The sequence below is a fragment of the Anguilla anguilla genome, chromosome 1, assembly GCF_013347855.1.
Source record: "Anguilla anguilla isolate fAngAng1 chromosome 1, fAngAng1.pri, whole genome shotgun sequence".
Classification (NCBI taxonomy): Eukaryota; Metazoa; Chordata; class Actinopteri; order Anguilliformes; family Anguillidae; genus Anguilla; species Anguilla anguilla.
In genome coordinates, this window is record NC_049201.1 from 22,815,119 (window position 1) to 23,082,684 (window position 267,566).

Consider the following 267,566-nt stretch of genomic DNA (forward strand, 5'->3'; position numbering starts at 1 on the left):
GAGTGAAAAATCAACTCTGATCAGAGCTGGATCCTGGATTCTGGTGGCTCTGAACAAGAGTGTTTCGAATTGTGAATGACAGAGGGATTTAACCATGGGGGTTGTTGGAACCAATCATGACTGGATAGTGGGGGGGGGGGGGGCTTGGGTCTTAGAAATCGTGAAATGAAAATATGTATTCCAAAAAATGTGTTCCAAAAAAAAAACAAAAAAAAAAAAACTTTGAATTGTGTGGCCCAGGGATAATTGTGGCCCTACATGACTACATAGAGTGTTTAAACTGGCAGCACGCTCTGACTTTGATACAGTGCATTATTGTCTGATGTAGTATAATTGATTCCTACTGGAACTGGGTAAACATTACCTCAGCACATTGCAGCGCTCCACAAAGAGGCTACAGCTAATTACCTCACCACACTGCAGCACTGTACACTGAAGGTATACATAATCATTTTACCAGGTAGTGGCCATATATATTCTTCAATCACTTGCAGTGGGACGCCCTGGTGTCCTTATGAAAATCAATGATAACTCATCCTCAGTTGCTTCCCAATGTTTTCTGCAATGCTTCCTCGAATGACATTACATTTTACATTTAAGAATGTAGTAAATGCTTTTGTCCAGAGTGATTTACAAAACTGCATAAGAAAGCATATGAAACAATGGCAAGTTATCAGTGTTACAACTGATAGTAAAAGTGCATACATAAACTTAAAAGATTATGTTAAGTGCCATCGTAGGTGCAAGAAGGAGATTCAGGTCATAATGTTTAAAGCACCAAACAGATTTGGGGGTATAGTTATCGAGAGAGTTCAGTTATCCAACCCAGAATACATGCCTACGGCTATGGGGCGTCATTTATAAAATGCTGTTACAATTAAACTGTACTCTAATAGAAGCTATTATTATACAAAATCTCACTTTGGCATAGATATAATCATATCTCTATGTAAAGTTTATATTAGATGTGAATTAATTACCTGCAGGTTGTGTGGAGGTACTGCATGTTTGAGGTAGGCTTACTCCCCAAAGGATGTTGTGTTCATGCTCTAAGAATACTATTTAGCTTGACTGGTTATTGACTTAATTGTAAAGCCCGTTCACGCTCAAAATGAAATTAATTTGAGACTTGTATAGTGATATCACAGGTGCGTAAAATGGAGATCTGCCACTTTAAACCAAGATAACTTTTTTCAGTTTCAGTCATTTTTATATATCAAGAATAAGCACAATTTATTAAGATTATGCTTGGTTAAACCCAAGAACATTTTTATCAATGAGATCCCAGATCTTGTTGAACTACAATGTGGTTTATAGTGGTGACTTTTCAATCTGTCACAGACTGAACAATGTAAATTGTTTCAGCCAACATAGCATTTCAAAAACTGGAAAACATTTGGCATGTTGAATGCACCCCAAAAATTTCCAGAACCAGAAATTATTTCACAGAAGAGAAATTTAACAATCTCAGCTTCTTTGTTTTATCTGTATGTGTAAATAAACCAGGAACGTTAACCAAGACAGATTTACACTTAAGAACAGGTTTCATCAGGTTTTATCCTTTTTATTTTTTTAAATTATTTTTCCAGCTGAAGACAGTTTTACTTTGACTGCAATAAAGCTTCTTTGAATACAGATCCAGACTTTTTAGCTGTCATCCTGTGTATAAAAGACTCTTGTGGATGCTGATGTACTTTGACTTATTCCCCATTTGTACCAGTTCCACTGGACAATTAATTTAATGATACTTGACAGATTTAGTCGCATTCAAGACTGAAATCATAATTCATTCATCATGTTATTATATCTATAAATTGTTTAAATCTCTTTAGCTCAAAATGATACAATACTATTATACAATCATATTTGAAGATAACCTCCGCCAAAGTGTAATTACTCTGCTGTGCTGTACCATAAGTACAGTGTGTAAGCTTTTGTCCAAAGATTTCAGTCAGACGATGGATTTGAGAGGCAACCCACCATTTCCCACCTCCCCACCCCCGCCTCATGGCTCTGTTTGACTCAAGACTGACAGAAAACTGTCCCCCAGACTCAGCAAGCTGTAGCCCCGCCTTTGCAGCTGACATGCCCCTTTGGGCTTTGTTTTACTTGTGGGTGGGGATTCTACAGTGGGCAGGGTTGAAACCCAACACAACACAACCAATCATCTTTCTCTGTTTTTTTTTTTTTTTTGTCTGGTTGAAATTCAGTTGATAAATGTACTGATTTCATTGTGAGGATGAGTTTCAGTACCCACACCACCCCAAAGTTTCTCTCTGCAGTCTCCTGCTGGGGCTCCAGGTTTATGGGGATTCACAGTGCCCAGGTTACCAGCCATTCTGATTTCATTCTGACGGGATTCATTCCTAGGCATTACTCACTGAACAGGACCCTGTTTCACAAAGCTGGATTACTGAGTTAGCTGGATTATGGCACTGAGTAAAACTAAGAACCCTCCAACATGTGGAACATGGACCGAAGTAAAAAGAGCTGTTCCAGGTTTCACTCAGCACAGTTATCCAACTAACTCAGTAATCCTGCTGCTCGAAATACCCCCCAGAACATTTAGCTTTTGCATGTTTTTAATAGTTCTGGTAAATACCATCATAAATTCAACATCTCTTTATAAATCTTCCAGAAATTATTGCTCTCAGCTCTCACCAAGGCAAACACATAATTTCCTTAACCATAAGTTTCTTTACGCAGATCTTGTTTTTACACACACATTTTACCAATGGGAGCATCTTCTCTCAACTGTCTCAAAACAGTTACAGCTCCAGAACTACACTGGAAAGGAGCATAAAGTGATGGTTTCAGCTCTGTGGAAACTGAGTTTAATGAGCCAGACAGGTTCCAGCTGTACAGTGGGAAATGGGCCTGGTTCCAGGTCTAAATAAAGCAGTATAATGAAACAATAATGAATAATAATGAAAATATACATATACAATTGATTTTTAAAATGATGAGACAGGATGTGAGCCTATGTTTGTGGTTGCCACACTCTGAACAATACAATTTTGCTTATATTAAATAATGTTTTGGAAGAGAAAATTACAATTTGAAGATGGGTAGGGTAGGTCGGAGGTTAAAGGAATTGCAGTATTTGCAGTATTTAACATAACATGCTAATCTTTATTTGTTCATCCTTAGAACATGTTCCTGAGTGTCGGCCTAGTGATAGCAGGATGTTGAATAATGCAAAAGAAGTCAGCACTTAACGCAGTCAATCTGCGATCACCAAGTTGACAAACTGCTTTCCTCTGCGTGGTCTGTACACTGGGGATGGGTTTTGGTTCTGCAACTCTATTGTCCAAAGCTCAGGGAAAATCCTATATTTTGCTCTAAAAACATAGGTGTGCGCAGTCACGCCCAGTAAACAAGTAAAATGAAGATACTAACATCGACAGGAATGAAAACATTTCCGAACCATTATCTGCAGCAGTGTCAAATCAACTCTTACAGAGTAGCCTACATATGGCGCCTATTGGACCCACGTGTACTCACTGTACATTATGCATTTAAATTCGTGTTAACGTATGCAACGTATTCGTTAATATACCATTATGGACAACTTTTACTCGGAATTTCCCTCTCTGCCTGCTTCTTAAAGATAGGATCATTGTCACTGTGTTAGTTTTTTATATTTTAAACCGTTCGCGTGTGTGAGAGAGATTTTGCCGTTCGAAATCGTTTGAAACGAAATTATTCTCAATCACCCCTTAATCCCTTTACATTAGACGTCTTTTGTGGATTGTGGTTTCGATAGAAACCACAATCTCGACTCAGCCTTATCACCACGTGGACTGTTGACCAGTACCCAGTCAGATCTTTTTTGTTTCACCTGGTCTTATTACCAGGCGATTAGTCAGTGCTAAAATTGATTATTGTAATGTATTATGTATTTGTTACTTGATCATACCGTCCAGGTATTTTGTCTTATTTTGTCATATTTTCTCGAATGGCTACTTAAAACAATCGTGTATTGTTTTATTAATAGGCTACTGCATCATTTGAAACTTGCATATATATTCCGAGCCGCAACAAAATGTGTGGTTGAAGTACGCGTTGTTTTGATCCGTTGTAAAAGTTCCTAAGTAGGCTACAAGACAACGTATAATAGTCCTACACAATAAATCGAAATCGCTTAATGAACTGTTTTGACATAATGCACTATTTTAGGTCTTGAAATGGGCACCGGCCTTTTTTGGGGTGTAGGCCATGGAAGAGTTCAATTGTCTCGATCCACAATAATGTCATCATATGTTAAGAGTCTATACAAACTCATACCAACTTCAAAACTTCAAGATGATAAATAACTTCTTTTTTATATTTTATTTTTATTTTTTACAAAAGTATGTAAATGTATGTACATATTTGTTTTCAGTTGTAGTAGTCTACAGCTTTCAAATTATGTTCGAAACACTAAAATTAACGTTGGTTATCTAATTTATTTAATTTTTTGCTATTTTTTTGTTCGGGGTTGCCAGGACGACAGATAGTAGCATCGTCTTGCCGGGAATCAATATGGGCGCTGTTCAAATGAGCAGGTTCTGAACTAATGACCGGTTCAGCGAGGTCCAACGCAAAAGTTTATTAAGGTATGGGTTTAACTTTGTTAAGCATAACTTATTTAAAAATACACGTATTTATTTATTCATGCTTACTTACTTGCTTACTGACTTACTGTACTTACTTAATGTATAATTAGGCTATTGTTCCTATGTGAATCAGAAATGTCGCCCTGATTTCATATTGCTCCCAAAATGTGCAGCTTCAATTAACTGCACTTTTAATGAAGAATAAATGCGCTTGGAATACCCGGCTAATTGCGCTGTTACTTTCGTGCCCCTCTTTCTTCAGGATACAATAGAGTGCCTAGGGTCATGGACCCAGCCTACGCCTGGACCAATCATAAGTGTGAGAGCCAGTGTTATTGGAATATTAGTGCCCGCCCCACAAGTCAATGTAATCCAATCCCCTGCCCCGTCACAGGTAAAACCGGCCTCTAATTCTACGTATACCTCAAAAAGCGAGAAAAGCCACTAAAACCCGTTCTATTAGGGACAAGTTTAACGTCGCCCTCATCCCGCTTCTTGGGTAAGTTTTTCCAGTAAAGAGGCCGGATCGGATTTACCGTACCAACGAGAAAGTCCAGTTCGACCGACCGAGATGACACAGGAACATGACAAGTAGGTGATCACCTTCACTGGTGGTAGTCCAGTAGAACCGGTGTGCGTGTGCGTGTTTATCTATGAACAAGTGCTGAACTACTTACTTACAATTTACCCCGTTCGGGGGGCAGGAGGGTAGGGGGACTAAAATCTGTCGACCATAGAGCAAATTTTCCTGTGGATTTTACTCATCCAAGGATTTTTCCTATATATCTTGAATTCAGAGTCCATGGGCAACAAATGTAGGCTGGGTGTTTTATTCAATTTAATGATGATTTATTCAATTTAATTTTAACCGGGCAGCAAAAGGGTTCCAAATGGGATCTTTCTCTTTTGCGAGTTTCGAATGGGTAGAGGACGGTGTTTAGGGCTGTCTGAACGCTCTCGCACCTGTCATGTTTCAGCGTGCATTTCTGCAGGTGTAGTGCACCTGTCGTGCGAGTTGGAGCACATCGCAGCTCATCGTGTTGGCTACTTCAGTCTTTTCGCTTTCGCCTCTTCTGATTCTTATCGGGTTTCAAAAAAAAAAAAAAAGTTTTACATTTTTAAATTATATTATATTTGTGTAATAGTGTGAGTTTTATTGTAGCAATCTCATATTTGCTTTTTGAACAGAATTATCAAATGGGGCAACAGTTTATTTGAAGTCCGTCTTTCGGAATGAACTCGGAAAATATACACATGTTAGCGCATGTCTGTTTTGGGATGCATTTAATATATTTATTGTCTAAACATTTGTCGTTTGTCTCTCACAAAAAGTTGAGGACAACGGCAAGGAGTTTGTTGACTGCAGTGAAATCGTACACCCGCAAGGCGTTGGCTGTCTCTGGAAGATCTCGTAGTCAGAGAAATAATGTCAGCCAACTTTAAGTAGGCCTACAATAGTTCAAAAAATAATAATAATAATAGGCCTAGATGTGATGCAAAATAGTCTAGAAAATATGTATGTTACCTCGATTTTTCAAATACTGACGTTCAGCATTATGAATAGCATTGTGAATATTAATGGAACCACATCAAATTTAATTAAACGTCGAGCATTTAATGTAATATTTAATATTTTTAGGTAGCCTGCTGAACATTCAAAATGTTGAAATAATATGTAATAAATAGCTCAGTATTGTTGTTCTGTCGGTGTATGAGAGGGCAGCTTACTGTTATTTCCGATTGACATAAAAATTGGTTTGTTGCTATGGAGTTAGTTTTTAGTTAACACGGTCAAATGCTTGCTTTCGTTTGAATAGGACTACAGTCGCATAACTTGGCACCATCTATTTGTGCCCCTTCTATTAAAGACTATTAAAGGGGTCGAGCAGGTCCATGCCTGGTCGACCCCTTTGTTTTAAAAGCGGATTCTCTGTTGAACATCTCTGAATAACGCATCTATCAGGTTGCAAATCCGAAATGTCTTAAAATCGACCTGGGGGATTTTTTTTCTGAATGGTACAATTAGATATTGAATTACTAATAGTGTGCTTACATTGACCACTAACTAGGCAACGGCATTGTCTCCCCTTGTATTAGCATCCCAGCGTCAAAACAAAACTAAACGCACTCACTTAAACTATTTAGCTAAACGGAACCTTTGGATGTTTTTAGGACGTAATTATTTAAATTACAAAGTTACAAAGCAAATATAAACAAGCATTCATATTAATCAGTGCCAAGGTGAATAAAAACATATTTTAAGATATTGAAAGCACATATACGTTTGTATTTAAACGCATTATATCCTATATTGATTTAACTTTTTAAGAGCCAAAAAAAAAAAAAACTTCTTAGGTTAGGGCCTACTTAAATTGTCAAAATTGTTTAACTCAATTTACTGAGTTAAAAAAGCCCCTTGTTTTAAGGTTTGGGTAACTATTTATGTTTGATGTTGACCAGACGTACCGTCGGTGTTTACACTTGAAACAGACAGTTTCCCTCTGTAGGCAAATAGGCCCAGACAAACAGCCACCGCTTTATTAATGTTGAATTTATAGCTTCATGTTGCAACTACGTTCTTAAAAGCGCAGTTTAATTACTCGAATTCGAGTATTTTGCTGATCACAAATGCTATCTTCTAAACGTTTCTATTTCAAATTATAACGGCTGCATTCAAACAGTGAGACCTGCACTGTTTATAATAACCTGCTGATATTTTACATTCAAATTAAACCTAGGGAGGATTCTCTGTGTTTCTATCAAACAAATCAGCCACTAGTCTAGAAAAGAACGGGGCATTCTAAAAGGTTCAGCTAACAGCCAACAGTATGAGCCACCGAGGCTGTCTTCCGACGGAATTCTAGCCCCACCTCCAATGCCATGTGCACTGAAAGTATATGGAGCCCATTTTTCACTTATCCAACTTTCTCAGAACAGTAGGGTATAGTAAGCATATTGACTGTTGTGGATTTGTTGAGTGGAGACAAGGCACCAGTGTGGTGGAGTGATAGTCAACCTTGGCTTTAGGAAAATAGGTTCCTAGATTCATAAACACGCACAGGCACACACATACACACATGCACACATGTCCTATTGATAATGAGGATGATAAAGGAATGGAAACTCGGGGCATATTGTTTCAGAACAGGTTTCTTTAGGCAGAACAGCTGTGGAATGTCCCTAAAGCTGGGCTCAGTCTTGTTCTACAGACAGACAGCCAGCAGGAACTATCCTTCACTACCAATCTTACCGGACCATCCAGTATTGCACCTCCTCAAACGAAAAAACCGTTGTTGCTGAGATTTCTTACTCAATCTGGCCTTTGTACAATAAATTCTATAGATGAAGTAAGGCCGCCACACTTCTCTGCCTGTCTGAACAATTGCCTTGGAGATTCTTTTGTAAATTCACTTCTGTTGATACATTAGTAGATGTGACAATTCCAGCAGAAAAGTAGCAATACATCATACAAATATAGCATTTCATTCACAAACAACTTTTCTTGCTATAGCTTCCCATTATAACACAATACTTTTCATCTTTAACACCTTTGCTTCTGCAGTTGTAGCTGTTTGTGTCTTTATGGGTGCTTTAGTGCATGTGCATATGTGTATGTCCCTTGTAGTAAGCAGGCAGTGTGTAGGTGTGTTAGTGCAGTATGTGTCTTTGGCAGTACGTGGGCAGTGTGTAGGTATGTGTCTAAGTGTGTCTGTGTGTCTCTCTCTGGCAGTAAATTAGCAGTGTATAGCTATGTGTATGTGTCTAAGTGTGTCTGTGTGTCTCTCTCTGACAGTAAATTAGAAGTGTGTAGATGTGTGTATGTGTCTAAGCGTGTCTGTGTGTGTCTCTCTCTGACAGTAAATTAGAAGTGTGTAGATGTGTGTATGTGTCTAAGCGTGTCTGTGTGTGTCTCTCTCTGACAGTAAATTAGAAGTGTGTAGGTGTGTGTATGTGTCTAAGCGTGTCTGTGTGTGTATCTCTCTGACAGTAAATTAGAAGTGTGTAGTTGTGTGTATGTGTCTAAGCGTGTCTGTGTGTGTATCTCTCTGGCAGTAAGCGGGCGGTGTTGGTGCTACAGAATGAGCCGCCTTATGGCCAGCGGCGGCCGTTCACCAATGAGGACGAGGCATGGAAGTCCTTCCTGGAGAACCCACTGACAGCCGCTACCAAGGCCATGATGAGTATCAATGGCGACGAGGACAGTGCTGCTGCTCTGGGACTGCTCTATGACTACTACAAGGTACCGCCAGATACGACATGAGCTGTGGAGTTGTCTGTGGGTGGAGCCATTGGTATGGCATGTGGGTGGGGCTCAACTTGAGTTCTATGGCGTCTCCTCCTCTCGCCATCAGTATCCTGATGTCAGGGTTTATTTCAGTGTCAGAGAGAGACTGTAAAATAAACCCTGATTGGCTGGTTTGGAATGCCTACACTGCGAGCGGCTATAAATTGGAGAATAGCCAATCACAATGCAGAGCTTGCATACAGATGTCTATTTAGCTCATGGTTTTTATTTTTCAGGTTTGAAGTGTTAGTCTAAGGTCACTGTCACTAGTCTTTACAAGTGCATGCTGTTTGGGTGGCCATGGAGCCAGGTGCACCAATCCGATAGTAGGATGTACATTGACTGATGGCCACTGAATTGCCTTCCACAGGTGCCCAGGGAGAAAAGGTCACTCACACAGACAAAAACTGACGTGCTGGGTACTGATGTGGATCCCAACAAAAGGTAAGCCCTCCGAGGAGATGGAAATCTGCAGGGTTTGTTACAGGTGTGTGTGTGCGTGTGTGTGTGTGTGTGTGAGAGAGAGAGAGAGAGAGAGAGAGAGAGAGAGATGCAGAGACCCTTTTAGAACTGGGCCTCCATGTTTGAAACTTTCCCTTATAAAGATCCCAATGCAAGTCCAACTTCCTGCTGATGTGACTGTTGACTCCTCCCCTCGCTCGCAGGAACCTGTTGGCTCCCATGCAGGACGTTTCCATGGCAGCGCCTGAGAGCCGTATCCAGGTGCTGAAGAGTGTGCCGTTCAACATCGTCCTGCCGGGGAACCAGCTGGCCCCGGACAAGCGAGCCCCGTTCCCCTCGCCGGACACCACGGTCACCGTGTCCATCGCCACCGTGCCAAACTACGCCATGAAGGCGGAGGGGTCATCGCACGGGTTCACGGTGGCCACGCCCGGTGGATCTCACTGCGCCGAGACTGACGCCCACGCCGGAGTGTTCGACCGGCAGCTCAACCACAGCCAGTTCAGCCCAAACCCACAGCCTCGCACTCCAGACTCGACCTTCACCGAGACCTTTAAGGACGCGCCCAATGAGGTGTGTTTTGTAATCTGTGCACAAGGATGATCTCATCTCCAAGCCCTACTGTACCCTTGGCAGTCTCTATGCATTCGGGACTGCTTTAGGGGTGTCAAATACAGGGGTATCCTGGAGGTATATAGTGTATGCAGGTTTTTTGGTTTTGTTTCGATTCATAGTCAATACAGGCCCTCTCGATGCAGGGACCTCTTAGCCAGTCAGTTACTTAAATTTAGCGTTTAACACACCAGAAACCAGCAGGCTATGTGTACTCTGGGTTTTTACACCCCTGCCAAAAGGACCTTAATGACCTTTACTGAGTTCCTAACCATATTTGTTTCTGAGAAAACCAGTCTGGAAACCTGTCCTGGGTCCAGAATGGTCCTCATTTGCCAAGAGGTTTGGGAAGGGATTAGATGTGAAATAAATCCAGTTCAGGGTCACAGTGGGGTTGTAGTTAAACAAATTAGTCTGTTTGGGCTTGGGGTTGAACCATAATTTGGCTGCCAGATTTAGAGTCAGTGCGGGAGGATTGTGGTTGCGGTAAGACTAAAGTTGAGTTTTGTGGTCCCAGGATGAAGGATTTGGGTGTGTGTGTGGGGGATTAAGTTTGTGGTCAAATGTGGTCAGAGCATGGTCTGGATTAGTTTTTAAGGTGGAGGTGGGGATAGGGTTTGGGGGAAAAGCTGTATTGCTTTGGACAGAGCTGCTTTCCTGCTGCCAGATCCTTCTGAACCCCCTCCCCCCTGGATCTCTCCTTTCCCCCGCGCTCTCTGCCTGGACCGCGCGTAATCCTCTGCTTTGAGCCCAGCAGCCAGCCTGTTATTATCCCATTGTCTGCCTAATACAATGCGTTGCTGTACTTCTCTTTTACAAAAGCAGAGCTTGTTCTCTCCTCTGTCTCTATTTATCCAGGAGTGTTTTTTTTGGGAAGGGGGTGTGGGCATCAAACCCAATACAAGAGCCATGGGGGTTGGGGGGGGGGGGGGGGAGTGGGGGGGGGGGGGCAGTAGGGGTGGGGGTATCCTGGCACGATTAGCTCTAGATCTTGTGAACAGGGTGGAAGTTGAGTAGCTCCGGTTTGTTAACGCTGCTCTCTCTCTTTCCCCTCCGGCTCCAGGTGTTCTCCTTCCCTGGGGACCTCCAGCTGCGCATGGCATCCATTGCACCTGATGATTACGCCGCCTTTGACACAGAGTCGGGGTAAGCCCAGCTGCCAGGCCCGTGCCACTTAGCGCGCACACCGTACGGCTAGCCGTTTTAAAAGGCACGGCTGTCCCCCGACCGAACGACTGAAAGCCGCTATCGCTGTGAGGTTCCTGTCAGCCTGGTGGCCTGTCAGCTACAGACCTGGTTCAAACTGCAGGCATGCCCAGGTGTAGCGCTCTCACTCAAACCTGGGACGATTAATCGGCCTCAGCAGAGGCTGTCATTCTGCTTCTACAGCCGCCAGGTCTGAGAGTCAATACAGGGGTGCAAATGGAGCCCTGCTTGAGTAGGGCATTAATGATCACTCATGGAATCAAACCAAGTTGTGTGATCCAGGCAGACACCATTGACTGCAACAGAGTGCAACAATCAATTTTCCCATTTAGACCCTGTGGAAATTTGCCATTTATGTAGAAGCCACATCACTCATCTTCAATGTGCAGCTCCAGAGCTTGCAGTAACATCAGAGACACAGTGATATTAAAGCGGAAGTTGCATTACCATTAGGTACATATTCTCCCAGTAATATCCTCCTGGTTAGTAAATATTAATATTTCACAGCCGTGCACAACACGGCTGCTTCACGGTTCTCCTCCCTTTCCTCAGAAATAACTTTGAATACACACTGGAGGCATCAAAGTCGCTGCGTCAGAAGTCTGGTGACGGGACGATGACCTACTTGAACAAAGGCCAGTTCTATCCAATCAGCCTCAGGGAGGTTGACAACGGCAAGGTCCTTCACCACCCCATCAGCAAAGTGCGGGTATGAGTTACAGTCACAGTCACTCTATAACAACCTGTTTGCGTTCTTAGCAAGTGGCTGATTTCAGTGAGCATTGTTCCTTATATTGTATTATATAATGAGCATGGTGATGACGGAGAGCATTTAGCCAATGGGAAATGAGTGTATTTGGTCCGTGTGTGGTGCTGTTTCAGAGTGTGGTGATGGTGGTGTTTGGAGAGGAGAAATGCAGGGACGATCAGCTCAAACACTGGAAGTACTGGCACTCCAGACAACACACGGCTAAACAGCGCTGCATTGACATTGGTAAGGAGCTCCACCCGCCCACTCTCTCACTCATTCACTAACACATGCACTCATTCACCCATTCATTCACTCCGTCACTCACTTTTTCACCCAATCGCTTACACACTCCCTCATTCATTCCCTAGCATGTTCATTCATTCACACATCCACTTTCACTCACACACTCGCCCAACATTTAATAACTCAATCACTCACTCATATTCACCCATTCATTCTCTCTTTCACTCAGTGCTTCACCCAATCGCATACTAACCCAATCCCTCATTCACTAACATGCTCATTCATTCACTCATCCAATTTCACTCACACACTCACCCAGTCATTTTCACTCACTCCTTCACCCAGTTGCTCACTCACTCACATTCTCTGGTGGCGTCCCAATCCTCCCCCCACAGCCTCGTCCGCTAGCTCCGCTCAGTCATCGCAGCGGGCTAACTGACTGCAGAATGGCGCTGTTAAGGTGACGGAGCGCTGCAGCGTGGCTTTGAAAGGCAGTGATGAATCACGGCGGACAATGCGCCGCGCCTGGTGCCGCTGAAGAGAAGGTGGCAGTGAGGAGTTTATTTATCCACAGTAAACCTCTCTCTATTGAGGCTCCCACAAACAATACAGGGGCTTAATACTTGAGGGAAGAGTGACAGACAGAGAGAGACAGAGAGAGAGAGAGAGCAAGCCATCAATCTCCCATCGCCTGCCTTGCACAGGGAGGAGGGTTTAGTTCTGCCTGGCTGAGAAGCCTCGCTCTGCTGTCTGTCAGACTGTAACTGTTACAGAGTGAAGGATTGTGGGAAGTATGAGCGGGAGAAAAAGGCCTCACTGTTTCTGAAATGAACAGGCAGAGTTTAGGATGTGAAACCAGTGGAGGTTTTGTCCTCACTCACCTGTGATAGGTAGACATAGCTACTTTGTGGGTCTGATACAATTTGGCTCATTTCAAACCGAGACACGTCCAGGTGCTGTTTCAGTTGGAGGCTCCAGGACCCACATCCTCATCCCTGACTTTGCCCTGCAGGTCATTCCCAGCACCCCTCCCCTACCGCTAGAGTGACTGGAAATGGAAGCTACAGTTTGGGAGACTGGTTTCATCTATTCTGATTGGACGGGGGGGTGGGGGCAGGGGGGGGGGGCAGAGATGTGACCACCAACACTATCACTGCTAATGCTATCCCCAAAAAGGCTATCTCTGCCAACTCTTCAGTGCTAATGCTCTGTTTTTAATTAGTCAATGCTTTTGTCATTTGCAGCTGACTACAAAGAAAGCTTCAACACCATCAGCAATATTGAAGAGATTGCCTACAACGCCATTTCTTTCACATGGGACATCAACGAGGAGGCTAAGGTGAGAATGATATCTGAATCCCACCAGGTTCCCCTCACTGTGAGAGGACGTGCTGTATTTCACCATGAAAACCTCTTTCTTCTAGACTTGCACGCCATTGTGCAATTCAGTTTATTTGTGGGGTTTTTTTTGTGTAGGGACAATTGTTTTCGGATTAGGACAGCTATGTGGGGTTTAAATACCTGTTTGAAGAGGTCATGTAACTGGCTGGAAACAGTCACAGTCTACACAGACAGTGACTTGGTTGAGATGTGTTCCAATAAATGCTGTATTGTGGTCTATTTTGGGCAAGTGGTGGGTGAGTGGGTGGAGCCCCTCAAACAATTTCCTCAAACAAAGACACTCTTTTTTGTCAGGTGTGAGAAGGTGTAATTAGGAGGCAGGATATAAGGAAGTTCAACTGAATCTGGGGGAAGGGGGTGGGCGGTAGTCATGTTTTTTATGTTGTATAATTTCTTTGTAAATGGCCATTGTTTAAGTTGGCTCCCAGTTCCGCTCACGGAAATAAACCCTGTCAGACAATGATGGATCTCCCCCAGTGCGCAAGGACTGCTCAGGCATTTGACTACGTGTGTCTCTGTGAGCGTGTTTGTGTATGTATGTTTGTCTGAGTATTAGTGTGTGTGTGTGTGTGTGTGTGTGTGTGTGTGTGTGTGTGTGTGTGCATGTGTGTGTGTTGTGTGCTATCCAGGTGACATTCTTTAATTGTTACACCTGTCATCGCATCAGTGGTGTGAGGCACAAAGAAAGCTTTTGAGCAAGACCCACCCTGACACCAGTGGGGGGGTCAGGAATGAGGAAACAGGGCAAAGGAGGCGGGGAAGAGCCAGCATTTGACAGCCCTGTGATGGAATCCTGTCTGACAGGTGCGGGAAATTCCATTTTGACGCCAGATGTCACCAAGTCCACAGTGACAGGAGGGGGATTATACAGCCTTCCCTTTGGGACAGAGGAGAGACACACTCTTAGCGTTAGCTCACTTACCTTCCTAGAGTTGCCTTTGTGTTCAGAGAGTCTCTCTCTCTGAGTCTCTCTCTCTCTCTTACACACACACACGCGCACTCACACACACACGCACACAAACACACATAGTGTTTAGCAAGACACAGCATTCACCGAGCCTTGTCTTCACCCCCTTCATCTCCCTTCTTGTCTGTTTTCCTTTCTCCCGGATGTGGGTCGCCAGCAGGTCACCTGACCCGGCGGCCCTGGTCATGAGACGCGCATCCTTGTGTACGCTCCTCTCTGTCTGTTTGTTCGAGACTGAGACCGATCTGCTTGCTGTAAGGGGATACGGGCAGAGGGAGGGGGGGTAGAGACAGAGAGGGGGGAGAGGGGCGGAGGAATTGGGGGATGTTTGGCAGGTCCTGAATTAAACTGGAAGAGTGTAAAATGTGCTGTTTTCTGGTGCAAAAAAAGAGAAATTTAATGACTGATACGTTCCTGAGTTTGTGAAGGAAGCAGAGTTGCTTTGTTTTAATTTTACAATTGTGCCCCCTAGTGGACAGAGAATATTTCCCTGTTATTGACACGTGGTGCTTTTCTAGTATGAGCTGTTGGCAGATGTCCACCCATGTAGGATAGAGATTATTTACATTTGTGACTGATCCTGATGTGCAAAATGTTTTTTTCAAGCAACTTGATATAGAAAGTTTTATTCTCAAAATTAATTAAAAAAAATTAGTTAAAATGCTTAACTGAAACTGAATTTAGATACTATTTTTATTCATAGTAAAATCTATTAATTTGAATGAGTTTAATAAAAGCTTAAATGGAAATTTTAAAAGACACATTTTCATAAAACAGGAATGAAAAATTCCAGGCTATTCTCCATAATTTCTGCAACACTTTACAGTGGATGCATTTACATAGTCCTGCCAAAGGAGGGAGTATGAGCTCATGCAGTGAAATAGGGACAGAACAATGGCTTTTCTGGTTATTTGTATTTAGGGCTGCCCTCCAGATTCTAAGCAATTGCACTTGACTATGGTGGCTATTTAGCCCAAATAAGGAGGGGCTGCCCTCCACTATCCTCATGGTATGCAGTTCTGTGCACTGCCATTGGTAGCAGATGCTACCCTATTGACATGTGGGTCTTTATCTAAATCAGAGGTGGCCAACCCCGGTCCAGGAGAGCTACAGGGTCTGCTGGGTTTTGTTGCTACACGGCAATTGATCAATTAAAGCAACTGATTACACAGGTAACCTGGTTTCTTGGGTCTAAAGTGGTTGTTCTATATAAGGTGAAACCAAGAATCATCAGACCCTGTGGTTCCCCAGGACCAGGATGGGTCCCTCCTGATCTAAACTAATTGTTACTTTATTAGACCATAAACCTTTGACCATATGTGCCTGCAACAAGGCTTCTCACCAGAAAACAAGGAATCCCACCAATCCTTTGGTGGTTCGCAACCCACATCCAGCTGTGTGCATCTGTTCAGCATCTCCGTTTGCCTCATCTTCCTCAGATCTTCGTCTCGGTGAACTGCCTGAGCACGGACTTCTCGTCCCAGAAGGGGGTGAAGGGTCTCCCCCTGAACCTGCAGATCGACACCTACAGCTACAACAACCGCAGCAACAAGCCGATCCACCGTGCCTACTGCCAGATCAAGGTGTTCTGCGACAAGGGTGCCGAGCGCAAGATCCGCGACGAGGAGAGGAAGCAGTCCCGCAGGAAGGGGAAGTGCCCCGACGCCAACCTGGGAAACTGTGAGTCAAACACTGTGCCTGTGTGCACCCCAAAACCTCACCCCTTCAATACCCACACACTAGCCTGTGTGCACCCCAATTACACCCTTCCAACTCCCACACGCTGAGTCTGTGTGCACCCCAAAACCTCACCGCTTCAATACCCACACACTAGCCTGTGTGCACCCCAAAACCTTACACCCTTCCAACTCCCACACGCTGAGTCTGTGTGCACCCCAAAACCTCACCGCTTCAATACCCACACACTAGCCTGTGTGCACCCCAAAACCTTACACCCTTCCAACTCCCACACACTGAGCCTGTGTGCACCCCAAAACCTCACACCCCTCCAGCACCCACACGCTGAGCCTATGTGCACCCCAAAACTTCACACCCCTCCAACATCCACACACTGAGCATGTGTGCACCCCAAAACCTCACACCCCTCAAACACTCACACGCTAAGGCTGTGTGCACCCCAAAACCTCACACCCCTCAAACACCCACACGCTGAGCCTATGTGCACCCCAAAACTTCACACCCCTCCAACATCCACACACTGAGCGTGTGTGCACCCCAAAACCTCACACCCCTCAAACACCCACACGCTGAGCCTATGTGCACCCCAAAACCTCACATCCCTCCAGCACCCACACGCTGAGCCTATGTGTGCCCCAAAACCTCACACCCCTCCAGCACCCACACACTGAGCCCGTGTGCACCCCAAAACTTCACACCCCTCCAACATCCACACAGAGCGTGTGTGCACCCCAAAACTTCACACCCCTCCAACATCCACACAGAGCGTGTGTGCACCCCAAAACCTCACACCCCTCAAACACCCACACACTGAGGCTGTGTACCTAAAAACCTCATACCTCTTCAACACCCACACGATGAGCCTCTGTCCACCCCAAAGCCTCACACCCCTCCAACACCTACACAATGAGCCTGAAACCTCACACCCCTCCAACACCCACACGCTGAGGCTGTGTGCACCCCAAAGCCTCACACCCCTCCAACACCTACACAATGAGCCTGAAACCTCACACCCCTCCAACACCCACACGCTGAGGCTGTGTGCACCCCAAAACACCACACCCCTTTCATCACCTCACACACCTAGCCTGTTCATACCCTAACACCTCACACACCTAGCCTGCTCATACCCTAACACCTCACACACCTAGCCTGCTCATACCCTAACACCTCACACACCTAGCCTGTCCATACTCTAACACCTCACGCACCTAGCCTGCTCATACCCTAACACCTCACACACCTAGCCTGCTCATACCCTAACACCTCACACACCTAGCCTGCCCATACTCTAACACCTCACACATCTAGCCTGCCCATATCCTAACACCTCACACACATAGCCTGTTCATACCCTAACACCTCACACACCTAGCCTGTTCATACCCTAACACCTCACACACCTAGCCTGCTCATACCCTAACACCTCACACACCTAGCCTGTCCATACTCTAACACCTCACGCACCTAGCCTGCTCATACCCTAACACCTCACACACACCCTTTCCAGCCCAACTACCCATCATTCCTTCCAGCCTGTCAGTACTCCTGGTCTGAGAAAACACTGCCCAATATGGTTCCAACACTCAGGGCCGGGTGAGAGTGTAACGCCCGTTCTTCTTTTGCTCTACAGTCGTAGATGTGAAGGTCCCTCTTCTACACAAACGCAGTGACATCACCACTTTCAAGATGATGAATGACTTGGACACACAGCCCATCCTCTTCATCCCAGACATCCACTTCTCCAGCTTCCAGCGACATGTAAGTAACACCGTCCCTCACACCTCGAATCTTCATGGACTTCCCGCAGGAAAACAGTGCCCTCTGGTGGCTGACCTGCAGAGGAGCAGTTTGTGCATGAGGCTGGTGTTCTTGAAGGTTGCAGGGTCCCTGGGGCTACCATACCCAGCAGTTCAGCTCAAACCAGCCATATTCTCTGTTCACCTTCTTGGCATTAATTTTACATCACTTTACTGAAGCCAAATATATAATAGAGATAAAAGATTTAGACTGTGGTATTGCTGCTTGCCAAGAGGTGGGGGTGCTGATCTTTTCAATGGCCAACCCTACTCCCCCACCTCCTCCCACACACATATGCATTATTTGTTTCATAAGACAAGTGTGTGATACATGATCCTTTCCTGGTAAACAGGCTTACTCAGCCCACTCCTTCCCTGGCAAATAACTCAGAACAACAGTTGTGTCATCGTGACCCAAACACAAAAGAACAAAGTCTACTGGAAACATCTTAGTGGTTTGTTATTGCGGGATAAGTTACTGATAGCTCGGTTAAGCCCTGAGTTAGTAATGCTGAGTGCCACACACAGAGGTCACATTTATTACTTTATGTCATGATTACTGCTCTCACTTCTTTTAAACTGCAGATGCTGTCTGTTTGGTGCTTCACAAACTAGAAACAGCTGTATTTATTCCCAAATAATCATCATTTTCTCTCTCTCTCTCTCTCTCTCTCTCTCTCTCTCTCTAGCCATTTTCCTCAGAAGATGGAGAGGAAGGGTAAGTTGTTTATCAGCAGTACAGTAAATCCATTAACGGTGATGTTGGGATGTCAAGGGGAAAGTTGGACAGGGCTGTAGCGAAGTGTCTAATTTTAGCATTCTATGTTGCAGTTCGGCCATGAAGAGATTACCTTTCTCCAATGAGGATGAGTTCGGTTCCCCTCCTAACAAAATGGCCAGGATGGATGAACCCAAAAAAGGTGTGTGTGTACTGCATGTCTGTGTGTGTGTGTGTGTGTGTATACTGTATGTGTGTGTGTGTGTGTGTGTGTGTATGTGTATGAATGTGATTGCACAGATATGTGTGACTGTGCGTGTGTGTGTGTGTGTGTGTGTGTCGGTGTGTATGTGTGTGAATGTGACTGTGCACGTGTGTGTGACTGTGCGTGTGTGTGTGTGTGTCGGTGCGTATGTGTGTGAATGTGACTGTGCACGTGTGTGTGACTGTGCGTGTGTGTGTGTTTGTGTAATAGTGTTATCTTTCTGCCACGCAGTGCTGTTGTATGTGCGGAAGGAGACGGAGGAGGTGTTTGATGCCCTCATGCTGAAAACACCCACAATGAAAGGACTGGTGGAGGCGGTGAGTCTTGCATTCACTCTACCCACGCAAACCACACACATACTCCACCGAAACACACAAACACACGCACACACACATACACACACACACACATGCATACACACAAACATAATACACACAAACTACAAACACATATACTCCTCATGAACACACACATACACACATGCACTACCCACACAAACCACTCAGACATACTCCACTTAAACGTACGTACACATGCACGCAAACTACAACCACACATATTCAACTTAAACACATGCATATTCACACACAAACTGTACACACATACTCTGCCCAAGCAACCATACAGTTCCCCCAAACACACACTCCACACACACACCACAGAGACTACCCAAATTCACACACACTTTTTCAAAAACAGCTGGTGTTGTTGCAGATTTTTTGTTTTAGCCCAACACTGGGATACCTGATTCAACTAAATAACTAATCATAGTTTTCAATCAAAACCTTGATAAGTAGAATCAAGTGTCTTACTGCTGGGCTAAAACAAAAACCTGGACCCACATCAGCCCTTTCTGGATAAGACTGGACATCCCTGCTCTACACACATACACACACACACACACATGCATACGCAAACACACACACTCCACCTGCAATTTGTCTCTTCTATGATATTTGTAGACTTGTTGTCACCTGACATTGGCACCAATAGTGCCATGACCTCAAGCCGTCAATCCAGTGTTCAGATGTTTATGTTATCCCAATAATGCGAGTGTGGCAGAAATATGACTGTATATTGGCTCTTTCCTTTCTGCAGATCTCAGAGAAGTATGAGGTCCCTCTGGACAAAATGGGGAAAGTGTACAAAAAGTGCAAGAAGGGGTAAGTGGGGCCCGACACCATCATACGTGTAATGTCATCCCAGAACACACATACATGCATGTATGCGCACACGCAAGCAAGCAAACAAACACACGTGTATGGTTGATGAACCCTGTGTGAAGGAGGTTTCGTGTGGGACTGGCATTCCGTTCCCGGTGTGTTCACGACCCCGGAATAAAACTGAGCTCTTCTCCTCCCTCTCCCCCTTCCAGAATCCTGGTCAACATGGATGACAACATCATTAAGCACTACTCCAATGAGGACACCTTCCAGATCCACATTGAGGAGCTGGGGGGCATGTACAAACTGACCCTGACCGAGATTTGAGCCACCTGGGACTCCAGGGGGCGGAATAGGCATGCGGGGCGGGGCGGGGCGGGGCGGTGGTGCTGGGGGGTGTGGGAGAGGGAGAGTGATGAGAACATGCACACTGAGAAGCGGTCATTGGGTAGCACCGCTGAGGGACTCTGGGTTTACACAGCAATGCTGTACTTCCTACTTCCTGTCACCTGACTTATACCATAACTCGATGTGGCTGTGACACCTTATGAGATGTCCATTTTACCTGAGAGTCACTTTGAACCTGTTTTTGATTGTTATCCGCAATGAAGAACCTGTTTCTTGCTCTCAGGCAACCATTGGTACATAATATATATATATACAGTACTCTCATCTTTAAACTTTAAGCTTGCTGTAAATACACATCGGTATCAATTTTCCAGTGCTTATCTGATGAGAAAAGCCTTGTAAAACATTTAAGCCACTCCCCCATGCTCTGATGTAATGTTGGTGCCTTTGGATTGGCTTGAGTCTTTCTCCTCTGTTTGTTCTTAAATTGGTTGGAGTGAGTGAGCTGACACCATGAGCTGACACCATTCTGAGCTTTATGAATCCACCTTGAATCCCCATTACTGTTGATAAATGCAGTGTACTGTGGGTATTCTGGGAATTGTCTCTTTTCCATGTGTGGCAAATCATTACCCTAGAGGAGCTGGGCTGCTGTGTTGTGATTGGCTGCAGTCACGGTAAACAGCGGAACATGCTCAACTGATCTGTTTTCACACATAACACACCACAGTATTTAACATGTAAACTCCATCCCAACATTTGAAGTTTGCTGAATCATCAGCTCTGCTGGTCTTTCTATGAGAGAGAGAGAGTGTGTGTATGTGTGTGTGTGTGTGTGCGCTCGCGCATGTGTGTGTGACAGTGAGCTGGTACAAAATACAACAACCCATGTGTTAAAAGTTTTAATTGTACAGCCGATGTCTATCTTCAACAAAAAAAAGAAACAAAAACATGTATTTTTGATTTGTCCATATTTTTGTTTGAGTGGGCTATAAGAATATTCTGCATCTTCACATGAACATCTACAGGTGAATGAAAAAAGATAAATACAAATTGTATATTTTTTAGTTCATTGCCAAAGGTATTTTTGCAGTCCACTAGCTTTTGCCAATATTTACATCTAAATGCAGGTAACTTTTTTTTTTTTGTATACCAAAACGTATACATCAAAGTACTTACACCTTAATGTGTACATATTTATTTACACTTCATGAACAGGGATGGGTTATTAATATGATCTTCCTTATCTTAATAATAAATGTTTATTGAAAATAATTATTTAGTATTATCAGTTTGACTGTTTTTATATAAAATTATGTATTTGTATGCCAAGGGAATATTTTTATTTTGTTAAGTTTTTCTCTTTTTAAAGAGGGTGTTTATGTATTACTTTGTCGTTTTTACATGTAGAATATTTTTACAGTTCTAAATGTATTCTGTGTTAAATAAAATAAAAGCCGATTTCTTGAAGCGAATGGAGTCTTGTGATTGTAATACAACACTAACAATAAATGGATCATACTAGAGTTTTAAAAAAACTCCTTACCCGGACACTTCACAGGGACTGGCTCAAAATAAGGAGCACTGGAGCACACGTTGCTCAGGGCAAAATACACTGTTTTAAGGAACAGGGTGGGACTGACGTTTTGAAATCTGCAACGTCTTCCTCAAGAAGAAAAACACAGAAATGAGTCATATAGGAAATGGCTGCCAAAGATCCAGGCTGCATTTTCCAAACCCCATACGTGTGTGCTTCAGCCCCAGTCCTGCTGACAGGAAACAGGCTCTCAAGCTGCAGCTGACCATGATTTCGTTGCAGCGTTCCTGTGTCCTTAAAAGCCCTCAGGACATGCTACCTCCTTTTCCTTGTGAAGTCCCGCTTTGGTAATTCTTCCTACATGACCTGAATACTATGCTGTGCAAGCACCACACAACTGGCTGTGTGTCTGGAGTATGGTCTCCAGAGAGATGGAGCAGAGCCAATCAGGGACCAGGATCCTGCTGCTGTCCATAGAGATGGGGTTACAGGTCCTGGCTCCACACCTGTCCAATCATTCCCCTTTAATGACCTCACCTGAGTGGGTGAGTTTATGGACTCAGCTCTAAGTGAAATCACTGTTCAGCAAAATAATGTGAAATGTATATATATATATGTGTGTGTGTGTGTGTGTGTGTGTGTGTGTGTGTGTGTGTTAAAACTTCATTTTATGAAACTGATGAAGCAAACAAACCACATAATATAGAATAGCATGTCACTAACCTACAGAAAAACATGAATTAACCTAAATGGTAGTACTGTTAGCCTCTATGTTTAGCTGTCTCAGAATTATCCTTTCCTCTGATTAAGGATTCTTATAATATTATTCCTCATATTGTGCAAATTATTTTTTTCAATTAATTTTTTTCTATATTCACTATCATAACCAATACATATATTTAATTTTCGTGTCTATATTATTTCCCTAAGTTGGGCTCTACAGACGCACATAATTCTGATTGGTTGTTGAACTTAACTTGCTCTGAATAAACCTGACCATACCTCACTACATGTATACCTGTACACTTACGATATCGTCATTAATTTTGTGCTTCAGAAGTTGGTGAATGCTTTTACAAAACTGAAAAAAAAAACATTTAAATAAAAATAAACACTATTTTTTAAAAATCTTTGATATGATAAGCTTTCACCTGTGGGACTTAGAAGACCATCTCTGGAGATAAGACAGTATAAAGTAGAATCACCCTTTGAATGATAGTTTAGCCCCAGATTATAAGGCTATATTGATGGTTTATCATGGCAGTGTGAACTGTGGTTTCTCGCAGCCTATATTTGCCAGTTCCACCAGAGGGAGCTGGCTGGCTGCCTTGGTGTTCTTGCAAGTCAAGGAGCTGTAGCACTGCTGAGGAAATTTCTCTCAGGTAACTGTAATCTTTCAGGTGAGTGGAGCATTCCTTTGTGTTCACTGTGGTAATGGTTTGACCCATTTTGCATAATGATGAAGTACAAAGTGTTGTTGATTCTGTGGGCAACTCTTGTCCTGTCATTAGTAACATTTTGACAGACATGGATGACAGCCCACGTGTCATTTTATGGGGAGTTTTAGAGCGTTCTGTACACTATAAGAGACAGTTCAGATAAACTGAGCTGGAATGAATGCCAAAACCAGGGCAGTAAAAATAGACAATAGGTACCGAGTCGCTGTGTGTGTGTGCATGGGGGCATGTGTGTGGTGTGTGTATGAGAGAGAGAGAATGAGAGAGAGCAAGCGAGCAGGAGAGAGAGAGAGAGAGAGAGAGAGAGAGAGAGAGAGAGCAAGCAAGACAGGGAGAGAGAGAGAGAGAGAGCAAGCAAGACAGGGAGAGAGAGAGAGAGAGGGAGAGAGAGAGAATGTGTGTGAGTGTGATTGGTGTTTGTGTACGAGCATGCACCAAAACCGCAAGAAAAGAAAAATCAAGTAATTCCAGGACTAGACAGGCTACAGTGTCCTGGGTGTGGGTATAATGTGTTCTCTCGACACTCTGTAGAACCTGATTGGTTGGTGCAGCTAGCCAATCACTGTCAGGAATACTGCCTTATTGGCAGGCCCAACAGGGTAACCTGTCCATACTCCCACTTATTGCCATGGTAACCATCTCTCAGGGATGGCATTCCCTCAGTCTATCCCCGTGGAATAGCCCCAGGCGTGCTGCTCCTGTGTCTGTGTTTCCAAGACAACAGCCAGCAAATTAGCTGCTAATGTAGCCTTGTGTAGAGGAAAATGGATCGTTTTTTGAAAATCTCAGAGCTTTGAAATCGCCTGAGTGTCATTGTGTGAGCATGTGTGTGTATGTATGTGGGTGTGTACATAGCTATATGCATATGCCTGTGAGTGGTGTTGAGATTGATGCTCTTATAAAGGGTAAAGCCTGTCTGGTGGTAAATTGAATTTATGATTCAGGGGCTAATGCATTTAGCCTCATTCATCTACAGGCACATTCACATATATTATACTTGCTCTGGTGTTTTAGCCTGCTATTATATTTAACTAATATCACACTGACCACAGTGCTACAGTCTGTCTTCTATATCAACCAAATGGCCACTGTGTACTGTGTATTTGCACTCTACATACACATAGTACATAGAGAGATGATTTAAGCAAAGGGTAGCTACCGTTTCTCACACATATGCACACGGTCACCCCAGAAGACACGACAGTATCGGCCGGTGGATGGCCTCAGCATTCTCCTAATTTCTGTAAACCCTGTAAATACATACACTCATACATGCACAAACATATGACTGCACACACACACACACACAAACATACGAATATGCATGTACATGCACAAATACTCATACTCTCATGAACAGGCATCCATTACATGAGAGTATAACCACCACAGACTCCGGATACATATAACTCAGCAGCATACAACCTGGCCAGTCCACCAAGCCAGTCCTTGTGGGGCAGTGACAGTATTGCTATAATTGGACTTGAATGACTGTTTGGAGGCCGTATGTGGTTCTTCATAAAGGAGGAGTACCAGACTGTCCCTGCTTGGAGACTTCAATCAATCAAAGCAGCTTGTCCTGCTCCCAAACAATTTCCACCAGCGAGTGATGACATGCAGCCATATCAAACCGTCAAAATCAGCTGACCACATTACTGTTCCAAGACTTTGTGAAACAAGAGCGCAGAACATTTGCATACAAAATACTGTTAATCTTTTGCCACTGTAAACACATCTTATGTTCAGATAAACTCGTTGAGGTGAATAAATCCTGTTTATCCGGAATTATCTCAAGATATTACGCTCTAAAGGTTATTTGTGGTTCTGACTGAGGTGACGAAATGGAGGAGGGGTCAGCTGGGATCAGGAAAGGGCACGTCCATGAGCTCCGCTGACCTCTGCCCTGTAAGGCTGCCGGTGGTGGACGGCTCCAAGACAAAACAGGAAGCAACGGCCTCAGGCAATTGGCCAATCGCACGTGGAAAGCACGCTCTCGTGCCCAAATTTGCGAGCAGCACTCTCAGTACTTTCGGTCTATTTGCACATAATGAGACATTGCAGTGTTATCTCAGGGATCGGTGCAAGCTGTTCTACCAAAAGCTACTTGCATAAATTCATAACCTAAAATATCAAAACAGGTCACAATGACAGACATTATGTCTTAGATCGGTTTCTGGGTTTTATGCAGATATGTTTAACTTTGAATCTGAAAGCAAGTTTTACTCGTATGTGAGAGATGGCTCAGTGCTGGGGTACCTGAAGTCATTGTTTTTGTTGTGTATCACAGCAGAACAGTGGCCAGAATCCAGTGCTGATAAGGGGGTCTGGTCTGATGACATGTTCTGTTTGTTCTGCTCACAGTGGTGGAACAGAGCTGCACTTCTGCATTTTTCTGTCTCTTGTGTTTGGCTGCTGAGTCAGCCCTTGTTTGTCTTCTCCGATACTAGCAGGCTTCTTACACAATGCGTGAGCTCCTAGTTCTATTTTTACTTTTGCAAGTGGAAGCACAGCACTCTTACTCACATGACGCCTGCAAGCAAAAGATTCCCACTCATGACCTCTGACCTAAAACACTAATGTTCACCTGCACACACACACTCTCTCTCTGTTGTTACATTTATTCCTAATGAAGTAATAATTGTGTTTAATAGGTCTTTTGTTAAGTTTTGCTCTTTGTTTCATCTTTCAGCTTATAAACACTCTTTGTACCCGTCAATTGGCTAATGCAACTTTTTAACCACTCACCCATCAAAGATTTTATTCATGAGCTTAAGGAGATGAAGAACAGCATGTTAATCCCCGCCTTAGCTTGAGGCAAGTCAGAATGGTTTAAACTGCAGAATTTTTAAGTAAACACAATGAAAATTCGATCATATAGACCTGAACTGACTTAAACAGTGCAACATGCCAAAAGGCTTGGCAATCTGCCCGCAGTGAGTTACATTGTGGCTTTTAATTGGTTTTCTAATTACGGTTGTAAATACGTTACAAAAAAGTGTGGTGCTACATAAACAAGAATTACAGGGACTTGTCCTCTGTTTTCAAAGGCACGTGTAATTGCCAGTCATGGCCGAATTCTTGAATGAACCTGGGCCAAATCCAGGCCAACCCCAGCAAACGGCTGAGGGAAGTATGCCGGTGAAACATGAGACAGGATACAGACCCGCACTGTCTCTGGTGGGCTGCCTTGACTTTCCCGCCTCCTCCCTGCCCCGAGCCCCCAGCTGCCCTGTCCTCTCACCCAGATTGCTCCCTGTTCCGGCTCTCTTGGGAAAGTCCAGGTCATTTGTGTGCTTCACTGAATGCTGGGCCTTTCCCTCTTTCCTTCAGGAGTTTAGTCAGACATGTGTGTGCGTGTGCATGCGTGTGTGCGTGCGTGCGTGCGTGGGCCTTTCCCTCTTTCCTTCAGGAGTTTAGTCAGACATGTGTGTGCGTGTGCATGCGTGTGTGTGTGCGTGCGTGCGTGCGTGCGTGTGCGTGTGTGCGTGTGCATGTGTGTGTGTGCGTGCGTGTGCATGCGTGTGCGTGTGCATGCGTGTGTGTGTGCGTGCGTGCGTGCGTGTGCGTGTGTGTGTGCATGCGTGTGTGTGTGCGTGCGTGCGTGCGTGTACGTGTGTGTGCTTGTTTTACATGCTTTTATTTTAGTCATATTATCTCCCAATTTCCAATTTGGGTGTTTGTGTTCATTTCAGTATTCAGGAAGGCACAGACAAACACATACTCTCCTCCTCAAAAATATGATGTCAGGCCACTGTTTTTTTTACTCCAAAGAGAACCAGTAAAGCTAGCGCTGATCTCAAATGTCGGAAAGTTTTTTTCTTACAAGCAGGGAACAATACATACTGTAGCAGCTACAGGCATTCCTGGGGGTTTCCAGCTTACAAATTAGACATATTTTCACAGGGACGTTTGCAGAAGTGTGACATAGTTTATGCACATCTCCTCTTGCTATTTGCTTTTAACCAGCCTTCACCGAGTAGTTGCGAATGGCTAGAAATATTTGGTTATGTCCCAACAGTGGGCGAGTTCTGAACTGCATTGCTTCAATCAGACACTTCATCTGTCACCAGGCTTTGGAAGTCCAGTCAGTTGAAATCCCCTGGGTGACACTATGGCCATTTGTTGTGTGTATGTTTGTGTGTGTGTATGTGTGTGTGTGTGTGCATGTGTGCATGTGTGCATGTGTGCATGTGTCTGTGTAGAGCATGTGCATGTGTTTACATGGAGTATGTGTGTTTGTAGTTTGTGTTTAGAGCGTGTGGGTATGTGTGTGTTTAGGTGGAGTATTTGTTTGTAGTTTCTGTGTACTCTGTGTATTGTGTGTGTGTGTGTGTGTGTGTGTGTGTGTGTGTGTGTGTGAACATGAGTGTGTATGGTCTGAGGTAATATGGCATATAATCTTTCATCAGAAAGAAACGTTGAACTCTAAGTCTCCTTTATTGCACAGATTAACAAAATGTTAATGTGCACATACAATGAACCAATCATGCATAGAGATACTACCCACATACCGATATACATAAAAGACTAGAACATAGCTTTGTGGACAATCCGCCTTATACCTTCTTGTTCCCGGTGAGGCAAATGGCTTTGCTTTGGCTAACAAAAACTTACACAACACAACATGGACCATAAATGAAAAGTGCATGAAGATGAAAATACCACCTAAACAATAATCCACTCCCTTACTAGATTCAAGCCCCCCTCCTATCTGTCTGTAGCTATTACCCAGTGAACATCACCTAATATTTTGTCAACGGGGGTTTGTGTGGGACCTAACAGCTACCGTTCGAGGAAAAGCCAGACTTACTGTGAAAGTCAAATCCTTCTGACTCAAGGGAGCATGAATATTTTCTTTCAACTGGTGCAAGTAGCCCTCTTTCCAACCCCCACAGAACAAGCCCAGCTCCAGTGTTCTGAAGGAAAAGAGCATCCCCTCCCCCTCCTGCCACTCCCTAAGCTGAGCTGCTGCCATACACTCAAGGAACCTCCCTCTCCAGACTACCCATGGATGGAGGGACTGGTTAGGGCCTCCCTCAGATCATCCAGCACCCTCTGACAGACACAAACAAATCTGTAGCCTCAATCGCTACCCATCAGTTCTGAAGTAAGGGGCCTTGGTGAGGCCTGCTCTCTCCTGGCCAGACCTCACAGTGGCCAGACTGCTACACAGAGTGCCAGTAAAGCCCACCCCTCCAAACACAACATCTCTTCAATGTTTTCCCTGTTTTTCTCTGCAACTCAGAATGCCCAATCGCATAGGCTACATTCACATTCATGCTGCGATCTCTGCTGCCAAGGCGGGAGAGTGTAGATAAGCATACCCGCTCCTCCAAAACACATGATGTTGCCAGCGGCCTCTTTTTGCATACAGCAGCCCACAAGCAGAGCTTGCATGGTATGTGTCAGAGATTGAGCAGCTTCGTCCAGCAGACTGTCGGCACCTGATAGACCAGTAGGAGTGCCAGAGAGCAATGAGATGCAGATCCTGAACCTTCCCTAACTTTAAAATCCTTTAAAATCTGTATTCTGTTACAAACATTACAGTTAATCCTGTCTTCCACATTGATTGGCCGGTTTGGTGTGATTTGTCACATTTCTGTGAGAGTCCCTGTCAAGGAGCACATCCATTTGTGGCTCTGTGACAGTGATCTTTCATAGGTAAGGTCACAGAGAAGTGATCTTCATCACTGGTCCTGGCAGACCACAGGGTTTGCTGACTTCTGTTTTTGCCTCAATATCAGCAACCAATTCAGACCCAAGAAAGCTGATGAAGTGACTTAATTGTGTAATCGACTGCTTTAATTGATTAATTAAGTTCAGAGTAACAACAAAAACCAGCAGATCCTGCGGCCCGCCAGGAACAGGAATGAAGACCTTACCCAAGAAAGACTAGAGGAGAATTTTTGGGATTCCTATTATAAATGACAATTTTTTTCACTACACAGCACTAAAGGTAGATGCTAAACTAAATACCAAAAACTAGTTCAGTCATTCTAACATGAATGTTCAGTTCATCATGCACAGTCATTTGAAGGTGGTGCCCTGTTTCTTCAAAAGCAAAGGCTGTGGCTGTAGTGTGTTGCCACCTGCCTGTTCCAAGAAATTCTATTTACAAACCGGAGATATTAGCTCTGTTGCTGGCCATCTGCGAAGAGGAGATGCCAATTGCGTGCAAGTTGAACAGGAGATACCAATGCTGTTGCTATTAAAGAAGAGATATCAGCACTCCAGCTGGTCGGTCATAAACAGGGGATACAAGCACTGTGGCCAGTTAACAGGAACTGTTAGCGCAGTGGTTGTTCAATAAACATCACAGATATCAGCACCGCGGCTGGAACCACTCCCCCTTACGTTTTAACAGAAGTGAGTGTTTGTTCCCGAGTCTAACATATTCCTCTTTCGCTCCCTGCTGCTGCTCAGAGGCGGAAAAACAGCCCCGGTTGATATATTTACTCCCACCAGAGCCACTCCCACACTCCCCACCTACCATGACCTCTTCTGGAGCTCTTCCCAGTAAGAGCTGGCAGTGAGGGGTGTATGTAGTAACCTTTCCTCCAGTTCCCCCGCCGGGGTTCATTCAGTTTGTTTCCACTAGCAATCTCTCCCCTCCCACTCGTAGCCCAAGCTGTACTCTCCAGCCAGCTATCCCTAACTGCAGGGTCACGGCCACCTGCACCAGCAATTCCGCCAATCCCCCTTGGACCTAGGCTTGGACCTAGGTGCTTTCCAAAATGGCTGCTTCTCTTTGCAGTGTTTGTCCAAGTTCTTCTGCTTTCAAATATCAAATAGAATTGTGTGCACACCTTATGTCTCTTAAAAACACATACATGATATTACAGGAAATAAAAACTGGTTAAAAAGTAACAAAACAGCTGTTGTTGAGGCTCTGATTTCTGACTAAAGGGATGCTCATTTAATTTGTTCTATTTTGAGGTTTACACAAATGAGTTTCCAAAACCTTTTTGTCATTTCTCATTGTGACAGGGCACCTGAGTTATTTACAATAATGGCATGATTCTTTTCAAAGGTTATTAAATGCAGGTCATGGTATTAATGGGAAACGCATGACTTGAATACCCCCTCTGCAAAACAGACAACAACATGGAATTGACTATGAGCTAATTTTACACATGTAATTGTATATCAGGGCATGTGCTTTTCGACATGAAGTTGAATGCATCTTTGCTTGGGCCTCAGATGGTCTTTGTTTACACCCAGCATTCCCAGAACAGAAAGGATGACCGTAACCAAAGCCACTGCGCCTGTAGGGCGGCGGTTTCTCCCATCAGATCTCATGGAATTATAATTTATGGTGCTTGTCATCTGTAGGGGCTACCAGTAGGCTATGTGTGGTACTGAATTTGGTAAAATGCATGCTTCTGAAATTTTTCTTTTGTCTGGTAAAAACACTGGGTTCCTTTTGATGCGTTCATGTGCAACAAAGAGATGAAGCTGTCCCTGTTTCTCCGAGGCTCACCTCAGAATTCCTTGAAGGATGGCTGTTTACAACCCTACTGAACGGAGTCATCGGGTTCAAAGCCAAATGGGGGGGAGGGGGTGGGAGGGGATAAGAGGCTGTCTCCATGTGGCTGCTCCCTGTCTCCCAACACTTGATTTACATGTAACGGGAGAACAAGCCCTTTTTATCATATGTTAGGTTTTACCAGTGTTGCTGCTGCCATAATCACATTTAGAGTGTTTACGTTTTCACCGGCTGGTTAAAAAATATATAGAGATGTTTTTTGTGAGCACAAACATGGTTCCCTTGCTCTTCCTCTATCTGCTTGATGGGAATGTGTAATAGTTTAATGTTGTGATGTAATGAGCCTGTGTATGGGGGAGGGGTACTTCAGGCATCGGGAGCCTGCAGGATCATAGCTGGAGAAAGGGAATCAAGTGTTTGTTTTTCATTGCAACATAGGGCTACAGTGGATAATGTAGTCAATCTATAACAATTTTATACATTCTTTTCTAAAAAAAAAATAATATGAGAAAATCAATTATTGCTGAAGCTGATGACACCCCACTGTTTATGCTTCTGAACGTTAGCTTTATACCGTTGAATAACAAAAACATGTTGATCATTTAAAGTGTACTGAGCTTAATAAAAACGGTGTTTTCAGTCATACTTCTGTACTCATATGCATGTGTTACGTGTTGCTGTGCAATCGTAAAACAGCTACAAGCTTTATTATTCTGTTGCACATAATTATTACTAAGGAGCCGCCGCGCTTTGTGCGCGCGCTTTACCGGCAACATTGAACCAGACGTAAGCTCACTATTGCGCCTGTTCAGCGCCGCGACCTTTCCCCCAGTTTTCATTCCCGCAGTTCAACGGGTTTATTCTAACACCGCTGACTCCCCCGATACGCCCTCCAACAGCCACGCACCCTGTTTCCTCCAATAGCCCTCCGATCACGCACTGATCACGCGCTTTCTTCTGTGCCATTGGGCGACGTTCTATCCGCGGTAGTTTCTGATTGGTAACATGTTGCCACCCGCCAGACTACTCCGAATTTTGTTTTCCTTTTTTTCTTTGCACAGCTGAGGTTGGACTCTGTTGGCAAGAGCGAATTTAAATCCGTGCTCAGTGTCTACTGAGTGGCTGTGTTGTTGCCGTCTTTGTTCCATTGTTTCCCGATAGATTGAGATATTTTGTCCAAATGCAGACTGTTACAACTCCTCAGAATTCAAAGATGAGAGAGATACCCTGGGTAAGAACATTTTGAAACCTTGTGCTTCTGAATTGTGTACGTCGTTATCGAGTTAACTATTCAGTTTCTTGCGGGTATGTATGTATAGATCTATCTGTTATGGTCAATTATCCAGGTAGCTAGCTGCCCAGCTATTGTAGTTTTTGGGTGTCTTTTCAATATTTTTACTGGTCAGCAGAATTGGAATGGATACGTTTTCAGAATTGCAGAAAGCCAGATGCGTATAGCTCGTTTACCTAAACTAGCTGTTATCTAGTTGTAAACGTCAGTGACACCATCAGTCTTTAAGAATGATGCTAGACAGTGTGCCAATGTTTGGTATAATAGCTCGCTTGTTTGCAAATTTAGTAGTACGAACAGTTAATGGTAGGAATCGGTAATTTAGTCTAGCCGACTAGGCTGCTGGATTTGGGGTTATGTTAGGATAACGGCATTGTCTGTACCAGTTTGTGTATAGGATAGGAGGCAAGTAGCGAGCTTGCTTACTTATTGAGAGCTGCTAGATATTTTTTTGATTTGATTGCTAGCCTGCTAGTTAACCTTGCCTAACACCACTTGCTGTATAGCTAACTAGCAGTCCTGTTGTTATGTCGGTTGCTTTAGATTAATTTGAAAATGAGCGGTTGTGAATGTAGCCTATTCAAAAGCAGTCTGAGGCAAAAATGCTCTACCCACTCAGTTAGTGTTAACAAATAACGCATATAATAAATACGTATAAGTTCTCTTAGACTTGTTATATGAGAACCACTTGTGCTTGCGCAGTGGTATGATCATTAGGATGCTGTCTCACTGTTGACATCTGAACAAAGACAGGCAGACGTAGCTACGTAACCCATGTGCTGTTAGTAACGTCTGACGTGATGCATTTTACCTGCAGAGTAGTGGCGAACGTTAGTTCTGAACTTACTGGTGCACATGCTGCGTTTCGGTCTGCGTATAGATGTCCCGCTGGGCTGGTTGTGATGGACGGCACTGTTTGTTCTATATTTGGCCGTGGGAGGTTCCCTTGTTTGTAGTTGACAGCTACGTGAGACTTGGGTGTAACCGCATAGCGGCTGTTCCGTAGCCCCATTTGCCCAGCGTAGTGCCAGGAAAGCTGCGGCGCATTTCGCTGTTCGGTAGGAATACGCCACGGGCTACATAGTATCGCCAATTTCTATTTTGTTTCCAGTTTAATCGCGCTTTATTTAATTGGTTTATTTGATTTTAAAAAATGTCCTCATTATAATTGAATGGCGCTCCGGGAAAACATAACTAGGAAGCGCTTGCATACGCCGATGTAGATTTAACTTAAGTAAAACGCGAATTAATCCTTAACACTGTCATTCCATCAATGAGCTAGCTGTTGCAGATATTGGCTGGTTTCTTGTGATTTACAGTTGCGTGAAACTGGTGCCATTATGTTATGGTATTTCCCTCTTTCTCAGTCAGAGCTTACGGACTCCTGCGGGTTGATCATGCACAGGAAGAGGCGGGGCAATGCGCGGTCTTGCAGAAGCCTTCAGGAACACAATGACCTGGAAGCAGCAGAGGCCCTGGTGTGCATGAGCGGCTGGGGTCAGAGGTCACAACGCCCCCTCACCCCCACCTCCGACTCATGCGACTCCCTCATTCAGGCCGACCCTGCCGAACCCCCCAAGGACTTTGTCTCCTTCTCCTCCCTGGTAAGCACCACCCCCGCTCCCCCCTCGCCCCACCACCACCACCACCACCACCACCACCAGCCCAGTGAGCAGGGCTGGTGTTTGATCTGTAAACAATGTTGGTCTGAGCTGAACAGGTAAACCCACAGGCAAGGCCCACAGTGCTTTATCAAGCCTTCAACTGTTTGCAGTAAAAACCCTCAAGGTTTATGGCGGCCGGGGTTAGATAAGAGAAGGGTCCTTGCGTTCATCACTTTGCCTCTAGCTGTACACTGTCTGCTTAGTAACGGCCTTATGTCACTCTGAACTGAGCAACCCTCAGTCAGCTGCCTTTCCTGCCACTTGCAGCTGTATCCACTGTAAATGTTAAAAAAACACAAAGGAACTTAACATAAGGTTGAAGGAACTTAACTTCAAGGCTGATGTAGGACTGGGTTTTATCTTCATCATTTTATCTTGAGTGGCCCTGGTTGGCACGGTGACCATTTGCACTCTTTTTCCTAAGCATGGTTGGCATGGTGACTGACCATGTACATTCTCCACATTAACTTCATATATCAGGCTCATGACCTTACAGTATTATGAGCCTGACCGGGTCCACGACCTGATGTGAGATAAGTCAGCCTGACGTCCAGGGATGTTGAGGGCTCCAGGCCCTGGTTGTTATGACAACTGACTGAGTGCTTTTCTGTTATAGGCCTTGTTGGCATGGCGATTGCCTGTGCGCTCTCTGTTGTAGTCCAGTCTGTCATGGAGATTGACCATCTCTCCCTCTCTCCCTCTTCCAGTGCATGACTCCTCCTCACAGCCCCAGCTCCGCAGAGACCTCCCCCCTGGCCACCTCTGCCCCCCAGGGCAAGGCGTCTCCCGGTCTGTCTCATAGCTGCAAAAGACTCTGCCCCGCCCCGTCTGCCACGCTCCCTGTCCAGAGACCGCCCGACACCCCGCCCTGCAGAGCCATGGCGACCAGCGTCATCCGCCACACGGCCGACAGCTCCCCCTGCCACCACATTCCGACGGCCGCCGCCCAGCCCTGCGCCCGCCTCGCGGCCCCTCCCCCCCCAAAAGCACGGGACGCTGACACGCCCGCCCCCCTGCCCCCTCCTCCCATGTCCAGCCATCCGATCATCTGCCAGGTGGTGCCCGTGGCGGGCCAGCCGGGCATGATCTCGGCGTTCATGCAGACGCCGGTCCGGACTTCGGCGCACGGCATGAAGCCGCTCCTGCCGCAGCCCTTCCTGGTGGGCTCCCCGGTGATGCTGGTGGTGCCCCCCTCGTCCGTGTCCCCGGCCTCTCATTGCGCGCAGACTGTGGTGACTCTGGGCAGCTCCAAGCTGCTGCCCCTGGCCCCCGCCCCCGTCTACCTGCCCTCGGGACAGAGCGCCTCCGCGCACCTGGACTTCTCCCGCCGCCGCAACTACGTCTGCAACTTCCCCGCCTGCCGGAAGACCTACTTCAAGAGCTCTCATCTCAAAGCGCACCTCAGAACTCACACAGGTAGGTCGCGTCCTTAAAGTGCACTGCCTCACGTGAGGCCTTTTGCTGAGGGATGTTTAACACCTCAAGTGAAACCATTCAATGATCTGTGGCAGTTTGTTTTGGAAAATTCTTTGAAAAGAACAACCTTAAGTCCCTTTCACACATGGAACCCACAACATTGCTGGGTTGAATTGTCCTGGTTAGGTAGTGGTCTTCTCCGTTCACATATAGGTCATCTATACAGAAAATTTGCGTGTCAAGCCTGTTCACACATGCCTTGACAGTTCTGGATGGTTTAGGAAAGGCAGGATGGACGTAGATCCCTGGGGCCTTCCCCCTCCCCCACTTTGGGAAAACATGAAATAGCCCCCCCCCCCCCCCCCCCTTCCACACCACCAATATTATCATGTTGTATTGGGTGGTACTGTTAGTGTCCCCTCCAAACAAATCAGAAAGAAAATGTCTCATCCCCCTCAGTTCATCTCTAAAACAGCGAGATATTTCGCTGAATAAATAGTTTTGGCAGAGAAGTAAATTCTGCCATCACAACAGTTGAAGAGTGATAGTTTTATGGAAACGTTGCTGCTTTTGTTCACACTAGAGCCACTGCGGACGATTTCCATAAATTTGGACTTTCATAAGTCTTGAGCCGGCAAACTGGAAGAAAGTCGTGTGCGGAAAATGGACTACGGCTCCTGTTCGCGTATCAATTCGTCGCAGAATATTGCTGGAACATTTAGGGGTTAGGCGGCGCGCGTGGAAGGGGCTAAAGTAGGTATAGTTCCACAAAGGAATGGGGTGTAGGAGAAATAGCTGTGCGACGAAATGAATGCTGAATGTTTTTTTGCGGTAAGAATGAGGTGAGGGTTCAGCATGGATGAACAGCCGCTGTTTGCCCCTGGCTAAATGGTGCTAGCGCAGGTATGTGACTCGACCTGTCTGTCTGTCTCTCTCTCTCTCTCAGGTGAGAAGCCCTTCAGCTGCAGCTGGGAAGGCTGCGATAAGAAGTTTGCGCGCTCGGACGAGCTGTCGCGGCACCGGCGCACCCACACGGGTGAGAAGAAGTTCGTGTGCCCTGTGTGCGACCGCCGCTTCATGCGCAGCGACCACCTGACCAAGCACGCCCGCCGACACATGTCCACGAAGAAGGTCCCCACCTGGCAGACCGAGGTCCGCAACCTCAACAAGATGGCCGCCGCCAAGACGCCGGCGCCCGTCAGCATTCTAGTACCTGCCTCAAATTAGCCACACTACCCCCCCCCCCCCCCCCCCCCCCCCCCATTCCCTCTCTCCTATGGGACTCCTCTCACTCAAAACCACCCTGGGAGAAAGGCTATAACACACTCATGGGATAAAAAAACCACACATGCACTGGACTTGAATCTTTCTTTTATGCTCATTTGTACTTTTTGAAAAGGACTTTTTTTTGTTTACTATCATGTTTTACAAAGTTGTAATGTATGCACTCTTTGCCAAAGCCTTTGAAGTTTGTCGGTTACGGTCTGTCTTTCTGTATGTTTATATATTTGTACATATCAATATCTGTTTGAATGTATTGTGTATCCTAAACAGCATTTATTTACAGAATAATGAAAATGTTATTGATATATGGAAAATACTTAAGTGAACAGTAATCCACACTGTGATAATAATGTAACATTTCACTTTGGGTATTATTTAATAAACATTTGTAATAAAAACACTGTATTTTTCATCACTTGTCAAAACTTGGGCTTCCAAGGTTAGGAATCTGCTGTACCTGCTCAACTGATACTGTTCTGTGTTCTAACTCGTTTGGAGGAGGGCAGGTTTCCCTCAAGGCTTCCCAGGTTGCCAGTGTCTCCACAAATGCAGGGTTATGTGAATAATTAATATGGGAAGTTTGAGAGTAAAAGAGGTAAAAGAGAAAAAAAATGAAGGGGGGGGGGGGGTATGGTTACATTTCTATGGGAATCTTTTGGAGATTTGGGGAAGTTAAAACGAGCATCTGACAAAACAGCGCAACTGGTCTGCTCTTTGCGTCATTTTTAAGTCAGCTAAAAGTCCCCCTTCAGAATTTGCTGAATCGCTGCTGGTCAAACGAAACCGCTGTGCTCTGCTCAGGAGTTTTACTTCCTCGCAGCTCTCACAAAAAAATAGCTTTTGGTGAAAAAAAAAATGCAAATTAAAAATTTGGAGGATATTGTATAGTTTTAGAAGGTGAGTGGAGGCAGGGCAGAGCTGTTGTACCATTTGTTAGCATTTCCAGAATTTGTGCTCTTAACGCACAACGCACATCTCACGACCTATATTGTGTTCCCTTCGAGTCACGCCAGTGGGTAGACACTGAATAACAAGGCGTTTCAGAAATTATTTAGTTTACTACGGTCGTTTTTTTCCCGACAGCACAATGTTTACAGTCTAGAGGCAGTTATTTCCCGTATCCCCCTGACACCCAGTAACAACGTTTTCCCCAATCATATTGTAGAAAGGCGGAGCCATAAAGGGGTGTGACCAATCAGCTCTCTTGCTAGATGCCCGCCCATTGCCTTACTGACCGATATACAGAGGACGCAAAAAAAATGCCTGCATACAGATTGTGCTCTTTTATACGGCGCGAGAGCGCCACGGAGTGGCGTGTGAATAGAAGCGACACCACACAATTAGTATTAGTACACAATATTTCTACTTCACAGCACAATGTTTAAACGTGTTTTTTGTGTGTGAGTGTGCCATACGAATGAAACGCATAATCGATATCCTGTTTCCTGCAACTATGCTCCAGATATTGTAGAAATAATGGACAAAATATATTTTCAACGGACAAAAGCCCTTGTACAAAACAAATGTAGGCTACAGCAAATCATAACACACTCAGTATGCGTACATATAAACTAGCATAAATTAACTCAAATTTGGGCCACATGAGTTTCCACAACTTATTAGGCTATTAGACTGTTATTAGTAATAACAATAAATACAATTATATTTTTGATTCGAAAGAACGTTACGTTGCGGAACTACAAAAATACAAACAGCAAAAAAAAAAACAAAAAAAAAAACAAACAAACAAACAAAAAAAAAAACAATATGAAATAAGAAATTAAGGAAATAAAAATTATTTCATACATCAATTATGAACCAAGAAACGTTTATATAGAAATCTGGTATAAACACGTTTCCATTAGTTTGTCCAAGTCAGCTTTCGAAAGCACTTAAAACCTAAATATTCCTACCTGCCACTCAATTCTAAATGGATTATTTTAGAGAAAAGTGGTACAACGTGATTTGAGCATGTCTCATTTGTTCAATGAACCATTTGCACGTTCAGGCAGCGAAGTAGCAGGTTGAGTTTTGGAGTCTACGAACTGTAACTGTACCCAGTTTCATTACTGTAAATTTAGACAACTCGTCTTAGTGCTGTAAAACGTCTTCCTTTTTTGTACTTTCTTGAATTGCCAGGTCCGCGTATACCATTCTCTGATTTCGGGCAAAAATAAGTAGTGTGCACGAATTACTGTTGATACTACATAATGTAATTTTAAATAACAAATTTAGTAATATAACAGATATTTTACTGTACTGTCCTGTAAGTTACACAGGAATATAAATTAAAATCATGACAGTCAACGAAAGATTAATGTAGTTCACAACACCAATGTTGCAGAAACACTGAGCAGGCCAGCTGTGTGGCAAACATAAATAATTGGTCAGATATTCTCTTCAACTTGCGACATCAAAAAGGTTTCTAATGAGTTGCCGGCTGTTCAATGACATGTAGGCTATGGGACATTCAAGGTATAGGTAGGCCTATTCAGCATTGGGGGGTTTATGGTCAAAGTTTTTTTTTAAAAAGGTGCTGAGAAAAATATTTGCCCCCTCCCTGATTTCCTCTATTATTTCTTAATTGCCACACTGATGGTTTCAGGTCTTTAGACAAAATGTAATATTAGACAAAGGGAAACTGAGTAAACACAAAACACATTTTTGAAATGATTATTTATTGTATTTAATGAAAAAGTAATCAAACACCCATTTATGACCCATATAAAAATAAATATTAAAAATGTTTTTTAAATAATCGGGTAATATACATATGTGCAATCTGTATAGGAAGTGCATATTTTTGCTTTAGACTACAAACCCCAGAATTCTCAGTAGCAGCCACTGTTAAAGCCGGCAGGTCATCAGAAACAGAAACTTGTCTATATATCAAAATATACTTTGTTACACACAAAAACCATCAGAGCCAATTGCTTACATACACTAACACTAAAATATATATTTTTAAAAAGTGAACTATCCCTTTAATGTCATTTAAAATAATACAAAATACCTGGACATACAGATTCCTGCCTCTCACCCAATGCACGCAGGGATAGGCTCCAGCACCCCCCGCGACCCTGCTCAGGTTAAGCAGGTATAGATAATGGATGGATGGATGGATGGACATACAGAATTCAGTCTTATTCTAGACTGGTGACATTTAGAATTGTATGCATCTCCTTAAAACAAAGCCACAATAGTCATTTTGCATCCCAGTTACATATTACAGATTTTAAACAATCGCTCTAGTCTTCAGTGTACTCATTGTATAGTCACTCAATCTTTCTTTTGTGATGACCAAAGCATGACTTAAACGCTAAAATGTTTAAGCCACCACCATACTGTTTTTACTTTTCATAGTACCCCTTCCTTACACAAGAAGAATCTAGATATTAAAAATTGTGGCAGGTAGGATGAAAATAACACAAATTTTTCCAACAGCTCACTTTGCAGGAACCACAAGAGAATATTATTTTTACAGTTTATATACAGTTTAGATTCATAATATCTGGAGAGAAGTGTCCGAAAATTCCCCGACTCAATATTAGCCCTTTATCACATACCTGGTTCTCCTGGAATGACAAGCACCAAAATTTTATATGGTTAATATTTCAAGATCTTAACTTTCTGTTAATAAAATATTTATCACATTCTGACTTAACTGCAAACAATTTTTTTTTTAAAAGACAAGTGACTTAACAATTTTATGAATGTATTGTGTGACAGGCCATAAGGCCAATGCATTGTATTTAATAGAATTAAATAGCACATCATTCTGTAAAAGGTGGTAATGCTTTACATTACAGTCCCATTATTATCAGACAATAACCAGGCTTCAGTTCCAATAAGGAATAACTTCAAAAAATTTCAATGAAGAGTAAACTTAGGATAATACGTCATAATGACAATCCTGGTAATCAAAATACAGTGATATAAAAGATTATCTATATGGATTCTGCCCAATTGTAAATTAATAGTGATAAGAAACAACTGCAAATTTCCAGCACATGGTGGCAGTGTTGGCGGGGATAGGATTTGTCTCCACAAGCTGTAAGCGCATTGCCAGAAATGGGGCCACAGACCCATTCTCCTGCAAATTCCTCTAACAGGAAGGGGGCGCAAAATGGAGCAATTGCGGGCAGGAAACGAACCTCAAATATACATTCCAACATACCTTCCCCAACCAGGCAAGAAAAACATTCCATCTGTACCCTTAGATATCCCCTACATCCAACACTACAAATCAGGAAAATCTCCTCTGCAGACAACATATGGAATATATTTCTCCTGCAGCCTTTTGCAGTAAAAATAGGCAGAAGTTGTCTTATACAGACATATTATTTATTTAAGTAACCCAACGAAGATATTGAATAGTTTGGCTGTTTTATTTATTTACATTTTCTGAGGTAATAATTGTGGTTCTATTCAACAAAATATTTTTGGTTGACAAATAATTAAAATAGTCATGAAGAACAATTTCAAGGATGTTGTTTGCCCCCAGCAAAGAGAAATAACTACACCAACTCCATATGAAAATAAGTAAACATTTACCAGATTAACTCAGAGGAGTGACTAGCTCTTGTTAAATATTCTCAAGAGTAGCCTAGTCACATCACCATAGCAACAGATAGAAAACAGCTTTGTGACTGTGTTGGTACTTACAGGTGAGTCACAGTAACCAGTGGCAACTGACACTTTCCAAAGGCAAACTGCCAGACCTCCATTGGGTTGTGACAACACAGTGCCCAGCAGATAAACTCAGCAAAGCTCTCAACTGCCCAGCTGTGCGCCAGAATTCAAAGCCACTATTTTCTTTAGAATATTTTGTAATAACTTTACAGAGGCATGATTAATTTTATTACTTACACAACATTCCCCTTTTCATTTACCTGGTAACATGTATGTATAATATATGCATGTATGAAGTATGTGCACAGAAATAAGTCTTTAAGCTTTGCAGTTGAATCACATACTCATGAACATGATACACATTTCGTTCATTTAAAATTCATCATAAAATCATGTTCACATATTGAATAAGGTTCATTTCAGGCACGTCCGCATACGGTTTTAAACATTTTTAGTCAATAATGTCATCTTCCACAGTACCCCCGCCCTGCAGAAGTCGTAATTTTTGTTCGTCCTTAAAGAAGTAAAATACAATGGGGCATTGTGAAAGATTTCTTGTAACCTCCCTCAGCTGAATTCCCTTTCGATTGTTTCCATCAAATCCTCCTCGGAACCGTTATACAGGATGACAGGCAGGGTAAGGTCAGGCGCGTCACAGCAACCGGGGACTCTGCGAGCGCAATGAGAGAGAGGCACACTCATTCAAATTCAGTTTATTTGTTCTATTGCTTCCACTGTGGTTTCCTCATTCTCTCATTATTCCTCTGTAATTTGAACATTTGGCGGAACTCTTCAAACAAGCATGTTCCTTAAACTGCATCTTCTGTTCAATAAACTAACTCATGTCAGAATACAGACCTCATCTAATAGAAACACATTGGCTCTTAGAAAACAATAATTCAGTTCGAGGCTATTACATAGTCAGCGTCCTAGAATTAACGCGCTGCATTTTCATTTTATTTTATTGTATTATTTAATATATTTTTGTTTCATTGTTGCCTACTTTTTAGTTTTATATTGTCTGGAGGTAATATTCTAATGTATTTAAAAGTTACTTCTCTGTTCATTGTCTGACATGCTTGGCTTAGCGTTTAAATATAGATAAGGGTAATTCGATATTGTCCAAACTGCAGGCTTGTCACTGAGCCGTAAGTATAAATAATTAAATGAGCAATACTCACAGGGCTATCTCCTCAGCAAGAACCTGGTCCTCAGATTTTCGAATCGCCGGTGGGTCCTGGAAGGCAATTGTAGCCAATCATTCCAGATAGCACCACTATTAAAATTATTGCACACAATGTAGGACAATACTGTTTCAATAGGTATTTAGTTAATCAGAGTGTATTCAACTAATTCAAATGTAGGCTATCCAATATTTACAGAATTAATTAATTTTCTTAGATTTTTTTTTAACATAATAACCTAATCATTAATATACCTCCTCATTTTGTTAAGCATTCACAAATTTTGAAACGGGCTACTTTCCTTTCTCCGTCTTGTGGACACTGTAACTATAGGGAAAGCCTCCAAAATCACCTTACTAGCTTTAATACGGATAAGTCAAATCATAGCCTCTTGAACAAACGTTCGTACGTTAGGCTACTGCTACACGGACACTTCTGAACAGCAGTCTATCCAACAAAGGGCCTCTCAAGTTACCACGGATGAAAGGATGGAAAACAGAACGAACTCTTGTGACCCGTGTTCATTTTATTTTATTCACAGAATTGGATTTCTTTTTGGGACCATGTACCAGGACAGAATACGCCAATCACTCGTTGTATAGCTACATAATTTGTATAGTAGCCAGTTAACGCAACAATGTTGGCAAAATTAACACAGCATAAACACGGTTAGTTATGCATCGAGCTAGCCATCAGTCAAGTATTCTGCGACTGATAATGCCCTTTACCAGTAGCATAGGCGTAGGAAATACGTTACCTGAAACGTTTTGCTATGGGTGTTGGGGTCATAATGTGTATTCGGCCATGTCTGGTTGAAGGTAGATAGTTCCTTGTCGCTGGCTCTTACAGAACCGGTGTTACTAGGGTGGCGAGTCCTTCCAGGTGGTTCCGAGCTGTGAAACTGAGGAGCTGATGTGAAATCGCCTCCACTGTACGCTCTGCTGGTGTTACAAAATCCGTAAGTTTTACTCCTCTCAAAAGACTTCTTCCGTGAGCCCTTTTTGGAATTAAACCGCCGGTTTTCATACTCTGCCATCACCCGATCCAGCTCTACCTCAATATCGTCGTCCTCGGCTGAAAATTCGGAGTCGTTTCCCTCACTGTGGCAGTCGGGTCGCGCTCTGCTCCAGGACCTATTGAAGTCGGCTAGTTTCTGAATTTTGAAAGGTTTGAATAACCCACCGTCTTTCTGTTCGCACTCGGCGCTGTCCTTCTCCGCTTGATACACGTTTACTTCTGTGACAGCCGCAGGTGCAACCTTCTTTCCCCTACTACCACCGCTGCCCATGATTCTGTCCGCGGTAGACAATTCAGAGCGCAAAGCGAAATGAATGTCACATTCTAAAAAAAAATGTCTGAAATGCGGTCAAATTCCCAAGTTGCTCATATACTGTCTGCCAGAAATCTGGTTGGGGAAGTTAAAATGTAACTTATTTCCCCTTACGCTTACGTTAGAATGGATGAACAGCCAGACCCACTTGGACAAGAGGGGTAAGGCTCAGTTCAAAAAGTCTGCAAAAGTTTAACGCATTGAAGTAGCCTACACTAGCACTTCACTGCGTCATTTTTTTTTTTTTTAAGCAGCACGATTTAAAAACTGGAAAATCCCTGCGGTCCTGCAGACAGCTGTGTGGCTAGGGAGAGAGAGAAAACAACATTCTTAGCCTCCTTATAAACACATTTGCTCTCTCATAATCAGTCATGGTTCTGATAGTATTTAAATAATAGGCATTCGTGCACAATATGCATGTAACCTAGCTGACCTATAGCTGAAGACAACATTGGGCTTCCAAGACGGTCTCGAGTCGCATCTGCCGCGAACCGCGACAGGGAAACAGCTGGAAGAGATGAGCGCGCAGTTACATAACAAATTTACTGCGTCCTGCTACGAAGACTCATCCCTCTGTTACAAATCCGAAAGGCAGACAACAGAAACTTTCATTCATGTCCCAAAATAACACCACAGACAGTTTTTGTTTTGTTTTCTTTGTAACATTAAAATATGTTTGTATTTAGCTGCATTAAACATTTGATTTTTCTGTCAGTGTTCAGAGATGTAGCCAAAAGTTATTGGACACATCTGGGCAATCATTCAGTCAGAATTTGGCATAGTCTAGAATTTGAATATGAAAGTCATTTTTGAATTATTGTTATAGAAATGTGTTTAATACAAATAATTTATTATGGGGGAGTAGTAGAATAGCCATGGAACGAGCGCTATAACCAAGTGTTGCACCTCCTGAATGGGTGACAGCTGTTGTGCACTGTGCTACTCAAGCTGGATAGAGTAAATAAGGAAAATATTACAGTTTCTTACTGTTAGACGAAATTACTGACAGCAGAGGCAGTCAGTGGCTACTATATATTTAAATTTACTTTATAAGTCATATACTGTTAATATTGTACCAAAATACTTCATTGTTTGCTGTATTTATTTAGCACTAGCCTAATACTGTCATCGTTACAGTAGCACCCCAAATAACAATTAATAACTATTTTGATACTTTGTAACCTCTTATCACCCACAATGAGAAGGACACTTGCCCGTCTGCGGCCAGCTAATAGGCTTTATTGGAGTTTGTTGAGAATAGGAGGGGTGTGTAGCGGCTGTCACGGGCTGCGATGTGTGACTGATCCGGTGGTGAGTGATTAGAGCGCACTGCCGAGTTTCACCAAAGTAGTGCATTCCAGTGCAGGAGCACGGGCATCCTGGAGATGGCTCACAATGCCTTTGTTTAGTCCGCCTGCGCACACAAAGGCCAGTGGGCGCGTTTCTCCGCAGCACCATTCTACCGGGGCGGCCCGGGCCTCGAGCTCGCTCGTACGGGCTGTTTGCTTACCCTCTGGCGGCCCGCGCGGCGGAATGTGCGCAGGGACATCTGGAGTGCGACCCTGTGTGATGACGTCACGCACCACGCGTTTTCAAACTCTCTTGCTTAAATCTCTCGCGCACACATGCTTTGCCTCGCTGCCTCAACAGCCTGTCTTTGCACGTGACCGAACTGCTGGAACGGTCATGGTGCTTAAGAGTGTTAACACGGCCATTTCTTGGGTAGGAGAACTTATTTTGAGGGTCACACATTTGAATTGGCTCTGTTCTATTTTATTGTTTTAAATACTATTGACATAAGGACAAATGGAGAAAACAATCCATTATGTGACCTTTCTATACAGCCCAAATTCTGCTGCACAAAAACATAGAAATTATAGCAATTGTCAGCTTGGTCTGATTTTTGCTAGACTGCTGCCAGTTCTGATGCTCATTGACACCTCAGGCACACTGTTACCAGTCTGTTAAGTGCTGACAAAGTCAGGGATATGAAAGTGGTAAGCCAAGCATGAGCCAAACGTATTTTGCTTTGTGAATCTGACTTGGACTTGAAATGCAAAAATGATGACCAGCACAAACACCCTGCAGGCAAGCTACTGTAGCCTGGGTTTCCTTTACATCAGATGAGCAGGTTATGCTTGCAGCTACCCAGCACTGTGCAATAAATATAGTTTACTACTTTGTTTTATTTAAAACTTATTTACTATAACAGGGAACAGTTATGTTCTCAGCTTACAATGGGCTGCATTTCTGCCATTATGGAACATTCTCTCCTTAGTAGTCCTTACCGCTGTACTCCTTAGAGGGGCTCTGAACATCTGGATCTTAAATTCACAGCTTGGGAGGGGAGAGGATACGAGTCGGGGGGAACGGTATAAGGGGTCGACTTCCTGTCAGTGAAGCCCCAGAGCCTGACAAAACAGCAGCAGCCTTAATGGACTTTAAGCACTAAAAATAACCCTCTCCTTCAGCCTATCATCAACAGTGGAGAGAACACACTGTTCAAACGCTCACGAAAGTATCTTCCACTTACTCAATAGTTACTTACTCGGCAAGCCCAGAACTGCTGAAACAAACATTCAGTCTGCACCTTGGTTTGTATCACACTAAAGTAAGCATTTGCTTGGATCCACACTGTGCCAGCAAATGTGCATGCAATATTCTCAAGGAGCTGAACAATGTTTGAACCCTAAGCTACATGTATAAGCGGCCAAGAACAGGTAGACAGGCCAATTTCTTTTGCTCAAAGAAAGGGTAGATGTCTGCAACTGAGAATAGCTGAATTTCATTTGCTCGCTTGCAACTTGTTTTATGGAAGGGAACAACCTCTCCCAAGGTCATGTTTTACAAGCTAGCTGCCTGACGGGGATGGCAGTTACTGCAGGAGGATCCCGACTGTTGAAATCCTTCCCAGAATCACGAGGAGCACAGAGCTCTCCTTCCCAAGCCCCCACTCCCACCAGAAGGAAATTGTCTACGGTTTTGTTCCAGAGAAAGAATTGTGCATAGGCTTGGAAAATGAAATGTTTGTACAGACAAAAAATTATAGGCCATTTTAAATGGGAGGACTGCGTTTTCAAACTTCTCACGAAACCACTGGTCCTATTCCAGCGTTCTGCGGCATCTTCTCTGTTCACAGTCAGGAAACGGCCAGTCCCCTCCCTCTCTCTCCCACCACAGAAAAAGGGTGAGCCGAGCAAACAGACACATTCATCAGCTGTGTTTAGACACCGGAGGGAGAATCATGGTGCTCACATTTAATTTAGCCAACAATAGGAGCCCTGAGCCCTGCTCAGCTCTTGAGATCTGTTGCAAGTATTGCTCCCGAGTAAAATATGAAACAGGGCATCCAAAAGCCTCAAGTTTCACATTATACACAAAAAAAAAGCTCTCAGGCCTTAGAGTGGAGCATAATCACAGTTTAAGGAGAAGTCTTGAAACCTGCCCCCTTCAGCCACTGGAATGCTTTGTTTTTGTTGAAAGAGCACGCAAGTGTTCGTGCGCTCGTGTGCGTGCGTGCATGTGTGAATCTGGGGGTGGATTCTGAATTGCATTGCATTTCCAAAGCTGCCTTTTTTTCCCATTCTTGCAGCTGGACCATAAACGCTCCCCCTTTCCCTTTGTCAGCACCGCTGGGACGTCGCGAACAATAAGGGCGCGTCCACCAGAGCCTACGTTTACAGCGGCAAGTTTAATGTCAGTCCACAGGACACTGTCTGGTTCTTCAGCCCCTATTTCTGGGTGGTGGAAGTGAAGTCCAATAAAAAAGGAGGTTTATGTCCAGAGTGAACAATGGACAGGCTGACTTGCTGAACTCAAAATCAATTCAATGAAAACGCTCTGAAAATCATCTCTTGATAAAACATTTCAGCACATAAGCCTGCGAATCAGTGTGCGAAATCCAAATGGTTGCTTGGATCGGAAACAAATTCAGGAAATATTTCTGATTTCCTTGGCTTGATTCTACTCACCAGATAAGCTTGCGGTCTGAGCACTGTTTCAGTTTCAATTATGTCCAAGAATCTGGCCATCCTCTTCCAGACCTCCAAGGTTTGAATACGCAGACTGATGGATAATCAGCCTCACAATGGAGTCTCTGTCACTACATTATGTGGTACACTCACACACTATTGTTGTACCAACTGCTTCAAAGTTACTTTAAGTGTATTTTCTTGTTTTGACCACAACCTTGAAGAGAATACACCAGATAACTCCAAGGTAGCTTGCACAGCAATGCTATGTGAATACTTTAATTTCATAGTGTATATTCACAATTAAAAACATATATCTATTTTCACATAGTGCCGGTACTTCTTTCCTTGAGTGCAGTGATCTCAAATACCAATCATCATAGGAAATAGTTCCAACCAGAAATAAGATTAAACATAATTTTTTAAAGGTAATATATATACACAAATGTAACCTCTGGAAGCATAACATCACTGGACATACTGTTTTGGAATTATTTGAAGTGTATTTTCTTGCTTTAGACCACAAACTCACTGATGCCTCTATACTCTATAAAACAAAAACAAAAAAGGTCAACAGGCAGTTCTGTGAAAATCGAAATATCATTTGTCTTGGCCAATCACACATACAAATAAAATTGAAATTATGCCAAGAAACCCCAGTGATAACAATTCCTTTAACTGGTTATTTATCCTTAACTTACATTTCATAGAACTATCAAAATTGTTTTTGAAAAGCCTAAACATTTCAAAGAAACTTTTACAAGCAGACTTCAATTTTTATGTGCACAACCCATGCTTTTAATAGGCAGGGTGCACAGGATTTTCAGGAAAGTTGCATAAACTCGACATGCATTTAACAAAAAGTGGTTTTAAGCTCATCTTAAATGCAGACTTGAGGTATGCAATTTAGTTTTCCCATCCATTTCAAAACTACACTTTTTTCCATTACAGGAAGGTAGAAGTAATTTTTTCTCTCCCTTTCCTTCGACAGACAGAGATGTCTCAAGGATTAGATCAGAGCCATTCTATAACCATGGCAACCCGCTGGCCCATTTCTGGAATGACCTCATGCCCGCCTAGGCTTTTCTGTAGATATTAGAAGAGCACCTGTCCTCACTGTAAATATGCAGAACTCTCAAAGGCGATCCATGCAAAAGCCAGATGCCTCTTGAAGCTGTAGGCAGGAAACATAAAGGGTTTAAAACTCACAAACTATGCTAAACAAAATTTAATCTCCAAAGCAGCCTGCACAGCAACATAATGTTGCCAGATTGTACAAGCAAACATACTATACAGATTTCATAGTGTTTATTCACAACTATATACATAAAAATCTATTTTAATTTCATGAAGGTGCTTTTGTTCTGTGTTTGTAAATGGTGCGAGTTCTTTGCTTCCAAAGACCAGAGTGGTGTGGTTTAGGTAAAGCAGGTCTGGTCAAGGGGTAGCTACCACACTACCTGTTCTTGCATGCCCAGCTTTAGCCAAACTACTTTCAAATTTAAACTGAAGCTACGATTATGTCTGACTTTGAAACCAAATATCCTTTATTGCACATTAAAACTGTTTGAGTCAGTCAAAAGCATGCACTAAAACTGAAATAATATATTTAAAAAACTGCAGGACGTGTACTATGCCTTTAATCCAGTTTCTTTTTAGATTAGAGTAAATTTAGGTTTAGATAGTAAATTAAGGACAACAGTTTGAATAGCATTGGATGTGAATAACAAGTGCAAAACAACCAGACTGAATCATGCTTTTTAGATCTCATATGCCGATGTGTTTGTGGTGGAAGTGACCAATGAGGCGCTGGGAAAACCGCAACCCTGAACGACACTCATTCACCACTCCTGACAGGGCAGCACAGGGTTGCCACGGTTACCCTCCCGTTACCCTTGCGAAGTGCAGCTGGGGTGAGCGAGAGAGACGCTGGTGTCCCGTCCCTGTGCAGCTCCTTTCAGCGGCAGTTTGACTACTGCAGTGAAGGTCAGAGGTTAAATGTAATCTAAATGTACAATCTATTCAGTACTGTAATGCCTGTCGTGGAGGCGGGAAGAAATTCGGGGCTTGTTTTCTGCACTCTCCTTAAAGGGAAGTCTGCTTGCACTTCTAATGCCTAAGAGAGCTCGTTCATCCGGTCCAGGAACCCTATGACATCAGCGGAATTGTTACAGATTTCGCAGACTTGTGAGACTGAAAAGACAGCTGGCATTTGTTTTGTTTTAGGGACTTTTCCGACCCATAGATTAATAAGACTTATTACACAGAGCTGAAGCTAAATGGCAAGACTGAAGCATTACTGAGCATAACTATCCATAATTATGCTGGTTTTCTATAAACATGCCTGCTTGTAGTTTGTTTTTTTTTTTGGCACAAAGCATGCTATTACAGTGGCATTTCATAGCTATAGAACATTGTTGGATTTTGAAATCACCGTGGCAAGACTAACAGGGCCAAGCATTGGTATTCCAGAGGAACTGCCATCCGTGACCTGGACACATGCTTCAGATTCAAAGCTTTATTCTGCTTCCCAGTGGTTTGCTGGGTTCCCCTCTATTCCATTTTGAGGTTTACCTCAGAGGTAAAGACACTGTCAGGCTAATAGTGGAGAGTGAGGATGCTCAATTTACACCACATATGTGTTTAACGCTGGTCCTGAGCATACACAGAATACTCTGCTCTGATCAGGCAGTTAACACCAAGCAAAAAAACAAGCATTATGACATATGCAAGCATTTCACCCACTGTACAAAAATTCTTACTAGTATGCACTTACTGTTGGTGCTGTTCAAAGTGGATTAAACAACCTACTTCAGACAAAATAATTGAGCATGCCCGCTCATGTTGATTGCTTGACCTTACATGTATACACCATTTCACGGCAGAGAATGGTTGTCACACAGACCACCAAAGTGTTGGAGAACAGAAGCAAGGCCCTCACAAATATGACAGATACATAACACAGATGAACACCCTTCCCCAAGAGCACTTTTGGACAAATTTAGGATTACATCCAGCTGGTTCACTCACAGGACCATTTGCATTAGTACTAAAGGTCAACATCACAGAAGGTGACAAAGCCCTCACTGTGTAAATCGCTGAACTGTGGAACTCACTGCCAGAGAATGGCAGAACTGCAGAAACATTTTCTACTTTTGTTTTTCGCAAAACTTTTCAACACATCCGTGTTCAACTAGCTTTTAATCCCTTCTTGTCTTAATTGTATTAACTAGGTATTTTCCTATAGACTATTTGTGTAAAAAATCTCAACATACTAGGCTATTATTCCAAGGTTTTAATAGCTTATTTCACATTATCATGTTTGTCCAACATTAAAATTTAGATGGTACAAGTGGTAAAAAGATGTACCTGGAAAATCTTCAGTTCAGATGGCACGAATCCCAGAATGCTTCAGGGGGTTGTAGTCCTCCCTTTCCTCAAATGAAACTGAGAGGAAAGTCGGCGGAGGATCCAGCTCTGGCACCACGGTCAATTTGACAGACGCATAATGGGGCGGGAATCCATAAAACTACTGATGTGCTTGTGCTTCAGTTAAAACATTGCAAGGGGGAAAAATTACGTACAATTCAGAAAGCACCGACAGTGGGTGCACGCGACCACACTATCAGGGAAATATAACCTTTATATAGGTATGACAGGCTATATGTGTTTTAACGGTTATATACACATATGTCAGGGTCAAAATGTCTATTCCATGCAAATGGAGTTTAGGACAGGTCGTGTCTAATTCACGAAGATGACTGCAAGTTACCATTGCGAATAAGAAAGAATTTTTAGACGACCTAAAACGTGGTGGCCCTGTAATTTGTTTTCGGTAACAAGAAATACATTTCATAGTGGCCTATGGAGACAAATATCTTATAAATCGTTACCTTGTTCCTCTAATAAAAAAAAAATCATCTGAAACTGTCCAATTTCATGGATTAAGATGTTTCCAAGGAATAGGCCTATTTAAGAGGTCCATTTTGGGTCATTCAATTTACGTAGCCTAATGTATGACCCAATGCTTCGTTTTTGGTCATTATACGTGCACGATTATTTCTCTGAAAATCTCATGGATTAAGATGTTTCCAAGGAATAGGCCTATTTAAGAGGTCCACTTCTTGGTCATTCAATTACGTAGCCAATTTACGTAGCCTAATGTGTGACCCAACGCTTCATTTTTTTGGTCATTATACGTGCACGATTATTTCTCTGAAAAAGAAAGAAAATTAATACCTTGTAAAATGAGTCAACTTTCCAGATAAGTTATTGAATTGGCCACGCGAAAAATTTTGATGAGACATGGGCATTAGAAACTTGGTGCTACCCTCGCCGAAAATGTCTTATAAAGGCTGATTTCATGGCCAAAGTATCATGAAGTTTCGCCACTAAAAACATGACGTTGCTCTTGTGAACCGCGCGCTAAATATATGCCATAGTTCAGCTGTTCTTTCGTTTGAATCACCGCTTAGGTAAACCAGTCTTTAATTTGGCACAGCGTCCGCAGTTGTTGCCACTAAACAGAATCAATTGCATTCGGGATCGTTTCTCAGTGGATCCACCCCTCCTGAGCGTCTGGTCACCCACCTGTGGAGTGCGTGTCAGGCCAGCTGCAATGACAGGAACTCTGACCCGCAGTACATTGCACAACACGACTCACAAAAAAAGTTATGCAGTAACATAATTCACGAACAACATATGGTCACGCATTTCCTCAGATCTAAGCATTTGTTTTTTAAATCCAAAAGTCTGAAATGAGCTCAATCCATTTCAGGTCAGAATGGAAAAAGAACACATGGCCTCATTATGCAGGATCTAAAAACCTGCATTGACCATCAGCAATCTACAGATGGCTCATTGATCATGAAATATGACATTGGGGCATTCTGAGGCCTCCATTCCAAGAACTGCAAATCAAACACTTACGCAAGGAACATTAGGCTATGTAAAGCGAATAAACATACATTCTGTGCTTTCCTACGGTTAAACTACGTCGAGTCCCCATAATACGCATTTTGCGAGCACGACTAGAATATGCAGTATATCTGGCTAAATATACATAGCACTTAATTGTGAGTTAATGCAGTACATTTTTGTACAGAAGGATTCTACGAGTTGGATAGCAGTGCCACCTTGCGGCAGAATTACACATTGCAAGTTTTCAGTACTAGAAGTACTGAAGTGCGCACATACTGTACTGTACTAAGGTATTGTACAATACTCGCACAGCAAATGACCCCATGAAGACAAACATTAGAAGTATATCCATTAAACAGAATACTAAATTGAAACTGAATATAGATTCCAATTTCAGCTATGGCAGAAAACGTCTGAATGCCACTGTCTAGATCTGTGGCTCCCAAACTCAGTCCTGGGGGACCACTGCCTATGTTGCTTTTTATTCAACTGCAATCCCAGAATTTTAACAAACTGTTAATTTTTCTTAATTAGGTGCTCATGTTTTAGAGCTTGGGTCCGCAGTCTTACCCAGAAAGGGCCAGTGTGGGTGCACACACCTGATTCTACTAATCAACCACTAGTCTTTGCTAAACACCTTGGTTAGTAGAATAAGGTGCACCCACACTGACCCTTTCTGGATAAGACTGGGGACCCCAGCTCTAAAACTTGAAATGATTAAAGAGAAATACATCTTTTTTAACTGATGAAATTACAAACTCAGGTGAATTAACAGATGCCTAATTTGTGAATGTATGGACACACGCCCACTAAAATGAGCAATCTGGTTGATATCTCAATATTTTGAATACATCACCGGTGAACAGGTCTGCAGTGACAGATTCAGGTAGTCGTTTGTTTCCAGTGAGCCTGGGGTGAGACAGATGTTTGTTGGTTCTACAGGCGAGCGCTTGACACGCTACCCCAAATACCTTTTCCAGGTCAACTCACCCACAAAAATGGGCAATGCTTGTTACGCAAAGTTAAATCATTTCAGGTCAATGCTTGTTACGCAAAGTTAAATCATTTCAGGTCAACAGCTCATTTCTGAGTAAAAATTTTCCAGCATTGTGAATCGCTGTACTAAATATTGACTGCACTTGGTTACTGAAATGGTCACATTTCTAAGGTAAATAGGCAATATAAACAAACCAACACCGAATTCAGGTAAAAAAATAAATTAAAAAAAGACAAAAAAAAATCTAGGGGACATTCCAACATGTTCTCAAAAGGAGGAATGATTGAAAATGTTAAAAGGACCAAAAGCAGCACAGTAGATTCTCAGGGATGAGGGAAAGTAGGGTGGTAACAACATTGACATTAATCCAGCACCACTGTGCAAGCAATCACCAATTACCCTCTATCCACCAGGGGGAGCCAGAGCTCTTACACAAGTTTATAAATGCTACTAGTCCACACGTGCACATGAGAAAACGCACACACGCACGCGCACGCGCACACACACACACACACACCCAGCGAAGGCGCGCACTCCCAGTGAAAAGTTGTATTTTTATTCATATCCACAGGAAATATAACTGGAAGAAAAAAAAAAACCTTGGTATGACACAACACAATAGCGCATCTTTCAACATGAAACTTAAAAAGAATCAAACGGTATGCAACACGCCACAGGAACTCGCATTACCGATTGGACCGCCCGAGGGTGATCGCGTCATCCGTGAGCAATCATTGGGTCAAGGCAGTGTCTTTTTTTATTTTTTAGAAAAGGATTTTGCCCAACTTGAGTCAGTGCTGGAAAAAAGCAGCATTTTTCTTTGCTCATTTTTAACCCACGGCCACGTTGCCACCTGTCGGGACTCTGCCAGTTCAAGGGGCGTGGCTGCATGTCCGCGGACAGGCGCGAGCGTTCACTGGTTATTTTCGGGAGGAGGCTGGTTGAGAGGCAGCTTTGGCGGGCGGGGCTGGTAGGGTGTGAGTGGGCGGAGTCGGGTCAGATGGAGCTCAGTTTGACCAGCCCCCTGGACTGAGTCCTCAAGCAGGAGGGTCTTGGTGGGCGGGGCTGGTCGGGCGTGAGTGGGCGGAGCCAGGTCAGACGGAGCTCAGTTTGACCAGCCCCCTGACCGAGTCCTCGTGCAGGGAGTCCTGGCTGGCGGGGTTGTAGAAGGGCAGGGTGTGGCTGTGGGCCAGGGGGGCGGAGCAGGGCAGCATGCCCGGCGGGGAGGGCGCCTCCTCGGGGGTCAGGAAGTGGTGGTGCGGCGGCGCCCCCTCCTGGCGGGGCAGCAGGTCCGGCTCGCAGCTCAGGTTCGGGGTGGAGGTGGGCGGGGTCGGCTGGCCCAGGGGCAGCATGGCGCAGGGGCCATTCAGCGAGGTCCTGGCCGGGAGGGGGACGTCGCCCGCCGCCATGACGATGGGCTCGCTCTGCAACAGGGGCGTGGCCGCCGCCTGCAAAACGAATTTGGTGCTCTGAATGCACTGGTCCTGATCACACTGTAACGGGAAAGGAGGCGGGGTAAGGGATGGAGGGAGGGAGGGAGGGAGGGATGGATGGATGGATGGATGGATGAAGGGAGGGAGCGAGCGAGGGATTGATATCAGTAATGATAGGGGTGTAAATAATCATTCAGGGAGGTCAGAATGGGCATTATAATTTAGAGTATGGAGGATTAAAAAAAGGAATGGTGTGATGGAGGAAGGAGGGGGAGGGGGAGGAGAAACAGAGGTGTAGGGATGAAGGGAGAGAGTGGGTGTAAAGGGGGTGGGGTAGGGGGGAAAGAGAATTAGGGGGAGATGTTAGTGCCCTGACAGACCTTCCTTTCACACCACTCACTCTAATGCTTCCCACATTGCCTTAGAGCACTATCCAGGAACTCAACGGGGGGTGAGAGGAGTGGAGTATCCTTAAATGCTTCCTCTCTTTTTAAGTGTAAAGCACCCGAGTTCGTAGTGAGACCTGAAACCACAACAGATTCAATTCCTATAATGGTAACGAAAGACATGCTCCCTGTAAGCATGGTACAGGGTGAAGGGTTTCAGGACCTACTGGCATTTGCTGAACCTGAACACTCCTGAGCGATGTACTGTTACACGAAAAACCCATCGCCGCTCGACTTGAATGTAGTGAAACAGCTGTCTCTCTGTACCATTCCAAGTTCAACAATGCGGTGATAACCACCTGTGTTTGGACAGCACTAACTATACAGAGTCTTACGTGACTATAACCTGCCACTTCATTGAAGACTGGGTCATGCGTTAACCTGTGCAGTGAGTGAAGCAGCATAAAATCAATCAGGAAAAAATAGAGAAATTCTTATTTTTTTACTTCTTAAATGTTTCAATTTCGTGATCTGCACCGATTCAAGTAGTTGCGTTTTTATTAGCGATATCCTACATCAAGCACTAAAGAACGATTAGTCTGTTTCGGACAGCAATCAGTCGATGGTCAGAAATGTGTGTCATTCACATCCCTAGTGTTCAGATACCATTTCTGTTTTAGTGTATTTTTTTGATTTGTCCAAGAAAGTTTTGTGCACAATTGAATATATTTGAAATATTCACAGGGGTTTCTGACAACCTAACTCCCAGAAAGTAAATCACTTACAACATCGAAGAATTCTGCAGAAAATTAGGATTCATTTAGGATTGATTAAATTTGATTAAATTTAGGATTGAATACAGGATTCAAATTACGCTAAATTAGGACGTGCTGATGAGATCTCATGTTCGCAGCCGTGACGTGGGAGGTCTAAAATAGACCGGGCTCCTACGCTTTGAGAAGCGAAGAAGTCGTGATAGCGCACACACTGAAAAAGCCATAGGACTGAATGAGATTTTTGGGTGGGTACATATTTAACGCATAGACGTATTTAACACTTTCAAACATTCGGGATGAGAAGTGTGAATACACCTCTGACTAAACCCCTTCCTCCCTGGGCCAAATTCCGACCAATCACGTGATGGAAAGTTCCGGTTTTCATTCCACATTGTGGGGAAGCGACACAGCCCTCATGCCCCTTGAAGTGCTTTGTTCACTCATATGAAAGAATATAAGGTTCAAAAAGATTTGAATTTAAGAACACATTGAATTTAACCAGTTAGAATTTTTTTATGTGAAATATATTTTATTTTTAAAACTTATAATTGAATTTATTCACTTAAAAATGTATAGTTTTGAATACACATCTAAAAATGTAGGTTTCCAAAGTTCAAATCTTAAAAAAACCAGGCTTATAAATATTCAGTGGGTGAAAATCCAGTTTCAAAATGAGTACAGAACATCTGGGAAAGGAATGGAAAGGAAAAGGAGTAGAACATGGATGCAATTGATTCTACCTGTAGCCAATAATGCACTTTTGTAACTAGTCAGCCATGTTTTTATGGTCTCAGTCAACTGCTAGAATGATTTATGTAAATTAGGCCTATATGAGTAAAGTCAGCAAATACCATTTTTAAAAGCTAGCTAGCAACCAGAGGTTCATCAGATTGTTAGTCAACCAAACTGAATTGTGAGATTGGTAGCCTAATGCTAATAAGAGCTGAATGGATACAGGCAGCACTGCTCCGGGTCACCAGAACAATGGGGGCGAGCTAGCATTAGACCTAGCCGTCACTCCAGTACTTTAGGAAAAAATACAATAACAACGGTACCATTTCCGGCAACCGCCACTCAAGTTTCCATACCAGCCCGCCTGAACGCGACAGCCAGTGTAGTTTCAATATAGCAACTTGTTAGCAACTTACTTTTTTAAAGCACATAACAGCTTCAAAATCCACAGTTGAACAGGGTGCAATTTATCTCGTAGAACAAAACGTGAAACTCTCATAGGCTTACGTTCACCACAGACCGTACTTTTGGCAGAAAATGAAATCCCTACGGGAAAAAAAGCATTGGAAATCCGCCGAGGGAACCCATGGCACAAAATGTAAACTTACTTCCAGGTTTTAGGATTACAAACTGTAGAACTCAATTGCTGGTGCCTGGTTTTTTTTAGACTTGAATTCTGGGAAGCTGAATTTTGGAGATGTGAATTCAGAACTATGAATTTAAAGTGAATAAATTCATATGCATTGAATTAACAATTAAAACATTCAAATGAATATAATTTCACAGTTAAAATTCAAATCAGTTAAATTCAAGGTGTTCTTAAATTCAGATCTTTAGAATCTTATTTTCTTCCGCACACTTGTTTGTGTTTAAACCAGGGACATCCGGTCCCAGAGTACAGCAGGTTGTGCTGGTTTTTGTTGTTGCTCAATACTTAGTTGACCATTTCAAGAGCAACTGACTGGGCAGTGAACTCACCTCACCCGGTTCGCTAGCCTAAACCGGTTGCTGATTTTAGGTGAAAACAAAAACCTGCAGACCCTGCAGCTCACACACACGCATCCCGCTTTGACACTAATGGTCAGGCACAGAGACAGACAACAGGAGTGAGCTCCTACCATGTGGCTTTGGGTCTGCGTGGACCCGTACATGGTGATTCCGTTGGTGGGCGGGGCTGCTTGCGGTGTGTCTGGTTGGACGAAGCCCCGTCTGTCAATTAGACTGAGTGGGCGGAGACAACACAAAAAGCAGGGTTACATTAATGACATCATAAAGCCCTTTTAAGCTGGTCCAGTGCTTAATTAAGCCTGTTATTGTTACTGTGGGATCAAAGCTGCACATTAACATGTCTGTATAACACACGGAAGAGCTGAGAAATTTGGATCAGTGCAGTCTAAGATGATCAGTCAGTGATCTGTGCAGTGCTGATCCAAATACAAGCTCCATACACTATTTCCACAGCAAGTTTCAAGGCCTTATTTACAATGGGTGCATATGCAGAAATGGGCATTAACAGTGCACACTCTCAGTTCCATGGCATCAAATCATATCTCAGTGTGAAAACTTGTAAACTGTGAGTACACACAACCACCGGCTGTAAAGCTGCATTGCAAGCCAAAGGCAAACGTTTAATTATTTTTCAAAACCAAATATGAGATTGCAGTTAATGTGTACAGTAGTTAAGCATCACCGTTGTACCAGTATGTTTTGAGTGGCAGGTTGATTGGCTCAACGTCCAGTCGACGCCACTCCACTGGCTGCCACTCACCTGGGGGGGAGGGGCCCACACAGGGCCGCACAGCAGTTTGTGAAGATGTTCCCGTGGCTGTACGGGTTGTAGTTGTCCTTCCCCCTTTTGGACGACCACGACCCTTTAATCTGGAAGGAGGGGGAACAGGAAGCAATCAGCGTGGAGGCGGCTACGCCAATCCAAAAGTGACTGGACCAAGGAAGCAGTCTGAAACAATGGGATTTCCAAAAGAGGAAAACTTTAAAAAATCATGTTCTCGAGTGCAAAGAGTTACACAACCACTTTCTCCAAATGACGCATTTTACATATCAGTTAATTGTATATAAAATTTTTACATTTTTTTTTATTTTTATTTTTTACAAATTTATCCTCATATTAATTTTTTATTGTTAAATAACTACACAACAGATGTTTACAGCAGAGCTCTTGCTAGCCAACTACGGAGAATGCTGAGGAGAGCTTGATGACGTAAACGCATGTTGTGTAGTATGAATACATAAATATATACATATATATATAGATATAGTACATATATATATATATATATATAAATACATATAGACATATGTTTATTTATTTATTATTATTATTATTATTTTTTTTACAATCAACTGATATGCGAAACATGTTGTTTGGAGAATAGAGGTTGTATAATTGAGAAGATATGATTTGTTTAAGTTATCCTCCACGGGAAATCCCATTTCAAACCACGTCCTGCGTCTAGTCACTTTTTTTGCGGCTGGCAGGACTTTTTACACTCTATTGCTGAGGACAATGGCGGGCACTGCCCAACCCTATTCCTGTAGATCTACCATTCTGCAGGTTTTCATTTCAACCCTAATTTAGCTCACCTGACTCTACTAATTAGCAGCTCAACCAGACAGCTCTCATAGCTGTTGAATGAGGTGTGCTTTCTTACGGTTGGAATGAAAACAAACAGGACGGTAGATCTCCAGGAACTGGGTTGGGCAGCCCTGGACTATGCGTAGTTACTCATGTCATTGTTAGAGCAAACGCTCTTTGAAATGCGTGCGTGCTCGTAACCTCATTAGTGGTAAATGGCCATTAATATGCATTAATATGCGGGAGTCCTCGTTAGTAATTAATGCTTGTTAATATTGGCGTGTACATGCGAGCCCACAGCGCTCATTACTTGTTAATGCGGGCAGGTACTCACGTCCTCATTAGTGGTCTGGTTGGAGCTGATTAAGTAGGTGTGGAATCCAGACAGGCCCACGATGGACCACACGGAGAAGAAGCACACGACCACCTCCAGCACGGTACCAGCGGTCAAGGAACGCAAGCGCATAGCTACAGGCATGTGGAACACGACCGCATGGTCCTGCCACGACTCAACACTATGGTTACACGCCTTCAGTGGCATGAAAGAAAGTGGTGTTTGGCCTGGTAATTATGATGGACACACAAAATATGTGGGCATGCACGCACACACACTCACACTCACGCTCACAAATACACAAACACACACAGATGCACGCAAATACGCACATACGCCCACACACACACACACACACACACAGGTATGGAAAGGATATCTTGCAGGACTGTCTTTGAGTGCGTTGAGGAACCCAGAGTTGTGAGATCCTATCAGAAAGATGCAGGGTTATGCAAGCACACATACAAGCTCTTTACTCTGTATAGAGATAAAAGCACAATAAAACCCCTGCCATACAGCCTACAACCTCTTCAACAGAGTGAAATGGGAACAGAAGGGGGAGGGGCAAGGGGAAGGTGCAAGGGGGTGGGGCAAGGGGCGGGACACAGGGTGGGAAGAGAGAGACAGGAATGGGCAGACAGACGGTGGAAAGACATTACGCTGCAAATGTTCACGTACGCTAAAATACGTGATGCGGCAAAGTGCCTTTTACCCAGTCACTTACTCAGTGAAGAGTGGACACTAATGAATGCGTATACTAAACAGCAGCCTTTCCGATGCCCAGGCAGGGATCTGCCGGGGGGGGCATTCATACAAGTGCATTTAACTGGATTCCACAGCTTCGGGGGCAGCAGACATGAAAAGGCACGACTCCCGCTAAGAGCTCCAGGTCCGCCCACATCTAGAGGAGCCTGAATGCAGCGGCACTCCAGAGTCGAGAGGCTGACCGTCACCGGCGAGGCCAGACGTGGACGTCACCAGCGAGGCCGAGCCACGCCGGGGGCGGGGGTGGGGGCGGGGGGGGCGGTACTCACTGAGGATGACGTGCGTGATGACGAAGGAGAAGATGAAGACCGTGAGGAAGGACAGCGACAGGATGAACATGTAGAAGAAGCGGTAGTTCCTCTTCCCCACGCAGTTGCCCACCCAGGGGCAGTGGTGATCGAATCGCTCTGCGGAGAGACGGATGGAGAGAGAGAAAGAGTGAGAGAGAGGGAGAGAGAGAGAAAGAGAGAGGGATAAAGGGAGGGAGAGAGAGGAGGGAGGAGGGAGAGAGAAAGAGAGAGAGAGAGGGAGGGAGAAGGAGAGGGAGAGAGAGAGGGAGGGAGAAGGAGAGGGAGAGGGAGGGAGAAGGAGAGGGAGGGAGAGAGAGAGAAAGAGAGAGATATTAGCTGGACCAGAAACTGTGAACGCCAGGACCCCCCCTAACATACCTGCCAGCTGGCCAACCGAAGAAGGCAACAGCTGCTCTTACACAAGAGACCCATATACCCCCCTCCTACCAGGGGACATTCACCTGGCTCTGATTCCCTAAACACTGCTTCAGGAAGGATTACAAGCACGAACCCGTGTTTTATTTACAGGGTACACTAGCGAGAGCCCGGGCAGGAAGTTTGTGCACGCACACTCACCCACACAGTTGTCACAGAGGCTGCAGTGGGAGGCTCGGGGGGGCCTGAAGATCTTGCAGGTGAAGCAGTACTTGAGCTTCACGGTCTGCCCGTTGATGATCACCTCTTTCGTCCTGGGGGGCGGCCGGTACCCCGAACTGCAGCCGTTGGCCATGTCTACGTGAGGGAGAGAGAGAGAGAGAGGGAGAGAGAAACAAACTTAATCGGTTTATGCGAAAAGCACAGGAGGGATCATCTGTATTTATACACTAAACTCTGCTCGGTGTACAGGCCTGTTGTGTTTACATACGACACAGTTTGTTCTCTGGAGAAGAATGTTACCCTTCCAGAGACTGGCTTTCTGCCATCTGATTGGTTCCAGCAAAGTTTGGCCAGCATTCTGTTACAGGTCATTGGCTGAATCGCTGCCTCCTACTGGAAGCCTACCTACATAAAATCGTGATTTGACTGAATCAGTAACTGACCTTCAACTGTTTAACAAAGCATATTGGGCAACGTTATCGCAAATCAGGGCCAACCTGGGGCCTGTATCACGAAACAGGATTACAGATTTAGCTTGATAACTGGGTGGAGTAAAACCCGGAACGCTCCCAAATCTGGAACATGGACTGAAGTAAAAAGAGCTGTTTTTCCGGATTTTATCCTGTGCAGTTACCCAGTTATAGCCAAGTAATCCTGCTTTGTGATACAGGCCTCTGGAAGCTACCTATCTGTTGACTCGGGTACAGTGCATCACAAATGCTTTTAACTGTACAAATGTCGATGAAACGCAATTACGCAAGAACACTTGAGCAGGGGACTTCTAACAGGCCCGTGGAGTGCTCTCTGAGCACGCTCACCTCAGTCCCAAATTTTCAATTACGTAGCCCACTTTGTTCCGAGCACAGATAATTCTTCCCTTTCGCCAATTTATCTGCCATTAGGAGACAGAGGCTGTTATTATGGGGTGCTCATCCACCCATTACAGAACGAGCGGGGGCACCTTCAATGTCAGCCAAGCTCTCCTCACCGCCCATTAGAGCGTGAAGAGAGAATTGTCACCCCCCCCCCCCGTCCCCCCCGTCCCCCCCCGTCCCCTGCCGAGCAGAGAGGGGAGGGCAGGGTGGATGTGCTGCAGAACGAGACGAAAAACGGTCCCCTGCAGTCGCCCGTAGCGGGACACCGTTCACATTCTGTCAAGGAGACCTGCAGCTTTGGAGGAGCCCCCTGTTAACTTTTGCTTTTACTCCTCTGAAGGAAAGGGTAATGGTGCCATATGCCAGTCCAGGACCCGGCCCTTCCCGGCTCACATACCGGGTATCGGGTCACAGCTCTGCTCGTCGAGCTACTGGCATCCCAGCTAACGCAAAACATTCCGGTTACATTGTGAGAACGTTTTATCAGTGTTTTAACATTGCAGCTACATGGCAGAAACATTGTTCCTCGTCTCCGATTGACATAGCCTTAGATCAGCCATGATGGCAACAGACACCCTCATGGAGCCGTGCGACCTGGCATGGCCCCCCAGAAACCGGCAACAAGACTGGAAAGGAGACCGACAGCGAGACCAACACCAAGACCAACACCAAGAGCTTGACAACAAGACCGACAATGAGACCGACACCAAGAGCCCGACAACGAGACCAACACCAAGAGCCCGACAATGAGACCGACACCAAGAGCCCAACAACGAGACCAACACCAAGAGCCCGACAACGAGACCGACACCAAGAGCCCGACAACGAGACCGACACCAAGAGCCCAACAACGAGACCGACAATGAGACCGACACCAAGAGCCCAACAACGAGACCGACAATGAGACCAACACCGAGAGCCCGACAACGAGACCGACACCAAGAGCCCAACAACGAGACCGACACCAAGAGCCCAACAACGAGACCGACACCAAGAGCCCAACAACGAGACCGACACCAAGAGCCCAACAACGAGACCGACACCAAGAGCCCAACAACGAGACCGACACCAAGAGCCCAACAACGAGACCGACAATGAGACCAACACCGAGAGCCCGACAACGAGACCAACACCAAGAGCCCAACACCAAGAGCCTGACAATGAGACCAACACCAAGAGCCCGACAAGGACACCGACTGGATCCCAGGCTGAATCTTTGTCACAGATGCTGGGCCTGCTAAGTCACGCGCCTTCCCCTCCTCCTGCTGGTGCCACCACCCCTCTGCCCCCCCCCCAACCGTCAGACAGCTCAGGGCAGTCGCTGGCGTTCTCTGCTCGCAGCGGTTCAGCTGCGTTTCTGCCGTCGGGTTGACTGCTCCCGCACCGCTAGCGCTGCGTGGGCGCTAATCTCGCTAAAATTCCAATAATAACCTTTGTGACAGCGCGACAAAGACTCCGAGCCGCCGAGCGAACGCGGACCGTTCCGGAAGCGGAGCCGACAAGACGAGATTTAAAAAGGCTGCGAGAACGGGAAAATTTGGTGGGCGGGACGGCCGCGCGGAGACCGAGCCAGATGATATTAACGGTATGGGAGCGTTTAAATATGACAGCATTAACGCTGCAGCATAGAGACAGGGCTGCGTAATAATATTCATAAACATATATCCGCAAAGTGAGAGAAACCCCTGGCGAAGGCTCTTCAGTGTCAAAGGACACAGCACTGAATACGGGCTTCCTGAAAGTGACAGCAGCCCAAAAGGCCTCCGGTGTCCGCCGACCTCCCCCGCTTCCTGTCTGGCCACCGCCGCCCGCCGGCTTCCTGCGTCGCCTGGCCGAGCGCCCCGGACGCGACGGGCCGAGGCGAGTCGGGTTACGTAACGACCGACAATGCCGCCGCCGCCCCGATATCGCGTGTGAACTTGCTCCTGGCGGGGGAGGGGTGAACCTGAAAAGTCACGGAGATTAGGGGGCCTGCGTTTTACTGCAACGGAGGAAAGGAGAGAGGAGAAAATAAAGACCGTGAAGAGAAAACAAAGACTGTGAGAAGAAAACAAAGATCCGTGAGATTAAAGCGTCCTCTGCAAACGCGTGGACGGCTGAAGGCTGTTAACTTTGAGCGACCGGTACGGACGGAGGACCCGCTTGGCTCTGCCCTGGATTGAACCCTGAGACCCGCGTGTCTGAAACGTAATTCCCTGCGATTGGGTGCTTCACGACGGGGGAAAAGGTCATTACTCATTACTCAGACATGCAGAGCACACACACACAGCTGGAGACTTCACCCAATTCACATTAAGGGAGGGCATCCAGCTAATTTACATAATTAGTCGACACAACTGCCCCTTCCCCCGTCCCTCTTGCGCTCTTTGTCATTACTGCACGGGTTTAATGGCGGTCCTATCAACTCTAAAGGCTCAGCCACACGGAGAATAATGACTACAAAGCACACAATAACAAACTATCATTAAGTGATTGTTTCCAGCCATAATGATAGTGACCTGCTGTTGGCTAGCAGTCATATAACCGTTAAGATAACCCATCGTCGGCTAACAATTGCTTTCTTTCGATTCAACCCACCATTAAGGGAACACTTTCATTATCATGACCATCATTAAGAATACAGGATCTATATTTAAAGAAGAAAAAAAAACATTTTAAAAATGCCCTAAATGCAGTATCATTCAAGTCATTATTACAGTAATTCCTGAAATTTGTGTTTTCCTTAGATTCAGGTAACAGAAAATGACCAAAGACAATAAGAAGGGACACTTCAGTATATATGGTAACTGAGTGTTATGAAATGAATGACTGCGCATTTTTAAAAAAAGAATGAAAGAAAAACTATACATATATACACACACACACACACACACACACACACATGCCCAATGCTCTGCAGATCAGTGGGGTGTGTTGCTAAGGATACAAACATTCTGTCAAACAGGCCTAAATATTAACTGGAGTATTTCGCGCAGACACCGTACTAATGAATTACACTGAAGATGTCACTTATGTTTAGTTTCACCTATTCATCTGTGCTCTATGCACTAAATTGTAAATAATCAGCCTTCAGAAAACCTAACCTAAAACAGCTTCTGGATAGAACCACTTGACAATGCACTGTAATAGAACTGTAGTTGTTTCCTGCTCAGTAAAGTGACAGCATAGAACAAAATCTCACTATTTGACAAAAGTGTGTTAACCACAGGGTCAGTATCCTCTGCATTTCCCTCCCATTTCCTGCTTTTCTGTTGAGCTTTACAGATTCATAAAGCCCTACGTGGTCACCTGGGGACACAAGACCTTCAGAATACTGACACAGATAAACACTTAAAGGCCCTTACAGTACCAGAATGCCTAAAAGGCTATCAGTATACTGACAGGCTACATACTATATTATTCCCGTCTTACATTACTCTATTCCCCTACCTTACAGACCCTCAGTATAGCTGTCTTGCAGGCTCTTATCTTACTTCCTCTATGAAAACATGCCCACCACCAACTGTATGTCCCCACAGGAGGCTCACCACAGGGTGACATCATCCTGCCCACCACTGCTGCATTTTCCCATCATGCACCGCGGCAGCCACCCCTGCAGAGCACAACCTCAAAGACCTTCTCCCACACTGCAGCCCACATCAGTAAATCCACTACGGTCATCAGAGCTAAGATACCCTGCATCAATCAGGTACACCAACACACACTTACTGACCATTACAGAAGAACAAAACACTTACTGATCCATCACAGCAGAACCAACACGCTTACTGATCCAACACAACAAAACCAACACACATACTGATCCAACACAACAAAACCAACACACATACTGATCCATCACAGCAGAACCAACACACTTACTGATCCAGCACAACAAAACCAACACACTTACTGATCCAACACAGCAGAACCAACACACTTACTGATCCAACACAGCAGAACCAACACACATTCTGATCCATCACAGCAGAACAAACACTGACCCATCAAAGCAGAACAAACACTGACCCATCACAGCAGAACAAACACTGACCCATCACAGCAGAACAAACACTGACCCATCACAGCAGAACAAACACTGACCCGTCACAGAAGCACCGATGCTCTTAACGATCGATTCCGCAATACCGCCGAAGCAGAAAAAAAAACAACACAAATCGATAACAGCTGAGAACCTGAGCCCAAGTGCAGCAGCGCTCTAAAAACATCATCACTAATTCATAGGGATGCTGGGAACCCGCGGCCCACTTAGTGCTGCCGAACGCAAGCCACGGGATGGGGAAGCGCAGAGGGCAGCTGTCGCTGTGCTACCCATCCCCACCAAGAGCAGGCGGCACAGGAAAACAGACAATGTAAGCCATGCAAAATAAAAGCACACACTAAAATGAAAAAAAAGAAAAGAAAATATTATTACATTGTGGAAGATGGGCTCCCCCCCTTGAGTCAGGGTTCTCAAGGTCGTCCTTGCCACTGTTGTTCTAGACTTGCTATTGAGGGGGTTTAGGCCAGAGTCCACTGTGAAGCGTAGTGACAAATGTTTGTAAAATGCGCTCTGCAAACAGATTTGACTCGTGCTACAGACATAATGGGCCCAGTGCAGTGATAGCCACCTCACAGTGAGATGCAGCAGTCGTGATGTCACAAACCCACCCACCACAGTGTGTGCTCCTGCTAGCACAAGCCCAATAAGCTCCTTTAAGACCAATGTCACCTCATTCTCCTGGCTAGTTTATATGAAACCACACACACACACATACCTTCGCTCTCTAATGCACATACACACACACTCATTCACACACACACACACACACACACACACACACACACTTTCACACTCTCTCTCTCACACAGACACGCACACTTTCACTCTCTCTCACACACGCACGCACACACACATACATGCACACACCCAAACACGCGCGCAAACGTGCACGCACACATGCATGCAAACACCAACACACACACACTGTCTCTCTCCCACACATGCCTGCATGCACGCAGTCTCTATCTCATACATACACACACACAATAAGTTGAAATAGAGTTTACAGATGGTGTATCACAGACACAGAGGAGAAGCTGCAGGCTGGAACTACATTTCCCAGTATGACCTCATTATCTTCCCTTTACACAGAACCAACAGACCATAAAACACAATAAACACAGCAAAATACACAAACACTGGCATTCCAGAGGTAGAGCTACATGCAGCAGCAGAGCCTGCGAATGTCTCTCTCTCTCAAGCATTACACAAAAGCAAATCCATATCTATGAATAAAGCACCAGTTTGACAAAGGCAAACACCTTAGCCCATTTTCTAAACAATACAAGGAACAATTTGAAAAAGACAATGAATCACTGAAGAGGAAACACTAGGAATGCCATCGTTGACACAAAATGATTAACATTCTCATGCGCCTCAGTTTATGGTTTGTTTGACTGTTTGTCAAACGGAGGCTTACATCTACAAAATAAGAGTGGCCTTTAAAAAATAAGTAAAGTGCATCATTCCAATCAATAAAATAATGTTTAAAACATTACTTTATTGTTGTTCTTTAGGGCTGCTGGGTGGCTCATTCGGTTAAAGCACTGTGTTGTGGTGCATGGATGAGCCCCGAGGTCTCGGATTGAACCCGGACCATGCCAGAGCTGACTGTGGCAGAGGCATCTTACAAACATTACAGAACCTCCATTCACCAAGCCTTCAAACCTCAGAGGAGTTCGCGGTGTTGTAAAACCGATGAACGATAATAAAAAAAACAAAACGACGCACCTTATTAACGGCTTCAAAGAAAATGCCAAATGTCTAAGACCGCATTAAGAGGCTTTCCTCTTACGTATCATGCATGAATTGCTAACAATTTAATGGTCTATAAAACACGGGGTGCTTGGGATTTTAGGTAGATGGCAAGTCAGCAGGTCAATGCGTTATAATCCCTATAAACACGACAAGCACCTAATAAATAAAAGTTAACAGCTTGTTAAAATTTTGGGATTGCAATTGTGGTTGAAATGAAAACCAGAATACACAGCGGTCCCCTAGGACTGAGTTTCAGAAGCATCCTCTTAAACAACAGCGGTGAACGGCTGCTCCTGGAAATAGGAGAGCTCTACTCAATACACATTTGGCCCTTTCATTAAATCACAGCATGCATGTTTTATTTTGGGGCTCACATTTGATGCAATCGGCATCCTACACTAGCACTGACAAGCACTTGCTGTTGCATTCTCAAGTCCGAGCTTCTGATTATGAATGAAATCTTGAGCGTCAAAATAATGATGGACAGAGCATTATCGACGACCGACAAGAAGGAGTTGATCGGAGTGTAGCACAGTGGGTAAGGAACTGGGCTTGTAACCGAAAGGTCGCAGGTTCGATTCCCAGGTAGGACACTGCCGTTGCACCCTTGAGCAAGGTACTTAACCGAAATTGCTTCAGTATATATCCAGCTGTATAGATGGATACAATGTAAAAAAAAAAAAAAATGCTATGTAAAAGTTGTGTAAGTCGCTCTGGATAAGAGCGTCCGATAAATGCCTGTAATGTAATGTAATGATCCTTTATCGAAATAACCACAACTGTGATTTTACCACCAAGTTAACTTCACAGATAATAAGTTTGCACATCAAGTTAAGCGTTATCACCCATCAATTCCCTGTGAACATACTGCTGGCTAGCAAGCAACAGCCAGATAGCTAATCCAAGTGAACTAATGCAAGGTAGAGAGCAGTTCGTCTCAAATTCATTTCTGACTTCATATTGGTTGCAAGCAGCTGAATAACAGTCGAATAACAGTTTCACTGCCAGTCACTAAATGAATAGCAAATGTTATTCCTGGAGCAAAGTAATCAGCAAATCAAAAGCAAATTTTCTGTGCAAAGTTATGTGCGAGAGAGTGGGGGGGGGGGGGAGAGAGAGAGATAGAGTGGAAAATCACAAGAGAGCGAGAGAGGCCCTACGTATCTTCTGGTCAAATATCCTTCCCGAATCTCTCCAACCTTCTCCGCAAACCTTTTAAGCCCCTAATGAGATTAATCAAATGGACCCGGTGTTTATATGAAGTGCTTAGCCTGTGACACGCTGGTCTTGGTGACTGGGGGCCGAGTGGGTCTTTACATTACATTACAGGCACTTAAGCAGACACTCTCATCCAGAGCGACTCACACTTTCTACATAGCAATTTACATTGTATCCAGTTATACAGCTGGATACATACTGAAGCAATGTGGGTTAGGTACAATGTTCAAGGGTACAACGGCAGGGTCCTAGCGGGGAATCAAACCTGCGACCATTAGGTTGCAAGACCGACTCCTTATGCATTTCCATACTACATACTACACTGCCGCGGTCTTAATTTGACGATCCCACACCATGATAAATGATACCTCATTCATCACAGGAGAAATACTGGACTGCTAAGAGGTCACTAGGCATGGTAACGGTATTACTGGACTGCAAATGCTATCGCTAGACACGGCAGCGCTGGCAAGCAGCTAACATCTCACAATGATTTCTGACTGAAGCAGCGAAGCAGAAAGGTGCCTTAATTTGTAAATTTAAAAGGCATCTCCTCCAGTTAAGGCACTGCTACTGTGCAGAGTTTTTCAACTGCTGTTAATCCAGGGACTGCCATCATTAGTTTAAAAAAGGGCTACATTTAAACGTCAACAGGATCGATATGATTTTCCTTTCAAAACTGGAGAGCAAAAGAGAGGAGAAAACGCAGTTAAAAAGCAGCTAGGGCTGTTCTCCAAACCACAGCACAATTTAACCTGCACTGACTAACACGGGCTGCCGTGTGTGCGGTAGGTCGTGTGGTGTGCGCGCCGGTGACGGGCAGAGGCCAGCATTTGGTACCTATCTGTCGCTCCAGGTCGGCGGCTTCGTCGGGCGTGGCTCTGGGCAGGACGCCAGGGTCGCTGAAGCTGGTCCTGAGCAGCGTCCCCAAAACGAAGAGGAACAGCACCCCTCCTATCATAGGGACGGCCGGCGTGAGGGTGGAGGCCAGGTACGGACAGCTAGGGTAGAGAGAGCACAGTTTTCCCTTTAACTCAAACACAGCACAGTTTCTCCTTCAACACAAATACAGCAGTTTCCTCTTTAGCTCAAACACAGCACAGTTTCTCCTTCAACACAAATACAGCAGTTTCCTCTTTAACTCAAACACAGCACAGTTTCCCCTTCAACACAAATACAGCAGTTTCCTCTTTAACTCAAACACAGCACAGTTTCCCCTTCAACACAAATACAGCAGTTTCCTCTTTAACTCAAACACAGCACAGTTTCCCCTTCAACACACACACACATCACAGTTTCCCCTTTAACAGACAGAGCAGTTTCCCCTTCAACACACACACATCAGTTTCCCCTTTAACACACCAACACAGCACAGTTTCCCCTTCAACACACACACAGGTACAGTATAGCTCCTCCGGCCCAGACAAATCCACTGTAATGCATGCAAGGTAATTATGTTTAATCCAGTTGTGCAGGTGTTGATGAGCATGATCGCATTAGTTCTACCAAAGCCTGTCCGCGTTCTTTTCGGATTACCTTAAAAAAGGCGGGTGTGGCATGGGACCTGCTCTCTAAAAGGAAATTTAATACAGTAAGAACAAGACGCTGCACCCTACCCCCTTACACAGGGCACACCCAAGCCTAAGCTTATCATCCAGCTCTTCCTGAATACGGGCCAAGACTTTGGCGGCCTGCTGCAGGTAGCCCTTTCAATGCCTGTGAAACATCATTTCAATTTAATCAAATCTGCAGCTAACACAGTAAGGACATCCAGTACACTAAATTAGTATAAAGCACTCAAACTTCTGGATTACTCTGGCGAAGTACACAAGCAGGACTGCAAACACGATCAGAGGTCCCGCTTTAACAGACACACTCTCTGGTCTACCATTTCACGCGTCGCCAAGCTAAACTGCGCAGGAACTTGATATGCGAGTATAAGACATTATAGGAGGGTCCATTACCCCATTACTGTGCATTTCGGTAAGCAACAGTGGAGACAGAGAATAATTATATCCATTAATAGTGCACATGTTCCGCACTGATGTTATCGATCGGACAATAAAGATTTAAAACCATCCAAAAATACGAATGTGGACTACGCAAGTCCTGCAAGTGGACCTGCAAGTCTTCTGGAAGCCAGCCACTCAAGTCACAGCCATTAGGCACAGGAAACTTCATTTCCCAATACTTCCCTCTGCAACAGATATCTAATATGGTTATCTAACCATGGATATTTCCCTTCATACTGTGCCGCTCATACAAGATTCCGTTTAAAAGAAAAACTTTAGAGCAATTAGAGCAACTAGTAGGCTAACAAAGTTGTGTCTACAAATTATTCAAAATTCATACACATATTCCACAGATTGCATTCCTATCTTTGTTCTGAAACATAGGCTATGCCCAGCCTTCATGCATGTAAATAATAGGCCAATAAATAAACATTGTTCAATGGCAAATGTGCGACATTTTATTCAACACTAAAACATAAGAAATGTAAATAGTACAGCATATTTTACAGGGTTTCAATACCACGTCATTTATTCCATCAAGATCTTCATGATGGCAAGCTCACATACCAGCCCATGCCTATACTTGATGCTGTCTTTTTTTTCCCCACTGCGGAAGGCTGAATCACATTTGTAGGCTGGTCCCATCGTTCCAGTGTTCTCAATCAATTTCAGACAATGTTTCCATCGCGTGGGCTGCCAGCCAAGGCTTCTGTGCGCCAAAGCTGGGCTCGAGGGTTGCAGTGAAGCAGGGTGTGTGCTACATGTGCTCAGCCAAACTTCAGGCGCTCGACACTCTAGCCGTGCCACTGCAGGGTGACGATGCGGGGGGTATCCTGCGGGTGGAATCCCTCCCTGGGCGACGGTGCTGCCAACATGGTGCCCCTTAGGACTCTGGGCAGCAGTCGGCATTGGTCAAGACCCAGCTGGATTTTGAGGTATGTTGCTGCAGAGTGGATTGAATGCCCTTTTCCCCTGTGACCCTACCCCCACATGTTTTTCTCAAACTCCTTCCCGCCATATGGCAGTCTCCTGGGACACCTTCCATTCTGACTCTGCCAACCAGCATGCCAGCCACCTGGCCCATCTATTACGGGCAGCCATTCTGGCTCAAGCACGGATTCCAACCAGGCTGAGTGGCCAGGAGGGTGTGGTAAAGGGTGACCTGTGGAAAATGGCCCACTGGCACAAATTTCAGCTGCTTACAAGCTCTTAATAGGCACGAGAGAGGGCTGAAGGTCAAACCGAGCAGTGAAATGCAGTCCCTGGCGCACAAACAAGCACACATGCGTGCCCATAGGCTGAGATCAGATACCGAAGTTAAAGGAGGTCAGCTGGTGAAATGTATAGATAGAAATGCGTCCGAGTGAAAAGCAGGGAGGCAGTTCCCTCAGAGGGATTCCCAGCAGAAGGTACACAATGGCTGCCATTACAGCATAACCATGCGGCCCCCTGTGGTGTTGACAGATACTATTCTTCGTACGCCCAACCCAGTGGTCGTGCTAGCCCATGGAATACTGCGTCTTTGAAGTGCTGGACATTTCAAAACTAGCGCTTTACACTAATTCACTTGTGTTCTGATCAATAAAAAAAATGTTTGCAATAATATGCCAACTCAGAACAACACCACAATAAACATATGTAATTCAAAAGTATATTATGACACTTTTAACAAAAGTGGGATAAAACAGCAGGATTAGTGGAATGAAATATGTTATGTTTTGCCATTCTGATCATTATTAGGCACACAGGCTAATAATATTAAAAAGTCCTTTTGTTTTAATTTACTCATGTTGGTTAAGCTAGTTAGAGCTAATTAGAGCATGACATCTCGTTTTCAACTTTACAATCAAATTAAGTGCTTTCTCTTTGAATCCCACAATGCTACCAATGGCTGTGTAAATATTATGATCAATAAACAAAACAAATGGCAGACACCGAAAGAAGACTGGCTCAAAGAAACATTTACGTTGTGGTTCAAGTCAAGGTCATCGCCAGTAGTAATCTTAAAATATATGAATAAATTATTTTTTTTAAATACCATGCATTACTTCAAATGATTTGCAAGGAAAAGGAGATGGTCAACTTGTCGACTATTAATAGGGTTATCCTGTTTGTTTTCTTTTTGTGATGTACCGATGTTATGTTAAATAGCTACCAGCAACACGCAGGCATTGAAAATAGAGTTGCATTTATGAACATGATTTGGTGCTTGAAACATGCTAAATATAGCCTAATTACAAAATGCAGGACTTAAATTCCCAAATGTATGTTAAAACCTGGGGAAAAAAAGAATGATATTCGAACTTTGAATATTTCTTGACAGCCACACTTGAGCCTGACTGCTGAAGAGCTCCCACTCCAAGAGAGAGGTGCAAAGCTTTGCGGTCACGTTACCGTTAGCAACCATGCTGTTCGTTTTGTAAAACTAACCTTGACATTTATAATCCAAACAGTGAACACGTCGGAAATTTCAAATCCAAACACTACAAAACACAGCGTTTGTAAAAGAAAATACTCCGAAACTAAAATTAGTGCTGTACAGCTTCGCTTTAGGGCAATGCTAGTTCCAGCCTACACTCGATAGTCACTCCTCAATTCATACCACACGGTGGAATGCACAAACACTGCCAAGATGTAGGCCCGCCTCGTTCAGCTAAAAACACACACAAACCCACACGCATACAAACACACATGTAGAGCGCTGTATTGAACTAACTGAAATCGTGCGCTCTGATTCAACTGGCACGCACTTTGGCTTAATTTGACAGCTCACCACTGCCATATATGAATCACATGAAAGGGATGAGATCTTATTCGGGTAGCTGGGGTTATTTAAATAAGTGTGGCGGTACCTGAAAGACTGCCACTGGCAGCGGCTTGTTTTATGTTCTACACGTTTGGGACAGTAAAGCGCTGGGAGGTGTTGGGAGACCCGTGGCTGGCAGCAGCGGCTCCCCTGCTGCAAAAAGACCCAGCCACACTGAGGCTCTCGTTGCCACGGAGATGCAAGCCGTCCAGAACCCTGCATGTGCTTCAGAGGAAATGTGGTTGCCATGGGAACTGGCACGCAAGTGCACAAACGCCTGCCGGCAAAGGAAGCGGTGAGGTCGAGCGTGCCCAGATGCACACATTTTCCCTGAACCCCAAACCCCCCAAAACAGCAGCCATGCAAGTCCTCATCTACCATCTTCCTAACACCTGGTCTACATGCACAAGGACTTGCAACTAGGACAGGATTGGTCAAACAGCTGGTCAAACTACCTTTGAAACAGTCACCTACTAGCCTACATGGTGTCCATACAGGCTATGCAATGATGGAGAACTAAACACATCCATTGGACTAAAGGTGCTTGGTCATTTGGTTCTTGGGTTATATAAATTTTAACTTGGCTAGAAAGCACCACTCGACAATTAATTTCTCTGTAGAATACAGATTATCTTGCTTGCATTCTTTGCATCGTTGCATTTGTGGAGCTGCAGCTGCATGCAGCCGCAGCGGCATCTGCGTGGGTGCAGCTCATGGGAGGCGCAATTGCAGCGTCCAAACTGGGAGGCAAAAAATTTGAAATTGATCGAGGCAAGGGGGCTGCAATGTGCTGGAGGAGGATGAGAATACACCGCTGCTCAATTTTAGAACCTTCTGGAACCCGCACCAAAAACGCCATATGGAACTACTCACACCAAGCCTAACTTAACCCACACACTGCTGACATAACCCCCACACCAAACCGGTATCAGATGCCTACCTGACAGATAACAGTATATGGTTAAGTGTTACTAATTAACAGCCATGGACAGTGAACCTATTAGTAATTAGTAACAAGTTACTATTTAACGAGTGGCCAGCTCTCTCTAAGCTCTAACTGGGGCTGACTGGTTCGTTTACACAACTCTGTGAAAGGGGCAAATGGAAACTCTTTCACACGTACAGTTGAATGTGTGCACACACACTTAATACATAATCTTCAACAAAACATTGTAATTCATCACAAGCAGCACGACTTGCAGAATCAAGTCCGCATCCATTGCAAATTTGTTACCTTACGCCAGTGTTCTCAAGCCCAGCTAATGCGTTCTCACAACGTTGCTCCCATGCACAGGCAGTCCCTGGGTCAAGAACGTCCGACTAACGGACAACTCGTACTTACGAACGGGCTGCCATAAAGCCTATCATATAAAAAATTTGAGTTAAATATAATGGTTCGTAATAACGAACGCACGCGCTACTTTGTGACGCTCATGAGAACATTGCGCGGCTTCAGCGGTTCATCGGCTCGAGGAAAGAGAATGAAAGGTAAAATATATACTAGGCTATATACTAAGATAAACATTTGACTAACTGACGCTGAATAAGAACCGTGTGTACCTGTTCCGACTTACCTACCAATTCGACTTAAAGACAGACTTAGGAATGGATCTCGTTCGTAACCCGGGGACTGCCTGTAGTGGCGATGCTATAACATTGAGAAAACGTTAGCGTAACATTGCGAGAACATTCTGCGATAGCCGGTGAATGCAGGCCTCGCTGCATGATGGCTACAAAGCAAGGCAGAACACTGGGGTCTGTTTTTTCCCCTCTTCACAGTTTCTTACATTTCATTCTTTTTAGAAAGGCATCACACTTCATCGGTTTGTTTTTAAACGCGTATATGAGTGCCATTGGCGCCTCTGCCGCGAACAATCGTTTAAATTTTCTGCAGACGGCTTAAGCGTGCGCCAATTTGTCTGTTGATATTCCTACAGTGAAGTTTTTCCATTCTGAATATCAAATAATTGATATTCTCAGCAAGCAAACAATCAGGACTGAAAATCCAGATTAGGCTTCATTTCTCTGCCCAACAAGCTGTATTATTTCAGCCTTCGCTTCAAACTCGACATCGGACGGCCCTTCCTGTTCAGGGACAGGTTGGGATTCCAGAGCCCTAGAAGCAGGAAGTGGCGCTCCGCTGCATCCAGCCGTGGGAAACGGAGAACAGCGTATAGGAATCTGGGGTGAGATGCGGGGGGGGGTTAGGGTTAGGGTTAGGGTTAGGGTTGTGTGTGTGTGGAGGGGGAGAAAGTGGAGCAGCTCAGTGCATTTATACAGCGGGGTTAATACAGTAAGGGGTTGTGCACTCCCCACACTCTTTTAGCGCCTCAAGGCTGGGGCCGCTCATGGTTAGCCTGAGCATATCCTGTTTCCAACACAGACCCACAGAAACCCCTCCCCAGCACCTCCCCACCCTCCTCAATCTAACCACAACGTACCTAATCATGGGCTCTGTGCAGCACATTTAACAGTTTCTGTATTTTACTACACTTGCAAAAAACATGACCGCTAACCTTTTCCGACCACTGAAGAGATGAACAGGAAATGGCCTCTGGAGGTGGCAGGATTTCCCTGATAAGCAAACAGGCCAAATTTTCAGTCCCACAGTCCCCTTCGGTTCACCAGCAGGCCAGACTCATGATCCCACTGCCCCACTCTAATACATGAACAGGCCAGATTCACAGGCTTTCCCCAAGTCTGTCCATCCAGTATGGACAGTCAACTTCAAAAGGCCACATAGGAAAACTTCCCTTTCGAATCACTGGGCCAGTACTGCAGCATTATAAGCTCACTTCCAACTAGCCTATATGGAAGCCCAACTCCTACGTGCCGGAAACCACCCAAAAAACAGCTAAAAGCCAGACTCCTTTCCCCCATCTAGAAAGCTCTGCAGAAAAGCACATTAAACCATAATGTTTTCATTAGGAAGCAATCCATTTGAAACAGGAAGTCGGGAGGCCAATTAAACAGTCTCATCATGTATTTATTTATTGCTTTAAAGCGTGTTATGATGACAGTTATGAGAATTTGACTCTTAAGCCAAGACGGCTGACTTTACACACTCAGCACGGTGGCGATTTCTCTCAAGACGTGTTGCGACCTAAGAAGACAGAACAACAGTAAGATGCAACCCAACCCAACCCAAGAGTTCAAGGCTAAAGCCCCACTGCTGGGAAGCAAAGGGAAGCCAAGGGCCTCTAAGAAAAAACTGAACCCTGGGAAAGCGTTTGGCTGACAGCCAACTCCAGGGCGTTAATAAGTCATAAGGGCTATCGACTTCGCGATTGGTATGTCGGACTGAACCCTTTCCCTCTCGCAAATCAAACAGTAACTGTTAGGTAAATGACTGATAGTTTCTCCCAACGAGGTAAACGGCTCTAACATGCATTAGGACCAGAGGAAGGATTTGCGAAGGTTCGCTAACAGAGAGAAAGCTGTACACGAGTAAATGGGGTCAGACTGGAAAGGGCTCCTCCCAGGACCACAAGCTCACTTGCCACACACATTAAAATCGGCGAGAGAAACACTATCCAGCTGAAGCTAGCTCTCCTGTTGTACTGTGAGGAGCAAACCGGTTTCAGGCTAAAGGGCACTGGTGTAGTGCACAGGTTTCAACTGCGGAGCTCCTTGCATGGATGCGGGTGGAGTCGCAGTTGATTGACAGAATGCTGTACATTTGACGGGGCCCCTGTCTGACAGCACTGCTCCAAGTGCTGATAGTACTGCTCAAAACGGAGAGAACCTACCTCGGGGAATGAGGTCATAAAAGCATCCTCCTCCCACCCGAGAGACCAGGAGCTGCCTCTCTCACCTGTGGGCCGCTCCTCCACACACACACAGCTCAGATACAGGGTGTGAAAGGTAAACACGGGTGAGTTACAAGCCAATAAAATGGTTAACGAGCAAAAACGCCATGCACTCTCTCTCTCTCCAGCCTCTTGGTATTTAGGGCAAAGTACCTCCCGGGGAGCGTCTGTGTGCTAAGCCACGGTGTTTCCGGCGCAGAATAAATACCCCATGGCTCTAATCGCTATTGAAATTTTCTATTTGGCTACACGGCCCAGAAGCGGATTGTGCAGCCAAACGGAGCTGTGTAAACGACTGGGGACGGGGTCATGTGAACTCTGAGAACTGATTAAGATCAAACGTGAACCGCTGCGCATTTAGGCCGCGTTGCACTCTTTCAGGAAACGTGCGCGGTGTAAGGGCACCTCTAATGTGACAGGCATGATGTAGCCTAGACCAGGACAAAGTAATAGAAGAACAGCTGCGAGCTAACGATCACGGTCCATTTAACTTATGAGCTCACCGGTTCCTGATATTCTGAGAAAACCCGTTGTGTGTAGGTAATTCTTCCCGGCACAGCTGATTGTAGCGATAAACGAAATTGTCAAACGTGTGATACAGACATGTGACTGTACTTTAAAATTGCTTGCATGTTAAAAACATACAACCACACAACTTGCATTTACACATTTTTTGTGTAACACACTGAACAGGTTACAAATTTCTATTAGCTATGTAAAACAAATCAAAACCAGTAACAAGCAAAAGCTTAAGAGCTGTGAACTGAATGAGTTTTTTAAAAAGTTACACAAAAGTTTACACAAAAGTTTCACATTTATGCAAGTGACAAGCTAAACTTCCTCTTGCTGAAAACACACATGCAGTACTGCAACTCAAGAAGTGATTTCATCGGCTGAGGCTGAGAGCCCTGACCTATAAAGGGGGGATTTTACCCATTCAATTTTCCCAAGTTGCACAACGGTGGATAAGGCACAAACCAGGCAAAAGCCAGGAAGAGGCAACCACAGATTTGTCATAACATGTTTTCAGTTTTAACCATGAACGCTGTTGAACTGCCAGAAGCATTTCCGTTTTAACAGCCAAATCCAGTGAAAAGTTACCACATCGCCGCAACATTGCTATTCCGCATGTTTGGTCGTGCATTCCCTATTAGCGACAAAAATGTACTGCTATGAGTATCCAGTCAAGTGAACCTGACTAGGGGGGAGGAGAGGGAGAGACTGGACATGTGAGTATGAGATGGAAGCACAGGCAGTCCCCGGGTTAAGAACGTCCGACTTACGGACAACTCGACTTGCGTGCCATAAAGCTTATTATATTAAAGATTTGAGTTAAATACAACGGTTCGTAATAACGAACGCACGCACTACTTTGTGACGCTCATGAAAACATTGCACGGCTTAGTATATATTTTACTGTATGTACTATATATATGTACTAAAAAAAACATTTGACTAACTGACGCTAAATAAGAACCGTGTGTACCTGTTCCGACTCACCTACCAATTCGACTTAAAGACAGACTTAGGAACGGATCTCGTTCGTTCGTAACCCGGGGACCGCCTGTACAGAAAGATAAAGGGAAATGTGACAAGGAAGAGACTGTATGAGTATAAAAGGAAAGGACAAAAAGAGGAAGAGATACAATGAGGGAGGTTGAAATAAAGAAGATGCGCAACACACTTCAAGCCAGCTAAATAGAAGAGGACTGGATAGGTGCTCAACAGCCAGACCGATCAAACAAGAGTAAAATGAGAAAAGTTGGTTGGCCGGTTCCGTAACGGGGGTGGGGCTAAGTTTAATCGGCAAAAAGCCTTACACACCCCCCCAATGTGCTCTCCGTACATGTGAATATGGCAGTGCACTCCGAGATATGTGGTTCAGACAGACAGCATGTCCAGCCGCATTAATTCCTCCAAGCCGACGTCATTAATTCACAATGCGTGACGCGGTAAAGTGCTCCAGCTAAAAGCATCGCAGATCGGTTTAACGCGCAAGCAGAGTCGAGGTCAAGTTTGCAGAACGGATATAGAAACGGAAGGCGGTCGGAGATGCTTTCTAAACGGCTAACCTTTGCTGTGCGACCCGCGCTCTGTGACGCGGGTGTGCAGAGGAGTCTAGGAAAAATGGTTGCTGTGGATGCATTTTTTCTGGAAAATTCTCTTTGAAAATGAACAAAAATCGACAATAAAAAGACAGATAGCAACGCTGAATCAGACGCATTGAAGCGAGCACACCCCCCCATTCCGAATGAATAGTCAAAACGCAAATACTGTACGGCCTTATTCGTGTGCCGTCAAGACCGCTGTTGAGTGTGGGAGGAGGGGACCCATACAGAGCATCTTGAGAACGCAGAGGGCATTAACCTTTCCTGTAGACTTTATAAGCTGTGATTTGAACAGCGGGGAGAGGCTCGAATGCTGGCGTACTCAAATCTGGCACTCAAGGTCAGCAGCGCTGCTGGCTCTCTCTTCTGCCTGAGAGTCCACAGTCCAATGATGTCGCCGATTGGCCAGAGACTACACACAGCTGTTGCGCCAGGTTTAAAACAGCCGGGAGGTATGAAGTAGCACTATGACAGAAGTACTACTGGCACCCGAGGGCTCTAATGCCTTCAGGAATGGAGTCTCAGTTCACAACCCCTTTGGCCAGACAGGTGTCACACAGAGGGGAACAGATGGGACCAGAGGTCCAACAGGAAGCTGACCTGTGAGGTCACCGCTGGATAAACAGGGCACTGGCGGTCTGTTAACCAGGAGGTTACCTCCGTTGATAAAGAGCTTGTGAACCAATCCTCGCAACGCGCAGCATGGAGGCGCTGTGTATGCGGTTTGAGTCATAATGCAGCGTCCTGTGACCACGGACACAGCTCTAAAGGGGGGCAGGAACACAGTCACTTGTAAACAAAAAAAGTTACAAAATACCATGACTGTGCAGAAAAAAAAACTTGTTTTTTTTTGGTTGCCTTCTATGTTAGTCTATCAATTTGTTTGTTAGACACACTGTTCCAGAAAACAATACACTCCTATTGGGTAAAAAGTAGTTCACTTTCAGACCGTTCACTTTCACATTTTATTTTGGTTTTAGTCAGCTTTAAATTTGCCCACACAGTTTTTGTGTGCGACGGAGGACATTTTAGATATTTTGAGAAATTTCTGATAACTTGCTGCCTGCACAATGGCTGGGACAGGGGCTTTTTGGAGTTTAAGGTCCAAAACAACAAAATACACTTCAATTGTACTCTGACTTCATGCCTCCAGGGATTAAATTTCAGTGACCAGAGTCCCAGAAAATCAATGTCATTAAACCGTGCTGCCAGCACATCACAGGAAAGTCTGGTGAATTTTCCACTGAAAACTTTCCATGAGAATTTTGTCTCTAACTTTGGGTATTTATTTCTTTAAACCCTGCACATGACAGCAAAAATATCGCACTTCAGAAAACCCACAGAATGGGGCCTGTGGTCATTTCCTATTGGCCAGTATTTACAGAAATTTCTAGTGACCCGCTGGCTTTACAACGGCTGGCAAAGGGGCGTTTAGAGGCCTGTGGTCTAAAGCGAGAACGCACACTTCAAATAACACCAAAGCCGCTCGGAAAACATTATTTTTCCTGAGGCGGCACTCGTGCAGTTTAATTTTACAGCGCTTCCTCATAATTACAAACATAAACAGAAGTTTTTTATATTGTGCCGGTACTTTCCTTCTGCCCAGTGATCCCAGACTGCATGTGCCACAGAAAGGTATGAGTCAACTGAAAACATGCAGGGCACTATGTAGGGTGGTTTGCAGAAGTGGGCCCGTTATCAGACCCCTACAGGAGAACAGGCCGTGGTTACGGGAGTCAGCAATGACTGATGAATGACCGCCATCGCCCCAATACTCCACAGCTCATTTACCGAGTTTTAAACCGCACCTCAGGTTTCCTGTGTACAGTGCAATCGTGTTTGGTGTTGCCGGAAAGCCGGTGTCATGGGAAACAAGCCGGTTGTCTTTGACGGCGCGGTACGGCGGGCGCCGAACGAAGATCCTGGAACGCCGCTCAAAAGAGAACGGCAGGTATGAGTCAGCAGTCAGCCGTGCTACAAAAGGTTACCCTCGCTCCACGGGCTTACAGAGATAAAGCGAGCGGGATCGTCCACGTTAATGCCATTTTGTCGTGATCGTGTCTTTCTTTGATGAATTTGGCTAGGATCACACAAAAAAAAAAGTCCAAACAGATGATCTCAGTTTATGTCGAATGACTTCACTGGGACTTCAATGTTATGGCCGTCATTTGGAACACCCATCGGCAGCTCAGTGAGATCTCTAGCTGTGGAATGAGGTGCGCTTTGTTAGTGTTGGAGTGAAAACCAACAGGACGGCAGATCTCCAGGAACAGGGTAGGGCAGCCCCGGTGTAGGCTGCCTCTCCCTGTCAGAATGTTCTAGTGAAGGCTCCATACCGCTGGGAAGTTTTCACACTTGATTGGGAAAGCGCTGATCTCTGCTTGCAATCATGAGCACTAAAGAGGTTTATAAAAGCTTCTCTGCCAGCCACAGACTCCTGGGGAAACAAAAAAGACTTTTCCCCTGTTCACGTGGGTCCAGCCAGCCATTAGAAATACAATTCAGAGTGTTGAGAAGCAGAACCAGAAAGAGATTAGAGCGACAGGAAGAGACAGACAGAGTGAGACGGGCAGACAGAGAGACAGAGAAAAGGAGAAAGACAGACAGAGCGAGAGAGAAAGGTTGAGAATGAGAAACAGAAAGGAGAGAGAACAAGAAGGATAGAAAGGACAGAGAGAGAAGACAGATGGCAAAAGACAGAAATAGAGAGCGAGAGAGGAACAAGGAGATAAGAGTGAGAGACAGACAGATGGGGGGGGAGAAAGAGAGGTAGAGAGACGTGATCCTGCCAGAGGAATAGGCGTGCAGGCAGACACACATTGGAACAGACAGGAGCTGAGACTCTGGGCTTCTCTTTGTGCCCGTCATTTCAGGAGTCCACCCGGGATCTGACATCTTGCGCTGAAACGCACGCACCCCCCTACTCTGAAAGCAGCACGATGAACGAAGGCGACTTTGTCTGCCAGACCCCTGCAGGGACTCGAAGCTTGGCTCCGCGCCAGCGCGACGCTCCTCTCAAACAGCTGCTGAACTTCATCGGGCACGGGAACCCGCGACCCGCCCCCCCACGCGCAACCGACGCCTTTCAGAACCGACGCTCACGACGCACGCCCTCCTTTACCAATCTGCTGCTCTTCCCCTCAGTCTGTCCATTCTTTGCCTCCCTCACTCCCTCCCTCGCTCCACCAGTCCTCCTCCTCCTCCTCCTCCTCACCAGAAGCTGTATTCGTCATTGTATTAAACAGTAGACGCACTGTACACCATCAAAAACTCAACAAATGGGGAAGGAATACAAGGAAGAAATCGGTGAGATTTAGACTCTCTCTACCCCTGTCTATCACTTTGCACCTTCTCTCACATCCCAATTTACATAATGGAAGATTATATTTAAAGAAAAGAATCCCTCTGCACTTCCCTCTCTACCTGTGGTGCTGCCCTGTCTGAGAGAGGGGCAGTGTATGCTAGACTGCTTCGGTTAACATTCCGTCTGTGTTTTAGTTGGCAGCAGGAAAAACGTGTTTCACCAGTGCTGTGTGTGTGTGTGTCTGTGTGAGTGTGTGGCCTCAGTCACCCAGCGAAACCAACACAAACAATGAGAGCTCTTCTCTACGCCTGAGGGTCAACAGACGGTCCGAAAGGTTGCTGAACGGAGCACATTTTTCGTTCCATTCGGTGTCCCCTTTCATCTTTAGGAGTGGACGGCTCCTCGTTTCTCAACGCGGCCGATATTTGGGACAGTGTACAGTAATCTCAGTCAGTGTTGAACAGAGCAGCCAGGTCTCTTTATACAGCCAAGGCTCAGTGAAGTGCCAAAGCTCCCCTTTTGAGGATGCAGTGCGCACGGTCCTTTACACGCTTAAAAACTGGCCAGGATTCAGTGAGGCGCGTAGCCAAGGCTAACTGCCTTTATTAAGGTCCAGAAATCCTGGCTATTACAGAACACTGGGGGGTGAAGGAGGGGAGAGAGTGAATAAATTACAGGTCCTCTGTCTGCCCCTTTACACCCCCAGAGAAAACAGACCAAACCCCTTCGCACGCTCCACACCGCAGAATACAAACAAGCACTCCAGGGTGCCCTGGAACACAGACACACACACACACACACACACACACACACACAGACAGACACAGACAGACACACACACACACACTGCTGGATACAGACACATACCCCAGGGAGCCCACGCACAGCTGAATACAGACATATCCCCGGGTGTCCCCACACACAAGCACACAAACACACACAAACCACTGAATACAGACACAAAACCCAGGGTGTCCACACACACACACACACACACAGGGCTGTATCGTACATAGACAATAGACAGCTATCACGATGGGAGCTGGATACCGCGATTCCGAGATGCTGTCTACTGCGCTAAGTTTGCTTCCACCCGCATTAAGCAGAATATTCCCACATACCAGAGTGCACAACAGAGCCAATGCATTCCTTTACAATCACCTGTTCAAGGTAAGCATAGCAGGCAAGTTAGGCATGGCAACAACAACAACAAAAAAAACAGGAGGGACACATTCTGCAGCGTCACAGCCGTCAAAAAGTCGAGAAGGCCTCTCGCTGTTTGTCTCCCGCTCACTCAAACATTGTTATTTAGGCGTTTCGGGACTTTTGCAACATTACTCATTCCTGGAGGCATTTGAAAGGTCTTTTCTTTTTGTCCAATTGCTTCACACAAATGTGTGCAATAATCAGGTTAATGACCGTGGCGTGCGTAACATTTGGCAGTGAGGCCAACAAAACCGCCAACACTGAGAGAACAAACAATGGGCCTTCAGAAATAATGTCAAAATGGTAGACCGTTTATCGTAATACCCACAGCCTGCTGATAACGTGCAAACCTCAGAGTTTGTTGCACGACCGCGCTGCGACAGATGGGAAGAATATTTGGAGGTTCAGGCGCTAAAAAGTTACATAGGCTCAATATTACACAACATGAATCCGTCAATAAATTTAAAAAATTAAAAACAAAATTTAGGAAACAGTCTATTTCTAAAAATGAAAGACTGAAGCAGACAGTGCTGTAGAGTGTTGGCTAACCTTAAAACTCAACAGAAGTAAATAATGGGCGGTAACACCAGTAAAGGTAGCCTATAGCTAATGGTATTGTATATCATAATTTCACACATGACATTCGTATATTTTTAGACAGCCGGCCCTAACACACACAGACACACACGCATACATAAACACACACACACACACACACACACACACACACACACACACAGATGAACACAGACACACAATCCATGCTATCCAGATTTACACACACAGAATTCAAGCTGTAGAATACAGACTTGTACGCCAGGTGGCCTTGAAACCGACACACCGCATGTTGTTGAATACTCCCCGGACACGTAAACACACTTCTGTAAAGAGACACTTCATACTGCTTGAATACAAACACACTCCAGCGGCACACCCCTCTTAATAACGTGTTTGAGAGCACTTCCAACAGCTTCAAAGGAAACAAAAGCTACTGATCTTCGTAGTGTTTGATCCTCAACCCCCCCCCCCATTAAAAATGGAGGTTCATGTCATTTAGACAGAGCAGCCGAACATGAAATGAACGGTTCCTCATCAAAACAACCAGACTGCTGTACTGCACCACACAGGCAACAAAGCTCTCCCTGTGGTCCTGGTGTCTGGATGAGCGCACAGGAATCAATCACAACGTATCTTTATAACTTTTCATTTGAATCTGAGCAAAGCAGATAAGCTTCATATCCGTTAAACTCTGCATCCAGAGTTGTAGTTTGTGGTTTAGGAAACAGAAGAAAATCTTACCGGCAGGCTTTTTAAAAAACTGAGATTTACGTTTATGTAACATGCTGCAGGTTCCTAAAACATCCTACAGGAGAGCAGCACTGAAAACAGGCTCAAAAATATACACTCACCGGCCACTTCATTAGGTCTACCTGTTCAGCTGCAAACTGCACCCGTTAACGCAAATATCTAATCAGCCAATCACGTGGCAGCAACTCAATGCATTTAGGCATGTAGACATGGTCAAGACGATCTGCTGAAGTTCAAACCAAGCATCAGAATAGAGAAGAAAGGTGATTTAAGTAACTTTGAATGTGGCATGGTTGTTGGTGTCAGACGGGCTGGTATTGAGTATTTCAGAAACTGCTGGGATTTTCACGCGCAACCATCTCTAGGGTTTACAGAGAATGCTCCGAAAAAGAGAAAATATCCAGTGAGCGCCAGTTCTCTGGGCGAAAATGCCTTGTTCATGGCAGAGGTCAGAGGAGAATGGCCAGACTGGTTTGAGCTGATAGAAAGGCAACAGTAACTCAAATAGCCACTCGTTACAACCGAGGTATGCAGAAGAGCATCTCTGAACGCACACCATTTTTTGCACATTTGGTGCCAAACAAAATTAAGGCGGGCAAATAAGCATCACAAAATACAGCTTTCCAATAACACCGCTCCAAACACTCCAAACCAGTGCACTCAAGCAGGGGGGTATTTCACAAAGCAGGATTTCTGAGTTAGCCGGATAACCGAAACATGTGAAACAAGTATTTTAAATGAAAACTATTTGAAAAGCTCCTTTATTTGACCCGGGTCTGGTAAATATGTTTTTAAATATATTCAAATGGTTACATTTTCAACAAAATAATATTCAAAAGCCATTTTTGGGATAATGAACAGCCCCTACTAGTACTGATATCTACTGAACTATTTCTAAAGTGCGGCCTGGTGTGTAAATAATGTAAAACTCCTAATCTCCCTTTAAAAGCTACTCTGATTGTAAATAATGTAAACGCATCTCTCTTTAAGAGCTGCCCTGTGCAGTAGGAGCAAAGGCTGCTGGGATAGGATTAAAGGACACAGCAGGGAAGTATAACCAGATTTACACTGTTAGACACTCACGCTCACTCACAGCCAGCTTCACTGTAACTACAGAGATAGTGCAATGCCATGGCTTTAGAGGAATGCGTGCAGTCTCTGTGGTAAACAGTGTACGTCACTGAAACAACAGGGCAATGCAAACACAGGGCTCCCTGGACTAGGCCTGACATCACAGAATCACAGATTTAATGTCACCACCTTCTACCAAGAGGACCGGATTTAATATTGTCTGTGCTAACAAAGCTGGAAGATGTTTGACCGCGATTAATCCGCGAATCACAGCGAGGCAACTGCACCACACAGTGACCACACCACGTAATGACCTCACAGCTCGCTGACCGCACAGCACGGTTCGAGCTCACGCGCATGAACAGCGGCCAACACGACAGAAGCAACTCGGGTCAGACAGGAAGTGCTGCAGGTGGGTGTTCTGTCGCCGCCTCTCCAGCGTAAGGAGCTGCAAGTCACACAGCCCTAGAAACACGACACTTCCTGTGAACATCCGGAGCCGGTCTGCCACCCTATGCGGCTGGGGGCGAGCAATCTGTTACACACTGATAAAGATAACCAACTTGGAACGCTTCAAGGTGACCAGGCTGGGTTCCACGTACACCCCATGCAAAGGCTTAGACTCTGCCCGGTTACTGCCTACGTGCAGTGTACTGCATTCCTACAGAGTCTTTTGGGGAACACTTCAGGGGAATTTTCAACTGGTACTGACACACAAACACCTCCCAGAATCCTACTCAACTGGAGAAAACGTCAGGAGCTTCAGTATATATCCAGGTGTATAAATGGTTGCAATGTAAATGACATGTAGATAAGAGTGCCTGCCAAATGCCTGTAGTCCAGAGCGAGCCCAATGATGCTACAGTTAAGACAAAAAGAAAAGACAATAAGGAAAGGCCAACCTCAAATACAATATATATATATATATATTATATACTGTAATGGGTATATATATGTTTATATAAACTGAGAAGTGAAGGTCAAAGCCCTCGTCCCATGTCTGTCTTCCCAAACGGCTGCCTGCAAACAACCTGACATATCCTAGCAACAGCATCATTGAGAAACTAATGATGAGAGCAAAACAAAAAGCCATTTGACAAGAAATAAACCCCCTATTAATGTCAGCAAGAACAGAAGGTATGACAAGATACTGAAACAAGCACAGGAGATCCGGAGGCAGAACCTCTGAAAACAGCCAAAATCCAAGTGGACCAATGATACTGGGGTCAACAGAACCATCTAGAACCACAACAGACCTAAAATATGCTGCCCACCCAGACTTTACTGGGGAATGAGAAGAGGCTCTTTTTCCAAGACAAGAAACAAACTTTTTTTTTAAACCACTGGCCACAGTGGTTGGTAAAAATTAACCAACCAATTTTACCAGACAAGTAGATATTTAGAAAAGAACAGGTCCTCTGAGTGACAGGTGGTTACTTGCCAAAGTGGCTGGCAGAATAGACAAATGTACCAGCCACAGATACAATTCACCAGCATTTGGCTGGGGGCTAGTGCCAAGTTCTCTCTTCTCATTTTCACAATGTTACCACACTGCTAAGTTTCATGAAAGGTTCTGCTGTATTTTATTTATGCATGATATTATCTGTTGAACAAATGCAGAAGAGGTCCGTATTTGTGGGGGCCAACTGACATGGAAAATGATACATTCAGGGCAAAGCTGTATTATGTAACCAAAAGCAATAGTTCCATTGAGTAAAGGTCATTTTAGTAATAGCAGAGAAACAGGCTCTCCCACTTACGACCCACCAGGCCAGGGTCACGGGATTACATCTTAAATTACGCAATCTTGGAAAAGTTACTGTCATCTTGAAAGTTACTATTTGTCCCCTGGCATAGTTGCATAAAAAACACAAAACGCAACCTTCCCCAAAAATGAATAATGGCCATCGTGTCAGCAGGATTCGGGGCTCATGTCAAGAGTAACACTGAAATGGAGTCAATGGGGAGTTTCTCCAATAACCCATCATCTGGCTTCACACATGGATACAGATCGAAAAAGAGTGCACACAACGCCTGTGTAGCGGGGTGGTGGAACACGGTCAGATGCTTTCGAACAGGGCACAAGTTGACACGAACCGAAACGATCGTCAAATAGTTGTCATCGGGGGCGCCGAAACGTCAGGGCGGGAGTAGTTGACCTGACATTCCAAGACAGGCTTAGCAACAGGATTACGTTACAATCAAAACACTTACTCGAAAGCGAAGAACAGTCCACTGGTGACCACGATGAGGACCAGGGTGAGGTAGAAGACACCAGTCTGTCTAGCCATCATAATCCTCCCATCGCAGTAGAATTTATTCCGGCCCGGGAAGGCTTCCCATTTCCGCCTCGCGCTGCGCTTCTTGTGCGGGGACTCCATGGGTGTCGAGCTGCGCGTGCTGATTTGGCTGTACTCGCAGTCTCTCATGGGGTCAGCCACGCCGAGATGCATCAAGCAACAAAAGGCACACCACAACAATCCAAAGAATCCGCTGCAAAAAAACCACACATGCGGATGGCTGAGTCAGTTTAAGTAAGGTTAGCAAGCGTTAGCTAACTGGAAGCATTTCTAGCAAATTCTTCATAACTGTCCTGCGAAGGGGTATGTCAAGCTAGCTTGAAGTTGTGCCATCGAGTAAGCGCAATTCATTGTAGACTTGCAGAAATCAAACTATCTAGCAGTAGCAAATGTATTCGTGTTAAAAAATGTATTTTTTTTATTTCTAACACATGAAGCAAGCTTGTTGCATGGCAGGACTGAGCCAACTGGTAACCCGTAATGGGTGGAAATGATACACTGGCGAGGAGATTGTAACGTCGCTAACGTTTAGCTAAATAGCAAGCAGGCAAACAACTTTTTCCCAAAAACTGGTAGTTTTCACACATTGAATTTGCGTTCTCTGCATTTCTTACAGAATTAGAAGCTGTGAAGTGAGGTATATTTCGTATGGCCAGAGTGAAGCACAAATAAAAAAGGTCTTGTTTCAAAATTCCAGTGATGCTGCGTGCTGTCTCTCTAGCCTAGCTAGCACATTAGGCTAGCTTTACAACTTCGACGCTGTCTTCATCTCAGAACATGTAGCCAAGTTCCAAAGTTTCGTTTAACGCTAGCTACTTGAACCAAATATGCTACGCTATCGTATGTTAACTTGCTAGCTAGCTCCCTGGATACCTACCGAGTTGGCTAGCTAGCTATCGCAAATTGCTACGCTGAACAACAGCTTGTTGGCAAGCTTGTGCACCAGCTATAGACAATCAAAGTTCGTTTCCCGTGAAAGATTGGCCTTTTCTGGTGAATCAAAGTCGCAAACCATCATGTATATAGAAAGATCCAGCGGACATTTATGGAAATCCTTCGATGTTCTTCTCTCCTTGTTGCTCAGCGCAGCTTTAGGGCGGTTATATTTTTATATTCCACTCGTTATCCTGGTTTGTTGCACGCGCCTGTTAAGCGCAGCATTTTCACTTTTGGAGTTTGAAGATAAAAAAAATAATAATTTAAAATATGTAGTTATACCAAAGACTACATTCGCATATTGAGATCAAACTGGCTAGCCACTGCCAGTCCACATAATTGCGCTACGAAATACGGTCGTTTTCGCTCGCTGCTTGCTGTTCACTTCCAATGCGCTTCTGTACCTCGCTTACAGCCTGCCTTCGTGTCCGTGTAACGGCACATATAGCTAATACTCGCTGCGATATTGAAAGTGGGCGCTACGCCACGTCTTCCTTTTCTTCGCTTCAAAGAACTGCACCATCCCTAGTCTGAATGCCGAAACTGAAATGCTCCTTCTTTTGATTGCTCTCCGAGGTATGCATTCACACTTCCGCCACCTTCACGTTCTCAATGTTCATTGCAACTGGTAAACAATACACAGAACTCCTCAGATTCGAGTGCATACCGTCGCGCATAGAATCACGGGAATTGTAGTAGATCGTGTGAAGAGGAGCAATTTTATGAAACACATTTTTTCCCAACTTGTAAGTAAACTAGGCTACATTTTCCAGTATAACACGCAACACGCCTTGCATGCGCAACTTTGCAAATATAAGGCGTGTTGATTAGTCAAATGGCGTATCACCCTGGCTACTACCTCAGTTTGCTCAAAAACATTTGAGTAAGGCTGTTGATGTATTTTGGATAACACTGAGAGGTGAACTGTGACGAGAAGTACAGCAGGCAGGTTACGGGTTGTTACCAGGGTGTAGCCAATACTGGAACAACCCCGAGAGGTTAGTGCTTTCCGCGTTTCCTGCGGAAATTACTAAATGTAAATTCTGTACCTTAATTCTTCATTATAACAGACACATTCCAGATACGCAATTGTCTGATCACACAGTAAGTCTAAACACTTGGGTTATCCTCTTTAAAAAATGCACAGAATTTAAAGAAGTTTATCTAAATCTCTTTTTTTTTTGTGTTCCATGTTATCTTTTTGCTGTACAACAGTTTGAGCACAGATTGGATTTAAAAATTCATATTAAATCTGACATAGCTATAATACCAACCAATTATGTATTGGACTTGAAAGTAAATTTAAAAAGTATTTATTCTAACTATGGTACCTGCTGATAGAAACTTCTTAGAACTAAGCTGTAAGCTTCGCTTGGCTTTCCCCTCTGCTTTTCGTCTTTTCTTTTTTTCTTCCAGCATTTCTCACACCCCTCTGGGATTCACTGAGGCCCTTAGCAACTACAACCCCCCCCCCCCCCCCCATGCTTCACTAACCTGCACACAGCAGACCCAACCTGCCCTTCAGTTCTTTTTCACTTCAGTAACTCTGAATTGCAGGTTAAGCTCTCTATGTACTACCTAGTGTTGAGTGATTGTGTGTCCATGCCTAAAAAGGAGTAATGCTGTGGAATGCCTACCATTGTAGTACAGAAGGTAAAAGGATCCTTTTAAATTGTTTATATGCATGCGTGCTATGTGGAAAATGGGCCATTGATAAAACTACCACGGCCTGTTCAAAGTTTAAGCAACTGTTCAGTTGTGTTTTTAGCATTGTAAAATGTGCCCACATCAAGTTAAATACATTTAATCTACTTCTTGTTGGGAAAATATATTTCTGGATTACTAGTGTGCCACCAGTAACACCAAACTTCATATTTCAAAGAGAAAAGTGAAGTTTGAACTCAACTATCTGTTTCCAGTCACATTTGATAAGGACATCCCCCCAAACACACACACACACACACACACAGAGTTGTACAAAAAAACAACACAAACATCTCTTCTCAGTATCATCTTCCTGGAGCTAAAACGGTCAACGTTTTCCAAATTTCCCTGGTAATTCAGTTTATATGTGTTACATCTGGTTACATAGTCTGGCCACGCTGAGTTTTGGGTCATTCCTAATAGCTGTATAGATGGGTTTGTAAAACAAAGAGCTATTGAGCTGAACTGAAGAGGGCCGTGTGTTACGCGAGGTTATAGGTCATATCACTGCTGGGTACCAGGAATGGGTGGCGGCCATTCCAGACAGCTACTGACCCTGAATGTTTTATCAGCCACCGGTAATGCATGTAGTGATGCCAAAACAGGAGGGATGAATTCTAACAGAACTGACAACAATGAAGTTTGAGGCAAAGCAAACAGGTGAAATTAACCCCAATGTGCTGATATCACCAAGGGAGCAAAACGTCCGATTTCCGTTGTTACGCTGAAATACTTCCTTCTCCATCATAGGGCCCCACGTCCTCACTCTGAGAATGTACTTTAGTGTTCAGGAATTTTACATACTATCTTCTTATACGGTGTGATATGTACTAAATCTATGTGAAGGGTTTTATCTGAGATAGTAATTTCCTGGTTGGACACGTGTGTGTGAACGCCTGAGGAGTATCTATTTTTGAGTGTGACTGTGTGGTGGATTCGGAAAACTGTTTTCCGTGTTACAGACGTCATTCTGTAGAGCGTAGAAGGACCAGAAATTTGTTTTCATACACAATGTGAAGGTCTATGGAAAATACTCATGCTCACTCTGGTATGAAGTGCTATTTAAGAGATGTGAGAGGCTCTATAAAAAGCGCTTTTTCGAGAGAACAATCGCCCCCTCAGGTTTCCAGAGGGACCCTTAATTTTCACCCAGAAACCCGTTTTCACACATTAAAGCGTTCGCTCTCTGAACACACTTTTACGCAAGTGCTCCTGTTTTCAGCAACCGGAATATGTGACAAAAAAGGATAAACTCACACATTTATGCGTAACGGCAGGACTCCGGCCAAAGCCGAAAACAGCACACGGTTACATCACCGCGTCGATGTCCCTAATGACGTAAAAACCAGGAGGCCTGCCCATCTGTGGATTCACTCGAGAGCTACCCTCTGCCTCTAAAGAGTTCTGTTTTTCTGAGGAACTGGATTGACAGGCTATTCGCCTACACTAGTTCCAGAACATCATGGAACCCATCCAAAACTTGGCTTGGCCTTTTCCCAAATAGATATTTTATCCCATATTTAAAAGGGACACTGGCACAATTATCCTATAGGGACTGTACTGTCTTCAGCCTGATTTAGATTTTGGAGACCAACAGAAACACTGTGCCATATTCCCACTGCTGAAGGAAGATAATATTGCCGCATTCTCTGTTCTGTACGGTGTAGTGAATTGAGGTCCCTGTTCTGATTGCAATGTGCTCCTCAACTTTTAGCGGAGTTTAAACTGATTGTTTTTCCTTCATACTGACATCAGCAAGTTCAGTCAAGTTCAAAACCTGAGATTCACAAATGTGTTTTAAAAATTTAACATGAGCTTGGGTTCATAAGGTGCACTAGGTGCAAGAAATTATACACTAGCACAAAGTGTATTATAAATGTAGGTGTGTTAGAAATGACACACGTTCTCACACACGACCAGTAATCTCAACACTCATTTTTAGGGTTTACTCACTGTATGGATATTTAAAATATTTACTCACTTCAAAAAACAGCACAGCTGAAGTGCACTCTAGCTTTTCTGGGTTTAAAAAGCACTGAGGCATCACTTCTGTTAAGAACACTAGTATAAAAAAGTGTTTTATGAATGGATAGACTGACTAATTGATATACAGACAGGCAGATTATGTTATGAGATAAGATAAGATAATCTATTTATTGTTCCTTCGGGACAATAAAGTCTATGTTACTTACACATAGGCTTACAAGCACATTTCCACACACTCACTGATACACAAACGCAGATTTACGCCCATTCACATGCTTACACACACACTAACACACGTGTGCTTACACATACGCAATCTCATGCACTGTAAACAGAGGAATCAGGAAAAAGCATGGCTCACAGTGCTTAACAAGATTTAATGTACATTTATTCTTAACATGTGGAACATTGAGTATAAAGATTTATGCTGAATAAATGATATTCATTGAGGCAGAGGAACAGACACAATTTACATTATCTTCTTGTCTTTGTATTTTCTTGTCACTGTCCTTTTTATTGACTATTATCTTGATTAACAAATATGCACATTTGCAATACTGGATGACAAAAATAAAAGGGTTTGGTTCTTCATTTATTTGTTAACATTCCTAGGAACCATCTGAACATTCACACCTGCCTGACAAAATGGCTGCTGTGCCAAGCTCTCTGCTGTAGAACAGAGAAGAGATGAACCTTTGCATTAAGCTCCCCTTGTGTTCCAGCTGGATCAAATATGTTTATAATAACATTAACAATAATCACTATAATAATTAATAACTGCCATTTTATAAAAAAGGACTAACTCAAAGTAAAGAGGAAAAATAGGGTCATGTCCAATGTACAACGTTTATATACATATTGCCCAAAATGGCAAAATATGGAGGAAAAAGAAAAAAATGCAATACAAACACAAAAGTAGGAGGGAAATCCTTACTTTCTGGAAGTTTCAGGGTGCCACTCTGATGGTGCAAGTCAATGTAAGAAAAATAATAAATAATAAATAAAAATGTTTTGTTTTTTCATTTTGCTAAGAGACTTATACGACACTGCCCACTTGGGGCCAAATTCATGTATTGCAAGTTTATAAAATTCACCTTTCCGTTTCCACCTACTGTTTGCACTAAATGCTATTGCACAGAATTTTTAGATGGACACATTTACATTGCGTGATTAAAATTATCGTTTTCTTTCTTCTCAATGTAGCAAGATTATCTACAGTATTTCTCACAATTTAAATAAATCTGCTTTCCCAAACAAAAACACAGAGATACAAGTATGAACATTTACGAAACTCCAAAGCATTAAAAAGGACGGACTCCTGTCCAAAGTCCAAAACATTCAAATTAGAAAAAAGGAAAATACTTTTCTTTTCCAACACATGATAACAGCAAGTATTAAATATCTGTATTCAAATGATAATATTTTTAAATAAAATTGTTATCGGGGCAGAGGATATATACATATATATATATATATATTTATTTATATTTGAATATAAAAGCTTCTATTTTCTCTTTTTAAATAAAAATATAAAAACCGCAGATTACGCCGCAGGCTTCGCCCACGTTCTGCTGAGCCCCGCCCCCAATGCGGTCCTGTCAGGAGCGGCTGATCTGAAAGAGCACCTCGCACACGATGACCGTCACCGCGGAACTCAGCGCCGAGGAAATGGAGACGTCCAGCAGCCGGCCCTCGAACAGGACGAACTCGGAGCGGTTCTCCTCCAGCCGGGCCATGGCCAGCAGGGCTTTGGCCGCGCGGCACATCATGTTGACGCTGGGCGGCTCGGAGGGCGCCGGCCCGCGCTGGCTCTGCGCCATGGCAACGCAGTCCTCCAGGAAGCTGACCAGGGTTCCCACGCTGCCCTTCTGCACGGCGATGCCGCGCGCCGCCAGCGCGTCCCCCTGCGCCAGGTTGGACAGCACGGCCACCCCCATCTCCCGGTACACCTGGTTCCGCCGGTCCGCCACGTAGCGCAGCAGCGTGGTGTACAGACGCTCTTGCCGGGAGAGGGGGGGCGTGGCCAGGAGCAGGTCCACGTTGCCGTCCTGCACGCTCAGCTTGCAGAGGCACTCCAGCACCAGCCTCTGGGGGGTGAGGGCGGAGTGGGGCCCCGCCCTGGGAAACGGGTCCTGGGACTGGGCCGAGGGGCACACCATCCAGTGCAGCAGCCCGTCCAGCAGGGGCAGGCAGATGCTCTCGGGGTACTGGGACAGGTCCAGCTGGCCCGAGATGTTGGCCAGGGTGACCATGGTGTTCTCCCTCAGCGTCGAAAGGCAGTCCCACCACCACTCGTCCTTGCTGCAGGCCAGGCTGCGTTCGCGGTCCCGGTCGTGATCGGGGACGCTATCGTGTTTGTGGTTGTGGTCGGTTTGCTGTTCGTGTTTTCCGGCGTGTTCTTGGTTGTGGTCCTCGTCCTCTTTGCGGTTGTGCTCGTGTTCGTGGTTGTGTTCGTCGTTCTGGTCCTGCTTACGGGTGTGTTCGTGACCGTGTTCGCAGGCGTGGTCGTGGTCTTGTTCGTGTTTGCGGCCCCCAGCGCGGTCGCGGTCTCGTTCGTCGTTGCGGCCCCCGGCCCGGTCGCGGTCCTGCGCGTAGGCGCGGGGAGCCCTGCTCCTCTCGGGGTGCTGGTGGTGCAGCAGGACCAGGCGGCCCAGGATCAGCACCAGGCCGGCGTGCTGCGACATCTGGACGTCGTTTCCGGGGACGAAGGACAGGCCGCGCAGGATGTTGGAGACGCAGACGCAGCGCCGGGACAGGGCGTCCTGCCAGGGTGCCGCGGTGGAGAGCGGGGCCTCGTCCCACGTCCGGGGCTCCTCCTCCAGCCGCGGGACGAGGGACGAGCCGGCAGGAAGAGAGAAGGGGTTGCCGTCCAAAAACACGCCCGAGTGGGTCCATGACACGTCCTCTGTCGCGGTCCCTTGCTCGTTTCGCCCATCCGCCTCGAGTGTTTGAGACCCCCTTCTCTCGTACGGTTCGCTCCTGCTCTCAAAGTGGGTCTGGATGTGGGCGGTGGAGTCTCCTCCCCCTGCCTGCCAGTGGAGCAGGCCGCTGGTGAACTCCTCCCCCTGGCTCGGCTCCTCCCACTGCTCTTCTACAAACAGGCTGTCCACAGGCACCACCTTCAAGGGCAGCCGGTCGTACTTGCTGGCCTGTTTTAGTGTGGGCTCCTGCTCTACAGAGGATGGAGTGTTCTCTTGGGACTCCTCTTTTTTCACCTCTGGCTCCACTGTCTCTGGGTCGGATTTATCCTGCCTGGGCTCTGCTTCTAGAGGCTCCTCTGTTGGCTCCACCCCCGCCTCATGGGTGCTTTCAAGGGGAGGAGCCTCTGACTCCATCTCTGTCTCGTTTTGGAAGACGGGGCCACAAAGGAGGGTCTTCTGGCCGACTGTTCCCACCTCGTACTCCTCCAGGATCCCAAAGATCTCCATCACGCACCTCCTGAAATACTCCACCAGCAGTTCCAGGAATCCAGGCAACTGAAAAACCATTTAATCCATCATTAAATCCTCCTCCTCCTCTGAAGTGCACAACCCTGTTATACAAGCAGGCAAATGACCTGGATGATTATACTGGTACACTGATTACCCAGCCCAGGCATACTCAAATCCAGCCCTTGGGGTCAGTAGTACTGCTGGTTTTCATTCCTCATCTGTAATCAGGGACTAATTTAAACCGGATGCACCAGCTGAATGTAATCTCTGGCCAATCAGCGACATTATTGGACTATGGCCTATCAGGAAGAGAAAACCAGAAGTTCTGCTGACCTTGAGGGCAAGATTTGAGTTCTAAAGTCTTACAAATTAAGACAGTTGTGTAACCATCAGAAATGGGAAAGTGCTAGCTTGTTTTTAGACACCACTTATTTAACTACAGAGTAATGAAATGCGTAAATGGCTATGTATTCCCTGCTGATGTAACAAGTGGGAACAGCGGGTGTAGGAGTGAATGTGAGAGAGGGAGTGAGGGAGTGTGGGCGCAGGTGGGAATATTGCTTGGATGTTTCTCAGAGACCACTGAATCAATTAAGGAGCGTGTGTTTCTGGATAAGATTTTATGATCTGTATAATGTGCAGATCACAGAGAAACAGCACAATCTAAGTATGAGAAAATTCAGCTTCATGAACCTCAAACTCTGTGGAGCTATCAAGCCATGCCTTTATCAACCAACCATTGTTTTTTTATACAACATATTTGATTGGTTATGAGTCAGTGAGACAGAATGTGGTAGCGTCACCCACTATTGGCTTCATCAATAGGAAGAGACTTGTTAAAAAAGTAGTGCATCTTAAGATAGCACTGGACTGAAAAACAGGAGCCTATAGAAGGCTATCCTGTAATTAGGCTGGGCAGAAGAACAATATAGTGTATTTGAGCTATTGCAGAAGAATGCTATAGTGTATCTGGGCTGGGCAGTGAAGGCTATAGTGTACCTGGGTTAAGCAGTAGAAGGCTATAGTGTTCTTGGGTGGGGCAGTAGAAGGCTATAGTGTACCTGGGTTAAGCAGTAGAAGGCTATAGAGTACCTGGGTGGGGCAGTCAAAGGCTATAGTGTTCTTGGGTGGGGTAGTAGAAGGCTATAGTGTTCTTAGGTGGAACAGTAGAAGGCTATACTGTACTTGGGCTGGGAAGAAGAAAGCTATAGTGTACCTGGGCTAGGCAGAAGGAGGAGACAGTGCTGTTGTCGTACAGTAGGACGCTAATGGTGTCCAGTGCCCAGGTGCTCTCTGCCAGCAGGCCTGACTTCAGTGACATCATCACTCGCCACGCCTCTGGTGTTCCTATGGAGACCGCAGGGCGTGAAGGTGAGGGGAGGGATCTGAAGTGTGCTGGTCTGAGCTGCCTTAATAGTAAATTACTGAACCAGGGTCTCCTTCTACTGACGGAACATCCTGGACTATGCACTCAATGAGAAATAGCAATGCTTGTTGGAGTGAGCACTCTATAACATACATTTCTGTGGGAAATAACCCTGCTTTCTTTCCAGACGATGAACTTGATGAGAAATAACACTGCTTTCTGCAGTATGCACTCTGTAACACAGCTTTCTAGACTGTACACTCAATGGGAAATCACAGTTTTATGGACTATGCATTCCTCTGGAAACAGCACAGCTTTTTAGACTACGCATGCTGGGAAATAAAAGCTTTCGGGAGTATGTGCTCTTAGATACAGCACAGTGTTTTGAACTATGCAATCCAAGGGAAATAACACAGATTTCTAACCTATGTACTCCCTGGGAAGTAACACAGCTTTCTGGATTAGTCTGGTATGTGTAAGGCAAATGTGTTGCTGTTGGCGGAGGTGGTTGCAGTGTCCTACCAGTGTCCTTTGAGGTAATCTTGCGGCGCAGTTTCAGGATGGGCATGGTGCACTCTACCGACCCCAGCGGGAAGTTGAGGTCTTGGGCTGTGGCCTGGGCCTGGCTGGCGGTAGATGGGGGGTGACCGGCAGGGCCGCCACCCTGCGACCCCGGTACAGCCACGCCCATTTTGGGCATCTTCATGGAGGACATAAAGGGCGCCTTACTGGGCGACAAGTGCGCCTCCATGGATCTCTGGAAAGAGGCTGGGCTTGGGGCGCGGGGGGCGTGGTTTGGCATGGAAGGAGGTGTCTGATAGGACGAGGGGAGTGGCCGGGTGGTCATGGCGGGCATGGAGCTGGAGGGGGGTGGGAGGAAGGCGGCCTGCCGCTGGGCCCACGGCCCGTCGTGATTGGTCCGTGCCTCCATGTCGTCCCCCCGGCCCATGGCAGGGTACGGGGGCCCCTGGGCCGACGCCCCCTGTCTGCTGGGGTAGGGGTAGGGCATGTCCGTGCGCGGCGGCCAGGCGCCCGGCTGGGGCCCCTCCCCTGAGCCAGGGGGCCCGCCCATCATCTGGGGGGACATGGCCAGCTGGGGGGGCGGTTGCTGGGGTGACGGTCCGGAGGCCTGCATGCGCTCTCGGCCGTAGGGGTAGGGGTAGGGGCCCTGCAGGGGGCGCCGTTCGGGCCCGGGGTACCCCCCGCCGTACTGGTTATACACCTCGGGCTGCTGGCTTCCATACTGCAGGCCAAAGCCCTCCCCCCCATCCTGCCGCTTTGGCGGGGGGCCATACATCCCCTCCATCGGCCTCTTATAGCCCTGTGTGTGAGAGAAAGAGAGAGAGAAAGATTAAGACAGAGACAGAGGGACTATAAGGGCCTCCATTGAACAACTATAGCAGTCAGAATTAGTACACACCAAGTGGACAGGACCAAACAACAAAAATATGCAGTACTGCATAAAAAAACATGCTTTTGCAAAACACAAATAAGAATAAAAATCCAGCCTCTGAACCACTACTCAGCAATTTCCTCAGAAGAAATGGGTAATTGTGTGCCTAAGCCACGCCCTCTCAGACTTGGGTGGAGTCTATAAGCAGCGAAATCCCTGACCTGTTGCTGGGGGAACATCCCGGGTGGGTGTGCTCCATAGCCCATGCTGGGATACTGCTGACTGTATCCCTCGTGCCTGAGGAAGAGAGGATACACATACACATCTTATGTTACATACATACAGTTCCTGGACCTTTTATGTCTCACACATATACACACACACACACACACACTATACGGCTCACACTATACGGTAGACACATCTCACACACACAGCTGAACACAGCATGTGAATCTCCAGGGGGGCACAAGACTTCTCACCTCTGCTGAGAGGGGTATCTGTTGGATGAGTACATGCTGGGGTCACTGTTGGAAGGTACCATGTTGCTCTGAGCCCCAGGGGGGACCATGCTACCCTCCAGTCCCATCACATGGTCTGGCCTAGTGTGACATGAATTCATGACATCATCTTTTACACACAAACTGCACCTGGTTGTCATTTATTTATAGTGGTGTTCAGTAAAGACCCAGATCAAATCAACTTTATTTGTATAGCACTTTTTACTCAAAACAGTCACAAAGACACTTTATCAGAGTAGCAGAAAAAAAGCAAGAACCGGACTTGAACCCCCAAATAGCAAGAATAAGAGGTGCTATTATTAAGATGACTGACGAAACCCATTTTACTCATACATTCAGAATTTATTTGAAAAAGGCTGCTGCAAGTAAAGCAGTGGTCACTGATTTCACCAATGAAACAGTGTATAATGCTAAACACGCAGATCAATAACATCGCTAAGCAACAGGGATACTGAAATCTGTCTGTTAAGACCAGCAGTACTGCCGGTCATCATTCTTCCTCTGTGTTCAGAGACTGATTTAAACCCAGCAGCACACCAGGCGAGTGGGATCTCAGCCCAATCAGTGACATTAATCAACGAATTAACTACCAGGTAGAAAAGAAAGCCGGCAGCTCTGTGGCTTAAAGCGTCAGATTTTAGTGCCCCTGTCCAGTAAGAACAAATGGCCGCCTCTATCCAGGTGCGGCCTGTGCAGGGCGATTTATCTACAGGAAACAATGTAAAGGAACGGCAGCCGGCCGGCATGGGTACATTACATTACAGGCATTTAGCAGATGCTCTGATCAGGGCAAATGCTACTATTACAAAACTTTTATATTGCATTTACATTGCATCCATTTATACAGCTGGATATATACTGAAGCAACGCAGGTTAAGTACCTTGCTCAAGGGTACAATGGCAGCGTCCTACCTGGGAATTGAACCTTTGACCTTTAGGTTACAAGACCAGTGCCTTACCCATTATACTACACGGCCACCCAATGTTTTACTGAAATACCGCGGCACTTTAGACGTGAAGCCGGCTGCTAGAGTATGGAAGAAAGGAGCTCACCTCCTGTCGTACCCGGGCCCGTAGGGGTACTGGGGGCGCTGGCCCATCCCCAGGCCGGGCATGGCGGCCGAGGGGGGGCGGCCGTACACGTCCGGGGCCCCGCTGTTGGGCATCGGGCCCGGCATGTAGGGCTCTGCCCCACTCACCACTGCGGAGGAGACACACCCCACCCCGACAAGCACACGTTACACTGGCCCCCTCATACGCCGTAAATAACACAGTTCAGAACACTCAGCGTTTCAAGGCAACTCGCAGCACTAAATGTTTTTAGTTCCGAGCTTAACTTTGATTTTTAAGTTGTCATGCCAACCAAAATTCATTCGTTGTTTTGTTCAGAAACCTTAAATTTCATTGTTACAAATACTTAAAATTGAGTTTTAAGCTTTTCTAACAATGAAATGTTTCCTGAACTAATGAACGTTAGTTGGCATAACTTGAACCCAGAATTAAAAAATCTAAGTTAAGCTCAAAATTAAAACATTTAGTCAAGGAAGTGCAAATATTCTGAACTTTACTATTTACAGTGTACTTACAGCATAAGAGTGTCTGCCAAATGGCACAAATGAAAGTAAACAGCAAAATGTGTCTGGTAGCAGTTCAGGTAAAGCACCAAAACATAGACTCCTTAAAGTGGACCACAGGCCACTCAATGGACCTGAACTTGCAACCTTCTGGTTTCTGGAGGAATGGTTACTCAGAGCATGAGCATGATCTAAATCCATCTGTAACATTTCTGCCAAACTGTTTTGCATCCAGAAGAGGCGCCTTCTGCTTTACTTAAAAGAGAACTCATCCTTTAAATACACATCTGTTAAATATTATAATCAAGTAAATGGATAAATATCAGAATAACACCCTCTTTTGTGACAGCGTATTTAAACACTAATAACCCAAAGCAACAATAGTTTTTAAATAATTTTGCTCCACGAGGGGGCAGTGTTGTCTAAGAGGAGACTACCTAACTCAGTGAATGAAGCCACTGCTTTTCCATTTGAGTGGAAAAATGAGTCCTCTTCTTATAGACATCTTGATGCCATACTCAAGTCTGTATAGTTTTTTTTAAGGAATAGTTTCCCCTCTTTTTTTGTTTGAAATGCATTTCAAGTGTCATTTTCACTGCTGCATGCATTTTGTTTTTACATTTTTATACCTGTCTTTTTAACAATGAATGAACTGCTGCTTTAAGATGGAAAAAAGAAATAGTGGCAGGCGTGTGTATGGTGGCCTGAAAACTGTGTTGGAGTAAAACAAAGACCAGCTTCCTACAGCTGGGGAGAGTCCACCTCTTTCCCCATTTGGATTGTGGAAACTGTCTTACTTATTTTTGTTTACGTTCTATTCATACTGCATAAATACACGTTTTTAGATCTTGTCTAGCCAAACTATTACACGCACATTTTGGGGTCTGAGAGGAGGTTCATAACACTGCGTCTTGAGATAGATTAGGGACACTGCCCCCCAGTGGCTGGTGGACTGACCTTTCCTCATGCCAGCGAAAGGGTCTTGCATGCGTATGTTGGCAGGTGGCTGGTAGGGGGCGCCAGGGGGCAGGGAGCCGCGCTTCTGGAAGGCAGGGTCATTCACCTCTGAGAACGGGTCCTGCACACTGACCGAGCTGCTCCTGCCACAAACCAGCCAACACAGTCAGAGAGGAAGAACGGACATGCGCACACACGCGTCCACATGCACACACAAACACAGATACTGACACACACACACACACACACACACACACACACACACACACACGCCCACATGCACACGCACACACACACACACACACACATGCAGACACACACACAAATAAACTTGCATACGCACATGCACACACATACCACAAATACACACACACCACACATACAAACACACTTGCATGCACACGTGCACACACACACACACACACACACACCACAAACACAAACAGACACAGACGAACACACACACTTCTGCATAAACACACACACAAATGCACACACATAAATAAGCATACAGAGACACAATACACACTATCACAAAGTGAATTTCTTTGTCTTTTCAAAGCAATAAGGAAGAAATTTGCCGAATTGCTGCAAGTATAAAACCAAGGTCTTAGAAAGTAGCTTGAGTTCGTTGCTAATGGACATATTAAAAGTCTTTTAGTACAGAATGTTTAATTAACTGTGAGTACCCCGATTTTACCTAATTACTTTAATACACCAATTTACCAGCATTCAGAATTTGCATGCTCACTGTCACACAACATTTTTCAACCCATTTATCTGCAATTATGTACCTGGTAACTGTGACGATGAAAAGAGGAGTAATTGATATTAATAAAGGTTCCCTCATGCATGCTGAGAGACTGCAGGACAGTGTTTTGGTCAGGGACCATTTGAATAATTGATAACCCCACCTGGTTATTGATTTGAATCTTAATGAATTCCGCAGTCATTCTTTGTTTTTATGCCTCAGAGTTGAAAGTACAAGTGATGATGATGATTATTATTATTATTATTATTATTATTATTAGTATTATTGTATGGTCTTTCCCCCTTTTTCTCCCCAATTTTGGATTACACAATCATGTATCTGTGTATATACTGTATATATCAATGCTTATTACTGCAACCTTTGTTATACATTTTGGAGTGCAGACAAGCACATGTAACTCCTACGAAGCACACAACAGCCAGCACTGCCTCCTATTACAGCGCAGTTCACAAGCTGGGCTTGCACAGGCATGAGTCAGAAACGAGTGCTTCGAGTGCAACTTAACAGGCAGACTTGTGGGTGCCTAATCATCCAGTGGGAGTCCCTATCATCCTGGCCAACTGATACTCGCCCATCTTTGGGTGACACTACAGCCAACTGTGGGCCGGCACTGGCATGATAGGATACTGTAGGGATTATATTATATTATATCACATTATATTACATAATATTATTATATTATATTATATTACATAATATTATATTATTAAGTCTAGATAGGGATGATGATGATGATTATTATTATTGTTGGCATGGTTCAGATTGGATTCCAGACAGTAGGGATTATTATTATTATGATGTTATTTTTATAAATGCTAATATGCTGTTCCTGTGTATGTGGTCATCCTTGGGACAGGAGGGCTGTACTGAGTAAGAGTTTTGACAGGAGGAGGTTTGTTATGGGACAGAAGAGAGAGCGCCCCCCCACCTGCCAACTTGCATGGGGGCCATCTGGCCGTGGGGCGTGGAGGCGGGCGTGGGGGGCTTCAGGTCACCCGGCAACTCGGCCATGGAGCCGCTGCCCGTGGACTGGGGCGTCTGGGGGCCCTGGAGGGACCCCGAATTCGCTGAGGGAGGGAAAAGCAAACCGTCAGGGAAGTACGACTTTCACAGACCCGAGACTGAAAACGGCGGCACCGATGATTCACACCACATATGGGTCCGCCTGTAAACCCCGCCCTCGCGCTCCGCCCGCGAGACGCATCACATGGGCGCGGGGGCGGAGCCCGGGCTCCACCGGGAGCCGTCGTGCGACAGTGGCACCCCTGAGTGACAGATGGGCTCCGGAGGAGTTCTGGGGAACGGCGCGCAGGGAGAGCCAAACTGGCAGCAGTCCTATAAAGGATCGCTCTGGCGGCTTCTGAAGAATGCTCTTCACGATTTTCTCTGTAAGCTCTATGAGGAGCCTCGACGCGGAGCCTCTACAAGGAGCAGGGGGAGAAGCTGAAGGGCTAGATATGAGCGCACTGCACACCTCTGTGCTCTTCCTGGGAAAGGCCTACACAGTAAGAGTGGGGGCTGTCTCACTGCTGACAGACTGCCTGCGCGTGGAGGCCAACAAATGTCTGTAAACACACCTACGAGATGCTCCAGTGTTAAAGCATTCCAGCCATTAATGTGTCTGTGTGTCTGACATGAGAATTGCCCCAAACCAAAAACACACACACACACACTCGCACAATCTCACACACACACACTCACACACCGCACACACATACACTCTGGGACAGTGATTGGGATTCTCCCACATAATGTCAGCAGTTTTGCATGTAAATGCTAAAGTGAACAGTGGAAGAGGCCCTGAAGGTTAAATACAGTGGCATTCCCTGCATTCTTTGGCACATGGACAGAGACGGCCCGATCTCAAGTGCCCTCTTTAAAGGGTGGGAGAGAGAGAGAGAGAGATAGCAGCAGAGGAAAATGCTGCTTCACTTGGCTGCTTGTGAAGGGAGGTCGACCGGAGGTCAGTTCTGTTTACATTCTTGAACTCTTCCCTCATTTATCTTACCCACGGGCACCCCCCCCCCCCACCGACATTATCACCTGGCGGCTAAAAATAGCCGTTGGCCCTGAGGCACCGCCAGCAAGCAGGCACAGATGGAGTGCTACACCAGCGCTTGCCAACCGCTCACAGTCTCCCGAATCCCGCCTGCATCACCGCTTTGAGCCCCTCCCCCTGCCCGCATCACATCTTTGGGCCCCTCCCCCTGCCCGCATCACAGCTTTGAGCCCCTCCCCCCGCCCGTATCAATCTTAACCGTTGGTATGGCAGCTGTGCGAGTAGCCCCTCCCCCCAATCCGCATCACAAGTGTGTGAGCGGCTCCGCCCCCCTAATGCTCTTCCACAACTTCCGATCATGAGGGGACCTCGGGACATGAGAGGAGCACACACAGAGCAGACGCTTCAGCTCAGGCACTGAGAGATGAACGAGCTCCGTGCTGCAGGGGCGCCGCCCCTCCTTACCGGGAGACGGCGGCTGTATCCGGGGCTGCTTCTTCCCCTCGGCGGCGGGGGGGGCGTCGGGCGGGGGCTCCTCCCCGCGCTCCACCTGGCACTCGAAGGCGAACAGGTACTGGATGTACTGCTTCTTCAGCGAGCTGGCGGCCCCGCCGGACGTCCCCACGCTCAGCCCGTTGGACAGCTCGCGCCACTTCTTGTTCTTATTGGCCTGCGGAGCGGGGGGAGAGGGAGGGGGGGCGGGGGCGGAGCCTCCGGTCAGGATCACAATGTTCCGCGCTTCTTTTTAGCCGAGAGAAGGAATGAACCAGGAAACTGGGCGCGCTGCCAGGAATTATTATTACTTTCGCTATTATTATAATTATGCTATTAGTCATAACTTAGCTGCAAAGTGTTGGCCTATTGCCTCTTTGGTGTTAAAACATCATCCACATTTCCCCTAATCATCTGATCAAAGCAAACACTCCATGCACTGCCACAAGAGGGCAGTCTTACCTAGCGCGTGGGCTGAGAGAAGACAGGAGCTCGCTCTGAGATAACATGAAGAGCTGCATGCCTGAATGACTAGCTATGTAGCTAACTGGCATTAGCTAGCATCAAAGTTTTCCTTCAAAGTATGATTTTGTAGGTAAATGAGTTACTGCCCTACCCACTAACACCGTCCTGTTGACTGGAGTCCTGAGAATACTTTACTTTGGTGTTTACATAGTGTAGGTATGCATTTCTGTCTGCAACCATTAGCAAAACCACCTCTTGTAGTGTGGTTGAAGAGCAAAAAGTTTGCTTATAAAATCTTAATTCTATCTGCACTTGCTTTAAAATACTGTATCTGCACTCGTCTTCAAACAATTCCTAATAAAGTTCTACTAAAGGTTATGCTGGTTCAATGTTGGCTGGAGTATGAAGCAAAACTCTGGTAGTTAACCAATGGCATACTGTATCTAGCTAACTAGCAAGGTGTTGTATGGGTAATTTTCACGCAGCACAGCTATGAGGTAAGTTTGACTGTTTTCATCATGACAGAGAAAGCAGCCATCAGTGCATTAACTTCACTAAGGAGAGGGAAGCCACTCATATTAATCTACACTTGAAAAGATTATATTTGAATTTTGGATAGCCAATGTCTAGCTATCCAATAACTTCACTGGTTAATCTGCCTCACCATGGCCAGGCCACCAATCTCCTTCACTGCCATGTAGAGCTGAAAGAGATCCAGCGGCTTCTTCCCGACCACAGGCAGGCTCAAGATGGCCGTGCCGCGCTCCTCCATGAAGGACAGGTAACGCTCCACCCACGCTTTCCTCTCAGGCTCCGCCCCCATCTCATAGAGCCGGCCCGCCTTCTCGCCGCTCAAGGTGGAAGAGTAGGAAGAGTAGGACTTCTGAGTGAGAGAGAAGAGGAGAGAAATGGAGAAAGGAGGGGGGGCAGAAAGCAGGTGTGAGGGAGAAATTAAAGATGTGAATTGTCCTAAATTCCTAAGTACCATTACTGTTATGGTGCCTTCTGTCAAAGTAATTCTTGATTAGAAAATTTTACTTCTGTTCACGCAGGCCTATTTTTATACTGCAGGATACTTTTTTAGTTGGCTGACAGGTCAAATATTTTCTACACACAATTACACATTCTCTCATAAACACACTCCGCCTCACACACACACACACACACACACACACCGTCACTCACAGGGCTGGACGGTGTTTTGGGCCAGGTGGGGCTGCTGATGCTGTCGCTGTCGTCGCCGTGGTAAGAGGACAAGCTGGCGGGGCTCGGGCAGAGGGGGGAGGGGACAGGGGCCGGGGTGGGCGCGGGGGAGAGCGGGGCAGGGGTGGGGGTGGGGGTGGGGGTCGGGGAGAGAGGCGATGGAGCAGGGGCAGGGGTGGAGGGCTGCGAAGTACACTGAGGACCACAGACGTCCTGTTAGGGAAACAAAACCAAGCGTGTGAGAGATTGCTTCCTCCTTAAGTCCCGCTAAAACAGAAACCTGTCATTTGGCCTCTCTCTCACTGGGACTTCCCAGAGTGCTTTGCTCTCGGCATGTGCTTCTGACAGACCGCAAGCGTCAGTTAAACCCTGTCTTCACTCCCACAGGTTTGCAAAACTGGGACCGTGAGATATTCTGGGACATGGAACATCGCGCTGGGAGTTTTCCCGGCTCTTTAAAACAGGCTTTTGATGTTTTAAATAATTTAACACGTAGACTGGTATCGTTCAGCAAAGAGAGCTTTGTAAAGCAAAAGAAAAATAACAATGAGAGATTTGGAGCAATACAGCAACTGAGGTCCGTGTATGAGAGAACATGTGAGTGTATGTGTACGAGTGAAAGTGTGTGTGTGTGTGTGCATATGCATGTGCATGAAAATATGACAGTGTGTGACCATGTGTGTATGTATTTCCCAAAAAACCGAGAGGCCGGTTTTTTTGCCAACAAATGCCATGGGATCTTTAATGACCACAGAGGGCTCCAATATGACGCCTCATCTGAAAGATGGGCTCTTCAGCAGTGAGAGCCAAAGTGCACGTGCAGAACACAGGGCTGCTACCTTAGCTTTAGGAGGCTCTGCGCCCGGTCCACTCTCCTCTTTGCCATCTGCTTTGGGCTTTGGGGGGCTTCCAACCACCCCATCTCCAGGTAGCCCCATGGGCCCTGTTAAGGGGAGAATCGGGCAAACAGATAAACATCAATCAGACAGGTGGAAAGTGCCCTCTATTCATCTTCTATTAATTCAACTGTACATGACCAGACATGTGAGCCCTCCGGCCTCCAGGGGGAGCTGTGAGCACAGATGAGCAGAATAGCCTGCTCCTTTGTTTGTCCAGAAATATTAAAGCTGCTATCTTCTGTGAAGGCCCCATGATTAACTGATTATATCACTACCTAGCATACACTATACACGTAACACATTACACTCTGAATGTTTTGTACTTAAGACACAGTACAGATACACATTTCATTGCACACACATGGGCTTGTATTTCCTGATGGTAGTGTGCTATAGCACAGACCTTGCGATGTCGTCGTCCCTTGGGTGCTTCCAGGAGGCTGGCTGTACGGGGCTCCAGATCCTCCAATGCCCATCTGGCTCATGGGAGGACAGACGTTCTGCCTGAAAACCAGAGACGACATCAACGTCAGCGAGGGGGTTACACACACTCGATCGGCTATGGGTCTGGGCCTAACCTGAAGCCGGCCATAAAGTGTGCCTCTAGGGCCCTTCCGCTTTCGAAGAACGAGGGCCCGACTGAGCGGAGAAACGCACCAATGAGAGCTGTTGGCCACGCCCCCACGCCCTGTCCCAAGCCCCCTCAAGATGAAGGCAGCGTGAGCTAAACCCCCTGTACCAACAAGCCATAATTCAGCTAATGATTTTGAGGTGTACTTCTGGGAAGGATCAGGTTATTTGTTGCTATGGGAACAGTCGAAAAGGATCCGGTGGTTTTCAGGACAGGGTTGTGCCGGGCGGCGTTTGGGAGCGACCTGCTTCCTGCTGGCTGTCCTAACCCCCGCAGGACAACAGGAAGAGCCGTCTACATAGAGAGGGGCAGAGTGGGGTGTACTGCGGCAAACAGGGGCTCGCTAAAATGAGTAGAAGCGCACTGAACACAGTCTCATTATATGAGGCTGAAAAATGTGCCTCGTTTTGATATGAAATTGACGGATTCTGCTGCTCTGGTCTCATCCTCGCTCTCGCACTTGCTCAGAATTTCCTGTCTCATAATGGATCGTTCACTAATCATGAGCGTGGACAGCATACTAATGATCACGCTCTTTTCAAAAGCTCGAGTCAATTCACAACAACTTAAAATACAAAAGGAAATGAATGCTTTTAAAACCTGAGATCCTGAAAAACGCACGCACACACACACACACGCACGCACACACGCACACGCACACACACACACACAAACACACGCACACACACATACATACAAGCACACATACACATTCATGAAACACACATACTGTGTATTGAACACACATAACAATACACACACACAAGAAACACGTTTTTTCACAACACGTAACAAATATAAATTTCCCTCTCATACACACACACACATCAAATAGCTCTAAAAGAGAAAATCCATTAATGTCTCACATTTATACAAACAGACCTTTCCTGCCAAGGTTTGAAGTGGCTTCGCTGGGGGCGGCAGGGGATTCTAGCCATTCAAATGCTTCTTATTTATTTAGCAAATTTGCTTAAAAAGGAGGTCAGAAATGAATTATTTGGCAAGGATTCACCCCCAAAGCATTTCTCTCTCATAGCTTTTTATTTCCTTTGTTTTTTTTTTTTCAAGCTTGAATGCTCTTTTTTCTTCAAGGGAAATTGTGCCACCAGCACTCCCCGAGTCCGTCATTATATCAATTTTCCGCTGTAGAGCTGGAACCAGACTGCCTCAATATACCCCTTTCCCACTGTAGATATACCCCTTTCCCACTATAGAACTGGAACCAGACTGCCTCAATATACCCCTTTCCCACTGTAGAGCTGGAACCAGACTGCCTCAATATACCCCTTTCCCACTGTAGAACTGGAACCTGGCTGCCTCAATATACCCCTTTCCCACTGTAGAGCTGGAACCAGACTGCCTCAATATACCCCTTTCCCACTGTAGACCTGGAACCAGGCTGGCTCATTATACCCCTTTCCCACTGTAGACCTGGAACCAGGCTGGCTCATTATACCCCTTTCCCACTGTAGATCTGGAACCTGGCTGCCTCAATATACCCCTTTCCCACTGTATATCTGGAACCAGGCTGGCTCATTATACCCCTTTCCCACTGTATATCTGGAACCAGGCTGCCTCATTATACCCCTTTCCCACTATAGATCTGGAAACAGACTGCCTCAATATACCCCTTTCCCACTGTAGACCTGGAACCAGGCTGCCTAAATATACCCCTTTCCCACTGTAGATCTGGAACCAAGCTGGCTCATTATACCCCTTTCCCACTGTAGATAAGGAACCAGGCTGGCTCAGTTTACCCCTTTGATACTGCAGAACTGGAACCAGGCTGGCGCAATATACTCCTTTCCCACTATAGGACTGGAACCAGGCAGAGTCATTTTACCTTTTGAAACTAGAACTAAGACCAAGCTGGCTCCCTGTACCCCTCTTCCACTGTATAACTGGAACAAGGCTGGCTCAATATACCACTCTTCCATTGCATGACTGGAACCAGGCTGGGCTTGTAACGCCCTTTCCAAATGCAGTAATGGGCAGTGAATTTTGTGTTGGGCTGGTGAAGCAAAAGGAAACAGCAGTTGCTCGTGGGCAGGCTTCACCCTCTGTGCCAAACTGCCCATAAAAATGTGCTTCTTTCCAGCTTAAAAGTCAAAAAGTGTGCGTGTGTATGGGAGGGGGGGTCCAGCAAACAAAACAAAAAAAATATATAGTGCTGCGACTATTGCAAGATTCCCTTTAAGTGTTTCAAAACGATCCACAGAGATAGCACGAGATCTCCGCAGTGCGAGAAGAGGTTTCTGAAGTCTTACTCAAAAGCCGTTATTTGAGGCCACGCGCGCAAGGGAGAAACCGAAAAAGACAAAACCGCAGAACAGAAAGGGGGTTTGACTCAAACGCTGTGAGCTCGCACGCGCCTGTCAGTTGGATGTCAGCAGGAAGCCCTCAGTGGAGCCACCGGTATGGGAGGGGGGGGGGGGCACCATCCCCCCCCTTCCCCCCCCCCCCCCCACACACACACCCAGAAATAGCAGCCAGTTTTAATTACATTCACATCCAACCTCATGTGAGCGCAATCTTCAGAGGGAAAGACAGACAACGCAATTAAATCAAACGGAATGAAGGGAGGGAGAGGGGAGAGGCGGAGAGAGGGAGAGAGGGACCAAAAGAGAGATGAAAACAACTCCAAAAATGAACACGAGCAAAGAAAAAATTACAGCAGAAGATGATGCAGCCGGAGTTCTACTCGGGCGGAGGGTTAGATCATCATGTGACTGACCACACCCCCCTTCACATATATAAGACAGAGTCCTGTTATTTGGGGAGAGGTGCTTCTGTGGCCAACAAAGCTGATGACCCAAGGGTAGCCATGTGGTACGGTGGGTATAAACAGCAAATTGATATTCGCCACAAGAGACCGGTTTCACCGATCTGGCCATAGTTCAGCAACCAAACCCGTGAGCTTCCAAACCCAGCCGTGACATGTGACCCTTCATAAAAGCGTCATCGCAAACACCGTCTTAAATCTTAATTGCGTGCAGGAGGGCTCCGGGAAGGACGAAACCATCCGTTCGGGCGGCGGGAGTCGGGGGCGGGGGCGGTGGCGGCGGCTGACGCCGGAGGGCCCGGGCGGGAAGCGGCGGGCTCGGGCGAGACTGACGGCTCCTCTCATTCGACACAGCGGCACGCGTCATGTGGTGCCAGTTCTCATTGACGGAGACGCCGTCTCTTAATGGCCTCCTCAGCATTTGCATACCGTCGGCGAACGCGCGCGGCCACGAGCCATTAATCACCGAGTGTCAAACGCGACTTATTCTCAAAATGCCAAACGCGTCGTGATGCATCGACCGCCTGCGCGTGCCGACGAGCGGCGGCGGCGGCGGCAGCAGACCGGGCGCCGAGCGGCGCTTAATCTGTCACCGACGCACCGGAGAGCGGGGAACTGGAGTTTCAAGCAAACGCCGTAATCCATCAGCCCGAAATATCGCGTTTTATGATGTTTATCACAGGAAGTGTGTACGCCCAGGACGCCCTGTCTTTCCTCTTAGAACATTAAGCCCCATGAGGTTGTGGATTGAGACGCAGTCGGTGCTGGAGGACTGTGTTCATGTGCGCACGTGTCATAAAAGAGAGAGACTAAAAAAGGACAGAAATATCTCTGCTGTAATGGGGCCAGACAGAAAGAAGAAGCAGGAAGGGGAAGAGGCAGCACTGCACGTGTATTACAGGAAATGTTGTACAAGCTCTGCAAGCAAGGGTAATGCCACCTGTCCTGGTGGCAGGTCAGATTGATACTGATAATGAGGTGGAGAGAGTAAAAACAGGTGAAGTGAAATGGAAGTCTAGCAGGGAAAGGTTGAGCCAAAATGGCCGATGGTTTAATCGCACAGCTTCACATATGCCCGCGCCGGCAGGCGTTACGCTGAGAGCTAGCCCGAAGGCAGCAGGCCGGCGGTTGCCATGGTGACTTGCGCGTACAGCTCACCGTGGAGCATCATGGGCGGAGTCTGAGTGCTGTTTGTGATTGGCTGCTGAGGTAAAAGTGGGGATCTTACAGGACTGAACCTCACCTCTTGATAATCTCACAGGGCTAAACAAAATTCCCTAATTGCCGTTTCTACCCTCTTCCCCACGCTGCCGGCGGGGCTCTTGCCCCAACCTTCGAGAGTGCTTTGAGAGTCGTCTGGTCTCCCCCACCACTGCGGTCTAGCCCCTCTTTCGTCATTGCCTCCACCCTGCCCACATCTGTCGCCACCTGCTGCTCCCCATCACCGCCACCCAGCCCCACCCATCATCTGAGCCACATCATAAACCCTATAAAACTGACTTGACATGTTGGTCACCAGTAGGCACCCTGAGCCGACCAGAGGAGGATGGGTTTCCCCCTTGAGCCTGGTTCCTTCCAAGGTTTCTTCCCATCTGCCACAGGGAGTTTTTCCTTGCACTGTTGCCTTAGGCTTGCTCCTGTGGGAGTTTAGGCCAGGGTTGTCTGTAAAGCGTATTGTGACAACTGCTGTAAAATACGCTATACAAATAAAATTTGATTGATTGATTGATTGATTGAACACCACCTCTCACTAATCTGACAGGGATGAAGACCACCTCTCACTAATCTCACAGGGCTGAACACCACCTCTCGCTAATTTCATAGAAGTGAATTCCAATTCCTCTAAAAAGGAAATTCAATGATCTTTTCCATAAATATAAAACCTGGAGCAAATGCTTGATTGAACGGTCCAAATATTTATAAATCAGTCGTGTCTATACTTGGCACATCCAATTAAAGATAATGCCTTGAGTCCATTTTCATATACTTATTACACTGCTCCAGGTAACTTTACAAATGATTTCTCCCTCTGATTTGTTGATACAAAGAATAATGGTAGCGTGAGATAGTGATAATTTTTCAAAGAAGCACCAGAAGGCATACTTTAAATGCGAAAGTAAATAGACGACAGTACATAACCATGAAATATAAGTAAATAAAAGTCGCAGAGCTGGTTTTTCTTGTGGACCAACCTAGCCCAGCGTGTCCCAGAATGCCATCCTCCCAAAGGCTCTGCCTAGCTCTCCCACCAACCCACTGGAACATCGTGAAAATGTTTTTTTAATCTCGCAAAGCTCAGGTTTGACACGTCCTCCGTCTGCCCCTAGTTCACAGAGAGTTTATCTGTCCCACGGTGGGAGGAGCCAAACCGGAGGAGCACACTCCAATTATGCTCTCTCGCTAGCAAAATTAGCAACAGGGTTTTAAGGTTCGGTGGATCAGCATTTGGTAATCTTCCCATGCTCAACTGCCCGCGTTCACGGACAGAGGAGGCAGGAAACGTCGAACAGATCGGATGAAAACACGGGCAAACAACACACACCATTTCTAAAAAAATAAATTTAAAAAAATCCCGTTCCTGTTGCTTCTGTTGTGAAAAGCTTTTTTCGGCTCCCGTTTGAAGAAGTTTTCTTCATCCGCGGCTGTTTTCCTCCGAACCTCGGAGAACAAAGCCGCTTCTTCGGCTGTAACAAGCGGCTCCGCTGTCACCGAGCGCAGGAGCGGCGCCGGATCAAGGAAGCCAGAATCCGCCCTTTCAACGTGACGCACCAACCGGCAGGCCCACTTTATACGGAATAACAAAAGAACCCGAAACCCGTCATTCAGACAACGCCGCCGCAAACTTCAGACAAAGAGTTCGCGTCAAATAGACCTGTAAAAATCTGTAAACTTTACAGGGGCACATGCATTATCGGGACATGGCTGGTTGCCTGTGTCTGCTCAGAAGCGCCGTGTGCACGCTCATAACCAGAGAAGGCTCATCACAGGCCCGCTACCACAGTGATGGCACAGGCGTCCGCTTTGGTGCCAGAACAGAAAATGCTGAGAAGGCCCCTGATCTCAGCCTCCTCTGAACACCGTCTGATCGTGAGGACAGACTTCCCACAAACATTACGCTAAAAATACAAAATAAAGAGCAAAAATAAAATAGGCAACAACTTCTGTACCGAGTGCTTTTCACCGTGTGATCTGAGGGGCCCTTCGACTGGTATGACTAAAAATACAGAATGAACGTTCGAAGCCCATGGAGAGTGCTCGATGATCTGGTAACGGTGCATGCCGCTTATTTTAGCATCAGAGGGTTTCAGAGGAAAATGGCTAGAGAAAAATAAGATAATTTTGTATGTAATGTAGAGGGCAACAATACAGTGATTTTCTGCAGTGCCTCATTTACACAGACATGTACCCTTAACCTCTGTCACACACAAACACACACACACACACACACTGCGCGCACGCTCACCTTCCCTGGACGGTGTTAGCGGCCGCCTGCAGGACGGCAGCAGCCGCCTCCTGGGCCTTGCGGTTGCTGTTGGCGAGGGGCGGGGCCACGTTGGGGGCGGTGGACTGGGGCATGCTGGGAGAGCTGGGCGCTACGGTGCCGGAGTAGGGCCGGCCGTGACTGAGGGGCATGCCAGGACCCTGCCCTTGCATGGGGCTGCCCGCGGTGGTGCCCATGCTGTTGGTCATGCCAGGACCCGGCCCGCTGTAGCTGGAACCTGGAGCTCCGTCATAGCTGGGGGGCCGGGGGAAGTTACCTGACAACACAATGAAACATAGCACTTGAAAGGTCAGAGGTCATGACCAGGACATCTCAATGACCCACACAGCACTTTGCTTTTGCAGCTGTAACCCAGCTACAATAACTCAGGTCCCAGCTACACAAACACTTGCTAACTCACAAGAACGTGTACACGCATACGCACACATACACGTACGCACGCTTGCAAACGCGCACTCAGACAGGACTGTCACTGCCATGTCCTCCAAGGACAAATACCCTTAAATACAAGTGTAAAAGGCCTTTGTGAAGGGGGACATTCATTCTGATTTGATTACCAGAGATTTAGGCAGACCCAAGCTTTAATCCCCAGTGAATATTCCTGGAGAATGGGGTCGGGTCCCCTCAAAGAGGGTTTCTAGCCTGATATCAAAAAACACTGTGCAGCACTACAGAAAAATAAAGTAGAAAGGTGCCCATAAAACTGCAGTTCAGTCTGAATTTCTACCATAGACAGCCAGGAAATCTAGCGCGAAGCATTAAAAAAAAAAAACCAAAATCTGAAATCTAAAACCCATCCACACCTGCCTCAGGCAGCTTAGCCAACACGAACGGGGGGATTTGCAGAAATGGAAGAAAGTCCCAGAACTGTTACTCGGCTGGAACCGCGGGGAATCTTGCACAGACGTGCTCGTTTCCCAGCAGCCTCTGCAGCTGGTGTTGGGGTGGGGGATGGGGGTGGGGGGTGTCCTTTCTCTCATGCTCCTGCAGAGACATAGTCTCACTTGGCTGCACCCCGCTTGGTCTTAAAGCAGCATGTTGAGACACGTGAAGACTAACACCCAAACCCACACACATACACAAACACAAACACACGCTCTGGTACGCCCATGGTCAGTCCAGAGAAGATTAAGGGAAGCCCCTTCTGGTTTTTTAGTTCAACTGCCACATATTTTGGTTCATTTTTTTGCAGGAACCATTTTTTTTTTTTTAATGGCCTCTCAAACTGTAATTTCTCACTTCTCATTTTCACTCTTTTATATCTTGAAGGGTAGGTCTTTGTAGTGTTGGGTGCCTCAACATGTTCCAACACAGTTACAATACGTCGTAATGTTTCTACTCTGAAGGAGAATTTAAAAGCAGCTCTGAATAGCCTGGATGTCTGAAGGACTGCTCTTACATATGCGACCCTCAAAAATAACACAAAAACACAACAGGAACTCCCAGTAGCCTTGGCCCTATTACACTAAACACTAGCAGTCATTAGAGAGGAGTGGGAATGGGGGGTATTTATATCAGGCGGGAGAGGGGGGTTTGCTCACAATTCCAGTGAGTCAAGTCTGCAACGTGAAAACGCGTTCCGGCTATGCTTCTCGCGAGCCGTGTCCGAATCCCCAGACTCCCACGGGAAAAGGAGGACCGTGACCAATCGCATTAGAGGCTGAGAATGGCGCTGCTCCGCCCACAAAATTAATTTCTGCTCTCTGCCAGGGAAACGCAGCCAGGGGGAGAGAGAGTGCACTGTCAGAAAAGAGCATAACTCAGCCCGTCCAGATGATTAACAAGGGCCAGGCAGGTTCGAACTCCAAGAGTGACCCCGCTCGGTACACCGAGTCCTCGCAGGCAGACACTGCGGCTACAGAGCACACATTCTGCAGGCTGTGGCCTGGAGTCCTGCTGGGTGATCCACAGCTGGAGAAAGCTCCTCCCGGAGCGAGAGGGAATGCTACGGACGATGGAATGGGGCTACAACTGCGACCGCGCATTCCAAAATGGAAAAGTAAATTTAAAACAAGGTAACGTAGCTGAAACGGTCAAACTTTTACGCAAGTCTACATGCGTCTACATATGTACTTATGCTTTCACAAGTGTGTGGCGTATGTTACGATCGCCTGTGTGTAGGCGAACACGCATGAAGTCGTGTGCGTGAGCTCGTCGGTCCGAAACAAAGGACCGGTGCTTCGCGGCGCATCCAAGAACAACACAGCAGACAGAGCGGGAACTTGGAGATCCTGGCTGCCTCCATGCGGGTTTAATGGGTTAGTAATTTCCTGGCAGGGCGGGAGACAGAAAGCAGATGGAGCCGTCATTAAGCAACAATAAGCAGCAGCTGCTGGGCCCGCTCGCCCCGGCCGGGCCAGGGAGAGCTTGCACAACCCGGGCCCGCGGTGAGGCCCGGGCCGCAGCCTGCTCCAGCACACATGCTCCCCCTCAGAGGAGGTGGAGGAGGAGGAGGAGGAGGAGGAGGAGGAGGCCCGCTCCGCTCCGTCATGGGGAAGTGAACTCCCTTCAGCTGTGTAACTATTCACGCTCAGCTTACTTTACACTTCTCAAGTGTCCTGGGTCAGCGCTGCCACTAAGTTTCCAACTTTTCAGTATCCTCCGTATAAACATGAACTGACTACCAGAACTAGAAGCCATGTCTAAAAGAGTGGGTTTGAGTAAGTTGAGGACATTTAGGTGCACAGAAGGTGCACTCCTCACCAAAACCCATTAAAATGGCATTTTGGATCATGCGGCATCCCCTTTGGCGTACACACTGCTCCCTTCCAAAACCAAAACTGAAAACTTTTCATGAGCACTGAGAGGCAAAACCTATTTCTTTTCCATCACCCAAGCAATAAAAGTGGCATGACGGCTTAAGAGTGAGAGAGGCCCAGAAGAGTCTCTAAATACTCAGTGTGACTATGTTGAGTGCTGATGTACTGTACTATGCTAAACCCGATGACAGTGCAACTGACCGACTGAGAGGATCGCCACTTTCTGTCCTATAAATCTGTTGACCAGCGGTCAGCCTAATTAGGGCAGGCTGTTCCCTCAGATAATAAATTTGGCTTCATACACAAAGTTATTGCATTTCCTTCCTCCAACACCTTTAATAAAGTTAGCTGGGCCACCTTATATTGGGCGCAAGGTTAAGACAGTGACCCACTCTAATGAGACTGGGACATTATCATCCCCTCTAGGAGAGTGCACACAGGCATGTTTATTTAATCCATGTATTGTGCAGGCCCCACTAACTGCTTAGTCTAGTCCTACTGCTGAGAGAGAGAGAGAGAGAGAGAGAGAGAGAGAGAGAGAGAGAGAGAGAGAGAGAGAGAGAGAGAGAGAGAGAGAGAGAGAGAGAGAGAGAGAGAGAACGTGAGCCTAGTGACACTAATATTTCCTTAAATAAGCTTTGTCAAAGGTGCACTGTGGTCAGACTGCCAAACCCATCGCATGGTAACCAGGCTACATCTGCAGGGTGAAAGAGCAGGAGGACAGGGAAGACGGGTGGCTAGGGATCTTAAGCCAGAAAGCCTGGTTTCTGAAACCACCGAGAGACAGGACGTGTGACCTGCTGCAGAGCAGATGTGCGCTAATGCCCCAACACCCAATAAGGCTTTACAGCGCTGACTCTTAATCTTACCCAGAGATCAGGTCAAGGTCCAGAGAATCCCTCTGAAATAGACAGCATCAAGAGATGCACAAAACCAGAATAAAAGCCAAGCAGCTGGGAGACCAAGAGCAACACCAACAAAAATGTCAAATTCAGCTCCCTGCTAATTGCTTTACATTACTTGCTTCCTTGGATTAATATTCCCTTAGCATTGGTTGATAGCCAGGCTTTACATTTGAACATATGCATGGCAGATATATACATGGTGCCAGACAGAGATAAATCAACATGGACAAACAATCATTTTAGCTAAAGGACAATCAATATCCCAAATTATGTGTCCTTTAATTTATTCAAAAAGTTTTGAAAGTAGACATTTGGCTGATGCCCAGTGAAATGTTGACAGAACTAATAATGTATTGCCAAATATAAAATAAACAAATTGTCAACAATTATCATTAGTGATAATCATCAATTATCACTGAATGAGATTTTATCATCACCATTGGCTTGTTTGCCAAGACAGTAATGTAAATGAGTCAGTGCGATGAGATAAATACTTTCAGGATCTGACTTCCTAGAATCAGTTTGTGTTTTGCAGACCACAGTTAACACATACGTTGTAGAATCACAGTTACAGACAGTAGAACAGTTACACTTTAGTATGTTAGTCTGTTTTGAATGTCAGAACAAAAAACACAACAATATGCTCTGGTTTACATTATAGAAGATTTCTATGACTGGCCAAAAATCTTTTTATATCTAAGCAATAGCCTACAAGGAATGGAGATATAGGACCTAGGAAGTGATCTATAGTTAGGAAGTGATGTGAATTTACATGTACACTAGCAATCTAAATGTTAACTAGCTATATATATGCTTGGTTTGCTACATCGCTGTTACACAAAACGTTCAGTCTTCTGGGACATTCCTACCTTGGGGCCCAAACTGCACTCCTGTGGGTCCATAGGCGCCACTGGAGCCACTCTGCTGGTAGGGCCCCATCCCATGGTGCATTTGGCCCCCTGTTGAGGGGTGTGGTGACATGGAGGGCCCGGACTGCTGGGGGCCAAACTGAGCCATGGGAGGGTTCCTCTGCATATTGGGAATAAAACCTGGTGCACAAACAGAGAGGTGGCAAACAGTCAGTCATCCATTAAAAAACCCAAAACCACCAGGCAGTCTCTAATGCCCCAACTGCTCAAACTCAAAAACTGTCAGCTCTCAAATTTCAATTGTCTTAATTGCCAAACTGCAGTCCCAACTGCAAAACCTTCCTTTATATTCTGTACCACCAACCATTGGCTAAGACTAAAAGGGCCAAACTGAATCTTTGAAACCATAACTGAGTAAATATCACACAGAGCCAATACTACCACCAGGTCTTTAGAGGTGCAGTGAACAGGCCCTTTATGTCGAGACAACATGATTGGAAATAAAAACATTTTGCTTGGTTCTTCAAAATAAAGGTCTGGGTTGTAGGGTGGGGGTTGCACAATTGATTATTCGTGTACTCGCAAGTATCCATCCGTTCTTTCCATAATAATCCTCTAACTAAATCCTAAAACATCTCCTATTACTCATAGATAGGGATCTTATTCCTGGAGAGGCTGTTCTCTTTCCCAGAGCCCTGGACATCTTATCCAGAGAAGATGCAATGACATGAAGAACCAGCTCTGAGGATTAGCTGCATCAAGCATCATCTTCTGTCCCTCTGACTCTGAATTTCATGAGCACATGTTCAGGTATCAGATCTACGGTTCTATAAAATTACATTTACCCTGAAACATCATCTTATTACCTCTGACCACCATCCTGTAGACAGATTACGGCAGACTATGGAGATTAGTGCTTGGTGAACTTCAGGACTTATCGATCTAGCGCAGTTCCCTGGTATAGCAATGACACAACAATATTAATCTAAATAATATTTAGTTCACAAAATATTAAGTTTAATCTATCTTAAAGTTGTTAAAAGACTATTTACCCACTTCTACATATTTTTAAGTGTTTCTTTGCGGTTCCAATATTAAATTAAAACTAATTTAAGGGGTTCACTTATTTCTTTGAGTGTGTCTGAAACAAATACACAAATGAAATGTGTTATTAAGTATCGGTAGAACACTTAGACTGCGCTACTAAATTAATATTTACACAAAGACAGCAGGCAGACTTGCCAGTTAAAAAATGGCTCTTGAATGTGCTTGGATAGCAAAAGGTCCCCTTTGGCCCTAACCACTTGACACTCGAGTGGGGCGCAGCAGAATTACAGTTATTACATTAAACGGATAACAGAACTGCGCCCTGGCCGAAAAAATGCTGGCCCCTCGTTTTTTAAGCGCATCAGCAGCCAGCGCAGCTGCCGTTTATCCGCAGGGCTCGCCCGGCTCGGAGACGGACGCCCATTAGTTTCTCTCTCCCTCTGGTTATATAACGGTAACAATATTTAGTATTTATTTGGTGGCATGCAGAGTGAGATGATGAAAGCAGTCTGAAAATGCAAAGGCAGACAGCCCGGCTGTACAGGGGACATTACTGTAATGTTCTGCTTCCATTAGTGTAAGGCATTCTGGAGGGAGGGGGGGGGGGGGGGGGGGGGGGGAGAAAAACCCACTCTGTAATACCACATTTTAAATTGGCTGGAAAATGGACGCGGAGTGGAAACATTGTGCAGACGGTGCTAAAAGTGAAACAGCGCGTGTGCCGCCTTCCAGACCAGCAGAGCGGCAGAGAGAGGCTCTGGCTCTTAACCGGAAAATCGCTACGATAGCCACCGCTCGCGAGCTCGTGCCCGTGTTCCGTAATGCTCGACTTTCCGCACAAAAGCCACGCTGTTTTTTCTTTTCTTTTTTTTTTTACACCGACATCGCAGCACATAAACACTCTATTTATGGCCCGGTGAAGTGCTTTTGTCACTCACTCAGACGCCCTAAACACGGCACAGCGAGAGAGCTATTACACCATCGCAGCCCTGCTCAGAGAATAAACAGAAAGAAAGAGAGGGGAGATGACTGTGGTGCGCGCTGGCCGTTGCGTGAAAAGCTTTCCATTTGACGGCACAGAAGCCTTTTTATTTGCTTCTGCAGAGGCAACATGAAGAAGGGCAAAACCCACACACCCCGAGCGAACCACGCACGGTTTTTCAATGGCCTGTCGCTCGCTGGCGTGCTTGCTAATAAGCACAATAGCGCAACACAAATACTAATTACACGCCAAACAGATTATCAAATCATTTCAGAACTAATTACGGTGTACTGGAGTGATGTAAACGAAAGCCTGATACATGCTGACAGTTTTTGAATCTAGATAATGAAACCAACATGCGAGTAGCCTAGCTACTCCTCGCCTCTGTTTTTACATCGGCGATTCATTCAACTTGTAACAACCCCCTCCCAGGAACTCTCAAAAAGAAAGACACGCCACAAATGCAAGAAAGTAGCAGGTATATGTAAAATGTAAATCACAACATGACTAAAATACTGTATACACCTAGTAGCTCACTGGGAATCAGATTCTACAAAGCGCAAGTCTGTATATCAGGCTGACTGGACACTAGATACAAGCCTCTGTGTCATCAATGGTGTGTCATGTGACTATCGTCCGACTCCATAAATTAATGGAAATTAACGGTGTTGCCTCTGGGTGAATTTGCTTCACCAGAAAATGTCTCTAAAATAAAAATAAGTTACACACTTGAGCCACACTTCACCGGTAAGAAATTCTCAATTGGTGACTGAAGCATTAATATTCACAACAAAATTCATCAATGTTTGCAACCACGTTGATAAACTGCTATTTGAATACTCATTAAATAAATTGGGCCACCTCATTACATAATTCTACAAGGGGACAGAAATGATCAGTCGTGGCGAAAATGCATCTCAATTATAAAAATATAACAGAAGATTGTACGCACACATCCAAAATGACCCATTCAGGTATAAACAGTTGAAAACTTTTTTTTTTACTTTCAAAAAAAGCAAAAGCCCCACAAAACATACTAATCCTCTGAATGCTCCTGAACACAAATAATCCAGGCAGTGACCCTTTTCAGATATACAGGGCATATAAGTATACAGTACAGTGATGTACAGCTGTAATTCATACATGGATCACTGGATATGGATGTAAACACTTAAGTCAAAGCTGACAGTCTGCATTTTCACCTCATATTTATCATTCCATTTCAAATCCAATGTGCTGGAGTACAGAGCCAAAACAACAAAAAGTATGTCACTGTCCAAATACTTATGGACTGCACTGTAAATCATGTGGCTAACAAACACTCCATTTGGGAGCACCGATGCATTGTGTGAACTATTCCCTTATTTTAATCTGAAAATTTTACCAGTTACCAGATAACAAACTTAAAAGGCACGCCTATTTAAACAGCCTTTTTATAACATTAGTGATTACATGCCATGATGCAACCTTACATTTCATCATGAAGATAAAAACACAATGGGAAAATGTGGAGATGTCAATACAAACATACAGCAGTGTTCATAAAAGTATAATGACCTCATATCTGATAAAGCATCAAGGAACATTTTTTGGACACACAAGCAAATGATGAAGTCAAGTGTTCCGGAGTTATTCACAAAATCAAAAGCACATGACGGTTTATTCACAAAAAAACAAATGTAGTAGCTTTCGATGGAATCGCCTGGTTTTGCACCACTTGGTACAAAATGGTAAAACACTGCACACGTTACATCAATAAAATGCTCTCAAATGTATTTAAAAGCAATAGCATTTGTAGTGCCAGACATTTCAAATCTATTTCTTTTTCATTCTTTTTTAATCCGCACTGAAGAACCTGATGATAAGCGCCGATGATTCCACAATCCCAGCACAGAAACGTAATCCCGGCATAAAGTTGCTCTGTGTCTGGATGCTGCTGGTATTTTAGGACAGATTTATGTTAACTTCTTACATGTTCATAAATTGTCTGAATTTCACTTCAATTATTAAGTGAACACATTTACATTTGTTAAGCTAGCATCACATACTGTTCTCAAAACCTATTTTAAAATGTAGTAAGTTGTCTTTGTAGCATTTCATATTTTTATTGAAAGATCTGGTTAAATATTGTATTTTTTCATAGAATATATAGGCACGTATACATAATTAATTGCAGTTCAAATTCAATTCCTGGGTCAGACTAAATACAAAAAAAAAAAAAAGGGGAGCCAGTCAACAGTGTTCCTCAGTCTCTTGTACATTATTTTACTTCAACTCCACTCTTTACTTCCCAGAAAAAATAGTATTAAGAAATACATACTGAGACATATATTCGTATTGGTGCTTATAATATGTTCCCTGCATACAATATATTAAGTTGGAGTGCGTGCTGCTTGTGGAGTTTTATTTTTAAATAGTGACTGTGACACTGAGACAGCGTCCGACATGGTTGACTCGACTTACTCAGCGGTGTGGAGGTGTGACTCATTTTCACATTAATGATAAATGCCTGCTTGTAATCATGAGGCCAGTCCCCCTATTCTCTCAGCAATATCTCAGCCCGCAGTCTTTCAGCAACTGTCTAACAACAAGAGAAAGACATCAGGATTTATAATTTTTAAAAAAGAGAGGAGGCGGTAAGGCTGATTTCAGACACGCGATCAAACTGTACATTTCTTCGACCTAGCGCGCGAACGAGGGTGTAGTCTCCGCACATCTCGCGCCACAATCAGCGGTTCATCTCCAGTGCCGTTTCACAGCACGCTGAGTGGAACAGGTGCGTCGGATTAAAAACAGCTTGGAAGCAAACGTCAGCGATCTCCCGGGCACCCTTCAACAGATTTTACTTCTTTTTTTTTTTTTTTTTTACAGGAGCAACGCAGTACCGTTCTGCTGTGCTGCGGCTCTCGTAATCGCGTGTGATTTCTTTGCTTTCCCGCCTGCGAAGGCGCATCCCTTAATTATCAAACAGCGTAAAAATATCTGACTGCAGGAGCGAGATGTTAAACGGCAGCCTCCGGCCTTCCCCTCATGAAGCACCTCAGTGAGGCTCCACGAGCCTGGCTCAGTCTGTAACTCCGGGTTCTGGTTCTATCGATAGGAGAGAGGTGTATTCTGGGTATAGGTCTCTAGTGGGTTGGGACAACAGAGAGAACTCCATGCTTAGCACAGAAGTGCTGCGCAATGACCCTTAAAAACCTGAAAAGTTGTGCTGGTAGCTCTTGTTGCTTTTAAAAAAATATTTCATTCAATAATAACTGTACATAATAACAAAAAGAATGGCATATAATTTTTAGACTGCCACTCGATTATACTTAAAATAAATTTAACAGAAAAACTTTGTTGTTCGTCCATAAATTACTGCAATTTGGCTCCTATTTATATGCTCTTTGGGTGAAAAAACTGAAGTTTATGCATGCAGTGTCCCTGTCATGTTGACTACATTATCTTAGGTCACTACCACAGGGACAGATACCAATTAAGATTTAAGCTGCAAACCCTAGTTCCCCATCTGGTGTTTGAGAGGTGAAGTCAAACATGGTGCCCCAAAATGGGGGGGGGGGGGACTATGTATAAAAAGTGCTGTCTTTAATACATGGTGAAACCTAACCGTATAAAAAAAGCTGAGGTTTGCACATTTTAACCACATGTGAATTGTTCAATTACAAATCTCAAAGCCGAATCAAGAAAAAATACGTATTTGTCCCAAACATCACTCACTGTATTTAATTTGGTTCATTTTCACCTGGCTAACTAAGGAAATGAGAAACACAAAATGCCTGTTTCTCTCCAGTTAACGCAAACAACCTGCACTTATCTGTGGGATCAAGGAAGATATGCAGTGTGGCTTCCATTGCTGGGGAGTAAAATCCCATGACAGTATTCTCTTTAGTTTTGGTTAAGAGAGGGGTGCTGGGTAATCATACCTCTCTCCTGGGACATGGGGGACTGGCTCAGGACACAGTGGGGTCCCACATCAGGCATGTTCCCAGAGTTCCCCTGGTTCGGCGGTGCCATCGGGGTCCCTATGGGGGACAGAGTACAGTGTGACACACTGAGATTCAGGGGAACAGATTTTAGCACGACACAGAAAATGCATTTCATTCGTCTATGAGAAAATGTGTGCAGGGGTATTAGTACGCATTCAAGTGATTGTGAATGTTTCCCAGAATGCATCCTAATGTCACAAAAACTCCAGTCAGGCAGGTGTCAGCCTCTGTGGTCCTCCAGTGATCACATGTCCCATGGGCCTGATAGCAAAGACCGCTGAGCTGGGATACCACAGAAATCCCAGACGCATTAATGATGGGAAGCACGGTGCCCTCCAAAATTACTGCCACCCTTCATAAAGATGAGCCAAAAAGGTGGTATAAAACCAAACACACAAATAATAAGCTATATTGTGAAATAGAAAAAAATGGGGGGAAAAAGTATTTTATACTATACAATCACTCAGATCATTTTTTAACAAGTAATAATTTTATTTACCAAACCGGTAAGTGTCAAAATGATTGACACTCCTGTTTTCAGTCATTTGTGCAACCTCCCTCTGAAAGCATAACACTAGCGAGTGGTTTCCTGTAGTTATTTATGACATTGGTGAACATACTGGGGAGGCATATTTCACTATTCCTCTGAGCAGAATCTATCTAGATTATTCAGATCCTTCAGTCTGTGCGCGTAGCTGGCCCCTTCAATGCAAACCACACATTTTAGATTGATTAGTCAGGAGACTGAGACAATCATTGCAAAGCAGTATTTTTGTGGTCAGTTAATTATTTTGTGGTTGATTTTGAGGTCTGTCTGTGACCATTGTCTTGTGAAAATATCAATTTTGCAGCAAGGCTTTCCAGCAGTAATAATATGATTACTTTTGTCCTCAAGACATGCTAATCTTGCTGGAATACGCCTTTGGAAATATTCTCATTGACTCTTTGGGAGTCAAAGATCACAGTCTTGGAAAAAGACACTGCAATGGTCTCAGTCTTGAATCAGACTGCGACTTACAGTATTGCGTTCTTGCAACTTATTGAGTCTTGAATTGGCCTCAATTAACCAAAGACTCGGTTTGGACTTGATTGGGATGGTCACACTTGATTGGGATGGTCACAACTACAGCCCTGCTAATTATACCTATTTCAAATCCCATTTATTCAAGCTTCACAGAAGGAAACGGGTAATAACAAGCTATTGATCTGGTGTCCCTACAAGTCTATGGTCCTCTCTGTGCCACAGAAATCATATATAGACTACCAGCAGTAATTATCAAGACAGCATTTGGATGTGAGTGGATTGATCCCAGACATGCAGCTGTGAAATGTGTAAATTAAAGAGGGCCTCCTTGGTTTGTTTATTTGTTAAAATCATGTTGGAGCTGCAAACTCAGGGAGACAGGGAGGAATGGTTTCGGATTTTTTCCTCAGTTCTGTTGAAAGGTTATTAACACACATTTAGGCTTCATTAATTTCATCGCTGCAACAGAGACAACAACATATGAGGCCTCCAAACAAGCTTCCGATGCTTGGCATGTTTTTTTCGTTTCTCGTTGTTAGCGTGTAGCGCAGTGGTGGGCAATTTCCAATCCTGGAGGGCCGGTGTGTATGCAGGGTTTTGTTTCCACCAATTTACCCTTGGCTAAATGAGCTAACTGGCTGTATACCCTAACACTGGTTCACTTGTAGACACAGTAAAACACAGTAAAACAGTTCATACAGGGACACAAGAACAGACTTCGGCTGTCATTCATGCACTTATCAGGATAACCAGCTAAAATGTCAGATGGTGTAAATGTTAGGGCGAATTAAGTAATTAAGGCCAGAAGTTGGCATGAAGACCAAAAACCAATGTAGCCATCATTGCCCAACCCTGGTGCAGTGAGTCCACAAAGTTATTTTGTAAACAGCGGAACTGGCAACGGACAGAACACAATGTACTTTCGACCACAGAGTAGTTGCATCTGGTTTCATATTGTGATATTACAATGATATATTCCACATTTGCTTCTTATAATTCAGAAAAAAGCTTGACGTATTCACTTCTAAATGTCACAGTAGGAGGCATGCATTAAGAGTAAACAAGCTTAATCACATCTGGATTATTTGCTTAAGCGCAAAAACTACTGCGGCCTACGTTCCCTTCTCTCCACTCCCACTCACAACTCGTTGCGCATCCAAGCTTACAGCCCACCCACGTCCTACGAGCTTGTGTGCATCTGACATTATGTATACTAATTTCTCTAAGAAATCAATTCGAATTTATGCGAAAAACAATGAAAATAAAAGAACAGTTAATTTCCTTGCAGGGTGAGAACAGCAGATCAATGGGTGGAACTGTATTTCTGGAAGCTTGCGTTTCTGGAAGGAGCCGCCTCACTGTGTGACCAGGAAGTCTTTATGCAGAATAGGACCCTCAGTCCTAAGCAGCCTTCTTGCAAGATCACAAAAATACTCCTCTACATGCTATGCTAAAAACCAGGGAAGTGTGGCACATTGGGGGTTGTTTAGTGTGGTATGATATCTCCATGGACATTCCCTCTGATGTACTGTACGTCCACACACACCACATGTACACACACACACACACACGCGCACGCACTCGCGCGCGCACACACACACACACGCACGCACGCACGCACACGTGCACACGCGCACACACACAGGATCAGACACAAGATTAATGCAGTGTGGGATTGGTGTGGGCATTTGGGGTGGTCTCATGCCTGACCTCATTCTGCTCTTCATTACTCACTGACTGGACCCATCAGGAGAACGTCCAGCCGGCGTCAAACAGAACCCCAACAAATAGGGGTGAGGGGAAAGGGTGGCCTTCCCCAAAAACTCACCTGACACCGTAGCAATTCCATGACCCAAAACCTCATCTGACGTTGTACCCCATCTATAGCCGAACATATAACCCAAATCATCGCTGGGCACACGACAGTCAGACTCCCTCTTCTGGGTGGAAGACATGATCCATTATGAATCTCCCAACCCATCCTGAGGGAAGCACACGCCTGACCTCTCCGCTCGCACCTTCATTTGAATTTTTAACAGCTCTGATGAATAATTACCCCTAAAAAAACAAAAAACAAATGCACGCTACAAAACGGTTTGGCTTCGATAGACAGTCATTAAATAATTCAATGCGCGCCGCTTCTTTTCGGGAATGAGGCGCCGACATGTAACGTGTCATTTTATTTTCCCCTCAGAAAAGACGCGAGCGAAGACGCACCTTAACTATCTATAAACGGCGGGGAGACGGCAACGTTCGCTCTTTCGCGCATTTAAATTTAAACCCACCGCCGCCGTTCGAGTCTCCGTTCGAACCGACGTTTCTTCTCGGCCCGTGCGAGCCGCGGCGAGAACCTCTCGGCGCCCGCGGGCATTCGATAGCGCAATTAGCGCCCCCGTCAATCCTGGCAGCGGCTAGCGCCGGCGAGCGACGCGCGGCTGCCTGCCACCGGCTCGTTCTCGCCGCCGCCGTCTGCGGAGAGCAATTTTCACTCGCAGGAAACGAAGCCTCGGCAGCGCCGTCGGCAGAACTCACAGGCCTCCGTCACAGCGAGAAACTCACACGCCGTTATGCTAAGCGGTGTTTCAAAGTCTGCCGTGTTCACCGGGTTTCCACAAGGAAAGCTTCGTTTTTTTTGAAATACGTAACATTATAAATACAGGAATGGATTAACTACGAAATCACAGATAAAATGACAGATATAAAAATCACAAATCTTCCAAACTGTTTCGTAAATAAGCACTTTCTATACACACATACATATAAAGATAAAGATGACCAAAAAAGGGTTTTATGAAATAAATAGCAAAGATAGTTAATTGTATAGTATGCTCAAAAAAAATTAGAAATTATATTATTTTACACTAACAGAAATTGAGTTTTTAACAAGTAATAATTTTCTTTCTGTATTAATGATCATATAGGGGTGGGGGGAGGTCTATAATGTATCTTTCAGATCCTTCAGATGCTTTGGTATACACTTGTGGACTGCCCTCTTCAATTCTAACTAATAATTTTAAGTCGGGAGTCATATAATAATTTTTTCAGTCTGGAGACAGATGGCCATTGCAGAACAGTACTTTTGTGGTCACCTTACCAATGCTGAACTAAGTGGTGGGTTTGCCATCAGAAGGATGGCTGTGTTGAAAAGGACAGTGGTGGGTCTTCAATATTATGGGGGTATTCTGCATCTATGTGTCCCCTAGAGCTATAGTAACTATACTAAGGAACAAAACATTTTGGCAAAAAACCCCCCACAGGAAACTCAAACATGGTCACAAATGTAGCTTTCTGCCAGTCAATGATCCCAAGTATACCTCGAAATCAAGCAACAAATGTCAAATGACCAAAAAATTACTGTTACTGCAATGGCCATCTCAATCTTCATACTTGAACCACTAAAATCTGTGGTTTGTAGTGAAGAGTGGCACAGGCACAGACCATGGGATTACGAAAGATTCTGTATGGAGGAACGGTCAAAGAGCCCCACCAACATCATATGTAGGACATTACTGAAGATGACCTGTCGTCATTTCATCATTGAGAATGGAGGGTGCACAAAGTACTGAAAACACGGACCGGTGGCTATAATTTCGACACCTTTTGACATTTTCTTTTTTGGAAAGAAAATTATTACTTGTTGAAAACAAAACTTTTTCTTAGAACAATTGTATTAGAATAATATAGTTTCCCATGTTTTTGGGCGTACAATATAACTCATTACCTTTGTTGTTTATTTTATACAGCCTTTCTTTGGTTGTCTTCATAAATGGTTTCAAGAGTTCTGGATGTGACTGTACGTATGTACATACACTATATGACCAATAGTACCTGGATGCCCCCTGGTCTGGTGCTGTTTTCATGGTTCAGGCTGGGCCCCTTAGCTCCAGTGAAAGCTAATTTTAATGATATAGCATACAATCACATTCTAGACGATTCTGTGCTTCCCCAATAGTTTGGGGAAGGCCCTTTCCTGTTTTAGCAACAATGCTCCAGGGCACACAGCGAGGTCCATATAGAAATGGTTGTCGAGAATGGTGTGGAAAAACTTGACTGGCCTGCCCACGGCCCTGACCTCAACCCCATCCAAAACCTTTTGGATCAATTGGAGAAGCTAACTGCAAGCCAGGCCTAATTGCCCAATCAGTGCCTGGCCTCACTAATGTTCTTTTCGCTGAATGGAAGCAAATCCTCCTTCCTAGAAGAGTGGAGGTTGTTATGGCAGCAAAGGGTGTACCAACTCCATATTAATGGTCACAATTTTGGATGAGATGTTGGATGTCAGGTGTCCACATACTTTTTGCCATGTAGTGTATATATGCAATAAAGAGATTTATGTAGAATGAAAGGCTCAGGCTTCTTTGAAGTTATTCCAGACTAAAATAATTTCAATTATACAAGTACAGTCATTTTCACTTCTCATGAAATACACAAGTGCAAGGCCAAAATCAACTCCATTCTTGTATTTTAGAGATAATAGTGCTACTAAAGCTCAGTACATTTTAAATATTCCTTGGGAGGGGAAAAAAGCAAAAAAAAAAAATAAGAAAAAGGGTTGTTAGGGCAATACAAGGCCCTTTGAAGAGGCTTTTTCGTCTTTGAAGTTTTTAAAGGGTTTCAAACGTAAACGGCGAGAAGCGGTTCAAAGACGCACAGGAGCGCTCGTGACCAGATTTGTACATTTTTGTTTGGGGGTTTTTACCATTTCGAGCCTCTTCCCCTACTCCCAAACTCGGGCGGGAGGAATTTCGGCTCAGCTGACAACACGGGCGAAGCGGCTTTAACCGGAGATGAAAGGCGTCGCGGTAATTCCGGCGTACCTGGGGGGGGGGGGGGGGGGGTCCGGTAATGCCTGGACGAGGCCGAAATCCCCGCCGCGGTCGTAAAAGAGGGAGAAGGGCTCGGTCAGCACCCCTGCGCCGACGCCGTGTCTCCGTGACGACGACGACTAGAACCCCGCCGACCGAAGTCGACGATTTCCCGACCGCGGGCTAACGGAAGCTAACGCTCCCAGTAGGGGGTGAGGTAAACGCTCTCCTGTGGACCTCATTACCGCGGAGAGAACAAGGAAGTCGAGAAAAAACTGCAGCTCAAGCAAAAAAAAAAAAGAAGAAAAGGCGCGAGAGAGAGAGAGAGCGAGTGATTTTTAAAAATCTGAAATATCATCGCTCTAACAGTGCGGGAGGCAGCAGGAAAGTAAGTGCAAAGCCTTCTCGCTTCTGCAGTTACTTCAGCCGGCTCAGCCGACTTTTAAAGGATTCAGGCCTGCTGCGCGCTGCAAAAGTGCCTCCCAGGGTAGTTGCCATGTGAAGATTTGGTGACGCGTACGTTCCTTGTTCTACATATTTTAACCCGTCAGGGCCGATATCCAACTTCCTAATTTGCCGTTCCGTTCAGGAGTCGGTCGTGGTGAGAGCTGCGGTAAAGGGGGTGTCGCCGCAGGGACGGTGGCTGCATTTAATGCGGGGGCTTAGCCCAGCAGACGCAAACCCACCATTCTGCATCGCGCCCCCAAACTCCTTTAAAGAGAAACATCTACAGTGAACCCAAGGGCTTCTACTGACCTTTTAACTTCGCTCGCCATTAGCTTGTTTCCGCCAATGTTTTCGCATGCGCGATTGAGCTTTTTCCTGGAAGTGCCATACGGAAACGCAAATATTCTCTGTTGGGGGGGGGGGGGGGGGCAAATCAGACAGGGGCAGAGCAAACGCCCACTTGTGCAGAAACCGCCGTAGGGCGGGCGCCGTCAGGCGAGAGGGTCTCGATGCTCACACCCGCTCTGAAGTGCGGCGGTCGTGTTCTCGCCCAAACGCTCGTTATCACCAAACACAACGAGGCCCGGCGATTAAAAATGCTAATGTGACGCGCAAATGAGATGCAGGCGGGGCAGAGGTGAGATTCAGCCGGGCCGATAGAGGGACGCCCTCCTGCCGACCCCCTCTCGACACCCCGCCCGCCCCCCCCCTCACTTTCTGGATCCCGGCGACCTTTGCACGCTCAGCCTGGGAATGCTCGGGGCGGCATCTTTTTTCGACACCCTCACCTGAGAGAGCAAAAGACAGCTTTGGTTTGGGGGCGTGAGGGGGCTCAGAGATTTTAAATGGATCTTGATGGACCTTGAAAACAGAAGAGAGAAAACCGTTTTTCCTCTGTTTTTCACCAGCGGCCGCGGAGGACGGGAGGGAGGTGCTGGGTCGATCGGTAAAGCAGACGCTAGCTTGCGCTACGCTAAACAAGCTTCAGCTCCTCTGACCGTTTAATATCACTCAGGATAAACACTGTTCCGGTTCAGGTCCGTCTTCGTAATACCGTGTGACCACGATCGTCATGCACTGCATATTCAAAATGGCGTGACCACACTGAGGACAGCTAATCCAAGAGAAAAATCCTGCTTACATGCAAGTGGATGTGAATATTTCTCTACATACCCCCCAAAAAGCAAACACCTTAAAGGTGCTACAAGACACTCAAAGGCCCCCCGCTTCAAGAGCTAGAAATTAAGACAGAAATGGAGAAAGGGAGAAGAAGGAGAGAAAGGAAAACACAGCGAGAGAAAGAAGAGAAAGATACAGCAAGAGAGAGACGTGAGGAAAAAACAGGAACAGGAAGCTAAAGGGACAAAGAGGAGAGAAAGAGGAGACAGAGAGACGGAGAGAGGGGGAGAGAGAGGAGACAGAGAGAGAGAGGGAGGTAGGGAGGGAGAGAGAGAGAGGAGACAGAGAGAGGGAGGGAGGGGGAGAGAAAGAGGAGACAGAGAGAGGGAGGGAGGGAGGGAGGGAGAGAGAGAGATGAAACAGAGAGAGGGAAAGAGGGAGACAGAGAGAGGGAGGGAGAGAGGGAGGGGGGGAGAGGCAGAGACGGGCTGATGCTGCTGAAAGCTGACAGATCGCTGCGTGTGCGCGTCTTGCTTCTCGCGCTTCATCAGAACACGGATGCCAGAGAGCACGGGGCCTCTGGCCCGCTTCGGGGGCATTTCTGCTGAGGGCGATTTCTGCCCGAGCGCCTGACTGTCACAAGTCTCGCCCGCTTAGCGCCCAGCCAGCCAGCCCCAGATAATCTCTGCTCCTCCTCTTCCCGGATCACAGACAGATACAAGCCCACACCCCCTCGACCCCGTGCCCCGCGGACCAGCGAACGGAGCGGAAACCAGGCGGTTCGAGTGAGCCCCGGGTCGTTTAGGGATCGCTGCAGCGGGTGGGGTGGGGATGAGGGGGGGGGGGGGGGGGGATGATGTCACAGAGAGGAGCCGGCGAACCCGGGCTCCCCGTCACGCTCACTCGCTCGCTGTCAGGTGTCGCAGGGCTACTGAGCGCGCTCGGAATCGCGCCGCCCCGCTGCGCGGGACCTGTCAGTTTATAGCCGAGCGAGGTCAGGCGTGTCGACGGCCGTGCTCCACGCTTACTGGACTGTTCTCAGGCTGCCCCTCCCCCTCTCGATACCCTGCGGCTCTGTGAGGCCTCCGAACCTCACCCCTCACACGCTCTAGTTCCACTGTTGGGGAAGATGCAGGGATAGCGCTCAACAGCGACCCCTCTGGTTGATTAGGTGCCTGCAGTCTTTAACTTCTCAACTTTTAAGTCTGCAGGCGTATGTAATTCTGTGCTGATCCGCGATCTCCAAAACTGACAGCATGTGTTGCCAGATTGGGTGGATTCCCGCCCAATCGGGCTACTTTTTATTTCATGGCACGAGGAAAAATGGCTTTGCGACGGGTTCCCCGTGTTCAAATCTGGCAACAATGACTGACAGCTATGGAGGCAAACAGGATTTTGCATTCAAAATTTACAGAACAAAATGAGGAAACAAATAGATGGCAAATAAAGCTAACAAAATACAGAAGGTAGTCCGTGACCCATCTGTGTCATAAATGACAGTCATAAATCATAGTTCCTCCGCACACTGTCACTGCATCCAGTGTATGAGATTATAACATAATAACCTAATGCATTTCTAATTACAGTCGAGTTTATGTAGCACAGCAAAATCCAGCGTTCCAGACGGTTCTCAGATCTTCCGTTGCTTTTTTTTTTTTTCTTTCCCCGGCAAATATTTTGGGCAGAATATTTTTAGGAGCGCAATTAATCAGGTCTGTGGGATACTTTTGGCTCGGCGCGCCGTTTTGAGATTCAACCCGCCGCTCCGCGCTTCGTTTTCAAGGCTTCGCAGCTGCGGGCGCGCTTTTCATTAGTGTCAATCACCCCCGAAAGCGTTCCGTCCGCCCCCTCCGCCCCCCCCCCCCCGCCGCGGTCGGCCTCGCTCGCTCGCTCACGCGTTAGTCCCGCCTCGTCACCGTGACTGACAGGCCAGAGACGGGCCTCGATCTATTCGTCAGGCGTCAGTCAGCGGGGACGGTTTCGGGGGGAACAAACGCGCGTTCCCACGGCCCCTGTCAGAAACCTGTCGGAAATTCATTAAGCTCACGCGCCGTTTATCGCTCCTGGTTGTTTATTCGATGAGCCGTCGACCCCAAAACGAGACAGAGCCGTGGCAAATCTGCTCCTTCTTTTCAAATTTCATTGTTTCCAGAAAATGTAAGAATATTAAGCTTGACATATTAGTCAACCTCTTCCATGCCTCTGCTGAATTCTCCTGGAATCCTGTTTGCAAACACCAGCTATGAAAGGCCAAATCATACTTGGATGGTAAATTCCTCTTCATGTAAATTTTATCCCAGCATGCAGCACCAGCTCCATTTAAAAAACAAAACGAACCATAACAATACGTGAATGCGAAAATGCATGCACCAACAATGCAGGACTGGGCAGAGTATCGCAGTCTGCTTAAAGTACACTGGTGGGTGTGGCCTTGTAGGCCTGTGGGCGTGGCAGCACTGCACCTGGGACGCCGGCAGGCGAGATGGGTCCGGAGCGGGACTGGGCGGAGCCGGCCGGCGAAGCCGCGGGCGAGGGGGAGGGGCCGGTGCGCAGGCCAGCCACCTGCGGGGAGGCGTGGGGGGAGAAGGGCGACCGGGCGGGGTTGCTCTGCTCGCCCCCGCTGCCGCTGCTGGAGCCCGAGGCGCTGACGGCCGAGCTGAGCCCCGCCTCCGTCCCCGTCGGCAGGTCGTCGATGGAGCCCGACAGGTCCTGGAGTAAAGGAGGGAAACAGGAAGTAAGGAGGGAGGGCTCAAGAAGTGATGAAGGAACAGGAAGTGAGTCAGGGGGCGCACAATAAAGCTACCTTATACTGACAGGACACAGCATCGAAACGCTGAACATTCTTCAGAGAAAACTGAAAGTGAAAGAGAAAGGAAAATAGTTTTAAGAAGAGAGGGAGAGGCACTCAATTGGCTAATTGGCTTTGGTGTTGGGGCTGACACAGCTGAGTCTGTGCCTGCCTGATCCAGGTGAATAGGCTTCTGAGTCACTGCTGATCCATGCCCCGCAGCTGGAAAACCACAGAGGAGGAGACTGGAGATTCCAGGAGATATCTGACCCTATCCCAGGTAATTCCAGGAGATATCTGACCCTATCCCAGGTAATTCCAGGAGATATCTGACCCTATCCCAAGTTATTCCAGGAGATATCTGACCCCATCCCAGGTAGCCTAATTCCAGGAGATATCTGACCCTATCCCAAGTTATTCCAGGAGATATCTGACCCCATCCCAGGTAATTCCAGGAGATATCTGACCCTATCCCAAGTTATTCCATGAGATATCTGACCCCATCCCAGGTAATTCCAGGAGATATCTGACCCTATCCCAAGTTATTCCAGGAGATATCTGACCCTATCCCAGGTAATTCCAGGTTATGTCTGACCCTATCCCAAGTTATCCAAGGAGATATCTGACCCTATCCCAGGTAATTCCAGGAGATATCTGACCCTATCCCAGGTAATATCTGACCCTATCCCAGTTGACTCTAGGTGATATCTGACCCGATCCCTGGTTATTTTTGGGGTTACTGCAGCAACGTTCCACTGGTCCGCTCTCCAAGGCATTTCATCTGCCCAGAACTCAAGCCATCCCTCATCTGCATACGAACTTCATTAAGAATGCTCTTCATCCATCAGCATAAACATGTTTATTTAATTGCAAACGATCTGCCATTTGTCAACAGCAGGTAACACTGTCAGATCAGTGATGCATGGCCATTGGTGCGAACATCACGTGCAGCCATTCTCTCCAGAAGCAACCATTTGCTAGACATCTCTGTACTGACATATAGGGGGTCTGACTCTGAGAGACAAGGTTGCTCCGCACCTGCTGCGAGCAATATTACCTCCCGCCTCGCTCTTCACCTCCATCACTGAGCTGCGGAGATTAAAGTTGAGCCCAGCTGATTGGATCGGACGGTAAACAGCTGCCCAGCGCTGATCCAATCTAACGCTGACAGAGCTCATATAGCCCAACACTGATAAAGCCAAACACTGACGGAGCTCATACTTAGTAAAGCCCAACACTCGATTAGTTTGCATGGTTTATAAATTCCCCTTTAAAAACCCTCGAGTTACCAAGTGACGTGTGGAATGGTGCATGTGTGAGTGTGTGAGTGAGTGTGCGTGTGTGAGTGATGTGTGCGAGTGTGTGTGTGTGTGTGTGTGTGTGTGTGTGTGTGAGAGAGAGAGAGAGAGAGAGTGTGTGTGTGTGTGTGTGTGTGAGTGATGTGCGTGCGTGTGTGTGTGTGTGTATGTGTGAGTGATGTGTGTGAGTGTGTGTGTGTGCGTGCGCGCATGTGTGTGCACGTGCGCTTAGGTGCGTGAGTGAGTGTGTATGTGCGTGTACGCGTGTGCGTGAGTGAGTGTGTACTGCACACGTGGCTGCGAGGCGGTGGGTGATGAGGAGAGGGCGCAGTGCGCACGTGCGCTGAGGGGCGCGTGCCTCTTAGGGGTGTTTACGGCGGAGAGCGCAGCCTGCACAGATTTTCGAGGAGCCGGTCCCGTTCCAAAGTGGCCCAAATCCAATCTGTCTGCCTCTCTGCTGCAAATTGCTCTGTGCATTCCGTCTCCAAATAGCTGTCAACTACTCCCAGCTGGCATCTCGTGTCACTTCATTTGCTTCTGAAGCATGTAATTGTCCTAATAAAGAAAATACTGAGGTGATAATATCCACTTGCTCCGAAATGCCCAGCCGCTGTACGTACTGACTCCTTGTTTGCACATCAATTCGCCGGCGGCTGTTGGCCGCATTTTGTCTCTCCGGGTTCCATTGGACTCCTGTTTGGACGCTGTCACACTGCCACCCCGCAAACATAAAACTCAGTCCAAGTGGTAACCAAAGCCCTTTAGTGACAATAAAATCCATTTTAGTGACAATAAAATCCATCCAAACCTTCATTTGGTACCTGCCCTCAAGCTCCACTGTCTGCCACCTGCAGCCATCTACAACCATTTTTCATCCATACTGGCCAATGTTTACCTGGGCACACACAAAATAGCCACACTTTGCATCTGCAGAAATAAACATGAAATACCCTGGTCACCCTGTAGGGGGCACCTGCCTGCAATCACGGGTACCAACTCGGTAACCCATCAGAATCTCGTGGCTGCTGTTTTTCTGACAATTACATTTCAGGATCATATCGGAGACCCAGCGAAGTGACATGGAAAGCACAGCCCAGATGTCACATACGAATCTGACGAACTCAACCTGCAAAGACTGCAAATTGAGACGAAACACACAGGCAGCACAGGACTCAAGCTAACACAGTGTTACAAAAGTCTTCTGTACACCCTTTGACAGAGAGCTGATACACTGATATACCTGTCTGCTCAACATCCTTCCACAGAGAAGTGACACACTGATATACCTGTCTTCTCAACGCCCTTCCACAGAGAGGTGACACACTGATTTAAGTCTTCTCTAAACCCTTCCACACAGAGCTGAAGGTTTTAAACAGGGAATATGGGGTGGCAGGGGGATTCACGGGCACTACACTACATTCCAAAGCTCTGCTGGCAGCCTTGGACCTTAAAATCGCTAAATACACTCATGATTGAAAGAGCAGTAACGTCACAGAGCGGGATAAATTATTCAGCACGGTAAATAAAATGATAGCAGGTATAATTAAGGATAATAACAGTCTTGCGTGCCCGTTGGGCGGTGATTTCTCAGCTTTCTACGCTCCCTGCATGCTTAGGCCAGTGGAGAGAGGAGCGAAGGCTGCCAAGACACTCAAGACAGGTTTGTTTTTTCAGCCGTCAAATTTGGGAAGACGGGCGGGGGGGGGGTGGGCGGTCCAAACGAGCGGGACCACCTGCGCGGCCCGTTCGCCGCACCGCTCCCCGCGAATCACACGTCCACGCTTCACCGAACCCTCCAGCTCCAAAAATAATCGCCCGTATGGCGGGGGGTGGTGGCTGGGGCAGGTCGGGCGGTGGGATTACGGGCGGAGGGAGCGGTCGCCGGCTCAGAGCCGCGGGAGAGACGAACGCGACCGCCCTCCTCTCTGAAGGAGAGGATCAGTGCCGCACATTCCTGAAGAGCAGCGAGGACGAGGGCCGGGGAGAGCACTTAGCAGGGGGGGGCCGCTCACAGAGGGGCTACTCATCGCTCTTACGGGTCAGCGTGTCTGGTGGGGGGGACAAGGAGGTGGGGCGGGGAGAGATGGGGGGTGTTAGGGTGGCTGCCTCCTTTACTGCACTGTGTTTGTTCATCAGCACTCCACTAAATACACTCGCGCTAAACAGATTCTATACTGTACGGCCAAAACACTTTATTACCAAAACAGAAGCAGCTTAATTATCAGGGGGTTTCAGGGCTGAGCAGGCTGGACAGATAATTCTTCCTGCCAGCTTTTAAACATTTTCCCCCCGCAGTACATTTTTCATTAACCACACAGCTTACTTATTTATTTCCAAGGCATAAAAGAACCACTTAAACCGCAGACTTATTTGCTCCACTTCTTTTTAATTTATTAATGCATTTCTTTATTCTCTCTCTGCGCCACAAGCCACCTCCCCAGCCCGTCAGGAGAAAATGGAAAGCTAATTTAAAAATATAAATAAATAAGTGGGGGGGGGAAAAAAAATCCTCATTTGTAATTCAGGTGCCTGTTCGGCTTAACCTCTCCCTCAGAAATGAGAGCAGAGTCCCTCTCATCCCAAATCCGGGCATTAGCTTTAGCCTCAGCGCGTCTCCCTGGCCAGTTACAGAAGCAGGAGCGGTAGCGTAGCTTAGTTACTGGGAAATTAGCGCAGAGCTTTAGGGAAAAAGAACTGTAATAATCTGCCCTGAGGACGGATGGAGGTACACAACTCACTGACCAAAAATGCAAGTCCTCTACTTCCCCTTCTCTCTCTCTCTCTCTCTCTAGCTTACCCCTTCGTAAGCCCTGCTTTGTCTAGTGCGTCCCTGTTTCTCTGTGAGGTCACGATGGGACTCCCGACAGGAAGGAGGAAGACACAGTCGCACGGAGCGGCACGTCCAATCACGTGGAGCGGCGCGTCCAATCAGGGTCAGCCAGAGAGCGCGGCCGCCGCCCGTTTCTACCGCTCTTAATTAAGCAAAGCAACGGATGCTGGGAAACATCAAAAGATCAGCGAGCTTCCAGATCTGTTCCCCGGCGTCCCCTCTCCCCTCTTCTACCCCCCCCCCCCCCCCAGTCCTCTGCGCGTGCGTTTGAGCCTGTTTTTACGCGGTCTATGGTTTGAGCTGAGCGCGGCAGACTGTCACCCCTCTCCGCGCTCCGCGTTCGGGCTCGCGGACGCTGTTCGCGGGATGACACGCGCTACATGCCGCGCGATCCTGCTCTGCTTTAAACGGAGGACGAGAGAACAAAGGAGGGAGAGAGAGAGAGAGAGGGAGGGAGAGAGGAAGGGAGAGAGAGAGAGAGAGGGAGGGAGAGAGAGAGAGAGGGAGAGAGAGAGGTGGAGGGAGAGAGGGAGAGGGAGAGAGAGAGAGGTGGAGGGAGAGAGGGAGAGGGAGAGAAAGAGAGAGAGAGAGGGAGAGGTGGAGGGAGAGAGGGAGGGAGAGAGAAAGAGGGAGAGGGAGAGAGAGAGAGAGAGAGAGAGGGAGGGAGAGAGAGAGAGAGGGAGAGGGAGGGAGAGAGAGAGAGAGAGAGAGAGCGAGAGAGAGAGAGAGAGAGGGAGAGAGGGAGAGAGAGAGAGAGGGAGAGGGAGAGGGAGAGAGAGAGATAGAGAGAGGTGGTGCGGAATCTTGATGCGTTTCATGCCAACCTCTGGAGGGAGGACGCGACCCGTTACCGTTTACCGAGGAGAAAGGGCGGAGAGACGGAGGGAAAAGAGCGCGCGCGAACGAGGCGTTTGAAGATCAGACGCCGCAGTCACAACGGCACGTTTCAGACGAGCCGGGAACAAAGCGTCCCCCCCCCCCCCCCCCCCAGCCCCCCTTCCCAATTTGAGCTAAGGCCGAGGCCGGTGTCAGAACTGCAGGGTTTCAAAACGAACAGGCGCGTGATTTGATTGGTGGAACGCGAACTCATCCACAGTCTCTGCGCTTCGCGGGGGAGCCGCCCGTCAAAGCGGCTGCCACGGCGATCAGTCAGGACCCGCGGATCGATGCGGCGTTGGCGAAAACTACAACACTGTGACCTGCATATCATAATAAATATATTTAGCTCTGTGAAAATCCATATCTCCCTCACATTTTTTGCCGTTTCCAGCATAGTGATGCCATTGCACGGCTTTTGGTTGCTGATGTATGCATTGGTAATAAATATTAGGGCTGTCAACAACTTAGTCGGTGTTCATTTTGGCAAAGTATCTAGTGGTCACAACTTGTTACCTTCAGTTACAAAACACCAGCTATGTTTATCATAACATTATTTAAGTCAGTTGCCCTTATATGAGGCTTACAAAAGGTTTAAACTCCAAATATTGAAAAATCCATCCATTATCTATACCCGTTTATCCTGGGCAGGGTTGCGGGGGGTTGCTGGTGCCTATTCCAGAATTCATTGGGTGAAAGGCAAGAATACCCTGGACAGTCCGCCAATCTATCGCAAGGCACACACACCGGGGGCAATTTAGAGTCTCCAATTAGCCTACCTGCATGTCTTTAGACTGTAGGAGGAAAGCAGAGTACCTGGAGGAAACCCAGTTCATATTTGGTTACACTGCACATTCTTAACTTTTATTAAAGGGTATCTTAATACATTTTGTTTTCACCATGCAGAAATAACAGCACTTTTTATACATAGCCCCCCCCCCCCCCACCATTTCAGGCACCATAATGTTTGGGACAAATGGCTCCACAAGTGTTTGGGATTCATCAGGTGTGTTCAATTGCTTCTTTAGTGCAAGTATGAGAGCGTCCTGTATCTAGACTTGATTCTAGGCTTTCGATTGCCTTCAGAGTCCAAATTATTGGTGTTTGTCAGAATAAAAATCACTGTTGTGCAAATGAAAAACAAGGAAGCTATTATGAGTTTGAGAAATATATATATTTTTTAAAGTCTGTAGCTGTTCAACCACTGTTAAAGACTGGAAAGCCACCTCCCACCCTGTATAACTGCATGTCAGGTTGGGGTCCATCTAAAATCAGGGTTTTTGAACAGGGCAGCTTTCTGAGTGAGAAGCATAGAATGAAATGAAACCCCAGCACCTACCCCTACACAAAAACTTATATGCACCTTTAATGCAATGTTTAATGCATCGTTTGATACAATGACGGATGCATTTATTCATTAGCGGTGAAACAAAGCAGTTTCAGCTGAGCTGGGTAGTCACAAGTTGCTGACTTGTCTGCAGATGCTGTGCCTCCCTCAATTTCCCCTCCAAACTTCAGCCCCTGGATCTTTTACCAAGCACTTTTCCTGATTAGTAGCTTTTGGCTTTTAAGTCGACACATACACCTTCTTTACTACATTTCATTATGTTTTTTACTTCCGAGAGCACAAAAGGGAAGCTGTGTTTTTTGTTTGCTAACAGCTGTCAACTACACACGGGTTACCTTTTTCCTGCTTGCGAACGTTAATGAGATCACACTCACCGAAAGATCATACTCACAGAAAAGATGTAGGCTATGTCGGGAGGCCAACATTTAAAAAAAAAAAAAAAAAAAAACGTAGTAATGAGATTCTGCTTATGCTGGTTTGATTACTGGGCATTAACTTTATAGCTACAGCATGAAACTGGCCTGTTTTTACGTTTTTGTAAATGGGGTGCCTTATGTAAGGTAAGTAAGAAATAATGTAAGTAAGCATTCCCGTAAAGCCAATTAAAATTTAAATGCTAAACATTCAGAGCTCTACTTAACTCCATTCACAAACCGTTCATACCTATGTGGTTCAACTGCACATCTGTATACACACACGCACACGCACACACAGAAAAGATTGCAATATTTTGTTTGCAACTGCAAATAATAATACCTACAATAGCTTTGCCTCATCTATTTGTTTTGACTTCCCTGAATGTCTTTCCTATTACTGTAAATGACACCTGTTAAGTAACTATATAATGAAATGTTACTTCAAGCAGGATGCAAGCTAATCAGATAATACCATGGCAGACCTATAATTTAAAACCTAGACTCTTTAATACAGCATGTCTTGAAATGATTCTAGTCTTCATTGGAGACTGTTGGATTCATTCTTCATACACAGCGGCTTGAACCAGGTGATGAACTCCCGTCTCCTGAGTCAAGCCAGGGACAAAGAAACAGCCATTCTAAAACACTCCTGTCACGCTAACAACAGCCTTTTTCCACAAAAAAAACAGACAAACATACAAACAAAAAACAAAAAAACACAGCCATCTTTAAATCTATCTCCGTGTCTATTTTTTTGTGTGATTTTGTTTTCTTCATCTGATCTACTTTGCTATTCGTGTTCCCGGGCGTGCGTTCTGAAAACCTGTCAGAAATCATCGCTGACAAACAAGCGGTGACACTTTAGCCTTGAACACTCAACCAAGCAGCAAAGAGAAACTTTCTCAAAGAAAAAACTCTGGGTGCAGCATACACTAAAAAAAACAATGAAAGCAATTCAAACATGGTAAATTTGAACAAATATCATGCAGTAATTAAAATAAATAAATAAATAAATAAATAAATAAATAGTCACATGCTTTTTAAATAATCCACCCTGACTAGACCGTGCGAATGTATTCCATCAGAATGATTAGATGCCTGGTCTATTTATATAATCCTTTGGGCAAAATACTGCCTTATAATACTTCACCTTATTTCACCAGAAGTTTGTTTCAAACCAAGAGCCTGAGGATGTAGCCAAATGCCAAATCGACACACACATACACACACACACACAGACCATAATAAACAAAAAAAAGCTGACCAGGAGAGGGCACCCTAAGCTGTAGCACAGTAACAGCGCCACTCATCTGTCATACGTGGGGTATTGATAGGAACATTTTACCTCACCAAAAGAACACCCTCAAAACACGTGCACTTATATCTCCCCCGACACTGAGAATGGAAAATGAATACACGCACACATGCACACACACACACACGCGCACACACATGCACGCACGCACACACACGCACGCACGCATGCACATACGCACACACACACGCATGCATGCGCGTACGTACGCACATACACGCACGCACACGCACACCATTCCAGCTACAAGTGTTGTAATCTGTACATGAAGACATTACTTCCAAGAGTCTTGATTTTGATCCCGTTTCAAAATCTGCTGGAATAAAACAGTGTGACAGAGAAAATCCATCTCTCATCTCTGCCTCTCATGCTGTTTCTCTCTCCCTCCATGTATTCCTCTCTCCCTCCTCCTCCCTCCCTCCCTCTCTCCCCCGCGTGGCTCACGGATGCATTTCTCTGTGGAGCGGGCTGGAAGATGCAGGTTTCCTTTGTTCTGAGAGGAAAATGTGCCCTGATTTTACGCCCTCAACCTGAAATGGTGCCCTGACAATTACACCCTCATCCCCGCAGCTTAGCCCGGCACAGCTACTGCTACTTTCAGAAGCTGCACTCCTCCAAAATGCAGGAAATCCGCCCTCTGAATCCGAGCATGCCACCGCTCTTGGGAGAGAGGAGGTAATGCGTGGCAGCCTTAGCAGAACAGTATGTTCGCACAAACAGAGGGAGAGTGAGCTACAGAAAAACACAAAGTAAATACCATTTATGCTGTGCTAAATTATCACTGATTTGAAAAAACACTGCTTTCACCAGTCACCCTCCAAATGCAAGCGACAACTATGATAATAATAATAATAATAATAATAATAATAATATCAATACAGGTATGCAAATCCAATTGAAGCAAGGTGAAAAATGAAAAAGTGCTTCCAAAATGTCTTTTTCTCTCAGTGGGAGTCACAACACACAGCTCAGTACAGTCACAGTGAAGCTGTGTAACACCCTCTCTTCATGAGCAAAGTTTGCAAAATGGCCTTTAAAAAAAGTACATAACACCCACTCTTTAAGATATGGTGATAAAGTCTCATAACATTCTCTCTTTGCGAGAACACAGTAAAGGCTCATAACATCCTCTCTTTACAAGAGCACAGTAAAGTCTCATAACATCCTCTCTTTAACAGAGCACAGTAAAGTCTCATAACATCCTCTCTTTACAAGAGCACAGTAAAGTCTCATAACATCCTCTCTCAAACAGAGCACAGTAAAGTCTCATAACATCCCGTCTTTAACAGAGCACAGTAAAGTCTCATAACATCCTCTCTTTACAAGAGCACAGTAAAGGCTCATAACATCCTCTCTTTAACAGAGCACAGTAAAGTCTCATAACATCCTCTCTTTACAAGAGCACAGTAAAGGCTCATAACATCCTCTCTTTACAAGAGCACAGTAAAGTCTCATAACATCCTCTCTTTACAAGAGCACAGTAAAGTCTCATAACATCCTCTCTTTACAAGAGCACAGTAAAGTCTCATAACATCCTCTCTTTACAAAAGCACAGTAAAGTCTCATAACATCCTGTCTTTAACAGAGCACAGTAAAGTCTCATAACATCCTCTCTCAAACAGAGCACAGTAAAGTCTCATAAGATCCTCTCTTTATGAGAGCACAGTAGTCTCATAACATCCTCTCTTTAACAGAGCACAGTAAAGTCTCATAACATCCTCTCTTTACAAGAGCACAGTAAAGTCTCATAACATCCTCTCTTTACAAGAGCACAGTAAAGTCTCATAACATCCTCTCTTTACAAAAGCACAGTAAAGTCTCATAACATCCTCTCTTTACAAGAGCACAGTAAAGTCTCATAACATCCTCTCTTTACAAGAGCACAGTAAAGTCTCATAAGATCCTCTCTTTAACAGAGCACAGTAAAGTCTCATAACATCCTCTCTTTAAAAGAGCACAGTAAAGTCTCATAACATCCTCTCTTTACAAGAGCACAGTAAAGTCTCATAACATCCTCTCTTTACAAGAGCACAGTAAAGTCTCATAACATCCTCTCTTTACAAAAGCACAGTAAAGTCTCATAACATCCTGTCTTTACAAAAGCACAGTAAAGTCTCATAACATCCTCTCTTTACAAGAGCACAGTAAAGTCTCATAACATCCTCTCTTTACAAAAGCACAGTAAAGTCTCATAACATCCTGTCTTTACAAAAGCACAGTAAAGGCTCATAACATCCTCTCTTTACAAAAGCACAGTAAAGTCTCATAACATCCTCTCTTTACAAGAGCACAGTAAAGTCTCATAACATCCTCTCTTTACAAAAGCACAGTAAAGTCTCATAACATCCTCTCTTTAACAGAGCACAGTAAAGTCTCATAACATCCTCTCTTTACAAGAGCACAGTAAAGTCTCATAACATCCTCTCTTTACAAGAGCACAGTAAAGTCTCATAACATCCTCTCTCAAACAGAGCACAGTAAAGTCTCATAACATCCTCTCTCAAACAGAGCACAGTAAAGTCTCATAACAACCTCTCTTTAACAGAGCACAGTAAAGTCTCATAACATCCTGTCTTTAACAGAGCACAGTAAAGTCTCATAACATCCTCTCTCAAACAGAGCACAGTAAAGTCTCATAACATCCTCTCTTTACAAAAGCACAGTAAAGTCTCATAACATCCTCTCTTTACAAGAGCACAGTAAAGTCTCATAACATCCTCTCTTTACAAGAGCACAGTAAAGTCTCATACCATCCTCTCTCTATGAGAGCACAGCAAAGCCTCATAACATCCTCTCTCAAACAGAGCACAGTATAGTCTCATAACATCCTCTCTCAAACAGAGCACAGTAAAGTCTCATAACATCCTCTCTTTACAAGAGCACAGTAAAGTCTCATAACATCCTCTCCTTACAAGAGCACAGCAAAGTCTCATAACATCCTCTCTTTACAAGAGCACAGTAAACTCTCATAACATCCTCTCTTTACAAGAGCACAGTAAAGTCTCATAACATACTCTCTCCAACAGAGCACAGTAAACTCTCATAACATCCCCTCTTTAACAGAGCACAGTAAAGTCTCATAACATCCTCTCTTTACAAGAGCACAGTAAAGTCTCATAACATCCCCTCTTTAACAGAGCACAGTAAAGTCTCATAACATCCTCTCTTTACAAGAGCACAGTAAAGTCTCATAACATCCCCTCTTTAACAGAGCACAGTAAAGTCTCATAACATCCTCTCTTTACAAGAGCACAGTAAAGTCTCATAACATCTCTCCAACAGAGCACAGTAAAGTCTCACAACATCCTCTCTTTACAAGAGCACAGTAAAGTCTCATAACATCTCTCCAACAGAGCACAGTAAAGTCTCATAACATCCTCTCATGAGAGCACAGTAAAGTCTCATAACATCCTCTCTTTACAAGAGCACAGTAAAGTCTCATAACATCCTCTCTTCAACAGAGCACAGTAAAGTCTCATAACATCCTCTCTTTACGAGGGTACAGTAAAGTCTCATAACATCCTCTCTTTACAAGAGCACAGTAAAGTCTCATAACATCCTCTCTTCAACAGAACACAGTAAAGTCTCATAACATCCCCTCTTTACAAGAGCACAGTAAAGTCTCATAACATCCTCTCTTTAACAGAGCACAGTAAAGTCTCATAACATCCTCTCTTTATGAGAGCACAGTAAAGTCTCATAACATCCTCTCTTTACAAGAGCACAGTAAAGTCTCATAACATCCTCTCTTTATGAGATCACAGTAAAGTCTCATAACATCCTCTCTTTAACAGAGCACAGTAAAGTCTCATAACATCCTCTCTTCAACAGAGCACAGTAAAGTCTCATAACATCCTCTCTTTATGAGATCACAGTAAAGTCTCATAACATCCTCTCTTTAACAGAGCACAGTAAAGTCTCATAACATCCTCTCTTCAACAGAGCACAGTAAAGTCTCATAACATCCTCTCTTTACAAGAGCACAGCAAAGTCTCATAACATCCTCTCTTTACAAGAGCACAGCAAAGTCTCATAACATCCTCTCTTTACAAGAGCACAGCAAAGTCTCATAACATCCCCTCTTTACGAGGGTACAGTAAAGTCTCTGTACGTGACACAGGTCACACAATAACCTCTCTGCACAAGAACACAGCGAAAGTCACGTAACATCCTTTCTCCTCAGGAGAGTGCGACGAAATCGCAGGGGAAGGAGGTCACAGTCCATCCTGACGGGACAGATCTCTGGGGTCCACGCAGACCCCGTGATGGCCCTTTGAAAAGGCCTTTTCTGAAGAATAACTGAATCAGTAGAATAAAAAGCGTGCACGTGCCCCACCACGGCTGGGCGACCCACTTCCGTTATTAATTTTCCTTGCAGCCTGAGAGAAGTTTTTAATATGCAGAGTCTTGGAAGTGCCCAAGGACAAGCTTCTTAAAAAGCCATTCATTCTGAATTTAGAGTCTCTCTGTAGCACAGACTAATGATGAATTAGATTAATATAGCCACCAATATAATAAAGCATGTCCCAGGTTCTCATACGCAGGGAGTTTGTCCCATACACACACGGAATACACTTAGCGCATGCACATGCTGACAATCTCGCATACGTACATCCACTTACACACAGACACTCACTCACAGACACATGCACACACGCACACACACACACGCACACACACACACACACACACACACACACACACACACACACACACACACACACACACACGCACACACGCACACAAAGATACACACATACAGGCACACACAGTCATTCTCCTGCCTTTACAAAATCCTTAACAGGGGAAAATATAACAGCTTCGGGATAAAATATGAAAACTACTGAATGTTTAAAAACAACAGCTATGAACAGAGCGAGCGCTGCTTTGAACAGAGAGAGCGTGCTCTGAAGGGAGTGAGAGCGAGGGAGAGGGAGTTTAGCTCACAAATTCAAGCGCTCGCTTTTAAATCTTTCATTTCTTTTTGGTTAAGAGCTTCTGGGTGCCAAAGACATTACTGAATTATAAAACATGTTCCTTCTCGGAGCAAGAGACGCCTGAATATGGTTGTGCTGTAATATCACAAAATGTAAATAATGTATGTGTATGGCCTTACCGTAATATTACAATAATGTATTCATATGGCTTAAAAGTAATATCACAATAACGTACTCATATGGCCTAACAGTAATATCACAATAATGCATTCAAATGACCTACAGTAATACGACAATAATGTACTCATATGACCTAACAGTAACATCACAATAATGTATTCATATGACCTACAGTGGCAGTAATATCAAAACAACGTATTACTACATCCTACAGGGACAGGAACGTGGACTCAAGGAGCTGGGTACTTCATAATCGATTCAGAAAAATTTCTATTCGACCACGTTCTTTTTTTCTTCCCCAAAGGTTTCCATCATATCTGTATCCCTGCCAAGGCAGCGAAACGGAGGGCAGCTTATTCAGTACACGTGGGCTTTCATTCGGCCCACCTCTCTGCCTTTGACATCTGTGATGTCCGGCGGAGGAAGCCTCCAAAAATAGCGCAGACTCAGGCATGTTTTTCTCCACGGGAATCTGCTGTAAAACCCGAGAACAGGTCTATACCTCTGGCGTCAGACTGGATTTCAATGATGTACGGTATGCCGTGTGGTACTGTTGCAGTTGCGCTCTTTATGAGCTATGGCTTCAGAAAAAAAAAAAACCTCTGAGAAACTGATACATGTTGAAAAATTTTACAGAGCTTTCTTCACCTTTGCATGTAACTTCTGTAGTTCGTCTCGTTGTCTTAAACTGTGATGTATATTGGTTATTTGTGTACATTAACAAATATACCTACTCTGCATTTATATGGAATACAAAAATATGTTTATTTCTCGAGTACATGTTAACAAATTGTATGATTACTTGTTTAGAGAGGCAAAAATGGACTTGTCACATCCCCAATGACCTAACTGTAATATCACCATAATGTATTCATTTTGGCATATCAGTACTGCTGCTGAGTGATGCATTCGGGGAATAGTTTGGCAAGCGTATCTGGGAGAAGAGAGGAAGAACAGATAAGGGGGAGGAGGGTGTAATGGGGAGAGGAGGAGGGAGTGTGATGGGGGGAGGGGGGGGTGACAGAAAGCACTAGAGAATTTTGGGAGCTCTCCAACACTTTCATTATCTTTGATGTAGATTATCAAAAAAAAAAAAAAAACATAATTAAGCCCATATAATTATCCTCCCCCGTCTCTCCTTTTCCTGACTAATCAATGAGCTGGAGAGGCGGGTGCCATGTCTGGCTCTTCACGGGTCCGCTCCTTCGCCAGTCTCGGGGATGGCACCACGCCAGGCGCCACTTCTGGGCGGTGAGTCAGGCTGCTGATCGCTAAACTTGACCCCCCCCCCCCCCCGCCCCACTTTACTGTACGCCCGCCGCTCATTTGAGCGTCAAGTGTCACTTCCTGCCGGCGCGTGTCCCCAGCCGAACGAGGCTTCAGACAGTTTCCCCGCCCTCGGTTACCTCGCGTCTCCAACCGAGCCCGCGCTGCTTCTGGTGGAAAAAAGGCCCTCGAGACGAGGGAAAAAAAGGATTTCGCTTCCTGCTGACACACGGAACGGCGAAGTGCCAGTGACTGCGACAGGCGCGCCTTCCCGAATACCCTCACACAAACGGGCACGCTGTGTTAAATATGGGAGCCTCCATACTAAAACCGCCAAAGTATAAGAACTGTTACCCTTTCACGCTGCAGTGCTACAACCAGGCTGGCTCATTTTACTTCTTTTCTATTGTGCAGCTGGAAACAGGCTGGCTCATTAGACTTCTTTTCTATTGTACAGCTGGAAACAGGCTGGCTCAGTAGACTTCTTTTCTATTGTAAAGCTGGAACCAGGCTGGCTCAGTAGACTTCTTTTCCATTGTAAAGCTGGAACCAGGCTGGCTCAGTAGACTTCTTTTCTACTGTAAAGCTGGAACCAGGCTGGCTCAGTAGGCTTCTTTTCTATTGTACAACTGGAATCAGGCTGGCTCAGTAGACTTCTTTCCTGTTGTACTGCTGGAACCAGCGTGGGTCATTGGGTGAGATATGGATTCCCACAGCACACTGCTGATGTTGAACAGGCTACTCTGCGCAACAGACAGGTGAATGGGTGAAAGGGTGAATGGGCGAGTATCTTGGTGCATTTTGCACTGTGACCAAACTTTCCCAGAAAGGGAGAGATTAACAAAAATGAGATTAGCGGGTCACTCTGGGTTCATCAGGAATTTCAGTGCCTGCAACAACCCCCCCCCCCCCCCCAGCCATTGATTACAGCAGCAGAAAAAGGATAAGTGTGTAGTTCCAGCCCTGATCAGTTTTAATGATTCTCTCCCTCTCTTGCTCTCACTCTCTCTTTTTCTCTTTCTCTCACTCAGCTGTAGCCTTTAAAAGCTCTGTGTGTGTTCTGTCCTTTGTCTTACAGGACTATTGTTACATGAAAGTAGTTACCTCCGTAAACTCAGACAGCCACGGATGGTGGAATGGTGGAAACACACACATGCATGCATCTGTTGTGATGGCGCACTGACATGGACAATTCAAATGAAAATACTCAATTTCCTCTTCCTAAGCCATGCCCCCCCTCCCACCACACACACACACACACACACACACACCGGGCTGGCTTCCAGGGCTGATTGGGGGGGGGGGGGGGGTTCCACACTAAATGACTTGTGTCTCCTGAGATTCTGACACAAATGCAATTAAGCCTCCTGACACCCTGTCATTAACCTCTCTGAGATGAGCAGAGGAACCACCCCCCCCCCCCACCCCCCCTCACCACCCCCCCAATCCCCCCACCCTGTTCAGATATCTGTGCTATTACTCCTTTCCTGAACCTCGATTTAAGGTCCGTACTTAACCCATTTTATTCTCCTTCGGAACTTTGGTTAACATCTTCTAATCAGTTGCAGACTCTGTCGGAGAGGAAAGGGCCCCTGCTTTTACACATTCGTTTAACCGCACTCACCTTAGGACAATGGGTGCTAGCTACCTTTTCAGAAGGCACGTAGGACTCTGAATGGAAATCTGACATTGCGAAACGTCTTCAAATATTTTCAACAGCACGCAAGCTGAAGCACTGTATGTCACATAGTGAACAAGGAGCGTAAAATGGAGGATGGATTTGAACCTATCAATGGATTTGAACCCGGCGAAGGGCAGGAATTTTCAGGGAAGAGGTGCAGTGACAGGTAGGCTTCACAACACTCCCACTGAGAGGATATTTTAACATCTCTTAATGTGATCTTAACCTCCACAGTACAGGATCAACACCTAACAGGTGCCTGGGCAAATGGCGTGAAATAGGAGAATAAGCCATAAAAGTCTGGCTGGCTCACAACCCACTATAGTTCGGCTCCATTCAAATCCCATTATAACTCTACCACACTCCCATTCTGCTATGGCTCTATCAAACTCATGTTCTGTTATAACTCTCTCACACTCATACAGGGTTGGGTATCATTAGAATTTTATCAATTCCGATTCTGACGCCAATTTCACTTATCAAATCTGGCTTTTATTGAACCCAGTTATGATTCTGACATTTTTTGAGGTAGAAACCAAAATGTTTCAAAAGCAAAAAAAAAAAAAGACCTTAATTCTTAACAGATTTAGGCTGTGACAAAATGTAAATTATCAATAATGCCATAAGGTGTCCTTTCCTCAGTTTTCCTAAAAATAGAGCAAAATGAAGAAAAATAATGGAGTTGCCCCATACCTCAGCCAATGGTGCAACAGTAATCAAACCAATCGCGCAAGAACAGCCAATCAACAGCCAATGACGTAAGCGTACTCCGTCCTCACGATGCAAACTCAACTTTTGCCTACTTCAGCAAGAAAGTCTGAGGCCTCTAGGCTATTTCTTGATTCTATTGCACTCTCATCCCTCTTCTCTCTGTTTCTCTCTCTCACTATTATTTTCCATCCCCTTGCTCTGTCTAATTACGCAGAACAAGCTGTAATGCGTTGAGCCCACAAGTTAAATTTGAACAGGGAGAGGAGACAGATAAAAATGAGATGGGGTAAGGGAGGGAAGGTTAAAATTAACGAGAGCAGTCTGCATTTGTAGGGTGGAGACAAAGGGTTGAGGCTGGTTCCAGACAACATGACAATCATATTTTTTGCTTTCAAGTGAATGAAAATTCAGTTGTGAATGTGGGAGTCATTTTAATAAGGTGGCTTCCTCCACAAAAGCCAAGTAAGAGCTGGAGTCACCCAAAATCACCCAAAGTTTCCCCATTACCGGCACCTCAGGGAACCACAACCCAAGTGGTCTCCCCCAGGCAAGGAAAGAATTTTCCAGAATGTTGGCTGTGATGCCCCAGAGAAAAAGCAACCCTCGCAAACCCTCAAAGCGATTAAAGTGGACTTCCCCCGGCTGTCGCCTGAAAGCACATCACTTTGAGACTTGCTGACACTGCCCCCAAAAATCCGCAACGCTTAACAGGACCGGGTGTCGGTCTGGTCGATGTGAGAAACAGAAATAAGAGACGAGGAACACGCCACTGACCGATTCCCCTTCAGCGACTGCAGCCTGTCAAGCAGCCCACAGTGCCAAGGCCATCCCCCAGTCACTGCCAGTCAAACAGTAACAGGAAGTGCATGGCGACCAAGCAGAATGACCACAAGTGGAAAATGTTATGATGATTCTCTCTGCTCTAGGGCACTAGTCTGAACACATGCTCTCTCCGCCTTCTGTTAAATAAATAACTGCACCCAGTTCTAAACATCTAAACATTCCACACATTGGGCCGGTTGCAAATGCTAGGCATAAAAAAGGTGATTTTAACTGTTAAGTTGATCGTAGCTATGTCTGAAGCTGTGTTCAATATTTACACCTGTTGCACCATCTAAAAATATGACTAGGCGCCACTAAGTCCAGCGTAGACAATGCGCGTTCATGTTGATACATTCTACAGTGCAAATGTTGCTAGGCAGTGCGCGTTGCTAGGCTACAATAGTCCTACGGCTTGATTTGTTAACATTAATCATATCCCATAAAAGTATTCAGAAAAGCACCATTGGCATACAATCTTAGGCTAGCGGTGCGCTATTAGCAACTGCAATGCAGGAGACAGCGCACCATTCTGGTCAGAGACGTGCTCTAACTGAGGTGAGAGCTCGTCGATTAATTCAAACAGCTCAACCCTGCCGAAACAAAAGCGTTCAATCAACACACTATCCCCATGTATATGAAGAGAATTTGTTTGGTCTTGTAATATTCTCCTGCGTCTGAATGCACGCTGGTTGGGCAATACATGAACAAGACCCTCCATATTCAGAGGTTGTTGTTATTAATTTTGCAAAGAGCATTTCCTAGGAGAATAGTGTGGAAGTTTCACTTACGCCTTCCCCCGTAGTAGGCATATAATTTACACCCGGGTGTAGCGCTACTCCCAGTAGGTGCAACAGGTGTATTTTTTATACCTGACCTTGTGCACATTCTACGTCGGACATAACCGTAAGACCAGGCGTACATCCAGCTGGTGCAACCAGCCCATTGACATTTACTGTTTGTTTGTTTTTTCTTGGAGTACTTTCCAAAGGGACTGAATGGATTTGTAGGGATAATACAAATTTTTGTGAATACGATGACTATAAGGTGATGGATAATTAAATTGTTGGTCGCATTAACTGCCTCATGTTAGCTATACTAAAGTTCACTAAAGTAATTATATGCCACAATGCCGGGGAAAGAGCACGCAAAATGCGACGTAACAACCTGAAATATCAGCTGCCAAGGGCCAATGGTTAGATTACTACCTCGGATTATCATTATTATCAGAGCCACACATCTTTAAAATGTGTCTAATGTAACATTTACTGATGCACAAATCTCTCTTATAGTAATTTTAAAAATACAGTTCTGTGCATGATAGCGCACTAGCTGCAAAACAAACACACCGACCAAAATGCTCTGTTTGGCCTCAGTGCACTGAAAAACTACCAACCACCAACGGCCAGAGTTAATTAGGCCCTGCCCTAAAAAAATATGAAACTCCAGGGCCGTCCTGTCCCAAGGTGGGGAGGGTCTGGCTCCTGCTTGCTGCTCTCTGAATTCCCAGTGCCTCCTGTGAGCCCGGCCTAGTGGTGCCAGTGACGGCTCTGAGGAGACCTGCACGTTCTCCAGCTCAGCCCACAGGGAACAGGAACCACAGTTTTCCTCTGCACTCGTACAGAAACCATAATAAACACCCTTAGAGCTCAGAACAGAGAGAGAGAGGGAGGGAGGGAGGGAAAGAGAGAGAGAGATAAATGAAAAAAGAGGATGACGGCAGGGATCTTTTTTCCTTGCGAGTGTCCTGCCATACAATTCTCGTACAGCTCCTCTCTTTCTTTCTCACCCCCCACTCTTTTTTTCCACATCCTAGCCCTTTGCAGTGATGCTTTATTTATTACCGCCAATATTCCTCCCTCACACCCCCACAAGGACTTTTAATCATTCAGTGCCCCCCCCCCCCCACTCACTTTCTCTCCCTCGCTCCCGCTCCCTCTCTCTCCCTCCCTCCCTCTCTTTGCTTTGTATTTATCCTCCTTTCTCCCCCCTGGCTGATTAATTCCTTTGTAATTTAAATATTTCTCTTTCTTTAAACCACCGCAGCAAAGACAACAAGAGGGAAAAAGAGAAGTTATTTTGCATCTTTCGCTCCTTCCTGGAGAGAGAGAAATTCCCTTGTTCCAAGAAAAATGGATGAGTGTCAAAGCTGATGAGTGATTAAATGGAGAGGGAGGCTCAGAGGTGAGAGTGCAAAAGAGAAAAAAAGAGGAAGACAGAAAGAGAGAAAGGGGGAGAGAGCGAGCGAGAGAGAGAGAGAGGAAGGGACAGGGTCAGACAGAAAGAAAAAAGAGAGGGAGATGAGAAAGGGAGGGAAGAGAGACAAGGCCCTGAGTGGAAGGCTGATCATTTCTTACCCCGACAGTAAGACTGTAACGATGCCGCTTTAATTAAGCACCAAATACAACAAACAAAGAAACATAAAAGAGGGTTCATACTCTCCACACACTGACCCATACTCAAATTCTCTCTCTTTCACACACATACACACACAACACAGGCGCACACACACACACGCACACACACACAAACACGCATACGCATACACACGGAGTAACACGTTCTGTTTATTTCTTCTCTGTTTCCTGCTCCTTCATATAATTAGTCGAGGTGTTTCCGAACCTGTCACAACAAATAAAGCATCAAACTACAATGAGATGGGAAGGAAAGGATTCTTAAATCTGTAATACTAAAACTGTCTTATTAGAGCAGGCAAGGCCCGATCAAAGGGAGGAGATGAAGGGACAGCACAGCCCACTGAAAAGGTGAGGGAGCTTCAACTGGGCAACACTACGGCCAAATGTGCACCACCTTATAAATCACACAGATGAGAAAAAAGGGAACAAAAACAGGTTAGACATAAATTAATAACATGCGCCAAAAATCGAATGGCTTTGACAAAATTCTGCACTGGATCCTCCCGATGTTTGAGATGCGTAGGTGAGGACTATCAAACAACAACAGCCGCACCAACACAATCCAGGGGCCACTTCTGAACCCACTCACACACGTGTGCGCACACACAAGCACACAGACACACAACGTACACAAACACACAGTCCTGTCTACGTTTCATTTCTGTGTCAGTGGTGAGTTCTGTATCAGTGACAGTGCTAATCGCGATAGCATGATCTGGGGCTGCAGTCCTTCACTGCTCTTTGTAACCAGTGTATACTGTAGCGGGTTCAGTTCCCACAGGGGCCGCTCCTGCTACGCTCATGAGTACAGGCGCTTAACCCCTGCATCTGTAAACCGACCCCGCCCTAGCACCGGTAAAGCCGCTGTGCGAGTCACACGTAGAATAATCAGGAGCTAACCGACCCTGAAAGCTCCGGTGCTACCGTGAGCTCCTTTCCGCCCCGGGGTGACTACCTGAATTTAACCTGGAAAACAAAGCTCACCGGTGTTAGTACAGGCTTCCCAACGCATCAACGCAACAGCAGAGGACAAAATGTCAAACACAAGGGCTTCATGGGTAAAGCTAAGCCACCCTCCCCCCCCCCCCCGAACCCCGGGTCAGTAACGGGCGGGTGGGGAATGTTCATTAGCCACTGAGTGGCAGAGCGCTAGGCCGGCGCGATAGCTTCCAGACGAAGCCTTTCTGCGCGAACATTAAACAATATCGTTCCCTAAGAGCTGGAGAGGCGGCGCGGCGCGGCCCCGGGAACACAATCGTGGGATGCGCCCGGCTGTCTGGCCGCAAAGCGTATCTGACTCTTCAAATCTCTCAAATCGCAATTGCTTTTTTCCCCCGCTCTTTTAAAAAAAAAAAAAAAAAAAAAAAAAAACATTTCTCCTAGCGGGTCTCCCAGGTCCTTATCAGCGCCGAGTTCTTCCAAGACCAAAATCGCCCCGGCGAACAGAGCCGCAGCGAGGCGAGGCAGACGCATACGCCGTCCGGCGGCCCGGCTGGGAATAGAGGAGAGCGCTGCCGGTCCTTTCTTTATCCCTCCCTCCCTCCCTCCCTCCCTCTCTCTCTCTCTCTCTGCCTACAGGTACGGCGTCTCGCTACAAAAGAACAAACAACAAAAAAAGCTGTTTTCCATTTGTCTGCAATCTGGAGGAGGCTGGAGACCCGGGCCGGAGCCCAGCGCCTATTCGGCACGCATTTTAAACAGGGTTACGGCGGAGGGGGGGGCGGGGGGGGGCAGGGGAGAGGGGGAGACAAGGGAGACAGAGGGGAGACGGAGAGAGAGAGAGGCCGGGCCCCTCGTACCGAGGCTCGTCCGCCCGTCCCTCGGGCCAGGCTCGCACAGTGGAGTTGGGGGAGAGACAGCTGTAATCAGCCATGAAGCAGAGAGAAGCCAGACCCCCCCACTACAAGGGAATGCTCTTTACTTAATGACACCCCTACGGTCAGACCGCGCACCCCAATAAGTAACTTAATCAGAGGTTTCATTGCTTTGCCTTCACAAGGAAGACGCGTACCGTAGGCACTAGTGTCACGCAATTAACTCAGATACACAGCTACATTCTTTACGGCTATCTCACGCAATCGCTACTCAATTACTCCCATGCACACAGTCTATGTGCCCAGTCCTGACGACCACAGAGCAAGATGGAGGAGAGCCAGTATGAGAGCAAAGAACCCATGCGGGAAAGGGAGAGAGTCAAGCTACATCTAGAGGAGCAGAACCCTGGAACTTCGTACGGCATATCGGTTCAATGGATACGTTATAGCTATATTGCATCTGTGTTATTGGTGTGTTCTAGCTGCACTATATCTGCCATAGGTGTGTTATAGCTGTACTATATCTGTGTTATTGGTGTATTATAGCTGTGTTATGTCTGTTATAGGTGTGTTACAGCTCTGCTATAGGGGTGTTATAGCTGTTCTATATCTGTTAAAGCTGTGTTATAGCAGTGGAGGAGGGGTTATAATTATGCTACAGTTGGGAAAACAAAATGAAGCTTTATAATACAGACAGCTGTTTCTATGAAGACTCCACAGGAAATGTTGAGTTTGATGGATGAGGGGCCTGTGTGGGGGTGGTGGTGTTTGTACTGACAACAACATACATTTTGTAAAAATTCACTGTGGTAATTAATAAACAGTGCACAATATACGAGTAGTCTCATCCCAACGCTGACTCCAGCTGTTTGGTAAGAATACTGTTCAGGAAGAAATTAAGAAACATTGGTGAATCCATGGTGACTGGTTTTAATTGCCTTTACATTGATTTGTAAAAAGAAAACGATTGGTTACCCTTACATCTAAGCTATGTGTTACTGCTATGTTATAGCTCCACTAGAGGTGTGCCACAGCCATTTTGTAGTTGTTTGCCGGTGCATTTAAAGTTGTGCTGTGATTGTACTGTAGATGTGGCTGTGCTGCTGGTGTGCTGTAGGTATGTTGTAGGTACGTTGCGGGTACGTTTTAAATGTGTAGCTGGTGTGTTGTAGCTGAGCTGCAGGTGAAAGAGAAGAGGACTTTGCTGGAGAGATCAGTAGAGGGGGGGAATGAGAGGCTTTGCTGTGGCTGAGGTCAAAAAATAAGAAAAAAAAAATCAATGAGATTAACCACACATGTCCTTTCCTTTGGATCTCTTGGGCAGAGAGTGAGGGAGGCAGAGCAGGGCAGAGCAGAGAGAGAGAGAAAATGAAAGAATGACAGAGAGAAAAAATAGAAATAGAAACATAGATGGGCTATGCAGGCTGCAGATTCAATCTCAGCTATTTTTCTTTAATTGTGTTCCTGGTTGATTTGAGCCGGGTTTCCAGCTGAGATGAAAGAAGCGCTGCGGCTCTGTGGGCGTACAGACAGAGAGAAATCACTCGCGCCTTTCAATGCCGGGAAAAAAAAAACGCTTCCCCCCAGGAATTATAATCCATCTCCGCACTGGCCCACATTCACAATTACGCAAATAACAGAGAACAATCCCCACAATGGACTCACAGCCAGAAGCAACACACTTACTGAGACTAAGTCACTGATCTTTCTTACGGTCTTGACCACATTTCCAATCCCCCTCTTTTCTGCAATAATGCGGCTGCGGTGTTCGTCTGGTGTGGTTCGAGATGGTGTGACAGACCTGGAAATTTTTCGTGAGTTTGCCCCCTGATCAGCTGTTCACACCCTCAGTTTCCATGGTGTGTTTTTTTGGGTAATGACCCTCTAAAGACATGATTGCGGGTATAAAACAGGACTGGGGGGTGTTTGAGACAGGATTATGGGTGTATGAGACAGGATTAGGGGGGTATGAGACAGGATTGGGGGGTAAGAGACAGGATTAGGGGGGTATGAGACAGGATTGGGAGTATGAGACAGGATTATCGGGGTACAAGTCAGGATGGGGAGTGTGAGCCTGGATCAGGGGGTACAAGGCAGGATCAGGGGGTGCGAGACAGAATTGGGGGCATGGAAGAGACAGGATTACGGACGTGAGACAGGACGGGGGATGAGACAGGGAAGGGATAGGTCGCAAAAGACAAAATCACAGAAACGTGAGACAGGATCAGCGGGGTGTGACACAGAGTTGGAGGGGGGCGTGGGACAGGATGGGACAGGATCGGGGACAGAAAAGAAGGACGGGGACTTCGGAGACGTTCTCTTTGATGATCGCGGAAGGGCATTAGAGGCATGCTTCCTCATTCAGAGCGCGAGCTCTGTGGGAGAAGCACAGCGCTTTGAACTTCTCTGCGCTGCTTTGAAAGCAGAAGAAAAAGCCAGGAGGACACTTCAAGGTGAATTACATTTCCACATCATTTACCTCCCCGGCAAGAAAGCAAGTGCTTTCAAACTACCCCTCAACACCAAACGCTGCTGTGTGTGTCTGTTTGTAACTGATCGTGTATCTGCATGTGTATGTGGGTGTGCATATGTGTTTATTTCGTCCAGGTGAACACATATGTGAGTGTCTATACATCTTGCATATATATATATATATACACACAGACATATAGTTTGTGTGTATACCTAAAAATGTATGTGTGTGTGCGTGTGCGTGTGCGTGTATATGCATGCAAATGAGTAGATGACAGTTCTCAAGGTTTTTCAAGGTTGATGTAATCTAGTCTCTGCGCAAGCATATGTGGGAATGTGCAGTTATTCCCTCTCTCTGGACTATATGCTCGGTGAAGACTGTGTAAAGTGGGTTCCAAGTGTATGTACAGTATATCAATGCAGAAAGTAAGTTTATACCTACATCTATCTATCTATCGATGTTTTTCTACACTGCCTTCCAAGTATGGTAATGGTAGAGTGAAATTGGTACTTAAGGCATTTGGATTTGAAATGAAAAGATGAATACATCACAAAAGTGCAATCAGTTTCTATTTTATGGTATTTGCATGTGTATATTTTACCATCGTTCATGGTATTTACGTGTCTCCATTTTACATTGTACATTGTTCAGTCCCCCCATTTTCAGTTAACGGATATTAACGGATAATTAAGTTAACGGATGACTGACAGTTGTTAACTGTTGCTCAGGTTACTTTTAGATATAGTGTGTGTGCAGATCTGTATGAAAAGTATGTTCCTAACTGAACATAAGAAATTGATCAATTCTGTGTGCATGCATCTGTATGCAAAAGCAGGCCTGGGTGGTTTGTCTTAATTCAGGAAATGTGTCATCCTGTGGAAGGCAGACACTATATGTTGGGACTTCTGTTTCTGGCATCTGCTTCTGAAGGTGCTGCTAAGGCTTGCCTCCTTCTATGTCACCTCAGAGTGTGTCCGTAGCTACATCTCCATCAGACTGTGCAGCAAGGAGCCCCCATAGCCCTCAATAGAACGTAGATACAGTGAACATGAATGTTCCTTACAGAGTGTCTGTACAGTAGGGGTGGGGGAATAAAATCGATACAGCGTAGCACTGTGATACTTTCTTCTGTGATACAGTATCGATACAGTGTTGCAAAGTATTAACATTTAATCTTCATCTATACACATTTTATAATTCATGTTATTATTAAGTTATGATCTTAATACACAATGAGGAGGCAAAGAACCACCCTCTGCAGAGTGCATTAAAATAATAAAAACAAAAGCATTCACTTATTTCCGTTAGACGTTTTGCATTCAAAAATAAAGGTGATTAGCAAGAGAGGTGCTGTTTCCCAGGCAACTCACGAGGGTCAGACCAATATCAGGAAAACAACCACCGCCATCTCTTAATAACCATTAATTTACAATACAATGGAAACGTTACTTCACAATTACAGCCTGATAATAGCCTGAATCATAGATGGAACTGGCAAGCAGACACTCATTCTAGTCCCTCTTATTCTAGTCAAGTAGCAAGCCAGCGTTGTGTTATGTTTGCTGTCACTTGCGCAACCTGGTATTAAAATTAAATTCAAATGAAAACTGCAGCTGTACTGCAGTAACAAAACCATAGCAAAACTGTCTACGTTAATTCGCACGTCTGCCAAATAAAATGAAATGTAATGTAATGATCGCCTATGTGATGACACTTGCTAAACTCAATAAATAGGACACATATTTACACCAAACTGCTAAGCTAGCTCAGTGTTGACGTAACTAAGACATTCCATACAAAACAAGTGCTGTTGCATGATACGCATGCGCTGTCTGAAACTGCAGATAGTCTACACCTGCTGCTGGTCTATAACTGGCAGTACAAAAGCCACTGCTAAAATGGCAAAATGTGAAAAGCATGAAGCAACAGCAGTGGACAACTGAAGACTGTAAGAAGGTCTTATGGACTGATGAATCAAAATTTCAAATCTTCGGTTCATCACGCAGGGATTTATACACCATCAAGTAAGTGAAAGGATGGTTCCTCAGTGTGTGACACCAAATGTCAAACATGGAGGAGTAAGCGTGATGGTCTGGGGCTTTTGCTGGATCCAGAGTTGGCGACTTGCACAGAGTGACTGACACCCTTAACCTAAAGGGCTACCACAGCATTTTGCAGCGCCATGCAATACCGTCTGGTCGACGCCTATGGAATGGCCAGCACAGTCTCCAGACTTAAACCCCATCGAGCTGACTTGGGTTGAACTGGACAGAAGGGTGAAAACAAACCCCAAAGCAACCTACAAGTGCAACACATTTGTGAGAACTTCTGCAACAGTGTTGGGAAGATCTTTCCAAACAGTATTTGACTTCCATTGTAGAACGAATGCCACAAGTGTGTTCAGCTGTTATATCTGCAAAAGGTGGCTACTTTGATGAGTCAAAATATTAGTATAAATTGTGTTAAACAGAACAATTCCATGATTTCTTTTTTATATCCAATTGTTTATTTGTTCTATGCTTTAATTTCAGAGTACATTGAGACAACTCTGTAAATTTCAATAAAAACTGGAAAAATTGAGGTGTTCTAAAACTTTTGACCGGCAGTGTATTCTCCTTAGGTATATTATTTAAACTTTTTACTACGGTCAAATAAGAAACAAATGAACAAAAAATTGCAATGTATCGCAATGTTAAATCACAACACTTAGGGCTCCATTTTCTGACTGGCATACGACATGTGGCGAGCCATCGCACTAGCAAAGTGAGATTTCCATCATGGATTTTGACGCACCTGAGCTCACTTGATAATTTGGTCACTCACTGTGTGCCGAAGTGGGAGGAGAGGTGCTGTTGGGTGTGTGTCAGTGAAGATCAAGCAGCGCACTGCAATTCTGACGCAGCATTGTAATTTTGGTGTCAGCATAGTCTGTGATTCACGCATGGTCCACCCACCTAATTGGGGCTTTCCCAAGCAATGCGCACATGATCATAACCCATAAGCCAATCAACCATTTTTGTAGATCATATGCTAATTTATATCAGTCTAATTTCACTGATATAAATCCCCTGAGCAGGAAAAATGCAAACATTGCATTTATTGTTCATTGTTAATTACTCTTTTGTATAATTTTAATTCCAACATTTATTTCTGCTTTTAATTGTTTATGGCTGTTCTGTGGTTTAGTGTATACTGCACTACGATCCCAGGGGAACTGTTTTCCCTTCTTTTTCTTACACCCGTCTGAAAAGAAAAGAATGATAATAAATGCAACTTGAACTTGAACAATCCTTTCATTTTAATGATATTACTGTCGTTAAAATTATAGCTACATGCATTAACTGCATAAGTTATCTCCTCGCAAGCTAATTTAACATCATCTGCTCTCGGCAGTCAGCTTGAAGTGCCATACATTTTTCCAAGAGGACTCTGTAGCCGCCCCTCCCACACAAGAATGTTAGTTTCTTCTCAGGAGAAGCTTCTTCTGATGAGTATATCCTTGCCTTCCATTGCAGTGGTAGGCCACGGAAATTGGCAGTACACTGGGGTGCAAAGTGCATGGCCCTTAAATGGAATGAAGAGAGGCCATTTGATTGGCTATGATTGAATCCAGCTGCAACACACCCACTGAAAATATATTCAGCCTAATCCAGCCCATTTCCCACCTGCGACATGCGCTGTGTGCTATGAGCTGCATGCCTCTGGTCATAAAAATACCAAAATTCAGTAGTCACAGCCAGCACGTCCATGTGCTGCACCACTGACTGTGCCCATGCAACACTGATTCCAGAAAACAGAGCCCTTCATTGTACCACAAAAACATAAACAATAATGCTGTATCATTGACACAAGTATCGGTAACACCCAAATATTGTATTGTGAGGTCTCTGGTGATCTCCATCCCGTACACCATAGAGCTAATGCTAATGCGCCTTCAATGTTTAGCATTAATGTTATATTAATGTTAGTATATAACCATGCATGTTTGTATCCGCAGCATCCTGAGTTTACTCTCACAAAGAAAAAAAAAACAACAGAAAAAGTCCAACAGAAAAAAAGTCCAAAAGTCCAACAGTCAGTTCATTTTTCTAATCTATTTCTTCTTTTTCACTCCCTAAATCTCTCCCTTTCCCTCCCTCCATCTCTCGCTGCTTCTCTTCTTCTCTTTCATCCGTCAGCTAAGATAATTTTTCAGCCAACAAATAAGCCATTATCCGCAATAACAGTGCAAGTAATGGATGTTCTGCTCTGAACAGAGAGGACCCCATTAGCTGTGTCTTGCATTGCTATCGGTACTTTCACCAAAGAAAAAAAAACACCCCGGTGCTTTTTTTTAATGCGTACATTTACATATCCTAATAACTGGGGCGTTTGAAGGCTATTTGTTTGTTGTGGCCCTTTCATTAGGGGACACAGAGCCGAAAAAGGTGGCGCCGGCAGCGACAGCCGGATATTAGCGACAGAGCAGCCACGGGAGATCCATCAGCGTTGCCTGAGGTGCTAATGCTGCACCGACTCACAAGCTACACCTGTTGAGTTTTGGTGAAAAAGCACCTCAAGGCTAATCCATCTACATCATCACCATTGGAACCGAACCGCATGTTTGCACGTGCACGCCCTTGTGCACTCAGTAGCTTGTACTGGCTAGCATATTGGTGAGAACAGACCACCAAATTACAAGAGCCAGGGAGATGATACGTATCCAAAATTTAAGAAAAGAAATAAAATAATAAACGTGACTATAAATGCATAAGTACAAAATTCAAAAAAATGAGAAGGAATAAATAGATTAAAAGCAAAATTGCATGTTTCAAACATAGCAATTTATTGAATATTTCTGTCTTATGTATTTATATATTTTAGTTAATTTATCTTTGTTCTATTTGTTACCACTTTTATTTCACCCTGCCCATTGAGAACAGTGAATAACAGGAATAGGAATAAGAACAAAAATTTCCCACCTCCAGCCTGGGCAGAACAATTTTCAGCCCACATCTTTCCCAGTCTGAATCACACTTAAAGTTCATTTGATTGAATCTGCAAAGACCTAAGTCTAATTTGATCAAATTTCACGTGCCCTTAAACTGGCCCATGAAGTGCCTTTGATTGAATCAAGGGGTGAGTTTGCGTTGGATGCAAGACCCGTGCAGTGAAACAAAACCACCCACAAAGTACCATGGGAAATAGAGTTCAGAGACATGAATTAGCATTTCAAACATCACCCCCAGAGAAGAAGAGGAGTGTGATTAGTACCATTAGCTGGGGACATTGGTGTTTAACTGAGCGGACTAACTGTACGTTCAGCATTGTGGCCAGCAAAGAGGCTCTGGTTCGAAACCTGCTTCACACTGGTATCCTGTCTCTGATGTCTGTCAGACTCACTGAGCATATACTGTGAAGACTAACACAAGCAGTTGAATCGTACGCTAAATGCAAAAATTACAGGGACATTGAAATTACAGAAACGTAGCTCATAAATATGATCAGCACAGTGCACGCTGACACGCAAGGTTTTCCGCCATGGGGGTGAGGTGTTTGGATACCGTAAGCAAGGCAGGGTGACATGTTCGATGGCATGCGCTGTAGAAGTAATACAATACAAATTTGTATCTTGCTGGAACCGTAATATAAGAAGACTGAGAGCAATTGTCACCCAATGAGACAAGCTCACCTTTTTCTATTGGATTACAGTAACCGCCCCTGGGGCCCGTGGAACAACGAGAACTGAGAGGAGAGCACGGGGAAAAATCAATGTGCTGCGCACACACACAATGTCACGCACTGTCTGGGTCTGACTCGCACTCTCCTTCTCTCAGACACACACACGCACGCACACACACACACACACACACACAAAATTTCCTCTTTTTAATGTACGCACACAACCCCCGTCCCCACATAAAGTCCCATTTGAGACAACAATTTAAAACCAATAGGCCATTAAACTTTTCTTGATTTGGCTCTATACTCCACAATTTAATATTTGTAATCAAACAATTAACATGTGGACATTCTCAGTTTTCATGCAAGGGTATATTTATTCACGCTGGTTTTGCCATGTAGAGATTACATTTTATACATAGCCCCTCCCTCCACTTCAGGGCACTATATATGTTTGTGACATTTTATTGTTCTGTAAATTAAACATAGTCATGTTTAGTACTTTGTTGCATATACCTTGCATTCAATGACTGCCTGAAGCCTGTGACCCATAGACATCACCAGGCGCTGAGCATCTTCTCTGATGATGCTCTTCCAAGCCTGTACTGCAGCCATCTTCAGCTTCTGCTTGTTTCAGGGGCTGGTTGCCTTAGGTTTTCCCTTCAGCATATGAAACGCATGTTCAACTGGATTCAGACCTTGTTTCACAAATGAAGGAATGCTTTGGATCTTGGGCAGTTCCATTGAGCCTCTCACTTAGCTCTTGTCGTCACTTGGATTCAAGTGAATCTTAGTGTCATCTGTCCGCAAGACCTTTTTCCAGAAGTCTGTAGGCTCTTTTAGGTACTTCTTTGAAAATTATAACCGGGACATCCTGGTTTTGCCACTAACTAGTCGTGGTTTGCATTGTGCACTGTAGCCTCTGTAGTTCTGTTCATTAAGTCTTCTGTGAACAGTAGTCACTGAAGCATCCTCACGAGCCTCCTGAAGTGTTTCTGATCTGTTGGACAGGTGTTAAGGGATTGTTCTTCATTATGGTGATAATTCTTCACGCATGAACTGTCGAGGTTTTCTTGGCCTACCAGGTCCTTTGTGATTACTGAACTCACCAGTGCTCTCTTCCTTCTTAATGATGTTCCAAACAGTTGATTTTGGCAAGCTTAAGTTTTGGCCTATGTCTCTGACAGTCTTTTATTTCTCAGCCTCATAACGGCTTCCTTGACATTCATTAGCCCAGCCTCAACACCAACAGCAGACTCCAAAGGCAATCAAAAGCCTAAAATATCAGGCTAGACACAGAAAACTCTTATACCTGCACTAAGGAAGCAGTCAAACATACCTGACTAACCAGAAACACCTATGAAGCAATTTGTCTCAAACATTATAGTGCTGTGAAATAGGGGAAGGGGGGGGGGGGGACTATGCATAAAGTGTAATTTCTATATGGTGAAACCAAAATGTACAAAAATATCCTTTAATAAAAGTTTGATTAAAATTGCAGAGTACAGAGCCAAAAAAAAGAGGTCTTTGTCCCAAACATTATGTATATTACACTCCTACTCTAAAACCCCCACAGAAAACAACTGAGTGGCTGTGACCAACAGGGTGTGTCCTGTGGTGGGCCAATGGCACGCGAGGGGTGAAGTGGGCGGTCCCAGGGCGTATGGCAGGGCTATGGGGGATTACGGTGTGGAGCGGGACAGCTGTTGGAGGCTTTGTCGTCAGCCAGGCCTGACAGATGGACACTCCGATCAGAGGGACCGTTGCCACGGCACCGGGGCGGCTGTAGTCAGCCTTCTGTTTGTTGCAGGCTCTGGGGGGGGCAGGCAGGGTGGCATGGGGCATAGAGCTGTCGTGACTAATGCAGCATACGACAGAGGGGTGCCCAATTGGGGGCCACAGCCCATCGTTAATAAAAAGAAGACAGAGGGTGAGAGAAAGACAGCACAAAGGAGTATAGATAAAAGTATGGCGTCTACTTGGTGTGTGTGTGTGTGGGAGGGGGGTTTGCTGGAGGGGCTTGTCGGGAGACAGGACACACACTTCCCCATTCACCACTCCCAGCTTTTTCCTACAGAGGTTAGCTAGCATCTACAGAGATCTCTCTTGACAGGCATTGCTATGTGTAGACTTTCTATTCGTTTGAGTAGTAGTACTAACTTTACAGTTAAAAATAACAGCTCACAAAAATGTACATGTTAACTAGCATTACATGAAACACAATACAAGCTACATCCGAACCTGTTACATACACAGTCGGCCAGGCTCCTTGATCCACAGCCTTACAGTACATTAAAACAAGAGGCTAATTACTGAACTGTAGCTACCTAGCAAGCTCTTTCCTCTGCCTACCCTGAAAAGTTAGCTAGCTATCAACTCAGAAAAAAACCTCTGCAATGGCAAACAAATATTTTGAGAAACATATATCTGTCACCAGAGAGGTCTTTAACTGTTGAGAAACATACACACACACACACACACACACACACACACACAGCACTGCTTTTGTATGCTACTTTGTATGCTACATAACAAAGAAGTGAAATCTCAAGTAAATTTGAGATCAAGTCCCTCACATACACAAAGTGCACACACACTAAACCAAAGCACACTAAAACACTAAAAATTAGTGCTGCACTGATGTCACTTATTTGTATTGAGCTGCGGGTAAAAATGTGTTATGTTTCATTTAATTTTGTTTTATGCAACGGTCTCATTGCTAACTTTTATGCAAGTATAAATGAGACTTAGCCAACTGCCAAATTCACAAAACTTTTCTTTTAAAACTTTGTTGGTAACTGAAAGATTGCTTTGCTGAACAGTGGAGAAGAACATTAAACAAGAAATTATCCAAATCGTAATGCTTTGGAAGACAATGCTTCTTTTGATCAGGACCATTAAAGTTAAGCCACTTATCTCACACACATATAATCTCTTGTTTACAAATTTTGGCATTGTTAAATCCCATTGTTATTCCTCCAGTATTAGGCCTGTGCGTTTGAAATTCACCATTTTCTCTCATTGTCTTTTCCTCCGGTGGTAAAAAAAAAAAAAGATGACTTCAATCGTTCATTTGCATACATTTGATCAACTCAGACAGTTGGCGGACGGTAGACAGCAGGGGTGCAATAGAAATACAGTAGTCTCCTATGGGATCCTGTCTGTACATGGGGAATTACTGGAAGCGAGGTTGGTTTAATGGGGTGGTATAACGCTACAGTCTGATAGTTAATTTTTGCACAACATTACACAAAACTCTGCATATTTCATCTTTTGCAAAAGCATAAGATTCGGTTCACGGTAAAGGCATAGTCCTTCATACAGTAGCGTACTCTGTATCTGAATTGGCCAGGAAAAAATGGCACCAGTGCACCATTGCTGAAAAGCTGCATACCAAATTGCTCATAACAACACGATGCCAAGTTACATATAAACCAGAGTAGTCAGCCTTGGTCCTGGACTGCCAAAGATATTTCTAGTTTTTCTTCCATCTGAGCTTCACCTCATGAGTTTGATGGACTATTCAGTGTGAGCCTGAATATTTAGTCTGAATGATGAAAAGTGGAGTACCTCCAGCACATGGTCACCTGTGTTTATAAACCAGATAATTAATGCAATTATGTAATTAAGGATTTGGACAGAGCAAAAGCCAGGAACATCTGTGGTACCCAAAGACCAGGGATGCCTTCCCCTGAACTAAACTTCCACCGGAAGTTTCACAGAAACTAAATAAGTCATATTATTCATATAAAATATAATGTTTCCCCTGTTATCCTACATTTGATCAAGTAGCTTGGCCTGTGTTTCTTCATCTACTTATGTATCATGTATTGATAGCTTTATATGCTTTGTATGTGTTGGCTTTTTTACACTGAACATGTCTTTGTCAAGACATTTACATATTTACCGCACACTGGACAATACTCAACAATCGCCAATCACTCAGACTTTTTTGAGTATGGTCCCCCAACACAGAAAAGGAGCCCTTAGAAGAAACTGAATAACTCAAGCACACCCACCCACAGCACCTGGTTAGCAGCAGGGTGTGGTTCAGATACCTTGGTTATGATGAACACCTCTCATAAGGCATCTGCTGGACCTGAGGTGCTGTAATAATGGACCCCAGCCCATCCGCTCACAGGACCAGGATACGAATCACTACAGAGTCAGGGCTGCACCCCAAACTCAGCGATAATGAGGATGCTACAGGAGAAACATTAGCAATTCATCCAAAATCCACAGCCCAGGGCTGGAGTGATTCTAATGAAGCATTCTGCGAGGATGCTGGACAATGGCAAATAGGGGGCCAAAATCACTGCCAGCCACTGGGACTAAGGTCAACATCTAAATCAGCACATTTATCATTACAGCCATTCATAAACTATAATAGAAGAGTGTGACTACTTACGCTTTGTCAAGGGCAACTCAATTGACCATATTTATCCATCTATCGATACATAAATATGTGAGAGTGTGTGTGTATATATATATAGAAAATGTAGAACTGTAGAACTGTACTCTACTGTAGAACTTCAGTGAAATACCTTCCTCAAGGCTCTAACCCCACATGGGAACCTCATATTCAAACGTTCTCATGCATGGGACTGAGAGTGCTGTTCTTTTCGAGGAGGCCCCGCGGTCCCGAGAGCGTCTTCAGCACAAGGACGCGGGAAACGCCGCCGTCCTCCTCCTGACGTCGCGAGTGCCGTCTCAACCACCGCATCTCCGTTAATAACGCGCTTAAGGAGGCGGAGCCTTCCAGGCAGCCTACCGCCCCCCCCACCCCCCCCGCAAGAACGCACCACGCCACCGGCCATGCCGCGTCTCCAGGGACCGCAATTAAACGCTCCTTAAAAGATTTAAAACCGCTGTTCAAAGCGGAAATTTAAAAATATATATATTTTCGGAGGTAACACACAATGTATTGTAGCGCAAGGGGTGGAAGTGCGGGCGCACGAGGTGGTGCGCTAAAGTTCTCTCGGCTCGCTACATTAACCATCTCCTGTTCGTACTCCGGCGGTAAACGCGACGGATGGGATTAGCGTCGAAAGGGAGAAAAAGAAAGCGAGAGAGAAAGATAAAAGCGCGGCGCCTTGGAAATTTAGCATCGCGTCGATTTTCACGGCACCTCCTTGATTCTGCAGTACTTTGGAGCCCGGCGGCAGTGCTGCAGTTAGCCGGCACGAGAGAGCACGTGCGTGACGCAAAAACACAGCACTGGGAGGAGAACGAGCTGTCTCTACCCTCAACGTGACTCGGTCCCGTGGGAAAACCCGCGGAAGACGTTCCCGAAAAAAAACGAAGTTCAGCTGAAGGCATAAACAGCGGTGTCGAGCTCCGGGATTCATGGGAAACGGAAGGCTGAGGCACAAAGGTGAGGTCCACTCCCAGTCTGTCTGTCTGTCTGTCTGTCAGGAGGACATGATTCTGGGTGGTGGAGTGGAGCACTGCTTAAGCTAAATATGCAGATGGAGGGCTGCCAGAAGACTTCCTTCTGAAGTAGTTTAAAACGTGGTTTTCGATTATAGTTTCAGGTGGCCCAGATTTATGAAACATTTTTTTTTTTTTTGCAGTGCACAATTTAAAGAAACCAGGGGCTTTGATTCATCCAGAGGGACTGACAACCTGCAAGACAAAATCTAAGTGTCTTTAGGAAGACTTACAGTGCAGAGCTATGCTAACACTAGCACGTCCAAAGCACAGAGAAGTAGCCAGAGCAACGGCACGAGGAAGAGCGAGAGAGCGAGCGAAACAAAGAGCGGAAGGAGGACTAAGGGCCAGAATGAAAAGAATAGGACTGATGTGAGGAAGAGCAAGAGCAAGAGGCAGGACAAAGAGGGGGAGGAAGCGCAGGATTAACAGAAAGGAGAGAATGAGCGGGACAAAGAGCCGGGCTAAATCTGAACTCCTGGCCACCCTAACCCTCTCCTGATGTGTTAGAGCTGGGGAACATAGAGCACGCAGAGCCGGTTTACAGTTAGCGGTTTCAGCTCTCCTCACAGGGCCTCGGAGCTAGCGCGCGCCGTCGCGCGGCTCATGAATATTCCATTAGCCAGAGGAGCGCCGGGGCTCTTTGTAATGAGGCTGATGGGATCTGCCTTTGACATCCCGCGCTGGCTCTGCGCCGCGCTCCAACCTCACAGAAAAACACCGCGCGTTTTTACAAAGGAACTGAATGGCCTGGCTCGTAGCCTGAACGCCAATGCAGCCTCAGGCTAACACCCCCAGCATAACCATAACCATCGTCACCATAACTGAACCAAACACTAAGATTATATGCATTGAATAGGGTTATGCATAATGATAATGCCCTATCCTTTTTTTAATACTTATAGTAGCATCATCATAACAACCTGAATCCAACACTAATATTACACACATACACATACATGAGATGCACATACACATAGATGTCCATATTACATGAGCATTGTGTGTATAATAAGAATACTGCTGTCTTTTGTTCTTATTGCATTGAAACAATAAGATATCAATTGTGTTCAAGTAGAGACAGAGTATCCATTTTGTCTTGCATGTTATCCATTTATACCATGGTGTGTGATCCTGAAGTACATCAGATTGAGTACTTCAGCAGTGTACCAGATGTTTGATCAATAACCGTCTGGTTACAAGCCCTGTTCTGTCACCGCTACACTACACTGCAGATCACACACCGATAGGGAGAAATCACCCTGCACCTTTCAATCACTAGACCAAGGTCTTCTCATAATTTACTCACTAAACCAGTCATCCTAAAATTCAGCCAGTGAGCCACTCCATTATTAAAGTTCACCTACTACTGCAGCCACAGTCAAATTCAACCACAAAATTGTGGTCATTGAAAAATTCAATCATCAAAATTTAATCACAAAACACTGCCTTTATAGATGCTGGCGAGATACAGCTACAGCAAATTACTGCCCAGATATTGTCATGTATGAGTAATTTCTCCAAGAAAAATGTTTGTTATTAGCCTACTGAAAAACGAGCACTGGACACTATTAAATAAACGATATGTTTCTGGGTCATAACTGCACAAGCTTATGTATTTCTCCTGTGATGATGACATGAACCCTAACATCCCAGGGAGCTGTAGGGTGAAAAATGTTTCCTCACACCCTATGATCAACTAATAATAATAATTTCCTAATGACATTTGGACTACAGCCGTGTTCCTGTATAAACCTCTGAGGGCACTGGTGTCATCGCATTGCCATGGAAACACAACCAGTGCCCTCACACCCACCTCCAACTTCTAAAAGAGATGTAATTTCTGACAGCGGAAGCCATGGGAAGAGTAATGAGTACTGTGCCCAGGTCTAGGGAGGCTGGTGGAATTATAAAAACATCAAAATATCCCGGCAGCTTAGAAGGTGGACTGTAATACTCAATTCCTTTCCCAGGGGGAGCACTGGAGCACACTACATTCCACTATTTTTTCCTACATCCAACAGTGCACTCTCTCTCTCTCTCATTCTCACGCTCTCTCTTTCTATATCTTTCTCTCTCTCCCTCGATCTCCCTCAATCTCTCTCTCTCTCTCCCTCGCTCTCTGTCTCTCTCTCTCAGTAGGGGTGTCAGAGTTCTGCTAAAAGCAGACAGCTGGTCCCCTGGAGGAAAGAGAGACACTGCCCTTCCGCTCTGCCACACACACACACACACACACACGCACACGCACACGCCATGTCCACACACAGGCGTTGGCACCTCTTTCTATTTTATTTCAAAACGTCTTAATTAAGACCGCGAGTCTCGTCACTCTGCACCCCACCCCACCCCCCCCGCCTCCCCCCCCACTGACTGACCTCTGCGCTACTGACACGGCCACGCCTCCCTTCCTGCCTCTCAGTCTGACACCGTGCCCGACAGCATTTGCCACCCTCCTTCACGGACGGGCGGCGTTTCAGTTAAGCCCACGCTGGATTTAAGAGGCGCCAGGTTTACACGGGCCTTCGCTCTCCGCTCAGCGTGCGTCCCGAGCTCTCCACAGGAAGCGGTTATTTCTGGCCCCGAGCCCCAAGGACCACCTCCACAATGCCGAGCATGCTCAGAGGCAACAGAAACCACCCGCACCCTCCCCAAGCAGTTCAGCCAAAGAGAGGAGCCAGCAACTAGCCTCCCTCTCACTAGCCTCCTACATTCACTCACAACTCCAATCTCTGAAGCATCATCTTAAATAATGTTATTACTAATTCTGTACCATGAACCTAATGCTGAACTAGTGTATGTGTGTGTGTGTGTGTGGGGGGGGGGGGTTGGGGGTTCGTGTAGCTACAACCTCAATTACTGAGACCCTATCTGAAAAGGGCAAAGAATTTATTTAAATTTATAAAATCATTAGCCTCATCATTAAAATGAATCTAACTGCTGCTGTATAAATGCTCATTATTAGAGCTGCCCTGCAGCTGGGAGATGAGGTCTTTAGGCCACTTAGGCTCAGTGAGCCCAGGTTCTCCTGCTGGCCGGAAACTCCAGTTCAGTCATGTGACCTCGCACCACATCTGTCTCTTCACACCAGGCTCCACCCACAGCCTCCATTCCACACAGATACAGTCCTTGCCCATTTCCCCGTGAGTGCAGAAAAAAACAGAAACACAAAATCCAGCCCCACCCTCTCAGACTCCAGCTATGAAGGGCCCTGCAGATAGGGATTAAAGTTCCCAAATGCAGACAAATCTCCCGAAATACTCTAAATACTCTCAACATTCTGGGCCTTTGCACACATGGGAACATCAGTGCAGCTTTCCACGGAAAAATAGTCAGTTTGAGAACTAGACTGAGGGCTACGGACGATGCTACACAATAATTAAATACAGTTTCAATTTAGGCCTGGACCGAGCTTGAGCATTCCCTCTGTACATCTTCACTGTGATGTTCGGCCTGACAGTATCCTCCATTACTGTTCCATCCAACCTTCTCTGTCATTTTTCTCTCCGGTAGAGAGAGCGCGGGGGTTTGCTCTACTGCTGTTCACTGTAGCATAGCCTTATCTCAAGAGCACTTCTTTACAAGCCCAGACAGCACAGAGAACACAGCAGCTTTGGTCATCATGGTCATTAACTGAAATTGGGCTGCAAAATCCGCATCTGGCCCTTTAAGGAGGAGCCAGTCGCTCGCACAGCAACCAGACCACCTGACTGGGCCAGTGTGGCACTGCCGCAAACTGAGTGACAGCTCGCTCAGCCAATCCCACGTGGACAGCACAGTAAGCACAGGGGCACAGAGATAGAGGGGAAAAAGACACCAAGAGATTGAACAAGAGAGAAGAAATAGAGAAAGAGAAAACAGATATGAAGATTGGGAAAGAGGGAAGGAAACGGCTGGCACCAGCCAGGCCCTGTTCCCCCCACTGTGTGGAGCTGTTTACCCTTCAGGCGTGAAGCGAGCAGGGGAATAAACACAGCAATGACTTCCAGGTGCCTTCCCAATCATGCGCAGACGGTGGCTCACATATGCAATACACGTCAGACGGAGAACGAATGCACCCCTTCATGAGTTCTGTGTCCTCCCAGACACCTTTAACCAGGGTTAGTTGTGCGGTTTGTAAAATTATTCATATTGCGGAAATGTTTGATATTTTCCTCCTTAACCACTACACCACAGTGCCAGCGTGTGTGTGTGTGCGAGTGTGTGTGCGCGTGCGTGTCTGAGGGAAAATTGGCAGCCATGTGTCCCGCACATGCCGTGCGTGTTTGCGTGCACACGTGTGAGGGAGGTCAGGCGTGCGGTGAATCTGAAGCTGACGAGCAGCAGAGAGCCTGGGGAGCTGATGCACAGTTCCTGGCGAGGTGCCGGGGTACTGTGCCTCTATTATAGAGTGTACTGTAAACAGGGACGGTAAACTAGGTGAATAATGTGTGGAGTGCAATCAGGCGATGTATGGCTGGGGCAAGGTTAGGGGCACTTCAGGGTACTGTGTTAAGGGGAGCTAAAGTGGGCTACATCCAGTCACGGATATCGCGGGCTGTAGGGCCATTACGGGACATTACGGGGTATTACGGTTGATTACAGGGAATTGTGGGGCCATTGTGGTGTGTGGCAGGCTGGGGAAGGTGGGGGGAAAGGTGGGGTTAGGAGCGGTGACGCGCGGCGAGATCCGGCTGGCACTCACGGGAAGGCTGGAGGGTCTCTCCTGCTGGCCGAGGCCCATCATCATCTCCTCCTGGCCCTGCTTGGCGGGGGCGAGCGGGGGCTGACCCCTCGGCCCGTAGCTCTCCGGCTGGACCTCCTGCGGACAGAGACGACCACCGCCTCGTTAGACCGCAGCTCCGCACAAAGAGCGCGGGGGCGAGGCGACAGAGGGAATAAAGCAACGCGCGGCAAATAAAGGAGAGAGAGAGAGAGAGAGAGAGGAGGGAGGAGATCACAGAGAGACGGACAGGCGAGAGAGCGGAGAGAGAGAACAGAGAGAGAGAGAGGAAGCCTTTTAAACACCATTAGCCGCGTTCAGCCTTTCAGTGCCTCAGACAGCAGAATGGCAGGAAATTCATTGCCTTTAATTAAACTGGCAGGAATAGCTTTCGCCCAGCGCGCGCGGGGAAGGAGATTTAAAAGCGTATTTACATTCCATTCTGAACCGTGCTAAGAGTGGCAAAGGCACTTTCATGCAAAAGAGTTCTTCATTAGGGAGTGAGTCTGAGGTGTTTTAAACACCGGGGAAACCGCAGGAGAAACTACGACAGGACCGCGTGAAATAATAGCCCTCGTAAAATTCTAATGGTCGGGATTATGTCCACGTTACGAACCTAAAGTTAACGACAGGCTACGTGGTGCTTCTTTCTCACATTCTAAAAACATATAGCGCCAAAAATTATGCCGTAGTTTTCCAGAAATGATGTAGATGTCAACAGAAATGAGACGAGCTGGTAGAGGTGCACCAAAGATGAATATGAAATAAACTTCCGACACGCCGCAGATAATTTGGATGCGCCACGCAATGCACTGAACTGACACGCACGCACGCAGACACAAACACACCCCGATGTTTCCCATTTAGAAAGCAAGCAAGCACTGTTTATTGTAACTGTGGTGTAAACACACCACATCCGTTATCTTCAGAACGAAATTTCAGTCAAATTCAATCAGGGTCAAACACAACCGTTCACAAAGTGAGAAGTTATGCATAAATCAGGGTATGTAAAGCAAATACCGTATTTCTCTTGTGTACACGAAGTAAACCTAAAAATACAAAAAATAGTGAAAAATGTAAAAATAAAATAATGCTCTTATTCGTTTCCTTTCTCTTTTATTCGTTCTCTTGAAGTTCACTGTTTGCGGTCAGCATTGTTTTTTTTGAAGGGACGCTCGCGTAATCTCCCTCTCTTTTTAAAAGTTCACTCAAAGTGCCGAGCTGACAGACACACACACACAAAAAATGGACGCAGAGCGCTGGCTGCTGTATGAAAATGCGATCATTTACAATCTGCCAGAAGGAGGAATAACAGCACATCAGCTGCTTCGCGCTCGCTGCCGCGGTCCGAATTACACGCAACGCAGCGGCTCAATCTCTCAATGCCAAAAAAAAAAAACGGCCCCGCATCTTAAAGGCCTTCAGTCACCGGCGCGCTCGGGGGAATGTGTTTGTATGATTATATCCTCTTGAGCTGTCAAATAAGATTTAAATTCTTACAAAACAAATAGCTCCATTTCGTTTTAAGGCTTGCTCCTAAAAAAAAAAAAAAAATACTTTTTTCTCTGTCCGAGCCACCTTTTCTCAGGCTAATGATTTTGTCTCCGGTTCGGCTGGTTTTGGCGAAAAGCCCAGTAAGCTCCGTATTTATTACACCTCCCGGAAGTAATTCACGCTGTAAAACATCTCGGACAAAAACGTGTCGCTTCCTAAAATAAGCAAACACTAACAATGAAAAGGGGGGGGGGGAGACGGAAGGGTAGCCTGAAATAGTGACTTTTCAAACGGACTGAGGGGCTAAATGGTTTATGGACACTTTCCTCAGCCGGGCTACACTGAAACCACAGGAAAACTAACCTACAGATCACGCAATTCCCAGGAGGAGTCCGTGCCCGAAAACGCAGCTTCGCAGTACGAGTCATTTCAGTTCCCCGTCTGCAATGCTCTCAGATAATAACCGTGACTGACTGACACACGGCTATGACACCAAACACAGGCTCTCCGATTCTGTTGGCTCATAGCACCACCTCACCCGCGCCGAAGCACGTCCCGCTGTTTGTATGGAGTGCACGGCGCTCTGCTTCTGCAGCCCCACGCACACCCACCCGGCCCCATCCCTCCTCCGGTAACACTGGTTCTGTACTGCAGTTTGTAATTCTTACACATTCAGATGCAGATTGGCTCTGATGTTGCCACAAATGTTGGACCACAATGGGGGAGGGTGGACCCATCAGCCCTCCACCACACACACACACACACACACACACACACAAAAAGATTGGCTGTATCAGTACATGACACTTGACTCACCAGCAATCACACAATCTTCAGTGATTCACTAGACGACTCATCATGTTGGTGCCCCACAGCCTCACCATCAAGCGAACAAGAAGTCCTCTGCCAGCTACGTATGATTCAGTATTATCTTTAACATCTTCAGACAGTGTTATTGTTCTGTATACAACAGATCGCATAAGCAAAAGAGTACCGAGAGTTGATTTCTTTGACCTGGTAGCTTTGAGCTTGACAGCGATATCTTCAACTCAACAGAGCTAGCAAGCCAAAGACTAAGAGAGATTGGGCAAAGATTTAGCCAAGTTAAACGGAGATGCTGCTCATTACACAAATATGTATTTTGTCAAGCAAACAAATTTCAAGAGAAAATGATAAATTATCGTCATTTAAAATGGTTAATTAAGTTTTTCGGGCTGTACAAGTTCATTTAATTCAGTAAGCCAACCTGGGTTTGTCTCACTAGCTAGCTAATTTACAGCTTGGTTCAGTCATGCATTGTGACTATTTACAAATCACTGCACTTGGATCTTTACAATAAAAACAAACAATCATAGCTTTAAAACATGGGGAACCATAAGTAAAAAATATGCCAAGATAAAAGGAGGACAGAGACATGAAGTGGAGAAAAGAGAAAGAAAGAAAAAGAGTCTAATGTATTCTGAATCCAACACACTTATTCTTTCCTAACCATGTGACCTCTGAATGGCAGCCAATCACGGGAGAGTGCTCGGTAATGCTGTAAGAAGTAATCTCCGGCCCAAGGCAGATACCAGCAGACATTTCGAGGCCCGCGATAAACTCCGCCAATAAAAAGGTTACGACAATTAAAAGCAGCTCTCGCAAATTACAGAGTGGAAACCTTTCACACGCGCGGCGTAGTCTTATCGCCAAGCAACCGACATCCTCCAAGTGAACCGCCACCCCCCGCTCCCCCCAAAATGGGGCTCCTTTTACGATCCGGTTAATTAAAGGAGTTCCTCGCTAATATTCAAATGCTGACCAGTTAATGACATCGAACTCCGAGCGGCCCCCGTGCTCCTCTCTCCCCCGCAGCGGGGCGATCCCCGGCCCTCGACCGCCACCGCGCGTGTGATTACAGCTGCGGCGGCGGGGTCGGCGGGCCAGCGAGCGCCGCGCGGCTTTAATTAACCCCGGGTAAGGGGGCGGGCCTCGCTCACCGAGGGGGCGCGCCACGGCGAAGCCAAAAAGAGTGGTTTTCATCCTCTCGTCCGCGACTGAAAACGTCTCTCATTGTCTCGCTCTCAGTCTCTCGCTCACATGTGCGCGCGTTTCTTATTCTCTTTCCTCAAACCGTGTTATGTTTTCATTCTTATATCTGTACAACGGTTTGACAGCAGAGAGCGAATACGCAGCTGCTCACATGCAAGGGAAATACAACAAGCAGTTTAAAATACAGACTCGCTTCGCATGAGGTCTACTCCTCTGAAGCATCGGCTGCACAGCTCAGCCAGCGGACTGCAGAAGTGAAATGAAGCAATGGCTGGCAGAGTGGCCTTTGGGGGAGAACGTGCGCTCGTCTTTGCTTTCCCAAACTGACAGGGGACGTGCCGCAGCAATCGGGAAAGGCCCACAAACACAACTGGGCGTTTCCATATCGGGTAGACCGACACCCAATGGCAAGAGCTGAAATGTAGGAAAAGACAGAAAAAAACCACAAGCACTTCATGTGTGTTTAAAATATCATCAGTGGAACAGATGGAGGCCCTTCGTGGGCCTGCGAGGGTCTGAAAGCTGCTTGGAAGCGTTGAGATGTGAGCTATTGTTATTCATCACCTGCTTTCTCCACCATACCCCGCGTGCCGTGGCTCACGTCTCTATTTCCCACAGAATTTGTGCGAAGCAAACAAGTTGGGGGTTTTATCCAAAGGTCAGCCCGTGCAGAGATAACGCTCCATTCCTGCAGGCGGACGGCCTGGAGCCGGCTGACCTGCGTAAGAGGAGGGAGATAGGCGGCCAAATGTTTCAGAGCCTCCATAAACAAGATAAAAAAGCTGCATTTGATTAAAGCAGAGCGTGTGTGTGTGTGTGTGTGTGTGTGTGTGTGTGCGCGAGTCAGTGTGTGTGTGCGCGCGTGCATGTATGTGTGTGTGTGCGCGCGAGTGTGTGTGAGAGTGTGCGTGAGAGCATATGCGTGTGTCAGTGTCTGTGTGCGTGTGTGTGTGAGAGAGTGTGTGTTTGTGTGTACGTGCGTGTGTGTGCATGTGTCTGCGCGTATGCATATGTGTGTATGTGTGTGTGCGTGCATGTGTACGTGTATGTGTGTGTGTACTGTTTGAGCATTGAGAAAGTAGAATGCAAGCTTGTGTAATTTTGAAGCGGCTTCGTAACAGGCCAAGTTGTCTGCATCTGACATTTTGCACACATTCGCCTGCTGTCCAGTTCTTAGATATCAGTTTTCTAGAAACCTTTGACCCCATCATGCACCCACCCCTCCCCTCCCAAGCCATCCCAATCCTACGGCCCCCCAATGAGCTGGCAGTGTGACACAAGAATTGCTGGGAGCTCTCCCTATCCCTCTCTCTCCCTCCCGTTCTCTCTCCAATCTGACAGTCAGGAGAGGTCATTGTGACTGAGCCAGCTCTCCCCCTGCTCTGATGAGAACACAAACCACATGTGCAGCATTGGAAATACACACACACACACACAGCCGCACAAACAAATACAGATAAACACACACACACATACAGAAACACACACAAACACGCATGCACGCACACATGCTGCTTCCTATTCATCTTAATCGCAGACTTTTTAGTTCATTCATTTGTTTACCCTCTTCAGAACACTTTCACAGGGAAGCCATTTTGCACGTCAGTGATTTAATAAAATAAATAAAATGAATGAAGTGAGAGTGCTTTCACAAGTGCCCTAATCCAGTGAAGGAGAAGAGGCAAGCTTTATGGCAGCGACTTGAAGGACAGCGGTGCAGGCAGAGGGTCGGATGTTTGCTCTCATCAGCACGATGACGCACAGGAACACAGCAGTGTGATGAAGTGGGGGGGGAGTTACTTTATTCTGTACCGTTCTGTATTTCTGTCCCACAGTATGTATCTGTATGTATTATAAGGTGCTATACACCAAATACAATGTGTTATTATTATTATTATTATTATTATTATTATTATTAATAATAAGCTGGTACGTTTGAATCTTGAAACCAGTAGAACTGAATCTTGAATTCCAAGTGAGGCTCTGCTATTGGGCCTTTGAGCTAAAGGTACTGTCAGAAAAATGCTAATGCTTTCAGCCAATCCAAAAAATGAGGTTAGGCTAATGAAAATGCACGGATGTAAATTGGATTCTAGTGTTTGTTTTGTTTTTAATTAAGGAAGGATAAACACTGTATGCCATTATGTGTATTACATTTAATTTAATGACATGTTAATTCACCCATACACTTCCCTACGTTTAATGATGAGCAGCCATTTGCAAGGATGATGAGGGAAGTGGGAGACATTTGGGTTGGAAACTGGGAATAGTCAGAAGTTTTTAACCTGCAGCTCCTGGATCAGCTGACCTCTGCCATGGTCCTCAGCAGGGGACATAGAAATATGGAAGTCAGGCTTATCTGTTTGGAGAGAACGTGGGGCTACAGGTAGAAGCAGAGGATTATGGGAGTCAGGCTTACCTGTTGAGAGGGAGTGTGGGGCTGCAGGTAGGAGTGAAGGATTATGGGAGTCAGGCTTACCTGTTGAGAGGGAGCGCGGGGCTGCAGGTAGGGGGGCTGTGTTGGGGCAGCAGGCTGCTGGGACTGGCTGAAGTATGGAGGCTGACCCTGCTGGCCAAACTGTGGTGGCATCTGCTGAAACAGCCAATCAGAGTGCAGACATCAAGTCAGAACAAATTCTCCCACCAAATTCGCTTTCTCTCTCTCTCTGTCCTTTAAAGCCCTTCCTTTGACATTTAATCTCTGCCTACTCCATTTCATCCCTTCCCATAAAAATGCAGAAAACAGAAATCTAGTGTGGTACAGGACCCGAAAGGTTCCAGAATCAGCTCCCCTATTGGGTATGCGCCGTTTTACACTTTGACAACAAATCCAACTGATTTTCATATGAAAGAAACTATCAAGCTATTTGAATTAATAATGTGCAAATACCCACCAGTACAAATGGTTAATCTGTACGTACCCAATTGTGTGAATGAATGTGAAAATACGCAGCTGCATGACTGGACAATGCGTAAATATCAATGTGCACTGATATAGACTGCATAACATAACATAACATAAAATAACATAACATTATGACGAGAGCAGGGCTTTCAGCCCAACATGTCCGCCGTTTCTCAACCACCAAAGTGTACAAGAAGCTATAAGAAGGTACAATGTGTGAAATGTAAGCTGAGCAAAAGTTTTAATGGTTCTGACACATAAGGCTCCATACAGACAGCCACACTGACAGACCCTGCTCTCCTCCACAGTTCAGTCACCAGCTGTCCCGATCCGACTGATTCAGCAACATACCAAACCAGCAGCTGCAACAGCACCCCAGAGCCGCGCGAACACAAAGCCTTTCAGAGGAGGCCTGCTTTTGCAATCCCCGTGGGCCGCCTCCCAAAACGTGCGCGGCCTGCCGGATTGCGACAGGCTGCGGAACGGCGTAGAGGGAGAGAGGACCGCGGGCGCGTCGCGGCCAGACCCGGCGGCGACGCCAAGCCGGGGCGTCGTGCGGGGTTTCCCGACAGGCTCTGTCCCGTGCGCCAGGGCCGCAGCGTAGCGTTTGGGACGAGGGCGTGCTACGAGACACTTTCACAGCGCATTCTAATAAGCAGCTGTTTGTGACCGGGGAAGGGGGGGTCACCGAGGGGGGGTATAAACTGACAGTCTGTACCAATGTGCCTTTTAATGCTGGCCTTGAACTAGACGGCTTCTGACACAGTCTGACACACATTTAACAGTAATCTGCCATAAGTCATTGGTTTTTTAGTCCTAGAGGTGCTTACATCTTAAGATTCTGCAAAGACTGGGAATCATGCAGCTTCACACGCTAGGCTATATGACTCCAACAGGATTCTTTTGCAGATTTTTTTTTGTTCTTAGCCCTCCTCTGGTATGCTGATGTCAGACAAAGACAGCGCACCTACTGGCTGCTGGCAATGCAGGCTCATAAATTGCGTCATTGACCATCACAAACCTTTTGAGCCAAGATCGAAGATTTGATTTTGTCAGAACGGTCATGACGAGAAAAGGCCTGTCGCAAATTCAGTCGAAGCCGTCTTAATACAATCTTACACTAATCATGAGTCGTGATGGGGCACACGCCAACAGGTGAGACCGGCAAAATTTTACTACAACTTCTAAAACTGAAATCTCTTCCAATATGGTCAAATGTAAGGCCAGAAAAAGCCTTCCCGTGTCACAGGGGCACCACCGCACCCTCCCGAATCACAGCCTCATTGCTGATGCCTGGCTGCACTCGGTTTCAAAAATCCACATTACAGGCACTCTCATCCAGAACAACCTAAATATGCCATTGTGAAGAACCACCTCAGCGTATATCAAGTCTTCTCGGTCAATAAAGAGTTAATTGGCCTCCTCTCTTTGTTTTTAACTGTAATGATGAACCGGCCCATTCTGCTATAAAGAGTGCAGTGGCATAACCGGTCACATGACCTCACTTTCTCCCTCTGCAATCCCACTGTGGCCTCCAGGGCGGCACGCTTTGAGAACCCAAACTGCCAGAGGCACAGGGAACATCTGGGCACAGACTACCGCCCCTCGGTCATAAACGTGTCTGTCCTGCCTGTGCTTCTCTGCACTCTGACATACACACTCTGCTCATCAAAGGCCCACCATATAAGGCCAACTGGACATGGCCCTGAAGCTTCTGAGCGTGCGCAAATCTTCAGAATAAATTTGATTTATCAATTAAACTGCGCATGTGTGTGACATACGCAACTTTGATTTTTTTTTTTTTTTTTTGAAGTGTACACAGGATCTGGGCTTGAATACAGAAAGCAAGCCCAATCCCAGTTTACGTTTCAGCAAGATTTTCAAGCTGGCTAAAAAGAAAGTGCTTAAAAATGGAAACAAGTAGTTATGGGATGCAAAGCTTAAATATGAATATCTGCAAAAAGGAAATGCCGAATGTGTGTGCGTCACTGGGAGGAGCTAAACGTTTTCCAGCCAATGAAAGCACAAAAAACCCAGGAGACTGTCTCAGTGATCTGGCAAGGTCCACAAACTAGGATTATGGTGTATGCGTGTCTTTGTGTGTGTCCTTGTGTGTGTGAGAGAGGCTACATGTGTATGTACAGTATGTACAGCATATAGCATATGTGTTGGGCATGTAACAGAGAGCAGCCAGTGAGCACAGGCAGAGTGGGAATTTTATGGCCCCGAGTCATAGCAGGTTTCTCCAATCTGAATGACATATGGGTTCAGCCAACCAGAGCGCTGTCACATTAAATCCCACAACCAGCCCTGGCGGGAATGGAACTGGCACTAAAGTCCTGTTCTGTCCACTGCACACTCTACTACACGCTGCTCTACACAATGCACGATACCTATTACACACTGCCTGCTCAAAACTGGACACTGCCTACTACACACCGCTCTAAACAATGCACACTACCTCTTACACACTGCCTGCTCAACACTGCACACTGCCCATTACACACTGCCTGCTCAAAACTGGACACTGCCTACTACACACTTCCTGCTAAACACTGCACACTGTACATTACACACTACCGGCTCAAAACTGCACACTGCCCATTACACACTGCCTGCTCAAAACTGCACACTGCCCATTACACACTGCCTGCTAAACACTGCACACTGCCCATTACACACTGCCTGCTAAACACTGCATACTGTACATTACACACTACCGACTCAAAACTGCACACTGCCTATTCCACACAGCCAGCTCAACACTGAACGCTGCATACTTCATGCTGCTCTACACAATGCCTGCACAACACAGCACACTGCTTGTCATAGACTGTAAGCAGCTCCCTCCAGACATACACTGAGATTTCAATACCATATTTCACCTACATCTGCAGCCAATACTGAAAATGCACACATAACATGTATAATAACCAAGCTTGCATGATAAATGCCAGACTGAACCTTCTCTGAGAAACTGTGTACAAATCACAGTTGACTGCACCTAAAAAAGTTACCTCTGTAAATCAGAAGGGAACAGGGGTCAGCCAGTATAGCAGGACTGGACTGGGTCCAGACAGCACGGTCTGCTACTGATATAGTTTATGAGTCCAGTGCCCCGTGTATATTTTGCTCTGCTACATTTTTGTTTATCGTTGTGTGTCGTTAATAAAGATATAGTGCAATATCATTTTTCATTTCAGTAATTTTTCCTATGGTTTTTCATGCGTTACCTTTTTTGGTTAACTGATAAAAAAAAACAATCACACGTGGACACACATATACATACAAGTGCACAAACACACGCCTACACACACACACACACACACACACAAACAGACAGGCCCATATGCAAGCACATTAAAATTATTAATAGAAAATCAAACTGCACCTGTGAATATTGGCAAGCCGAGACTTCTGCAGAACAATGATAATTGCGCTTTGGCAGAGTGTGTAAACCGCACATTACAACACTAAGCCGCTTCTCTTGTGGTTCAAATTAGGGGACGTGATTAAACATGACATGGTTGTGTAACTGTGAGGAGCGACAATGTACAAAGAGGGCTATTCCTGCTGTCAGTCTTACCATTAGATCCCTGTCAGAGCAGAGACTGCGGCGGAGACACAACTGATGGTGCTTTTGGCTCCACAAGCCTGTCCTGTTGCCACATAGCTACAGGCCTGGCCTTTGCTATTTAACTATTAACCACGGGACCTCGCTGCTGGCTCACCACCAAGGGGTTGTGCCATTGGCTTGCAAACATAGGGCCGTGCCATTGGCTCAATCGAGGGGCTGCACTCTTGGCTCATAACCATGGGAACGCACAAGATCTAACAGGACATCATCAGGCTGTTTATGCATGCAAGCCATAACCACATCGAGAGGGTCTCGCTTCAGGAAAGGTGGCCGCTCGTGGGTGGTGCGGCCACGTGCTTCGGAAGAGCGTCATTTGAAGATCGAGCTCGGACTCCGCCCGTCCCCCCGTTTCCTTGCCCCCACTCCACCTACAGCTCGCATCGTGACCTGACAGTTTGAGTGTTGCTGGTAATTACAGTGATGGCTGCCGGTGTCAATACAGGGCTGTGAAGAGGGAGTGCCCTTTACTGCCGCAGTGGCAGGCTGGTACCCTGACTTACGTCTGAAGTGAGAGCGGCGGTAGACGGTCACAATGGGCTCACACCGCAGCCTTGGAAAGCCCAAACGCAATCTCAAATGATCAAGCACAATCGATCCATAAAAATCCATTCATAATTATCCCATATAATGAAGATGAATTTTGTGACAGACAATTACAGAAATAATTAATCTTACTGCAGCACATTATGCCTCTTTCTCCTCAGTCACAGCAAATGGAGATCTTTTTTTTTGGTTTGGTAGCTCCGAGCAAGGAAATGGGTGGGAAAAAATCCACCAATATGATTTATCTTTTGGGGGAGGTTGGGAGGAATGCTAAAGGAATCGTCACAGAAGCCATATGAAGACTGAAACACTGGTACCCAGACCACTGCAGGCCATTAATGACTGACGGCTGTTACGTCTAACAAAGTACGTCTAACAAACCAACAACATAATGAACACACAAACAGCCCTTCTGGTCAATGAAATCACTAGACGGATCAACATCATCTCACGCTATGATGACATCATACCCCACCCAGACAGCTATGTCTCACATTTGGGCTGTGCGAGCACAGTCATATCAATGGCTTATGGCCACACCCTGCGAGCCCTCCAGAAAGGTTCATCTTAAAACAACAGAGAGAGAGAGTAATGACTGTCACACTTAAGATGGGGGCCATTAGACCCACTGACGCTTGTGTGCTCCACGCTAATTAATTGATCCCAAAACTTCATCCATTCTGCAGCTGGAGGAAATTAATCAGCCAGAATACAGAGGCTGTGTCCCTTTTTTCCCCCTCCCTTTCCATCTCTTAATGTCTCCCAATTTAATTGTCTTCTGCAAACGCCTAAGGACTAAGCGCCAGATCATAGAATGGACTTTGATGCTATTTCTTCAGAATTTCAAAGGACTTTCCCTGACCTATTTCCCTGAGCTCTTCATTTACCTATCCTGCTTCGCCGCTGACTTCCAAACAGGCTACCTTGCAACAACTCTGACCACAAAACCTTTTTAAATTAGTTACCACCATTTTCCCCCGATGCGTTTTCAGTACACTCTCAAAACGGAGGTGTTAAAAACAACACATAAGGCGTCACTTTTTTAACACACCTCCCTGCCTAGTTAAGGACAACACATCTTGTGTTTCGTTCAATACAGTCTGTGTTAAAAAGACTCCCTTTGTAACACATAGCCTAAATTGCATATCTGTAAGACAAGAGCAATAACTTTGACACAAAATGCGTTGAAAGCAACACAAAAGTAGTAACACGAAAAGCACGTTGGATATTAACACATCATTTTTGAGAGCGTAGCATCCTTTCGACCGGGTGAAATTTTCGGTGTTTTATTTTATTCAGAAAAGCCTTCCGTTTTTTTTTTTTACTTGATAAAGTAAACAAGCGGAGATCCCCCGAAGCCCTGACGAACAGGGAGGGGAAGGAGAGCGGAGGACACGACTCCGATTTAACACTCCAGTTCCGTTAACTCCCGAGCACATGTAAGAGCTGCGGCCGGACCGGTAATGGCTTCTCCTGGCGTGTTGACACATTTTCCCTCTTTCATTTCACAGGCAATCACTTTCCAACCCCCGCCCCCCCCACCCCGTCACATCAAACGTTAATGCTCCCCTTCAAACTCTTTTCCTTTCCGTCTGCCAACTTTGACATCACAGGAAATTACAGTGGAATTGGCAGCCCTTTTTTCTTTCAAGTTCATTTCTGCTCGCAAGCGAATGCCCCAGATCCCGCCATCAGCCTGCCTCGCTTTTCTTTGTACCGATCATTTTATTTGTTCTTGTCCCGCTGACGCGCGTATCGTCTTTTCAGACTGACAAAGACGGCAGGCATTTATCTAAATGAAAGGAGCTCGGAAAGTGCGACGCCGAGGTGAGTTTTCAAACGCATTCCGCGTCGGCGATTGTCTCATGCAAACTACGGCAAAGAGAAGTAGGGAGGCCAGGGTCGAATGCGGTCGACACTGTGGAAGGGTCGGTTTTGGTAAGGGTGTCTCGCAGTGGGTTCGTGGACTGAAGACCAGGCCCGAAATGCATTGGATGTGTTGGTTTCGGAGAAACATTTTAACGGTGGGTTTTCCTGACTGGAGACCCAGTGTCGAATGCACCGGATGTGTTGAACGCATTGAATGTACTGAATTGGTAAGTCTGGCAAAAGTGTGTGAAGATGTGCGTTTGTGACGCTAGACCAGAAGCTGCATTTCCCGCTGTGGATCAGGACCGTCTCTGGGGCCCCTTGCAGGCACCCCAACCACCCACAAATGCCCAACCCCCCCCAACCCCTCCTCCCCCGGGGACAAACTGTGAGAGAACAACTGACTTTTCTCCAGTGATGGATTCCCACAGAAAGACATGAAATCCCAGGGTTCAAGACTCTCAAAGAGCCTTGGATTTCTAAGAGAGCCCTGAACCTTCATGCTGATGCATAAATTCCCTTTGAGAAGAATTCCCTTCCCCCTTCAACCCTAAAGGAGTCATGCAGATGGCTTAGCCCTGGCTACACTCCTTATTTATGTTCTTATCTGTTCACTTTCAACATAATAATACCCCATTAGACTAAAATCTGTGACTCTTTGAAGGACCAGAAACATATTTATCACAGGCCAGCATCCACAATGTCAGGCTATCGCTAATGCTCTGACCCGTGTTCAGTTCTACACATTTATTTCTTAAACATCCAGCTGATGATGCTTTTCTTTCAACCGTGCTCAGGTATGTCACAAACGGTCAGCACTAGTCCGTCCCCCCCGACAGCAGTCTGGAGAGTGGTGTCGGGCAGCAGATGATGGGCAGTGGGGGTGGAGTGGGGTGAGGCGGGTTGAAGCCAGCAGACGCCCGTGACGTCAGCCCGACCCTCCCATGGGGGGAACCCGCTTCCCCGTGCCCTGCTTCCCCGTGCCACGCCAGAAGTACAGCGTGTTACGGAACGAACAGGGAGCTCTGCACAGACTCCCGCTCACAAAATACGACCGATGCTTATTGACGAAATGGCCGATGAATTGTTTGGTTTATGTTCTTCGGGCTCATTGCACTGTTTGCGGTATTTGAGCAGATTTAATGGCACAAAACACCCTTCCTCCTTATAAAACCTTCACTTTTGGTTGGTTATATTTCACAGTTATACTGTGTTGCCTTGACTTTAATGTCAGAGACAGATAATTACAATTGTAGCAGTTATCTCCCCTGGCCATATCCAGTGATACAACCTCATTTCACTAATTATTTTTTTGTGGTTGCTCTGTGTGCATGGGGGTCTATAGCTTTTCCCTTTGCAATCTGCTCAGATTTAAATACAGCAAAATAAGACTGCTGATTTCCATTTGTTCAGAGTGCACCTTACTCTGTCTACGACATCTCTGTTTGGAACACAGTGATGTCATAATAATGCTAGGTTGCTTCTGTATGTCATAACAGTGATAGATGGCTGAGTTATTGTGGTAATGTGAGCAAGACAGGATGCAAGGAGCAGGCCTGGGTGAAGCTTTTTGAGTGCTGCATTTAAAAAAGGAAAATAAAAACAACAACCACTCAAAGAAAGCTTTTACAAATTTTACATGGGTACTTTACTCCCACACTTGTGGACATAAGACAGTCTTATAAGCATTATCACTCTAAAGAACACAGTAGTTCTAGCAGTCAACTGTACACTGAAGTGCAGAACCCATAAATGCTGCTTTTACCCCTCATTTATTCAGAAGCTTAGCTGCTCCACTGGGTACAACTACCTTCACTCAAAACAGTCAAATATAAACAACATGACAAACAATTCTATGCATGCATGCATACACACACACACACACACACACACACACACACATATTGTATGTGTACTGCCAGGACAGCGAGGATTATGTCCTGGATTGTCTGGTCTTAGCAGCTATTGGCTAACATCGTTTAACGCTCGGCACTGACACAAGTGCATCAACTTCTCACTTGTCTAACATATAATATATATTTATTTAATTTGATATTATTAAAGATATTAATAATCAATTAAAGTGCCGAATTTGTTGATAGGCAGAGTACAAAGAAAAAAAAACGGAACATCTAATCTAACGATGAAGGTTCAAACTACCTTAACAAATACCTAATGTTACAGACATAGACAGGTTTGTCACAAAAGAAATGAATTGAAAGGAAAACAGGAAACCACACCTGTTTCTCCCAAGTTAGTCACAAGAAAACCAAGATAAAAGTTCAAAAAACCAAAGGACAGCCGAATATTCCAAAAAGCCAGGGGTGAAAATGAAAAATTGCCTGCGCACACCAAACACCAAGAAACACCAGGCCCAGAGATTCCAGAGATGGCATAGCTTAGATTGTTCTGTGTAGCCACACTGGGTATCTGGTGTGCTGTGTCATCAAGTAATAACGTAATAAAACTTTCAAAGGAGGGAAAACTCCTGGACACCCCATGTTTGTATACATTTAGAAGATCTTCAGCGTGACTATAATTGCTGAAGGATGTTCCTTTGATGTTTGTGGAGGGGAGAGGAGACAGATGGAGAGAGAACAGACAACATTCCTATGGTCAAACAGAGCAAGCCACTCAATAACAAGTGGTACTGGCAGGCTTATAAGCATATTCGCAAGACCTAATTATTCTATCTAATCAAAACTAGATATCCAACGATAAAGTTCTCAAACTATGGACACTTGCATTTTCCCCAGGACGCCCCCCTTGGGTCACTGTACATATGACATATACCCCAGTCGACATCTCCCGGTTATTAAACTTACAAATGACTGCTAAGTTTGGGCCATTACCCACTCTCTGAGACTAAGTATTAATCATTTGGTCACAGTCAAATTCTGCTGACAAATTTGGTTTGGGATATCCGATTTATGTTATCATCTGCTCACACACAACTTAGCTCTACATAGCAAATTTTGTGTATTCTTCCTAGTTGTTGCACTTGGCATTCCATTCAACCTGCTGGCTAGCTCTGCCACAGGGTGCACTTGGACTCTTGCAAGCTTATTAAGGGATGCTATTTGTCCGTAGATAGTTAGCAAAAGGAGAAGATTCATACTGGAATGTTCAAATCTGAAAAGAATCCCACAAAGACTGCCGACAGATCATATTTGGACAGATCTATGTCAAGAAATCAAATGCATGTTGCATAAAAAGGTCATAGTATGGTTAACGTGGACTACATATTTCACACCAAAGTTCCACCCAGTCTATAAAAGAGACTGAGATTCTGCTTCTTAAGGGCCATGGTATAAGCTAATATTCAATTTGAGAAAGAGGATAAAGAGCGAAATTAGTTTAAAAACGATAAAACAAATGTCTTTTCTTCCCTTCCCTAATAACACATGACGGATTACGGCGTCCATCGGAACACTGTGCCCCCAGCTCATGCTGCCGGAGCGCGCCTGTGCCTGTAATCGCGCGATCCCACCTCTCCCGCTCCCTAACCGTCTGGGCACCGTCGCGGTGGCTCGCCCGCGATCCTGGCATCTGCCACAGCCTGGCGGCGGGAGGTTTTATGGGAGCGCTTTGCGATGTCGGCCGTCTCTCTCTGGAGATGCATTAAGCTAAAACCAACAGCCCGGGCTAAATATAGCCCCGGTGGCAGAAGGGCAGTTTACACCCAGAATAGCAGGAGTGCCGTTTTGGCAACAAAGCTGGGAGTTTCACAGCAACCTAGCCAAAGCTTTTGTCCTAAAAAACAAGGCATGAGAGAGAAAAAAAAAAAGAAAGAAAAAAAAAACCACTTCCTCTGTAAACATACAGTGGGTTCAGTCTAAATCTGGCTGCTCCCTGACGCCGATCTTCCGTCATTTGAATCTGCATCCCCACGTGGCTCTTGTGGATTTTTGGCGGATAAATATTTACCGATGAGAGAAAGACAAACGCCGCATCTAATAAAACTGAAAGCGTCAAAAAAAGAAAAAAAAGAAAAAAAAAAGTCAATTCCGGACCTGGTCTTCAGGGAGCTCGTTGATAAACTGGAGTGACGCTCCCAGACGCGACAGACGGAAATTGGAACCTTACTCCTCGGCACTCGGGCTAAATGTGAAATTAAAAACACGGCCCCTTCCAGCGCACGCTCAAGATATTTCCAAAGGAAAAAAAAAAAAACCCTCGCTTACAATTCGTCTTCTAAAGGACAGAGATTAACAGATGCATTACCAGTTATAAACAATATGCACTATGTCATATCGAATATCGGGCCAACGCTGACTCTCATGCAAATAACAAAACAAAATTTAATTAGCAAATGACTTTTCTGACATTTTAATGATGATACAACTGTTATGCTTGGACAGAAACCAGTCCCCATACATTGAACAGGGAGAAGGGAAATGGGAAGAGAGAAGGGCAGACATAAAAAAAAAAAAGTACACTGTGACATACCTGCTGCATTCCGCCCATCCCCATCTGGCCCCGCCCCTGCGTGCCCATTGGATAGCGATGAGGGGCCGGTGAACCGTACGGCTGGCTGGAGTAAGGCCCACCCTGCTGCTGGGCATAGGGGATGTTGCCCATCCCGTAGAGCTGGGAGCGCTTCATCGCCATGAACTCCATGGACCCCACCTGAGGGAAGCACAAGCAGCAGCGCCGTTAAAATACTGCAGGGGTCGCTGTTGCGCAGTCACACAGATCTGACCATGAAGAAAAGCAGCGAAAACAACGCTAACTGAACAACCCTATCTCTGCCTCTTTCAAGGATTTTTTCCCCCTGTGAGCTGGCAGTAAATTCAGGGGTGTCACAAGGTAATGTGAGCCCATCAACAGAAATAGAGAAACAAGGGACCGGGGAGCAGATCGCATGGAGGCTGATGTTGCTGCTGGATGATTTATGAGGTTTGTCTGGGGTGTCATTTCCAGTGAGGCCGGGCCTCTCTGCCCTGTCACCCCAAGTCCCGCTAAGACGCCTCAATATTCACCTCAACAACATACCTGCTCACGCAGAAAGCAGCAACGCTCACCCTCAACAAGTATGTTCCTGTATTTATGAATTGCATTAAAATTAACAATGGTGATGGAACACACACAAACGCACACGCACACACATAGGACCAACAACTAGGCTGGTGTCACAGGATTTATGCATACAGGGGACCTCGCCAGGTCAGAAGGCCTTTTGAATACGAGGGAACTTGCCATTCACAGATTAATTAGGTTTTGAATATTTAGCCTACACCTACATTACAAGCAGTATTCCCTTTTCACAATCAATTATCACATAAATATACATTCATTTTTTATTTATTTATTTGGTATTATTACACAATACTTACATCTTCATTGCATTATCACATTATTTGCATGGATAAAATGTAGTCATGTAGTGTCATTTGCTAATTTCTCCTTTGTGCAAAAAGCATTAGTTGATGTACAATACAGCATTCTTATATTTTCTGGTTTGAAAGAACCCATATCTTCCTATACTCCAGGCACCAGCAGCTGTGTCCTGGACTGACCATTCCACCTCCCTGCGGAACCCCCCCCCCCCCCCCCCCCCCCCCAAATGTGCACTGCATCCTCTCAACCTTCCTTTAACTGGATGAACCTCCAACCAGTCATGTACAGAAGGCAGAGTCTGAGGATCTCCATGGACTACAAGTCCTATGATTCCACAGGCAGAAAGCCATTTCAAATCACATCACATCCCTTAAATGCCAAATTATTTTGGTTTCTCAATATTCAGGAGAGACTTCTTCAAAAAAATTAAACCCTGAGGGACATTCTGGGACAAAAACAATCTGCCACAATTAAACAGAAAAAGTTAGTTTTACATCTGCACCTGCCTACACAACAAATGCTGCTCAATGCAATACACTGATATATCTGCACAGTACATGGCCCTATCAAAGACCATAGATATTTCAGCATTTCCCCAACCTCATATTCACACACATTCACATGTAAGCATCTAGGAATTACATTTCTGAGGTCTCAGAGTGAGAAATTCGCCAAGCATGCTAATAATTCAGTTTATGATCAAATCTCATGTAACGCATTCATGCAATGAGAAATAAATGTAAAGAACAAGAGGAAATTAGTTCCACGTAGCAGTTAAAGGGATAGCTACTTCACTTTCTGTGGTTTTTTATTATTTCAGTTTTAGTGCATGTTTTCAATTGACCCAAGCGGTGTTTGTGTGTGATGAAGATTATACTGAATATTCAGAGAAGCTTCTGACAACTGGCTGACTTTACAGTGGCATAAAGCAAGAAAACACCATTCAAAAAAACTCCAAAGCAGCATACAGTGAAGTAATGCCTCTAGAGATAATTATGTATATTACCCAATTATTCTTCCAAACATTTTGTTTAATATTATTTTTGGTTGGAACTATGCAAACTGAAGCAGCTACACTCAAGTACAGAATACCAGCATAATATTAAAACTGATATTTATGTGTGTAATTGTGCAAACGGGCTGTAAAATTAATCTGTTAATATGTACAACCGCTGGAAACATAACATCACTGTACAAACCGCTGTGGAGTCACTTAAAATGTATTTTCTCATTTTAGAAAGAAAACAACCCCTTTAAAATTAAGAAATAACTCCAACAATCAAGATGTTGTTTTGTCATAATTGGACCTTCAATGTGACCTCAGTCTTTTCATTTTTATACCAGGCATTTTTATATTGCTGTTAACTGCAAATGATTTCTAAGGAACAGAACTGACACTATATAATATGCCTGCATATGTGTGTGTGTGTGTGTGCGCGCATGAGTGTGTATGTGTGTGTGTGTGCATACATAAGAAAGCTTGTGGGAGCGTAGGCACGTGCATGTGTGTTTTTTCAGAAAATCTATTGTAAGACATGTCTGTCTATGTGTCTCTTATTTTTTAATTTGGCATCTCACATAGCCAAATGCATGCCGCTCCTGTGTGGCTGCCAGTCACAGTTGGCACTGGCATTCAATCCCAGATCAATCTGAGACTGCGGTGCTCACTGATGCACTGCAAGCAGCGCTTTTACTGAGTGACCTACCCAGCAGCCCTGTGCATGTGTCTCTCAAACAAGAAGACTTGCCCTGACTGGCCAGAGCACAAATGGGAGAGTGCCAAGCCCTACCCTGGACTGGGGAAACACTGGGAAAGACTGCTGGGCTCCTGGGTCTACTTCCACAGATAACCAGAATAACCCTAATGCCTGCCCAGGTCTTACTTCAGCCTTATGACCCCTTATGCCTGCCCTGGTCTCACTTCAGCCTTATGACCCCTTATGCCTGCCCTGGTCTCACTTCAGCCTTATGAACCCTTATGCCTGCTGTCGAAAGCTTAGAGAGTCAGGTTCGACAATCTCACACAGTGCTCACAGGCAGACAAGAGCACATCAATCACGGGGTTACCATCACACTGTGAACATGAAATGATTTGAACAGGGTTACCGGCACTCACTTCAACATGACCACAGTGGGGGAATCACAGATTATGTCAAAGTAAAGAAATCACATTGGCCTGAAAATTACTGTTACCCTTTGCTTGGTCTGCGCCTCACAGTATTGAAATAGACACCGGCACCAACTGCCTCACCACGATCTCAATATAAACAGACTACTGGTAAGAATAGTCTGAAGACTGTGCCTGCAAATCTCAAGGCATACACTTGTAATTATGCAACTTCTACTTTGTTAAAGAGCAGGCAGCACAGCCATAATGCTCATCATTTTTCAGAATGATAAAATTGCTGTTCACCGTAAAAGTCGTCTACAAAAGTTCCTTCCTTTATGCCACAGGGAAGACAGCCCACAGTCTAGTGAAAAGACAACATTCTCTGAACTTGTCCTTGCGGAAGGTCGTTACTGTTAGTGCTCGCTTCTCCTCTCTCCTTCTCTTTGAATCTCCGTCCCTATCTTTCAGTCTGTTTCTCTTTCAGTCTCTCCCCCACTCGTTCTCCACTGGGTGAGTGTGAGGGCGCTCTCAGCGCTTACAGCCAGTGTCTGCAGCCCATCCTGTGTATGAGAGTAAGGGAGGGGGGGACGGCGGGGCATGCGATTATGCTTATGGCCGCGCTAATGCTTACACTCGCGCTTATGCTAACGCTACGCCTGCACTCACTGCTGAGGCGCAGTAACTCAAGCAGCAACAGGAGAGGAGGCGGCAGCAGCTAATCGAAGGCCATTTTTCCTCTTTTCTTTCTGCCAGGAAAAAAAAACCAAAACACCGCTATTAAATATGCATTCAATTTTACTTATTCTGGGAAATTGCCCTTTTTAACAGACTTCCCCCCCCTCAACTTGGAAGTTTTACGACGCCAGTAACCGGAAACGAAGCCACATTTCTCAGCATTACTTATAAATTAACAATAGCTATTTACTGCAATGAATTGCAAAAGATGAAATATGTATGCTCGTTAATAAGGAAGACTATTAAAGCGAAGCATCCCTCTGGGCTCAGAGAGCCTCCTCGCCATCCGTCAGCCTTTCCCATGATGCAGCGGGAGACTCTGGCCAGTTTACCTGGTTTCTACTTAATTTCCCATTCAGTGCGGAGAGAAAGGAGAATGGGATCCTCCATCCTAATAACAGAACCCACAGCAGTATAACAAGTTCACACAGGGCACATACAGCCACCAGCACCCAGGCCACAAGGTTTCCATCAAAACGCTTTACGGCCGCTTACTGATTCTGAGGCAAGAGTCATCGCTTCTTTAATGTGCAATTTTATCTTTCTGAAAACAAAAACAGGTCCCCTGACCTTCTATCCTTCAGAAATGATTATATCCTCATTAAAAATCACCTGAAAATAAATTAAGCTGAGAAATTGATTATATTATTAGGCCGTCTGTTGGCTCAGCAGGAAATTCTCAAAGTTAATTAGAAAAAAATAGATTTTCATTTCAATTTTTCTCCCCCCACACAAATATACTGTCACTTACTTACACACAGGCAAACACAAACACACATACACAGATAGGTATTAAGTGAGCAGAGGAATGTCATAGAAGAGAGATAGGGTGAGAATGAGAGAGGGAGGGAGGGAAGGAGAGAGAGAGAGAGAGAGAGAGAAGAAGAAGAAGCAGACATTGGAGTGGTTATTGTTATTGTAATGCCTGTGCTGCAGGTAGAATGAGTCTCGTGACCTTGGCCCCTCTGTAATAGGCTTCGTTTGATCCTGTGACCCTGCCGGGCCACCGTCCAGAAACGCTCCAGGGTCAGGCTCGCTGTCCAGCATTTCCAATCACGCAGGATTCTCAGTTTCAATCAGGGAATGGATAGTGCACATGTGGGACCAGCAGAGCAATCAGCAAGCCAGCGCGCGCTCAGCTCACAGAGTAGAAATGGTTTACCTGTGTGAAGCAAACTCACAGGGTAGGAATTATTTACCTGTGTGAAATCAACTCAAGGTATATAAATGGTTTACCTTTGTATAGTCAGCTCATAGTGTACAAATGGTTTACCTGTGAGAAGTCAACTCAGAGAGTAGGAATGGTTTACATGTGTGAAGTCAGCTCCATAGTATGAATGGTTTACTTAAGTGAAATCAGGTCACATAGTAGGAATAGTTTACCGATGTGAAGTCAGGTCACACAGTAGGAATAGTTTACCTGTCTGAAGTCGGCTCATAATATAGAAATGGTTTCCTTGTGTGCAGTCAGCTCAGTGTAGGAATGGTTTACCTCTGTGAAGGCAGTTTATTGACGTTTTAAATCTGTGTACAGTATGTTTTTGTATTCTGATGCGTTGAAAAGTGATTTGCATTTCCACCGCTCTCCACATGATGGGTGACCTTTGTAGGTTAATTTTTCATTTTATTTTAATAGTTTTAGTTAAATTATTATTTTTCACATTTTAAAACTCTTCTCGCAATTGATGTTTATTGAATCACATTAAAATCACGTTGCTGTGTACAAAAACAAGGGTGGTACGCACTGAATATAAAAAATAGCTGCACCAAACTGCATGTTACCCCAGGAACTTGTTGCAGTATCATTGTATTTAGTGTTTGCAGTAAATGGAGGCATTTAGCCTCGACTACTATATAGTGATCTCATATTCATGGCCCTGCTGCTCAAAGAGTTCACCTTCTGGGGTTTTTTATATTATTTTAGTTTTAGTGTATGTTTTTTGATTGGCCAATTCTGACAGGGGAAAGTCAGTCTGACTGAAGTATTACCCAAGTTTCCCAGCTGAATTGTCCTTAAAGGGACAGTTCACTTTCAGGGTTTTTTTTAATTTAAATATTCAATTCCACTGTGTGTTCGTATTGGCCTAGACAATTTAGTAAACTGAAGGCTATTTCATACACTGACTAATGACTTAAAGGAACTCCAAAACAGCCTGTACTGTGACATTAAACACTATACCTCCAGGTTGCATGTATGTATATTAACAGATTATTCTTTAAATACAGTTCTGTTAAAAGTACACATTATATTACTAGGAATGTATAAACTCTGTGGGCAAACTGAAACACACACACAAAATGTGGTAATGTAAAGAAATTAAATAAAACAAGAAAAACCCAAAAAGTAAACTCTCCCTTTGAGGACAGTTCCGCTGCTTAGACTTGGGTAATTCTTCAATCTAAATGACTAACAACAGAGGACTTTCCCCTGTCAGGACTGACCACAGTCCTGGGATAGTTAACTAACAGTAATTAATTACAGGAGTGTCATTAACTGCTTGTGATAAATAACTTTGTGTTCATCAGGCCCTGTCCTCCATGTGACAGCAAAACACAGACTCAACACCCCTATTGCAGACAGAACCCCTATTGCAGACAGAGCCTCTACTGCAGACAGAACCCGTCCTGCAGACAACACCTCTACTGCAGACAGCACCCCTCCTGCAGACAAGACCTCTATTACAGGCAACACCTCTATTGCAGACAGAACCTCTACTGCAAACAGAATCTCTATTACAGACAGAACCTCTACTGCAGACAAAACCCCTACTGCAGACAGAACCTCTACTGCAGACAGAACCTCTTTTGCAGACATAACCTCTACTGCAGACAGAACCTCTATTGCAGACATAACCTTGATTGCAGACAGAACCCCCTACTGCAGACAAAACCTCTCTTACAGACAGAACCCCTACTGCAGACAAAACCTTTACTGCAGACAGCACCTATACTGCAGACAAAACCCCTCCTACAGACTGAACCTTTGCTGCAGACGCCTGACTCGTGATGCATTCCTATCACACAATGCTGTGGAGCGCTACACGTCGGAACATTCTTTTACCTGCTGCCTCTGCTCAGTGCCACAGGGAAACAAGCTATTATTTCCTCCATTTTAGAGAAACTGATGAATTCATTTTTATTCCCTCATAACCCCCCAAAGGAGCACGGCACACGGCAAAAACAAGACATGTTCCCTTTTCTGGCTTAATTAAGGTCTCAACTATTTTTAACAAAAACTTTGCAGTTCCGTATTTTGAGACATTACAGCGTCTCCCACAAAGTCCAGCTGCAGGCAGCTCTGGGCAGATATGAGCTGCTTGTCGCGAGGAAAAACAACCGAACCGCCATTCGCCTTTTTAAAGCCTCGATCGCCCGATTTCGGTTTCCAGCCCTCACTTCCTCTTTCCCCGGCACACGACGGGTATCGCGGCGACTGCCACGCAGGGCCATTTTTCCGCCGGTCTCTCGGGCATGCGGCCGGTGCCGCGGGAGAGATGTTGACGGATGTCTGCGCCGCGACGGCAGCGATCCGATTGGCCGATAGCGACGCGTCTCTCTTCTCCCCGTCACGCTCCATGCGAGCGCTCCCCCCCCCCCACCCACCCACCCACTCACCCACCCCTCCGGCCCCTGCCGCCCCGCTCGCTGCTGCATTTATTTAAATATGTGATATGTAAGCAGTCATAAAATAAATGTCATAAACGCTGTGGAAAAAAATGACACGGGGACAGGTCATTATGCAGAACGCGCTCCGGAGCCCGAGACCGGCTGTTCCGTCACGGCGAACGCGCCCCGAAGCTGAACAGCCAGGGAACAGCAGCAGGGCGGAGGCCTGGGCATCACATACGGATACGCAAGACAGCCATCAGAATAAAAAGAACCGCCGTGTAAACTACACACAACGGACTCCATTCTGGTTCTTTCAATCACACTTAACAAAACAGGAAAAATCCCCTTTATTTAATGCAAATGTAAAATGAACATTTTTATTATAAGTACATACATATGTGATTATACAGAGCTATACTCGTGGGTATTTTCACTATAAATTACACAATGGTTCCCCCATTCACAGTACACCTGATTTATTGTTTCACAGAGAAGAGGTAACTTTCAAAACCTAACTGAGCCGGTCCACCTGATCATCCCTTTCAGAAAGTAGCACAACGCTATTTCAAAATGGCTCATCCCCCAGACAGAATTCCCTGTCGACTGCCAATGCCAACACAGTCTTCTACACATCAACTTCATCAGGTTTTATAACTATTTTCTGGACTGACAGATGGCTTCATTATTCTCCAAGAGGAATTCCCTAAGGAGTTCTACGCTTTCAATTTCACTGATGGGTTCCCGAAATGAAGGATAATCCAACTGACCCTGCTAAACTCCATTAGAAGACTGTCACAAACAAAAAGTACATGGTACATTCGAGCATAATGCCAATGCAATATTTTATTTCTGCATTATATACATTTTTTAAAACATATTTTATATTGCACTTGATATATATTGATTTTAAAACTGAAAATACAAATCAAACCAAATCAAAGCAAAACAAGATAAAACAACTGAAACAGTTAATAAAATAGTTTTCTTTAATGCCATCAATGTGTGCATTTATCGAAATGGGACTGAATGCCTTTACAAATTACTTCACCAAGAGATAAAAAAGAAGTCACCTTTATGAGAGAAAATAGTTAAGAAACCACTGAAGTAAAACTTTTTGGGACAGAGATATTTTTATATGGCAGTACTGGAGAAATAGGTCAATCATGTAAAAAATAAACATCCTCAAGAAACTAGCAACAAGCAGAGTGAAGTGACTGCCTTTTACAGACTCATCATTATGCAAAATTCAAACTAGAAAGCAGCTAACTATTTTCTGGAAAACTAGTTTTCGTTCATGTTCTGAGAAGGTAAATATTACTATAAAAATACAACTGACTTGTTTGGCTTGAATTCTAATTCAACATTATGCATGGTTATTTTTAGAATCTTTTACTTGATATGACAATGATAACAGCTTTTTAGACCACATATAATGGATAACTATGTAACTAATTTTATGATAATGGAATTTTTTTAAGAGTTAACAGAGAAGAATTTGAAACATGACTGCATCTGAAACGGTTGTCTGCCTTAGAAGGCAGCACTCGAAGGCAGCATTTTCACTATTTTCACAATTTTGCACACTTTGTAGGCATGTCCCATACTGAAATCATCAAAAAATGCGTCCATTTAAGGCGCTTTATTTTAATTAAATTAACGCAGCATCGATGCATCTTTCATCAGATAGGATATGCCTTCGCGATTACCTCTGGCTTACCTCTTACTTCCGTTAAAATAATCCTGTTTTGGGTACTTATCTCCAGCCAGTTAATATCTGTTGCAGTGGACATTCGGGGGTTTATGCCCTCCTGTTGCCATTTTATCTGAACCTCGCATCTGGGCCAGGTGTTGTCTAGGCCTTTCATGTGTGCAGGGTCTGATGTCTTGGTCTTGCAGCTCATCTGGCATTTTTACATTTTCATGCCTGACCTTTTTGACAATTTGGCTGTCTTTTGGTTTTTGAACTTTGATCTTGGTTTTCTTAGGACTAATTGGATAAAAAAAACAGGCTGTGGTTTAGTATTATCCTTCATTCATTTCTTTTGTGACTTAACCGGTCCATGACTGTAATATTTGTTGTTTATGGTAGTTGAACTTCGTCTCTAGATTAGACGTTGTATATTGTTGTGACTTAATAAATGTCTTAATTTTACACTGGTTGTGAGTTGTACATTTTAGTAATGTTGATCAAACAGGTTGCTCTATCAACAAATTGGGTGATTTAATTGATAATTAATATCTTTAATAATAATTACCCAATTAAATCAAATAAATATGTTTTATATGATGGATAAGTGAAAACAAAACTGTCCAATATGGTTGAAGAACATGTCATATGAACCAGTTTGGTTGAAGCATGTGGAAGCCTTAAATCCAGTTTTCTCTTGCACCCAAGCACATACAATATTTTCAGAAATGTCATGGATTTCATGTTTTCAACTTAGTAGATGGCCTGTAGAATAGCCAATCTTTTTAGAAAAAAAGTTTACGAGTTGAAGCAGGTGAAAAAACAGTGCCATCATCATCTGATCATCAATGGGTGTTAAAAAGTATCATTTGCATTACTAACAAGATGTGGTAAGTCTGATCTCGTGATTCAGACCATCCTGCCAGATTCTACAGATTATTGTTTGGTCCAATTTAAACCTGTCATAAACAGACACAAGTGATATTCAGCACTGCCAGAAGCCTAGCCAAGCAAATGGATTACTGCAAGTCTGACGAAATGGACAACGGAATAAGAAGCCAAAAAACTGCAAAACTATGCTACATCGTTGTGCCTTGGACCTGCACTAGTCTAGGCATGGCCACCCTGGTATAGAAAGGCTTGCCCTTCAGCATGGATTACAGGGTGTAAAACAGTCCCTGGTTATGGAAAGGTGCATCAGAGGAATACTAGTTCCTCAGATATAGTGCCCTAACATGAGTTTGAGTAGTACAGTGGTGCATAAATTGCAATGGATGGGGAGGGGGGGGGGTAAGATTTGTTAGACAATGATAAATAAATTTTAAAAAACCATGGGGTCAAAATAGAGCTTGTATTCCAATGTGGTTGGATGACTTCTTATGACTTTTTACTTATGACATAAATCAGATGAAACAAGTTCAAATGAAAATCCACACAGACATACAGAAGCACTTTAAAAACCAAAGCATGTCCCAACTGCTCCACAAGCCCACCGAACCCTTTGGTACCACTGTATCGATTATGGTAATGTGATCTACAAAATGGCAAACAAACGTGCTCTGACCTACAGCTGACATTATAGTAACCTTTGCATGTTTATCCTACAGAGTCAAAGATGTTCATCAAAAAGACAAAGCCAGCATCACACACAATGCAAGCTCCTCAGATACCTCACACAATCGCTGGCCCTCACAAAAACATACCCCATTGTTTCCCAGGTCAAATTACCCAACGTAAATTTGTGCATGATTATTCATTTCTGCAGTCGGACATTTTCACTTATAAATCTTCGTTTTATACTCATTTTGGTGGTATTATCATCAAATTTGAACCAGAATTTGTCCAGCATTGTGGCTATGGCTGCATTGTGTTTCTAGGCCCCCAGGCACAGCCACAAGCATCTGCATCCACACAAAAATAAATTATCTTTTAGGTGAGAAGAAACATTTTCACTGTTTGAGCTTCTGTTACTTTGTTTCACCAATATTCAGATTAAATATTGAAAAACAAGCTCCCAATGGTTACCTTTCGGAAGAGACCAAGATTATGCCTGCAGTCAAAAGGGTTCAAGAATAGTAACAATTCTGTTTTGGGGATGTCATTTCCAGGCCGAAAAAGGGGGTGCTGCAAACCCATCCATGGATTTGTCTGTATAATGTTCAAGTTCACATTCATCTCTGGAGGATTCATTGCCATTTTTTGTTATTGTTCTAAAGGACACATCAGCAGGGAAACACACATGACCTTCTTTTAGAGGAATGAAGACAGAAGTATGACTCGGCCTGAGAAATCAATTTGCAGAACTACCAGTTGTATAAAAATTAATATTTTCAATGCAAAATTCTAATAACTTCACATTTAGTTTTCATACAATAATTAGGTTAATTATAGCAATTTGCAGTGTCATTCTAATACTGTCTACTGTCAGTATGACCTTAATATTTTTCAGTAAATGATTTATTTGTTGTTAGTCTCTGTATTATTGCTCTTGTTATAATACATACACAAATTGGCCCACAGATTTGAGCTACCATCTTATCAATTTGAGCTACCAAAAACACACTATTGGTAGCCCAATTCAGCAACCATTTTTTCAAAATAAGCATAAGGCCCTGCAGAACATCAATCAATCTACTTTAACAACTGAGACAACTATGATTGGATATAGCCATAATATTGCCATATTATTGCAATTTAGCCACTGCTAAAAATGCAATAATGACAATATTATGGCTATATCTAAGACCCTCAGGCTTTTCTGCCTCTCCATGCACTCTAAACTGCTTAGGCTACTATTAGCCTAATTGCTCAAATAAACCACCACAGTGTAATAATAAATTAATAAACTTTGGTACAGACATGTGTAATTTCATGCAAACACAATATCATAAACAGATGATACATAGCCGGGGACAGGGGTCTTAGGTATGATAAAATGTTAAGATGGCCTCCATATCTAAGCTCACATAAATACTCTGGCATAACAGAGAGGGGCTTTGTCAGGTCACGGTCTTATAGTCGTCATATCCATATTTTCTCACGTCCTCTTTTCCACCGTTCTCAGATCTCCTCCAGCCGAGTTCCTAATTACCAAATTGCGGGTTTAATTAAAGTAAATGACACGCCTCTGTGCCAGGGATGACCGGTTACATGCCGTCGGGGCCGCTGTGGACTCCACTCTCAATTTGGCTTTTATCCGTCTGCCTAAATCATTCCCGGACACCTCAGCACATGGTCACTTTCCCTAATTAAGGCAGGCGGGTCTGTCAATTACGTAATTAAGGGGCAGTGGACATCCCAGATCCCAGGATGCGCTCTGGACCGGAGAGGCCAGGCCTGCTGAACGTGATTTGAGTAACTGTGGCGGATATTGCAGAAGGAGCAGGCGGCGAAACTGGTGGATGCCGTAAAAGCACAGGCAATGACCCAATGTCTGCATTCTGCAGCCCGCTCCCCATCGCAATGAGGGAAAATACTTAGGTGCACGCTAAGGTTTAGCAGTGACGTTAACCATTTTCCCCCAAAACAATGGAACAGCCTCCATTTTCCTCCTTGAAGGTACAGATGCAGAATCTCTCTGGAGGACCCACATAAGTCAAAACACAACAGAACTCAGGGGAGAGAATGCTAAAAATCCAGACTGGTAGGTGATTCAAAGAGAATGTATGTCAAGCTTCGAGCTCCTGAAGTGCTGGTAAAGTGCAGTCAGTGCCAACGGGCAATGGCAACGTCTACCGAGCTCCCTCTGCGCACCTGCACACCATGAGAAACCCTCCCCCCCAGAAACAATCCCTAATAATAATTTATAATAATCTTCCACAGAAACAGGTCAGTTTCTAGCAAACATCCAGCTCTCCTCTCTCCTCTCTTACCCAGGAGAGACATGTCCTTTTCCATAGCCTCAGGGAAACTGGCAGCAGGAAAGAACACCCATGGGAGGGAGGGGGAGAGAGAAAGAGAGAGAGAGATGAAGGAATTCCCTGTTCCCACACTCCCAGCTGCACGTGGCTAATTTCCATATGTGAAGGTCACAGCTCTGCTGCCACAGAGGTGAAGAAGGGGAGGAGATTGTTGCACACTGACACACCCACAACAGCACTCCAAATCAGCGGCACCACAACAGCCCCAACAAACCAAGCACTACGCCACACAAATGCCTCACAACACGTAACAACCAACAATTCGCAACACTGCATACTAGGGAATAACCAGCAGTGAAAATAACCAGCAGAGATTATAACCAGCATGGAAAATAACCGGCACATGAAATAGCCACATTGAAAATACTCAGAAAAGAGAATAAACAGCATGGAGATTAGCCAATGTAGAGGTCAAAACACTTCAGCACAGGCAGTCTAGGGACCTGCTGCAGGTCCACTTATTAATCCCACTCTAACATCCTGCAGTAACAGCTTATTTTGCATAACTCCACAATCTATCCTTCTGCAGGAATACCGCCTACAAGGTTTCACTTCACAGCTTAGCACCAGCAATATAAAATTCATGTCCCACTGCATCTGGCACGATGTACCACCCTCATAGAACTAACTTTCGCAAGTTTTGGGTCACAATCAAGAAGAACCCATCTCTGAAAAAACAGACAGCAGTACAAACAATATTAAACCTTTCTGTAAAGACAGATCGTTTTATTTGCATAACCGCTTCTATAAGCACCCAAATACTAATTATTATTTCACAAATATCCATTTCAGCAGCCCACAGAATACAGCTGATCTAGAATGAATTATCCTGCAATTAATGAATTAACATTTTGTAATATAACCTAGGAACAGCAGAAAAGACATTCCCAATAGTATGAGCCGGAGCTATTCTCTTGTTATGAGCATGCAATGACTCAATAGCATTGTGGCATGCTGTATTATTTTCAGTCTCTGGACAGCCTTATGAAATGAGCAAATACCACCCAACGTCTCTCCTGGTCTCTGAGCACAGTTAAAGACTGGATGGATCCACAAGGGCTTTTATTTATTTAATGCGTGATTGCATTAGTACTGGAGGTGTTTTCTTTATCGCCTGCTCCACAGAAATAAAAAGCTGGAACAACATTCCAACAGGAGACACACACTTTAATGGAAACCACCTCTGCATCTGCTTCGCTACATGAGGAAAGTAGGAAAGGAGCGAGAGAGGGAGAGAGAAAGAAAATGCACGACAGAGAAAAAGAGGAAGGCACAGAGGGAAAGAATAACAGGATAGGAGGCGCTATAAGGAGAAGGGAGAGACTAAAAGGAAAGGAGAAACATCGTCCTCTGTGCCAGCATAGTGAAGCAGCAAGAACAGGAAATGGACTGACAGAAGGAAATTCCAACAACAGGTGAGGGGCACCAGTCTACATACATATTCACCTCCTCTCCATGCTGCTACAATGGGCTTAGCCAATGACCGCATTGCATGGTCTCTCCACAGTACAAACATACGCAGAATCAACCAATCTCTGTCCCTTTAATCGAGTATGGGCCTTGAGTTGAGACATTGAATACAAATCTCATACACCAACCCACAAGCCATTGGTTTCGGTCACCTTAATATGAATTTCACAACTGCTGATCTCCAAACTGTGGGGCAAAAAGACAAACAAAAACAAAGAATAAAAGGTAACAAATTATTAAATAGCAAAATGATTACCCAAACCTGTGTCTGCACTTTAGTGCAGGCTACAGTTTCATAGCAAGAACCACTCTGAAACACATGAGCTAAATCAATGGCAACAAAATGTATTTCTCTTGGTCACCCACCAAAAGTTATACAAAGTGAATAATAGGAAATGCTGTGTTTCATGTCATTTTACATGTGTCCACACAGATTTTACAGTCCCCTCAAAATAATGTACAGACCCTGCCATGTAAATGGTAAATGACAGATTTAAATTAAATAACTTGCCCTCAGAAAATTAAAATAGGGAGCCGTACTCCCACTTGTTTATTAAGATGTCACAATTGTTTACTCTGAGCCAGGTTTCAAAGTCAAATGACTGAAATTGAAATTTAATTTTTACAGATTTTTTTGAAACACAAAATACTATTTGAAAAAATGATTAATATCAGACACTACACATAAAAAGATCCTACAAAAAATATCCACTGAAATTTCCACAAAAATGCATTGTATATTCAGCCTTTGTGATGAGCGTATACACTTATGCTAACCGAATGAATGGAGACGCACCATTCATTCTGGTTCATGAAGCAACATGGTTTCATGAACTAACATTCCATTTCAAACTGATTTAGTCCATTAACACTTAATCTCTTCCACGGTCAATATACAGGATTTACACTGTGTGACATTACATTCACTGCAGCATACGTTCACTGACTATAAAACATATGTTTTGTAGGTAACTGAATTTGTTTATGTGGATAGATGTTTATGTTTACTGTAGATTATTCTTTATAAATCCCGCAAAAAGCCCCATTGAAATGGTCATCTCTTTTACAAGAAAGATTTAGCCCAGAAAGCAGCATACAAATAATAAATTATATAAATTTAGGACAGATTTGAGTGTGATTCCAGAAACTTTCCTATATTTTAAATTCCAAATTCTACAACAAACTCTCAAACTCTGTGGAACATTCAGCATGGGTTTTTATTTGTACTAAAATTGTATAATGTATTCTACTGCATCACACATTATATTACATTGCCATCCATCAAAAAATATTTCAGCTGTTATTTGAAAGACTGGATATAAGATAGACATAACCAAAATTCTGGTATTAACATATAACCTAGGTTAAGCACATTCCACACAACAAATGTGGGTAATTTAACATGCAGCATAATTTCCCACATATAACGCTGATGTTCTGAAACACCTTAGCAATCAAAGCAATGAATATCTGTAATGTTATGTTATGGTATTGTACTGCTCAGCGATTACTCTGCAAAAAAAGAAATACGCTAACTGAGCACTGTTAAAGAATTGACAATGTGGCACAAGGAATATTGCAAACACATCACTTCCATTGACACTCAGTAATGGAACAAAATTAAATTACCGTACAAAAATAAAACCTTTTACACAATTTTTGTTTAGCCTACACCGTACATTTATTACATTATCCAGTGAAATTATAATCTATTTACAAGGGGGCCTGGGCCAAGAAGGCAAATTGTGTTGTGAGATCTGAGCAAAGAGATAGGCTTAATGTGTTCATGTATAACAATCATAAATTAAAAATTATATATAACACTGCTTGGTAAAAATTAGTGATCTGTGTCTAGTGTTGACCGGTTCATGTGGCGCTGAGTACCCGACCGTCACCTCTGCAGAAGTTCAGCGCTTCTATTTACATCAGCGGCCAATGGCGAGAGAGAGTGCTAATCACGTGGCATATTTGATGTCACCTGGAGGCAGCTGTCTGGAGACCATTACTGCCAGTTTACCTCCACAATTCAAACTCAAAAACCTTGAAAAAAGGATCCGAGCGACTTCTCCAGCGCATGTGGTCAGAGCGCAGTACACACCTGCCGCGCGCTCAGTCTTCATGTAAGCTGCACCGGTGAAGTGTACATTTATAACTAATCATACAGAAAGGCTCAAGGGTTTTTAATAGACTGGTCACGAATACATTGATTTTAAAAATGCAGACGTGTTCAATCGCGCAAGGAATACCTACAGTGTGCTTGTGTTCAGATAGAGGCAGCGCTTCGCCCACCGCGATTCCACAACGTGTCCACAATCACGTCTGCGATACTGCGAAATCCGTCTAATCCGTCAACTGATTCTTTTCACTATTCTTAAATTTTGACGTTGCAACTGAACAAATTTGGAGCTATTAAACATTTTAGCCATAACTGCGGCAGCAATACAAAAATAAAAATGCCCATGAGAATACCCCACATAAAACCGTAGGGTATAAATATTAATTTGGTTTATATTGCTTCAATTGCCGAATACTGAACAGGCAACTTTCCAGAATGTTCCATATTTGTAAGTGAACATCGAGATAGTTCTGGCGACCTAATAACGGAAATGCATATGGATATTTTAAACAGGAAGGAGTACATAGTGATATGCACTGTTTATTCATCAGTAAAATCACGCTTAGAACTGAACTGATGCTCCTGCAATTTCATGTTGAATCAAGAGTGGGTATTCACGTGCACACATGGTAATGAATAAAATTGCTTCTTGGCATAGAACGTGCAAAGAATTCACGGGCAAACAAAGTTGGGGTGGGGGGTTGCAAGGGGTTCCAAGTCCTCAAAAAAACTGCACATATCGCAACATGGGACACTTGATCCCAGTGCACAAGCGATAAACAAACATGCCAACTGGCAAGCCATCATTGCCAGTATCTATCGTTAATAAATGGGTGTTACTTACCTGCGGTCTGTTGATGCCTTGTCCATTGTTCCCAGGACTGATTGCAGGGTGATTCCTTTGCTGTCCACCCCAGCCATGGGCTGCAGACCCATACTGAGAACTTAGGTCTTTGCCTAACCCCATGCCTGCTTGCTGTTGCTGCTGTGCAGTGGCACTATTAAAATCGTAGCCACTGCCATAACCCCGCATCATCGGACTGGGGGAGGTCAACAGCTGGTTCAGGGTCGGGGTGGCTCCGGGAGGGTGCTGATTTTGCCCTGGAAATCTCTGAAACCCACCGACACCGCCACCAGAAGCGGAGGCAGCTGCCATCGCCGTTTTTCCCTGGGTCGATGCAGAGCCGCTACCCGGGCCGATCAACATGTTACTCCCCTGTCTGGAGGAGCTCATGACGCCGTAGCCTGCGCCGCCATAGCTCGCACGGTAGTTCGGGTAGTGATTGTACTGGCTGTTGTGGTACCCTTCGTGAGAGTTTTGCGTTGGATCCATGCTGTTGGGAACCGAAGAATGCATTATACTCATCACCGGGCTTTGTTGTCCGCCATGTTGATCAAAGCAGGGCCCTCCTCTAGCATTGCCATAATAATTATTAAACTCAGAGACAATGCTGTTGCCCCCCGCACTTTGCGGCTGGTTATTGATGCTGCCGCTGTTGTTCGTTGGTCCCATGCTGGCGTGCTCGTACCTGCCACCCACCTGGTCCGCCGATTTGCAAGGAAGAGTCTCTTCACTTTTTCTCAGCATTTGCTGCGGCTCGACCTGGTTTTCCAAAATATTCTCCTTGAACCCATGTGTCTGGTTCTCCGCCTCCCCTTGTACCGGTGTTTGGCTGTTGTTGATGTTGTTTTGAATTTGCCGTTGATGCTGCTGAAATTGATTAAATTGTTGTTGTGGCAGTGCGTGTTGGTGAAGAGGAGTATCGCCACCAATATTTTTCAGTTTGTGATTCGCTATCATACCCGTCTCCATGCTAGAGGCAGCGGACAAATTCGACGAGGTCACGGATGAGGAGTTATTTCCACCGTCATTTTCCCGTGGATCAGAATTATTACAAGCTGAAGAAGCACGCGTTGTATTGGCCATGTTCATCTCATTATGGCGATGGTGATCTACATTATTCATAGTGCTAGTCCCATCTCCAGCTCCTAGCATCGTTCCAGATCCCTGTGCCGCCCCTCCTTCTGACTTCACGGAGTTTAATTCTTGACTCAAACTACTAGGCAAATTAGGATTTTTATTATTAGAAGTCGCAGGAGCAGATGCCACTTGCGCGGCCATAGTCACTACAGCATTTCAAGCTGGGACCCTGGTGCGCTAGGAAGCACGCTAGCTGTCTGACAAAAACGATAGAAGAGGAAAACTGAACGAGAAGAAATAGCTTTAATGAAAACAAAAGCGAATGCAAGTAGGCTATGTATCAATTATGGTGGCGGTCAGACGCTGAACGCCTCGTCAACAGCTAACACAGTAACGGAAAGAGTGATTCCATGTCTAAACTTTTTGCCTAGATTTAAATGAAACTTTCTCCCATTTTCTGTCCCTAACCCGGATATAAGCACATGCATGTCTCTCGGAGCCGCTGTGGCCCAGCATGGCATGAGAGCTAGAGCTCCAACAGCTATTATCCGGCGCTCTCGAGAGAGGGAGTCACATGGAATATGTGGAATGGAGTTCTCAACTCCGTGGTAGAAAATATGTCCGGTGGTTGAATTTCAGTGACTTGCTGATATTTCAGGATTCATGTGTTACCGTGTTTTCTATAGCCGCCTCATAGCGGTGTTTCATATCTCACAGTTGAGATATTACTTTTAGGCCTATTAAATTTTGCGGTTCTAAACTGAATGAAAGTGCAGTAGCCTATTCACTAGGTCAAAACGATATTTAACAATAACAATATTTAAACGGTGAGCTAAAGATATCAAACATGCTCATGTACAATTCACATATCACTATTAACGACACGTATCAAAAGTGAATTAATAGGCTACAAATTATATTATTGTAGAATAGTAGCCTATATCGTGTAGGCTAGTATTTACAGAAGCTTTTGGATCTCGACATCCTTTGTAAATCCTGAATTTATTTAATATAATAGGTATTCAATTACCAGAAGATTTTGATAGACTACGTGATACCTTAATTGTGATACCATAATAAGGAGATGTGAATTTTCACGAATATACGCTAGGATGTGTAATATTAATTGTGTTTGATGGCTATGTCCTTGTAAGGCGTTTTATTCCTTTGGTTTTATTCCACCAATAGCTACAGATTCCGGAATTCCATGTCGGGCATTAACTGTCGCCTTTCCCCGAGGCCGTCCAGTTCTTTGCAGCTCCGCCAGTCAGACACAATCACACAAATTACAGGATCTGCGCTTTAATTTAGAGATAGGCTACGCTAACAAAATAGTGTAAGTAGTCAACAGCATCCTTAACATTTTGTCGCACTTAGCGGACAGTAGACATATTGCAGACGTTTTCGGACAAGACAATAGCCTACATTTCACGAGTTAAATGCAAGAATAACACACCTTGTTAATTAGTGTTCTCCATGTCCTGTTTCATCTTTCTATAAAGCATTTTGCCCGTTCCCCATTCGCCGTTCCACCTACACCCAAGCGAGTAAATTAACCACATTGCCACAACCTCTGATTTCATATTGCAAAAAAGTGAAAACGTCCAACTAACAAAAACAAAGTTCTCTAGATTCACTGGAAATTTATGCACGATGACTACCGCATGCTTTTCGAAAAAATGATAATGACGTCATTCTCGGGTAAAATATAGCGGTCTCTGTCTTTATCCCAGCTTTCCGTTTACCCTGCGCTCTTAAAGTGAAATAGTTTACTTAAGAAAACACGTTAAGTCGCATGGACTTCGTTTTGTGCCGTGTGGGAGCGCTGTCTGAAATATTTCCGTAGCAGGCTTTTGACGTTGGAGTCAAATGGACACCGCTGCGCCGTTGGAAGGAGTGTATGGAGTGCAGATTCTGGTTGATCAATGTGAGGATTCAGTTGGCAGAGGGAGCAACGAAGAGGAAATGTTTCTCTCTCAAAGAAAGGAGAGAACGGTCTCCCACCAGACCTCAGTGTCCATGGTAATGATTCATGTCCATTATTATTACATATAAGCACCCAAACGAAATTGACGAAATTTGTCAGGCTTGTGGTGGTCTATAGAATACGCGTTTCAGCAAACTCCAAACTTCCAGAGTATGTGGCCATCGTGTTTGATTTGAGATTTATAAAAATTCACTGTAGGATGTAATGAAGTCGAGCAGCCATGAAACGTAAAATGTACCGCGCAAAATCATTTTAGATTTTCAAAAATTGTAAATGAAAAGTTCCTACTTAAAAGTATGGCCACTACAAAATAAATCAAATTGCACATCTATGACTGAAACAATGGCTAAAACATAAAAAGTAATCATTTTTTGCAATCAAATTTAATCTTAATACAATCTGTAGAGGGAATTGTCAATACATCCAAAATGCTGTCAGTTTGTCACATAGTGCAGACTAATTCATTTCCTTGCAGTTTTCTTAATTTCTTAAAATGTATCTCGATATTTAATGATGTAGGCAATGAAAAGTCATGAAACACAAAGCACATTTGTCATGTCACATGAGAAGGTTTGTCATTTATAAAAACTGCATGATGAATTGCACCGCAACAATAAAATAAAATTAAAAAATATGGCATGACATCACTTCCTTTAACATATTGGCACTGGAGTATTAATTTGCTCTTTGAAACCTATCCACAGACACTTCCTGCATTGGACAAAATGTCCAACATTGACCAATCAAAATGTGGCCTTTTAAACTGGCTTTAACTAGCTTTCTATATTATCAAAGCTAGAGCTATTCTGCTGTTATGGGAGCATAAAAAGAGCACATTGGAGCACATTGTGACATACATTTCTTTTTTCTACATGGCCCCCCACGACAACTGTGTTCCAACAAGAACCACAAGCAAAAAGTGTGGCCAAGTATAAAATCTGGTACATATGGAACACATATCTATTTTACAAGATAAAAGTTTGATAAAGAATATGAACTTCATACACCAGGAAGACAACATCAATAACATCCTTTCAGTGAAACTTTTATTAACTTTAATATTTATGCCATCAAAATTAAAAATAAATGACCTGAATGCTAAGAGCAAGGTAATCTCTCCTTGGAATCATCATCATCATCATCATCATCATCATCACCATCACCATCATCGTCATCATAATCATCATCACTGCTGTTATAGGAAGTGGTTGGAGAGCCCTCCTGGTGGAAAGAGTGTGAAACACAGGCAGTAAAGGATGGGTTACAGAGCCAGTAACGCATACATTTAATTGAATAAAAAAATGTATATGTTAATGTCATTAGTACTTTTACGCTTTTGTTTTAAGATAAATTAAAGAACAGGCTGCATGATGCATGTGAAATGTGCATGAAAAATAGAGTTAGGATGCTCATGATACATGCATGGTGGGTTCAATCTGTAACATGAAAAGTTGGCATGTGCTTGGTTGCTCTTTGGTCCAGGGTTCGTGCACAAAAGCAGACATGTAAACAAACTGTTGTCTCTTGCCTACCATGGCAGTATTATTCTTGGAATATCAACCCTATTTTTAAATCTAAATGTAGGTGTGTTCTAGAGTTAAAAAAAAAAAAAAAAATTTGCTTACACCTTTCTCCTCTCCTGGGGCATAGCCAAAAACTGATTTTTGTTTGTCGATAAGCTTAAAGCAATATCCCACTTTCTAGAGGCTTTTTGATATCATGTATGTTTTTCATGGGCCCTGACACTTCCTATAGTGCATACCATCTAAGACCGCTGTGCTCAAGGAAAGTACCATCACTACAAGCACATTTGGAGGTATTTGACTAGTCCTATATTGCTTTAAACCACAGACCTGTCAATGACCCTATATCAGCCATTGTGAAGCCAGCAGGCCATCATTAACTTGTAATAACTATCTAATATCTAATACACTTAATCGCACCCAAAACCTGTCTGGGCCAATTAAAAACATGCACTAAAACAGAAACAATATTTTAAAAGACTCCAGAAAGTGAACTATCAATTTAATATTGTTTGTCTATGTTGGTACACAACCATATAAATTGCATAAAGTATTAACATAGCTGAAGCATTAATGGCTGAATGGAAGAAAAATACTAATATTATATAGGCCTATGATCAAAAGGTTTTCATTTTGTTGAAACTGCTTTTCATGGATCGAGAATTATTGTCAATATGATAATTATTACCATAAATAGAATCTCTAAGGTGAGAGCAATACCCAAAATAGCATTCTGTTAGCTTTTTTGTGTGTGTTTTATTTTTGTTTTAGAAGGTACAGATGAATGTGAAATATTTTTTTAGGCTAATGCAACGAGGGTAACATTCTTTTGTGTTTTAATTTCTGTATCATGGGTTTGAGGCCTTGAGTTTTTGTTTTTGCGCTCGCTCCCGCTCTGTGTTCGGTGACTAATGGCCCTGATGTTCAGACATCTGCCTTAGGGTCCTGAGGAGAAATCTCCACTCAAGGACCCCCGTCACAGTTTGAAATCTCAGAGGCTACTTCCATCAGATTAACATATCCCAATTTTTGCTGCTTTCTAAATACACGTCGGCACTTGAAACGGAAACCGCACAGCCCATGTCGAGAAATAACACAGCTTATCCTCCAGAGAAATTTGCGATGAACCTCATTTCTGATAATAACCCTTTGCTAATAAATCCTCTGTAATCATGCTCCAGTTATTTCAAGGGACTGTACACACAATACATAATATTACCCCTTGCTGTTTTTGAGTGATCAAAGAATAATGTATTATGTTCTTCTCGTCATCCTTCAACTTTAAAAAATAACTTTGTCTGCAGGTTGAATGGTACAAAAGGTACAAAATGGTATACCCGCCAGAGCCCAGGTAGGCCTGTCACATAACTACACCATACTGCAGGTCACCTGTGCCACCTTGGCTAAGCAATCTGGCCAGCTGGTCTTGCATTAAGAAGCAAGGACTGGGATGTGGGGGCGACATAGCTCAGGAGGTAAGAGCAGTTGTCTGGCAGTCGGAGGGTTGCCGGTACGATCCCCCACCATGGGTGTGTCGACGTGTCCCTGAGCAAGACACCTAACCCCTAATTGCTCCCAATGAGCTGATTGGTACCTTGTACGGCAGCCTTTCTGTGTGTGTGTGTGTGTGTGTGTGTGTGTGTGTGTGTGTAAGAGAGAGAATGGGTGAATGAACGAGGCATTTGTAATAAATATATAAATGCAGTCCATTTACCATATGGTCAGTGTACAGTACTCCAGGAATATCACAAAGCAGCTGCACAATGCGTGTTTCAGGCTTATTCCATTCATTTAATCTAAAATAATTAAAAATAAATAAATAGCAAAACCAAGAACTGAACATGGCCCTCCTTCAAAAGATTTTTTAGAATAGTTTCTACCCCAACCAGCGCCACCTCTAGCCCAACCCAAGCACTGCAGCCCAATGCATGTGAATTTAGAAATGCATTAAGTTGCTGGCCAAATATGTTGCTGCAATGCAATATTTGCATTTGGACATTCTTCTTTTTGTGGACGTCAATGTAGCTTTAAATTACACACCATTCTTTAATACACCCCACTGTTCTCAAATTAATCCTCAAAAACAACTCTGTCTAAGCAAGAGAAGAACAATGTGGCACCTTATTTGCATTTATGTTTAATTTATGACTTGGGGGGCTTCCTGATGGAGTGAGATTGAAATAGCAATTTAACAAAACACAGGGTACTGAATGTGCTTCAGACCTGGAGTGTGTGTGCCTGTGTCTGAATGTGAATTTGTTATGAGTGTGTGTCTGATGAGTGAACGAGTGTGTTTGTGTGTGTGTGTGTGCTTGGGTTCATGCATGTATGAGCATGCCTGCATGTCAATGAGAGTGTGTGAGGGAGTCTGGACGTGTGTGAGTGTGTGCATCTCAGGGGAATAGCACACCTCTGCGTTCCTGCCTGTCAGGAGACTGTGCGATCTTCAGAGGAAGAATCTGCAAGAACCACTCTCCCTCCCCCCCAAAAAAGGAAACCAAACCAGAAACTGGGTCAGAAACTACAGTCCTGTACCACACCAAACATATCGCAGCAACACTGCTATAGCCCAATATCCTAAACACTAAACACACTACCACTGCTGTAGCCCTATACCACATTAAACACACTAGCACTGCTATAACCCTATAGCACATTAACCACTTTAACACTGCTATATCCCAAACCATAGGAAGCACACCAGCACTGCTGTATTTTTATAGCACACTAACCACAATATCACTGCTATATCCCAAAACAATGTGGAAAACATGAGCACTGCTATAGCCCTATCCCACATAAACACACTAGTACTGCTATAACCCTATAGCACAATAACCAAACTAGCACTGCTTTAGCCCAATAACATGCTAGCCACGGCAGTACTACCATATCCCAATACCCTATGAAACAAAGTAGTACTACCATAACCCTATCCTACACGAAACATGCAAACCACACTACCACCTCTATAGCCCTATCCCACACTAACCACACCATTGGCATGGCCCTATACCACTAAAACCACACTACTGTTATTGTTCTGTACCTTCCAAACCAAACTACAGCTAATGCCTCAAACCCTAACCAGACTATTGAACATTACCAGAGCCCTGGCTACGATGTGGCAGGGTTTTATCACACAGGATGTGCAAATGCTCTATTTTCAGGCAGAAGAGGCATGTGTTCAAGAGCACACGTAAATCCAGGCTGGTGGCTGTGAGCTCACCTCACTGGAGAGAGCCGTTGGATTGATCCATAGCCTTTTAATTTCAGGGTTGGGTAAATAACAGCATTAGCATTGATCAGTCGACAAGGACAAGCCACAATGCAGCAAGGAGGCTGTGTGTGAGGGATTGCGCATTCACAAACAGGTCCTTCAGAGCCCGGCCCTCGGGGAAGAGTCACACTGTGAAAAACATCATGGATATGGCCATAAAACAATATAAATAATGGATAAATTAATAAAACATATCTCTGCATCTCATATAGAGCACGGGCTACGGAACAAATATCCTTGCAAATGCTTCACCCCATATGCAGACGTACAGTCAAGGCACTAATGTCATTTTGACGTTTACCCTGCGCATGTATGCATGTTTAAAACATGCTATGGGTGTGTGGTGTGTGGGTGTGAGCGTCTGTGTATGAGTGCGTGTTTATACATGTAGTGTAGGAGTGTATGTGTATGCAGGTGTGGATATTTGAGTGTGTGTATGCCTGTATGTATGTGTGTCTGTGTATGGGAGTGTGTGTATGCAGGTGTGTGTGTGTGTATGTGTGTGTGCATACATGTGTGTGTGTGTGAGTGCATGCGTGTGTGCGTGCGTGTGTTGCGTGTGTGTGTGCGCACATACGTATAGGTGACACAGGGAACACACTGACCTGCCTCCTTTATTGGCTGTGTAGTGCGGTTGCATTCCGTTCGCTCGCCCCATTGATCCTCCTCTTCAGAGGGAAGCCTTTTCACAGATGACTGTGCGGAGGGTCCCCGGAGAGGCACAGCTCAAAGACTGCTTTTACAAGATCCACAGCATGCCGACTTTTAACTGTCCTCACAGACTTTCGCTAAACCCCTTTGATGTAAAACATAACAAGTTTTCAGCAGTCCTTTGCTGATATTAAGATGGCATCTGGAGAGATTGCAGTACTGTGGAGTACAATGAATAACCATACTCCCTACGGTTGGACACTACCTTCTACTGAGACAGTCAAGACAGTTAAACAAATCAAAGACATCTATACTCACTAACTATGGGAAATCACACAAAAGCATAACATACTACTTTATTCCCTTTTGATTCCTTGAAAACTGTGAAATAAAAGCTAAATCCTCTGAAAGGGAATCAAAGTGAAGTAGCAGTTGGAGAAGAATGGCTAGCTGATTGGCTCATGGTTAATTAATTGGCTGATTCATTACAAGGCTAATCATAGTAATACTTTAATTGTTATGGTAAGTTAGTCACCCTGGTCTAGGAACAGTCCTTGTTCAGGCTAAGAGGGAATGCTGACATTGACCTTGTCTGTCAGTTTGGGTTTTCATTCATTCATTCATATCAACAGTTTCACGGGTAGTCATACGGCCAGCTCCTGTCTGTCTTACTTCCTCACTACTTTCTTACACTGGGAGATTCTGGTTAGTATCAATCAACCAAACTGGTTGGTGTTTCTGCTGCTACATTACACTGCGTAAATACCCCAAATAGGGATGGCCATTCATTGTCATTAGCTTTGTCCTTAATGTTAAGAATATGTAGCTAAGCATGTGGCTAATCTATAGATTCTGAGTCATTGAGTCTGAGAAAGCAGCTATGCAGAAGCAGGGACGAAGTTAGGCTCAGTTTTAGCCACCATTTTCTTTGGTATTTTTATTTATTTTTTGAAACACAAAAACCTCCCTTCATCCTTACAAATCCAGGGCATTTGGAAAAAAATCAGAGATTAAGCTAATTAGGTTTTCTCCCTCTTTGTCTAATTTGTTTTTCTTGTTGTTTGCTGTGTGGTTTTATGATCAAAGCTGTATTTTACCGTTTACCGTCAGCAGAGGAGCGGGTGGTCACACAGGATGTGATTTATTCATGTGCGCAGGTTGTTCTCGCTTTAGGGACAAAATCAAAAACAAAAGAATAATAAGTAATGAAAACGGTGATCAGAAAAGAAACAAAACAGAACAGAAAACGGTATTTAATTAACATCCCAATTAATAATAAAACATCAATGCGTTGCTCATATTGTTTTTATTTCCTTCTGTTCTCCTGTTTTGATTAGTTCCATTTTCCCGATTTTTAAATTTGCAGGAGTAGCACCACTGGACACCAACAGAATCTTGAAAAAAGTGAATTAAATCCATTTAAAATTAGCTGCAGTGAGAAGACGGTAGTGGACTTTGTCTTATCCATAATTAAAAACAGATTTGATAGAATTATGTTATGCTTTTCCTCCTAATTTTTATGCAACATATATATGTTAATCTATCTATCTATGTTTGTTATGATGCAACTTTACATTTGCATCATTTTAGGGCGCTGAAAAGAGCTTTAAGAAACAGACACGATTTAAAAAACAGAAAATGTTTCAATACAATTTTGCAGCCAAATGTTTTAAAACAATTTTCCTCCCTAATTCCAGGAAAAAGCAGTGCAAACGAATAAAAAGCAAACAGCAGAGAAGGCACACTGAACACATTCATCAGGTCTCTGTGTAGTAATAATATTTGTCAGGTCAATATACTATATAATAATAATAATTCTCAGGTCGCAATCTAAATCCATGAGGGGTGTTTTGCTATATTGAACTTTTTTTGAGGAAAATCAGTTTAAAAATTGAAAATACATAGACTATACAAAGCCTGCTAGACACCTGAAAAGATGACCATGAAGAGGGACATTGGGAAAAATGTGGGGGTACTGTGGGCAAGGTGTACTGTACGTTTGTTTGTGTGTGTGTATGTGCCAGTGTCCAGTGGAGGGATCATAAGTCTTTGTATCCCATGATGCATTGGCATTAACCATCGGAGATGTGATGTAGCTTCAGGCTTGTGTGTGGGATTGCTATTGGTGCCAGGTGAGTATAAAGACCAGGCTAACATGAGCTCAGATCTGCCTCAGGTCTGCCTGGCGTTCAGCCTGTTATGAGCCTGAAAATATCTCTCAATAAAAGTCAAGTGTGCTTCGCATTGTTCACACAAGAGGCCTGGTTCAGGAGCATAATGGAACTGATGAGGCAGAGATCATGTAATTACACTGGCGTGAGCTTACCTACCCATTATTGAAAGCACAGACCATCATTTTAAGCTGTCATGTTCAAGGGGCCAGGGCTATCAAGTCATCGCCTGTTTAAAACCCTTCCTCCCTGCCCAGCCACTACCAGCCAATAAAATTCCAGCAACTGTCTCTGTGATTTGGGCATGTGCGCAGCCACTGGTCTTCATATTATGTGAGCTGATAAGGAGGAACTGTGCAGAAGCAGATATTATTTATCCAATCTTTTGCGGATGCAAAAAATCACTGACTTAAAACAAAGGCATCATGCAACATCTTACGCAAACATAAAAAGCATCTTAACCATGAGAAAGAATCAAGTAGTACATGCTGCGGAAAAGTGCTGCTTAAAGTTGGAAGACAATTGGTACTTGAAAAACAAATCTGCTTATTGTCTGAATGAAGCTCACCCTGGTTTATTGGTCTGAATGGTCACTTTTGCTTGCACCCAGCAGCTAGTGCTGAATGTTCTCCATTTTCCTATGACTTTAATAAACTACAAAAGGTGTTACCTATGGTAAAGCCGATTATCAGATATACAGTATATGTATATATTTGTATATACTTATAGGGTTTAGGCACTTCTCAGTAGAAATTTCTGAAAATGTTCACTTGCAAACATATAAAAAATCCCCACAATGAAAATGATTAAATAAAATAAGTCTGAAAAGGATGTATGGTACCACTTGAAGAAATACAAGCTTGTAATACAGTGTGTCTGTGGCCCATGACTGTGATGCTGCATGGCTATTATACGGGACTCTATGATTTGTACATGCATCTGTGATACATGCATCTCTAATACATACATTTGTGATACAAGACTGCAAAACATAATTCAATGATGCCTGCATCTGTGGTATATGACTGTGATCCATGCACCAGTGGTACATGAATCTCTAACATATCTATCTGTGATACATGACTGTGATGCATGATTCAATGACACATGTTTCTGTGGTACATAACTATGTGATGCATGCATTTGTGGTTCATGCCTCTGTGGTATATGACATGCATCTGTGATGCATACCTTCTGGCCCATTCCTCTTTTACATCCTGAATAATCATGTGTCTGTTCTCTGATCTCTGAGCTTTAGATGCCCCAGCACCGCCTTCAGATTGTAAACAGGGCTTAATTCATAGACAGACTGTTACACAGGCAGTGTAGGAAGTAAGTAATCCTTATATTGTCAAGTTGGGGTCACTCAACAGGAAAGGAAATGACCCCTGCCTAAACCAACACATTTGTGCCCTTCTAATTGTACACAACTATTAGCATATGCACATCATCGCCTGTAGCTGTCCCTACACTGCCTAATGAGGTCTGTTAGTGCTTACATGACAATTACAGAAGGGTGACATGTTCAGACCTGAGCAAGAAAATAATTAGACTGAAACTACAAAAAGTTACAGTATCTGAATAGTATATTTTTCTTGAAAAATTTTTAAACAGAGCACATTCCTCCTTTTGACTCTTTGAAGTCCGCATTGTGCCACCTACACACTAACAACAAGAATGGACGCTGAAGACGATGTGCTCCTCTGATTCACCCACCCGCAAGCCAGTGACATGCTGCCGGCCAAAGTGCTACGATAACTGCAGCATATATTTTGGCAGGAAATTAAAAGTTCTTGAATATTTAAATGTGCATTTAAAAATATTACACAGTCATGTAATCTCTAGATAGACCTTCTTATAAATTGGATCCCTTCATTCTCCATTTACTTTTACAGTTTCTTTTATCTTTCCACAGCTGATCCCTGGTGGAAATTCTAGCTTGGTTCCGGCCTGCATTTAAGCTGGTTTGGAGATGGTCAAGCTGTGAGCAAGATGGGTGAAATAGCATCCAGGCTGATAAGGCCACATCTGCTGGTGGGCCAGCTTGGTACAGGAAATAAACATAAATTGTCACCAAATTCCAGTTGGTATCCAGCAGGAGCAAGAGCGATTGGGCGAAGTGGAGGGGCCAATGGGATGCGCACATCATGTGCAGCCAGTGCTCTTGGGAGTTGTAGTATCATGTAGTATCACCCTGAATTGACCTGAGATGCCTTTTGTGAACTACAATGATTTTTTAAAATAGAAAATGCTACCAAAAGGTCACCCATCAAAGTGGTTAGTAAGAGTGACGGAATTACATGCCATTGCCAAATTCTACTCACATTTGAAATGAAAACCTACAGGACGGTAGAACTCCAGGAACAGGCTTGGGTAGCCCTGTCTTTAGGTCTATAACTCATTGATTCCAGAGCATTCCAGTTGCCTTTTACACAGCTTCTTGATCTGTGAACACATTCTGTTACACATCATTATAAAAACCATTCAAAATCAGGTTCAGTTTGCGAAAGAAAAAAAAAACCAAACAGCTGCTGGCATGCTGGTGGCATATAGACAGCATTACTAGCTAGAGCTAGGTTTGTGAAACATGGTACCTAGTAGTTGGTAGCTGGTGACCAGCTAGGGCTAGGTTTGTGAAACATGGTACCTGGTAGTTGGTAGCTGGTGACCAGCTAGGGCTAAGTTTGTGAAACAGGATAGCTGGTAAGTGATGACACAGAGCTGGTAGCTGGTGACCAGCTAGAACTAGGTTTGTGAAAAATGAGCTGGTAGCAAAGGTGGAAAGACCAGGGGTCAGAAAGTAAATGTCATGCCGTGTGTTTCTTCTATGCATTAACTCAGTCAGCTGATTTCACTTATTAGTTCTACCTCCTTGGTAAAAAATTATTTGAATTAGCAAATTCAGGTGATTGGAACTGAGGAGCACTTTTACTTTCTGAAGCTGGACTGTCCACATTCTGGCTGGTAGGTGGAAGCTGGTGACTAGCTAGAGCTAGGTTTGTGAAACAGCTGGTAGCAGGATAAGCTGGTTGCTGGCAGTTGGTGACCAGCAAGAGCTATGTGGCACATCTGGAGTCAAGGTCAAGCACATTCAGCAAGTATATTGAATCTCAATAACAATCAAAACAGCTACACCTTAGGCTCAATATTTATTTGGAATTTATTTCAAGGTTTGAAATGCCAGAGCTAAGTAGCAGTTTTTCTTCAAACTAGCCTACAGGCACACTACTCTAAAATGCACAGAACTGGTTAAATATGTGAAAATATGCAACTCAAGACTCACTATTCAAAATAGTGATTCTAAAAAAATAGTGAAACTAAGAAATGTCATTGAAATGTGTTTGATTGAAGCCAAAGGTATTTCTAAGCTACTAAATAAATGCTTGTGTCTTTATTGCCAAATTGACTGAAAATTGTTCATAGCATAACCAACAATACAACTTGGTATTGGCCTATTCTTGATGTCACCTGTGCTGAATCTGTTTGTTCTAGTAACACTAAATTAATTTTTATTTGTGTTGGCCTTGATCTGTATCTGGCAGTAAAATTGCAGTACCAAGCCTAAACTGTCATATAAATCAAAAACAAACTTTGCAGTGAATGTTTGTAATCAACGGAAATAACCTAAATCTATACTCTTCAAATAAGAGATCAACTTATTGTGAATTTATCAAATTGTGTATCTTGACTCCTGAGCTACAGTAAGCTGGTTGCCAGCTCTTACATGCATGCCAGCAAACCAAACCGAACAAGCTGGTCAATCAGCTCACTTAAGCTGGTCCACCACAAACTAGCTTGACCAAGCTGGTTCATCAGTTCAAAAAAGTTTGTCTACCAGCTAAAGCTTAGCTTAGCACAATCAGGCTGGTATACTAGCTTAGCTTGACTGGACCAGGCCTGTACATCAGCCCACCTTGACCAGGCTAGTACACCAGCTAAGCCTTGTGTGATCAGATCAGGCTGGTACATTAGCCCAGCCCAGCTTGATCAGGTTGGTACACCAGCTATAACCAGCTTGACCAGGCTGGTACACCAGCTTAAACCATCTTGACCAGCGACATGTCTAAGCTGGTCTTAAAATGGATTTAGCTGGAATTTACAGCAGGGTAGGGCAGAGCGCAGTAGTAATGCTATATACAGTAATGTATATAGCATTACTGTAAATTCCCCATATACCCATAAAATCTTGCTTTATAGCAGATTTTACCAGTCTGTACCTGCACATTTTTTAACCTAATAAATTCCTTTCAGACCCTAATGTGAATATTGCTCAGTAGGCTTCAGTGAGTGAAGTGAATTAAATTGAAAAGACTAAATGCTACATAGGTTTGTTACACATCTTTTACATTTCTAAATCTCATTTTGTTATTAATAATCCTGAATATGCTTAGTAGTAATGCCAAGTAAAGTCTGTTTCATGGGCCTTCACTTTACACAGAACAAAATGTATAATCTCCTGATAAACCAGCAAAGATTTTTTTTTAAAAAAACCTTAATTATGCTCAGCCACAATTTTGTATATCTAATTCTACAGAATGTTTTAATAATGAATAAAAATAGGCTGGTTGAAAATAAAGCACTGTCTGGTAATACGATTATCCGGTTAGGAATGAGTGTTCACATCATTGTATCCCACAAAGACAAGCAAAGATTATTCTTTATTCTGAGGCCACTATAATCCGCCAGACTCAGATAGGAATTTTCCATTAAGTTTTATGACATGCAGTGACGGATCGGCCTCTCTGTCCTCTGAGAGGATCTTTCTTTGTTGTGAAGGCTGACACTTTCCAAAATGCTAGTCTATGCAGAGATCATTTATGTCATAGAGGGTAGTATTTACTTCAAATTAAAATGACACACACCCCTTTTACAAACCTGGTGCACACAAACACACACACACAAACATTTTGGAAGACCATTACAAATTGCGGAAGGTGATCTGGGTAATAGCTACAAATTTTTCGTTCAATTAATTCATATTTATCGTTAAATATATAAATTGTTTTTAGGAGATATTTAATGCAAAGTGAAAGTGATTGATTATAAAGGGAAACTGAGAGATTATGAAAGACTTTTGATGGCTGTGAAAGACTGTGGGAGAGTGTGAGAATTTATTTTTTTTCCCATGTGGGTGAGGGAGTGCTGGGCACAGAAGCCAAAAAACCATGTCCAATACACCATTCTTCGAGAGAGAGAGAGAGAGAGAGAGAGAGTGAGAAAGAGAGAGAGAGAATTTGACATTGAATAAACCTTTAGCCTGTAGTAACACATATACAACAAAATTGGATAAATCAAGTTCTATCTTATCGCATATCACATATTCTAAAATGGATGGCACAGCACACCTAATTACCAGTGTAATAATCGTGGTCTCCGTGTGTAGCTTAAACACTTTCCCCCACACCCCCACCACAAAAGGCTGTCTGCCAAGATTTCACCCAGAAAAATTCTCCATTTCACAGAACAGAGGCTTCCGAGATAGGATTTAAAAGGGCATCTAAAGGAGAATGTTAAGAAGAAAACCACTAAAATAATTTACATTAATTTTAAGTGGTGTCATTTGGGAATAATATCTACATGCCTAAGGCAGGTTTAAATTGCATAGACTTTCTCTGCGAAGACACACATCTCCCTGGTGTCCACATTGTCTTGGGGTGGGGGGGCTAGGGGGCTGGGGGTGGATCTCTGGAGAAGACCCTCCACCCCAAGCCCATTATCACTGAGAAATAATGATGGAGGAACAGGGTGTTTTTAAATCCTGCTCAGAAGTAATCAGCTTCATCCTCACACAATACAAGCAATTGCCAGCAGTGGTCTTTACCAATTTAGGTCCCGGGTACAATATGCATGCTCTGTGAATTGTCCTTCAGTTTGAATAATATCATTTGTCAGGAGTAATTTCTTTTATTGCTTGCACAGCATTTTCGAGTAATTTCAGAACCTGATTAACTCATAGTGTTGTTGAGTTAAGAATACACAAAACACCTGCTTAAAACTGTCATTGAAGGTTAAGGACAATGGCAATGTAGTTAGATTTTAAAAAAACCTGCTTACTCTCAACCACACAGGGGGTGTATACACTACAAGGACAGGAGTACATGCTGGACCCAGGCATATTTTTAAAGTTTATCCCTCGTTGCTATTTCGTGTTTCTAAAAAGGTTCTTAAAGGACAGAAATACAATGCCATGTAGGGGACAATGTCCTGATGTACAAAAAAATTATAAATATTCAGATGTTCAAAAAAACAATTTAAATATTCTGTCTGGCTGCCAAAGAGCATATCTTGGAGACACTGGGTCACTTGATCCAGGGGGTGCATGAGCAGTGGAGAGAAGGCAGTCAGCCAGGGGACATCACAGCTTGGCAATACCCTCCAACCTTGGTCTGGCACCGTCCCCAAAAACCGGTCCAGGTGACAGGCCAACTTGCGCCCACGTGGGTGTCCGCCCCCCCCCCCCCCCCCCTCAGCGCCCAGGCCAGGAGCGGGCTCATTTGGGGGTGGGGGCGCCTCTCTGGGGACGCTACTCCACGTTAGCCACCTGTCTGCCTGCAGTACAATGAGGCACATGCAGCCCGGTAGCCAGGCTTACCAGGAGAGGTTTGGGACTTTTGTGAAATAAAAGTAGAGTTGATTGGAAAGGGTAAATGTCAGGGCCAAGAGCGGCTGCTACTTTTAGTACGCATAAAACAGTTTTTCGTTTTCTATTCAAGGTTCAAGGGAGGGTAATGCCATGGGCAATGAACGTCTCGGTATGTTTCTGCTTACAGGGTGAGCGAAGGGGGGAGTTGTATTACATGGGGCGGACTCATTCATACTGGCTGTGACAAGGGGCTAAAGAAGGAAACTGAGGTGCTTTTAATGGGTGGGGGGGGGGGGGGGGGGGGGGGGGGGGGGGGGGGGGTGGGTGCTGGCTGTATCTAAGGACCTGTATCTTTACCAATGCGTATGCCCTTACCTGTGTCTCTGCCTCTGTTACACCTGTCTCTGTGTCCTTCTGTTTGCCACTGTCTCTCTGCTGATGAAATCCACCCCTCGGGGCCAATAAAAGACTCCTCTCACTGTTATTTATGGCCAATAACACGGCGAGCCACTCGCTGTCCTTGTCAAGAGGAACTCAAACGGATCGCGACAAACGTTTACGTGCCGCAGTCGCTACGCGTGCCAGTGCCGGCCGTGGCTGGCAGCACCACAGGGCGGCACTGAAATAGCCATAGCCTCTCTGCAGTCGACTGGGTGAAAAGATGCGGCAGTTGGCAACGTGCGCTTCAGGGGTTTGTTTGCTTGTCTGTGCCCTCTGGAATTCATGGACCTCGTATGGGACGTTCGGGGTGTGAAAAACCCATTTGGCAAAGTGGAATGGGAGTTTCCGTGGGATGTTTTAAAATCGCGTGTGCGCCAGTGCAGTGATGCGGTGGTATTGAGACAGTGGAAAGGCAGGGTCGAGGCAGTGTCCTTGGTTGTGTGCAAGGCCGGTCGTGATGCTTCCTCCATTCTGATTTCACTCCTCTCTCCTCCTCCTCCTCCTCCTCCTCCTCAACGGCCCAAACTCCCAACGTGTCCGGAAAATTCCTCCGTCATGGCAGCGATGATGTACGGCGGGCCTGGTGGGGAACGGGCCCCGCGGCATTTCGGCGGATCAATACATTTGGAGAGACCCATCCTGCATCCTAAACCACAGAGCCCGCTCTCCCCTCAGCAACCCTCTGTTCCACACACCCCCCCCCCCCCACCCCACCACCCCAAACCCCCTTTGCATGCCATGCCTGTCAGCACATTCCGAGACTAAAAAAAGCATGGAGTCAGCATAGTCGAAGTTGCCATGGAGCAGGGGGACCCGTTCTAGAACGCCGGTCCCAGGGTTCCAACGGCGGAACGCGGAGAGGATGATGGACGATTATGACGAGGCGGGCGACGCCGATAATGATTCCAATCGCGTCGATATTGAAAAAAGAGCGGGGTAATGTGTCCTGTGGGCAGCTGTTTGCATTACGAGTCTTAAAGTCACACTGACTGCGGCTCAGGGGCGAGAGCGTGAGCATCGATCGATACCCAACGACTGATCTGCCTCATTGCGCCAGTGATTAACGAGACCCAGCAGCCCTGCCAGGCATAAATAAAACATGAAAACAGAAAATTATTAAGCCAAATGAGGGGAGATCTATTTTCTTCTTAGCGCAGGCGTTTTTTTTTTTCCTTGGCGAAAGGGAATTGTTGATGTATCCAATTTGAGGAACCAAACCGAAGTGTAATTTGGCTTTGTTGTGAATTAATGAATTAATCAAAGGCTCCGGGGCTGGAGAGAGAGAGAATAACCCAGACGACAAGCTGCGAGGAGCTAATACTTAAAAAAGAAATACAGTCCTATTTCTCCGTCTAATTTTTTAACCGATGCCAGGAAGGCTTTCCCCACTCCAGCCGCCCTTGTTTTGATTTGATTGAGAAAGATTAATTTTCTCTTTGATCTTCACATTACAGACCTGGCTGTGCAACAGGCTTACAGATGAGAAGCCCAGCTTAAGGACAGCTTTTAAGGCATTAGAAGAGAAGAAGGCCAAGGGGCAGTAGAATCCAAAGAATAAGAGAAACATTTTTTTTGACATATGAAGCTCTTGTTCTTTGGACCTCCCATTTCTGATATGATTTCACCGGTCCTTGGCCCTATCTCTAGGGGCCGAGGAATCATTTCATAAATAGGAGATCCAAAGAATGAGAAAACATTTTTTTAACAAATTGTATGAAGCTCTTGTTGGTACTCCTGACAAACTGTTGAATGGGGTAAGATGTTACAAAGTTTTGGGGGGCTTAAGATGACACAATAAGTCACTGACATGTACCATTTCATTTTTCATTTATAACATTGAATTACCAGCATGAAACAGAGATTTGTTGAAGCCCCCTGTCTCCCTGCCCCCCCCGCCCCCCACTCCTTCCCAGCACTCTTAATGGGGGACTATTTGGTACCTGGTGATTGTGCAAATAATTGTCTTTACAAGCAAAGGAGCTGCACTCTACCCGCTAGATCTTCAGATCCTTCACCGTCAAATCACCAGACCACTGCCCCGCCTTTAACCGCATCCAGGACAACGAGTTGCAATTTAGGAAAGATCTGAAGAAATGTGGTACCTCTACTTGTGGTCCTCCTTTAGTCCACAAGCAGACACGGCCCTGGTATGGTTTAGTTTAACCTGAGAGAGGACATGCAGCGACAGACTCAGTGAAAGGATACAAATGCAGTTTCGCTGTATAGAGCTTTTCATTGGTCAATACGAGCCTGTGAATGACAGCAGCAGCCATGTCTCAGGTGTGGCTGATGAATCCCCATTAGCCCACTGGTGCTGAGCGTATTGGATGATGAGAGCTGGGATGGACCCACACCAGAACTGGCTGCAGGGTACCACCTCTGATCATTTGTGTTAATTACATATCGACAGGAAGTAACTGATCCTCCGATGGCAGTGATTAAATAATCAAGGACATCGGCCGCGGACACGTGACCGGGTTGCTGCCAGCTCACACGCACGGCCAGATTCGTGCACCAATACCCATGGACAGAAATGAGGGAACGCTTATTAGGATGTCCATTGCTGAATTCAGCTGCTCCTACACAACTGGGCAAAGACTGAAAGAGAATGAGTCAGAATCACAAACAACACATAACCACCTGCAAAGTCTTTATTTCACACATTTTGTTTTGAACCTGCTCCTCCTTTTTTGCAAGTGGTGGATGGAAGGGATTGAACAGACACAATTTTGTGCAGCTTCAGTGTGATCCCGTATTTTTTCTCTCATTAACCACTGACCCTCCTCCCATTTCCCTTGTTCCTGTTCCAGAGCAAACCTGCTCCTTTTACTGGAACATGGAATGCTGACTCGGATAGGTTTGTGCTCTGGGGCAAGTGTGGGGCTAGGGCTCGCTGCCTGTGAAAGCCGACACCGATTGTGTTTCTCCTAATTAAACCCCACCTGACCTCGGTGTTGAGAAATCATTAGCTCCCAGCTGTAATCATCGCACTGCAGCTCTTGCGTTTTGTTTGGCTCTATTTGCATTTGGGAGCTTTCCCCGCACATTCAAAATTAAGTGAAAGCTCTGGGCAGGAACTGAAAGCCATCTAGGGCAGGGTGGTTTGGGTTCTCCCTCCACTTTCCTGTGCTGCTGCACCAGAACCAGGCTGGCCGCTTCACTCTCAACAGAACCAATCAGGGCCAGTCGTGCTTGACCGGAAGATTAACACATTCCACCTGGAGAGAGCACGCTGTAACTCACGGCTTGACCTTAAATCGACCGCACCATGATTGCGTTTTCCCCGCTGCAAACTTTTATTTAATGAGAAGTCAGATTCATGCTGAGAAAAGGCAGATAAGCTCTTCACATAAGAGAAAGGCGGTTACTGCAGCAATGTGGGTCAAGCCCCATCCTCCGTCCAGCATTGAAGTGATTACTGTGGATCCACGTTAAGTTGGTGATTGATTTAATTTTATATGTAATAGCAAAAATCTGTTGAATAAATAATAAGTCAAGAGATTACTCAGAGCACAGGCTTTGTTTGTTCAATACGAACACATTTTTGGGTAAGACCAAGGTGTTCCTAGTGGAGCACGGGGAAATAACCATCAATCAATAATATCCAGCAGGTCCTTTGTCCATAGTCAAACACCAATTGTTTTATTTCTGAAGACAGTTCTCCAAACTAAGGAATACACAGTGAATTTCAGTGATTCAAAGAAGTACTATTCTTGTACAAGATCCATTACATGCTACCCATATGTACATAGTGCATAATGAAGTGTTTTAAGACTCACTTTTTAAACACAAAGAGGAATTTCATTCTAAATAAATATGCCATTCAATCTGGCCATCTAATCATCACTCATTTTATGTAAATTCCTTCATATCTACCTCAGCTGATGTGTGGTGAGTGTTCTGGTGTAAAATGGCTGCCCTCATTATCCAGACGGAGGCTACACATACCCAACCATTAGTGGTGGTTGGGATGTGTGCAAGCCACCCCTGCATCCACTAAAAAGTTCTTTAAGTGCTTTATTCTTGAAAAAGGGTGAAAAGCCTTATGTAAATGAAATCCGGTCATTAACTGATGTCCTTGTTACTAAAATAAGGGGAAATTAAATGCAACCGAAATTGATATTTATCTGCTTAAAATTGTGTTCAGTCACATGCTTCAGAAGCACGAACAATGTATAATCATTAAATTACTTCTCTCATTAGTAATTAAGTTCTTTGTCATTTTAACTTGAACTTTTCCTTTCCTCATTGGCAGCTGCCTTATTTGCTTAATGAGTCGTTGCTTAGCAATCAATTCTGTGTGCAAGTGGCATCATACATGCCTGTTTTAATCCGTATCCACGTTAGAATAGGCAAGCTGAACAAGTAATGCAATTACCTTCAAGATAAAACAGCTACTGTATATATGGAAACATAGGTTAGCATATTCATTCATGCACAACAGATTCACGAACTTGGGTGAACATTTCAGTTGCGACTGAGGGGATTACAGACTGCTTGGAGGGCCTGTCTCTGTCATTTGTACACACATACACACACACACACACACACACACATGCTTGTGCACAGAGTGGCAATGAACAGCCTTGTTTGAGTATATTATTTTATACATGCACTGATTGCTCACAACCAAGCTGCTAACAAACCTAATTGGACATATGTTGTGTACAGCTCAGAAGCTTGAGCGGTACACACCGTGGACATTCACCTAAGGTTTGCATTTAGCATCCCATTAACTCAAAATCATTTTCTATTTTCATTTATGTATATAATTAAATAATCCATGCCTTTTTAAAATCATTATAACCACTGTGTAGAGAAATTAATTACACCAAGGAACCTTCGTGATAAGAACTAATAACTAGTTATTATGGCTAACTCTTTTCATTGCAGTTAAAACTTCCCTCATTTTATCACAAAAGAACAAAGTGCATTCTGGCGACAGATTTTGCATTAAAGCAATTTGGAATATTCCAGAATGCGTAATAAAGGGTCTGACTTCTGTGTAGCTTAATTTGACAAGATTAATTATACAATTAATTCAAAACTCTCCTCAATTATGTGAAAAAAGACTCGCTGCCTTCTTAAAGTGACCTTTCACCTTTTGCTAGGCGAGGAGACTGATAAGCAGAATTTCAATTGAGGCAAGAGAAACACTGCATATTTTGCTTCCATTTAAGGCTGCTTGAAGGACACCTCTTTGCACCTTATTATTTTTAATTGAAACCAGACTTGGCAAATGCACGTGTAAGAGCCGTTGGACAAATGCATAAAGTTATTATTACATTGCAACAATTTTCATGGATTTTATATCCCGGTTAGTGTTATCAATATTCTTCATCCATGTTTTGTCTTCAGTAATTAAACAACATAATAATTAATAAGTAATTGTCACCTTTGTTTGCATTACAATGACTCAAAGCAAATTTGGATGTTTTTAGAAAGGACAAATTTATTATCCTTTGTTGTTACAAAGTTTAATTTAGGACAAAAACAGCTGTTGTAATAAGAGTAACCAGGTCACCTCTCTCACAGTGTGAAACAATGTGAGAGATAAAGGAAAACAAAATGGCCATCCTGGGAAGGACGCTCACAGCATTAAGTTTACTGCAAGCATTACAGATCAATCTATGTGCAGATCGTGTGCTTCCAAAAATTAAATTCCCAGCACCTTTGCCTTCTAGCAATAAGCATCTGATTAAACATTCACCAGATAAAATTTAATGGCATTAAAAGCAAGATGTGTGCAATTTGTCTGTGCTTTCCTGAATGATGAAAAATGCAGGTGAGCTCCAAGGTTTGATTGGGATTGGGGGGGGGGGGGTGGTAGACATCTGTGTGTAAGCCAAGTAACTTTGCATCCATTGATTTTTTATGGATTTGACATTTGCTTCTGTTCATTTATGGTAATTGTGACACTGGGAGGGATGGAGGAAGAGCGGATAGCTCTGCTGTTCTTTGGCCACTGTCAGCTTCTTCTTGTCTTCCAAAGCCTGGGGGAGCTTCAGGCCCATAGTCAGCAGTAGCCTTAACCTACAGCTCCCACAGCAGTGACTGATTATAAATCAGCCCAAGTGTTTCTGTTGGTCTTCACCAGGCATGCTACAAGGCCACAGCCTGCTGTAGCAGGAGAAGGTGGCGACATGAACTTGCTGCTACAGCAGGTCTGGTTGTAATAGCTCTAAATAACAGTCATTCTTCCTCGCTGCTTCATTTTCAGTTACATTCGATTTAGCCGCTCTTCATCTTCTGCTGTTGCTTTCACCGGGGAATACATGGCAGTCATCCAGTTCCCGACCCACCTGAGAGTTCTTACTCAATCCTCACCTGGTTGGTGACTACACTGGGCACCATGCCACAGCAATGAATAGAGAAAGCGCTATCTACCTTCTGCTACAATGTTTACTTCACGAAGAGGCTCAGATGGTCCTCATGTTGTATCCTACTGTTCTCTCATTGGTTCAGCATTTTAAAGGGTGTTACAGGAAACATGACCACTCTAAACCCATCCACAACCAACTGCCATAGCAGGCCTGACAGATTCTCTGAGCTAGACGTCTGATAGCCTGTAAAGGGCTGGATGTGTAGAGGACACTGAAGCGCCCTCAAAGGAGTCTGCTTTGCCAGCACATTCAGAGCCATTACTCCTGCTCTCTCTGTGCCTCGCGAAACATGGGATTTGAAATGAGGCTGACCTTAATTTGCCCGCTAGTGCTGCTCTCAGAAATGTGTAACCCCCGAGGCAAAGGCCTCTCACTACCCACCTGAGGATCCCGGACATGTCAATGCTTTAATTTTGCCGGAACCTGCCTTTCTGAAATCGGACTGGACAAGAAGAGACCTGCTGGCCCGCGCTTTAAAAAACCATCTATTTCGAGGTGAAAACAGGGCTCTAATTGATTCGATGCTCTTTGACACAAAGGGACTGGGCCAATCGAAGATCGCGATGTAGTGCTGAAGAGGCATGGCCATGACTTCACAATAATTAAATAAATTTGTCAGACTCCTTTTTTGTCAAAGCGATTCTTCCTTTGAGTTATTTTTTCAGCATTAACAGCTCCACACAGCTAGGCCAGATACACTCGGATTCTCAATGATCTCTGAAGTTTTCTGCTGTAAAAGAGTCTTCAGCTTGACCACACAAATGACTGCATTTGACTTGTACCTTCAGTGCCAATAATTCTGAACGTGACCATGAACGTCAATTTCTCCTGATGTCCAGTTCACTACATTCCTTAAATCTAACTATAATTCCATCTTCTGTATTTTAGGAGGGTCTTCACATGACACCACTCTTTTTTCCTTAAGAAGGATTTAGCACATACAGTAAGTGACAGAAATGTCTGCTGCCATTATACAAAAGTTGAGAGAAGATGCATATTTAAACAACACATAAAATTGGATAATTTACTATAAGCCAAATTCAGCGTGGAGATGCCACCAGACATGAATAAGTCATTTTATGTTGAGTTATTAAGCTATTTGTTAACAATAAATATACTAGCGGCATCTCTGGAACCACAATTTTAGAAATATTTTTGTGCTTTTTAAATTTTTAATGTTCAGATATCATCTTGAAACAAAGAAGTTTAGCTCTAATTGACTCCTCAGGCAGTGGTATTTACATATTCTGTGTACTGTTGAAGCCTGGGCTCTTGGAAGTGTACTTGTTACAGTAATCACATATGCCTTATACTTTTGGTAATCCTGTTTTGGAGCCTGCCACTCTCCCCCTCCCTCTTATCTCTCTTTCTGTTTCCCTTCTTTCTTATCATCTTATTATTCTTATCATATATATTCCAGGGCTGTTGTGCTTGCATGAAGTTGAGCCACACATACAACATCCTAGTGGGCCACACTCCAGCAAGATGGCTATCCCACAAGCACTACAAACAAAACAGGAAGTGTAATGGTAATTCAAAATGAACTTCTCTCTCTACAAAAAGAATCACTATTGGACCCCCCTTAATAGTATAATTGAACATGCAGACCTCATTCATGTGGGTAAAAGTTTGAAAATAATCCTAGGACAAGTGAAGTGTGTAGGCGGACACAGAACAAACTGCTTTCCTTTCTGTGATTTCACACTTTCACCTTTTTAAGATTAAAAATGCTTCACATTACTTACTGTTTCTCTTATAATGTTAAAAACAGATGTTTGTGTGTACCTACAACTCAGGGCATAGCAAAATAAATGTGTGGCATGTTCTGTGTGAGTACAAATATGATTTAAAGGAATTTAAAAACACCAAAAATATATTTTCAAAATCTACAGTGGATAATACAGCTTTCCATATCATCATACGTGTATTGATAAGTGGGCTGTTCCTGTGATTATGACAAATCAGACATGATTGACTGAAATAAAGAATGCCATCCCTGTTCAAAAGTAGAAGTACATGTACATCACTGTTGGAGACAATTCTCTTTCAAATCAACTAGTTCTGCAATTCAAGTAAAAATCAATCCATTCATTTAAAAATGCCAATTTAGTGAATTGAATAGCAATTCATTTCCTGACCTGACTGAATGAAAATTGAATCGATGCCAACCCTGATATACATCGGTGTTCAAGCTCTCTGCTGCCTGTCATTTCCTTATGCATTTCAAAATCTGCCATCTATACATCCATGGGAATGTGTAGATAATAGTGTTCCTATCCTTTAACATTCTTGAGGTGAGCATACAAAAATAAATCAAGCTACATGGGCCATTTCAGAATTGCAGGTATATTTTGCATCCACTGGATTAACCATTTGCTATTTTAAAAATGAAATTGTTCAAATAAAAATAGCAAATTATATAAAATATCCAGAGTGTATTCCTGCTTCTCATCCAATGCACGCTGGGATAGGCTCCAGCACCCTCCACAGCCGTGCTCAGGATAAACGGGCATAGATAATGGATGGATGGATGGAAATCCAGAAAACTGTGTTTTTAGGCATGCCATGTGGCACTTGGTTTGAGGTCACCACATGGAGCTGAATTGCAAAATAGTGGCAAACATCAATCCTGTTACTGTCGACTCTGTTGCGGCTTAATGGGAACAGAGTTGATGATAGGTAACTATCGTTAAATGTTTCTGAATAAAATGAATGTATTTTGCATTACTATAACTAGTGATGGTTGGATTGAGGTTTCATGAATGTTTTAGGGTGGAGCTACACTCAGCTGTCACTCATTAACTTGTTTGAACTAATCAAAAATATTTCTATCCACAGCTAATGCAGTCATTAAGCCAAACCATTGATTTACTGATGCTATATGGTAGCTCCTCCCATTTTTGGTTCAATGAAGCCTCACTCCCCCATCAATAATTATAAGCATACTGGAATATAACTAAACAATTAGCACATCTTCCCATTCAAATGACAATTCTATTAGAGGGACATGGCACTGTCAGAAGCTGAAAAGCAGCAGTGATACAGGTGATGACTTTGCACATAGAAGATTGGCTATTGAAGCTGCATTGTGTGATTTTGCGAGGGAAATCTGGCAACTTGTTTGTAAGAACACAATTAAGGTTTAAGGTGCTTTTTTAACTTAACAATGTAGCATGTTGGCTAGTGACGCATATCAATTGCAGATAATGCTAGCTATTTAACCTGGCTAACAGAATTTTATTCATTGCATTTTACTGAAAACAACTGATATGAGTATTGATTTTTAGTTGATAAACCATGCTTCCATTGTTAGTGTTAGCTATAAGCTATATTGGCTAAAAATGTTTCATCTATGCCAAAACTATTATTCAGCAAAATATCAGCCGATTTCAAAGACAAACTTATAAAACGATAACATTAAATGCCCTACATTGCCTAATAATATATATCCATCCATCTATATAGAACAGTTATGTCATGTGAACAGTCTTGAAACAGAAATGTCCTATGTGTGAATGGGGAAAACCACTACCTAACCCAGATATTTGATCCCAGCAATATTATGGGTTCCATGTATGAAAGGGACTTTAGTTAACTTAAAAGTTTGTGCTCAGATTTTCAAAAAAGTTTCAGTCAGTGTCAAAATTTGCTTTTATGATAGTTATTTCAGCTCTTGTATTAACATTTCTAAGATCTGTTTGTCAACTCTGCTACACATAACGACTCTGTTATATCACTGTCAATGCTGTTTTCTCATGGTTTGGCTCTCAAAAATATCATTAGATATGTCATGAAATTTGAAAATTTGATCAGATGCTTTATCATTACTAACATTCTTACTAAATGAATTACCAGAACATGTCATTCATTTTTCACACATGTTTAAAAAATAAAAATATACCCTGGCAACTTTTTAATTAAATTGGTTAATTTTTAAATTGTAAAACAAAATGTCTTTATCTGGTTAGCCTGAGCATATAAAGAATAGATGTGCAGACAAAAGTTTATAAGGAAATTCATTTTTAAAACCATATTAGCCTACATTTTTAAACTACATATTTCACTAAATTTGTGAATTGACAAATTTGACACATTGACACATTTTTCATTTTGCATGTTGATTTTCATGAAAATCTTTTAAATTGTACAGGGTTCAGCTCAGTAATGATTAAACATGTTACATTTAAAATGTATTCCATGAGAATAAATCAAATTTAGTGGAAAAACAACAGTTTTTTTTGTTTCATTTCTGAACAAGAAATGTACCCACAATTCTGAAACAACCCATACATGACTACTGCAACAAACATAAGTTGCAACAAATGGATTTAACTAAGTGGGTTGAATGTTTCCTTTAACACTAAAACATTCACTGTTATTTGCAATTATTAAGACAATACTACCTCAATTACCACAGTTACTTCTACTACTGCAATAAAAGGGGCCATCGCAAAGTGCTAATGTAGTAAAGCACAGCTAAGTGACATTAAAGGCAGTTGCTCTGACATAAAAGCATAATTTACTCTTCCTTCTATTTCTAATACCAGCAATTTGTTCCTCCAGACGTTACACATGAAGACACCTTAGTCTTTTTAAATAATTATTTCATATCGTAATTATTATAAAATGATACTTCAAGAGAAATATCATTTTAAACATTAAAGATATATTCAAGATATATACCTCTCCAGTAAACCCACAATGCAGGTCATCATAGATTCCGCAAGATAAAGACAACATTTGAACAGTGCAGATATATGAATTTTAACTTGGTGAAGGCTTTCATCAAACATGTTATCATTGGTGATGCAAAGTCTTATTTTTGCATCCCCAGTGATAGAATTTGGCTGGAGGTCACAGTTCTGCCTCGATGCCAAACACACAGAGAGAGATAACCTCCATGAGTGTACCAAATTAATTATTTATTTTTTATATTGACGTTTTTAATTACAAAGCTTAATTGGGAAGCCAGAGCAGCGGCATGCTTTTCAGTGTACAATAATTAATTCATATCAAACAATCGTTAATGAATGTTAGAGTTTTTAATTGCCGCTCCCTCCTCCTTCTTAAATTGACCTGGTATGACAAACGCAAGTGTCATAGCTGCTGCAGCTCTTTACACATTCTTCAATCAGAGAAAATCCATTTCACTGAAGCCATGGTGCAAGGAAGAAAAAACAAAAACAAATTAAGTCCGGATTTCACTTTGTTTGCTAATTAATGAATTGAAATATACATTAATTGTAGCACAAGAAAAAAAGGATTGTGAATATTACTGTCTTATAATGACATATGATATTGAAGTAGATTACATATTTTGCATAGTTGTGGTTCTGTACATTAGCATATCAAAAAGGATTGTGGCCACTTCACTGAGAATGCAAATATCAGATTTTCTTAATCAATTTTATAATTTGCATAAGAATCCCAGGCTATTTTTGTCTCCATGTTATATTCTGTTGTTTGGCTTCCAGTAATTTAAAAATATAAAAATACTAGTCAGGCTGTTGTGATAATATGCAGGGGGTTTATCTAGGAAGCAGCATTGTTTAGAATTTGAAGATATAGCCTTAAAACCAGAAAGTTGTGAGTTCAGATCCTGAATGGGTGTTGCATTCATAAACTGAAGGAATGAATAGTATTTGACCCAATAGCATCAGACATACAAAATGAATATTTGAGTCCTCTGTAATGATCTATTTTGAGTAAACAACAAACCATTATTTAAAGCAATGCAAAAAAAAAAAACACAATGACACTTATAAGGAGGCAGCTGTGTTCCATCAGACATGGCTCATTGTTGATCATGTGCTGAGATTTATCATACCATAGAAACACCATTTAGGTCAACAATTAAACAGTAGATGTCCCAAACACAATATTGCACAATAAAACATTTGTGAAATATGACAGTTATACGCCTTGTGTGCAAAACACCAAACACAAGGCATGCCTGTAGAACCTGCATTGCATTTTGTCCTTAGTAACAGATGTTATAGATATAAGGCAAAGTTCAACCAGGACGACTGGAGTGATGTGGGATGCAGTGAAGGGAATTCATTAAGAGTCTCAAAAGATGAGACTTACTCAACTATAATAATAATAATAATAATAATAATAATAATAATAATAATAATAATAATAATAATTGTCATGCCAGTTGCCATGTCTCATAGAACTGTAGGATACATTCGGATTAAAAACAATTAAATACTATATGCATTAAAATGCAAATAGGCCTATCTTAATTCATCTTTTTCTCGCCTGTGGCTGTATGACAACTGCCAACTCCAATAGAATTTTGCTTTGCTTCATTTTGTCCCAATTTGGCTATACATTTGGCGGATATTAGTGGTAAGCAGTTTTCTCTACACAAGAAAACGACTCAGATTTCACATAGTTACGTGCACACCAGAACTTGGAGAGGTGAATGTCACTTCTGAAGTTTGCACAAAGCATGTTTCCTTTTCTTCTCTTTGAAAAGCGTGAGCTCGGAGAATACGAGGAGGTTACAGACGGCCCTCTTTTGCATGCAAATCATAACTGGGTTTCTCATTAGCATTAATGCATGAGCAACTCGAAATGCTTTTAATTTCCAATTTTAGCGAGCAAAGGGGTAATTTGTCACTGTCAGAGCTAAACCCTAAAACGGCCGCGGAGAGAGGGATCCAATGACTCCCCTCTAAATTAGACTCGTAGAGAAATTTCTGATTGGGTAATTGGCCGACGTGCTGTTAAACCGAGTTGCTTTAGAGGCGTAAATAATCCCACGCACGTGCAGAAAGAAAATGGTCTGAAACTCGCCGCTTCACACTGTTCTCCGTCTCCCGTGTGTGAAGTCGTGTGGGTGTGTTGCATCGTCACTCTTGAACTGCTGCAATAGCTCACTGAGCTCTCGCTCGCAAAAGCGGGTTAGTAACTGTCCTGAGCAAAAAGCTCACTCTCCGCAGGCTGCCAAATTCATACAAAAAGCAAACTGCCCAGGCACAGCTCAGCGTTGTACCCGTTAAAGCAGATTTTAGGATCTAAATAAATACTTAAACTATGTGGAGCTGAGCGAGTTTTCGTTTTCTCAAAAGCATCATAGAATGCTTGTACACCTAGAACTAAGACTATAGGAAAGTTTGAAAAAAGAGCATCAAAACTATTATCTTTGTTGACCCTTAAAGAACATTATTCCTGGAAACCCACTTTGCTGGGCTCATTTAAGGTACTGATAAACCACATACATTCAGCCTTGCTTTTGTCAAAATTATCTATAAAACTATGCAAATCCTGCCCTCAAGTGTTTCTATGTGTAAAATTAAAAATCTAGCCTAGCATCTACATGCCCTGACCTTCAACTTGTCAGGCCTATAATCTTGTGGTATTATAAGACTCTCATACAAAATAGCAGTCTCCTGGGATTTAGTCGTTACCCTCATGATTGAGATATGCCTGTTAATTTCTATGGAAGGAAGGCCCAATGAGTAGTCCAATTATGTAAGACATGTCCTCCCAATTTCCAGGGATATGATTCACTAATAAACTAATGTTTAGTTACTTATTTTAACAAGTCATGATCTTGAGTAGGTGGTGCTCCAATAGGAGACAGAGATTCAAGCAAACTCAACTCTTGACCTATACCAGAGCACTGGATAAAATTTGGCAGACCCAATGAGACTTCTGGAAACTCAGTCCTACAAACAGTAACTTCCCTTTCCAGAGGCTCTAAACCAGGGATCTCAAACTCAAGTCCTTAAGTGCTGTAGTCTGTCCTGACTTCTATGTTTTTTCAGGCCATTAGTGATACATTTTAGTCATAGATTGTTGTGCGGTCATGTTTCCAGGTTAAATGATGGCTACTGATGGAAAGAAAACCACAGAAACTACAGACACTGTTGGCCTCCAGGACTAAGATGGAGTGTATAGCTGGTATCAAGACTATACTCACATCCATCCATCCATCCATCCATCCATTATCTATACCCGCTTATCCTGGTCAGGGTCACGGGGGACTATACTAAATTATATTCCCAGCATCCTCCCTTATGTGGAATAATTGAGTGATATCACTTAATAGATTAGATTAGATTAGATTCAACTTTATTGTCATTGCACAGAGTACACGTACTGAGACAACAAAATGCAGTTAGCATCTAACCAGAAGTGCAAAAGAAGCAGTAAAGTGCAGTAAGGTGTATGTACATATGTATAATATAAATATAGAATATGGAATGAAAAGCTAAGGTATATACAGCTTATTACTAAAAATGATCTTTGCTAAATGATCACTATCACTGATTAAAGCTCCTTTTTGTAGGAAACAAAGGATGTAGGCACACAACAGCATGTAATCAGCATTAACAACACTGAAAATCCTTACTGAAATGGTTGTTAGCTCGCTACATACAAAAACACTTTTACAGTTAAGCAATGCGAACATGTATCAGTTGCCTCATAAAATAAAATCCCAGTCAGGGGGAGTATTAATTCATGTTTCCAAATATGTTGCAACATAAATACATTAAAGCTCGCAGGTAATTAATTAAATATGTCCAGACTGTTTTTCTTCTTATTTTCAGCTCACCAGAGTATTTGCTGTTACTTAGCCACTGAAATTGTTGCGTACAGTTGTATTTTTGTTATTACTATCAGACAAATCAGTGATAGTATTTTAAAATGCAAAATGAAATATCTTAAATTCAAAACAACTAAGAAATTTTATCAAAACACAAATATGGTTTAAGCGGTATTGGAGGACTGAAATGGTCTTAGAGCGCTCTCCAGTGGATTTTTCTGCCTGGCACATGGTTCTCTGGAGCTATATATGAGCAAATTACTCTTGACTACGTCCACTTTTAGCATAAAGGAAAATTTACTTCACTTTGACCCTTATGCAAATCTCTATAATGCTTTTATTAAGTATTTAGCAGTGTAGTTTCAAGGGCATAAAAATAAGCATTGAAACACATTTGGACAACAGCACTGAGAATTTCCATTACTCAGCCAATACAGAGAGGCAGATAAGGACGAACCCACATTATTGTACAAGCACATGAAGAACTGGCCATATATATTGCTTGCAACTCAATCTATGGGGAAGCAAAATAGATTTTAAAAAATTTGAATTATAATTATAGAAGCATTTAAAGAAATCAATGAAAGCATATAACATTTGCCCCACTCTGGACCTAAAAAACAGTAGAAACAGTAATTCCCTCTTCACACTGCTAGTGAAAAAGCAAAATAAAATAGAAACCACATTATCTCTGCTCAGATAGTTAAGTCCTAGATGATGTGGGTTTATTCATTTTAACAGCAAATGCCTACTTTGTGAGTAAAACAATGTGTGCCACTATATTTATAACTGTGTACATTTATAACCCACAACCAAATAACCTATTACCTGCCAGCAAATTTAACAACTACAAATCCAAGGGATGAAAGTGGTTTCCACTTTGGGTAGAAAAAGGCATTTACACGTTCTTAGGAGACCAACACAGTGTATATTTATCGCACAGTATCTGTCCCCACAAGCAGATATTCCACTGAAGCATCTAAGAGCAATAGCAGAGGCCCTGGTCTGAACCTACAGCATGCTGGTCCCTAATCCAATGTACCACACTGCAGCTGGATTTCACAATTGAGCAAATTTAGGCCTCCTGGGTGATACATTCCCCTGAGGCACTTGTTCATGGTGTGTTGTGCACCTCATGACCTGGAAGTGATCATGACCACCATAGCACCAGCTGTGACTGCTTGAGAGTCCCCTGGGGCAATGTAACCAGCAGGGGGTTCCCTCCGTTTTGCTAGCCCCTCATCTGTACAGTTGCTCAGCCCTGCAGCAGACTGACTCTGGGCGCACTGTTGGAGGCAGCAGAGATGAGGTGGACTTACGAAAGTGTCGGGGCATTCCAAACTGGTTGACAAAAAGGGAGACATTTCAAAAAATGTAGAAAAAATCTCTTTTATGTTTTCCAACTCATTCATTTTAAGTAGAACAGCCTTGTAAATTTGTGTCACAGCGATGCATTTCTGGGGGAAGGTGGCTCTGAATTGGTATCAACTGGTTTGGGGTGCTCAAAGTTGGTATAGACTTGTTCGGAGCACTTGTAGTTGGTATAGACTGACTCCGGGTGCTCAGAGTTGGCATAGACTGGCTTGAGGTGTGCAGAGTTGCTATAGACCAAGTTGGGGTGCGTGGAGTTGGCATGGACTAGTTTGTGCTGCTCTGAGTTCATGTAGACTGATTTGGGGTTCTCTGAATTGGTATAAACTGGTACAGGGTGCTCTGAGTTGGTATAAACTGGTTCAGGGTGCTCTAAGTTGGTATAAACTGGTTCAGGGTGCTCTGAGTTGGTATAAACTGGTTCAGGGTGCTCTGCGTTGGTATAAACTGGTTCAGGGTGCTCTGAGTTGGTATAAACTGGTTCAGGATGCTCTGAGTTGGTATAAACTGGTTCAGGGTGCTCTGAATTGATATAAACTGGTTCAGGGTGCTCTGAGTTGGTATAAACTGGTTCAGGGTGCTCTGAGTTGGTATAAACTGGTTCAGGATGCTCTGAGTTGGTATAAACTGGTTCAGGGTGCTCTGAGTTGATATAAACTGGTTCAGGGTGCTCTAAGTTGGTATAAACTGGTTTAGGATGCTCTGAGTTGGTATAAACTGGTTCAGGGTGCTCTGAGTTGGTATAAACTGGTTCAGGGCTAGAGGCCAGCATGCTGTCAGTTTTTGGATCGGAACTGCTAAAGTCATGCATGTCTATTAAACCTGGACCATGATGCACTACTCCGTATGACTCATCAGACTGAGCCGCTGGAGAGGAGAGCTGAGGGGCGTATGCCTGGACGTGACGCACACCTTCCAGAAGAGGAGGCGGGGTAGAGAACCCCATCAGAGGCTCGTCAGAGGGGTTTACAATCGGTTGCTCTGACACTAGCGTTCTCTGCTGGAGCTTGATGTACAGGTTGGTCTTTGCCTTGGACTGGACCCAGCTTCTCGTGTTCCTGTCCGCGGCGTCATCGTCATACTGTTTCATATCAACGTAAGCCTTCTTCTGCAGTGTTTTCCACTCTTCCACAGTGAAAATCTGCAAATGGATATTAGAGAGGGTGTGTGTGTGTGAAAGAGAGAGAGAGAGAGAGAGAGAGAGAGATGTTTTGATGACTGTGAATTACAGGAAAACACTAGATGAATGAATGGGTTTCACTCACGAGGTTGAGCGGAAGGTGGGCCGGGGGCCGGTAGATGGATCTGAACGCCCGGGTTAGGAGGAGCAGTGCAGATATGAGCAGTAGGGGGATTAATAACCCCACACTCAAGCGCTTGACCAGCTGCAGGTGCCTCTGATCTGTGAAGGAAAGGAACACGACCAGCACGTGTCACTTACAGCCTTCTTCATGTATACGTGGTATCATAATACATAATACGGTAGCCATATTAAAATATTACATTACATTACAGGCATTTGGCAGACGCTCTTATCCAGGGCGACGTACAACAAAGTGTATAACCATAACCAGGAACAAGTGTGTCAAAAACCCTAGAGAAAAGTACCGTTCCAAGTGTAGGGAACAACCGCATAATTCAACTTGGACCCTGTAGGTTAAACTGATTAACACTAGCACAAACAATAACAGCAGCAACGCAGTCTAGGCAAAAATACAAGCAGTAGTTAAGACGAGTGCTTTAACTGAGTCAACTACGAAACAGCTACCCAGTTACAACCATAAGCTTACGGTCAGTACTACTACACATGACATGTAGCAGATATACTACAATACACAAAACAACAGCCATTTTGCTTGACCTCCTGTACTTCTCCCGGGAAGGGATGCGGAATTGTCAGTGAAGGCGCAGGCCTCTCCCTCAGCTGATTCGTAATCGTGATGGGTGTACTGGGAATGGCTCATCCAGATCTTGGAAGACACAGAAACACAGTACTCTGTCCCAGGAACCAGGTCTTCCATCCTGTCAGTATGAAGTGCTGTTGTCCTACTAGATAATGTCTATCAAACAAAAAAAGTGAGCATTCGTGACTAAAAACATTTATTTTAAATGGTATTCTTCAGACCAATCTTGAAGTGGGGTGATTTAAAAAAACAAAAACAAAATATAAATATTACAATTAGAATATGACATTTTCCTTACCAGTCAAAATATGTGATATAAATTTTCTTTGTATATTTAAACAACACCAACTCCCCTCCCCTCAGATATCAAAACCCATTCCGTTTGTATGTGGAGTATAGTGTATAGCGTATAGTGTATAGTTAGCGGCTCCATTGTTTCACTGTCATCAGCACTCACAAGGCCATTTCTTTGTTTGTAATGAATCATATACTCCATCTTCTCCACGTCTGTGTAGTTCTCAAAAGATGGGTAAATATGCACTTGCATAGAATTTGCCTCTGGAACTAGATGAAATCTTGGAGGATCAAATGTCACTGAAAAAAGAACAAAAAATAACAATCACTTTTCCCAAATATGAATATAAATACACAAATAAAAATTGCCTGAATCAATAGCTATGCTTCCGTCAGGATGTTGCAGAGTATTCACCATGGGACACTTCAAACGCCTGCTTGTACTTGCACACAAAACAGCCCAGCACAGCTAGTTTTCAGATTGGGCCAGTCACACAAAATTTTGACAGGACAGAATAAATTCACACTATTGTAAAGGTACCTTTTGACAATACATAAAATTATCACATTCTGTGATATTTGTAACATTCTGTGATATAGGTCTGTGGCTGTTTGGTAAAGGGGCTCATGTTGTCCACAGGATGTTGTGCTAATCATGGGACTCAACTTCCATGATTAGCACTAAGGGACATGTCCCTTTTCTTTAATTTTAGTTGCCAACATTTATGCCTGCAGTGTGTTACTGCTGCAGCTTTTGTTTCTAATGGATTGTAATTCACAGTGACAGGTGTGTGTAAGGAGAACTGCTGTGGAAGTTTTGTGTCTGTGGTGTCCTTTGGTCTAAAGGCAGCCCTCACAGAGCTACACTGACATGTCAGATTGTGTACTGTACAAGAGCAAACAATGAGATTTGGAAGAATAAAAAGTGGAGTTTCCTCTCACCCATGCATGTGTGGACAGAAAACTTTCTTATTTTACACTGAGCTTTACATTTTTTTATCTGGGTCTAGTACCAGCCATCTAGCAGATGGGGGATATGCACATACACTTTCATACTTTTAAAGTTGATCAAGAGGTTGTTTCATGTCAAATTTTGCATGCACAGTATTTTGCGTCATTCGTGTATACAATAATGCCATATATTCAGTATACGGTATGCACTGTATACGGTATGGTATGGTATGCATCTGCCTGCCATATATTCATGCATACATAAACCTTGAAATGCCTGATATCCCATATGTTTCTCCACAGAAACAGATGGAGACACAGGAAAGTATACTTGGTTCTGATTGGCTTATCTTACTGTCCATATGTGGAATGGACATCTTGGCCTCCACCCAATCAGACTCAGTGCTGTGACTGACAGCCCTCACACGGCCGCACATCAAGTGTCCCTTATGCGTTATGTCCTTTGTGAGGTCACACTGCACCAAGGAGATGTTCCAACATTCTTTTTTCTGTATCCATCTTGAAACTCCATATCTAAAATTAAACACATATATAATATACAGTACATGTAACTTTATACAACATACATGTATATATACACACACACAAACACACACACAACCACATGCACACACTCACACACACACACACACACACACACAATACAATGATACAATGTTGAACTGAATAATACTCACAGTTTATACTCCACCTGATACAGTGTTTCACTGCTATTTCCTGTGGCTGGTTCCCACGTAAGGAAAGTCATCAGGTTTTTTGATGAGAATTTCACTGTGTGAGGTGTATGAAGAACACAACCTTCGAAAGATATGCAATATGCAGAGACATTTTTACAAGGTCACAGGAAGCAAAAAGTGAGTTCCTAATTCTAAACTGTTCTGAAATCCAGAATGTCCACACTGGCACAAAATAATTTAGGAAGAAAATTTCAATTACAGAAAAAAAAACAGAGATTGCTGGCAACCTTGGAGACTTCTGGGCCACATTCAATCCCATAACTTTAAAATAGCAGAGAAAGCACTTCTGATTTCATCATGCAGCTGGGCGTTACACCTACACATATGTCAAGTTTGGTGCATAAATACAACCAGTCTTCAGGGAGGTGTGGCATAGTGTCACATTAGAGTATGCTTGCTGCATGCAACATGGCTGCCACACCATGTGACCTGAGGCAGCTGATTGTAGATATCCACAGCCCTACTGGAAATTCCAGCCACAAGATGAAATTTAGGTTGAATTTGGTGGTGGTGATATTATCTGTACAAACTGGCCCACCAGCTGGACATGGTCTTACTGGCATGGATGCTATCTCCAACCATCTCGCTGCCAGCTTGACCATCTCAAACCAGTTTCAAACCAGCTGGACTAGAACATATCAAAATTTGAACATTTAGTATATTAGTATTTCTGTGGGTTTATAATAAAAGAAGGGTTTTTGTAGAAGTACTCTACTGTCCTCTAGTGGAGTCATCATAACTTTAGGTATATGTTTGAGTGAGTGTTAGGAGCAAGACAGCAAGCAAAAGTGTGCACTGGAAGAGCTACTTGATTTGGAGGTTATGATATTATTATTATTATTATTATTATTATTATTATTATTATCATCCAATGTGCTGGAGTAGGCTACAGAGCCAAAACAACAAGAACTAGGTCACTGTATAAATATGTACAGACAGCACTGTATGCGCCTCCAGATATTCCTTCTGGAGTCCATTATGTTCAGCCCATTATGTAAGCACCAACAATTTCAAGCTTCAAGATTACGTTGTTGTAGTCTGTATCTCCCGGTCACTTGTCTCCCCAGTACTGTCTCTGTGTCTGTGTTCCCTGAACTGCTTCACTCCCCTGTATTTGTGTGATTTCACTATTCGGGTGGTTCCGGGTTTTCGTGGTTTCCCCCCCTTCCTTCCAGTCTCGTTTTTACTTACTTCCTACTTATTTCTAGTTTTACTAATTTCTACTAATCCTTACTAATTTATAGATTGTAAAGTACTAACCTCATTAATATACTAACATGTGAATATTACTAATGGACTAACACACACTAGTTTTGGGTTTTTGATAGTTTAGATCACTATACTAATACATTAACCAGTCTCCCCTTTTCCATGCTGCGCTGTAGCTCCGCCCCTTTTCTTTCTAGCCTGCTCTAACGCTGAGTTCTGCAATTGCCTGCACTTGTCTCTTGCTCTGACTGCACCTCTCTCTCTGCACGCGTTTTTACCTGCTTAACCCAGGCCGTCTATTATCATTGTTGTCTATGTGATTCCAGTCCGCGTTTTGTCAGTCCCCTGTCATTTAATTAGTTATCCTAATGTTCTTCACCTGGATGTTGTTTGTTACTCCGCCCTCACTCACTTAACCCCTCCTTGATTGTTACCTTCCCCAGTGTATAAATGTCAGTCTTTTCCACCAGCTCACGGTTAGAACGTTGATCGAATTCATTGTGCCGATATTTAGTAAGCCTTTGTTTATCGAGATTCCTGAGACACCCCTTCTGAACGACTTCGAGTTTGCCTGCCCCTTTTTGGTTTGTTTGCTTCTGGTTTGACCTTTGCTTTGCTTTGATTTCTCTTTTGCCTGTCCCTTTGTACCTTCACTGCTCTGATCCCCTGGTTTTTGATTTTTTGCCTGTTTATCACAATTCTTTTGGAAACTCGATTCGGCACCGTCCTTTCTCTGATTACCTGGCTTCGAACCTCGGACTGAATAAAGACAACGTTTTTTAGATTTCCCTGGTCTGCGTTTGAGTCCTTGCACAGAACATCACATACGTGCCATCACAGGCTTACTTTGTGCAAGTGGAGCACTGTTTATGAAAGTTTGGCAAACACTGGCAAGCTTTTTGGGGTGTGTCCACCAGGCCACGAAAAATAGGTAAAATTTTATTCTACTTAAAAAGGTCTTTTAGTGAAACATGTATGCAGAGCATGCAGTTCTTTAAAACTTTTATGATACAATAGAGGGGATTTATAAAAATTAAGGCAAAACAATTTGTGTGACTGCTGGTGAACATTCCTGGCGAACCTTAACTGAAATTGATTATTCCTGACAATTCTAATAGGCCAGTACTCCAGTACCCAGTGGTATACACCCTATTATGTGTATAACCATGTAATTTAACTTAATTTACAAAACTCAGTGATGTATACAGCATGAGGCTTGCATTTTTGAAAAACAGCTAAAAATGTATTTTGGAGCATATTTATTAGTTGAAGTAATGCACAAGCACATACATGATCCCTTATTCCTTAGCTATTTTGAAAGTACCCTTCCCAAGGACCAGACCTGAGATACTGCTAAACCTGTGCTACCTTTTCCCCTTGCTTAAATTTGTCAAAATTGGTTAAAAAAAAAAAGTTTGTTTTGTGTCCACGTTGGCTTTGGAGTGATCAAAACTGTACCATGCCTGAGTTTAGACAAACCCAGCCATATGTGTCAAAAGTATTTCCAGTTGGGCAAGGTGGCAACAAGGAAAATCCAAAATGAGAAATATCTGAGACAATAAATAAATAAATAACAATATGTTTCACACCCGTTGGTATTGGAAGTCTAATAAGAAGATATCGAATTAAGACATGCTTCAAACAATGCAGAACACAAGAATATCCTCCACATTTTGGCATTTGGATCACACTGCCTTCTACTCTTCGTTGTCAGAAATGTTGGCAAGTGCTACCTGAGGCCAGGGACAAATCCCTCAGTCACATTTCTTCATTCACCTGAAGTTTCCTTTGGAAAAAATAATCATTCTATTCTATTCTGTTCTATACTCAGGACAGAAAAACTAAGACAGAAAAGTTTCAGAGCTAGAGCTCCGCTTTCTAGCAGCAGCTGTTCGAAGTTACTTGACCATACGGATCAAACTACCGCTTTTGGTGAAACTGAAATGTATACATGACCGTCATTCATTTAAACGGCGTAATGTAATTATTGATCCGCATCCTTAAATCTTAAATTGGTGATAAAACCTCATTTAAATGCATATCCTCTAATGATAATACATGCAGATACGATACATTTAAAGGTTATGACATGTTTATATAATTGAAGGCATTTAGACCATTTTAAGGCCTAAGTGTCTTAACAGACGGGGTTCCCTTTAAATTTGCCATCTGTAATTTGTATAGTAAATACTTGTTTACAGTAAAACAACGATTGGGTCAGTTCATTAATATGTTAGTTTTTCTTATTAATATTTGGCATCATTTCAGATTACTGTAAATATTTTCCTTTCACTGATTTAAGCACTTTTTCAAAATTAACATAATTAGTGATTAATAATATCACCTACCTGCATTTGTTATCATAAGGAGCAGAATGACAAAATGAGAAATCATGGTGGTCTTGGTTTCACTGGGCTCTGACAGGTACTGATATGGAGAATAACTTCCTCATCTGAAACATTTAAATACTACACTTCCTTACTCATTGACGGTGGGTTTGTCTGTTAGATGAGGATTGCTAAGAAATGAAATGTTGCTAAGAGATTACATGTAAATACCTTAAAAGGGACACCTGTGGTTGGTTGGTTATTTTGTGTACACCCTCTGCTTGTCAACCATTCTGCTCATGATACCTGTGCTTCCTCTTTGCTGAATCTGATAAGAGCAACAGACAAAGTGAAAATGAAAATACAAACAGAATATTATAATAGAATGGAATATATGTATTGTATGAATGCAATCCAAACAGAAAAATAGCTCACTCAGTTTTCTTCTTGTTCTTTTTCTTAATAATAATAATAATAATAATAATAATAATAATAATAATAATAAGGCTAGGCTTACTCTTAGTCTTATCAGATTCATTTTGTTGATAGATAACTTTAACATTTAATATCCTACAGTCAAACAAAAAATATCTCTTCAGAATGTTCTCTTTTTTTATAAGTTGGTTTTCCAAAATATGCAGCGTGAAAATATGAAGCTGTAGGGTGGTTTTCAGAATTGTGCCTCTTATCAGACCCCCAAAGGAACACAGACTGTGTTTACTGTGCTGACAGGGAGTCAGCAGGGTTTGATGAAGAGACAGAGCTATAGCCTCAATACTGCATAGTTGCAAAAGATTCTGCTGGATCAGCATTATGTGCTGTGATCTTTTTCCGTGTACAGTAATCATGTTTGGTGTTGTTGGTAAGCTGATGTCATGGGGAACAAGTTGGTGTCATCGATGGTGTGGTACAGTAGGTGCTGAATAAAGATCTTGAAACATCATTCAGATGTGAATAGCAGTGCCGCTGCAAAATACACAATTGTGTCTTTACAAGCTATACAAGCCAGAGGCATGTCCTTGTCCACCAAGATAGATAGTGTTCCATATAGAGCCACACTACTGGCAGAAAGAGGCTTTAGCTCCTCACTTGCAGTCTCCTTCTATGTATAACTGTTAGCACAGAGGAAAGGTTAAAACACTATTTTGGAGTCAGATAACCAAAACAACATTAAATGAATCCAGTTCCAGTAACACCAGGTAATACTACACATGTTCCTTCGCCACTCATATACTTCCGCTGTTTGGTGTATCTGAGGGGATTCTTACAAAGCATAATCATTATTTGTTTGTTGTTCACAACTGTTAGCAAAAAATATGCTTTGTTCTCAAACTGTAAGCTGAAATGACATATGTACAGTATACATTTCGACTGGAGAAACGGAAAACTGCTGACCGAGAAAAGTGCTAGGTACGATGCACAGAGCAGACTGTGAGTTCAAAGCTAGTGAAGGAAAATTGCAGTGGTATCATAAGAGCCAGCACCAGTGAGGGAACAGTGAAAGGCGAACACCAGTGATCCGTCTAGCAGTTTGCTTTCTCAGCTCAATAGATAATTTTATTCCAGCGATGAATGCATCAATCAGTGTGTTGCACAGTCAAATGCGTGCATTATTTTACATTAGGAGGTACTGTTTTCTCCCTATTATACTGCTTCTCTGTAAACTTGCTCCCGACTCACCAATTTTAGATGTACCCGGCGCACAGTTACAGAGATCTCAGGGAGAGGTACAGGCTATTTCCAGCTTTTTCATCAGTGGAACTTTTCTGCTTAATCCTCATTTTTTTTTTCTTGACTACTAATAACAAAATACAATATGTATTGTATAATAAGGATTTGATTAAGTAATTGATTACACTACATCAGAGTTCATACCCTGGCCTGTTCGATATCATAGGTTTTCCTCAGAGGTGGAAAGTTCAGAGTTCAGAAAGATAAAGACCTGCCATGTGTTTCCTCCACCCATGAACTCATCTAGCTGATTTCACTAATTATTTCTACCTCCTGACTGAATAACAGTGTTTAACAGCCAAGTCCAAAATACTAGGGATGACTTTTACTTTCTCTTTTACTTTCTGAACCTGAAATTTCCACCTGGTTCCACTTGAACTCATAAATTCATAAGACTGGAGACCTCTGCGCCATAACGGCAGCACTACCTGGGTGTGTTTTCAGATCGTTATGTTGTAGGGGGGACGAGAGGGCTGCGAGCAGGTGTGTGAGGGAAAGTCTCTCTGGCCCACATTGAGTCAGACTTGTGGCTTTCCCTGCAGCCTCATTAGAGCATGCAGACACACACACCGCAAGGCAAAGAGGAAGAGGCGCTTGCCAGAACAGGAAGTTCTGTGACCTCTTAGCGGCTCAAGCACTTCCCAACCGTTATGATGTGTGTGATGTGAAGCATGTGTATTGAATATCCTTCCTCTTCCACACAAAAGAACCTAGCTGAATTTTTTGGCATACGTGCATGCAGTTACTATATCAGTTGTCAAAAGTAGGCACTAGCATTGTATGTACCATAAAGACCTTTTTAGTTTTCAATCATATCTCCCTGGTACCACCAAAACAGTTGTGGAATAGTAAAAACACTTTGCACATGTCGGTACAATATTTGCATAAATAAATCACTCAAATTGCCAGTCAAGTCACGGTGAGTTTTTCTCTTTGTCCAGGGGTTGGCAGCCCTGGTCTTAGAGAACTGCCAAGCCAGGTTAAATCACCTCACCTGCTTTCTTTGGTCTGGATTAGTTACTGATTTCATGGTAAACAAAACACTCCAGACACTGTGGGTTAATTGCAGCATACTTAGCTGAAGATTAAACCTCAGACTTAAGTTCCTAGACCATTGAACTGTATTACAACCAAAACAGCTATCCAAATGTGTGAAATTAGGATTAGCTGTTCCTGTTGTAATGCAGTTCTGTGATCCAGGGGTCTGAACTTGAGGCTGAAACTCCAGCTAAGTACACTGCAGCTGGTCTGATGGCTCTTGAGGACCAGGGTTCTCAAGCCCTAGCTGTGAAATGAGGATGAAGAGAAAAGAATTGGTTAGGAGTGGGAGCATGTGGCTTCTTGCCATTCCTTGACCTTTCAGAATTTGACCAGCTGCCTGCTCACAGTAATAGGCCGTAGCCAGCACTTGTCAGACAAGGAACGGCTGTGCCTAGCTCTGCATAGTCAGACAGCTCCTGTGGCTGTGCAGTTCATGTTGTCTGGTCTCCTACAGACAGTCTGACAGGAGTCTTGGGGCCACTCCACTGCGGTACCTGCTTACCTGTTCAGTAGTATTATTTTAATATTAGTCGTATGCTATCATCTGTGTATTTGAGTCACGCCATTCGGCTCTCCCATTGGCTCAGCGGTTAAAGGGCCTTTGCTAACTGCAGACAAATGGCAGGCTGCCACTTCAGCAAATGATTAAATGCTCGGGCAACAAAATGAACCTGATTCATCTGCAGAAAGAAAGGCGACTTCTCCAGACTATGACCACACTGGGCCAGCTGGAAGTGCAGACCTGGCAGCCGTTCTGGGCTGAATATCTGCCCATCTGCAGTCGGACCAGCTGATCACTGATCTTTAGAAGAATTCATTTAATCTGAATGATTTATGACCTGAAAAGCAGGGAGTCTAAGATGCACAGCTTAGTGCAGTTTGACAAGGCTTAACTGTGCAGATCTCAGTCACAGAGATTCCTGCTCATTTGTAATCTTTTAAGAAGTTAGACATTTAAGACCTTATGGCCATTCAGGCATTATAGATTATCCTATTCTGTGTTCATTGCATCACGGAGTACACATATGGATATGTATAGATATGGTCTGACTATGATTAAAAAAGCAAACAGAATGTATATGTACATACATGAATATAATAATAATAATAATAATAATAATAATAATAATAATCATAATAATCATAATCATAATAATCATGATAATAATAGCAAAAATAATTATATTTTTACTGTTGTTGTTATTATTAGTATTAGTAGTAGTATTCATATTAGTATTAATTTTAACTATTAGTATTATTTCATGTTTTTATGATATAGTGTTTTGGGAGACCCACACAGATTTGTGGTTAGGCTGTGAATAAGCCTGTCTGTGGTCTTCCACTTAATAAGAAGTGATGTTTGTCTATTGTTTACCATGAGAACAAAGGAAGGCTTTCAGATGTAGAACAACAGGAAGTGGAAATGTGGTGTCCATTGTGTTTGTGACCAAGTCTTTTCCCACTAAAAGTCATTATTACATCCGTGAATCTACCACAGCTCTTCACTCTTTAACCCTATGAATGCACAGTTCAGCTTTCTGCTAATATAAATGAATACATTTGAGACCTGATAACTCACAACATTTTTGAGAACACAAAACATATACAGTACAATAGTACATTTACCTAAAGATGAGCAAGTCACCCGCATTCTGAACAGATTACTTCACTGTGTACCCAGAGTACCAGGTAAATTGCCCATCTTGGTGATGAACTGAAACAGTCCTGAGATCAGCGCGGCCTCACCATACAGAATCACACGGTCTTCACTTCCCGATAATTCTGTGTGCTGCTGCATTGCGTGCCACATCAACTGTATATTAAATAATTGAGAGGTTGACATCAACAGCTCTATCAAATCAAATTGAATATACAAATAAAGACACAAATACTGCACATCTTTGAAAAATATCCATCTAGCCAATGCCGATATATCGGAAATCATAGAACTCCATTGTTGTGACAAAAAGTCAGAGACATACTGTTACTTTAGTCAGTAGCCTATAATTCACCATTACGAAGAACCCGGCCATTGTACTTTTTACTGAAACAATTTCATGAAATGATAATACCTTTTTTTATATATGTGGAAAGTTGTTGCGTGGAACCAGAATACTGAACATAATCCCCATTAAAATGAACAATTTGCTCCATTTCAGATTAAATTAGTGCATTTCCTGATTGAATGCTGGGGTAGAAAAATATCTGAGAGTTGGGCAGAAAGATTTTCGGTTTTGGAATTTTCATAGGACATGTTGATGTTATTGCAAAAAAATTTAATTAGCATTGTTATCCTTTGAGTTTCATTAAAACAGGACTTTCATACAATATGTACTACTTTTCTGAGAGAACTGATCCAGCAGCAGCATGTCTGCAGTCTACAGTGGAAGCCACGCCTATATATATATATATATATATATATATATATATATTTTTTTTTTTTATTTATTTATTTTTTTTTTATGACACATGAAAATTTCATAATTCTGAAAGGCAGTCTGTATCACACCACACAATCTTTCTCCAGTTTTCACTGTACAAAGAAGCTAATTTATTTAATTCATTTTTACGTGCACAGTATATTATGCATGCTTTGACAATTTAAGCCAATGTACATTAACTGTCTACACATTTTTTTGATAAACAACTATGATATATCTGCTAAAGAAATTGTTGATCTCAAAATTAAGCAAAGTTTTCCACATTATTTTAACCACTCAACGAGCACTACTACTTCATGTAATGGCTCTGTATTTTTGAACCAGCAGGTGGCATCTGAATTCAAATCCGTGTTATGACAATGGATTTTTTATCTTATGCCATAAGCCTTGGATAAAAATTCCTAGGCCTATGGCAGGATACATTATGAATGATAGAGTCAATTTAGTGATTTTTTGCAAGGCAACATTTAAGGCATGATAAACAGAACTGTTTTCAAAAATTATATTTGATATATGCACGTACCTGCCTTTAGGATGCGCACACAAAATATCATCTTTCTACACTGAACAGAATGACCTCTGTGGTTATTTTCACACTTCAGTCAAATATGGGTTAATTCATGGAAGCAGAAAGGGTTCACCCACTAAGAGCACATCTTTCAAAATAACTCTCTACTACCCCTCTATTATTTAATACAGAAATATGATATCAGCAAAGATAACTATCTACAATTTTCCCAACTCAAAAATACACTGAAAATCAAAATCAATATCTCATATGGGAATACCCTGCAAACCCCATCAGTCATGGGCAACCTTTCGAGCGTGCAACATCGACGAAACCTATCTCAAAATTACACACCCTCGCATCATCAGTAACAGATGCCACATTATATATTCATTATATATTCCCATTAAAGACTGAGAAAAGACCTTTCCATCAACACAGATACGGTTTTTCTGTAAACAAATATGTAACAGCGTGTCCTTGACTAAGAATCCTCAACTGCAGCCTATTCAATATAAGATTAGGCACAACTCCAGATGCACGTAGTTGTCACCATGTTTGTTCACAGTATGCACTCAGCTCATCTGATAATTACATTCACTCTACCTGACTCGGCCCATCAGTTCAAATATTTTGGAAAAAAATTAGAAATGCTAAAAATAATAAATACCACAGTATTTGACTTTCTCCATCCCTGTTTCTCCGAGGAGACCCTTCAACTTTTATACCCTAATATGAACATGCCATTCTTATCATTGTTATTCTTATCATTGAATTATTCCAGAAAAATAGTGGCCAATTATCACTATTACTGTCATGTTGTAAGATATGAAACCAATATCGAAGATGCCCTACAAACAGGGGACTCTGTAATGCATGTAAACAATTGAGAAGAACTTTAATCCACGCCATGCTGCCCTCTATTGGAATATGAGAAAAGTGTAAATACTTTTAAAAGAAAAGGCAGTATTTATTCCAACAATTTATTTATTTTTTTAGATTTTGCTGGAAGAAACAGCCCAACAGATATAAATGGTCTATTCTCTTGGCTGCCTACTCTCTAATTCACCCACCCGTTAGGTGATTAACTCACCTACCCACCGAGTCTCCCACTCTCTCACTGTCCCACCCACCCAGTCTCTCACTCTCCCACTCTCCCGCTCTCTCACGTACTCACTCCTATTTTATATAAGAGTAAGTGGTGAGTAACACCTCTTATTTTATATATCAAGACAGATAATCTTGGATATAGCAAACTGAAAAAAACTGAGTGTAATAGTCCTCAGTTTTGTAGGGTTTCAGAGGAGATGGGCACACTGTGCTGTAGGAGGTGCATCTCAGATGAAACATGGATGAAATCAGGACTCAGAGACCACAACTCAAGCAAATCATTACTTACATATTACTAAGGGAATATGATACAATTATTTACAGGGGATGACCAAACTAAACTGTTACTCTTTAATTAGATTTAAATACATTTTCTCAAAAAACGAATTCAGTTATTAATGATTCCACATTACAGTACACACATATATCCTCTCCCTGTTGTCGACAATAAATCTCGCATGGCATAGTGATGATATACTTGCATATTAAACCTGCATATTAATGAATACCTGATAAATTTACCTCAAGCATCTTAATATATTTTATTTACATGAATATCATCAAGTTACTTTAAAATATAATTGAAAATGTAATTAATTTTCATTGATTCGCCAGTAGGTCAAAGATTTTCTGGTTCACATAGGATATTCTGATCCTCCATTGGTTTGGATGTTATTTTCGTCACGTGACCAAACTAATCAGCAACTTTGTTTGATGGCTACCAAGTGACAAATAGCCATGTCTGATGAGTGAATTGTTGAAGTATCGAAACGGTTGGGATGCTTTTCGTCTGAATAAGGTGGTGGAATTAAGGAACTATGCTTGAATCCTAATTTTGGCAGTTTGAATCTCAGTCATGATATATAAGCAGCCACAAATAATGTCACTTGCTACTCAAATGAATAAGAATGCATATATTGTGCTTTTAATTTTTTTTTATTAGCAGGAGGCTATCCAATACATCCTACAGTTACAATTTTCTCAGTTGCTAAGTCAGTATGAATGAAACAGAGATACACATGGCCGCCACCATAATCAACATGGGCAGAACAGTAAACATTGTGTCATTTCTGATTGCTTTCGCACAAAACGCAAATGCTGAGCACATAATTGCAGAATAGCAAACACAGCTCACTGCATGACACAAAATTCAATGAAGTAAATCTTGTCAACTAAATTCAAATATTTGTTCACAGCAGATAGCAGATTGCCCCCGTAATTGTAAATCTGTACTGCTTGTGTACAGAACCTCATTGTACAACTTATCAATGACCGATCACTCTTTATTCATGATTATAATGGTAATCTATGAGTTGGTGTTGGCAACAACAGAACAAACAAAAGGGACAAAGAGAGGATGGAGACACGCGTATGGATGAAGGGGAGGAAGAGGAGTCTGGGTGCACCTTGGAGCACCTCCAAGGGGAAGATGAAGGTCATATATTTCTGATGGAAGTCCTACCAAAGTCATTAACCATGCAATAAATTCAGACTTTTCAACATGAGAGGCTGAGCAGCAGGTCAAGTCCAATCTTAATAGGTCAACCATGGAATCAGCAGTAGGAATATTCCAGAACGTTACTGTATTGTTTTGGTATTTCAGTATGGCACAATATACTGTATGTATAAAATTATTTTCCATCAATGTCTTTGCCAATCGAGATTTCAACGTTTTTATTTATTAATTTGAAAGACAAATAATTTAAAAGCAAGGGGAAAGCATTCAAGCTGTCATGGTGGATATGGCTGTTGCAATGAATATACTACATTTGAGGAAGGTCAAGAAAACAATTGTGCAATACCACAACATTGTTTTACAATGAATGTACAAAACATATATTTGGCAACAATATACAGCGTTCTGAAATTGCATCAAATGAAGACGAAACAGTTGTACGGGGCACCCTTTGAGAGGAACAGTGAAAGAGTGAGGATGCACAAGTAAGGGTAATTCAGTTTTGCGTCTTTTATACAATGCAGTGATTTAATTTAAGAAATCTGGATTACTTTAAAATGGACAGCCTAAACTGCGTACATTTATAGCCCACTTGTTAAACAATTTTTATTGTCTTTTTCTCTCTGAGAAAGCTTGAGGCAAGTGTGATACCATATTTCTTCATATATGTGTCTGAAGCTGGCTTCAGTCTAAAGTAAGCAGATGTGGGAGGAACATTACTGGTCATAGAGCCACAGTGAATATGCCAGACAAAAGAGGCATTCATATCACGATGTATGCAGCCTTGACAAGAGAGGGTGTTCTGGTTTACTTTTGGTTACTTCAGTTGTACAAGAGCACACCTCATAGTGTTTCTGGATTGAGTGAACCCCCAGTGGGGCCCAATATGCCACACTTTGTGGGCAAATGGGACAATGTAACTTCCCGTAACTCCCATCTTGTTACAGAATACTTTTCAGTTTAGACATTACATGTATAGACATGTAATTCCTCCCCCATATTTTCCTTTTCTTAACCACATTGAATAATTATTTTTAGCATGATGGTGAATTCATGCATAATGCTCATTTCACAACTGAGGATTCAGTGGATGTGCCAAGACAGGTGATTCTAACCTCACTGCATTGTAAGGGAAATCACTTCAAGTGGTGTTCATGTAAACGCATGGCCTGACCAACAAGAAAGAAGTGACTGCATCTGTCTACAGTAATGGATTTGACTTTTTCACAGTAATACTTCACTGTTTTTCATATTTTGTTTTTCTTCACAATAAAGTATTTACAGAATAATTCAATGCATATGGAACACTGCTGAAATGGAACACAATAATTTGAAAAAAGTGTTTTCTGTCTCTGGAGTGATTCTTTCTGAAATTCTTCTCTGTGGTCTTCAATTACGGAAACAGGAATAGAGCAAGTGAAAAATGGTTATTTGCCTTTTACATGCTGTAATTATAGCACCAATGAGTGGTCCACAAAGAGATCATACACACAGCGGTATATTGATAGTTGTAGTTAGTATTTATTGTGTCGTTTTTGACAGAAATATATATTTTACTTAGATGGACTTTGTATTTTGCTAAATAAATGTGTCATTTTGGCCAACGTGTTTGGAGTTTGTATATCAATGTTAACTGTTCTGAAAAAGTGAATAATTTTGGAAAAATATGCTCAAGCCATTGTTTCCCCCAACAGCTTAAACCAACACAAATTTATCAATTCATGTCACTGCTGCTAGTGTCTCTTCTGTAAACAATGTAAATATTTCTGTTGAGCTACAATGGACGAATTGACCAATGAGGAGGAGGAGCAAGAATAGTTGGGGGAGGAAGAGATGGGGGTATCAAACTGAGGAGTGTGGACACAGAAAATGGCTGCCCTCAGGAAGAGAGGGATGGAAATTAGAGAGAGTGCGAAATGCTAGCTGTTGAAACAGGAGAAGTGAGGGGGTGGGCAGAGGAAGAGTGCGGTGATCAATCACCTCATTTCCTATGCAGGAGTAGCTGGACCGATGGGGGTGCTCAATCTAAACACAAATGTGCTCTGGAACAAATTTACACAAGTGTCACGCTTATTTTCTTCCCCAGCGTATTTTATTAATGTCAGTGGCAGCAGAGCCCATATAGATGTGTGCAAAATGAAAAATGTTAACATCTGTTTCAATGTGTCCCTCAAAATTAAGGGCACAGGTTGTAGCGATTAGATCGAATAGAGGCTTAAACTGCGTTGATGGTGCTCAAACACAGTCACACAGTCACAAGCACAAAATAATTAAGATTGAATGGTTCATTACTGCATCGAATGGTGTCTTAATTCCCTCTTATAAACACTGGAGACTGACTGTTTCACATAGCATGTTGTATTTTTTTAATGGCAGAAACCTTTTTTTCTCTGTTTCCATCTCCAGTTTAAAGATCCATTTCAGTGTGCTGCAGTCCCAGCTCTGCCTCTGAGGGAGAGAGAGAGGGGGCAGCTTGGATGCTGAATTACCCACACTGCCTTTCAGATACAGAACAATGGTCGTCATGGTAACTGCTTGGCTAATCCTGTGGACAGTGAGTGAGAGAGAGAGAGAGAGGGGGGAGAGAATGAGAGGGAGAGAGATTGAAAACAGGAATCTGAGAAGGAAAAGGGACCCAGCACTCCTTTGCCGCAGTCAACAGTCAATACGACAGACGCCAGAATGGTTTCAATTAACTGAGAGACAAATATAACTGCAGAAATACCCCCTCGGGGTAATGATCCCGGTTCCATTGCCAAAAAGGTGAAGCAAACACACCAATGGTTATTAATGTGTTAAATAAAAACACTGAGTGCAACTGAAATTTAGTTAGCTGTAACAACTATGTGTGTGATGAAGAAATAAGGAATGATCTATGAAATGCATTCTGAAGAGATAAACCCAAATTATTCCAGTGTCAACTTCCCCCAGGACCAGAAGGGGGCAGCATGAGCTTTCCTTGGGAAATGCCAGGGGTATTTCTCAGAGGCAGGCTGTTTATTCTGAGTATCTACTCTACAGCCACCTTTTAGTGCACAGTAATGCATCGCTAAACTGGTAAGCACCAAACACCATGTGGGCTTAGCCCTGGTTGGCCGTCATTCTGTGCTTGACTCATTTTGACTCATCTGTTGGACTGTTATACGTGTTCCACATCCAACCATTGCATTTAATCACGACTCCCTGCATTACGTGGAAAATAAGATGACTAACACCGCTCACTGTGCCTTCTCACAAGATACCTCAGTAAGCCATCTTGCAGATATCTGCTGATTCATGTGACATTGTGCACTTTACCACAATACTCACCTATTAGAAATAGGAAAAGCCAGGAGAATTATGATGGATTCAACTATTGCCATGCAATACATCAAAGTATACAGTTACGCAAATTGTGATTATAGGAAATGACGTTATTTCATTACTAAACACAAGTAAACACATTTTTTGAATTAATATTTCATTAATTTAATGATAAAAGTTATCAAACACCCATGTCACCCATGTGAAAAGTATTTGTCCCTTAAACTTAATAACTGGTTACACCACCTTTAGCAGCAATAACTATAACCAAAAGCTTCCTACAATTTCATATCAGTCTTTCACATCACCGTGGAAAAATGTTAGCCCACTCTTCTTTGCAGAACTGCTTTAATTCAGACAAATTGAAAGGTTTGAGGTCTGAGCATGAACTGCTCATTTCAGGTCCTGTCACAGCATCTCTATTGGGTTCTAGTCAGGACTTTGACTAAGCCACTCCAAAAGTTCAATTTAACATTTAGATGTGGATGTCCTTTTGTGTTTTGGGTCATAACCCAATTACACTTCAACTTCAGCTCATGGACAGATGACTGGACATTCTCCTTCAATAATGGCAAAGTCGCCCAGGTTGCGAGGCAGCAAAGAATCCTCACATCACACTACCGCCACCGTGTTAAACTTTGAAAAGATGTTCCTACAGTGAAATGCTGCATTTGCTTTATGCCAGACGTAATGGGACCTGTGTAATCCAAAATGTTCCACTTTTGACTCATTTGTCCATAGAACATTATCCAAGAAGGCTTGGGAATCATCCAGGTGCTAATTTACATGTGAGATGAGCATTAATGTGTCTCTTGGTTAGCAGCAGTCTTTACCTTGCTACTCTCCCATGAATCCCATTTTGCCTAGTCTCTTTCTCATTGTGGAGTCATGAACACTGACCATACTGAGGCTAGAGAGGTCCTGCAGTTCTTTGGATGTTCTTCTGGGATCTTCTGTGACTTCCTGGATGAATTGTCACTGCGCCCTTGGAGAAATTTTGGGCACTCCTGGGAGGATTCACCACAGCGCCAAGTGATCTCCATTTGGAGATAATGGCTCTCACTGTGGTTTGGTGGAGTCCCAGAACCTTAGAAATGACACTGTAACCCTTTCCAGACTGATATATTTTTCCCTAGAATTTTTTTTGATCGTAGCATAGTGTTCTTGTAGAAATATTGAGGTGAATACTTCATGCGGGCAGGGTACAATATCAGTGAGGTTTATATTTAGCAGGGGCTGGCTACAATCAAGCCTGGCTGTGTTCAATCAGCTGAATCTAATTATCAATTAAATTAGGTTAATTTGTTGATTGAGTAACTAAGGGAACAATTACTTTTTCACGTAGGTTATATGGGTAATTGATAACTTTTTTCATTAAATAAATTAAATAATAATTTATGTGTTTCGTGTTTATCCAGATTCCCTTTGTCTAATTTTACATTGCATCTAAAGATCTGAAATGATTCAGTGTGACAAATATGTAATAATGGAGGCAATCAGGACGTGGGCAATTACTTTCTCCCTGTCACTGTAATTTGACTACACTTATTTAGGTATAGTGGTATAGATATTGTAGACAGGACGATGCGGGATTTCTTTTTTCTAAAATAAACATTCTACTTTGCCAAAACCTCTGGACCAAAAACTTTATTATTTCACTGCTATACATAATGAAATTTAGATCACAAAAATTTAACTGATTAAGTTTTCTTTGGTAGTAAAAGCAGCTTGGTTTTCTACATTCAGTTCAATGAGCAGTGTTACTTCCGGGGGATTCACTCCCTGGCTCCTCCCAACCTCTCCAGTTCCTATATACGCTCTATGGTTTGTATACATGAAAGCACTGAGCTCCCTGGGGATCTGTTCCACGATTATCCACCATGCATTACTCACCCCCACGTGGTCTACGCATTTAACCCCTGCCCGCGAGGAACTGCCCCCCGCTTTCACTTTCATAAAATATTAATGCTACTTCTGGAAAAAGAAAAAAGCTTTTAGCTGTGACCGAATTTTCTGCGCGGATAACGTGCCGCGCGCCCAGCAATCCGGAGTGGCCGGGCGCGCGCGGACAAAGCTGTCATATTGTGTAGTGCGCTGGTCTTTCACCGGTCGCGAACCACTCCGCCAGCGTCCCACATGTTTCCCTTGGTTTGTACCGTGTCTAATGCGCTCTGGGCACGGCGCTTCCCGCGATATCGCTGGCATTTGAGGGACACGGCTATCCTGGAATATCTTTGTCATCTTCCCCTTTCAGTGGTAGTTGGATGGATGTTGACACTGTAACTTTAAGTCTATAAAACTATAAAGTCACTTAATCAGCTTAATCAGAGAGGCAGGGCCGAATTAACTTAATGTGCTTTGACCACTGATTCTGTGCTCATCTGCTTGGCACCATAGAGCAGAGAATCCCTTCGGGTTTAGCCTATGTAGTACAGCTGAGCTACAGTGCACTGCTCAAAATAACATTTTAACTGTTCATAATCTCCCACACTATGATGTACATGTAAAATTAGGGGGCGGCAATGTGGGTGAAGCTGAGTGTGCATGAGTGCATGTGTATGTGTGACGGAATGTGAATATGTGAGCCAATAGGAAAATGATATGCTGCACGTCGGCTTTACCATGAACATTAAAATCAATTTTATCTTACAATTTTGCCAAAGAAAAATAGAAATTGTACATGGGCCTGTGGGACAAAGATTGTAATTGAGAGGGTTATTCTCCAAATGCAATGGTGTAACATAATAGTTGGAACTGACCACTGGTATGGACTTACTCTTAGATTTTCCAGATATACATACACTATGCAGTAGTTTTGTATTTGTATTTTATACAAGTGTTCTTAAAGACAAGTACAGAACAAAATATCTATTTTAATTTTCTCTCTTTACAATATAACCTTATGAATTTCTGTTATGTCTAATTGAACATGAACTTTCCTTGAACAGGAATAATACATTCAAATATTTATGAATTTATTTCAAGAATTGAAATTTCATGTAAGGGCAGTACTAACGCAATAAACCATTTTTGAACTGGAAAAATCTTTAATTTTTCATCAAACTCTGTAAGATGAAAAATAGATAGGTTGCATTATGTTTATATATACAGTATATATACACTACATTTCCTAAAGTATGTGGACACCTGAACATCACACCCACATGTACTTGTGGAACATTTCATTCCAAAACCAACTGTTGCCACAGTTTTGGAAGTGCACAATTCTCTAGAATGTCATGTATGCTGCAGTATTTCCCTTCACTGTAA

General features: G+C 44.0%; 6 protein-coding genes across 11 annotated transcripts; 2 read left to right on the top strand and 4 right to left on the bottom strand.

Annotated features, from left to right (window-relative positions):
* The first annotated feature begins 5,021 nt into the window (after positions 1-5,021).
* grhl1 (grainyhead-like transcription factor 1) lies at positions 5,022-21,991 on the top strand. Its single transcript, XM_035380852.1, has 15 exons — positions 5,022-5,189; positions 8,652-8,838; positions 9,254-9,327; positions 9,549-9,918; positions 11,021-11,103; positions 11,716-11,872; positions 12,046-12,157; positions 13,402-13,496; positions 15,965-16,205; positions 17,857-17,984; positions 18,712-18,740; positions 18,854-18,942; positions 19,237-19,322; positions 20,104-20,168; positions 20,381-21,991. The coding sequence occupies exons 1-15, from the start codon at positions 5,170-5,172 to the stop codon at positions 20,493-20,495; spliced, it is 1,851 nt and encodes a 616-aa protein (XP_035236743.1). The 5' UTR covers positions 5,022-5,169; the 3' UTR covers positions 20,496-21,991.
* A 10,049-nt stretch (positions 21,992-32,040) lies between these two features.
* Positions 32,041-37,051, top strand: LOC118207369 (Krueppel-like factor 11). Its single transcript, XM_035380865.1, has 4 exons — positions 32,041-32,227; positions 33,655-33,891; positions 34,659-35,367; positions 36,314-37,051. The coding sequence occupies exons 1-4, from the start codon at positions 32,177-32,179 to the stop codon at positions 36,592-36,594; spliced, it is 1,278 nt and encodes a 425-aa protein (XP_035236756.1). The 5' UTR covers positions 32,041-32,176; the 3' UTR covers positions 36,595-37,051.
* Positions 37,052-40,978: 3,927 nt separating this feature from the next.
* LOC118222852 lies at positions 40,979-51,227 on the bottom strand. 2 transcript variants are annotated; one of them, XR_004764343.1, is made up of 4 exons: positions 44,231-44,321; positions 43,225-44,101; positions 42,465-42,520; positions 40,979-41,953 (listed from the first exon to the last, which is right to left on the bottom strand). XR_004764343.1 is itself a non-coding variant. In XM_035408751.1 (4 exons), the coding sequence occupies exons 2-4, from the start codon at positions 43,753-43,755 to the stop codon at positions 41,851-41,853; spliced, it is 690 nt and encodes a 229-aa protein (XP_035264642.1). In that variant the 5' UTR covers positions 43,756-44,305; positions 51,138-51,227; the 3' UTR covers positions 40,979-41,850. The 2 variants fall into 2 exon arrangements, 1 of the variants encoding a protein (XP_035264642.1); XM_035408751.1 differs by adding an exon at positions 51,138-51,227 and having other exon boundaries at positions 43,225-44,305.
* A 2,998-nt stretch (positions 51,228-54,225) lies between these two features.
* LOC118237460 (probable palmitoyltransferase ZDHHC14) lies at positions 54,226-90,992 on the bottom strand. Of its 4 annotated transcripts, none has more exons than XM_035436190.1 (10): positions 90,286-90,992; positions 89,323-89,601; positions 70,325-70,485; positions 61,571-61,726; positions 60,974-61,111; positions 60,319-60,367; positions 59,940-60,042; positions 58,781-58,890; positions 58,131-58,233; positions 54,780-55,178 (listed from the first exon to the last, which is right to left on the bottom strand). In XM_035436190.1, exons 2-10 carry the CDS (start codon positions 89,559-89,561, stop codon positions 54,780-54,782), a joined length of 1,458 nt encoding a protein of 485 aa, XP_035292081.1. In that variant the 5' UTR covers positions 89,562-89,601; positions 90,286-90,992. The 4 variants fall into 4 exon arrangements, with proteins under 4 accessions (XP_035292086.1, XP_035292081.1, XP_035292075.1 ...); XM_035436184.1 differs by having other exon boundaries at positions 90,023-90,992; XM_035436195.1 differs by lacking the exon at positions 90,286-90,992 and having other exon boundaries at positions 54,226-55,178; positions 89,323-89,561.
* A 3,399-nt stretch (positions 90,993-94,391) lies between these two features.
* Positions 94,392-213,260, bottom strand: LOC118208719 (AT-rich interactive domain-containing protein 1B-like). Its single transcript, XM_035383653.1, has 22 exons — positions 211,237-213,260; positions 193,855-194,034; positions 182,931-183,044; positions 176,909-177,025; positions 136,771-136,821; positions 136,430-136,676; positions 126,510-126,608; positions 120,555-120,734; positions 115,983-116,277; positions 109,510-109,610; positions 109,047-109,150; positions 108,190-108,420; positions 107,669-107,887; positions 106,513-106,717; positions 104,977-105,115; positions 103,277-103,419; positions 101,799-101,946; positions 100,707-100,826; positions 100,446-100,521; positions 99,354-100,152; positions 98,682-98,812; positions 94,392-97,510 (listed from the first exon to the last, which is right to left on the bottom strand). Exons 1-22 carry the CDS (start codon positions 212,512-212,514, stop codon positions 95,633-95,635), a joined length of 6,855 nt encoding a protein of 2,284 aa, XP_035239544.1. The 5' UTR covers positions 212,515-213,260; the 3' UTR covers positions 94,392-95,632.
* Positions 213,261-243,447: 30,187 nt separating this feature from the next.
* On the bottom strand, positions 243,448-252,851 carry LOC118222884 (adhesive plaque matrix protein-like). 2 transcript variants are annotated; one of them, XM_035408806.1, is made up of 8 exons: positions 252,728-252,851; positions 249,111-249,231; positions 248,768-248,946; positions 247,625-247,761; positions 247,125-247,323; positions 246,529-246,665; positions 245,981-246,404; positions 243,448-245,890 (listed from the first exon to the last, which is right to left on the bottom strand). In XM_035408806.1, exons 1-8 carry the CDS (start codon positions 252,771-252,773, stop codon positions 245,334-245,336), a joined length of 1,800 nt encoding a protein of 599 aa, XP_035264697.1. In that variant the 5' UTR covers positions 252,774-252,851; the 3' UTR covers positions 243,448-245,333. The 2 variants fall into 2 exon arrangements, with proteins under 2 accessions (XP_035264697.1, XP_035264690.1); XM_035408799.1 differs by having other exon boundaries at positions 243,448-246,404.
* Positions 252,852-267,566: the final 14,715 nt, after the last annotated feature.

Coding starts and splice junctions, on each gene's coding strand:
- LOC118222884 (XM_035408799.1), bottom strand. CDS start 252,773: ATGATTTCTCATTTTGTCATTCTGCTCCTTATGATAACAAATGCAG. Junction 249,232..252,727: donor CCTTATGATAACAAATGCAG/GTAGGTGATATT, acceptor TATCTTTCGAAG/GTTGTGTTCTTCATACACCT. Junction 247,762..248,767: donor GTCCATTCCACATATGGACA/GTAAGATAAGCC, acceptor TTCTTTTTTCAG/TGACATTTGATCCTCCAAGA.
- LOC118208719 (XM_035383653.1), bottom strand. CDS start 212,514: ATGGCCGCGCAAGTGGCATCTGCTCCTGCGACTTCTAATAATAAAAAT. Junction 108,421..109,046: donor CAGAGCCTCCTAAAGCTAAG/GTAGCAGCCCTG, acceptor TTTCCCTAACAG/GACGTCTGTGGTCCTCAGTG. Junction 100,522..100,706: donor AGATACCCCTCTCAGCAGAG/GTGAGAAGTCTT, acceptor TCTCTTCCTCAG/GCACGAGGGATACAGTCAGC.
- grhl1 (XM_035380852.1), top strand. CDS start 5,170: ATGACACAGGAACATGACAA. Junction 9,919..11,020: donor TTAAGGACGCGCCCAATGAG/GTGTGTTTTGTA, acceptor CTCCGGCTCCAG/GTGTTCTCCTTCCCTGGGGA. Junction 11,104..11,715: donor GCCTTTGACACAGAGTCGGG/GTAAGCCCAGCT, acceptor CCCTTTCCTCAG/AAATAACTTTGAATACACAC.
- LOC118207369 (XM_035380865.1), top strand. CDS start 32,177: ATGCAGACTGTTACAACTCCTCAGAATTCAAAGATGAGAGAGATACCC. Junction 32,228..33,654: donor AGATGAGAGAGATACCCTGG/GTAAGAACATTT, acceptor CCTCTTTCTCAG/TCAGAGCTTACGGACTCCTG. Junction 35,368..36,313: donor GCACCTCAGAACTCACACAG/GTAGGTCGCGTC, acceptor TCTCTCTCTCAG/GTGAGAAGCCCTTCAGCTGC.
- LOC118222852 (XM_035408751.1), bottom strand. CDS start 43,755: ATGGGCAGCGGTGGTAGTAGGGGAAAGAAGGTTGCACCTGCGGCTGTC. Junction 42,521..43,224: donor CCCATAGCAAAACGTTTCAG/GTAACGTATTTC, acceptor ATTGCCTTCCAG/GACCCACCGGCGATTCGAAA. Junction 41,954..42,464: donor CTTGCTGAGGAGATAGCCCT/GTGAGTATTGCT, acceptor TTGCGCTCGCAG/AGTCCCCGGTTGCTGTGACG.
- LOC118237460 (XM_035436195.1), bottom strand. CDS start 89,561: ATGCATCTCGGCGTGGCTGACCCCATGAGAGACTGCGAGTACAGCCAA. Junction 70,486..89,322: donor GGACTGTTCTTCGCTTTCGA/GTAAGTGTTTTG, acceptor TCTCTACCCTAG/CTGTCCGTACCTGGCCTCCA. Junction 60,043..60,318: donor CTCAAAGACAGTCCTGCAAG/ATATCCTTTCCA, acceptor GACCGCTGGTAC/CGTGCTGGAGGTGGTCGTGT.